The sequence below is a fragment of the Eleginops maclovinus genome, chromosome 6 (genome assembly GCF_036324505.1).
Source record: "Eleginops maclovinus isolate JMC-PN-2008 ecotype Puerto Natales chromosome 6, JC_Emac_rtc_rv5, whole genome shotgun sequence".
Lineage (NCBI taxonomy): Eukaryota > Metazoa > Chordata > Actinopteri > Perciformes > Eleginopidae > Eleginops > Eleginops maclovinus.
The window spans coordinates 7,189,052-7,393,853 of NC_086354.1; the positions used below are offsets into that span (position 1 = coordinate 7,189,052).

Sequence of the window (204,802 nt, forward strand, 5' to 3'; positions counted from 1 at the left end):
CTTATCACTTCAACTGTATTTAACAAACACTATACTGCATGGGCGAGTTATAATTAGACACCAGATGTTTCCGCAGACAGTCTGAGTGGTTTAATAGAAGCGTCAGAAAGAATGTGCGTTTTGTGTTGTCAGTAAGGCAGACAGGCCATGGGATTTTCTACCAGGTGGAGTGCTGTTAGGAACACCCATGACAGTAATGAGCAGCAGGTTAAGAAAACATATTGTATTCTCCTCAATCATGCAAAAATCTGAGTACACCGAAAAAACTGAAACGTTGACTTTAATTAATGTATTATGTCAACAAATTCCAGTTAACTGTGTTAATCTAGTTTCTGCTTTCAACTTACCTAGTACTGTTATGTGAAATGTGTTGACATAATACATTTAATTAAAGTCAACGCTTTTACGAGTAATTCTGAATGTCTCTGAAAATCACCATTTGATTGAATGAATACAATCAATCAACGTTTATTTATATTGCCCCATATCACACATTTTACATTTTGTCTCAGTGGACTTTACAGTTTGTATAGCTATCCAAACATACACTTATCAACACATCACACCCATATAATCCTCCAGGGACCAAGGCATGAGAGCAGGTTGTCACGGGAGAAAATTATCTCCAGATATAGCTAGGAAACAAATTCCTCATGAAGAATAACACATGCATTAACACACTCACACCCAGAATTCACACACACGTTTGGGCTGAACGTAAAGTTTATTTTATTCCTGTTGTCCTCATTAGACACCATGAGTTGTTTGCACACCTGACTAACTGCAATAGCTCACAGTATTGTAGATTTAATATTAAATATTTATCTAAGTAAAGGTAACAATACAATATATTAAAAATATTCAGCTACAAGTGAACGTCATGCATTCAAAATCATTATCAATGTCACTCCGAAAGTGTAAGCATAAAACAATACTTTAATTAAATGTACTCATTAGAATAATATACATTTTAAATGATTGTATCATCATTATTTATGCTTTAATGTTGGATATCTTGGTTTATTCCCTGTAAAGTTAACATCGTACATTTCATTGATATTTATTTTGTGTTGCATTTATTTGCGTTTCATTTGAAATTAAGCTTATCCAAAAGTCAGAGGTGTATGAAGTAACTGAGTACATTTACTCAAGTACTGTACAATTCTGAGGTACTTGTACTTTACTTGCGTATTTAAATGTTTTGCTACTTTGAACGTCTACCCCAAAACAATTAAGAGGTAAATTGTGTAGGCTACTTTTGTTCCACTACATTTATTTTATACCTTTAGTTACTTTGTAGATTTTGATTCATGATGAACTATATAATCCACACTTAAATCAGACTTTAGTAACACCTGGAGTAAATTCACAAGCTACCCTGCAGTATACAAAGTCATTAAAACTAGCTGCACCTTTACCAGCTTTGAGAACACTTTAATTATCAATAATTTTCATCAATACATATCCTATATATTATTCTGGAATGAGCCATTTGCATAATGAATACTTTTACTTTGGTACTTCAGATATATTTTGGTGCGAATGCTTTTCTACTTTAACTTGGGTAACTTTTGAATAGTTTTACTTGTAATATAGTATTCCTACACTCTCATACTTCTACTTTTCTCAAGTACAACATCTGAGTACTTCTCCCACCTCTGCCTAACGTAACGGAAATATGTGACGTTAATGTCTTTTTATTTTGATTCTAAGGTTACTGATTACATTTTTTCTACAGGTAACTAGCAATTGTATCAGATATACTGTTAAAGTTCCCCTCACAACACTGATGATGGTAGACACTCTTGTACAGTAGGTGGCGGTATGCACATCGAAGCTGTTCGCAATCTGCCAAAGAGAAGAAGAAGAAAATCAGGTTTACGTCATCAGTGCGCGTCCACAACACCACTGTAAGGTCTCCACATTTCACACGTGAGTTAACAAAAATGTGTTTGCCATCCATAAACTAAGTTTATTTCGCTACAGATTTTGAACAAAGTGTGCTAAATTGTTCAGACACATCGATTGGTTTGTGTCCCAGGAGGTTAGCACGGTATCATCCTCAGTTACAGTCTCGTCTTTAACGAGCCAAACTCCTATTGAGTAATAAGTCAATATAACTTGTTAACGCTTATCGGCAGACATAAACACGTGATAAAACAAGACTTATGACGTTTTCTGAAGCATTGGTAGAGGCAGAAGTTAATTCGGGATACATATCTGTTACTCAAATTCCTTGTTTACTTATATATTATGCACTTATAACTGGACTTCTTCACACTGTACATTTATATTTATATGCCATTGTTCTTTGGCCATTCCTAGTGTCAGACAGTGTTCACATTTGTATCTTCAGCTTGTATATATTTTACTTTTTAGTTGTGTTTTATTTTTTTCTATTTTGAGATGTTTATTTGTTATGGTTGTTTATATTCTACTCTTTTTATTTTCAAATGATGTGCAATGCCTTTGTTTAAACAGACTGCTGTAACGAAACAATTTGGTATATCTTGTCTTATCCTATACAAAAGCCTAGTTTACAACTTGATCCTTAAGATTGCCCATACCTTACTATTACCGTTAGGAAAGAAGCACATCTGTCGCCACTGAGAGTCAACAGACACCGATTTTACTGGCAGTCTTAACCTGTATGGTTTCAGTTAGGTTCATTTAAAGTCCTGTTTGTTGTTTTTTTCAATTACTATTAAAATACACAGTCTGACCGTTATCAACCAACAATTTTAAATATGAGAATGTAGACTTGATCTTCAGATCGTAATAACTATTTCATGTTTTCCTTCTCATTTGTTCCCAGTTTCTGCCAGAACGTCAAGACATTTTACCTGCAACCTCCATGGTGTAAGATCCAAAGCTATGTTGGCGAAAACTGAGGACAGGATGTCACAGAAAGGGGGTGTAACAAAGAGGAGACACACCGGTGAAGATGGAGAAGGCGGAGAGAAGAAGAGGAGGGGAGGTGAAAAAGGAGAAGAGGGTCAGGGAGATGGCGGTAGGAAGGTTCTGGACGCCCTGAGTGTGGGCTATTTCCGCAGAGTCGGGGAAAGACTCGGAGAAGGCTTTGAAGACAACGAGGAGAGAGGTAAGAGAGATAGTAGAAACTAGAAGATTAATGAAGCAACAGAAAGTAATCAGTTATTGTTCTTTGTGTAAAAATGCCTTATATTTGTGGAGTGCAGCTTCTCAAATGTAAGGGTTTTCTGGTTTCCTCATAGCAATGAACATTCATTATCTTTGGGTATGAAATAACAAAAAAGACAACAAGTAATATTTATCAATATATCACTGAGTCGTGTAATAATTATAATATATATAATGAGTTGCTTTAAAAGGCTATCTTCCAAGTGTTATCTTGGTAATGAAGAGAAAAGATACCCTGTTTGCTAAAATACAGGAATTGTCATGTATAAAATAACAGAATCGCACATGTTGCTACTTTAAAATGAACCCTTAATCACTGCACGCTGACTTTAGGATTACTTAATGATATTTTCAACATTTAAAGGATATTCAAAAGATATCGGTGATGCATTATAAATGTGTTGCTCAAGCTTTTTTTACTTTTGACAATTATTTTACCGAGGTTAAATGTGCCATGTGATTGTCATACCATCCCATGCCTAATGCAAATGTATTTTCTGTGTATTTAACCTTTTATTTATGCACAGTGACTTTATGATTACTTAATTACAACACTTAAAGGCCATTTTAAAAAATAGGTGTTTGTCCGATATGTGATGCAATTCAAGTCTAAAGCATATTTTTCATGATAATATGGTCAAAAACAGTTATTCATAATCATTTATAATATACAAGTAAAATCAAATATTCTTAATTCATCCAGGCTATCCCAGTGCAGTGTTAAAGAATCTGTTCTGGCCAATTCAGTAAATGTAGCGTTAGCATAGATCACAAGTTGATTGTTTGAAGAGTTGTTATTGTTTCAATCAAACAGGATGTTCTTTCCATAATCTGTGCTAACTCGTGTTTTGTCTTTTTTCTCCTACAGAGATGTTTGTGGAGAACGTCCTCACAGAGGTTAAAGGAAAAGCTGCTGTGGTGGCGATGGACCGGACAGGGAGCATCACCCTGCAGCGGCTGCTCCCGCTCTGCAGGCCGGACCAGGTGGCCGAGGTGCTAGCTGAACTGGGCGGGGAATCGGGCTCGGAGTTGAAGGCGGTGTCATGTGACCGGTGTGGCGGCCACGTGGTGGAGAGTGCAGTCAGACAGATATCCAGTAAGAGCTGTCTCATTTCTGAATTGTAGTCCGTCAAAGCTTTGTACCCACCAGGAAACATGGCCCCCGTTATGCTGATGAACCACAGCTCTACATTGCTGTTTCTTCTGATCACGCTGGGCCAATTGATGCCCAGTTTAATTGTATCCTAGACGGACAGGAAGCCAGTCCAAAGATTTTAAGTGATGCCACTTTCTGAGTGTTAGTGAGGACTCAAGCAGCCTTTAGAACCCTGTCTTCTGGTACTGGCCTTTTAATCATGCCTAAAGGTAAAACAAAGTCCCACTGCCAGGCATGTTTCTATTCTTTTTATTATAACTCAAGTAGACCTTTTTTAATTTGAGGTTTAATTGAATTGTATTTATTCCATTTTTTTAATGTGTTTTGAATTCCATTAGTATTAAGTGTTTTCAATTATGTAATAGTGTGCTAATCTTTCTGTTACCAGGGAAAGGAGGGCTGGTCTTTTACCTACAAAAAGTGCCATACAAACAAAGTGTTATTTCAACAAATAATAACTCAGCTCTGTGTCTCTTTTGTTTCGTTTTTTTAGAGCCCTCAAAGACGGCAGCTACCACAGAAGAAGAAGAGGAGGAGGAGAGCTGTGGGCTGTTGGAGGCCCAGGTGCTGTCTCTCAGTCAGGTGGTGAGAGACAACATTGCAGAGTTCATCCAACATGTTCATGGCTCACACGTGGTCCGCACTCTTCTGCACGTGCTGGCAGGCTGCGTTGGACCCCCGCGCACCGATACCCGCCTAGGTACGCACACACACACACACACACACACACACACACACACACACACACACAAATGATGGTTTTAATGCGCTTTTCCGCCTCTTTATATATGTAAATGTCTTTATTTCCTCTATTTTATATTAAATTCATTTGTATTTACTGTTTATTTATTGACTTAGTTTGTCAATCATTTCTTAAAACAAAACAAATAATGTATGTATGTCCATGTTTTTTTAGCGTGAATGTTAGACAGAATGGAATATAGAAAGACAGAAAGTAAAACTTATTAATATATTCTATTTAATTCCACTCACAGACGCGTGCTGCTTTACGCTTGTGTTCACCTTTTCCTTTTCTTTGTGTTTTTTCTCCAGGTCCGAAAGAGCGCAACGCTGTTCCCCAGCTGACAGACTTTGAGATTCCCACGTCGTTCTGGTACGAGCTGAAAAACCTCACAGACACGCTGATGGATAACATTAATCGTGAGTAATTTTTCCTTGAACTTTTGAAACCTGATTGAAGTTTATTCTTATTATGTTGAACTTTATCACAGAAAGAAAATACCTGTATAGCAAGGCAACGGGCAATATCTATATCTTATACAACTGACTGTCTTTATATCTGTTTTGGGCAGTTGAAAAGAGGCAGGGGGTAAACAGGTTGTCGCAATACTGGAATTCCTTATGCAAAAATAGCTTTAACAATATCTATATTCAGTTCTGTGTTTTGATACCACACAGAGAGATGCACAGCGGGCATATCGTTTTCAATTGTTCTTAAAAGCTTGGCATTGAAAAAGGCTTTAACTTGACAATCATGGCCTACAGCAGATTGACTTAAGCAGATATTTAAGAGGCCTTATGCTCTTTGGGGTTTCCCTTTCCTGTAGTGTGTTGTATAGGGTTTTTTGCATGTAAATGGGTAGTTTTAATATATTTTTTTAAGAACCACTACTATGATAGATACTGTGCAGGACCATTTACATCCTCCTTTCAGTGATCTACTGTAGAAAACAATGAGATGTTCAAACTTTTTATTTTTAAATAAACCTTATCTGCAATAAGCTAATGTTGACATGGCAGATTCCTTGGTCTAGCTCAAGAAGGAAATGCATTCATAAGTTTATAAGACCTCAAAGATACACACATTGTGCTTATTGAGAAACACAGAGTAAATCTGAGTCAGAATGCACTTTTATGACGGCAGAAATGAGTAAAAGACCATTTTCCCTCCCCTTGTGTCTCTTCCTCTCTCAGTGAGTGTGACAGACTCTGTAGCCAGCGCGGTGTTCCAGACCATGTTGACCGTGAGTCACAGAAATCGGCCGAAACTCTGCAAACAGCTCCTCAAACGCATCATGGAGTACCTGACGAGTCGAAACGCCGCTCCAGGAGTGAGGTCAGAGATGTGTCATTTCCACTTGAGTCCAGGACTAGGTCGCTACGCCATGACACATTATGTAACTACTGCTTTTCTTTTTGCCCTTCAGTCCCCTCCTGGTCTTTCTCAAAGATCAGGCCTCCAGCCACCTTGTTGAGATGATCATACAGCTTTCCCACAAGGCCCTTCTCCGGGACCTCTACAAGAACCACCTCAAGGGTCATCTGGTTGACCTCGCCCTCCATTCCATCGCCAACTTCCCCATCCAGAGGCTAACCGCAGCCTCGGCCAAACACACACTGGTTGGTTATTATTTCCGCATGCCACGCGTGGCAGGATTAAAGAAGCGTAATTGGAACGATGACTCATATTTACTCCTCCTCTTCTTCTTTCTCTGTAGTTCGTGAAGTTGTTTGATGAGCTGATCCAAGGCGTGGAGGCCATCTTGGCCGCGGGTCACATGGGTGTGATTGTCCAACTGGCCGAGAGCTGTGCAGAAAGTGGAGAGAAACAGGAAGACATGGTGCAGAGCCTCCTCCAAGTAAGCGTCATCGTAAAGGAGATGTAACAGCCCCTCTGGGTCTTAAACCAATATCATAACACTTTGATTTATTTCTCCCTCTTTCAAATGTGTTGTGCCTCTTAGGCCTTCCACTGCGCTGAGCCCGGCTCTCGCCACGTCAGCTGCCTCCCTCTCTTCATGTCTCTGATCACCTATGAGGTGTATTACCACTCTGAGACAGCAGAGGGCAACATACAGACAGAGGTAAACGATCAAGGAGTTTCTATCCAAATCATTTGGCACTTGATTCTTGCAGTGTAATATTAGGGCTGTAACGCGCAGATGTTTACCATTATTATATTTATTTGTATTTTATGGACTGATAAAAGAAATACATGTGTGGTGTTGTGATAAAGAAATGCATGACAAGCTGATCAGAGAAATCAGAGGGTTTTGTACTTTATTATTACGTAATTTATTGAAATGTAGCAGGACTATGATCAAGCCGCTGTCACAGAGAGCCGCTGGGATCACCCTCTGTTTAATATGTGCTACACATCTCATATGCTAATATTCTTGCTAAGACCTACAGTCAGAGGTTAAAGATGAAGTTTCGGAAATATTTGGGCTCGATTATTGCTGTGTAATAGTTAAGGCTGTAATGCATGAATGAATCACAATTTTAAGTTCGACCCCAACCTCTTCCTGTACTTAAGGCGCAGATGTTTACCATGAATTGCACAGCGGTGAAAAGGCAAATGTATTGTGCTGACTGGAGATCACGGCATGAACCAGCACCACCTCGGTGTAACGGCTCACATAGAGAACAAGCAGTGTTGCCAACATGGCACACCGTGATAGGGTTTTTCCGCCACTTTCGATTCACTAACTACAAGCAGTGTTGATGGCTCACAGCCTCCGAGGAGCACTGCAAACTGTATTGCAATACAACTGATCCTTGCTGTTTGGAGCCATAGAGGGTTTGCAAACTTGAGTTTTCTAACCAAGGCAACGGTGAGACACCAAAGCACTGCTGGACACGCAACTTTTGAAAATCTTTGAGGAAGCCCGAGTGAATCTACAGCTGAACGAACAAGTGCGTAGGGAACGGGAGCTCTTCAATGTTTTTGCCACTGGACAGACTCGACTTTCAGCATTAGCCTCCATAGCGTTAGAACTGGACTTATTATTGGAACTGAAACACTCAGAGAATCTGTCCAAAGAGTGATTGAACTCTTGAGGGAATTAAGGAGGATGGATGTTGCCCTAGTTATGATAAAATAAAAGAACATCTTGATAAATCATAGGTTATAATTGTACTAGTATAACTTAGTGCAAAGCTGCATCGCCAAACAGCTGCACTTTTGAGAACTGCATAATATTTAGGTTAAATAAACGTTGTGCTCGTTCATTTCCAGGTTCCCCTGTCCTCCATCTGTTACCACGGCTCCCGGCTGGTCCAGGCGCTGGCTAAGTTCAAGGAGCGCTCGCTACTCCTGAGCAGCCTGCGCACTCTGACCCCTGCAGACCTCCTGACGCTGGCCTCCCACCCCGCAGGCAGCCACGTCCTGCAGGCCCTCATCACCACATCAAGCGACAAGGGGAGGGGCAAGATCCTTAAGAGACTGGAGGTACCACTACAGGGGCATTATGGGAATATTGAAGGGGAAAAAAGCTGTCACAACTTAAGAGTTTTTACTTTGAGCTGCTGGTAGTTACCATTTGCAGTTTCAAATTCTACCTTTCTTGACATTAAGTTATCACTTATTTTGGGATGTATTAACAATAATAATGTTTCAAACCTTGTTCCGTATATACGTTAAAAAACAATTTAATTTATTGAATAGAAACGTTATACCATTCCACATGTATTTTATTATAATCAAAAAATGATGGGTATAAATAACGAGAATCAAATGCTCCTTTTTTTTACTAAAAATGACTAAATGATTTGTTTCTCTGGCACTGGCACCCTAACAAAAATCAACAGGAATACAGCCACATTGGTAGTGGTATCAGCCAAGTTGTTACTCTAAACATTAGTATCTGTATGCGGTGCATAGTTACATGTAGGTGCAGCCACTGTTACAGGCTGTTACAGCTTTATCCTCCATGGCCTTATCCGGAGTGACACTCTGACAGAACACATTGCCGCTGCTGACAATGAAACCAACACCTTTAGAGCTCTTCTTTCTCCCACTGTAGTTATACACACATCCCATGTGGGTGCAAGGAAATTGGAAATTCCTACTTGTACATACAGTACATTGCAATACAAGTAGGCAGACGAAAAATATCTCAAATTCATTATAGAATTAGGAGTTGTAAGTCCAATGCAAGGAACATTGTAATATTGTCCTTGACAAAAAATGTGAACATACAGCTCCGGAAAAAACATTAAAAGACCACTCCAGATTTTTCTCAAATGTAAATCTTTTTCTCAAAATCAATAAGACATACTTAGAAATAATCAAACCAGAGAAACTGATAATGCTGCTGTGGTTTATTACATTTTTCCGTAGCTGTATTCCAGGAGAAAATCATGTAAATGTGTGGTATGACATAACAGGCAGTATAAGTCAAACAAAAAACAAACATGCCATGTTGTGTGTCTTTAATCAGAAAAAATAAACACATTTTTTAAAAAAGAAATTGTTACAAAAGATACAAGAGAAACGTGTGGCCTGCATAAATAAATCATATGGATTCAATCATTATTAAAACAAAGAGTACATTCATTCAAATTCCTTTACATTTTCATACAACATAATGGTTTGTACACCTGCATTGTGAGCCATAGTAAAATGTTAAATGTCACTAACAAATCTGAAATAAAACTATTATAAGAAGGAAATAAGTTTGAAAGTCTCAGGAATATTCCCTTCACCTGAAAGTACTTTGTAAAGAACTTGTGGAACATTATCAGCTACACAGGGACTTTATCTACCCAGCTCCTCACTGTTTCTGCATGTTTTCGTTTGTTCCTCCAGGGCCAGTATGTTCCCATGGCCTGCTCCAGGTTAGGAAGTCGGGTGCTGGAAGCCATTTGGAACAGCGCTTCGGTCACTCACAGGCAGAACATTGCACAGGAATTAGGTAATACAAGTCATTGCATGCGTCCTAACTTTTTAGAGTTGGCTTGGTCTGTTATTATATTTACCTGCACATGTTTTTTTCTAATTCGGATTCATGCGATGTTTGTTAAAGTTATGTGTTTTTTTTTAATCATTTAAACGTACAGTGGGGCAAAAAAGTATTTAGTCAGCCACCAATTGTGCAAGTTCTCCCATTTAAAAAGATGAGAGAGGCCTGTAATTTTTATCATAAGTATACCTCAACTATGAGAGACAGAATGAGAAAAAAAAATCCAGAAAATCACATTGTAGGATTTTTAAAGAATTTATTTCAAATGATTGTGGAAAATAAGTATTTGGTCAATAACAAAAGTTCATCTCAATACTTTGTTATATACCCTTTGTTGGCAATGACAGAGGTCAAACGTTTTCTGTAAGTCTTCACAAGGTTTTCACACACTGTTGCTGGTATTTTGGCCCATTCCTCCATGCAGATCTCCTCTAAAGCAGTGATGTTTTGGGGCTGTCGCTGGGCAACAAGGACTTTCAACTCCCTCCAAAGATTTTCTATGGGGTTGAGATCTGGAGACTGGCTAGGCCACTCCAGGACCTTGAAATGCTTCTTACGAAGCCACTCCTTCGTTGCCCTGGCGGTGTGTTTGGGATCATTGTCATGCTGAAAGACCCAGCCACGCTTCATCTTCAGTGCCCTTGCTGATGGAAGGAGGTTTTCACTCAAAATCTCACGATACATGGCCCCATTCATTCTTTCCTTTACACGGATCAGTCGTCCTGGTCCCTTTGCAGAAAAACAGCCCCAAAGCATGATGTTTCCACCCCCATGCTTCACAGTAGGTATGGTGTTCTTTGGATGCAACTCTGCATTCTTTCTCCTCCAAACACGACGAGTTGAGTTTTTACCAAAAAGTTCTATTTTGGTTTCATCTGACCATATGACATTCTCCCAATCCTCTTCTGGATCATCCAAATGCCCTCTAGCAAACTTCAGACGGGCCTGGACATGTACTGGCTTAAGCAGGGGGACACGTCTGGAACTGCAGGATTTAAGTCCCTGGCGGCGTAGTGTGTTACTGATGGTAGCCTCTGTTACTTTGGTCCCAGCTCTCTGCAGGTCATTCATTAGGTCCCCCCGTGTGGTTCTGGGATTTTTGCTCACCGTTCTTGTGATCATTTTGACCCCACGGGGTGAGATCTTGCGTGGAGCCCCAGATCGAGGGAGATTAGCAGTGGTCTTGTATGTCTTCCATTTTCTAATAATTGCTCCCACAGTTGATTTCTTCACAACAAGCTGCTTACCTATTGCAGATTCAGTTTTCCCAGCCTGGTGCAGGTCTACAATTTTGTCTCTGATCTCCTTTGACAGCTCTTTGGTCTTGGCCATAGTGGAGTTTGGAGTATGACTGTTTGAGGTTGTGGACAGGTGTCTTTTATACTGATAACGAGTTCAAAAAGGTGCCATTAATACAGGTAACGAGTGGAGGACAGAGGAGCCTCTTAAAGAAGAAGTTACAGGTCTGTGAGAGCCAGAAATCTTACTTGTTTGTAGGTGACCAAATACTTATTCTACAGAGGAATTTACCAATTAATTCATTAAAAATCCTACAATGTGATTTCCTGGATTTTTTTTCTCATTCTGTCTCTCATAGTTGAAGTGTACCTATGATAACAATTACAGGCCTCTCTCATCTTTTTAAATGGGAGAACTTGCACAATTGGTGGCTGACTAAATACTTTTTTGCCCCACGTAACCAGGGTTAATTAATGATGTCTAGTTATCTGAAATCACTGCCATACAATCCATTAGTTAGGGTCTTTCCAGCAGCCCTGAACACATGTGAATGACTTATTGTCCCCTCTCCCCTTCTCCTCCAGTGTCCTGTGAAAGCCAGCTGCGCTCAGATCAGTTTGCTCGCCATGTTTGGGCCAAATTTGCCCTCTCCCACTTCATCCACAGAAGAAGCCACTGGCAGGAAATACAGACCGGCGAGTCCAAGAAGCGGAAGCTCTTCAGTGACATTCTCGAGTAAAACAAATGCATATGTGTGTAATGTGTTGGATACAAAAATAAACAAGAAAATAATTGTTTGTTGTATGCACAATTTGTTTATACACAAAAATAGCATGACTGACGTTAGCGTTAGCACATGAAAAGGAATGTGCTTTGTAGGAGTTAATACACCATGGATATATAATTAGGGTCCCAGCACAGACAGTTCGAGAGGAGGACCAATTAAATTGCTGCTTGATGCTTAAATCCTGGAGGTTTTTGGCACACTGGTCAGGACTAGAGAAAATGTTGATGTTTTTGGGACGTCATAATTGGTGCTATAGTGCCTCTACAAATTTGCTAACAAGCAGCCCATCGTTTTGCTTTCACCTACTAGTTTGACATTTTGTGGGCATTTGATGCATGGTGAGACACAAAAAAGCCTTTTGGTGTCATATGGTAAACCCAACAGGAAGTCGTCCATTTGGTTGCCCTATATTTGAAAAAAATCCTACAGTTTTAATCCAATCGACTCCAAATTTGGTCATTGCCTTTAATAAGACCTTGAGGATCAAAATGTATCAATAGTTTTTGTCAATATCAAACACAAACACCGCAAACAGATTATTCTGTAAAATAGTTTGAGTTAATTTAATGACGGTTTATACTATTTTTTGTCACTGGGAATTTTGTCTTTTTCTAATGTCCTTAGCCGATTACCTCTTTTAATCTTGAAAACAAGTCAACAAGTTGGCAACACTGCTTCTTCTCTGCCACATCTGATAAAAAAAGGTCAATATTTCATTTCTTATGAACAGAAATACACAAAAATAAAAGTGAACAGAGTAAACATAATAGTTTTCAGTTATATGAATTAAATAGTTTATAAGTTAAATTTGAAATATGTTTCATTTAAAATGTTCCGATTGCAAGCAAATCGTAAGCATGGCAATGTTGTTTTATCTGTACTATTGGCTGTATGGAGCATGATGACCACTAGGGAGTGCACGTGTGATGTTTATTCTCAGAGTCATGTTTGCCCAAAGGGTCTTTAATAAGTAGAGCAACACTGGCTCAAATGTGTAAACATAAAGTCACTTACAAAACACTGACCCAAAGGCAAATAGTCAACATACATCATGTAATCATGGATTATAATGATGATAAACCAAAAACTGTACAATACACGTTAAAGGGGCCCTATTATGCTTCTGGGTGTTTCCCCTTTCCTATAGTGTGTTATATAGTGTCTGTGAATGTTAATGGTCTGCAAAGGCTAAAATCCAAAAGCTCCCCCGCAGTTAATGTGAAATGTATCAGACAATCTTTGAAGCTTCACTTTTCGGTTCCGCTGAATGTTTTCTTATATTTCCTCAACTGAAACGCAAACAAACTCCGGCCCTTAGGAAGATCCTGTGTCTCAGCAGTGAACTCTTGTGTCGCAGCTCTTTGGGAGGCGCATTAGCTTAGTCACAGAGGGGATCAGTGATTACATATTGATTTGAGTATGGAAGGCCTTTATCCTTGCTTCCAAGGAGATAGAAGGTACAGGACAAAAAGCCTACAAGACAGCATGTGTTGCCTGTCAACAACAAAGGCCACCGAACCCTTGGGGTAATAAATGCACTGTATTTATTCCCACATTAGAAATCATATATTTGCGATTACATTTATGTCAGGTATACACCACCTTATAGAAAACCAAGCAATTCTTGCAGCATTATTTGAACCCAATTCAACAATCAAAGACTTCATTCCTGTTCAATGTCATTTAACCTTTTTAAAACTGCCAACACTGGGCTGATTGTGTATGGTAATTGGGTGAAATTCCAGGGTGAGACACATCAAGGTGCTTTGTTCTTTTATTGCAGGATTTTTTGGAAAGAAAGAAAGAAAGAGCCCAGTCTGATCTTTTTTGGTTAGCTGGCCAATCAGGTACAGTGTGTTGGATCAAAAGTCAATAGAAGAGCAACTATTACATAGTGATGACACCATGTTACAGACGAAAACAAAGGAGTCCAATGGAGGTGTTTCAGGCGGGGGGGGGGGGGGGGGGGGGGGGAGAGAGAGAGAGAAACTCCCTCTGGAGGGAACATTGGGATTTTAGCCTTTGCAGACCATTAACATGCACCAAAACCTATATAACACACTACAGGAAAGGGAAAACCCCAATAAGCATCTTAGGGCCCCTTTAACACAAAAGAGCCTACAATGAAGTTTGAAATTTAGAACTAAATCATATGGCACTAGCTCATTCTATCGGGAGCTATCTTTGAACCAGAGGGTTGCTGGTTCAAGTCCCAATCGGACCGAAATATAAAGTGCTGACTGGTAGTTGGAGAAGTGCCAGTTTGCCTCCTGGGCATTGCCGAGGTGTCCTTCAGCAAAGCACCAAACCCCCAACTGCTACATGGCGCCCCTTTGCTTTGACACTTCTCCACTAAGGCATGTGTGCAGTTGATGTAAATAACACCAGAGTGAAAAATGTAATTATCTCACTGCGAACATAAAGTATTTCATAAGGTTTTAATCCTAGTCTTAAAGAGGACATTTTTACTCAAAACACAGTGCAGGCTTTTGCATTGCATTAGATTACATCATAACAGTGTTTTTATTGGTGTCTCATGCCTGCTTACCTAAAAAAAGCATGACACAATTTGAATATTTAATGGATAAGTTTCCACAATTCAGGAAAACGTATATTTTCCTACTTTAATGATGTAATATTGAACTATGAATATATTCTATTTGGGTTTTGGGATACACCTCAAGACAATTTTGCTGAATGAACGTTTGTGAGAAGTGATCAAAGGGAGGAAAGTAATTGTCTTTGAAAACTCAACATCACAGTATGTCTCTATGCGCTCCACTGGGTGACTCTGATGTCAAAAAATTGACTCATCTCTAAAACTTCTAAAACAAGAATAGTCCAGAGTTTCAGATTTTCTTACGCTGGTATAATATTGTATTCATTTGTATTTATTTGAGTTTTTATTGGACATTTTTGCTCTTATTTTCTTATGATTTCTCAATTTATTTACCTTTTTTTTTATTGCACATTCATCATTTTAATTTTAATTTACATTTGTTTTCTTTTCATTGTATTTGATCTTTTTATCTTCTGTCGCAAAACCATTTTGCCCGGGATGAATATATCTGAAATCATACCCACAGTTTGATAGATTTATAGTTTTAGTGGTGGCCGCACATCAGTAGATAGCAACACTCCCCACTATATTTCTTTCCCTGACAGTCTGGGTCTTACATCAAATATCTCAACATGTGGGGTTGTGTGGAACAGGATTCATAGATTTATTGTCGTAATGCTTTTAATACTATTGGCTTGTACCTAAATCTCCTAAAATATTGAGCTAATGGACTTTTCTCTATGCACCATGTTCAGAACAAACTTTGGGTCCCCTCTACTGGCAACTATAGAACCAAATGAATGATATTCATTCCAGGAAAATGTAGGGTTTGATTTGACATATAAACCTGTAGAGATCAATGATTGGCTTTGCTTTTAGTGATATTATTTACGCCAAGGGGGTGATCATACTAGCTGAATAAACTATAAACGTTTTATGAAACTTGATGGAAGGGTGAAACATACGTCAAGAAACCGTTAACCTTATGAGTTACAAAAGTGTTTTTCATTATTGTGTCCTGAGATCGAAAAATGTCAAATGTAACAAATGAGCTGGAGCGAGAAGATGGATTATCCTGGCATGAAGACTCAAAACTGGGGCGAAGCTCTTGTGTTCTCAGGATCAATAAATCACCTACATATAGTTTATAGCCACATAATGATATTGCCATATTCCTTCAAACCTATGCTATCAAGACATTTGTCTTGACTTTAGACATTTGTATCTTCACATGCGCTGAATGGATTTTTACCTACGTTAAAAACTGCTTTGAAACGTCCTTCTCCCTTTGTTGCTTTCGTATTTGTTTTACTGCCAATATAGCTCCTAGCAATGTCTTACAATGAGCATCCAGGCAACATACGGTATGCCCCAATCCCTTGTTCACTCAATCATTTATAATGTTGTGTTGTGCCACTGAACGGTTTTCGTTTTTTTGTTTCCCAATACGAGAATTTTTGAGAACACCTCAGTTTTTGTACAGCTTGAAGAATCCAGATACAACATGTTAACTTTTGAGCATTAGAGTTAGACTAATCCAGGCTAACGTCTATCACTTCTCTTTCAGAAAGATGTTTTACATTTTCCCTACAGTTATCTGACTATACCTATTGTGGGTTTGTGTGTTATGTGCAGTCATGTTCCTGCAGTTGTTTAGACATTACAACCCTAGTTTTATTTGATTCATTGCACATGTCCAACACAATTTCCATTACATCCTTTCCATGGGCGCTCAGACGAGATCAATACTAAGTTTGTCATTTTTTACCCTCATCTTTTGACCTGCTGTTAATCCACATTGCTGGAGACGTGGGGAGCATTGCATAAGGCATGCAGTCCGTTATATGATTGGTGATTTGTCCTTGCTTTAACAACCACTTGGCCCATCTTTCACTCTTGGATTCTTAGTTTGCTCAAAGCCAATTCTAATGAAATCTGCTTCACTCCGAGCGCGATATTCAAGCAAGACCGGTCTGGCTTATCGATAGTCCCTTTTGTTATTATAGGTTATTATAGCTCTATGCATGTTTGATCTGTGCCACTCATAACAAAGCAGAGGAAGAATGACCTTTCGTGTACAATGAGCCACAGCCCCATGAAAAGGAAATCACTATGATTACCCAGGGATTCAGCAATGCTTACTTAAAAGCCACCTAATGTCTGGCCACAGCGTAGCATTGATGATGTTTTTTGGCCAACACTGAAGATAGCATTGCAAGTCACCTTCAGTGTTTATGTTTATGATTCATTTACGTTCATGATACTTACACACTTTGTTCAGCAAGATAATCTTCACTTATTAAAACCACTCTGTGATTTTTAAAAGCGTAAACACTCTCCAGAAATAAAAGCTATAAAGACCTTCATCACGGTGGCATGGCTCCGCGTCAACACCGCTAAGCTATAGGCGACTAATGTTTGTCATGATTACGTTTTGTGGTCCCGCTTGACAGCATCGGACATTCACAAGTGGGGTATCTAGTGATGTATTTAATGTTGTAGAACAACATGTACAACTCTCTTAAGCTTGTGTTAACCACAGATCTTATTTCAGACATTTAATCCAAGACACATTCAAAAAAACGTTGACTTTGAAACGATCAAACTGGAAGTGGTAAAATGAGTGCACCACCCAATTGAACACAGGCCACACCATCACTGCAGCCCCCACATGAGAATAAACAGACTGTTCTTAATGTTACCTGCTAACTAACATGCCTACACTCACACCTCAGGTAAATATGCATCTCATTAGATACGCACAGTGCTTTCTGAAAATAGACGTTCTTCATCGCAAAGTGAGCAGCAAGTTTGACAGGCTTTCACTGCACACAGTAGGTGGTTTTCCGTCTTCCTTGCTCTTGAGAAGTATTCTTTTGCCTGAGAAATTCCAGTAAATGCCTACAGAATGAGTTAGTGACAGAAAGACAGAGAGAGGGAGGGTTTCTGTCATGATTTGAGAGACTGATAGGGTGTCACAAAAAGAGATTGTGTCATATTGTCCCGGTTTCCTAGTCCATTTTTCCAGCGGGTGTCTGTGCAGCTGTCAAATGAATGCTCTTATCTGACAGTTATCTGACCTGTTTAAGGGTGATGAAATGCTTTATGTGTTATTTTCCATTGTGCGAGATGTATTGTTTGAAATCCAGCCTGTGTATGTTTGGACAGTTCACCTTTCCATTTTGCCTGTCTCATTCACCAGCTGGGGGGAAAAAAACAAACAAAACAAACGTCTTTCTAGAAATCATCAGAAATATAAGACATTTGAGACTTGAGGACTCATAGTCTCCTTGACAACTGTCTCCAGGCAACCATTACTCCTCAAAGCCTTTCTCCAACTCCGTCACTCTCTCCCTCTGACTCTACCTCGATCAACCCCTCTGTCTCTTTGCCAGTTTGCCATCCTCTCAAGAGTCCTTCCATCTCCTCTCCAGATTATTGTACCAGCATCAGAAGCTATCTTATGCGATCTCATATGATTGAATACAAGAAACAGTGCCCTTTCTTTTTCTTTCTCTATACATGCAAGGTGGAGCAGAAAGAGGGGAGACTGATGGAGATGTTTTCATCAAATCGTGCCATTATTTCTGTAGAATTCATATGGTTAACTAAAATGCTTCTTTGGTTTATCATGTTATGGGAATCAAGGGTTGGTACACCTGTTCAGTAGTTAGAAATCAAAGCCCAAATCCTAGTGTCAACCCTAACCCTTACACTTAGTATCCAAAGGGAACGTCTTTAAGTATTTGAAGCAAGCACAGTTCACCCAAAATCACAAAGAAACATTTATCCTTACTTAACTGAAGTGGTATAAAGTAATGGATGAAAAGCTTTTTAGGTTAAATGTGAACAAACAAGTTTTGTTGAAATGACAAATGGGGTGAAGCCTGGGAGCTAGTTCAGGCAGTCAACTCGAGCACCTATGATACATTTACCTGTGACTCGCCTCGTCCCATTTATAACCAGCGAAACACACTCTCCTAAACTTGCCACTCTACTTAAGCTGCCAGATCTGCCTGCCTCTGCCTCGCTAATGCTGCTGCTGCCACCTCCACCCAAGCATCCACCTGTAGGCTGGGGGGAATGGGTATCTAATCATCACTCAGTGATCACTCACTATGTAAATCTGTGGAGTGATGAGGCCGAGCCTAGACGCCAAACTCAAAGTGTACGCAGCTTCTAATAAATATATCAAGAAACGAGTGAGTTGTCTGACTGAAATGCCTGTTATGACTTTATAAGTTGATAAGGTTAGGGTTAGGTGTTTTTTATTCAGGAGTGTTGGACTTAAATTCATCAGGCGGTCACAAATAAGACGACAATGTGTTCCGGCGCTAGATGTTTCAATAAGCGTTTGCTAACCCTGACCCTGACCATAAGTAGACAGTTGAATCCAAAAGGAAAAGTACTTTAGGAGTGTACATCATTCAAAAGTGTTGTTTTTTATGGTCAATTGAGAAATCATTCACACAATTGTTGTTACCTTGTATAGCTGATGGTCCCTCTCATTTATTCATTATCACAAACAGGTACTGCAAGGTTCACCTTTCTTACCTCTTTCTAAGTGATCTGAAGTAATGGATAAATTGTGTTGTAGTTCCAACCTGAACATTGACAAATGATACAGTTAGCTTGTTAGCAAACATTAGCTTATTAACACATCTAGTACTTGGCAACATTATCATTCATTTGTAGTTACTGGCCACCAGATTGTAAGTCAAATGTTGAATCCCTTTTGGTTTGGTTGGTATCCACCACATTCTGAAAAAAAAATACAGCTAAACAATGAGCTGACGGCCGTCATATAGTTCAGTGGGTAGAACAGGCGGCCATATACTGGGGTTTGATCCCCATGCGGTGGACCCAGGTTCGAATCCGGCCTGAGTCCCTTTGCTGCGCGTCTTCCCCTCTGTCTTCCCGTTTCTGAACTGCACTATATTAAAGGCACTGGTTGCCCAAAAAATTCTTTAAAAAAACCCAATAAAACAATGAGATGACAATCACTCTTGTCCTTGTCTCGCTCCATGAAGCCAAGATGTGCTGCAAATTCACCCATTATTTCGCTGTAGGTTTATATCTTTCACTAATGCATGACAATTGCAGTTGGAAAGAGGAATATTGAATATGAAATGTGGTTTTATATTATATTTACACATAAACCTTTACTGAACTTATTAGAATATAATCATTTTAGGAACTATGCTGATTAAATCTGCAGTAACTGGATTGCCATGGTCCTCAATGGCAATCCAGTTACTGCAGATTTAATAAAGAATCAGCTGGAGACACATTTTGGTTTTTACATTCTCATCAAGGAAGTAACTTGACAGATGTCCCATAATGATCATTCTGTATATCCGTGAAACCATGATTCAATCTATTTTCAACCTGGGATTTTGTTACAAAGTGCTGACTTTGCATGTTTTTGCCGCTTAGTCCTTAACAACTGTCATCTCGAAGTCTCTAGACGACCTGAGTCATACAATCCTCCTCCTAGAAACAAATCTAATGAGACATTCATTTCATATTGTTGTCATAAAAAAAAAAGACCAGGAAATCAATTAGGATGTCAAACAAAAATGTATTTATTTTCAGTGGAAAGACAAGAGTGCCTGTGAGACTGTGACAAACGGGTGAGTGTCAGTGACGCTGTCACGCTTGACGAGTTATCCAAACGTTTCCAGAACATTCCCTTTTTCGTCACCTGTGTGGCCAGCCCCCACATAATACAATCTCAACACTCATAATAATGCCAGTGGGTAAAAAGAGAGAAATGAAAAACATCAAACAGCCACAGGTAGATTAGGTTGTCTCTTGTTTGTCCTACTTCAAGAACATCCGAGCGCTCAGTGACTCAGCGTCTATTGAGGAAAAGTTCAGTCTGGTCAACGGTGCTTATTCTTTGAAGCCACTTTGACTTTTTTTTCCCGCTCCACTTCCTTGGGTAAAGGGTTCTTTGTGCTGATCTGTTCATGGTGCATTCAGCGTAAATATGGCTTGGCCGCTGATGTTTTTATCCTTGTATAAAAATCACAGATGAATGTATGCCATTGGTATTATCAAACACTTCAAAATTGGTACGGGACAAAAAAGATCGATGCAGTGTAACGATTGTGGCTAGAAAAATGCGCAGAGAGGGAGTTTCTTTTTTTGTTTTTTTCTTATTAAATAAAGGGTTTTGCCTTTAAGATGGCATTGCTAGAGACACTAGCTGGATTGTGCATTAGCTATTGGCCACTGAGGTACAGTAAACACAGTCAGTATCATGTACCGTAAAACCTACAGGGTCATGTCTTAGATCGTCTACTCGGCATGCTATAAAACAAGGTTCACAATAGGTAGGCTATACATTGGATTGCTATCAGTCTCTACATAATCAGTGCGTGCTACTTGTGTGTTTGTTTGTGCCCCCCCCCCCCCCCCATCCCTTCCAATCCGCAACAGTAAGTGTCCAATCAGCATCTTGATGTGACTCTCTCCGCCGACGCTAATTGTTTCTCTCCTGCTCTCATCAGGTAATGAGTGCTCGCTGATTCACCTTAGCTGGAAATGCAAATCAAGTTCACCTCCTTATCATTTTATCTGTTTTTTGTCGCAAACATGGCCTCTATTTTTAGCGTAAAATTGGTTTCACTGATGAAGAAGATAAAGGTTTAGTGCTACGATCAAACCTTCTTTCCCACTGTCTTTCCATTTTAATCTGCCTTAAGCACGGACTCCTCAAGCAAGATTTCTCTTCAATTTCCCCCTCAAATACTACTATCCATACTACTTATTGTCCCTCTAGTCAGTCCTCTGCTCCTTCCTTGTATTTTTCGTTTAATCCTCTTCTACTCCTCCATCTTTTACACTTTGCCATCTCCTTTAACCTGGTGTGTGCACATGTATTGGAGTGTTGTCTGTGTGTAGGCTTGTGTGTGTAATTGGGGGGTTCACAGTGCACTGAGGTCGTGGCAGGAGCGAGACTTCTGTCGGAGGATCTTGCTGCCCCGATGGCGGCTCATCTCCCGGTAGCGCCCTCGATCCCGGTCCCGGTCCCGACCGTAAGAGCGTGGTACCAGCCCCGACAGGAAGCGCTTGGCCCTGCTGGTCAGGCTCTCTCTCCGGGCCGAACCAGGGTCTCCGTCAGTCCAGCCGGGGCCCACGCAGTCGCCTCTTGCAGACCGAACGGCGGCCTCCAACAGCTCGGTGGTACCGTGGTCCAGGGAGGCTGAGAGTTCCATGTAAAGGGAGTCGAACATCGTGGCGCTGGATTGGGCCTCTGGTAAAAGAGAGAAAGGAAGGTTTATGGTTTAAAGCTGCAAATGGCAATTGAAGGCAGAAGATTGAAATATAAGGACATTGGAACATCAAACCAGCTAAACATCCACGACCAAGCTGCTGTGTAATGTGCATCACCACAGGATAATCGCTCTGTATCGACAGACACCTCACAGATGTTGAGAGACTCTATTAGAGTCCAATTTGTCAATTTGTTGCTACTTATGGACCAAAATGTTACAAATGAAGTCAATCTACATTATCTTCTCTGGGAGTAAAGCACACTCCTCGTTGTTTAGTATGCTAAGGAAATCTTGTCTGAGAGCCATGAGACTAAAAGAATAGTGTCAAAGTCAGGGGTGAAATCATTTTTCAGAACTGGAATTTATTATAATGGGTAATGGCCCTAAAGAAATGATGGTAAATGAATGGCTGTGTGATTGAAACAAATAAGATAAACTCAAAAGAGCATTCTTGAATATGGAAATACATAACACAAACAAAACAATCCCAGGACATTTTCCTGTGATCTAAACACTGTCACACTTTCCCTAATCCGATGGAGTTTGCTCAGCTGTCATGGCGATAATATGTTTACATTTGACTGAGCAACCACCGTTCACTGATAAGCACTGTGTGATTAGTTGAAAGCAATGAAAAGGGTGGGATTGTGCAAAGTGATACGGATAAAATCATATTGCATGTCTATGATAAATTCCCAAATAGGCAATATTCAGGTTGTATGTAATCAGATTGTAGTATAGTATTTCAAAATATCAGAAAAACATCATAATATAGAGTGTCAAAGAAAAGTTAATAGAAGACTGTGTTAAAACAAATCCTACTTTAGTTTGTCCAAAATATTAAAAAACATCAAAGTATATTGAAAAAATGTCGTAATATATTTTTCGAAAATAAAATTAAATACGGCATTCATTGTATGTGGGACATATAAGAAAATCCTCATCCTCTAGTTTGTCATAAAAAGCGTTATATGGTACTGTATGTCGAAAAAAATTGTCATAGTATAGTTTGTTAAAAAATTGAAAAGTATATTATGTTAAAACAAATCCAGAATATCAGAAAAAACATCATAGTCTGGTATGTTATAGTATATTATATTATAGTATATTATGTCGAAAATAACACAAAAAACGTTATGGTACCGTGTGTAAAAAAAAAAGTAATAGTCAAAACAAATCCCTGTGTAGTCGAAATATCATAAAAAAGGTCAGAGTATGGTTTGCCAAAAAATATCACCAAAACATCATAGAAAAGCTTGTTAACAATCTAGAAAAACTTCCCAGAATGGTACAGTATGTTGAAACAAATCTCTTTGTGTTTGCTTTATTTGCTGCAGCTAAATAAAATGTTTTACTGTTGATCTCAATGTGAATCTGCTAGATAAGAACAGGAGAGTAAACGTGTTGTTTACACGGCCCTATATCTCAGCTAAAGCTCCTGTCTGTCGCTGGTCAAACAGGGCTGGATGATAAGGAACGCTGACAGATACAAACCCTTCTGCAACAAATGGGCTCCACCGCCAGCTCAAATAGCTTTTCCCACTATGCTTCGGCTTGGATTGATTGCCTCTGCTCTTTCAGAGCCAGCATCTGAGCGCTGTTGAGACGCTTTGTGCAGAAAAGGGCTTTTAAGGTTTATTGTCGGACTTCATAATGACTGTATACAACTTACACCGCATGAACGTGGAATGGCTGCAAAGTGTCATAGCCAGCAACAAGTTTTTATGAATTGTCGTCAAATGATTTTCACAACAGACCCAGGTTGTAAAATAACAAAATGTTTCTTAACTTCAAGGGCCTTTAGCTTATTGTGGACTTTTCACACGGACATCATGTGAGCTGTTTCTCATATTTCATACTGTTGTTGCACATTCCTCTCTACATTTTTCACAATTCTGTCCAATGCTACCTGTTATATAACTGCACAGGTCTTCCAAATTCTGATATCCTGCACTTTCTTTGTGTCAGAGTAAAGTTTTCATATTGTACTTAATTTATGTTCCTTGTAAACGTTTTTTTATATGTTTAAATTGCTATAATAGTTTTGAAAAAAGCCTTTCGAATGGTCCTTTATATGTTCCTTTTTCTCTACAGCCTCCGCAACATAGCGACATCACTACTTAAAACTTGCACTTCTACTGGCTCCTACACATTTTACATGACAGGCTAAGGGGTGGGACATAAGAGGTTGACCAATCCCACCAGAGCCGCCCAGCTAACCAATCAGAGCAGACTGGGCTCTGGTTTCAGACAGAGGGTTAAAAGAGGTGCTGCAGCACAGGCAGTATGAGAAAAATAAAGAGCTTTTTGAACATTAAAGCATGTCACAGTAGAGGCACACAATACAAATATGAACCTAAAAATAATCACAACAGGGTCGCTTTAAGTTAGATTATGTATGCACTATATGTTCCAAATCAAATTCCTGTATGAGTAACCCTATTTGGCAATAAACCAGCTTCTGATTTTATTTTATTTTATTCATGAATGCAGTGTTCTAGGCAGTTATGGTCATTGTCATGTGACGTATCAAAGTTTATTTCTGGATTTACAAGGCTTGAACATGTACTGAATTGGCAGAGTGACCCAGGTATTACAAGAAAACCCAACTATTTAATCTGTGAAATATAATTCATTTGTACAGCAGCTGTCAACTCATAGCAGTGTCACCTAATATTGGGTGAGGTAACAGGGAGAGGAAAGAAGACAAATCCAAAAACCAGGTCAGCAGGGCTTATCCTAATACCTACGGCAGCCAATCGAATTGAACTAAATCTTTAAAAGAGTATTTGGGATATTAAAATGCAGAGGAGGTGAAACAAGGTGAAGAAAAGAAAGGAGATAGTGAGGTGCGGAGAACCGAGGAGAGGAGGACATTTGAAGAGAAGAGCGGAGGGAATTAGAAGATGAAGAAAAGTAGAACACTCTTTAAAAGACAGGAGAAAAGAGAATCTAGGATAAGAGGGGAGGGGAAGAAACAATGAGAGGACAAAATGGAAGTTGAGGTCAAAAGAAGAGGGAAGAAGGACATGAGATGAAGGAAACTAGATTTCAAACTAACCCAGAAAATTAGATGAAAGAAGGAGTGAAAGGAAAAGGAGGAAACAAGAAAAGAAAGCAATTAGAAAGAGGAGATGAAACAACAAGTGAGGAGGAAAGGTAAGGAGAGAAAGGAAACAAGGGAGTAAGCAAGAGGAATTAGTTATATAAAATATATAGATTGAAGTGAAGAGTGAATAGAAGACAAAGAGAGTAAAGGAAACAAGGTAAGGTAACAGTAAGGGCTGGGGGTGGTCAGGAAGGAGAAGAAATAAGATGGGAGGAAAAAAGGAAACAGGTGAACAGCAGAAAAGAAGAAAGAAGAGGAGAGGAGATCAAACCAGCAGAAAAGAAAACCAGCAAAGGGATCTAGGAGAGGAAAATAAACATAAATAACATTTCAGGAGGAAAAAAAGAGGAGCGTGGTGGAAAACAAGGAGAAGAAAGAAGAGGAGAGGAAAAAAGGAAAGATGAGAAGGAGAGAGGAGGGAACAAAAGAGGAGATTGGGAGATAGAAAAGGAGATAAGAGAGTGAACGAGCAAATGAAACTAGGACATAAGATGAGGAAACAATAATAGAAGAAAGAGGAAACAGTGAGTGCAGACGAGGGCAAACAAAGAGAGAAAAGAAGAGAATAGGAAACAAGGAAAGGAGAGAAGAGGAAAAAACAAGAAAGGAGATGAGAAAAGAGAACACAAGCACAGGTAACAAGGAGATAAGAGGAAAATAAATGAGGATAACAACGTGAGAAAAATGTGGAAAACAAGCGAAGGAAACAAGAAAGGGAGACGAGGAAACAGGAGAGGGAGCAGAGACCCTTCCATTGTACAGATTTTGAGAAAGGAAAGTTTTGGAGGAAGAGTCAGACGGAGGGTAAGCTAGAGAGGTGTTCAGACAAATAGAAAGAAACATTGTGAGTCACCAAGACGGACAGAGGACACGCTTACAGGAGACGACAGGCAAAATGGCAGATGCAATGAACTAGCAGGAGAGGAAGGGGACCGAAAGAACGCTGACTAAGCAGACGGAGCCAGAGTGCATATTAATCAAAGCCCTGAGGAGCAGGGCCACACCACGACCATATTGAGCAAATGATAAATATGCTCCAAGTGTGACAGTGTGTGGAAGGGGGCGAGAGATACGAGGATAAAAGTGTCACTGTACATGCCATAAATAGACTTTATGACTGCAGCCCTGTTGGGGCCCGGCCTGCAACAGGAGGATGTTCAGCTTCCTCTGTTAGGCTCACATATCAGAAAGAATACCATGGCATCCATCTAACAAATTGGGTTTATCACAAAATATTTACTTGTATTTGTGAGGAAGATATAACAAAAACATGTGTGGTAATAAATAAATGCATGACACACTGGTGAGAGAAATCAGAGGGTTGTTTGAATTCATTGTAACATCTCAGCATTTGTATTATTTCTTAATTATTAGCATGACATTTGACACTTTCCCGATATGTTACTCACTGTAAGCGTTGACTAAGCTGCTGTGACTGCTCTCCGTATAATGTGTGCTACACAGGGCATACACTCGTATGGTAGTTATCTTGCTGCTGCTATCAGATTGCTACAGTGGTCAACTTGTCCGCTGTGTTTGTCTCCCTCGCTGCATGCTTCAGCTAAATTCCTTTGCTTGGATATTTAGTGCTGGAATCATAGGAGGCAGTTTGGATAAAACTTGTGATTAATTTTCTCTTACTTTTGTTTAAGGTTTCCAGATTAAACGCACGGGAGCTTTGACAGCCCCAGAGAGAATACTTAAGGTCTGTCCTGAGAGAACATACTTGTCAGGCGCCTCAGGAACAGAGACAGCTAATTTCCATATCGCTGACCACATCGCTGCTCTTAGGGTTTTTCTCTTCTGTTTTTTTTTTTTTTTATGGAGAGAGAATATGCTGAGTGTAAGCATGTCTCATTATTCATTCCTCGCCTCCCTGCCTCCCTCCTCCTACCATGTGTGTCATTAAGAATACACCAAAGCCGTGACCGAATTTGAGTCGACAGCGATGTGCAGGCAACGATGAGCACACATTTCACACTCGCTGCCTCGATTTAACTTGCAGAAGAAAGCAAAGCAAACTGGATTTGACCCCCGACTGTGGTTTCTGCACTTCCAGACAATAAACACAGACAGACACACACTTTTCTAGTCTTATGTCGTTGTGAGAACCTTCCACTAAGTTTATTTCAGTCTCATCTCTGAAATGCATGAAATGAACCCCAAACAAATGGCCCTACGTGTCCTTAATATAGTTAGAGTTCTATTACAGCAGAATACAGGGTTTAATAAAAAGCGGAAACAACCCTAACTTACAATAGTTAAGACCTTCAACAGGGGGTCTAAATTACATTTTAAAGCTTTGAAATGGAAATGTCTGAAAATACACATTAACATGAATCCAACATCTCATTCCCCAAGATAAATCAGCCTGAACCCAGTTAACAGTTAACAACATGATGATGGTCTAACTGTCACCCATAAATCCTGGTGCAATTACATGAGCTGGATAACCTGTGCTAAATCACTCTGCGCTACCTATCCATAAGGGCAAACTAGTTAGCTATTGCTCATTATAACTGTTTTAAAAGCGAAGCATCATAAGCACCATAAAAAGTATATTTATACATTCCCCCTCGACACAGAAATGTAGGCCCAGTTTTATATAAGACTTAATTATATACATATAGCGTGTCTGTGCTTCTTTTCTCTACTTGCTGTGAAGACCTTGAAGACCCCTAGTTATGGCTTGGCAATATATTATTATTATATCAATATCTGACACGGAAAGCGGAGCAGGGTGGACCAAAATGCAGGACAAGGAAACACAGAGGGTGTATAAAGGAATACTCCTTTTATTTCAGGAATCTAGGGCAAGATGATGCAAAACCAAACAGAAGATTCCAAGAGACAATATACAAGGTTCTGACAGAGACTGACAAAAGGCAAGGACTTAAACACAAGCAGCTCTTGTCACATGACCTAGATGGAGAGGGCAGGCAAAAACACAATGGCAGCAGGTGACAGAATCAGGAAGGGGCGGACAATCACACAGGAGGGGAAAACACAAATACAGGAAGCAAAAAGTGACATAAAACAGGTGTGGAAAATGTCTCAAAAGAAAACAAAATGACAGACCATGGAAAATATCTTGATTTGAGACGACATATTGTCTTACATTTTTGATATCGCATAATTGTCTTTTCTGGTTTTAAAGTCTGCTGGCACTACACTTCTGTAACCGTTTTAAACACTAAAGTTGTTCTACGTTGTTTTGTACCCTTTCTACTTGACTTTATACTCAATTTCACAAGTGCTGCAGTAAAGCCTACCGAAATTATTGCTCTAACTCCCTTGCTTCCTGGCCTTTGAAGCATCTGTCATTGATATTCTTCCATTCACACAAGCTCTAACACAATGTTTTGCAACAGTTGTGAAAAAAGCATCAGGGCTTTATTATGGTCTGCCCATCGGTTGGCTGCCCTATCTTTTTTGGTTGTGACGTTCTATGGGTTTAGTGAGACCAGTTGTTCTCACTCATAAAGGTTGAGTCTGCCAACAGTGGGAAAACGAGAAAAAAGCTTACCTTGTAAAGTTGGAGCTTAAATTAAAAGCATGGTGGAGCTGCACAGATGAGTGAGTGTCCTTAGTGGACACGTGGACTTATTTGACTCGGTGGGAACATCAAACAGAGTCTCTGAATATTGAGTTCACCTGCGGTCACTGACAATTTCTGCAGATTACAGATGAGACGATTAACCTCTACAGCCTTTCATGACCCGTAGCAGTGGTTTAGGGGGAATGATTTAGCTCTGAAAACAAACACTTTGACTCTGGCATGGGAAAATATAAAGCCAGATATTCTTAAAAAAGAAAAGAGGTTAACATCCCCTCAATGATGTGGAAAACTAATGCATTGATGCAACACCAGCATGGCCTCCCTTTGTAAAAAATACCCTGAGCCTGAAGGTCTAAACACCGCAAAACAAGCTCCACTCTTCCCCAACACACACACACACACACACACACACACACACACACACACACACACACACACACACACACACACACACACACACACACACACACACACACACACACACACACACACTGCCTTTCCACACATCTGTTTGAGACTCGTACATACACACACCATTCTCACACACAGTCTTATCACAGTCCTTGCTATGAAACAGCCTCGCTGACACCAGGCAGCGGGAAGATGGAGGGAAGTGCTTGTCTGTGCGCTTGGATTGTCTTTGTACATGCAGGCAGTTGTGCACGTTTGGTTAGAACAAACGCACATAAAGATAGTAAGAGCAGCGGCGTCCTGTAAGCGGGAGATAATCCCCAACAGAGATGCACCATCTGGGAAAAAAACAACACCAAAAAAATACAACTACCCAAAGGACACAGAGACGGTGCAACTCTAGAGGATTGAATAGGGAAGGATAGAGAAATGTTTGCAACTGAAGATGTTCGTCTTTGTGTCTAATTATGTGAATGTATGTTGGGAGTACAAAGTGGAAATGCAGAGAAGGCTCTAGAGTTCTGAATTTATAGACTGTGAATGCAGGTTCAAATCAAGGGCAAGCTGTGCTGTCAGTCCTCTCCCGCTCTCAACGGCAGTCCTCACCACTTGCCATTTGAAACATAAATGAGATTCTGACAATGGGATGGCTTGCCAGTGCTACATAAAAATAAAAATAATCGATCATAAAGTCCAGGGAAAGAATAACCCGCCTGTGGTCACATCTCTGTTCAGTGGATTTTCAAGCATCACTAACTGGATTCAGTACAGCCCTGTGTGTTTCTTCTTCGGTGAATCTGTTTTGCCAAGATCTTGCTTCAGTGTTGCACGCCAACATATATATCTCTCTGTAATGCTTGCCACTTTGCAGTGACAAATTACTCTGCTAACAGTGATTAGCAGAGTAAATTGAGTTCTTAGATTCACAGGATTTAATAATTTTCTTAACTGAATCAACAATTTCAAACGTCTATAAAAATGTTCATCCCCAAGGGCTTGTTTATTTTCTTTTATTACATTACATTTGTTTTTATAAAGATCAACCCCAAAAATACACCTCGCTCACAGAGACAACTGTCACGCACATGGACTTAAATTGCATACAAATGTAAAACTGAAAATAATTAAGTGCATAACTTATTCATCCTCATCAATATTTAATAGCAGCAACTCTGGCAGCAGTTTCAGACATTAGTCTAATGAAGGTTGATCATCGTGGATCCACTACACACTATTTTGTTATACCCTATTAAATCATCTCATGGCAGATTTGTTTGAATTGACTTTTTCTCTCAAATTTACAGTTTGTCATTGGAAAACAGAGGTATAATTAACCCGAAATGATTGGCTCACCCAAATTACACACAGATGATTTGTTTATTTCATAGTAAACTGATGTGCAGAATTGAAACACAATGCTTCCATGCTGACGTTTAGCAGGTGTAGTTTTTTAGTGAATGTTAAGTTAGTTTGCTTGAGTTTATTTATTTGCACAAACACTGATGCTACGAGGATTGTGATTATTCAGTCATGAGCTGGAATCTTGAACAAACTCTTATTTCGATGTTCTGAAAATCTGTCCAACGATTGTTGTAACATTTCATCAAAACCACTTAAGTCAACCTGCTGGTGTGGATATTATATTCAGAGTCCTTAAGATTCTTAATACTTCCAAAGACCGATAGATTAAGAATCCCTTATATTTGAATCAATGTATCTCTATATCTACCTTTTAATTGATCTCTGTTTATCGTTGTGAACCATTTTAAATAGCAATATGTAGACACTGCTTCAGAGGAATCAAACCACAAAAATCATGATCCGGAAAATGTCAATTAAAATGGGCACTTCAAATGCAACATGTGGATGTTTGAGAGCGGCCTAGCAACAACAATAACAATAACATACCAAGCTTAACAACAACAAATCTAGCTAACAGGTAACTTCTGAAGCTAGCTAGTAGCTTTTAGTGAACTTCAGACCTTGGTTTGTTACACAGTCGGTTTTTTAAGACAAATAAAAACAGACTGGTCAAACCGTCCAGTTATTGACTTAGTTAGTATAATGTCAGGCGAAGAGAGGCTTTTTGTATCAACCTGCCTTAAGAAAGCAAGGACATAAAAACAAAGAAATATCAAAAAAAGTATTGGTGTGTTTGTGTAAGATAAAGTAGGAAGAAGATATTTTAAAGTGGACCAAACCAGTGGACCAAGCCCAAGCTTTACTGCTATAGCATAAGCTAGCCACATATTGCTTTTCTAACTAATGAAAGTTGATGCTTTGACTTTGTCTTTTGACCTTAAATGTCAAGTTCAAAGAGTTATACATTAATTGCTGTACATATTTGTACCCAACATCGATTGTTTGTAGATTTCTTTTCTCACACTGAAGACCTTTTTCAAAAAGCCTTATCTCACTCAGTGTGATTCATGGGGTCAAACAAAAATTCCATTGGGGTGAATAAGTTTCTCCCCACAAGGACTTTACCAGCACAAAATGTAACCCTTGATATTGTAAGCAGCAGGAATAATTTAACTGATCAAACATACACCCCTCAAGGCAAAGAGTTTTTCAAATGGAGACTAATGTTAAGTTGGAGGGAGACTTATTGTAAAATACCAGGGCAGAAAGACAGATGAGCTAAGAGAGAAAGAAAGAAAAGAGGCTAGATAGATCAGTAATTGCACAAAGCATGCTACAATTGCTCCCCAGGGAAAAATAGGTCTGTATGCCAAGTCCAACTCCACATACTGTATATCCCCAAATCCATTATAACCAGAAATTACAAGAACTTTTCCACTTGAGACTTTTCCATTTGCAGAGCTGCTTGAAAGGCATTAAAAAGGAGCGAAGAAGGGAGTGATTTTAAAATCTTTTCGTCTCTTGCACCATTCCCGTAGCAGCTGGGCATTTGTTGTCATGGTCTTCGTCTGGGCAGAAGCTAACAACGCGTTTGCTAAGCTCCTGGCCCTCCTCCTGTTATCCCTTCAGTTGTCACACAGCACATACTGTACTTCTAAGGTTCAAAATACCTTTAATCAAGGAGTTTAGTTTGATGTCACAGATAATGATTTTGGCTTGGGTTGGCTTGGGAGTAAACTTCCTCAAATCCAATAAACAGCAGGACAGACTGATTACGATGCAACTGGGACCAACTTTCAGTAAAACTTTGGTAAACATGCAATTGTGTGTTTGTGTTTTTTTCTCTAGCCCCACAACAAACGAGCTTTGGCCATGGAAGTATAGCTACAGTAGGTCTGGTTCTATTTTTTAGATAGTGAACAAGCTGTCCGGACAAGCTAACACTTGACCCAATGAAACTATTGGTTGGTAAACAACAGCATGTAAGCATTGTCACTGTGAGCATGCTTACATTAGCATTTAGCTGTGTTGGAACTCTGCACGTCAGTTTACTATTAAATATATAAATCATCTGTGTTTTTTGGGTAAGCAAAATCATTTCAGGATAAATATACCTCTGTTTTTTAATGACAAACTGTATATTTTCATAAAAATAAAGATGAATGGACTGATTTGCTTTTCTATCCTAGTTGCTTGTGTTTTTGTTTTGGAACGGCTTAAAAAAGACACCACCATCCATAATTAAAACACTGAGTACCTCGCTTCAGGTTGCAAAGAAATCCATGGCTTGACGTAGATAAACCTCACAAGCCTTTAAGGTTGCTAAGTTTTGATTGGACAATCGCTGTTAAGGGGGAGGGGTGTGCATATGGCAGGTACACATTACAAACACTGTACTTACCCTCTGAGCTGATTTCACGGGAGCGGACAAGGTCGCTCTTGTTGCCCACCAGGATGATTGGTGTGTGTGGCTGGGACTCCCTGAGGAGGAGGCGGAGCTGGGCGGTGCGGTGGAAACTTCGCCTGTCAGTCACTGAGAAGACCAGAATACACACATCGCACTGCAGAGTGGACAGGTCCTGGGGATAGAAGACACACACACAGATACACATGAATAAATCAACAAGATAAGTACTGCACATAAAAGACAGACAGCCATTTAGGTGTGGGATGTAAGTAGCTACCGATCATGCAGGATCTACAACAAGAAATTGTCCTTGAACCAAAGGGCGCATTAATAAAATATGACATTCTTTTTATTTTAAAAATGGTAACTGGGCTGCATAAATATAGCACTTTCCAGTTTTACAACCCCTTCAAAGGGCTTTTAGTCAGCATTCACCAAATCACACACAGTTATTAGAGATAGAAGCTGCAATAAAACGTACCCCCTGCTCAGAGAGACTAACATTCACACACTGCCATCGGGAGCAATTTGGGGTCAGTAATCTTGCCCAGGCATACATCGATTTGTTGACCACTCGGGGTGGGAATCAGACCACCACCTTCTGCTTGGTAGACAACCACTCTTACTTACAACCACAGAATGACAGAAGAATCTGAAGTCTGTACTTTATTTTGAGGGATTAGAACTCTGAGGGTAATTCACAGCATCATAAAGAACAGATTTGTAGAGCTTTTTTTGGCGACTATGTCACAGAGGGGGGCAGGTATCTCTTCCCAGTGAAAAAAGTGGTAGCGGGATTTAAAAATCCAAGAGAGTCTTATTTAGCCATGAAAACAAACTCAAACCTGACAAAGCAAAGACGCAATAAAAAAAGACTTCTTTAGTCTTTAGGCCTGCTTCATTCATTTGCTTCATATGGTGAAGCACATTTGTGTTAATTGTTTTGGTTGTTTATAAAGGCTGCTTCTTCCCTACCTTAGACTGTTTTGTTGAAGAGTCAATCACATTGTATGATTCCAATGTAAACCTTTTCTACAATATATTGATGTTGTTACCGGCTGCTACTTCAACAGTTATCTCTGTTCACTTTCTTCATAATGCTGCCTCACATGGATGTGTGCTTATTTGTATTTACTTTTATTTAGTTGTGCTTTCTTTTTATTTAATATGTTAGTCTATTAACTCTGTATCACTGTCCCTTTGCTGTTCATTTTCCCACTCCGTTACAATTTGATTTGATTTCTGACACTAAAGTGTTTGTTCTGTTTCTCTTTTTAAATAAATGCACTCGCTTGTCCTCTTAAAATGAATAAGAAGGAATTACCATTAAAGGTTTTTAAATATGTCTTTATCATTGAAGAGACCTTATTATGCTTTTGGGGGGTTTCCCTTTCCTGTGGTGTGTTTATATAGGTTTTTGTGCATGTAAATGGTCCCACACATTAAATTACGTAAAGATGGTACAGTAGAGGCCCAAAATACAAATATCATCATCTTTAAAACCTCAAAATGTAAACGACTGGCAATAACAGCTTTTAGCTCTCAACGTGTTAGTCTTATGCAACGCTTAAAATAAACAATATATTGAAACTATAATGAACTATATTGATTCCTCCCTAAGTCCTTTTTTGTTGTGTTGGAGCTTAAAGGACAACAGTGCTAATGCAGGCAATGGCCACTCAGGTTTTTATTACTGTCCCACGGGAGGACGCAGAGGAGTCTCTGTTTAACTGGACTGTATGGGCAACACGGTTCACTTTGAATCTCCTGACCCTTTTAACAGTGTCCACGAAACATCCCACCGGGGCTTCCTGTCACAGAGGCTCAATTAGCCCGAGTGGCTCTAGCTGAAACAGCAGCTTGGAACTGCCTGGGACCATCTTTGTCCTCTCTCGCTTTATCAACCTGATTCTATCAGACGCATTTACATTTGACTGAAGGTGGGTGTAAAATAGGTCATGACAAGTTTCCTCTAGCTAAAACTTGAGGAAAATTTCAACTTAAGTCATAAAATCAACTGAGCGTGGAGAAATCCCTCCCAGCTGACCATGTGCTGACCTTATTATCTATCAGTCAAAAGGTCTGCTAATTTGCTGAGTGATATTAGAAGCAGGGCCATATGGTTTGGGGTTTAGTGAAATGAATTCCCTGTGGTTGTGAACTGCGGAGTGAAATGCAATCCAATTTGGGATTTAAGTCTGAAGCCTGTGGTCATGAGGATTAGGTATGCACCATTTGTGCCACACAGTATTGTAGCTTTTTATGTGACTCACTGTCGTGGTTCAGAAAAGAACATCCACCTTTCAGATCCTCATGCTCCCCTTAAAGCTGCACACAATAAACATCTTTCTGAACAATAAGCCAAATGACCTTTTAGTCAAGCATTAAGCTGCTTAAGAGCCAGCTGTTTCCCTTTGGAGTAGGATACAATTAATGTTGCCATTTTACTGAATATTGTACTAACATTTTCCACGTGGCAATTCGCTTTCGGATAAATGCTAAATTGTCTTATTGATGTGTAAGCAGGCAATTTATAGCATGCTAACGTATGTACCCTTTATTCCGACATACCCCTATTACGACATGCCTCTATTCCGACATACCCCTATTACGACATGCCTCTATTCCGACATACCCCTATTACAACATGCCTCTATTCCGACATGCCCCTATTGCGACATGCCTCTATTACAACACAATTTTAGTACCGCCATTCCGACAGTCTGCCCAGGCGCGTTGGGGCATCGTCTTTCTTTCATTTTTGTTTGTTTGTCTTTTAAACATATTCAGTTTACTTTGTATGATATAATATAGCCTATTGTTGTAATGGATGCACTGACTGGTTGGCACTCAATTTCGTTGTTGTCCGATCGCCCTGCATCCGATCTGCAAGGGAGTCGCTCAAAGAAAGCCAAAGCTATGCAAGCCATCGAGGCTTAGTTGCGCTCCGAATGCGTCCACTTAAGTGGAGCTATGCAGACCCAACGCACCATGTCGGAATGGCGGAATGTTTGAAAAAAAAGTAAAGTGCCGATATTCCGACAATGGAAAAACAAATTTTGGAGTAGCGGCACGTTTAAAAAAAAAAATGGAAATGCCGCTACTCCGACAATTAGACGTCAATGTCGGAGTAGAGGTATGTCGAAAAAGCAGCATGTAACCCGTACGCGTTAGCAAGAAAAACAGTTACGTATCAGAAATATGTCAATGGTATATTTATACCTTTACAGTGACACATACCTTAACCCTACTCTTTCAACATTCCTTTGAAGCCACATGACTCTGAATAAATGCCAACATAGTCTGTTGGATGTGGGCAACTGCTTGTTAACGTGTATACGCAGTGTTGGGGAGTAACGGAATACATGTACCGGCGTTATGTATTCAGAATACAAATTATGAGTAACTGTATTCTGTTACAATTTAAATAGATGGTATTCAGAATACTTACATTGTTGAAATCAATGGATTACATGACGGTACTTCTCTGTTTTATGAGTTTATTCACTCTCTAAATAAATTGAGGCAACTTGATGCATTTCCCAGAAGCCCCAACATGAAAACCAGAGCTATATAGATACTAAGAGTTGCGACACTCCCATAGACATCCGTTGTAAAAAATGGCGGCGCCTACTTCCGGGGTATGGACATCGAGATAGTTCCAAACGTTGGCATTTGGGCGTTGGACCCCGTTCACTTACATTGCGGCGCGTCGATTAGTTCCAGAGGTAAGTTGCTGAAATATTGACCTCTTTTGAATTAACAACTGTTTATATTGTATCATAGGCCCTTTATGATGCTTATACTGGTCTTCATTTGTATATGCACAGCGTAATTATCTATATTTTATTATATAATTTGCAAGCATTGCCTGCTAGTTAGCTGGCGCCACTTCGCCAGATGTGAAGGTAAGAGTTCGGTAATGAATCGTTAGTGAGTTTTATAGTAATTATGTTGGGTAACTAACAAGCAGGATTTGGATTGATTATCGGAGGGGGGTTTGGCTTTTATCTGCTGAACCTGACCGAGTCAGCCATCGTTAGTTGGCTTTGTGTATGATATAAGATTAACTGCTAGCACTAGTACAAATAAGGTGGCGTTTGTGATTAATATTTCATTTAATATGTCATTGAATTTTGGGATATACTAACTTTTCATTATGTTGACTGTATTTACTGTACTACGTTTTTTGAATCGGGATTTATAAGCAAAATCACGAATCAATAAAACAGCCCGTTACGTTAAAATAAAAATCATGAGACGTCTATCATCAGATGAATGATATGGAAAGGATAAGTTAAGTTAGAACTACTAAAGCCAGTAGTGCGACCCATGCTAACATGAACACTAAGCTTTTCTCTAAAAATGTTTTAAACTAATCTAAGTAATACACAGCTTTTCGTTGCCACCCTGCCTCTCCAAATGCAAAAAACTGACATTAACAAATATGCAATAATGCAATAACAGCTGAAAAACTGCTTAGGTGTGTGTTTTCTTTAATATTTACCATTCAACAACGCAATCGCTGGTCTGTCCCAAAGAATAACAGGACAGCGCAGCGTTTGTTTGGAACTATCGGGGTTTACATGAACCACGTGACTGCCCTGGCGGCACATCAAAGAGTGTCGCAACTCTTAGTATCTATATAGCTCTGATGAAAACGAATGAAAACGAGCTATTTGAATTGCGTGATCAGTTGCCTACAATGGAATCGGAAGAGGAGCAGCTAGAGGTAGCACTGGAGTCGGAGCAAGCACAACAGAGCCAGGGCAGGAATACGTTTCTATCTTGGAAATTCAAACAGCATTTCACATTAAAGAAAGAGAAGGGAGAACCAAATATAACTGTGCAGTGCAACCTTTGCTTGCCAGCAACCAACCTCTTTTTCGCATCCAAAGTCACCACCTCCGACCTGAAGAAGCAGCTTAAATTATTTTTTTTAATTAGCCAGGGCTAGTCATCTGCTGTAGTTTTACTGGTCACCTTGCTATTTTATAGTTGTATCAGTATCTGTATCCTTTGTGCTGATTTACCAGAGCCGGAGCCTTTGAAAGACTCTGACTAGCCCTGTTTTACCTGCTAGCTAACGTTAGCTAAAATTAGCTCGTGTTAGCTTAGACTGGTTAGATTTTTATAGTATGCAGACTTGGGCCAAACACATTTAGCCAAATGGAACAGAAGACCACACCAGAATAGGCCTGTTTAGTAAGCAGGATTTGATGGCTGCATTCATACACTACAAATGCAATTCAATGTGGAAGTGATCCAAGTTCCCTTAAAGGTATTCCATCAAGTACAGAACAAATGTTCCACTGTTGTTGACACTGTCACATGTTTTATCTGCCTTAGTCTCTGAAAGAACTATTACATGTTACGTCTGCAACAACGCTTGCTCTTGCACTCATCTGCCTTTACCTAACACATCATGACCGTTCGGATTTTTAAAAGCCTTGGCATCGCCACTACTGAATCTAGCAATGGAGGTCAGTGGTGTCGGAGAGGTTAACCCAAAAGCCATGTTATTGTAAGTTGTACAGGCACAATCAATACAAACTATTTTTCTCCTGAAGACAGACATCTGAAACCAGACTCCACAGTGTTATGCCACTCAAATTACTGTATTTTCTTTCAATAAAATAGAAACACAGAGAATACAGGAACAATGGTTTTATATCCATATAGGTCTTGTTACGAAGCACAGACTGTAACCCTAGTCTTAAATCTAAACAATTGTATGAGGCAATACCATCAAATAAAGTTTATATTACAGCCTTGATCTCAAAGGCATTTTAGTTGATTTAGCTGTCAATATGCTCAGAGGTAATTGTATTTGAAGCTTTTATCTCCTCATTTTCCATTCTGTTATTTTGAGAAACCTATATATTTTCTAACACAATCAAGTTCTATTTCAATTTAAAATACCCCTCTACAGCCATTAATATTGTTGACTGAATATAAAAACATGTTATTCTCACCATATAACTCAATCTCTGTGTATGTGTGAGGGCCTGATGCCCCTGCCCTACATCCACAGCCCCTAAGGTAAATCCCTGCCCCTCCATAGGGATTCGGCGCCTGAAAAATGTAGGTGTCAAGCAGCCAAGTTGTATCGGATGAGACCCTGAAGCAGGAAATTCATAGGGAGCGCCTTGGCACTCTTTCTGTTTGATGGAGCACAGGAAAAGAGAGCAGAGAAAGAAGGAGGGAATGGAGCCATTGGCGTGGAAGGCAGCTCTGCCACCTGTCACTGTCTGATTTAGGGGATGAGGAGGAAGAATAGAAAAAAACAAGACAGGAGTGAGAGAAAGAAAAATTAGACACTTATCTTTGTAAGCAAAGAAGTACAAACAGGTAGTTGACATTTTGAGCAAGTACTTAGGAGAAAAACTGTACCAAAGCAAATAAATACACCTGTCTGTAAAAATGGAGGCAGAGCAACGCAGGAGAGTGCCAACTCTCTCCCCATCCCTTTTCCTCTCTTTCTTTTCTCCCAGTTAAGCAGCTCCTCTCTGTTGACAGAGAGCCGGCCATCTGTCAATACCTACTCCCCCCGCCCCCAGCACACATTCATGGACCAAAACAAAAGCAAAGCCCATAGAGTATTGCACTTATGTACAATTATGAGGTACTTTACCTGAGTATTTCAATACTTTATATTTCTACTCCACTATTTAGATGCCAGTGTTGTCATTTTACTTCACTACACTATTAGCTAAACAAAATAAAAATAAATAAATAATAATGCAATACTATACGTTTAGATATCCAGCAGCTGCATAAAAACTCATTCAAATGATTAGATATCATAATTAAAATGTGTTTGCCTCAAACTTTAAATTGCAATACAAAAGATGTAATATTTGAATTAGAATTGAATATAATAGATTTAAGCTTAGAATCCATGTTTTTAAGCCTATAATAATAATAACAGTGAGCTTCCAGCTTTGTGACTGGGGGATTGGCTATGGCATTTCCTGTTTACTTCTGATTTGTTTAGAGAAAGAACCCTAGACTGTATACAAATTGCAGGGTCACCGTGACAACCAATTTGTGTGTGGTCTACTGTTTTGAAACCTTACGGTGCAGATGCCCCAGCCAGTTACGCCACGGCCGGGGCCGAATAAGACCTTTTTGACAACAAAAATGTGACGATGAAATTTCATGAACTGAAAACTCATAAGGGTTAAGGGTAAGGGGTTTGTTAGACAGAACCACGGGCAACACCCAAACCACCATGCTAGCAACCTGTCACTTACAAGGTCTGGCATTTCTAAAATGGTCATCATGCCGTATTTAAGATAACTGGAAATGATTGATCCATGAACTCATTTGGAAGATGTTTACTGGATTTCTAAATCAAGTGAGAAATTAGGCCATTTTTCAAGCTTGGGGATCTATTTATATTTAACAGGATTACTCAATCAGGACAGAACAATGGTAACTGTATTCCCTTACAGTTAGATACAAAAAGATGTGATCAGACTACTTGTAAACATGTTTGTCAATACATTATAAAGTAGAGAATGATCTATTACAAAGCCCATAATTTACATTACAGCACTTTTTTTAAAAGCAGAAGGCGGAAGTGTGGTCGACCACTGCTGGTTATTAGAAATGATGTAGCTACAAGGCACTTGGGTTTTGGCTTCACTTTTGAGATGCCGACAAACTGAAATTCCTTTCGTGAGTACCATCCCAGATCCAACATGAACATGTATAATGCGGACGCAAATCCAAAATCTGGTGGAAAGCCTTCCCAGAAGAGTAGAGCCTCTTATAGCATCAGATTAATGCTCATAGTTATGAAATATTTTCAACAATTACACAAGGCTGTAACGTTCAGACGTCATACATTTCCCATCTAGTGGTCTTATACTTCAGTGTATATCAACTCATATTATTTAAATTATAAGGCTGGGCTCATTCCACATTGGAAAAGATCCCTTACACTGCTGAAATGAGGAATACATAATACATTCAGTTGCTTTGGGCAACATCTTGGAATGTCTCTGCCAAGTTGTTTATATCGTTGTCCATTTTTACTATCTTATGAACAGTGTTAGTTCCAGGAAATGTGCCACTTGTGATGAATGTATAAATAAAGTAAAAAAACAAGATTTATGGAAAATAATGCCTTAAACTTTGTAAATTAAAAATTGCAACTATATCAATTGAGCAGGATATTGGCAGCACTCTTAATAAACTTCAATTTCTGTTACTTTTTGGCAATAAAACTGTAAATACCCATACAGATATATCTGTATTAGCTTATCAGCTGATATACAGTGCAGATGTAAGGATGGAGCTCTACTTACCACCGTGCTGCAGCTTCTCACTCTGTTTAAACACAGTCCACTAGGGCAATAATTCAGGCGTTCAAACACCATGATAAACAGACAGAGACCTTTCTATTCCACCGATAAAAAAAGGGTCACAAACCAGGCTTTCTAAGAACTCATTTTACACGACTTCCTGTTCCAGTCCAGATGTAGATAAGAGAAACACATCTAATAAAACCTGACCGAAAACATTGTTTCCAACCCCACTTTTATCAGTGCGACATACAGAAGTGATTTGTCTTTAATGCAAGAAGATTTATCATGGTTTGGTCAGGACTAACGTGTTGTGAGAATCTGCAGCTGAGAAGCTACCAGTGCGTTTGCAGTGGAAAACATTTCATTTTCCTATGTTTCACAAGCTTTTTATACCACAAAACACATTATACCTACATACATTATCATGCACTCTAAAATACGCTCGCAACGACTTGCTAGAGCCAGGCACGACATCAGTAACCATTAGCAGTGAGGACAATGAATCACTTATCAAGCATAATTTGCATATCATGCTGTGGCTCCGCAAGCACTCTAACTATTATGTCTTTCATTTGTTTAAAAAAAAATACAGCATTTGGCCACATTTGTGTTTGCAACATGCTGCCCAGAAACACAAAAATACAAGTTGTTTACTTTGCAGAACATCAACAAAAGGTCAAACACATCCCCACCTGCTTACACAAACATCCATAGATAAATACATAGGCGCTAATTCTAGCATTTTGCTTTTTGAAAGCTAATACGTGTTATCGTGCACATCAGCTTGTTTGGCCTTTCATCTGTCTGACTGCCTGTCAGAGCAAAATGAATGAGCAGGCGGATCAATAAACAGACAGGGGTGATGAATGAAGGGAAGGACAGAAGACAGGTAAAAGGAAGTAAGATAGCACCTTACACCTTACTGGTAGTTAAGTCAAAATCTAAAATGGGATGACGAGGCTTAGTGCAGATGGATTGCTGATTAACTGGGTTTGTTATTTTTCTCTCACTTACTTTTGCTGCACAGAGACAACGCTTCCCTAAGGAAATATATCACCAAGACCATCTGGCCTGCACTGGCTAACACACATTCACACAGACAGACAGACACGCACGCACGCACACACACACACACACACACACAAACATACACACACAGGCATAAGCACTAAGTAAGCCGGGCACAATGACCAAGAATGACCACATCAACACGACCAAACTCAGCTGACCTAACAACACAGACATGGTGCAACGTGCAGACTATTGCATGCCATGACTACCAACCACCTCACACACACACACACACACACACACAGGAGGGTGGTGTAGTTAGCGTCCCAGCATGACCCAGATACAGGCTTTAATACAACGGCATGTGGTGCCTCCACCCTGCTAAAGTGTTCATTAGCAAATCCCAGAATCCCTACCAGTCACAGCAATGCTGTTCTGTAGTTGTATTCTAACCCACCTATCGAGGGAGGATAAACAAGGATTGACCTCCAGGTCAAGAGTATTGCATTAAGTTATTATCCTTTTGTGTTGGGTTACTCATCTTAAAGTTGTGTCCTTGTAATTTGAAAACTCTAACAAACTTGAAGGTAACCCTCTTACTGGGTTCTAGTATGTTTCTCCCTCCAGTTCTTTGAAATATTATTACCTGTTGCAGGTTAAGTTGTAAAAGCTATAGATAGGAATTTCAGGAAGAGTTTGTTTTTAAAGATTTCTATGTCTTGGCTGAATATTAAGCGGGATTTGACCATCTGGATGAATACTCTCACAAGATTACAGAATAACACATTTTCTTGATGAGACTTAACAAAACACAATAACAAAAAGATAATATAAAGCAAATTGTAAATAGAAATTCTCAAAGTCTCTCAAGGGTGCTAAGAATCCTAGCACTTTTATTGAACATACACTGACAGTGAGAAGCCTGTTTTGGCGACTCCAGGCTGCAGTGCTATCACTCAATACTGCAACTATTTTGGGAATGTTGACACAAAAACAAAAGAAATTACACCAACTAAATAAACCATGAAATCCCATATCAGAAGTTTTGATAGTGACACTGTTCCAAATCAGAGCTCAGTTTTTGACAATTAAAGCATGGAAAAAGTAGTGTTGCAGCCATGTTTGATCGAATTAGCTTCCTAAGCTCGCTAGCTGACCATTATTGTAGCATTACATCATGTTTTAGTGATTTCATGCTAGCTGTGCTTTGCTTCGGGTTATGTACATCTTGTGGACTATGGTAGATAGATACATACAGATAATGGCCCCTTGAAGTATTTGTAGTTTAGCTATAGCCAGCTGCATTGTCGGTTCAAATTGGTAAGATTGCGTGCTTGGCTAACAAATCAGCCTATCATCTGTTATAACACCTTTGATAGTATGGTGTTTTAATAAACAACAGACAGAACATTTTGTGATAATTTAATTATGAGTTTAGCTGTCTGGTTTGTATGAGGTGTTTAGTTTGTGAGTTCTCAGCTAGCATAATCCACTCCATCTAGAAAACTCCATTGCATTTGACAAGGATTTTGATATGTATCCCTTAAACACAATACAGCATATATAGCTTTTCCATTTTATGGTTTCGGTTCACAGAAAATTGAGCAGTGACTCCCAGCAGAAATGAAAACAAACAGCTGTTAAGGCATAATAGCTACTGTGGATTAGGGCATGAAATGAGAAAATGTAAGTAGTCTAGAGCGACTCTCATAAGGCTGCAGGATAGCATAACAGGAAGCAGGGATAATGTCCAGGGAAAGAACCCCTGGAGACACTCCAAAAATGTCTCTCTCTCTCTCTGTGTTTCAGTACCTGGAAGACCAAACTGTGTTTTTCTTCCGTCCTAATCAGGCAAAAGAATGTGGTCAAGCAGCAATTATCTGCTTCCAAATTACATCCTGGACTATTACTTTAATTTGCTTTATGATAATAATAAACCATCCTACGGGGGAAGCAGCGAGTTCATGCTGCACGCTGGAAATTACAGACATATACAGAGATGGCCTATTTGAACAAGCCTATGGCTGCACCTTTTGGTTGTCTTTGATAAATATTTTAATTTAAGCTATCAAATAATAATGGCAACTGCTGAACTGGCCCTAGCTCGGAATAAATCAAGCAAAAGCACAGAAACCGACACAGCAGAACACACATTACAGTTAAAAGGGTGATCTGGTCCTCAGTGACGTGGATCTCCTTCTTTAGTCCCTTCAAACTGTCTTATTTAGCAATACATTGCACATACAATGTCAGTCTGAAGGCAGAGGACAGCATTGGCAGGCTAGGTCAAGGCCAAGTGTGCCAGTGTTTCTATTTTGGGGAAAATGGATTACTTATTTAAATCATGCAACGCCTGTGACATCAGCAGAATACACAACGTACCAGAGTCTGGCTCAGTAGACTCTCAGCCTTCTGTGCATGTGTGTGCTGGTGTGTTTAACACATACGACCAGGCATATGGGGGAGAGTCAATCTCTGGGCACCTCACGATTCTGATTCAGAGCGCTACAATGCAATTAAAAAACAATTCTTATGATGCTCGACACGTCCACGTTTTTGGATTTTCTATATTTGATTGATTTTCTCTCATGTTGAAAGCTCTATCTGTTCCTACAGGGGAGCTTTTTTTTTCGCGCTTAACCTCAAGAAACAGACTAATTGGAGATTTCCTCTGTTTTCACCACACCTAAAGTGAGTGCAGTTGCCAGTTGTCATGGATTACGTGTACCGTTCTCAGTGTTTCCTGATAGTCACCAATCTGTGCAGTACATGTAGTTTAGGCTGATTCCTCCGATCCTTTGCCTTTTCATTGCCACACAATTCATGGTATAATCCATGCTGGAATAACGGAAGCAATTTTGGGTCAAACTTGATAGTGTGATGAGTAATTTTAAGGATCACTACGGTGGCAGAAAAAGTGCAAACGCGTAACAACAGCCCAAAACATTTCCATTGGAAGAGAACTCTGAATTTAGTGTTTGTTGTGTCTTGAGCTTTTTGCAGCAGTTTTTATTTGCACATCTCGTATTTGCAGCGTTTCGTTAACGTTGACAGCCCTTCTTTCTGTAAAAACCTGCCCACATTTGGAGACAAAAAAAAAGAAGGTGTACACCTCAGCACACAGGACATTACTGTTGGTCTTAATGTGCTGCAGCGTTTATTTTGGAGCAAGTGCAACTATTTTAACATGTGCTTCACTTCATATCTTTACCACTAAACTTAAACTGTCTCTCGTTGACTCCCACTCATTCTCCGGAACTCTCAATCTCTCTCTCACCCCCTACGCACCCACACAGGTTACACAGGTTCCCCAAATGTCCCCCAAATGTTTTCTTGTAAGCACTTGCACAAGCAGACTCGATATACTGTATTCCTGCACTCAGAGTAAGCTCTACCTGTGATTTGTAGTCCTCCCTTCTCTGCACCGCAGTTGGGGAAATTACAGTTCCAGCTGGACCTTGATGTGTCACTCAGCTGTGAGTCAAGCCACAAAGCACTTGAAGGAACAATCACTGAGTGTGTATGTTACAGTTTTTCATCTTTTTTGGCAGTTTGCATGGCGAGGGAATGACGAGGCGCGGATCGGCCTGGCCAAAGAACACAAGATGCCCCACAGCCAAAAGAGTTGGATGCTGACTGTTGTAGCATCATACTATGTGAGCGTGACTGATTAAGTCAGCCCTATGTGTGTGTGTCTTTGCATGTTGCTAAGGCAACCCTGCCTAATGGGACTTGTGGTTACTGCTGGGCCAGTTTCTGGGTCAAAACACATGTTAGGCAGCTGGACAACATCTGTGTGTACACCTGTGGGAAGGACATCATCTGTGTGTCTTTTATCCATGGGCATTTCTACTGAAAAACATGAGACTGAATTGGTGGATAATATGGTTCACTGTCCAGCCCTCTCTGCCTCCCCCCACTGCTGATAGCCCTGGAGTTATTCCAAGCTTCCCGCTGGCCTGGGTCTGTTGCTTCAGCCTTAATGCCCTGCCTCGTATTAACACGCACAGAATAACAAATGTAATTAACTCAGAGCGAGATTTAACCATGGCAGAAAAGGGCCAGTAGAGAGAGGCGAGCAAGAGCCACGAAAAAAGCAACAAAAAAAAGGGAACGGGCAGCCAGATCTGAAGATTATGATGGATGCAGGAAGGAAGGTCAACAAAATTGGGGGTTAGAAAGGGATCAGAAAGATTACATAAAAAGTGAGGAAGTGGAGAAATGATCTGGCTTTCAGCGGAGTTCCCCCAGAGCTAAATGTCTCTGCGTGTGAATAATTTAACCTTACGAGGAGAGCGCCTTAAGGCCGAGTGGACATCTAGAATGAGATGCATTAGAGATGATGATCTACCCTATTCACTAATTAGAGTGCTTGCCCGTTCCGTCACATTATTACCAGGCATTAGTATGTGCACGCTTTTGAGTTTTGCACAATGTCGTAAGTGTGACAAGGAGCTTTTTGACAAGCTGTTATTGCTCCCTGCTTCTGCGCTCGCTCGGTTTTTCCAGCTCAAAAAAACCATCGCTATAGGGCAGTATTAACTCGCTTCCACTGTTCCGCTCAAAAGGAGAGCCACGGCAATTTTAGCCCCTCGCCAAATGTTGTTTTTAGCTGTAGATTTGAAAAGAACCAAGTAAAGTTTACAACAGAGCGGTTTTCCACTTTTCCGAATGAGAGAACTTCCAAAAGACGCTCCTGCAGGATTCCCTGTATAGTGCACACTCACACACACACACACACACACACACACACACACACACACACACACACACACACACACACACACACACACACACACACACACACACACACACACACACACACACACACACACACACACACACACACACTAAAAAGCTAAAGCTTGAACACACTCTCCTCACACTTCAATACACACAAATCATTTGCCCATCACAGAAATGGAACAAGCGGCTCCCAGTTAAACAGGCAATGAATGTCAAAGCAGATTGAGTGAACGGTGGCAGACAGAAGTCACGAGAAGACAGGCAATCAAGTCTTAACCGAATGAGAAAAACAGAAAAGTGCCTGAAGCACAGAGTCAGTCACTCACCTGTTTCCAGTTGTCGAAAATGATGAGTTTGCTGTCCTCATCGTCGATTGTCACTGAGCACTCGTATCCCTCTCCTGTAAGCAAATACCCATATCAGCACACAGAGTATGATAAACACCACACTGCCATGAAACCGTAGGAGCACGATATACTGAAATACAAAAACAAGACAGTATGTATTGCCTAGTATAATTGCCATGTTAACTGAAGTGAATGGCATTGGTCCTAACTGCTGCCTGAAGATGTTGACAAATTATTTAGTTTGTGATCTAAAATATCCTTGTCCTTCTTGTGACCCTTTAAATCAGTTTCATGTCAAAATTGGGGCCAAGTGATGTGTTTGGAAAGTGTTACTGCAACCAATTAATAGACATCTGCTCCTCATTTTACATTTGTTTTACCCCAATTTGAAAGACACGCCTGATATTCTTTATTATTTTTGTCAACAAACATTGATAGATAAAACTAAACCAACAATGTTTCCGAAAATCTTGTTACCCTTTATGTACTTTAACCTAGTTTTTTCTATCAACCATGTACATGTGGGGGGGAGAGACACATTTTTTCATCATTAAATACTCAGTTATTTTCTAATAAAAAACCAACAATGTAGATGTTAGCAGAAGTACATGTGTTGGGGACTATTTTCAGATGTGGATTCATACATGTTATGAAATATCAGGCTATGACTACACATACCATAGCTGTTAATAGTATCAATGTGTTGTTGGTCTTGGCTTTTGTTTGACTGATTGACAATATGAAACATTTAAGATTTTTCTACATAAATTCTTGTATTAGCTGAATTTTACTGGTAAATTGCAGAGGAAATACATTACCATGAAGGAATAAAGGTTGTACAAAAAAATTATTTGTTGAACATTTAACTGCATCGATTCCCTTAGAAAATAAACTAATTGCAAGGCAGCTCTTAAAACACACATTAACCCCAAATAGCTTGAAGTAGATTGGAAAACCCAGTATGATGAATGACAAGTATATTTTAAGGTACAAGCATGCCGAATCTCCTAGTGCTAATCAAGGCTTGCTGTCTTTTACTGGTAATTACTTGGTGTGGGCATATTGATTGGTGAGTTTGTAAACCCACTCACAGTGCTGATATGTTGCTGGAGCATCTGGTCAATACTATCAAAAAGTGTTAATTAAATAGGTGTTGATTAGTGTTTGTTTTACACTTTGCAATTTTATATGTGTAGCTTATAGAATACATTTACACTTTGCTGAAATGTATAATGATGATGGACCATCGGGGAAACGTGTACAAGCTTCTTGGATGAAAGTGCTTTTTTCTGTCCATTTATGATGCACGTATCCAAAAGTACTACATGTGCAGATATGAATACTGTATAGCAAGACACAGGGGCAAGTCAGCTCGATGCATGAGGGGGAGTAGACGTCTCCTAGTGACACTGACTCATTGATTGGCTGGTTGAGGATGACGACAGATTACACTGGTTGTTGCAGAGAGCTGTGACTGCAGGCCAAATCAAGGCTGTTTATATAAGCTTTAAACGGTAAAACACCCAAAGCAGTATATAAGTTGTTTGTTTTTTTGCCCAGAAGACAGATGAGAAGATTGATTGATACTACTTTCACATCTGTCTGTTTAATATGAAAGCAGCTAGCTGTTAGCTTAGCTTACCAAAAAACTGAAACCCGTGGAGACAACTAGCTAGGCCCTATTAAGAGGTAGTATAAAAATCGATCCAAAAATCAATACCACTTAATGTCTGTACACTATATTTAATTTGAAACAGCAGCTAGTTAGGTTAGCTAGACTGGGAATACAGGGAGGGCAGTTTTGGGTTTTGGATTTTGGGAAAGCTATTTCCCGCTGCTTCCAGTTATATTGCTAAGCTAAGCTAACCAACTGCAAGCTCAATCTTTTAGCATATAGACATGTTAGTCAACCTAGTGAACCTAACATATAACTCTTAACTGTAAGGAATTCTGAATGTTTTAGATCAACACTTTGTGTCTTAATGAAGCTTTTCTTGGGACTTATTAGAAACGGCTTGGCTAACACAGGTGCACATTCACAAAAAAACACACCAATCCCAATCCAAGTCTTTACCACATGCTTGTGTCTCAGAGTCAATAGAGAGGGATCTGTCCGACTGCCCAGCCAGAGATAAGGCTAGTGACGACTTGCCCACGCCATTCTGTCCAAGGAGCACTATCTTCAGAGCACCACTGTGGCTGTTGTAAGCCGACTGGGCGAGTGCTGATTGGCTGAAGGACTCATCCCGAGGCACCGCTGTGTCGCTGATGGGCAAGGTTGCGGGTTCCTCAATGCCCGGGATCCAATCACAGTCCTCAGACACAGCCTCTTCCCTCCGCAGCTGGTGTTTGAGAGGTAAGGGTGTGCTTCCACGTCGGAGGGGGGGCGCCGTGGTGAGAAACATAGTGTACTAGAATGAAACGAGACAAATAACAGAAAGACATGTTAGACTAGAAAGGGGGATATTACCTTTAAATAGTCCAATAGGTTAATGCCTACACTTTTACCTGTTACACGGTTTATTCTGGTTAGTGTCAACACTGAAGAATGGGGGAAGGGTCTTTCCACTGTGTGTAAAGGGGAGGGAGGTGATACCAGTGGAGGTGAGTCAGATAAGTGGCAGTGTGAGTGGAAGATGCAAAGCGTGTCAAAAGGAAATCTATCAGAATAAGAGACTATAAGAAGACAGCAGGTTGATAAAGACAGAGATAAAGGAGAAACATAATGAACGAAACACATGGGAGGTGGAGAGAAAAAGAGGCTGCCGCTGTGTTTAATGAGGGTATGCATGTAAGTGCAGGTGGCTATACACTGTACAATGTGTACATTGTGACCCCCGCATGAATTCACATGAAAATGGGTCAGAAACATAAAGCCTTGATCTCGATCCCTAGTCATTTAAGCAAAGGAAAGGTGTCAGCTGTTTTATATGGAACAATAGTTTGGCTGAGAGAAGTGAATACGTGCATGTGTGTAACAGTGTGGTGTGTTTGCAGCCACAGCAGGTCAACCATAGACGACCCTCATCAATATTAATGCAGCAATTAATCTAGCTCCAGTAGCACCCCTGGGCTTCTGTGGCCCAGCATCTGCCTGTGGCAACGCTAAGTACAGAATACGAGCGGAATTAAAGGGTAAGACTGCAGAATGGAATCCATTTCAGCATCACCACAGAGGAAAGCCGCACAAATTAAATGAACTGATTAAACATCTCTCTGACACAGTGTAAACACAAACTAAAAGTAATAAACTCTTCAAGTAAGAATTTACCTCGGAGCTGTTGTATTGAATTGTTAGAGTGTAAAAACTGGTAAGTCCCATAGACATGACATGCTTTTGCTTTGTTTTTAAATATGAAATATTTATCATAGTGTAGCATTCGTACAAATACACTGTAGTATGAAGTATGTGTAGAATAGAATCCTACAATATATCACATCAACGTCTTGTTTAATACAATGGTATAATGTGGTGTACTGAAATACAGTATATAGCTACAGTATAATATAGTATAGTATAATATGTATTATGTGATGCGCTCTAAAGTATATAGTATGTAGTGCAATACTGTACTGTTAAGTGAAATATATTTATATTCCGTATAACACAGTTTAGTGTAGTCTGGCATGTAATTTGAAGTGAAATTCACTATAGTATAGTATAGTATACCAGAATATAATAATATAGTATCAGTACAGTCTCATTGATAGTGTGTAGTATAGTGTATTGTGGTATAATCAACTGAAGTATATTATTATACAGTGTAGTGTTGTGTAGTATAACATGGTCGTCTATAGTATAATGTGTTGTAGTCTTTAATATTGTGATACTGTAAGTATTGCACTTACTTTGAAGTATAATATATTAAGTATAGCATAGTATAGTTTGGTATGCTATAGTAAAGAATAGAATAGTGTAGTATAGTGTGGTTAAGTATACGAATATAGTAGGCTGACAGGTAGAGAGTAGTGTATTGTATCATACTCATGTGTACTATCAGTGTGTAGTGTTGTCATATCATTGTACAGGATAGCCTTGTCATCTGATTACACTATAAAGCAGTGTAATAATATACAGTGCAGTTGAGGTGTGGCTGCCGGTGACATCTATGCAGTTACACACACACACACACACTCACACGAACACACACACACACACGCACGCGCACCCATACATCATTCACACTACTCACTTGGGCGGCTCAATTACGTTAATTGAACGAGCTAATCAATTAAGCATGGCCTATATAGTCAGATGCGCTCAGGGGAGCTATACATGCAGAGAGAGGAAACCCTGACCGCAGTCTGAGCCAGAGTGTCAGGGGTTAATCTCCTTCTCTCGCAAGGCAGTGGAGAAACTAGGGCAAACAACAGTGCACAATCAAAAATTAATACTACAGGCAATGTTTTCATTTCACCACTGCTAAGCCAATTACACTCTGGTTTTGTTACAGCCTTTATATCTGGTCTTCTTGATTGCCATGTTTACTCTATTGGTCATTATAATTCATGTTGGGTTATATATGATGGTTTTTTTGGAATGAACTGGTCCACAAAGTGTAAAACAGATGCCATGAGACTCATCAATCTTACTATAAAGTCCCCATTGTGTAGCACAGATACACTGGAAGTCTGTGTTTAAAAAAATAAAAATAATATCTTCATAGTAAATATAAGAAAGTGCTCCAAATCCAAAACTGAATTCCTCCACATACTGTACAGGGAAAAAACAATGATAAGATCTCGTGCTATTCTCTACATTGGAAGGTGTGTGTGTATTGTCCAGAACGCACGAGGTGGGTCTTGGAGAGAAAAAATATGAATCGCCTTACCTGGTCAGCCATGGTTATCAATAAGTATCCTCTTTATGGATCAGGTGCTGTAGTTGTATCCGCCTCTTCCGCCCGGTTCAGGTCATCTGTGCGGGTTGCAGACCCGGCATCACACTCACAGCCGCGGGAGCAGACGGCGCACAAAAGAGACGCGCCACATCTCGTTTAACATCATGTTATTCTTCCAACTCCGGCGCGTAAAACCCTCCTCTGGTGCCAGGCATGGAAAACTGTGATAGGCAGTAGCTAGTAGGCTGGAAGGGGGGGGAGGCTACACCTGCGTCTGGAATAAGAAGCGACTTCTTGTGGGAAAAATAAAGATAGCCATGAGCACACAAACACACATCCCCTTCTGTCCTTTTGGCGTCCTAATGGCCAGCAGCGACTGCGCTTCCCTCCCCACCTCCTATGAATACCTGCATATCTCTCTTTCTCTCTCTCTCTCTATCTTCTCTCTCTCTCTCTTTCTCTCTCTCTCTCTCTCTCTCTCTCTCTCTCTCTCTCTCTCTCTCTCTCTCTCTCTCTCTCTCTCTCTCTCTCTCTCTCTCTCTCTCTCTCTCTCTCTCTCTCAGTGTGTATTGGGGGCGAGTCCTTGAGTGCATGTATTACTATGGGAAGGGTTGGGTAGGAGGTGGAGGGAGGGAGCGATGGTGATATAAGGGTGAAGCAGTGTCTCTCGTGTCGTTCCTGCAGTGTAAATATCAGCTGGTGCTTTCGATACAAATAATTCACATCACAGGGCTGGGTTTTCCCCCGGTGTCTTTAAAAGTAAATAATCAGGTTTTCTCGCTGTGGGTTGAAGCTGCCGCCAGAGGGAGGCAGAGGGACGCCATCTTGGAAAAAGGTGCAAATAAATGTTTGTAGGCCTACCTGTACAAAACAATAAGGTTTTATTGTGCTACCATTACCTCAAATAAGCAGAATTGTTATATATATATATATATATATATTAGCCTTTTTAATGATTTAAAGGAGCACCCTACTTTTCACAACAGATAATAATCAACTGAAACACGATGATGTCATCCGTTTAGAAAAATGTTCTTAAAGATAAACAGGTTACAAAATTATTAAGTTGCGTTATGAAAAATGTATAATGCATTTTTCTTGACCCAAGTTGTCTTTGCTTTTTTGTTTCAATTTTAACCTGTCTTTTTCACTATCGTTTGAGTCTGTTAGATCAGCGGTTCCCAAACGTTTTTGCGGCGCACCCCCTTCTACGTCCCAACCGGGTTGACGCACCCCCCCAAAAAACGCAAAACAATAAATAACATAAAAAACGCAACAAAGCTTTGTTTTATCGCCATATAAATCACTTTGTCATGAGACGTTCCACTTCACAGTTTCCCTGATTTCAGCCAGTTAATCATATTTTAAGACGAATGAAACGAGTTGGCGCACATATATCCTAGGCTACAGTGAAACGTAGACTGTCTTCTTCTACGTTTCTATCAACAACTAATACATTATAGTTTTTTGATTTAAAATAAAAGGGATTACAAAGGAAATGTTTATTGTTCCTGTTTTTTATTGTAGCCTATGGAAAAATCCCACTTAAAAAACAACACTGTGTAATATTTTTACACCAGACCATCATTACATGTTTCATCTCGCGCACCCCCTGGTGGCAGCTCGCACCACACTTTGGGAATCTCTGTGTTAGATTAACAAAAAACCTAGCATAAACTAAGTGAACTGTCCCTTTAAATTGCGTTTATTACACTATTTAAAATGCGAGTATGTGCTGTAGTCTACTGCAATGTCTTTGGCGAAAAGTTTTTAAAAATTAAAAAATGATCCTCTGTCCGAATTTAAAAACTAAGTGTGTTTAAATAGGGGCAACTGATAGCTGAATGTTTGGATGCTCATAGCCCAAAATTGCAGTGATCCTGGTTTTAATCCAGATCCCCCTTATTTTCTTAAATATAAGTGAGGGCCAACAAAAGAAAATGAAGTGAATTGCTATTAACTAAAATGTAAAGAATTTAGAGAAACTGCAATTATCTTTATTCTGAGTGTCATGATATTAAAATATACTTTTTTTTGTTCATTTTAGGGGATCATTTCTAGAAGATCGTTTAATGCTGGTGCAAAGGTCACTGTATCCGATTGCTTCACTGTAAAATATCAACATTTTGTTTAATGATGTTCAAGCAGCAGCATTATCAGCACGTCCTTCAGCTTGAGGCTGGTTATCCAGCTATTACAAATATAACTACATACATTCTATTTTAATGTAACCAATAGATTTCCCATTCACCAGTTCCATGGTAAACTGAAGTCAGAGACCAATGTATTAATGTATTTATAGATTTTATTAATACATGAAAGACTGCACTCCAGCGAGGGAGTATTAACAAAAAGCCAAGGTGCAGTACATAATAGAGCAGGGCTTAAATACATTCTGCATTTACAATAAATATTTAAACTTCATGGCTCTACACTTAACAATGAAATCAATCTTGAACAATCTTTTTAAATGAAGCCTACCAAGTCAGACAGCAAACAAAGGATGGCCTCAGCTGTTCTCTCAGGTGTTTTTATTTCAGGAAAGAAAGGCCAAGGTGAACGTCCCGCCCCTTGTTATATTATCTGGGTCCTAGTGCTAGACCAGCTTTGTTCCCCCTTCCACATTTACGATGGATCATATGTTTTAAAAAAAGATTAGTTAAACCCACAATATGGCATAAAGACTAAGGTAGTGACAATGTCTGCAACCAGTGGAGAATTTAGCAGCTAGTTGTTGTTGGTTGAGACCAAAAAAGAGCTAAAAGATTAGAATTGTTAACCTACATTCATTGGAGGAAAGATACAAAACTCCAAATAAATGCTAATGTTGCTCAATGTCTTCTGGATCTGTAACAATAGGCAACTTTATTGGTAAAACATTTCGAATATTAGTTGTGCTGCTCCCAAATAGCAAAACATTTTTATGAAAGTCGAATATCCTGAAGCAGCCGGTTATCATGTTAAATTACATTTGTTAAAGATCTTTTGGGGGGATTATTAAGCTCAAGCATCACGTACCCTCCCATGTTAGCTTCAGGCTAAATCTTAGTTAGCTATTTTAAAAAACCTGATGCAAGGACATTGCGACAAAGATAATTTAACATTAGTTTTTTTCAAGACCTTCTAGTGAAGTTAAGAAATTAACAATCAAGGTTTTGGAGCTTTTTTTTCATCTGTTTTTTGTTGTTGTCTTAAATCAGTTGTTTAAACTCATTTGAACCAAAGCCACATTCAAATAAGAAAAGCAAAAACAAAGACATTGCCAAAAATGGTTTTGCTTTGTAGTGCAATTTTGTTCTTGAACAAAAACAAAACATTGGCGTCAGATAAAAGATCCATTCCAACAGGTTGAAAACAAACGTGCCTTTTGAAAACATAGGGTAAAAAACACTGTTTATCAACCTGTCAGTTGATACAGAGAAGTACACCTATTGCTAAGATAAGCAGCGATGCTATGTGTATGTGGCCCAGCTTAAAGCTTATTGGTGAATCAGCACTCATCTATAGCTCTTTGTTTTAAATCTGCTGGATTTGAATAGAGTTCAATGACAGTGAATGACCGGATAATTGCTACGCCTGTGAAGTGGTAAGTGTTCATTCTTGCTGTCGCACTTGAAGAATCAATACCTCCTCGCAATCCCCATCTGGATGATGAGAAGTCCCCTCAGTTACATAACCATCTCCTTAACACTTTGAATATTATTCTCCTCTCTCTCCTTGCAGCCTATTCTGCTCACTGTTTTCATCGCTGGTGGATATCACTGGGTTTTCAAAAACTACAGCAGGCCTCCACCCACATGCAAGGCTCAGTAAACACACTGAATGGAAATGGGAAGGATCCTCTCAATGGGCCCTGCTGAGCGTGACTTATATTTAAGCTTTCTCTAATCGGCAGGCTTAATTAAGTGTCAGGAGGACATCGCCGGCGCCTTACACTATGTGAGAGGATCACAGCGCAGACAGATGACGGAGATAAGTGCTCTCATTAGAAACCAAGACGGCATCGACGAAAGAAGCCGCCTGCACCGTCCCAGAGGCAACATCCCGGTCTGTCCGTAGAATGTGCATTGGTGCAGGCTGGGAGATGACACGAGCTCAAGAGGTTCACCAAGGCAGGATTTACGGATGTTATTAGGTTGAGCAAGGTCAGAAGCAGCTTTATGTTTTATCATGGCCACATCCCTTTCATCCACAGATCATGAGAAGGACACAGCTGGAAGTGAATTACTTTTTGCTATTGTGTGAAATTAAATAGAGGTATATAAAGAACTTCTATGAACATGTGGAAATGTATTATGTGCATGTGTAGTTGGACAACTATTTATTACACATAGTTTTACAGTATATACTACTTTCATATAAAATATGGATATCATTAAATGTAAATAAATATCTTTAACTTTATAATCAATAAAAACAAATACAATACACTATTAGACACAGACAGATTTGCAAAGGATTAATAAGGAAAATTGCATTTAAAGAATTGTGTTGTTAAAGATTTAAAAGGTGAAAAAGATGTGGCTTACCCAAAATTAAAGTTCATGGGGCACAGACCCTCTGTTATTTTTACAATTCACTATTTTCAACGTGGCAATAAATGAACAAAATATAATCTGTTTTGCCAAGTTCCAGTTCTATGCTAAGCTAGGCTAACTGCTGCTGGCTGTTTAATCGCGATACCTTAAATCGTGTCAATCTGCCTGGTTAACTCTCAGCAGCAGATGGAATGGAAATGGAATATTCCATGAATTATTGTATATGTATATGTATATACACAGCCTCACTAACAAACTGTTAAATTTAGTCTTTGCATTACACCCATTCTAGTGTAAGTAGCAAATACAGTATGCACTTTGCAAGATGATGAACTATTGATTTAAATACGTGTGTCTTTCAGATATAAAATGTAACACATTTCCATATATTAGTTCTAAAACAAACCCGCTGTATTGTATGTCAGTGCAGCTTAAGTGATTCTAACTTAATAAATGTAAATCACTGCTTCCTATCTCTCAATATGAATAGCCTGACAACAAAAAAACCCAATTACTCGTCCTCAGCTAATTTGTCAAACAAAGCAAGAACACGACAAAGCCTACCCTTCACACAATGTGATATTAAAGCACTCCGGATGCAGATGAGCTCCACTTGTTAAGAAATCATTTTCCCATTCAGTCATCTTCTGATGTGATCCTTAGTGTCAAATCCCTATTTAATAAGCACCTCTCCACATTTAGGCTCAGAGCAAAAGCAGGCAGCTTATATTTATGGTTCTCATAAGTCAAAGAGGCCTCTTTTCACATGGTTCTTGAAATGACATTGAATTTAGATAAGGGTTCCAACCAAGAGCTTTTACAAGGAGCTTTAAATGGAGGCAGGCATGGCCCCACTTTATCCCCAGTGTTTCGTTTCTGTCAGACGGCTTAGTAATAGAGTTACAAGCTTGTATCTTCGACGTAATCTACTAGATGCAATTTAAAGACATCCATGGAGGATCTTTGGAGCAGCCAGGGCTCTTTTCATACTATGCACATGCAATATGTCTTACTTATTAAACCATTTTTTTTACTGCTGTTCAGGGACGGTTGTTTAAAAGCTCCACAGGGAATTTGATTTATGTTTGCATGAATGGTTTATGTTAGTTAATGTAGGCTCCACAGACGTCCTCCAGTCCCTGAAAAAGGCTGTTAACGTTGTAGCTTCTGATTCCATGCGGGAGACGTCTCGTTAGGTTCAGTGACCTGGATTTGCAGTTAGTGATGTCAACAGAACCCCTTGTCAAATGTAATCTTAAATCGTTTTCGAATTTGAGGGTCTCCTCTATGAGTCTCATACTGCCAAGACAGTTGCTAAGACACTCTGGCATTGCAATGAGGGATATAAACCTTGAGTTTTTATGGCACGTCATGCGTTCTGTTTATGATGCACTGTCAGCTGTCTAAGAGCCTTACACACTGTTGCCTAAAGCCTTTATATACTTTTACTTAAATGTTGCACAAGCAAAGACAATACAGCTATGACCTCAAAGTAAAATATTCTGGATACAGAAGCTGCCACCTTGACATTTTGACATAAAATGGAACTTCTGCGGGCAGCAGCGGCGGTGTCAACGTCCTGCCCACACACCCGGCAGAGCCAATCAAGGCCACAGTTCATTAGAGTTAGCTACCTACATGCAACGTTTGCACATTGGTAGCCATTTAGCTAGAAAGACACTATAACTAAACCTAATATCTCTCATACATATGTTTATAAGGATAGTGACATTGCACTAGTGAAGGGTATGGAAAGTTTAATGTCATCTCTAGTACGATTCCCAAACTATCGTGACAGATTCACTTCATAGCACCTGTCAATCATGAAGCTTCAACCCTATTCTTTAAATAACTATAACCAATTTCCTCAGAAAACACTTATTAGATATATTCAACATATATATCAGTGTGATAAGAGGCACCATCAAGTTCCATCAGCATACATGGAGGGTGTTTGATTTATCCTTTGTATACACTCCATGGTTTTGACCCATGTGATTGTTGTGATGGTATGTATGCTATGTGTGTCTGACTTTACTGAGTCAGTCTGTGTGTCAGAGTCTGGTGAGTAAGTGAGGGTGAAGGAGGCTGGGGGGGCGGTAGGCCTGGGGGAGGAGCAGGAGCGATACGCCAGCGCTGCACAGGCTTTTTTCCCAAGTGCCTACGAAAGGAAGAAGGCAGTAGAGCTCGGAGCTGACGCACAGCTGGACGTGACAACAGGAAGTAGAGTGGCGGGTTCCAGCATGGAGCTAGACACACCAACAAAATGGCGGTCAGTGACGTCACCTCCCAAAGCAAGGACACCCTTGTTTCCTCAGTCGGCGTGGGAAGGGTGGATGACAAATTTGCCGAAGTTGAAGATATGTTATGTCCCAATCGGTTGATGGGAGAAGCTACAGAGCTAACATGAGGGGACATGACATTGACAAACTCAAGTGCGTAATATGGCAACCAGCTTATCGCAAAAACCAGCGTCGAAGCGATCAGCAGAGCCGTGGCTTTCTTGTTGCGTCGGATGGCGACCAGCGTGCCCCTGCAGCGATGGAGGTGAGAGATGATGAGGCCGCAGTTAACGGCAATACAGAGGAGAGGGGCCACGTAATAAACCAGGAAAGCAGGAACCAGGAAGGACAGCCACTCGTGTCGGCCCACTTCCCACGTGCAACCCCCATCAAAGTTGATGTACGTGACCTTGGGTAATGCCATAGTTACTGAGACCAGCCAAATGATTACAACAGTGCATAACCTAGAGAAGAGGAAAGCATGTGTGTTAGATGCAGGAAAATCCCATCTGTACTAACTAAAGTCATTTTCATGCTGCAATTAATAGATGAGTCTGATGAGGAGAAAAGTGACAGTTCGATTAGATGGGATCAACCAGAAATATGACAGAATGTTGATCTGCATTGAAACGGTAATATATATTAGAATGTTTGTGGTTCTGCATTTTATTCAACCCTCTTCTTTATTGCCGCTTGGTCATAGTTAAACATCTAGTGCAATGATAATGCATTCTGACATCTGACTAGTAGAGAGGATCAATTAGGCGATTGTTTAATGTACTCCTGGTCTTGTTTGTGTCAAGATCACATTTGTAGAATCAGGTAATGCTCTCACTTTATCAGCAGTTACTGACGCTTAAGTGCATTGCTGAACGGTTGCTAGCTAGCAAGCACACGGCCAGACCGGCTAGGTAAACAAAGCAACGTGATTTCCACTTCATCTTTACATAGCTAAGAGTTGTTTGCTGCTTTATTAATGCTCTAATATCATATTTATTTTTAAAGTCACTATGTAGAATATAAAAAGCTATAGTTTATAAGAAAGACTGAATTATTTCCTATAACAGCTGGGTACTGTGAACACTAATTACTCTGGATTAAGTATAGATGTTTACCTTAATTAACCTGGGGATAGATACTGTTTAAAAAATATATATATTTAACAATTGCTGTCAATCAGCCTTTGATAAATACACACACAGTGCACCAGTGAATTTCTACAAGGAAGGTTGCTGTTAGGTGTTTTATGGAATCTGTTTACAATAAGAAATTAAGAAATAAAGCTTGTACACTCACACTTGGGTCTGGCTAGCAGGCGGTCTCGTCCGGGGGGCAACAATACGATACCTAAGCACCGACAGTGCTGCCAGGCTGAAGATCTCCACTCCCACTGTCACTGAAGTCACGAACCCCAGCAGGATGCAGGTAGCACCACCCAGCTCCCAATCCTGGAAACTAGCACCCAGCAGGACGCAGGGCAGGGTGAGCAGGGCGCCCAGGTCTGCCAGGCTGAGGTTAAGTAGCAGGACGGAGCTCGGCTTGGATCGAGTGCGGGGGTTCCTCACCAGCACCAGCCACAGCAGGAGGTGACCTCCAACCCCCACCAGAAGCGAGACCAGACTGACCATGGGCAGAACCACCCTGAAGGAGATGGTTGTGTTGGTCGAAACGACGTTGAAAAGGAGGTTGACAATGGCAGGCATGGTAGGGGAAGCTCTATATAAGGTATGAGGATATTACTGGGTTAAAATACAGACTTAGAGATGGAGAGTGAGTAGATATGGGCAAGGAAGCGAAGATGGCTCATAAGACTTCAAAAAGCAAATTGAAGTAATTCCATGTATTAAGATTGTGGAGGAATAGCGAAAGGTTGGATGAAGGGAATGAATGTGCAGAAGGTTATGCAGGGGTCGAGAGGAGGTGATGCAAGAAACAATGCGAGGAATTACAAATGAGAATAGACAAGAGCGGCCGAGAGATAATAAGAAAGTGAAGGAGAAATAGAGAAATGGGTTTTTAGAGGTGGAAAGAATTACAACAGCAAGGTATACACAAACAACGAGTTTAGAGCGACATGCTGAGTGACGATATTTCTGAAAACCTATTTTGATAATCAACAATCTCCCATGTTTTATTCATGCTCATAATAGTTGTAGCTCCAGGAGTCCCGAGTGCTCACCAGGCACTTCCCGTGACTGACAAGCCTGATGATTCAGACCCTAATGTCAAGCAGACCCTTTCTCTCTTTCTCTAGTGACATCAGCAAGCCTCACTCAGATAGAAGTTGGGAAGGTTTCTTGTTCCCCAGGGGGGTAAACAAAAAACTAGTTGTGCAGAGGACAGTCTTTGGTAAAGGGAAAGCAATTGAACAGAGCAAATCTTCATGCAGTAAACAATACACCTCCCTTGCTAGGGAAGAGATTTAGTGCTCTAAGTCAGACATTTGTGAATTGTTTATTTCACATCGAAGTCTGAGCTGAAAAACCAACATATGCGCTGAGTTTCAGCCCTGTCACAGAGGCTTACATGGATCGATTAGGCTACTCCCGGCTGCCTCCCACTGGAATATCCTGAACAAAACAAACCACGACACTTTGAAGATGGATTAAACTAAATGCTCTTAAAAATACCCAAGGAGCTGTCAAATGTCTAGACTCACCTACATGATCCAATGTTTACTTTCATTGAGTTTTCTTGAACCATATAAATGACTTTATGAACTGAGACAGAAGCTAATTTGAACTATGTTATACTTTGTTTCTGTTGGGTAGTTTGATTCTTAAAATCCTTAAATTTTGCTAGTAATAAAAACTGGTAGAAAATACTACTTAGGTCAAAAGGGGAAATATTTTAATCCGAAATATAAAGAGTAAAATGATACATTCAAGTTCAAGTATCTCTAATATAAATTGTAGGTTTACAGTACTTGTGCTTAGTAACTTACTGACATTTAGTCTGAGCTTCATTGATATGCTCTTTATGTGCTGAGAGTGAGATTATGAATGTGATTTGTAAATACCAGTGTGGTGGTGGGATGCATCATTACTCCCACTTTTGTCAAGCTCTGATCGACTGTGCCCTCGATGTGTGTGGGGGACAGATGGGCAAACAAATGAACAAACGTTTGTCCATTCCTGCCTCCATCTGTCCACTCTGGGCAGAAACTCACTCAAGCTTAACATCCCGGTCCAAATTCTAATCTTTGGGGGTGGAAGATAATGTAGAGCAAGGTCTGCCCAGCAGCTCAGTGTGAGTTTGAACAAAGAGTCATCCCTGAGTATTAACTGTCTGTTTTGAAAACAGGCCTTATATGAACTCCAAGGAACTTGATTAGAAAATAAATAATTTGAGTGGACGGGAAAAACGGATTAGCGGCCTGTTCATGGTGGAAGAATAAGTAGCTATACAACGCTGTGAAACATTCTGTTACAGAAAAAAGTCACGTATTCAAAAGAATAATGTGGAGGTACAAAGGTAAAGAGTGTTGCAGATATGAATCCTAAAACCCGCTAACGCATTTTATCACCTTACCTCGTCTCAAAGTCAACAACTATTTTCTTTTGCCATGTAGATTTGTGAAATATCTTAACCGCTATGGTGCTTAATAGCGTTCTGTACTACTGTCATATTGACCTCTGAAATGTCCGGATTGATCATTCAGAATGGAGTATGCAACTAAACCAGGTAATAATATCTGATTAATCTTAAGAGATTTTTAAGTTTCGTTCTACGACAAAAAACACCTTCAGGAAATACTCCACTGGTGGATGTCCCAAGCTTCTACATGGCATAAAAACACGAGTTGCTAACGAGGGACTAAATTAAACGAGTAAACATCATCACAAACATTAGCCACCTTTAGCTTAGCGGTGTTGTTGTGAAGTCATGCCACTGCGATGTTAACGTTAGCTTTTTACGATTGTTGATTGCATTTACACTTCAACTACTATTAGTGGTGTTAATATGTGGAGATAATCCTGCTGAACAATCATATTATCATAAACATGTGTTCGATACAGATCTTATTTTCTGCAATATTCCGAAATCCAATGGAAAAAACCCATTGTTTTCAAGTTAAGGGACATAACAAAAAAACCTCATCACTGCACCACTCTTTTCGCAGAATGGCCCATTTCAGAACAATACATTTTATCACTGGATTATTATTGTTGATGCATTATTGTGTTCATTATGTTGCAGTTGGTAAAAAAAGAGCTACTTTGAACACCATTTTTTACACTTAAAGGTGAACTATTATGTAAAAACGACTTTCTTTCATGACTTTTCTACATAACTATGTCTCCCCTCTGTGTAGAGAAGAGATTCGGAAAGTTGCAGGATCTATCTGTATGAAAACCTGTCTGAAAATGAGCTGAACAGATTATGGCAACATTGTAATGTTACAATGTTTTTTTGGCTAATAACCAACCAAGGTAACACCCACCCACCTTATCACCTGAATCTCCTCCTAGAGCAGCGTTGTGGTTATTTTAACCAATCATCTATCAGAGGGGCGTGGCCAGCAGCAGCTCATTAGCATCTAAAGCTACAGACACAGAATCAGCACTTTTGAACCAGGGCTGAAACAGAGGGGTTTATGGTATCCTACAATGATCTGTTTGGTATTTCGAGCCAAACACTTCAGAGACATGTTTTGTATATGTCTGAGACCTATAATATATTGTTGAGAATATAATAGGGGAGCATTAATAATGATATTCTACTACGATTTATATTTTGTAGTAAGAATCTTAATTTTCAAAGATAGAAGATACTAATGTTTCCCGATACATGTTATGGAATAAAACGTACAAACGATGTCTGTAGAATGTATTGCAGTAAAGTATAAAGGTGAATAAATGAAACACAAGTATTTAAAAATTGTAGTAAGTACAGTAATTGAGTACATTTGACTATTTATTTTTCACCACTGCTATTTTTTTTACTCTGCCTTTATCAGTACAGCTGCTTCTGAATGTGGAGTGGAGAGCAGGAGTGAAAGAGAGCTGAAAGGGAAAGATGTAACATGACAGATGGGGAGAGACAGTGAAAAACCCAGAAGTGATTGGTAGCACAGGAACATTAAGTGAGCAACACGAGCCTCAACTAATTGTATTTAATTTTAGTTTCATTCACCTCCAGCTGTGCTGATTTACTGATTTAGAAGTTGCGTCTGGCTCCGGGCTATTTTCACTGCAGCTTCTTTCACTCCTCGGCCACAGAATGGATTTACAGACATCAGTATCATGAAAATCAATCAACCCGGGCAGTGGTTTTCAGAGGAAAGCAAAAGGAAAAACATGATCGATTTACTTCAAAATGTAGAAATACAGATGGGTTACATATTACAAGAAAAATGTATTCTTATTTTAAGTGTCCCCCATCCCTCTGTCAGTGTCGGCGGCACAACATGTTTTAACAAGTGCTTAATTCAACAGTAATTGTCAAATCACGCCTTCAACAACAAATGTTTTATTCATATGACATTTCAAGTCAAAGCAGACAACTTCTTTCAGCAGAATAATCTATTATTTCAAACCTGGAATTAGCCCAACAGCATTCGTATATAATATTGATTTTCAATCAATCATCTTTTTTAAAAAGCTATATAGCTCACAGTACTTTGAATAATGTAATTTTTGGTAAGGGTGGTCTTGAGAATAATCCCACAACACTTTAGTGGGATAGATGCGGGATATAAACGCATAAAGGTATAAAGGAAATACAATTTAAAAAAAGTTTTACACTGGAATCAGACCTTTCTTAGGCTTCATAGCAACATTTATACCCATTTTGTCTTACGTTAGGAAGGTTAAATTAAGAGGACCATCATAGCACTAAATGGCATCCACCAAGACATTCTGATCAAGAAACGTTCCTATGTACAATTATATCTCAAAGATGTGTGCAAAAACATTCAATTTGTCCCAAGAGACCACTGAGAGTATAAGAAAATACAGATTTCATGATATCAGCAACATAAAAGAGTCACGTGGGTTCAAACAGAAATCAATAATTCTGTGCAGCAGCTTTCTGACCCACGTTTGGACTGAAGTGAAGTGGTAAAAAAAAAGGCAAAATGCAGAAGTGAAAGACGGGCAGAGCCACAGGGAAATGAAAACAATAATAGGATAAATGTATGTGCCACACTTACTGTGAAGAGTGACCTGCTCAGCGGAAAAGCCCTCCGCTCACCATCAGCTGCTGAGCTGTACAGAGAGGAGAAAAGAGAGGGCATGCACCTGCGTTCCTCCCTGTATCCCCTCCTCTTCTTTACTTTCTATGGTCCTATGGCAAAACACAAACACACACTCTCACATGCACACTACGTTTTACATGAATCACATTTTGAGTTCATGTTAGAGAGCCAGAACTGAATGTCCAACATTAGCACCCTAACTCCAACAATGCTCTTGTGGCTTTATAAAACCTAACCACTGCAAGCTAGCTGCTCTGTAAGACTGTACCTAGACATGTGGTTGGCTTTGAGCCAAATGCTAGAATCTCCTTGCTAACATAATTACAAGAACGTTTTAAGAGGCAGATATTTAGGCAGAGGTGGGAGAAGTATTCCGATCTTGTACTTGAATAAAAAGTAGTACCAGAGTGAAGGAATACTCTATTACAAGTAAAATAACTACATTCAAAATGTTACTCAAGTAAAAGTGCAGAAGTATTAGCATCAAAATACATTAAAATGACTCATTATGCAGATTGGTCGATTTCAGAATAATATCTCTGATATGTTTTATAATTATTGATCATTAAAGTGTTCTCAAAGCTGGTAAAGGTGCAGCTAGTTTTGATGACTTTGTATACTGCAGGGTAGCTGCTGAATTTACTCCAGGTGCAGTTAAAGTCTGATTTAAAGACTTGATTATATTACACATCATTAATCCAAATCTGTAAAGTAACTAAAGGTATTAAATAAATGCAGTTGAGTAAAAGTACACAATTTTCCTCTGAATTGTAGTGGGGTAGAATCACAAAGTTGCATACAATGGAAGTACAATGATCTGAATACAGTATGTGCTAGCATTTGCTAATACGCAAATAAGTATTGCAATAATGTATATTCTGTCCTGATGATGGCTCCTAATGAAAGGCATGAGAATGTGGTCCCAATAGTACCTGACTTCACAACTGGCTTGCTCTGCAGGGTCTGTAAGACTGTAGATAGACATGTTGTTGACATTGAGCGAAATGCTAACATCAACATCCTAACATGTTCACAAGACAGTATCAAGATGCTGATATTTAGCTTCAAGTAACATTTACCATGTCTCCACCACCATGTAATTATGCTAACATTTGCTCAATTAGAAAAAAAATACCACATGAAAGACTGGTAAACACCAACGTTTTTAAATTCATCCTTAGGGGGACGTGAATGTGTACCAAAATTGATGGAAATCTGCCAAATAGTAGTTAAGATATTTGACTCACACATGGGTATGTCGTAATGGCTTGAGAGGAAGTCAGGGGTTCATCCTCTGGGGAAGTAGAACAATTTGTGCCAAGTAATCTGATTAATGCCAAGATATTTCACCAGTTAAGTAAAAACTATGACCTGCTGGTGGCCCCATAGAGGCAATCATTTGATCACCAATGTCATTCAGTTTCATCCTCTGGGAACCTGAATGCCTTTAAAACATTTGAGGGAAAGACATCCCAAAGTTCCTTGGACCAAAGAGGGTGAACGTGAACATTGAAAGGCATGAATGCAGCAAGGCTATAAATCATGGGGTGTATTGTTCCACATCCTTTGAGTACATCTTCAGTATATATCTTCAAATCTGAACATCGTCCTCCCCTCTGTGGCTGGGTTACCTCAGTCAGCCTCTCTCCCTCGAGCTATTTGTTGTGTACAAAATAACTCCCACTGCCACAACTCCTCCATCACTGACCTCAATATCACTTTCTTTTTCACTCACATAAACTGACACCAAAACAGAAGAGCAAACACGCCTAGACACGCACATAAATCTTTAGTAGGTACTGTATATAGAAGAGCAGAACAGGGTGAGGGAGCAATAAGAACGAGGCAGACGCAGGGATGATGAATGACTGCTTCCATCAGGACTGTGTGGAAAGTGCCAACACGCCTCCTCAGATCGTAAAAATGGATGCACACTGAATAGAAGCGTTTTATGACCTGAGAGGAGTGGGAGATGTCTGAGTCGTGCAGAGCTCAGGATGGAGCCAAAGGAATGCCAGAGTGTGGCGCTCGGATTGCGTCACGTTTATTCTTTAAAAAGGAGGGATAAAGGTGCTAATCTGAGGGCAGGAAAAATGGAGGCAGTAAAGTTTATGGGTTTACTTGAAGCTCCGCTGGTCGCCTTTTAGCTGATTTACTGCACTGTGGGGCTCAAAACTCGACTCAGTTCAACTGTGCTGTTCGTCTACATCTATGCAGCTTGATTGTCTTTGTTATATGTTTCCAATTCTGAAAAGCATCCTCATTTTTGCTAACTTGCTTAATAAATAGTATGGTATAGGATTCATCAACTATTTACCTCTGGCAATTACGCTTCAACTATTGTTAAAGTAGCTTTAATATGTAGAAATTATCCTGATGAACAAAACATGTTAATATCATAACCATAGCCACAGAGCTTATTTTATGCAATATTCCAAATTCCAAGCTACGGTCGGTGGTGGCAAAATCCGTAGGAACTGGATTTGGGAACCAGAAGGTCACCAGTTCAAGTCCCCGAAAGACCAAGTGCTGCGGAGGCACTGTACATATACAACACTAGCATGGGTCAACTGCAAATTGTACATTTCCGATTGAGTGTTCCTTCTTCTTCAAGGGAGCCCTTGTGATGCTTATTCCCGGGGGCGGATTACCTGAAGACGTCACCAATGCACCACTCCAAACTCCAAACATTGACAGTAAGTATGCAGGCGACCTCTTGCATCCTTATATTTGAAACACAATCTGAAGACCGGCTTTTACACCAAGTGTTGTAAGACTACTCCTTATTAGTGTGATTAGGTTAAATTAAAACGAAGTCAAAGATGTTTGAAAGGACACATGTCACACAATGCCTATTATTTTGGTGACACTAAGCTGAAATCCTTTCCGGAGTGAACCCAGAAGCACACCAATGACCTGAAATCAGTTCTTAGCATCAGTGTGTCAGGCTTTGTCCCGTTGTATCACACAGGCTCACATAAACTCATTACCAGCCTTCCTCTGTTTACACAGCGAGTCAAGTGTCTTGCTGCTGTCCCATCTGCTGGTGCTGAAAACACACCACACACACACACACACACACACACACACACACACACACACACACACACACACACACACACACACACACACACACACACACACACACACACACACACACACACACACACACAAGACACACACTTCTCTATAAATTCAGTAGACATAAATGAAAGGGCAAGCTTGGAAACATGAAAAAAAACACATCTCATATCATCTGATGTGCATCGGGATGAACTGGAAAGCTTTGAATAATTATGTTATTGCATGTTTGTCCAGCTTAGGTTTACATGTACTATGAAACATTGAGGTGGGCATATGGTGCGTGGGACTCTGTTTGGATGGAAACACTGAGGGAGAGTCAACCGAGCTTATCCGGTGACCCAGGGATAGTGAACGCAACACCCCTGTCTGTGATCTGCCCTTGCATTGCGCCAGATCAGGTGACTGGATGCCGGGAATGAATCGCTTCTCATTTTCAGACAAAGACAAACAGTCTCGTCATGTTTTGGAAAAGTTTACAGAACGAGCAATCCTGATATGTGCCTGCAACGCAGCAAGAGTGAGAATACACTGTTTAGGCCTAATCTGCTCATTAAATCCCTGGGATTAATTAAGAAGCATGTTTTCTGCTGATCTCGCTCATTAGCAAGTCTCTCTCTGTCGTCTGCAAAAATCCCAACAGTTGTATCATCATACATATTCTGCTTTCATTACTGCACACAGTGAGGCGCAGATCCATGTTTATGGTAATGACAGAGCATGATGACTTGGCAGCCACATGTCATTGGCACAGTGAGCAGGTGGTTTCACGAGAGGAGCCTCAGTCTCTGCTGCCACCTGCTGCTCAGAGACAGAAAGTGTCCGTCTGTCTATATATTTAAAAAGAAAAAATGGCCTAGTTTCAAAACCCATGGAAAAGACACTAAAACAGGATTATTGTTGTCCTGTGTCTTTAGAAAAATGAATTGTGAAAGGTCCGATTTAAAGAAGTGCTACATCAATTGCAGTTACATAAAACGGGGCACCAATGGGAGAAAATGGTCAAAATAAAAGCAAAGAATGTTTAGAAATATGGAATTTCTGGTATTTGTCAAGCTTCAGAATTGATGGATACTTCGGCTTATAATGCAACCAATAGCATTTCATTAACCCATTCCCAGCATGGTTAACACACCATAGACTGTTAATGTGAAGCATACAGTCAGCCTGACTTCACCCATTGGTTTGTGGACTACTGCTTGAATGCCTCGATTTTGGCATTTTGACAGCCGCCATTTTTGTTGTTGTTGGGAAAACCAGAAGTGAAACGAAAGGGGAAACTATAAGTACAACTAAAAGATGAACAAGACAGTTTTAGGAGACCAAAATGTTATCATTAACTTTTTTGAACTGAAAAAAACTGGGAAAGGCAACAAGTTGTAAACTAACTCTGTAGTGATGTGCCAATCACAAGATAACCCCGCCCTAAGACATACCCATCGTCTATTATATCCTAAATTAACCATCATTTATAACTGTATCGAAGACGACTTTGGAACTAGCAATTGAGTCCTCATTAGGAAAATGTTAACTGAAGTAACACATCAAGAGAGAAGTACGGGTCATTTTTTTGTAGACTTCTACACAATCTGCGTTAAGGCTACATTACTTGTCAAGAATTGTAAAATGATAAGTTGTGATTTTACAGAGCAGGTGAGAGAAACACTGTTTTATTTTTCCCCCAGAAAGTTCATAGGCTAAGCTAACTCCTTATTCTTTACATGTCTCAAACAATGTGAAATAAAAGCAAGAGCACAATTCCCAAAACATCTAAATATTTCTTTGGAAAAGTGTTATGAAGCCCAAGCGAATAGAACCCTTGTGACGTAGCTGAATTGCTTTTTTGGGAAATGCATGTTGCTCTTATTATATAACATGTAAATGTACTGTGTATGCAGGAAGGCTCATAAAAGGTGAATTTAAATAACACAATACCTTGTGTAAAGTCAATTTTATTTATTCCGATTCATAGAAGCATTTTTTTAGAAAATATACTCATTTCCAGGCCTGCAAAATCAGATCCACACTGACTGACTTAAATACTCTTGAAGAGATGGGAGTGCTAAGTGCATGACAACACAAATGTCTCAATCATCATCACCAAAAAGCATCCTCACAAACACAGTTATCAAATGACATATTATCACAAATAAAAACATGATTGGTTACCACAATGGTTAGTGCAGCTTTTAGATTCATTATTTACATCCTCACTAGAACCAATACAGTAAAAACTCACTCTTAGTAGTCACAGATTGTCAGTAAAAGACAGGGAACGGGGGACAAGACGACGGTATTTCCTATACTTTTGCACAAATGCATAAAATAGTTCATGATGAGCCTACTGGAGAGACGGGTTGTGTGTGCTTTATGTACTGCAGGTTTTAGATCATCCTTAATGCCTGAGGAAATAGCAAGTGCAACCAGTTAAAAACAGAAAGCATACCTTGCATGCATTTTCAGCAACAAATGTTTACATGGGTTAAAATGGAGAAGGGGGGGGGGGGGGGGGGTGGGCAGCTGTTGGAGCTTTATCTCTTGAGTCCACACGGTTTTTAAAAGCTTGTCTCTCTCCAGTCCTCATTGTTCCAGTCCCTCCCCAGAAAACTCCTCCTGGTGCACTGGTAACGTCATAACGCGTCTCTGTTTCCCAGCTGGGGGCTTTCATAACCTAAAGGAACAGAAACAATGTCAATGCAGGACTAAACCTGTGCAGTTCAAATGTTTTCTGTGGAAATGAGTCTGTGATTATGTGTGAAGTGAAGGGTTGCACTAATGGAAACACACTTAAAGGAGATGTTATGGGATATAAACAGATGTGCAGATATTTTACAATTCATTTTGGCAAATTGCCAATACATACAAACCTTTATTTTAAGCCACCCGAAAGCAGATATCAAGTTTCTCCTTTAGTGACATTATTATAAACATAGCACAACAAAAGTAAGGACATGTGTAACAATGTTTCTTGGCAATAAATCTTATACCGTTGGAAAGCCTTTTTATTACCCTTTTAAAATGCTGCCACATTTGAGAGGAACATGCATTTGTGGGACGAGCAGCAGAGCCGAGTATGAGGGTTGCGCCTCTGAAAAATGTGCCTAATCTCTCTACCAATGCCAAACAGCTTTCATTTTGCTGTTGACTCTTGGTTTTAGCTTATGGTCCCCCCAGGTGCGTGATTGGCACCTGATTGTCAGCACCTGTGAGCAGGGGCCCTGCTACAGTGGTCAGTTGGCGTCTGCTCCAAGAATCGGCACGCCACGTTTGTCTGATCTGGATGAGGCCTGTGCGATAGGGCAACTTGAAGCTGGTGTTCCAAAAAAAAACATCCATCTATCCATCCATCTTCTCCCGCTTTTCCTTCAGGGTCGCGGAGGTAACAGCTCCAAGACGCTCCCAGGCCAGCGAAGAGATATAATCCCTCCATCTGGTCCTAGGTCTAGCCCTCGGTCTCTTCCCAGCTGGACGTGCCTGGAACACCTCCCTAGGGAGGCGCCCAGGTGGCATCCTCACTAGGTGCCCGAACCACCTCAACTGGCTCCTTTCAATGCGAAGGAGCAGCGGTTCTACTCCGAGTCCCTCCCGGATGACTGATCTTCTCACCTTATCCCTAAGGGAGATGCCAGCCACCCTGCGGAGAAATCCCATTTCGGCCGCTTGTATCCGCGATCTCGTTCTTTCGGTCATGACCCATCCTTCATGACCATAGGTGAGGGTAGGAACAAAGATGGCTCGGTAGGCAGAGAGCTTTGCCTTCTGGCGCAGCTCCCTTTTCGTCACAATGGTGCGGTAAAGCGACTGCAGTAAAAAAGGGGGATCAGAGGGTGTGTGTTATTTGGACTGAGCTCTAGTACCAAAGCCAAGTTCCATATAACGAGGGATGGGATGTCAGAGACATGCCGCAAAGTGGGCGTCCAAAGAAGACGTCACCAAAGGAAGGCCATGAAGGCAGGTAACAAGACAATATTCAAAGAGATTTTTATTATGTTGTATTTTTCATTACTATGAACCTCCACAGTGCAGACACAGCTGTTTCTCCTGCCTAAAAACGTTTCACTGCCCATGCACATAATTAAAGTGTCCCTTTATCAACAAGTCATACCGGCAGAAATGTCAGTAACTGGTCGATGTTTAAAGCCTTTGTAAAGATGCAGATTTCAATGTAAATCCCCACAAATGATTACCTAGATCTGCAGAGCTAAAAGGAGTGTGAATATTGAATCAGTTCAAACTCTAAATGCTAATGTTTCTTTGTGTCTGCATTATGTTTAAATAATAAACTTAATGTGAAGTTCACTATAAAAACTGTAAGAGGTTGTTTCTGTGGCCAAACAATGGTGTTGTTGCAGGTTTAATGCTGCAGTAGTATAGTACATTAGCAGTGGATTAAATGAATAGTGTCTGTATCCAACTTTTCTTATGTTGGCACGCAACTCAGCTATCTACCACCTTCTTTTAAACCATGGCAGACAGATTTGTTTTATAGTAAACCATCTGTACTCTACTTGCTTTATATCAAACACCATAAGGACAAAGTAAGCGTCTAGCTAGTTAGCGCAATGGAGTGCTAAATGCTTAAAGGAGAATAAAAAATTTGGATTTGAATTCACCAGATTGGCAGCAAACACGACTCTAAATGGATGCTAATTATGTTCTGTGTGTACTATTCACACTTCCAGTTTTCAGATTTCACAGTGTACTGGAAACATAAATGTGAAAATTTGGCTGCTGTTGGTGATGAAGAAAATGTGATAAATAAATCAATGAGATTCATTTATTTAAGACAACTCATATTAATGGGTTGTCTTGTAAAAACAAAAAATACTGCAGATTTAATTTTTTAGCCATAATATCAACATTTACCTTTCTGAAAAACTGAAACTACAAAACTATACATCCTTTACATCAACTAAACTTAAATTTGTTTTCATATAAAGTAAAAACAGTGTGTTAGTCATCATAAATCACTACCTGAAAAGGAACAATTCTGTCAACGTTTACTTTTATAAATAAGTGAAACAACAAATAAATACAATTTAAATTATCAAAAATGTATTTCAGGTTCAGTTATTTAGTCATGTTGGTTTCACGCGCCACTGAGCAACTTTCATATGAATGAACGGGTTCCTCCTCGCACACCGCACGCAGTTTCCTCTGGAGGGAACGTTGTGATCTTAGCTTTTGAAGACCATTTAAGTGAACCTAAACCTTCATAACACACTGCAGGAAAGGGGAAACCGCTTTTTCAAGTAAGTGAAACTATTTCCATAAATCTGTCATTAAAAAAAGCTACATTTGAATGTGTTTTTTAGAGATCTGACCAAAAGTGACTTTTTTTTAAACTCTGTCTTTAAATTCAGAATTCTGAGATTAAATTCCAAAAAAACCAAAAACAAACATCCCCCTGTGGGCCCTGATCCTCAACATTTGTTCCAATCTGACAAAATAATAAATAACTGAACATCAGAACTATTATTTTCCTTGTGGTCCAGAAGCCTTGGCTGATGCCTCAGCTAACCCACAATGTAACCGGACAGTACCAGAGGAACACGCATGCACACTTCCTGCATAACTGGCTGTTATGCCGTCATCATTATCCCCCTCACAGTGATGGTAATTGAGCCTCACACAGCAGCTTCTTGACATACAGCTGTATATGATGGAGAACATTGGCAGCGGTATTGCTGTGTCATTAGAGCTCCTAGAATTCCACCGCCACAGTATTTTCATCTCCGACGGCAAACGGCTCAGTATCGAGATCGACAACGAGTCAGCTAAACATGGCTGCCAATTATCTCCATAATACGACGAGGAATCAGAAAGGAATCAGCTCGAATTAAAGCAGTGATAAAAGGTCCTTTATTTGAGAAATGGCGAGGTTCCCGACTTATAGCAAACTCTTCCAGGCAGTGTCAGAAGCATCTGCCAGCTGCACTGAGACGTTGTTGGAGAACAGCCAAATAGCAGCTTTAAATTATGCTTTGTGATCTCTTTCTTTGGAGCCATTCATAAAATAGCAGAACAAGCATGCGTTCAATATGTTCGGTATGACTCGTACATGTACGGTGCTTTGAAAACGTTTACAAGGACTTTTTCTGGTGCAGAATTTGTTGATAAAATGAGGTTGTTCACACTGATCTTTCTGCTTTTAGGGGAACCAACACTCATCTTCAGGTTTCATGCTAGTATCTTGTGCCTCTACTGTGACATGTTTCCATGCTTTAATGTTTTAAAAGCTCTTTATTTTCTCATACTGCCTGTACTGCAGCACCTCTTTTCAGCCTCTGTCTGAAACCAGGGCCCAGTCTGCTCTGATTGGTTAGCGAGCCGGCTGTGTCGTGAAAAGTCAAATACTTAGAGATGTCCCGCCCCTTAGCCAATCACGTACAATGTGGTGGCGCGCTAGCCAATAGAAGCGCAAGTGTTACATATTGGGTACTTCTCACTTCTCTTAACTTGCTTCTTTTCCTTGCGCATTAGTCCTCCCACCAGGGATGCATGGACAGACGCAAGCAAACCACGCAAAGAGAGAGGAAGCATGGAAATTAGCTTTAAGAGCAATGGGACTTCCTTTCCACGGAGCCTCCTAGGTTATCGCTCCTCCCATCTCGCTTCTCGGGCACAAATAAGCGCCATGGGACGCTCCTTAAGATGGCGCACACAAATCAACTTCGACTGAGACCGAGGACCAAGGAGCGAGGAAATGACAAATAAGAGAAGTGAGAAGTACCCAGTGTGTTTCCAAGCCCCCAGGAAGTGTGCTGAATGTTGATGAAAATTTTCGTAGTGGCCAAACGGCGCTAATACGACTTCCGTGTCAGTCTGTGACGTCATTGGGCCCATACATTTTACCATTGAGTTACATTGGGAAAGAGAGGTCTGTAAATCAGAGGATACTTATTTTTAAACAAAATCAACTGCCTAGTATAAACACTTTTGTAACCCTTTTTTCACTTAGCCGAGAGCAGGAGATCGGAGGCGGGGCTTAGGCAGAACACAAGTTCGAGCTCTATTGGCCAACATATGGGTACTTCTGCTCTCGAGAGGCAGGTCATTTTGGCTTCACGTGACCCTGAGCAACTTTCATAGGAATGAACGGGAGGGAACTTTGGGATTTGAGCTTTTGCAGACCATTTACATGCACTAAAACCTATAAAATACACTACAGGGAAGGGAAAACCACAAAAAGCATAATAGAGCCCCTTTAACTTTTAGCCAAATTCAATCTGTGCCAGATCACATGCCACATGGCCGTCATACTGCACATTTTCTCAGGAAGTGAAACAGATACATACACCCTGCAGGGAAGTCCAGAGATCTGTTTCTGTACTGGGGGAAACAGGGCTTTTTCACAGGGAATCTGCGATCTGAGGACCTCTCCAGATCGTAGGGGCTGTCCGACTCCATGCCTGAAGGGAAATGGCATGAGACACAGACAGAGTGGGATGTGGGAACAGGGAATGGGGGGGGGGGTTGCAGGATAAAGCAGCCAGGAAGATCTAACAGGCATGGGAGCACATCAAAATCACGCTGTTTTCATTTGACATAATGATAACAAAAGGCTGTGGGCCATTGTTCTGAATTATGGAGAAAACAGCAAGATGTCAATTTGTCTCGTTCATGCATGTACAGCAAATCAGCATGCATGTTGAGGTTGTGGTTACAAGCATGCTGAGAAAGACGTACGGTACCTATGTCGAAGGAGTTGGACTTCCTGGTGTGACAAGATGCTGCTGGGAATCCATTACGGCCTTCTTCTTCATCTGGTTGTTGGAGTCAGAAAAAACATCATCATCTGCATTTATTCTGTCCATGATGGCCTTCTGACATCATCAACAACATACAGTATTCTGTCTCCTAGATCCTTGTTGGATTTTAGCATTAAATCCACCAGGTTATACGGAAATAGAAAAAACTGTTGTGTCAATTCTGACCATTTTCACTTAAAAAAAATCAAGGATTGCATATACTGTATATGAGGCATACAAAACATCCAAACATGTCAATAATTGGATATATATTATAACTAAATGATTGCCCACTAATACAAAGAAAGGAATCGAAAAATAGATACTTTTTTAAAGTTGGTTTGTTTTACGCCCAATAACCACTTAAGTTAAGGAAGAGGTAGAAGAAGGTAGAGGAGAGGAAAGAGAAGAGGAAGAAGAAGAAAAAGGAAAATAAGGAGAAGGAGAAGAAGGAAAAGTCAAATGAGGAGGAAAAAGAGAAGGAAGATATTATTATATTACATAAACAGGCTTTTTTAGTTACTATACAAGAAACAAAGTGTTCTTTTTTGTAATAAACGGAGACTCAAACGTGATTCTGTTCTAAATATGAAATCATCAAAATGTACTTTGTAGTAGTAGGTTAGTTCGTTATAGGGCATTATAATTTGTCCTGTTTATTCTTATATTTTGTATATCTTTTTTGTTTGAATGTAGCCACTTTACATACAGTATAGCTCTGGAAAAAACTGAAATCTCAATCTCTACATGTACGGCAGCCATTCCAGTGTCTGTTGAATTCCAACACAGAGAAATGTTGTCAGTAGTTTATAGAATACAATAAAGAAATGTTTATTTTACTCAGACACATACCTATAAACAGTAAAACCAGAGACACTGATAATGTTGCAGTGGTCTCAGTAGCCATTTTTAAATGCTGCTCCAACAAAACAATTGAATAAATTGGGATCAATAAAAATGACATCTAATGTAATCATCGGTCATGAGAAGCAGACAGTTAATGCTGATCAGTTTTGGCAAATATATATTTCTTACATATTTAAAAAGTACAAATAAGCAACAACAACAATGTTGATCTACACAATCTTCCACTCTCTACCGTAGAGCAACATTGTTACAGCACCTTGGCTGGCAGGATCCGCTGCGTCTCTCCCCGGCTTGGCAGACGCTGGGGGGCTCTTCCTCTCAGCGGTCCCCTCTTCTTCTGTGATGGGCTGAGCTGGAGGGAGGCTCCTCTGCTCATTGGTCAGCTCTTCACCTGGGCTGGCGGGCGAACTTTTGGGAGAACGCGCAGCCTTTTCCGGAGAGGTCTTGTCTCTTAAGATGTCGAGGCTCGGCTGAAGGAGAAAAAGAGCATTTGTGTTATTTTACACAGCTAAAAATCTTCGGGTTCTTTTTCCTTATTTCATTTCCGTAGAACACTTACCTTAGTGGGCAGGAGAGGACGCTGGCCCTCTGGTCCTCTTCCTCTCTGCTTCTCTTCGTGTTTTCGTTCACTCTGGTCCTCTTCTACTTGCAGCCTTCCTGCCTCTTCTGCAGAGACAAAGAAATAAAAGGAATCTAAGGTACACACTTTTTATTTTGTACGCACTCTGTTCAAGACGGGATTGGACATGTAGTATCTACAATAAGTGCACTCTCACCCAAATAAATCTTTAAATATAATATGAAATGCATATTATGCTGTCCCCTTGATAGTGTGCATATACTGTACGCATGTTAATGGTAATGGTGGCCTATCAGCTTAATAAAGCTTAATAAAGCTGATAGGCGACCATTGATCTTCATTAAATGAGCAGTAGCAGAACCTATTATTAATATTTATTGCCCTGCACAAATTGCAGCAATATAAAAATGTACTTTTCATTACCATTTCTCCATTTTTAATGTCATTCTGCAGATTCTCACATTGATTTTATGGCATGGCCGGCTCTGGCCTGGAGCTATTGTACCGACGTCTTAATTCCCCTTGAGCCAGAGTGCAGTCTGCAGCGATGTTTGGAACTGAGGATGTTTGGCTCATTATGGAGTCTAGTCTTGAAATCAACAACAGCCCATACCAATGAGCCTCTCTGTTTGTAAATGGAAAGCGTACTTTTGAGATAGAGCCAATCAAAACTCCGTCCATTTATCCCTCTTCAAACTGACTCTGACAGACTTGTCCTGAACCCAATTTCTTTTAATGATGTTGATCCAACTTTTACAGTTTGTTAGCTTTCCAACTTTTTAAATGGCGTCTTTTGGGCCTTTCCCCCCCATCCATACATTACTTTACACTATGTTACAAATACTGTAGATCTCAGAATTCTACAGCTCTGTCCTGGAGAGCCCTGACTGCACTGTGCAGCTCCTTCAGTGACTGACTTCTTCACCCACGCTGTCTTATGGACAGATACCGCAGGTCCTTCCTTCCTGCAGCGGGCAGGCTGTACAACCACCACAGCCCCTGGTAGACCACCCCACACACACATAGACTGGAATACCCCTGATGTGCAATAACACTATCTGAAAATATAAAACTTTGTGCAATATAACCTCCTGCAATATTACTGTGTCTGTGAGGGGGACGATCCTCTCCTGCCTACATTATTACTTGTTATCACAGTCAATTAAGGTCCCACAATATAACCAAAAAAAGTGCCACTTTTTGAAAGAGATTTTGAAGAAAAAGTATAATTCCAATTATATGTAAATTTTACGGTAAATATACAATGGAATATCTCTGACAATATTATGTTCATGCTCCACATTTAAATTGTTGTTTAAATTTAAATAAAAGTGTTTAAAATAATGATGCCTTTAGTATTTCACTCATTGATACAGAATCTGTCCCATAACATTATTATTATAATTACAATATATATAATAATAATTATAATTACAATATACATAATGATAATTATAATACATCTAATTATTATTATTGTTGTATTATTATTAAGGCCCTTTTTCTCTCTATTGTAATGTTTTATTGATGATTCTGTGTATTTTTATTTTGTGTATCTACATGTTTTTTACTCTATAGATATATATACATATATATTTTTTTGCAAATGTATTTTTAGATGAAAATTCCTAATTTGGAATGAATAAGTGCATCGAGTGCAGAGGGTGCATTTAAATAACAGTGCACAGACATATGGCCCTTTTCTAGTCAGTATAGGAAGGCCAGTTTTCATGTTGGATTGGCTTTTTGTATGAGGGTTGCATTACACAATAACTAATATCCAACCAGAGCCAAAAATGTTAAAATAATTGTAAAATAACTTCACTTGCTGTATGAGGTGCAGTACCTAAGCTCTCCTGCAGGTGTCTCTGCCTCATGACAGCCACAGAGGGCTTGCTGCCCTGTGGGGGGGGCTCCGGCCTCCCCTGGCTCCCACCGCCGCTCTCCCCGTCCTCCTCCATGTCGCTCCGTGGGTCTGTGAGGGGGACGATCCTCTCCTGCCTGCCCGCCTCCATCTGTCTCTCCGTCTGCTCGCTGGAGGACGCCACGTGGCCGTTGGTCCGGGCATCGGCGGGGACGTCGGAGAGGATGGGGGACCTGTCAGTATCTCGCTCCGTGTCTTTGAAGTCGCAGTTGCTGCTGCCATCCGAGTCCTCGATTTCCGCCCCGATGCAGCTGTACACCATGCTGACCAGGTCTGTGGACTGGACGAAGAGACAACGACACCTCTTAATCTACCTTATAGGATGTTGCTCGAATCATTTAACTGTATGTTCTCCTGGCAACAGTACGATAATCATTTTGCAGTTCTGGTGAATTTAATTATACCAAAATTCAATTATCCCTAATTTTCCTGGGCCTCTACTCAAGGTTCAGTGGATCCATGGACACCACCCTGAGAAGCAAAGGGATTTGTGTCTGCATGTTCCTTTGGGAAGGGACTAAAATGTATCCACATAGTCCTCTACACTTCTGACGAGCTACTGTGCACACTCCTTCACAGAGAAAGACCAGAAAAATATCAGGTGGTGGGGAGAGCATTCATCTTTGCACTTTGTCGAGTCATGTGGAGCAATCGGAGTTGGAAGACAGTTGGATTTTGATTGATGAGTTAGGATGGAAGCAGACCAAAGACAAGGTTTTGAAATTATTTTGCCCGATCGGTGCTTTAATCCACAGAATAATAATGCTTTGGCTTTTTGTAAATGTACATTTAGGAGTGTCACCATCCTTTCAGAGGTCCTGGAAGTACGCCGGGTATTGAAACCAATCTACGTAATGGGCAAACCCTGGAATTACAACTACCACATCAGTAATGTGATCCCCTGGGATGTGAGAAAACTTACTTCCATTGAATAACTTTAGTAAAGGGACATTTGTAAATAATCATATCATCTGTTTAAGGTAAATCAACTACCCACCCAGTACAAACATTTACAAAATCCTTTATATAAATTCCTTAAGTTTAAGTTCGTAGAAGTGGTAAGATGTGCTATCAACCGAATCGAGGTATTTAGCCTCTCTTTTCCTGAGAAATCAGCTACAAAATGAAAGTGTGGACACAAAGCAGAAGTTCACATGCTCTATGGGCCCAATGGATGCGAAAGATTGCCGATGTCAGGCCATTTTAGCTTCAAGCGTAACGCTTTATAGCCTCCAAAGGTGTTTCCTGTTGTCGTTACACATCCATGCTTGGAAGTGGATCAGTATTCACCGGTTAATGCCTATGACTGTGACTGACTGAAAGCTGTACCTGTCTTTGGATGAGGCAGGGGGGGCTGGAAGCTCTCATCCCTTGCACAGGGACACCCTGTATGGGCCGAGGAGAAGACATGGTCCCGTTGGCCCCAGGACCGGCGCTGTCTGGCCTCCCAGCGTCCTTAGGGTGCTGAATCATCGAGTAGACGTTCTCTGAGGCGCTGCGGGGACAAACAGACAGAAAAACACAAGAAACTTTGATGAGTGAATCGTTATTCTGACATTTTTAGGGTACAGATTTTACCTATGAGACACAGGATTATGAAATAAGTGTCAGAATCTCTGACTTTCTGTATTAATATATGATGATATTGTAATTAATGAACATGTCTATGGCCCATTGGCTGTAGCACTTCCCACACGCAGGAAAATAAAATGGGTTCAGAGGGCATCCAATTGAATGCAACTACTTTGGAAATAGCTACACTTAAGATGAGTCATCTGTTCTTTTATCCTCCTCTTTCAGATCGCTGTAGGCTGCTGGATAACTTAAAAATATAACTTCCATGCGTGACTATTAAACATTTGAAGCGATTGTGTCACCGGATTTCCACCTCGCCAGAATTCCTCAAAGTTCACATTTTTAAGAGCCTTTGTCAGCACACATAAAACTCTTTTTCTCCTCCATTGTCTGAGACTAAGTCCTTTCAAAAGTGGAGGTTCACAAAGAGTGCCTACTAAGTGCATTTCTTCTACTTTTTTAAACTATAGTGGCGTTATTAAAGGCTCAACTTAAATGTATGCAATGCCATCAATTCAAAAGGGAGGGAAAACAGTTGGAGACAGCAAAATATTTTCTTCCATTAAAATATTTATGAAGCTATGAGGCGACGTTAATGCCCGGCGCTGGTTTCGTTTAACAGCCTTCTCGTTCTCTGGGTAACTGCACTTAGATTTAACTTTCATCCCCCTCCATTCCACCCGGCCCCTGTGCCGCGTACTCACTCCAAGTCCTGATTAGAGATGGTGGAATTGCGGTTCTTGCGGAAGCCGGAGAAAATTGACAACACGCTGCGTCTTTTCTTTCTCCTCAGCGACTGGCCCTGATGGAGGGACGACAGCTGACTGAAGGGGGGAGAAAGAGGAGGGATAGCAGACAGGTTGTCGGTAAAAGAATGGACGGATACAGTATAGTTTAAGCTTTAATGCTAAAGCCATTAAGGCTAATTGACTGTAATACCGCAGAGTAAACTAAATATATAAGATAAAGATGTAAGTCCTCCATTCATATTTTACTAGTGAAAGCACAAACAAGTGTTAGCATTAACTCTTTCTTGAAGTACAAAATGCAGAGTGTCTCATTTCAAAATCTTAAGTTATTGATGCATTAATGAGTTCATCACTGTTGCATTTGGTAAAAGTAAAAAGCAAATATGACCCATTTAGTAGCACTGTCCTGTCCTGTCCTTTTTTTTTTCTTTTAACCTTTATTTATATCCTTAACCTTTTTCTTTTTTTTTACTCAGCTCTCTGGATTTGTTTGTATTTTATTTAATATTTTTGTGTTAAATGTTTCCTTATTAACTTTTTTTTTCTCATCGAATTGTGAAGCATCTTGAGATGACGTCGTCTTTAAAGTGTGCGATATAAATAAAATGTATTATTATTATTATTATTATTATTATTATAATTTAGACACCTTAGAAAAGACGTAGAGGACAGGTTCCACTCTGTCAATTCTTCATCAGTGGCTTCCGTATCACGCTGTCAACAGTTGACTACATTTTATCTAATGCCAATCAACCATTTTTTCTAGATATGTCCCCGACTGAGAATTTACAGTAGAATCTTTGATTAAAGTCGAATAACGTTTACTTTTCATTGACACTGTTTGTTGTATATGCGTGATGAGCTGTTTGTAGAACTGGATTAAAGGAGGAGATTTATGGGCCGAAAAGAAACAGCGACCCCACATCAGCTTTTTCTGCTGATGAGTATAGGATGAATATTTATTTATTAAGGAAACCACGCAGGTCTATGTCAAATCCGACTTTCAGCACCCCCGTGTGACCTGAATGGAATGATCCGGTGTTTCATAACCACATTTTCCCGCCACTGCAGCAATGGACTGTGAGATTGTTAATCTAATCAGGCTTCCGTTCCATTCAAGGACACCCCTTCCCTTTGACTTCTTTTTTCAAATTCTGTACAGATGGTTTAATATATTTAACAGCGGGCATATTTTGTGATGCCTCAATGAATCTTGATAAAATGCCCTGCTGTGAGCACATTTTAGCTGCTAAATGTTCCACTAGGTTGACAGTTATTATGAAACAACGCTGATGGGAGCATTTGGTGAATAAAAACAGTTCAGTTGCAGGTCTGAAAACCATAACAATTCGCTAAAAGATACTAAAATGTATATCACATTTTTAACATTTTGCTGCATCCAAAAGCAATGATTTAATGGAATTGTATTGAATTTGAAAGACAAATGGGTCAGTGATTTTGGAACAGAAAACCCTGTAAGCTGAAGATTTTTCTAAATCAACTTACATACAAGCAACACTTTTACATTACAGTAGTAACTTGGCTTTTCCCACACATGAAAAACAATATATCTTTATTTACTCTTAACATTACATTCAATATGTTTAAACTCCAATACAGTGCACCAGTGCTTCCCCTGGCCAAGTTGGGGCCCTTAGCGAAATTTTACATCGGATGTTGAATGATGACGTCAGGCCTCAAAGCGTGGAAACTGTGCTGAGCATAATTGCACCACATTTGCACATACTGTAAGATGAGGCCCCCAGCGCAACATGAGGCCCTACGCACAGCGCGTGGGCTCTGTATAGGGAGGGGGCGCCCTGCAGCGCCTACTTTAACTATTTTGATGATTCGTGTTGGTGGCGTTGGTTTTTTCTTAAAGAGTAAAACTGAAAGAAATTGCCAAATACAGTTTTTTGTTCATGGCTTCTTAAGCACCCACTTAAAAAAGACTCCAATGCTAATGTAAGATGCAAATCTGTACGTCTATGTTTCTTACATAACAAACTGAAAGCAAAAATGGTAAAGTATTGGTTTTCTATTCCACAGGGGTTAAAACAGATTATCTTTTGGCAACATGTAGCCAGCAACCAGTGTTTAAAATAGAACATACACTGTATTTAAAACACACTCAATTAATATTCTGTTGGTTATTTTTAGAAATTTAACAGGCAGAAGAAAAACAAATGGTTGTGTTTCTTTAATATAGAATTGTTTTTTCATGGATCTGTAAACACAGACCACCAGTTCCCTCTGTAATAAAGAGAAAGCACGTCCAAACAAAATGAAAGAGAAAGGAAACAGCAGGCTGCACTGTGATAGTAAACAGGATAATTTAATCCATATATTCGAGTATGTTCTGGTTATTGAACAAATGGAGCTAAAAATTAGGACTCTATTAAGTGCAAATGCAACATCTCCATTACATCTGCTGCAGAGTGCTTTTGCAGCATGCTGCTCATTCTTTATTGATACTATTACATGACATGAGAGTACAAAGCAATATAGATGTGTACAGTATAGAGGACATACATTAATCCTGTTTAATGCATGTAGTATGAAGTGTATAAAACATACAGGAGGAATACTTCTAATGTAGGTGTGTGGTTATACATGGATATTGCTGTTTTTGTTGCAGTAGGTTGAATCATGTTATTTTGAGTGCAGAATTTAAATGTGATTCACATCCGTATACACATTACAGTTTAACTCATATGGAAATTTTCAATCACACTTATTTAAAGGGGACATATTATGTTCACCTTCAGGTTTCATAATTGTATTTTCTGCCTCTACTGTGACAGGTCTCCATGCTTTAATGTACGAAAAGCTCTTTATTTTTCTCATACTGCCTGTGCTGCAACACCTCTTTTCCCCCTCTGTGTGAAACCAGAGCCCAGTCTGCTCTGATTGGTTAGCTAGCTGGCTCTGATGTGATTGATCCACTGCTTAGAAATGTCCCACCCCTTAGCCCAGTGGTCTCCAACCTTTTTAAGCCCAAGATCCCAGACCTCCACCTTGGTGAGAGGCAAGATCTACCTATTTAAGCGTTGAAAGAAAAAGACAGCCCAGATTGTCCTTCCAACTTGACGCCTTTTATTCAGGCTAACTGTATTTGAATTACGTGAAATGCTTTGGTCCAACGTTCAAATGTATGCAACAAAGAAAACACTGTAACTAGCGTATCAAACTGGCCATAGCTTCACATCAACACATCAACTTCAATTCTAACCCATCAACTTCAATTCTAACAACTTCAATTGTAAGTTATTCAATTTCATTTTAACACAAAAAGAAAAGGAATGTGGAATTTTCCACGAGACAGTATTTTGTTTATGGTAGACAGGCAGATCATATGAAGTGTTACGCTTATCCACTGAAGCTTCAAGTCACATTAATATCAGCATTTCAGAAAATACAACTGTAATGCTAACAACATTCCCAATGCATTTAGGCCAAGTGCAGCTTTATGTCCAACACAATAAATAAAGGTGTGGCCTATTTCCTTTTGTATGAGGTAATTATTTTGTTCATAGAGGGCACACACACACACACACACACACACACACACACACACACACACACACACACACACACACACACACACACACACACACACACACACACACACAAAACACACTAGCGGTGAGCAGATCATATGCAGTGTTATGCTTATTCATTCAAGCTTCATGGAAGTTACATAACATCGGCATTTTAGAAAATATATATCAATAAAATGTAATATTATTATTATTATTATTAAATAGAACTGTAATTGTGTTTTAACAAAATTCTCAGTCAGTGTAAATAAGCTCAGTGCAGTTATGTACCATCTTATGCATCATCACTTTTCACATTGCCATCAGATGTCAAAACTGGCATGTTACTCACCCAGGTTAGTGAGATGGCTGTGACTGAATACTGTCTGTGAGTGCTTTGTAGTTTGGCTCATAGCTACTGACAACTAGTCTGAGACAGTCTTGTGAGGTGTCTGTCAGTGAGGCGGCTCCTGTACTTTGATTTACTCATTCTCATCTGTGAAAACGCCATTTCACAGAGGTAAGTGGGGCCAAAGTAGGCACTCACTCTTAGTGCACATGAGGTGAGGAGGGGAAACGTCTCCCTGCTGACAATTCCCCCAAAGTTACTGTCCCGTGATCTTACTTATAGCTCCATGTCATTTTGCAAATCAACCATCTCCATGTCAACCCCACTAGGCAGAGCAAATACCTGCTGAAAATGGGTTTAAGACGAATGCAGCAACATCTTCCATGACTTCTAGTTCACCAAAAACGCCGACTGAACTCTGCTGCCACTTTGTCCAGGTGAACAGTGTCCTTGTCACCGATGGCCTGTGATATTTTCTCTAAGTTCGGAAAGTGTGTCAGCCTCCCGTTTTTCAGCTGTGTGTCCCAAACACCGAGCTTGGCCTTGAACGCATTCACTGCGCTTATCATGTGGGGCAGGTGTCGGTCTTTTCCCTGGAGCTCGTTGTTCAGTTTTGCCGTTAGGTCTGTCAGAAACCCCAGATCCAGCAGCCACTGATCATCTGACAGCTCCTCATGCTCTTCGTTCCTTGTCTGCAGAAAAGTCTTTATCTCGGGCAGCAAATCACGCCTTGAATAAGCGATGTTGAAGCGCTTTCGCTCTAATCGAGTTGATCAGTTTGACCACCAGAGTCATTACTTGAGAAAAGTTCGCGACCTTCCCCGCCAAGTCCTGCTAATGAATGACACAGTGGTAATTCACGAAGTCAGGAAAATCATGGTCGTTACGGCACAGCGCAATAAATCCAGCGCGCACACCGCGCATTGCTGGGGCTCCATCAGTGGTAATTGCCACCAGTTTGTGAATCGGGATGTCATTATCGCGGACATATTTTTTTAAACAGGCTGTAAATATCCTCACCTCTCGTCTCTCCTTTAAGTGCAAAAGAATGAGGAGATCCTCTTTTGTGTAGAGTCCGGGAAAGCCATCCTGACAAATACAACAAGCTGAGCTGTGTCCATTACATCCAGGGATTCATCAAACTGTAGTGAAACATATTCACAGTGTGACAAGTCTTTAAGCACTTGTCGATCCATGTCCCCTGACATTTCCTCGACCCTCCTCGCCACTGTATTGGGGCCAAGCTGGACACTGCGGAGCGCGGTTTGATGTCGTCTTTATTTTTGAAGCCGTTGAAATCCTGCAGTGATGGCCATTGCCTCCTTGAATAAATCGCCATCTGTAAAAGGCTTCTTGTGATTAACCTAAAATGTGACTAATACGAAATGAAGCTTCAGTCGCTGCCTTATTTTGGCAGCAGGTTTTGTGAAAAGCGACTGCTGGGCCTTCAACCCCGCTTTCAGCTCAGCAACTTTCCCAGCTCGGATTGCGTTCTTGGTGGGGAAACTGTCTGAAATTGTCATGGTTGGTGTTGTGGTGCCGCTCCAGATTTCCTCTTTTAGACAGCGCCAGAGTTTGGTGGCACAGCATACAAACACACTTGTCTTTCACCATGTTGAAAATAAATTCCTCTTCCCATTCCTCATGGAAATTATACGTTTTCGACTTCGTTCTCGGAGCCTCCGCCATGCCAGCTGACAACATTGCCGTCTATTAGCTATCACCTGCTAGTGCCGTATATTGTCATTTTGCGACAGTTAATGTGCCAGTATCCTTCTTTGATCTTATTAGTCAATTTAATGCCGCCTGTTACGCTGAAAAAATACAAACATATTTACAAAATACAAACTCATTTTTGTATTATTTTCGGGGTCTACAGGGAATGTTTCAAAGATCTACATGTCGATCGCGATCGACGGGTTGGCGACCACTGCCTTAGCCTATCACGTACACTGTGTTGGAGCGCTAGCCAATAGAAGCGCTTGTTAAATTAGTGATGTCCCAACGGCTTAATTCCAAACCGCCCCCTACCCCTCGGTTTGTGCGTTTGCGGAGAAGGTCCGCCACATTAAGTGCTGTTCCAATTCAACAAGTGTGGAGTGGACGCGAGGGGGAGTGGGTTAACAAGCCCTCAAATAGGGAGTCTGCATTGGACCCGACTTCACATGCTGCACTACCAGTCCGACCCAACGCTGTTTGTGTCATGAAACATGCTTTATGCAAATGCTCCGTTCAAACATGAACTTTAAGCTGCAAAACAAGACAGACATTTAATATTGACATACAGATGTTACGTCATGTTTTTTCTTTACTTAGGATCATATACCTGTGTGCACCCGGTGTGTGGGAGATACTCCCTCTGGAGGGAACGTGGGGATTTTAGCCTTTGCAGACCATTTACATGCACAAAAACCTATATAACAAACTACAGGACAACCCAAAAAAGCATAATGGAGCCCCTTTAATGAATTAATGGTCTTTTTAGCCATTTATAACATGTTGATGTACAGTGACTGACACATCCACTACATTTTTCAAAGTTCAAGAAAAGCTTCACCTGTCAGGTAGAACCCTCTTGCTGTAGAAGTCAGGCAGTCCATCCTCCATCATACTGACTCCTCCGTTCTCTGAGCAGTGCTACACACGCACACAACAGGAAACAGATAGAATAAAAGGATAGCAATGATCAATCCGCCATGTCGACAGAATCTGAAAGGCTGACAGAAGGTATTATGGTTTTAAATGTCTGGCTTGCAGGAGTGAGTCCACTGCCAACAGAAGTGTGTAAAATGGCTACTCATCCTGCTGCCCTAACAGAGTTTGTACCGATTTAGAAAAAAGGCTTTTACAAAGTCTCCAAACAAACAAGCCGCTCAGTTAGAGGCTGCCCCTGGGAGATGGCTGTGCGTGATTAACATTTGAGTCACAGAAACATACGCAACAGCTTCCTGCTTTATAAAGAAAGGGGGACTTATTTTTGGAAAGTGCCCCTGGCATAGAAAACCAGATAAATAACAACATTTCACACAAAGAAGATAAAAGAAGCCTTTTGAGAACTAGACACATGCTGGGTTTACTTACTCAACAGACTTAACTTCAGCTAAGATCAGAAATAGGGCAGTTAAACATACAATGGTGTCACTTATATAATACAGAGTCCTTTACCTTTAATGAGAAGAGACAGATGGCATTTAAAAAGTTAAGAGGACAAAACCATTAAGAGTTTTTTGTCACTTGCTCGAGGAATAATGAATATTCTTAATCAGGTAAAAGGTTGTTTCCATGGGCTTACAGATTCAGGGGGAGGGTGCCCGGCTCTGTGTCTCCGTGGTGGGCGGGGCCTGACGTGGGTCACGTGACGCAGGGGCGAGCCGTTTGTGGGGAGGGTGGACAGACACTCCCATGATGCCGAGTGCGTAATTGGGGCGGAGTGCAGTGGAGCAGAGGGGGTGGGAGAAGGACTTGGCTCATCACCAACACCTAGACAAAGAGACAATGATTTTAAAGGCATATTTTTTCTGTTAAAGTACACCGTTTGTTAGCTTCTATAACAACCCCCTTTTTCCAACTTGATAACACATGGATAGCATTTACAACACTTTCACCAACTGGCTGAAACATGTGCAGCATTAAATAAAAACACTGCATAAAGGAAACGCTGAAAGAAGCTAAAAAAAATTATGGAAACAGGGAGACTAGAAGGAGAGGAGCACAGCTTGGACACTTTGTGTTTTGATATTTGCATCATTTTTTAAAGCTGCAGCACGTTTCTCCTCATGGAATTGTTTCGGGACGTTTGCACCTGTCGGCCACCATAGCACGGATATAAAAGCCACTTAAAGAAGGCTTTATCCCTTAATCTAAAGGGTAAACATACAATATTTAATACACTGTCTAATAACAAAGTCCCTATAAGCATTGGGGAGAAAAATAGTTGCACACCAATTAAAAACTTCAAGTTAAACCAATTAAAGAACTTTCTCAAGTAAAAAAAACAGTTGACCATGCCCATGCTAATACTGTGATATAATATCACGCTACGTTAGCACTTGCGGCTAATTAGCTGCTAGCGGCGGCGCAACACACTCACTGGGTCTGGTGGAGACGGGACGGATTCTTCTAGTTCTGGAGCTTCGCTTCTTTATAGCCATTGTGTCCTTTTGAAAAAGGAGAGAAATGTAAAATGAACATTTTGATTTCAATCTCTTCATCCAAATATGTAAACTCAGGTGTGAGAACAGCAACAAAAAAAAGCAAGCCAAAGAAATGACGGGGTTATGCATCGTATTTTCAGTAAAAGAAAGATTTTTAACAATAGGTATAAGATTGTGCCACCCCTAGAAGTTGCTCAGCTATATCAACTGGAGAATTTTTTAAAAAAAAGAGGAACGAAGGGAAGAGAACTTAAGGCTTTTTTTGTTCGAAAATATGTTCCCTCTTCTCCAATGGTGACAGACAGATGGTTCGTCCAACCACCTGCCAAGTCATTTTTTCAAAGTGCATGCCCTTTTCAGAACAGTTTCCAAATGACAGCTTCTCATATGGTTCTGCCTAACAAACCATCTGGCACGTCAGGTTAACACATGTGTACCACCTGTAAAATAAGGAACTCTCAATTCACCGAAAACACACATAATGTGACCTGCTCCATCAAAATCACTCTCACCCGAAAACACATTTCAAAGATGTATTTCGGCTTTTGAATGACAACATTATTTTTTATGTTTTCCAAATACTCATAAAATAAATACACTTATCAAGACACAATTATGAGAGAAAGGCCTTCAAAGTCAATCATTTAGCAAAAGTTATTTGAAGAGAGGCTGCTCATTGCTTAATATTTTGGGGGCATACTGTAGTAACCCTTGACCCCTCTCTTTAGACCACCACTGGATTAGCTATGATTCTGAAATCTATTTTTGGTCTAAAACAAAGCTTGTTAGCAGGCTGCCCTCTTATAATGTTTAAGTCATACGATCAGGATGTTATTTTTACTCGGATGGAGGAAAACCGCAGCAAAGAAAGTGTGTATTTATGTATTTTGAGAGGAAACACACACCATACACCACCTGTTGTAACGCCTCTTTCATTAAGTTGCTCTGTTTGCCATCCTACATTAACAAGCCTTAACAATGTATTTATCACTGGTGTTCAGCTATACTTTTTATATTCTGAAAGCCAAGCCTTTGTTTTTATTAGAAATTGGACAAAACCCTCTGTCCTTTCCCCCGCAGTGTTATTATCAGCCTGTCAATTATCTTTTCAGGGAGACGTAGCGAGGGTTCACATATTATCCGCAAGCCCTCGGACATTATCCGCATGCCCTCGGACACTTACTATTCCCAGGTTGACACCAAAGTCCTCATCTGGAAATTCCAGAGACTCGACTAGCCTGGACTGTCTGATGGTGCGGCGGCCCGTCCCTACGTCATCCCAGCGCTTCGCCTGAGACACCTGCCGCAGCTGATAAAGTACACACACACACACACACACACACACAAATTTGCCGTGATGAGACCTGGATCAATATCCTTCAGCACAATCTCGGAGGAGAAGCGTGCCCGCACTCCTTGTACGCAAGAAGCTTACAAACAAAGCAAAGCGCTATAGTTTGCAAAGACCATGAATAAAACACAATTTCCTGATTATCAAAGCGGAGTGAGGCATGATAGAGGACAAACTGGCACTGCAAGAAGAGAAAAAGAGATGTAAGGTAGAAGCAGGGAATAGAATGCTAAACAGCAGCCAGCAGTGTTATTGCCAGACGTCTATTTTCACCTCCTTTTTCCACTGGCTTCATTTTTAAACAATTTAATTAAATAGAGAGGAGAGGAAAACCCACATCTCTAATCACGTCCTTTAACAGACTATGTTGTTTCTCAAGGCAATACTCTCCTACTCTATACTTAAAAAGCCTTCATTTTGATGTGGTAATGGCACAGCAGCGGCTCTAAAAAAGGTCCCTACTTCACTTAAAGATACTCAAAATTAAAAGATACACAGACTTTTTTGACAGCATGAGAGATCAAAAACATCCCACACATCACATTTTAATGGGTCCTTCATGCTGGAGAAAGTCTTTGATAAAAGAGACCAATAATGAGCTGCTGCACTTCACATCACATTGCACCGCCCTGATTCTCCACGCACTAAAATGTTTGTCCACTTTGACATTTGAGCGTCATCTGGAGGCGTTCCTGGGGCACTCAGACTGCTGATGTAGCTGTAGGCACACTTGCACATATTTGGCAATATTTTATCAATAATGTTTGCTTTCTGATAAACAACACACTGATGTATTCCACTCAGCAGCCAACTCGCTTTAAAATCTTTTTTTTGCAGATGAATCCATGACTCATCTTACTAGAGAAAAATATGACGAAATGAAATGAATCATTATGAAGTAGACAAACACGCAAATCAATGGAGGATTTGAACCACGACACAAAATAAGCTGTTGCTTTTTCAGAATCAGAACCAGAAACAGGTTTATTTCCAACACAGGAATTTGTCTTGGTGTTACGGTGCACACATATACAAACATAAAAATAAAACAAAAACTGGAGCCGTGATAAAAAACCATTTTAAGATAACTATCATAACATAAAAAATATAGCAATATTTACATAGAATGTGGTTGAAATATATAGGTAAACTTAAAATAATTAAATTAAATTCAAATTGGCGTAAAATATGTGCATTTGCAATGTGCAGAACTGACAGTATTGTAATGAAAAACAGAGAGCAGCATGAAATGTATTTGACTCGGAAATAGTGATAGCCCTTTTTGAAGTGCGGAAACATTTTAACCAATGAGAGTTAATCTGATGCAGGGGGCAGTTCTGCAGCCTGTCAGTCATGTCAAACCTACTTCAGGAATTTGGATTAATGTAATGGGGTTCATATACATTAGTTTAAAATGAATTTGTATGGTATTGTTTTGTTCTGTATTGTTTTGTTGTGCCTTGTTGTTTATTTACTGTTGGCTTTGATGACATTCAGGGCCACATTAAGATTAATCAATATATAATAATTGTGATCTCGAAATTGATCTATATAATCGATCATTCAGTGGAAAAGGGAATTTGAAAAGTAATAAAAAAGTTTGGAAAAGTGGAAATGTGAAAATGTGGGTGCATTTTTGCAATATTGTAAATAATGTGATCCGTGGTCTCATTAAGGCTGATTCTCGAGCCGGTCCGATGACGCATGATGTGCAGGCTTTCTCCACTGATCTCTAATTCTCTCTGAGAGTGGCACAGCTGGAAGAGACACAAACGCTGACAGGGGTGGCGGAGCTCACTATTTGTTTTGGAAAAATCTATCAGAATTGAGAGAAATTAAAGCTGAAAAGAGTAATGACTTATTTACTGAAATGCCATCTTTTATTGTGATAGAACCCTGCAGTGAAACGTTTTTCTAAATGGGGCACTTTCTATGGATTGAACGACTCTCTGGTGAGATTTGTGAAAACGTTTTTATGCCACTATCTTTAAAGAGGACATATATGGTCCTTTTTTTGTTTCAAATATCTATTTTGTGCCTCTTACTCTTTTTCAACAACTCTTTTCACCTGTTGGCTGCTTGGCTCTGTTGCGATTGGTCTTACAGATGTCCCACTCTATTAGCCTATCATGTACAATGTGTTGGAGCGTTAGCCAATAGTAGCGTGTGTGTTGTCACTATACAAAGGAGTCCAATTGAAGTGTTTCAGGCAGGGGGAGTGTGTTGGATAGAAAACCCCAAAGGAGGGAACTTTAGGTATGTTAGCCTTTGCAGACCATTCACATGCACTAAAACCTATATAACACACTACAGGAAAGAGAAAACTGAAAAAAGTCATAATAGGGCCTCTCCAAGTCACCTTTGCAGCGATGCTATAGATTAAATAAACATTTTGTTCTACTTTCCTACATAGAAGTCATGCAGTAAAGGGGTATTACCAGTACCAGGGTTTTATGGGTGGTGTACAGCTCTTGTAGAATCTGATCCACTATGGAGTTGGTCAGATAGGAGACCACAGACAACTTCACCTCCCTGAAAAAAACAACACAAAAAAACACCAAGGGAAAACAGAGGAGGGAATTACAATTCGAGAAGTTTTCTTGGCATTCATTTGTGTCTTCCCTTTGAACTCCTTTCACCCGCTTCTTACTCTAAAGCTCTGTTGATATCCTCCGCCGCTCGCTCCATCAGGGCGCTGCGGATGGCGGAGCGAGGGATGGAAACTTGCTCAGAGATGGACGAGAGGGGCGGGTTGAGTCTCTCTGCGGCGGAGCAGGACATTGGACACAGCTCACGGCACAGCGACACCATGGAGTCCACCACCACCTTGTTTACAGATGAACCCACACATGCATCACTACACCTAAATTACGTCTCGCAACATTCATAATGCACTCAATACACCCGCGTTTTTGTTTCCCAAAGCGTTTCATTATTCATGTGCACTGTTTCTTTATCTTCTCCCTTAGATTTTGCCTCCAGCTCCTTTACTCTGACTTGTTGTCATCTTTTATTTATGTGCACTGCAGCAATGCATTTACCCATGTATAGACTGCGAACAATTCCTATGATCTGCTAACACCAACACAGTTTTGCTGCATTTGAATTGATCTTCACTTTGGGCAAAATTAGAATTGGAAAGCACAAACAGAAATGGAAACTAGTTCAAAAGAAAGTACCCCATATTCCTCCTCAGGGCATGCTGCTTCTTTTTTTTTTATCATTCGAGTGCTACTGAATCCCAATGGGAGTGGAACTAAAAGAAATGTTAAACTGTTCCCTCCCTTTGAATTTAAATGCTCCGTTTCGTTTGAAGTCAGCATACCTGAGCCGCACACACAGCCCCGGCACTATTAATGGGCAATTTAAATGCAACTAGTCCAGAGCTGCACCACTGTTTAAAATACAGTTGCAGCGGGGAAATGGCTACATCTGTGCCTCCACCACCACCATAACCTACCTGCAGCTCCTTGTCCGCGGCTTTAGCCAGTTCTCCGGCCAGTGTGTCCAGACGCTGTTTGACGGGGCCGTCCACTGACAACACATGGGCCAACTCACACAGAGAGGGATACAGCTATTACACACGAATACACACAAAAACACGCAACAGGAAAGGGAAGAAAAAGGGTTAAAAATCGGTGGAACAATTTACCTAACAGAATATCCCCTCTCTGAAATGTTTATTATTGTCTTTATGACAGTTGTTGGACTAAAAATAATATGTAAAGAGAGTTTAGATGAAGCAGCAGGTAGAGTTAGGGTTAGGGTTATGATAGTGTTGGCCGATATGAAGCAAATCAGTGATACCCAATCATTTTGACCCAATACCTCGATATTGACAGGGTAGGGTTGATCATTGATACTTGCTGATAATGTTTTGAAAAGTCATTATTTATAATTTAATGACCATGCTGGTAAACGTACATATGAGAAGAGCTAACACAGTTTGATGAATTCAGAAAAATTGAATCACTTGAAAAATTACCCTTACAATATATCTTTATCTAAAATGTAAGAAAATCTGTAATCTCTTAACGATACTGAACATATGAGGAAAGCAAACTTCAAAACTGTTCTCGGTTTGGTTTGTCTTTCTATTTGTCTGCAGGATTACATAAAAACGACATGACTAATTAATTTACTTTTAAATTACTTTAACTTTACTAGTTAAATTTGGCATGGGACTTTGAAGATCCCATTACAATTTGGTGCGGAGGAAAGGGCAGAATAAGCATTATCTTTCACTTGTGGTTTGAACAGCACCGTTAATATTCATAAGCAGTTGTGTGTCTAGATGCCTGGCAAATGTCAGTCCGATATTCACTCTCCTTTTAGCTCATTTTTGGGTTCCATCAGCTCCTGAGGGAAATATCCGGCTCTCTAGCTGCTAAATGTTTCAAAAGGACAAACAGCTAGTGGCCAACATTGTCTGTATGACATTTGATTATGGGCAACCAGTGTGCTTATCGACTTGAGAAAAAGAACCGTGAGATTGAAAAGAAAACAGTAAATTGATCTGGAAAACCAAAACACTAAGCCAAAAAATATATAAATCAAAAGCTCCATAGCGCCTATAGGAACTGCAAAGTCAGGTGAAAAATATCTGAGGTTTTTACAAGTAGCCAGAATACAATCCATTGTTAATATAAAACCCTTTGTTATGGTGCTTTAAACAGAGTCCCTGAGGAAAGGTAGTTTAGCCATTTTCCACCACTGGTTAGAATATGCACAGAAACATAAAAAAACTGACTCGACACACACACTTCACAACTACCTGTCCTATATTATTCTGTGTTATAACAGTTTCAATGTCACACGCGCATGAATGGTGTTACTCTACTCACAGCTCTGGAGTCCCTGGCTTCCTTCAGGATCTGTCTGGCCGTCTGGACCTCCTCTCCCTCCTCACTACCTTTCAGGACACACACCTGCTGCTGCACCCGCACACACAGACGCTCCATCACCTACACACACATCAACAGACGTACAGTCAGTGTTAGCTTTAGCAGTTGAGCATTTTAATCATATAGTACTCTTTAGACAAGATTCATTGAACTTTGGTCACATTTGAGTTTTTTTTAAATCTATTTTTGGCTTTTAGTTCTTCAACATTTTAGCTCACTTTTAGCCAAACATTTATATTTTCTTCATTTTTTCATATATCTTTGAAGAGAAAAAGGAAAAGAGTGATGGAAGGTGACACAAATAATTTAAAGTAATATTTTAGTTTTGAAGATTACGTTTTTAAAAAGTATTTCTGATTCTAATTCTGCTGAGTCATTGGGGAATGTTTTTATATTTCTTTCTATAAACACAGAAATGGCATTTACATGCTTTCTGTCAAAATTACCACTGGGTACATATAACGAGTACATTAAATAATATTTAGGCAACATACACCTAAAATAAAGAAGAGAACAAGACTCATCATCATGTGCAATAATGCCAACACACACCTGTTCTGCTGTGCTGGTGACGAGGCCCTGGTGCAGCCTGAGCGCCTGTTTCTGGGAGAAGCGCTGAGTCTGGTTGTTCCTAAGCAGGGCACGTTGGATCTGACACACACACACACACACACACACACACACACACACGCAAAACAAACAGAAAGAGAGAGGAGTGAAGATGACAGGTGTTTACAAAGCACAGTGCGTGGAAGACAGGAGACAAGCCTATTTGCATGGTAATAAGGAGAGGGGGTTCTGACAACGTAACGCCATGTCTTTGATTTATTTTCTTGACTCGCCAGATGGAAGATTAATCATCTTTGGTTTAAGAAAGGATGGAATCAAGGACTTTCAGTGTCAGCGATCACACAAACAAGCAGTGGTTGAAAGTAACAAGTGCTGTATCAAGTACATATTTGAGTAACTTTACTCAAGTATTTTCATTTTATACTACAGCTTACTCGGTTTCAAAGCCCATATTTAGCTTTTGCTCCCCTACATTTATTTTAAGCATTAATACTAGTTCTACTACTACAGGTCCATACTATCAATACCAACAATTAAATCAACTAGTTCATTATGATGTACTATTATGGATGGATGTCCCCGGCAGTGTATAAACCTTTAAATGTTATCCCTTCCTTAAGATAAATGCATCACTCATAACACAGAGATAAAATGTGTATTTATTTCAAATAACTAACCACTTTGGATAATGAATACCTTTAGAATTGGTACGTAAATATATCTTGATGCCACTCCTTTTTTACTTCAACTAAAGTATGATTATGAATGCAGGATGTTTCAATTGTAGTAGAGTATTCTTACATTGTGGTATTATTACTTTTACTTTGAGCCCCTATGATGCTTTTTGGGGTTTTCTCTTTCCTGTGGTGTCTTATATAGGTTTTAATGCATGTAAGTGGTCTGCAAAGGATAAAATCCCCAAGAGTTTCTCTCCCCCAAACCCCCACCCCGCAGGACCGCCTCTGAACTCCTGTAACATAATGATATCACTATGTAATACTCACGCTATGTATTGGCCAGAGCTCTGACACGTTGTAAGTGATAGGCTAAGGGGCGGGACATCTCTAAACGGATCACAACAGAGCCGTCCAGCTTACCAATCAGAGCAGACAGGCCTCTGGTTTTAGACAGAGGGTGAAAAATGTGCTGCAGTACAGGCAGTATAAGAAAAATAGGGCCCCTTCAGGTATAAGATCTAAATACTTCTTCTACCACTGCAAACCTCAAGCCTTACCCTAATAAAAGCTTCATACGCAAACAACCAAGGTTAGCTCCACAGCAGATCTATGTCTGTCTAAATATGTTGAACTGGTGTAAAAATATACTGTTGATGGTGTTTTCTGGATATGTATCAGAAATTCTCCTTTAGACTCCGAGCCGCCGGGGAAATGGAGTTTGATGTGCGATGTAAACAGACTCGTTCTGTGAACTGCAGCTTACAAGCCAAGTGACAAACAGCATTTAGATAGCAGTGGTATAGACTTAGACAACCACACCATTCCCCGATCTGATCCGACAGATCTTCATGTTTATCTTATCTTCCCTGTCTAGAAATGTCAGATGTGCACACATTCTTTGTCTTAGCATGCCGTCTGGCTGTCGGTAAATGTCACGGTCATGGCGGTGAGGATGTAACCGCTTTGATTTATTGTTTTGATTGGCTGTATAAACAGAAACGTCTCTGGTGACACAGACGGATAACGGCACATCAACTCACAGGCAAACAGACGGGCCGCCACCGTGATCAACAAAATTTGAAATGTGTATTGGCAGGCACTGACATCGGAGGACATCGATATTCAGAACACATCAATGTTGTGTAGAAAGGAAATTAGCACGTTAGCTGTAAAGTGTATAGTATATATGCACGAGTGGTGAATAGCAGATAACTGTTAAAGGGACTCCGCGGATGCTTACTGCTTATCATCTTATGTGAAAAAAAAGTACAAAGAGTAAGGAGTTGTAGACTTTGGGTTTAGGTCACGTACTGGAAATATTTCTACATTTTCTGACATTTTACTGACCAAACGATAGATCAATGAAAAACTTGGCAGATGAAAGTGGAATGGAAATAAAAATTGCAGCATTGAAGACCCGTTTTTATTTCCTGCTTGAGTAAAAGTCTTGTTATCAGGAACTGTATCTGTCACACTGATGTAAAGGAGAAATCATTAGAGAGGACATATTGAGCTCATTTTCAGGTTCATATACAGTATGTATTTTGTGCCTCTCCTGTGACATGTTTACATGCTTCGATGTTAAAAATGTGCTTTCTTTTCGCCCTCTGTCTGAAACCACAGCCCTCTGCTCTGATAGGTTGTGATTGGTAAACCACTTAGTGATGTCCCGCCCATTAGCCTATCACAGATTACGGGCTGCGAGGGAGTGCGGTCGTTTAGTATGTAAAAGGCTTTGAGTAAAAGGGATGAAAAGACCTGATAAAGCACTATATAAAGACAGTCCATTTGCCATTATCCATTTACATATAATGTGTTGAACAACCAGTGTTAAATAGTGATGTCACTATGTAACGGAAGTAATCAAAGCAGTCAAATGGAGGCGTTTCAGGTAGGGAGGGAGACTGTGGAGGAAACTTTGGGATTTTAGCCTCTGCAGACCATTTACATGCACACAAACCTATATAACAGTACAAGAAAGGGAAAGAATAAAAAAGAGTAATAGGGCCCCTTTAAGAGGAGTTTGACTTGCCCCTGAGAACAGTCTGATAATGCAGTGTGGCAAAAAGTGACAAATAAAATGTCTTTAATCTCTTAACTTTTATGCATGCTTCTTAATTAATAATTAAGCTATATTTGGCTTTTTACTTAGTGTAAAAAAAAAATGTTCCCTTCTGTTGGGCTAATAAAGGTATTCTGATTCTATGTCATTTATCTCACACCTTCGTTTTATCAAGGATCTATAATTGACACAAGTTTCCAACATGAAGGTGACCTTAACTTAGGAGCATTAAGCCTTTTACACAAGAAGGAAGTAAGCATTGGTCTGCAACACCGTTATTCTTTCATCAGATTAATCAGCTTATTATTTTCAGATATTAAAAATGCTTGTGACAATATCCTGCAGCCACATTTTACGCTGGGTGGTGTCTGGCTGTTTAGGGATATGAGCACTGATTATGAACAGATTTTTGTAAACAGCCACGGCCTGATTTAACTCCGATGGGCGGGGGACAGTGTGTGACGTATATGTGAGCTTTGATTGTGCCAAAGGGAGGGAGAGAGAACCATGGGAGAGAATGAAGGGAGCAAAACACCAGAGCAAGTCTTATGCTGTGGGAAAAAGTCACAAATAAATGCACACTCAATGTTCGCAATATGATCATTTAATACATCGTACATAGAACAAGCCAAGAAATATGGAGTATATTTGATATATCGCCCTACCTTAACTATAACAGGTATTTAATTAAAATGCGACCCCAAATATTTCAAAAGGCATTTCAATTCATCAAAATCAATGTACATTTTTTATTTTTTTTTAAATGGCACATGTCGCAGGGCACAAATCATCAACATTTTTCATGACGTGACAAATCGAAAGTAAAAATCTCGCTCACCTTGGTCAGGGCCTGGTCTGTCTTCTCCGGGTTGCTGCGGTGCGCCTGAGTGACATCACTGAGGGGGAGGGGCATGTACTGAAGAGTGAAGTTGCTATTAGGCAGAGAGGGGAGGACAAAGATAATATTACCCTTGCAACAGCAAACTGGAAGGATGATGATGTTAACAAGAACAAACAGAAACACACCCAGGGCTTTTATAACACCGATTCCCTAATATACGCAAATACACACACACACACACATTTAAACAGACTTCACACACATAAAAAAAGAAGACTGGCATATGCGAGGGCTGATGAAACGCTGTGTAAGAGTCAACTTTTCACAGAGATGGTTATCCATCTCTGTGAATGTATCCCCTCTTCAAAAGATTTTTTGGAGTGTGTGTTTGTCTTACTGCTCAAGCGCCCTCGCCACGTCTTGGAAGCCCGTTGCTGTGGTGTTGTTGCGATCCCACGTCACACTCCTTGAAGGGATCAAACCAGCAGGAAACGGGGAGACAGATGAAGGAAAGGAGACAAGATGAATAACTTTCTTATGCTCCTAAAGCTGCATCATGGGGTGCCATTGCTCATATTCCCTTCAGTGAATGCATATTCTTCTGCATGTTTCTGCTAATCATCCCACAGAGGGGACATTTTCATTTTTACAGCAGAAAGAGCCAAAGACAGCTTAATATTACACCCAAGACACAAAAAAATATATAAGAATCACACAATTGCAAAATACACAAAAATAGACCTCAGAAACCATTCTGAGTATATCAGCCAGTTATATATTGCACAGTATTTAACACAACAGGGGGTGTTATAGTCAGTGTTGTAATATGTGTGGGGGTCTACCGGGAGCCATGATGGTTATAGAGTCCGACCGCTGCAGGAAGGAAGGACCTGCGGTATCTCTCCGTGAGACACCGCGGGTGCAGCAGCCTGTCGTTGAAGGGGGTGGGACACATTGTCCAGCAGGGAGGACAGCTTGGCTGCGATTCTCCTGTCTCCCACCACCTCCACAGTATTTTCATGTTATAAAATTGTAATGACTTTTTTCATTCTTTTTTTTCTTGCAAATCATTGATTTTTGAAAAAAACTGAGAATAAACTAATTAAATATTTTAAAAAATAATTGTAAAATGTTTAATTATAGAACACATATTTAAAGAAATATAATTTAAATATTCTAAAAGATGTGTTTAAGTTTGTCTAGTTTTTTTTTATATTAAAAAAGGAAAAATTATTAAAAATAATTATTTTAAAATATAATTTCAACAATAAATACATAAACATTCTTAAATATATAATTTAAATATTTTAAAACAAAGAAAAATCTAGAAAAATATGTTATTTTATTTTCCTTCTTCATTGACCACGTAACAGCTTTGTAATTCATTCAGGACAAAATCCAAGAGTGTCCGTGTTGTCCAATGTTTTAGACCTCCTCTTTCCCCCTGAATAAAACAATTTTTCCTTTTTTTACAACCCAATTCTTATAGTGTTGAACCATTAAAACGGTAAAGCAGTTGCCTTGTACATGTAAACCTACTTGGCATTAACCTGACTCTGAACACACACACTCGGCTAGTATCCCAGTAAAGGCACTTATCTGACCACACAGCCACACAAACCATAAAAGAAAACAAGACAAGTCCATATCCCGACATTAAGAATGCATGTGGTACAGCTAATGAGCTTCTGTTATTCCACGGTGCGGATTCTCCACCTACACTCGGCTCTGTCTAACTCCTGTTTTCAATATATCACTCATTTCTCAGCCTTGCTTTCAACCATCTTCCTCCTCCTCCTTCCCTCGACTCCCTCTGCCCCAGAAACTCAAATCAGCTGAAGTCAAATCTGACTCCTTAGGTGGTCTCCCTCTCCTCCTAACTTTCTCCATCTATAGTTCATATCAAAACCGTTTCCTCCACCCAATCGCTTCTATCCGACCCCCTGGCGCGCTACTGTCCTCCTTTCCTCTTGACTCATGAGTTCCCATCTGCTCCTTCCATTCAAAAACACACCAAAAAAACACAGCCCTCAGCCTTTTTCATTTCTGTTGTAATACATGGTGTGCCTGAAGGCCATCTTCCCTTGCTATCCCTCAAACTTTTCTGTCTCACCGTCAGAAATCCTTTATTTGTCCCACAGCAGGGAATTCTACAGTGTCAGAGCAAAGCAGCAACGAAGATAAACGGCTAAATAAATATAGTAGACTAACATATTAATTGAAGAGGCAAACAAGTAGCACCATGGAAAGAAACAGGTGAACATATCGAATTACATTCTGCTATATATGAGCATATATGCAGTTAACTTTAATCAATGTTCATTTTTCCACTTTTTATATAATACCCCTTATTAAAACTATGATGCATATGATTTTGTATAATATATTTGACTTTAAAGTTCACATATTATAGTGTATTTCAACAATATATTATAAGTTATAATAGTGGACATTTAACTCATTTTCTATTTTTAATATTTGGCTGTTTTTTGTACAACCCTAACCCTTACTATTATTTATGTGTATTTATTATATATGTACTTGTTCTGTTTTCCTTTCATTTTTTAAATCATTATTTCTAGGAATATTAATTTATTTTCCTGAGATTTTTTGTTCCTTTTTTTCCCTACTTTTTTGGAAACAAGTTTTCTATTTTGAGCAATGTGTGGTATGGACAAACCAAGTCCATAAATAAAAAGTGAAATACACAACGTTTAAAACAGTCAAGTAGCAGCCAGTAATAACGTTTCTCCTTCATCCTCTTTCTTTGATGCACGACATTAAACACGCTGTTTATTCTCAAAGCAACCTCAGTATATCCTCTCCGCAAACCATACCTCATTTTCTCAGTTTTCTTTCTCTTTCATCTGCCCTCTAACACAGGAAAAAAAGAACTCCTGTGCCCTCCCCAACATATGTCTATAGTATATACATCTGTCTAGTCCCTACGCTTTGTTTTTACGGAGCTCGGACCTCACGTTTTTGTTTAGGTCCGCGGCACCACCTTGTATACGGGCGTCATGTTCTTGCAAGAATTGATACATCCTATATACAAGATCAGCGCCACAGAATTGCCCTCATTATTTTGTTGAAAAACCCCTTCAAACGTATACCTTTTTCTTTTCATATCTTATTGTAGCTTGCACTGCTTGGCACTTGAAATGTTCATGCCAACAACTGAGCTGTAGCTTTTGTGCAAATGACAATCAAGCCTTCTTTGAAATCTTTGAACTTCTCTTCTTTATTCCGTTCCCCTTTTGTTAACGATGTGCTGTGATCTGCAGGGTATTCCCTCCTTCACTCGTTGTTTTGCAGAGACCATACTATGTTTTGGGGGGGGGGGTTTCTCTTTCGTGTGGTGTGTTATATTGGTTTGTGTGCATGTAAAGGGTCTGCAAAGGATAAAATCCCAAATATTTGCGAGACAAACTCCCTCTGGAGGGAAATTTGGGATCTGAAACTCCTCCATTGGAATCACGATGTAACGCTTGCACTTTTTAATGGCTAGTGCTCCAACACATTGGATTAGTGATAGGCTAAGCGGCGGGACATCTCTTAAGCTGCCTTTACATGATCCGTGGTGAAACAGATCAATGCTGACATTGCCGTTGTGTTTTTATGGAGAGAGCGGTGCCGCCCGACTTGGCAGAATCGCTTCCCTCGAGGTTGCACACCGCTCAAAATCGAATTATTACAACTTTGACCTCGTAAACACTGACCTTTCCAGATCTAGCAAGCCAGCAGAAGAAACAAACTTAACTGGCTGTATAACCGCAAGACTCTGCCCCCAACCTTGCAGTGAGCTAAGAGCAAATCGCTTATCATCTGAATGCAGCTTTTATCGGTTGACCAATCACAACGGAGCTCGCCAACTAACTAATCAGAGCAGAAACATGTCCCAGTAGAGACACCTGAAAATGAGCCTACTAGGCCACCTTTACACCTAAACGCACACCTGAGAGTTGTGTTGATCTGCAGGGCTTTGCTGAGCATCTTGGCCCCGGAGTCCTCCAGCAGGTTTCCGCTCAGGTCAACCTTCCGTAGGCAAGCATTGGAGCCCAGGGCGTTGACCAGCAGTGTGCCACGCTGCCGGAGCCTTGAGTCGGCCAGGGAGAGGGAATGCAGGGCCTGGAGGAGGCAAGATGGAAGAGAGTGTGAAATAAATGTGAATTGATGTTTCAAGACGTGACAGTAAGTGATGAAAACAACTCATGTATTCCAAGTAGATTATAGATAGCGCTTTCGGTTTCAAAACATCTATAAAGGGGCAGACTCTGCTTGAAAGAGGGATTTTGTGAATTTATTTTCGTTTTAAACTCTTTCTTATGATTTCTTTGGGAATCACAGGCCTGTGGGAGGATCATGAGTTTGGTCGTGTGTCTGTGTGCTTGTTTCTAAATGCGACTTATCAAGCATATTACCAGACCTTTAGCTGTCATTTATAAACACCTCTAGGGCTTGTGGTCACTTCGTTCTAAATTACGTTTATCAAGTTTTAATTTGATCATATTCTAAACTGTCATTGACGGCTAACTATCTCAGTTTCATCTACTTACTGTTTTCTTTCATCTTTCTGATTTGTCGTCTTACCATGGTTAACCCGTTTATGAGGTCCTTGTTTGTTTGCTTGTTTGTTCTTGATTGAGCCAGGATTAATCTACTTACACGCATACACACATTTATATAATCAAAGGCTGTTTTGCATGACATTTTGTTAAGTGTTAGAGAACTAGTGTAGTGAGGTTTTTGTTATTTGTCTACTTTATTAGTATTTAAAACATAGGTTTTTGTTGTCTTGTTTTGAACAGCACCCACAAGGCTCATGTTTTTTTGTTTATCAGAAGTACATTTGTTTGAATCCTTTTAGTTTGATTTAGTTTTAATTTCACCAAAAACAGCTGCTGTTTAAGTTACTGCCTTTTCGCTTTAACATGTTGTGCCCCTACTGATACACGTTTACATGCTATAAAGTTGTGATTGGTTAACCACTAAGAGATGTGTCGAAAATGTCCCGCGCCTTCAAGTAAAATGTGTTGGAGAGCTAGCCAAAAGATGCGCCAGTGTTACATTCTGATGTCACTTTGTTACGTAAGTAAACAAAGGAGTCCAATCGAGGCGTTCCAGGCGGGGGGGGGGGAGTGTGTGGGAGAGATACTTTGGGATTTCAGGATTTGCACACCATTGACATCCACACAAACCTATATAATGCACTACAAGAAAGGGAAACCCCCAAAAGCGAATTGGGCCCCTTTAAAAGGATAGATTTAGCGACGCTAGATGGTGGATTTTGTACCTTTTGGAAAACACCAGGCTAACCGTTACCCTCTGATTCCAGCTGTTTTTTTGCTAAGCTAAAGGGCTAGAATGGGGCGCTACAACCGAAGCTTTGTCACATTTTAAGACGCTGCTGTATGTGTTGTCATTATTTGCTGGTTGAGCTGAATAACAGAGACGGATGTCTAATAAACTTGGGTTGCTCTCACTCTGAACTTTCACTTCCAGGCGCCTGTTACTGCACTCGCAGACATGCATCAAAGCCTAACTCAGTGCGAGAGCATCATTGTGAGCCATCACCATCAACATTGCTAAATAATTGAGTAAGGTACTTGTCATACTGGATCTGCAGAGCGGAGAGAGCCCCGGGAGTCTCACGTATACACCGAGACCTAATGAATCATTTGCAGAAGCCCAGAGACAGCATGACTAGTGAGCATGTTCGCACCCTCTGTGTGTGGCAGGTAGAGATTGGGCCGAAATGCAACAGATGTAATTTCAGACTGTCCTCCCTCACGGCATCAGCCAATCAGAGCCAATATGCTGGCTCTTATTGATGTTTAAATTATATTTTATTGATTTATTTTATACTTCATTGGAAGGTCCTTCTGTAAATTCTGGACATGTCATCTTTTATTCTTTTATTTTATATTATTTTGGAAGATCAATTATTGTGTTTGTTTAATATTTATTGTAATTATTGTATTTTTAATTGGAAACTTTTAATCCAAATTGTTAAGTTTATATACTTTTTCACAATTTTTATTAAATGTATCTTTAATGGGCCTTTTACATTTGAATTATATTTATTATATTTTACTATTTTATTTGTTTTCGTATGTTTTATTTGAACTTTGGCATTATTTTTATGATATTCTTTTTTTATTCACTGGATATTTTTACTTTAAATGATTCTGTTAATATAATATCATGTTGTTTCTTTTTTTTATTTCACCTTCATTGGACATTTTTACTTTTAAAAGATAAAAGAGTGTTTTTGATTTTGAATCTAAAATTAACATTACTGAGGGGATAAACATTTGAACTGTGACTTAGTGTGTGGCGCAAGTGTGTGTGTGTGGGTGTGTGTGTGTGTGTGTGTGTGTGTGTGTGTGTGTGTGGCACATGTGTGTTTGTGTGGCGCGTGTAGGAGGGGATTTTGTGTACAATCTAATCCAACTCACACACTCTTCCTCTTGCACCAAATGAACCAGTTTCTGCAGAATCTCCTCCAGCACCCTGAGGAGGCAGAGAGAAGAGGATAAACATTCATCATCGGGGTAATGTCTCTGCTACCATCTGTGCCCGCTGGTTCCCCCCGTGCTCCGTACCTGCCCTTGATGTTGAAGTTCTTTCCCAGCATCAGGTGTTTGAGGGACGGGTGCCTGGAGAACGCTGGGAGGACAGCCAGCAGGTCAGCATCTAAACCTGAACACAGGGAGTTCAATAAGGATTACATGTTTACAGGTGCACAACTTTACAAGAGTTAGTCTTGTATAAAAACAAACTTTCGTAACAAACTGAAACATTCCTGGGCTGCACACAATCTTCACTTTAAGGCTCAGTTTCTCATCTCCTGGTCTGCTTTTGATAAAAAATTTCACAGCCCACTGAAATTCCAAAATACTCCTAATTAACTGCCCCGCTCCCACCCACTCACATTTTTCAAAAAGCTCAAGGATAGAGGATTTCTGCCAAGAGGGAAGCGGTTACCATGGCAAGATATGTCAGCGTTAAATGCCTCATTCAGAGAGCGAAAAATATCCACGGTTAGATAAACCTACATGCCTCCGGTGTGAAGTGAATTTATTCATGTGTCATTGACAGGAAGCTATGACACCACAGAGGAGAAGTGGAGAGGGCTGCACCAGAGACAGGGGAGCAAAATGTAGAAGCATGTTACACCCCAGAGCTCAACCAGCACACTCATCCTGGAATAATACAACCAATTGTAATTAAGCTCCTTTTATGAGACAAGGCTGAAATTAGTGACTAATGTCTTAGTTGGAATTGTACTTTGGAGGTGCATGTTCCATAACAAATTAGCTAATTATTAAATTGGCAAAAAGAAGGGCTGCTGTAGAAACATTTTCTTTTCTTGGGAAGTAAAATCACCCGGAGGTACCTACGACTGACATAAGAGGTTTTAGAATTTGTTAAAGAGCACATATTGCACTCATTTTCAGGTTCATATTTGTATTTTGCGCCTCTACTGGGACATGTCTCCATGATTTAATTTTCAAAAAGCTCTTCATTTTTCTCATACTGCCTGTGCTGCAGCACCTCTTTTCACACTCTGTCTGAAACCAGAGTCCAGTCTGCTCTGATTGGTCAGCTGGTCTACCGGTTAGATAATGTCCTCAGCCTTAGCCCATCAAGTACAATGTGTTGGAGCGCTAGCCAATAGAAGCAAAAGTGTTACATAGTGATGTCACTTTTTGTTTTGACCATATCTAATCCTTGATGGTTAAGTAAAAAACGTTATATGTTAGAAAATATAAATAACAATTACAAGTCTTGTCACCCTGCTCTTGCGAGATGGAGAGTTAAAGTGTCAAGGCAGGAGCGAGCAAAGACACTTTATTCTTTATGGTAGTCAAAGAAGTTTATATTTACAATATATATACAAGAAAACAAGAATGCTCTGCATGTTATCTCACATACGGTTCATGCTATTGTGTGTGTAACATAATGGGTTATCGTTAATGTGTTCCTGTTTAAACGGGCACCCTTGCGATTTCTTGGTTTTTCCCTTTCCTGTAGTGTGTTATATTGGGTTTTGTGCATACTATAAAAAGGTATGCATAGTAGAGGCACACAACACAAATATGAACCTGAAAATTAGCCCCTTTAAAAGGTGGATTTGGAGACAGAATATTCATATCCATAAGAAGAACGCCACTTGTGTCTCCCTGTGCAATTGTACAGCATTTAGTTTTTCACTGTACTCCCTTTATACAGTGGCTTGCAAAAGTATTCACCCCCTAGGCATTTTTATGTTTTGTTGCCTCACAACCTGGAAGTAAAATGGATTGCTTGAGGGTTTGCATTATTGCATTTACAGAACATGCCTACAACTTTGAAGATGTGTGTTTTTTTTAATTTATTGTGAAGCAAACAACAAAAAGGACAGAACAGAACACTTCAGCGTGCATAACTATTCACCCCCCTAATGTCATTCTTTTTTAGAGCCACCTTTTGCGGCAATTACAGCTGCAAGTCGCTTCTGATAAGTCTGTATGAGCCACATCTTGCCACTGGGATTTTTGCCCATTCCTCATGGCAAAACTTCTCCAGCTCCTTGATGTTGGATGGTTTCCGCTTGTGAAGAGCAGTCTTCAAGTCAAACCAGATTCTCAATTGGATTGAGGTCTGGGCTTTGACTAGGCAATTCAAACACATTTAAATTCTTCCGGTTAAACCATTCGAGTGTTGCTTTAGCAGTATGCTTCGGGTCATTGTCCTGCTGGAAGGTGAACCTCTGTCCCAGTCTCAAGTCACAGGCAGACTGAAACAGGTTTTGCTCTAGAATATCCCTGTATTGAGCACCATCCATCTTTTCCTCAACTCGGACCAGTTTCCCAGTCCCTGCTGCTGAAAAACATCCCCACAGCATGATGCTGCCACCACCATGTTTCACTGTGGGATGGTGTTCTTGGGGTGATGGGATGTGTTAGGTTTCCAACAGACATAGTGTTTCTCTTGGTGGCCGAAAAAGTTCAATTTAAGTCTCATCTGACCAGAGCACCTTCCGCCATACATTTAGGAGGTCGGCCACATGCCTTTTGGCAAACTCAAACCCTGAGTTGTATTTCTCAATAACTTTGTCCCTGACTTGTTTTGAGAGCTCCTTGGTCTTCATGGTGTGATGCCTCTCACTTAGTGGTGTTGCAGCCTATGGGGCCTTTCAGAAAAGGTATATTTATACTGACAGATCATGTGACACTTAGATTGCACACAGGTGGACTTAATTTCACTAAGTATGTGGCTTCTGAACCAGAACTTTTTAGGGGCTTCATAGCAAAGGGGGTGAATACATATGCACATCCCAATGTTCAGATTTTAATTTAATAAAAATCTTTTTTTATATATATTTTTCTCATTTCACTTCACCAACTTAGACTATTTTGTGCAGATCCATCACATACAATTCAGATTAAAAAACATTTAAACTACAGGTTGTAATGTAACAAAATAGATAACAAGCCAAGGGGGGTGAATACTTTTGGAAGGCACTGTATGTTCTTAAAGATACAATTGCTTTTATGAAATACTAAAACATCTGCTGTCGCATCGTGTAAGTGTCATTTCTGTGATTGTCTTTTCTTCATTTCTTATGAAAACTCCCTCACATGTTTCCTTTACTTCATAACGTTTTTAAACAACTTTAAGAGAAAAGAGTTTAGGGAATGACTATTAGACTGCGGACAGTATGTTTGCTTACTTTGAGCAGTTGGTAATTCAGCGTTGAATGTAAAAAGAAAAAGTCTGGTTATCTCATGTATTAGTGCATTATTGTTTTATGGAGCCCTTGCGTAGTTTTGGCAGAACCATTAAGACACAATAACATCAGGTGATTGGCATCAGCAGTTTCATTCAACTCTCACAATCAATGTATCCTTCAACCAATCCTATTCATAGAGCTCTGACACTTCTTTCTCTGCTGAGACACTAATGTTAACACTGTTTGCTGCCGCAGCACCCTCCGACCCCCCCCGCAACCTTCTCCTAATGTGATGAGCTTTTAGTACTGTCAATTCAACTAAGCTATAATGTTCATGTGTGTTTATCAAGGGGAATTAGCTCTCCCAGCAGAATCCCTATTGCTGCACACATTTGCCCGGCTTCTTCAAAAAGAGGGCCCTTTCCAGACCAATGGAAATGTAGGAAAAGCTATGGATCATAATTCCCTCATCATACACATACATAAGTGTCTGCATTGTAAATGGACTGCATTTATATAGCGCTTATCTAATGACCTGTCAAAGTGGTTTACATTTACAAGTCAGCATTCACCCATTCATACACAGACTGCTGTACAAAGTGCTACCTGCTTATGGAAACCAACAATAAGTAGGCGTTCAGTATCATGCCCAAGGACACATCGACATACAACAGACATTGCAATTGGAAGAAAACCATCATCTTCCTGAGCCTCAACCATCCCATAAAACTGCTGTTGTAAAAACATTGTACAAATTCATTTCAAAAGTTAAGAGCTCTTAACGTTCTCAAAACCAATAGAGACTCACATGTAGAGCCTCTTTTAACAAGGTACTTTAACAACTGTTTAGCTATTCACAGCAATGTTTGCAAACAGACTTCCTGACTGAGTCAAGCTCTAAAGCACTATGCTAGTTTGTGTAATTCAAAAATGCAATTAAATAATTGTGTTCAGCTTCTTAAACCAAGATTTGAGCTTAAAAACTGATTTCTCAAGAACTAAGGTGTTTCAGTTGGCAACAGGGTTCATCCGATGGCGGAGCAAGACATTTCTGAGTGACCAGAGGTTAATTTAGACTTTCATGATCTGAAAACTCACGTTAAAAAAGGTTAAAGATTTGTTTTAAAAGCACACGGACAAGACCAAAATCAGTAAGTCGAGAGCATTTCCTGCTTTATTTACTTTTTAAATTTGAATGGGACCATACACTTAATCTACATCATGCTGTATTCAAGAATACTATTCATTAGGAATGTGTTTACTAAGGTTATAACTCAATTAAGAATAGTGTCATTTTGTCATAGACTTCTACACAATCAAAGCATAGTTCATTTAGCAATACAATCGCCCCCTGCTGGCTATTAAATAGAATGGAAGTTTGAGTCAGTAGACAATGTTGTTTTTGACACTTAATTGAATAGGTTATTTCTAAATAAGTGCATGTTAAATTATGCCGTAGGTTGAAAGGATCATAAACAATTCCCATAACATACTGCAACAGGACATCTAAGTCTATCCCTTGAAGGTGTGGGCAGGAGTGTCTCTTACCATTATCAGAGATGTCTAGGGTCCCCACGCACGAAACTCGAGGAAACAGCTCCTGTATAACGCCAGCACCTGCTGACCTTAACTGTGGGAGGGAAAGGGAGAGGAGTGAGACGTGATGGGATAGCCACGGGTGTCCATCCACGGAGAAGATGAGTTTATAAACCCGGAGCACAGACCAACAGAGCATACCTCACAGCTGCTGATGTCCAGGTGTAAGTCAGTGATATGAGGGTTATTGGACAGACCTAGGAACAGAGCCCTGAGGAGAAAACACAAAGAGAAAAAAAACGGGGGTGGGGAGGAGAGGTGATAGAGATGGACGAGGGGTAAGATTGATAGGAAAGGAGAAGAAAGGAGAGAACAGAAGGATGGGGAGAAATAGGAAAGAAAACAGGCAATTAATGGACAAAAGAAAAGCCAACAGAAAGACCCACATGAATCCAATTGCTTCGTTTCTCCCTCTAACAACCTGAAACAGATCGGCCCCCCCCTCCCTACCTCCCTGTTCTGCCCACAGTTTCTCCTCTGCACACCTAAAGAGTTTTACAGAAGTCTTAAAAGATTTACAGAAAAGTATCCTTAAAAAGAAGATTTTTCCCATCGGAAATCAAGATAAAAAACAGACCTTCAATATTTATCGGGACAAGTAGCTAATTGTTGCACATCGGCCTAGCTGGACACTTAAAGGAAGAAACACATTTGCACATCAAGGCTCTGCTGGAGGTTGTTTCTTGTTCAACGGATACATTTCAAGAGTTCTGCAACTTCAGGAGGTAATGAAGAGGAGTGGGGAGTCCGCTCTGTCCATTTTGGCTGAGATCCATGATGCAGCACACAGGCATCTCTGTATTGTTGGCGGTTTGCTTTATATACAGCGCTATTGATCGTGTTTTTTGGCTAAGAGAAGTGCCAACAGCGGGCTACACACCTACTACAGAAACTGTATTATAGCAATATTCTGTCTAGTCTCGCAGGGAAACATGCTTTTTTTGTTCCTCTGTTCTCTTTGAGATGCTTCAGATCTTCTGTAAGGATACAGAGTCCTGCACAGAGACACGTCTGTAAGGTGGACGCCAGCCAACACGGGGGTTTTAATCTGCCTCCTCCGATTGAAGGCCAACAACATAGACCAACATAATAGAAAATGGCTCCATTGTCGAAGAGCAATGTTATGCGTGCCTTGATGATGAAATCCCATTGAAACTACTACAAAACTACACTCCATAGGGTATGAGCTTTTTAGTCCAAGCTTCACATTATAAAAATACAAATATTGTAATATTGGCTTCTCTTTAGTGGTTTGCTGAAGGTTGAATATAGAATATAAAAGGCCTTCAGCAGTTTCAAACACAACTAAAGCACCTTAAAGTATCACGAGTGGAGACAATTTTGGTACGATTGGCCCCCGTGTCTTTTTCAGAATCATAAATGGTGGTTGACACAGAGAGGTGGAATCAGCCGGTAAAAGGATGTAAGGGTAAACATAACAGGCACCATGAGGGTCTGTATAAACCACTTACATCACAAACCTTCTTTATAGCTAAACATAGACCACTTTTATTTTTGGAGATTCAATTCACCATTGGTCTCTAGATGTATGTTTTCATAGAGCTTCTGGACTGTAATCTGAGGTAGAACGCTGGCTCCAATATTCAAATGAAGGTTTCCTACTGTACACCTCCATATTGGCTCATTTACAGAGTTCTATCTGCTGAATAAGCTATTTATATGGATGTACTCATACTGTGACATTTGTGATAGAAATGCTGGGAGAAGTATTTGATCAATGAAAGATTTATTTTGGAGCATTACAGTACTATTGGGCATTTGAAACCTCTACCATACATTGCACTTTGATTCCACAGTAATCTGACGGCAGTTATAGTCTCTGATAACAATATTTGTCTCGCCTGTTCCAAGAGAAGGCTGAACTGGGTAAGAAGCTTTAATAGGCTTTGCGCCACTCCGTTGAGCTCCGGTCCAATGGTAATTTATGCTTAGGAAGAGTCCTAACGGAGTGAAATGACCCAGAAGTTTAAAAATGGCAGTCATTAGAAAAGCTGGTTAAGTTGTCTAAATGCTAAGGCATCAATGCTTCCTTCCTTATATCCTTTAGTTTAGGGTCTACTGGACAATCCGTTGTGAATGAAAGGGAGATAATGCCGTCCCACAGCTCCTTGTGAGAGCATCAATTACATTTGCCGTCACTGTTTAATTGTACACTATGGATTCATTCAACAATCCTTAGAGGCGCAAGTGTTACGTTTTTCTCTGTAGCCTTTAGACATTATATTAAAGTTATAAATAAAATTTACGGTATGTGCAGTCATATCTTCTTTCCTAAAACCTATGACTTCTACATGTCATCTTCCCTTGACCTTATGACATTTTCCATTGAAGTCAAGGAAAAGACGCTAGGTAAAGACCTAGGACATATCTTTTTTAGTTTTTGAACAGAGCCTTCCAAAAGCCCTCATAATGACCTGAACAGGATTCACAGGATGAAGAGGATTTTGAAGATTTTGAACATACGGTGAATGAATCCATTGGTGATTGTAAATGTGTGCAGGTATTTTAATATTTCGCCACATTTTTCATTGTCTTGTTTTGCAACTTGCATGCAGTTGTCTCGGCCAGGTTGCCCTTGTAAGAGTTTGCTCATCTCAATAGGTCCAACCTGAATGAAATTTAAAAAATAAATAAAAAGTATCTAGTAAAATCTTAATCTATGACATCTGACTTCATTGGTTGTTATTCATCAAACATCAACTGCTCATTTTATGACTTATTCTAACATAATAGCAGTTCAATATTTCCTGGTCTGTTTGATGTGTAAATTACATCTTGGCATGTACGCCTTGTTCTCAGAATGTTTGGGAAGTAAAAGTGTGCCAATTGGCTGTCACAGAAGATAATACACAATGAAACGTGAAAGCTCATCACCGTCAAAGGAACATTCATGATACAATCACGGCGCCACAACAAACGAAGCGGGAATACTGCCCGGAGATGTGGTTACAAAATTAATCAGTATTGGGTATCAACCAATAATGCAAGTTAACCAATGTCGATGAGATGTATCAATCCAACTGTTTTGTCCCAAATAGACTGTTTGAGACAGATTTTGAGAGAACTAGAATGTTTTTCTTTTTAATATCAAAAATCAGCATTTATTCTATTGTAGAGCTCTCCAATAAAAAAATACTATGTCTCTATAATCTCTTTCGCAAGTCATTGTCTATGGAGCTGTTAAAGACTACATACCCTGAACCCTACCTAACTTTATGACATCACACATTTGTGTTTTAGCACTCTAGTTTTGGGGATTTGAGAGAGAGTTATTTATGTTCATTAATATGTTCAAATTTCTAAGACCATTGGAATACCTTCTATGAATTTTTATAATGCACGTTCTTCCCCTTGCAGACACTAGCGACCAATCCGATAGCACTTCTCTGCTTTCCCAAATTTTAAGTCTAAATCAGTGGAAATCACCAAACTATTTTACAGATTCTGATTCAGCATATTGGATTACTATAGGTCTAATTCTTATTCAACATGCAACAACCTCCGTAAACTATCCATTTTATTATGTAATCTGTTGCCGACCAATCCAATAGATGCTCAATTACGATATGCAGTTTCCTTTTTAACTTGCACTGCTGGATTCTTAAACCTGAATATATTCTCCTTTATACGTGTCGACTTAACATTCTGCTTGCATTTTCAGATGTGGCTTTGGTATATTTATGACAGTCACTGAAGGTCTTTTCTTCTCCCACTTGTGAATCTGGAGGGTTTATTTTTCACAGGTCACTTCTTCTGTCAAACCGGCCATTCCACAGAAAAAATAAAAAGCTGAGTATCTTGACAGCGCATTTTCGATTTCATGTGCTTATCGGACTGAATTGTTTATTTTTGAATGATTTATTTATATTTCTCAGAGAGATGGCTTTGTCAAAGTAGCATGGCCATCTGCATCTCATCACTCCCCAAGGTTGTTAGGGTGATAACATCTTTAATATACCATGGGTTCACATTGGATTTCTTTTTTGTTTTCGAAGTATAAGCTGAATATAATCTAGACGTAAATAAATCATGCGCACACTGAATAAGAGTACTGCAAGATGTACAGATACTCCATTTAATGCATTTTCTGTTCAGAAAATAAAGTTTTTTCCTTGAAATCTTTGACAGAGACTCACCTCAGTGAATCAGGAGGGACTTTCACCGAGGCCAGGCTGACATGGGTCAGGCTGAATGCGGAGCTGAAGAACTGGCGGAAAGTTGGCAGAGAATCTCTCGCTTTCCTGGGAAAAAGAACAGAAAGGAAAGACAAAAGAAAGATTTGAAAACAGCAGAGAGAGAGGGTCAGCACAATAGACAGAGCACAGATGGACAGACAGAAAACGAAATGAAGGTGAACAAATGATGAGTAAGAATTGCAAAGTATTTGCGGCATAGCGCCATCTCCTGTCCTTTCAAATTCTTTAGTTAAATTTCACGAGAGTTAAAGAAAATGAGCGCTGTCTATTTTTTAAGGTGGAAAATACCAAGCAATATCGTTTCAGATTAATTTGAATTTTTGTACTTTCAGTTTAATATAAAGCCACTCCTAGAAGAAGAACAAAAACAAAAGAACGATTTTAAAAGAACGGAGACAGAGGGTGAGCATATTGGATGGAGCACAATCAGGCAGATAGACGGACGGAAACCGAAAGGAAGGGGAGCAAAAGACAAGATAAGAAGCCGGTGGTGACAAGGCGGCGGATGACGGGCAGTGTCGATATGCTGATGACAGGAATTTTGGAGCAGACAAGTGGAGAGCTGACCGTGAAGAAATGGAACAACAGGAGCGAGGGGAAGAGAAGAAGACAGATGTTGGGTGTGACATATACTATATCACATAGACTCAGAAAAGGTGAAGTTGACATTAATTACCGGGTCCGGTTAAAAAGGTAACATTGACCAATTATCCGACCATCTGCTGGGAACATATTGCATTAGCCCGTCATCAGAGGAAGGGCATTGAAAATGTGTGTGTATGTACAACATGACTCAAAGGCCTTATAAATAAAAAGGGACTATCTGCATACACAGGGTGCATGCAGTACGCCGGTTCGAATTTGTGTTCAGAACTTGTCAAAGCAATCTGCCGCAACTGCACAAATCATTCACAGTAGGGGAAGATGAGGAGGGAGTCCAGAAACAGTGGGTGACAGTGATGAGAGCCATTGGAGGAGAGGGAGAGGATGAATTTATCTTTGAGAAAAATCTGGTTTGTCTTTTCAGGAACATATAACCTTCTATCCATATTCAGGCACATGATGTGTTATTCACTTGCAGATGGCTTTTTCGGTTTCATTTTATGGCTCAATTTTTCCAGCATCATCCTAATTAACGAGCGCCGTTTCTGTGACGAGGCATTTTAGCTAACACGACTCATCATTTTAGTTGTTCATTAGCCTCCATGCAAAAGTCACTCTTGAGAGAAAAGCCAGTGAAAGGAGAGGGAACCAATTATGTTATTCTAGATAATTCATCTTTCCATTTTTTCCTGGCAGACATTCGAACTCATCATAGCAGGGAGAGCACAGCAGGTGTAACTAATTTGGTTAACGAGGGCTCAGATCCATATATGGACTGCAGTCATTAATGTTATTAACTACAGCTGTGTTTTCTAATGTCACACGTCAAAATGTCTCCATGCAACATGTTTCCTTCACTTTGTTGTACTTCTTTTCTTGTTCTACAGAATCAATTAGTGCCAGATGGTTCAGGGAATCTTTTTTGCTTTCTTAATAAAGTCGCTCATCATAGCGTTATGAAGTAATAGAAAATAACAGCCCTGCCGGCGGCTGTGTGAGGATCACACTTAGGCAAAAAGTGCTCTGAGCTACATGCTATCATCAGCATGCTCATACTCTTACAATGACTTATGGGGAATTCTGACACTAGCTGGTAAATTGCTTCCCATATGTTCACTTTTCTGATGGTCGGTGTTAGCAGTTGAGAATGTGGACTCAACACAAAGTACAACAGCAGCTTATGGGAATGTTTTTGATCAGTTTTGTAGGTAATGTGGCATGAAAAGTAATGGACAAGGTTATATTGAGTAAGAGGAAGAGTAGTGAGAACATGGATGTCTGTACAAGATAAAACATCAATTATGCTGCATCAATTATCTACTATTATTATCAAGATAAATTGTTAATAAATATCAGAAAAAAGGTCAAAAATGGTCCAGTTCAGTTCCAGTTAAGTCCAAAACTCAGAGATATTAACATTTAATTACAGTTATTTTAATCGATTACATTTCAACAAACAATAGCAGCGAAACGTACATTAAAAAATGATCCTGAAAGTTGCATTTATTGTCATTTTTTAAATAAAAAACAATTATTTGATTATCAAAATATAATTATATTCTGTTGATTAAACAAAAAATGTTGTGCTCTCATCATTACAGTTCTACCGATAACCCGTCCAATAGTGGAAATATCAAGGTCTCAATCAAAGTGATGGACCAACCGATTTTACTATCCATTTCATATCATTTAGCTGACTCGAGATATCCCTAAGGTAGCGGAGCTAGATAAATGACTTTATTGTTTGGCAGTCTATTTCTGTATGTGTGCAAGGATAATATACTATGATACAATGACCTTTACTATTTATATCCTGCTGACTCTTCAGAAACACTTTAAACTACTAGTTCTATTTTAGTGTGTGAAATACTGCACAATCGCTGATTCATGTAATCGTTGCATGAATACGTCCGTACACTACGATAAAAAAAGAAATACAATGTTAAAAATGACTTTTTTCCCCATCATCTGACATTTCAGCAGTTTTAACAACACCTTAAATTTCACTGAAACCTGGACTCATTCAATTTCAACTGAACAATGTTTTTGCTAAAATCTGTCACCTTTTGTATTTTTATTCTTACTAATTTTCAAAGATATGCATCTGCTACAGAAATAGGTAACGTAAAGGTTTAGAATTGTGTTTTCTTTAAATCGTAATTTCGTTTTGATCATTCAATTTCACTTTGGATTTAGTTAAATCTGATATTTTTAGTTCAGTTTCGGTTTTCAGAAGGTTTTAGGGCCACTTGCAATCCCTCAGATACGCAGCTACATATACAATGAACATTGATTTTAACCAGGCCATATCGCTTCAAATGAGTTTTCATTTTTCTAGTTTTAGTTTATGAAAAATTCTCTGCAAATGTGCTAAATCAAGTACCATATCTCATCGAAAACGTTGACTTGTTTTTTTTATATATTTTGTTTTTAAAAGAAGTTGTTCTTAGTAAGTTTTCATTTTTTTTCTCAAAGAAAATAGTTTTCATATAATTTCAGATTGTGAAAACTGTTCTCCAACGCTCATTTTTGGGCTCTTTTTGTTTCAATTAACGATAAAGGTGCTCTACTACAAATCTACCTTCCTTTAGCATCAAACTTGCATTACATCTAAACCTTTAGGACATCATAAGTACAAAGCTGCTCTGCAGTCCCCTCTCTGATCATTGAGCAAACTTTCTGCCCATGTGTTGGACAGGGCTCTATTAATTGCTATGGAGCGGTAATGTGGCTGGCTGAGAATAAGATGAATAATCACTAGACCCCAGCAATTTCTATTCCGCTTCATCAAATGCCTTTGTGCATATTGCACTGCGAGTATAAGCCCTTATTGCCCTCGCGCATGATTTATACTGACTGGTGTGATTGCAGCGTTCAAGATAAGCCCCTCAGAATTTGATTTAGGATCAGTAGAGTTGGCTTGTAATTCGACAATGATACAGGCCACAATTAGCACTTGGTCGGTGTTAATTTAAATCACTAACCACACACGTACAAGGTTAAAACATCTTTTTACTTCTTGAATAAAATATATCAAATTTCCCAAATATAATGGAAATATGAGGTTGAGCGTATGTGTTATGGAAATCTCTTCCACATACAAGACTTCTGGGTGCCACTCTATAGGAGGAAAGCATATGTTAGGCCCTCAGTAATATTGGGCATATTTATGGACTCTAAAATGTTGATAGACATGGAAACTGTATTATTTTCTACAAACACAATTATATTTTGTTGTATTTAATCAACCTGAAATGATCTAATGTATGTTCATGTGGTGTGGAGTGTGATCAATACATCATCTGATTGCCAATATGGACTAATGCTGAATAATAAGTTGAGTATGCGCTGAATAGTGTCAGTCAGCGTATTTTGCAGGTTAATAGCAAATATACCTTTTGATATTTTATGTTTTATGCACATTTAAGTATGTAAATTAATGTTCATGCAGATGTTCCACTTTGACCTTGCAGACAGAAAGCACCCACATTACAGTTATGTGCTTTTGCATTTCCAAAATGAAAGAAAATAAAGTCCCTTTTGTGTCCAAATGTGCCACACATACTCGCAAGTATTACAATATCCTTTCTCTAGACAGCAGTTGATTTTAAGTTGCAACTACAATCGATTCTTTCATAATGCTCTGAAATGTACCCCACACAGATGATGAAACGGTATGAGAGAGGAAATGAATAAAAGAACATTTGGGATGAATTAGGAGAAAAGGGTAAAAGAATATCAAGTTACGAAAGAGAAAAAGGGGAAATGGTCATTAGAGAGTGAGTAATAGTGGAAGGCAATAAGAAGATTACATTAGGACGGGGAAACCAGGCTGCTTTACAAGCCCGTCATTGCTACTGTGATAACCTCCCAGTGTGTGGAACAGCAGCTCTTCTTTGACCCATTTGTACCGATTAGCATACCGCCTGTCAGGACCACGCTGATACAGAAAGGCTTCTGTCGCATGAGCAGATACTGTGTCACTGTCTCTCTCACAAAACACACTCCAGGGAGGCGTATCAGCAGCTTGTTACCCCACGTGTACATGTGTGTAACTGCATCTATATGAGCTGCTCATTGTATCTCCAAGGCGAGTGTGTGTATGCATGCAGGGGTTCAGAGGAAGTCTGTTCCATATTCATTAGCGGCAGCCGGGCGGTTCTTATCAGCTCCATTCAGCTTCGTGGCTCCAGTGCCGTCTGACCGGCAGCACTGAGCATTTAATACCAGAGGACCCATGACCGGCGAGAGGTGGGATGAACTATGAAGAGAGGGAGGCATAATGTGGGAGGAGGAAGAAGGGAAGATTTGTGGAGAAAGAGGGAAGAGGGGTGATGGAGAGGAGAAAGAGGAGAAGGGATTATAAGTGCAGAATGAGGAGGTGAGAAAAATCCGCAATGGAAAGAGGGGGATTTAAAAAAAAAGGTCAGATGATGGATGGAGTGTGGATGTGTCCAGTGAAAGGCCAGTGGAATGCTGGGAAATTCAATCTCATGAGGAATGAGTTTTGGGTGGTCAAGAGATCCAGCAAGAGCATGGATTGACAAAATGTGAGGGAACAGGGAAGATGAACAAAAAGATAGTAAGTGCAAAGGATTTGGTTTTAATCTAGTGTGACATGATTTCTCAATGCCTATTTTAGTTTTCTTCATTTAACGATAAAGCTGCTCTAACGTATTTTCAAATATCTCCTGCCCTTGCTCATCTTCAGGTTTCATATTTGTGATATGTCTACATGTTTTAATTTTCATAAAGGTCTCAAACTATCTTTCTCATACTGCCTGTGGAGCAGCATCTCTTTTCACCCTCTGTCTGAGCTCAATCTGCTCTGATTGGTTAGCTGGCTGGCTCTGTTTTGATGTGTCAGAGATGTCCCGCCCCTATCAAGTACAATGTGTTGGAGCGCTAGCAAATAGAAGTGTAAGGTAGTGATGTCGACATTTCTGTGATGGGAAATTTGGTTTTTAGCCTTTTCAGACCAGCATTTACATGCACAGTACAACCCTACAGTATATAACAAACTACAGGAAAGGGCAAACCCCAAAAAGCACAATAGAGCCTCTTTAAAATAACTGTATTTACTTGTTTTGACCAGGCAAGATTGTTACAAAAAAGTAAAAATGGTAAAAAAGTAAAAGACAGACTGCAAAACACAGTAGATAGAAATAAAACAATTAGAGGGAAAAAGAGGGGGAAACATGCAGGCGTGGGTGCCTGGGGATTGGAACAATAATTCCCATCTAAAATTAGTCTCATTTTTCAACCGACTCCTTCCCCAGTAATTCTGTAATGTAATATGCTGAGCAGGGTAAGCTCCTGGGCACCTGGGGGACACAACATGATGAGGCCCTACTGCCTGCCAGCTAGGTAAACACACACACAAACACAATAAAAAAATGACAAAAGACTTGTGGGCACGCTAACAAGTGCTTGACAGATGGAAAACTTGTTAGCAAACAGAGACATGTGTACATTGAGAGAGAGACGGGAACTCACTCTGCAGGCAAAGTGTATATGCAGCCGGAGTCGGAACAAGTTACGGGGGCGAGCCTAGCATGTGCGCTAATTACGTTAGCGAGGTCCAGGGCCAAATGCTAATCTGCGGCGGAAAATAAATGAGGATGCTTGTTCTGCTCCTGAATGGAATATCTCCAGAGCTGTTTGGCTGAGTCAGAGACAGGGAACTAGTTTTTTTTCTTTAGAATAAAAAACAACAACAACAGGGTTTACAGTGGAGTCGACGCCCACCTGTGAGAGAAGGTGTTCTTGGAGAGGTTCAGGTAGGAGAGGTCAGCGCAACAGCCTCGCAGCAAGGCCCCAAACAACTGGTAGAGAAAACAGAAAGACAGAGATAAATGAGTTCTGTTCTCTACAGAGTGTTGTATAACTGTTTTTTTGGCTCTTGAACACAGCACAAATGAGTATAGCGAACATTAAATATGACACAACTGCATTTCGAACACGCTAAGAATAAAGTGATGCTTCTGTACAGTAGTTCTTCCTTGGCAGAAGCCTCTTCAATAAAAATGTCTCCTAATGTGTCAATGTGGAATTACAGATGGCTTTAGGTTATAGAATTTCATCGAAGCCTGACTCTGCACATTGGTATTAATGGAGCAGAACAAATGAGATGTTACCTCTGGTCAAATCAGGGCAAAGCCGTCTTGGCAATTTGTTTTAGGATTTATTTGATCCTTTTTCAGGCCATATGGTAAGGGTTTATGGGAGATGATGCAACATTTCTCTTTACGTTGATACAACCACACGTACACAAGTGTAATGAGCATGGAGTTGCGTGACAGTTAAGGAAAAACAAATCATCTGGAAGAACGTCTTATTCCCAGAGAAAACACTTTCTTCAGGTAAAAAAAACACTTTATGCTGCTGTCTTACATTGTGCCCTGGAGCAAGGCACTTCAACCTAAAAGGTCATTTCATCCCAGACTCTAAATTGTGGCGTCTCAGTGTTGTCGGGGAAATGCTGATAGGGGGATTTGGCTCTGGTAGTAGGATACATACACATGGAGGTCAGCTGTAAGCAATGACCTAAACCGGCATTTACTCGGGTACAGTAGCAACTAATGGTCCGTATCGAGACGCAAGGGGCTATTTTCAATTGATTCCAATGAGTTCAGATGTCTTTCCATAGGATGCGGCCCCCCCGTTGATAAAAAACGACGTGCCCAGCATTTTCTCTGTGATTGCGCACATTTAAAACAAATATATTTCACAAGTGATGGTGACGTCAATATGGAAATCAGATCAAAAACTTGTCTTTGGCTCATGTCCGTCAGACAGAAACTATCATATGAAGATAAGGAAAAGCCAGTTGGTTGGAGCCGGTGAGTGTTTGACTTTATCGTCCAACTCTCAAGCTTTACTGCTGTTGGACTAAGCGGTGACAAGCTCATTCAGATCAAGTGTGAGAGCAAGGCAAGTGTATTTATATAGCACCTTTCAACACAGGGCAATTCAAAGTGATTTACAAAAATGAAAGACATTAAGAGCATTTACAAAATAGTGCAGGAGAAACACAGTATAAAAAGGCATTTAAAAAGACTCATTTAAGAGCAAAGATAATAAAATAAACACAACAAGGTATAAAATACATGAATACAAGTCACAGTGCAATGTTAGATAAGAATAGGTTAATTAAAAGCAGCAGCCAAAAGGAATGTTTTCAGCCTGGATTTAAAACTAGTAAGAGTTGCAGCGGACCTGCAGGGTTCTGGGAGTTTGTTCCAGATATTTGGAGCATAATAACTGAACGCTGCTTCTCCTTGTTTAGCTCTAATTCTGGGGACAGAAAGCTGACCCGTCCCAGAAGACCTGAGAGTTCATAATGTAGCAGGAGATCACAAATGTATTTTGGGCCTAAATCATTCAAGAACTTTGAAATCAATTATTTTTCGCAAGCACCTTCCGGTTTGTTGTATTGCTGGAAAAAAAGCAGTATCAGGTTTACTAAACCCAACGCTTAATAATTTTGCCACTCTCCACATAACAAAAAAAAAAAGGGTTGTATATTACAAGCACAGCAAAATATTATTTTCCACCCTTTTATTGGTTGAACAAATTCCTAACGGCTCAGGCTGGCTTTTCAATTTAGATGAAATGTGATGCTGAAACCACAAGTCTACAGCCATGCTAGCAGCTCTGTTAAGCAGTGCTTTGGATACCAAGAAATGTGCCAGACACAGGTAGAACAGTAACCTGTCGACACCATTTTTGTTTAGCATGTTAGCACAAAGTACAGGGAGACATGTGATAACAGTTCATCCTTAGGGGAACATGAATGGGTGTGCCCCATGTCAACCTCCTGGTGGCGCTAGGGGGGGCGGGACAAAAAGACCATCATTGAACCTGTTTGAGCCATGCCATATCCTTGAAATGTTTCGAAGTTGTTGAATAAAAATGTCCCTAAATGGAAAAATGAAAGACACATTTGAAATGGGAACCATGAATTTGAGTTATTTCGGCCCTAATAGTTGGAAATTAGAAATGTTTTATGTTCTTGCCCATTTCAGGGTTATCTCTCCTTAGCCCCAGCAGCAGATCTAAAAATAGCAGACACTGTGCTCCTACCAATACTTCAAAGTGTGTACGGAAAGGGCGGTCAGAGCGAGCCTACGAGTTCCCGATAGCTGGACCAAATGGGCAATAAGAAGAGTAATCGTATTACACTGTATCAGAATATCGAGCTGAAACCATACCAGCAAATTAGATGAGTTTAGAATTAATATTCATCAAATGTCAAGATTCACATTAAGTATAGAAGAAAAAAGCCACTGGAAAAAATGAATTATTCTGTGTCACTCTACGATCAACGTGTCATCATGAAGCATTCATGTACCATCCATCAAAGAGCAAATCCAATCCCGCTCTTATCTTGTGAAGGTAAGGCTCAATTTCAAACTACAAGGCTCTGGAAGGTACAGATGTGAATATATTCGAGTGTGTGACCCAATTCATCTTGAAATAAAGACGACTTACTTGTGTTTGTTGGAGAGGAGAGAGTTTTAGGGCATCAAAACCCAATTTCTCATAGGACTTGAGCAGCATCTCTTCGCTGGCGAGAGGTTAAACCATTGGACAAATCCATTTTTCCCTGGCAGTGCCATCCATCACGCAAATTGACTAATCGACCCTTGTCGGTGCATCAACGCAGATTAAAACAGGAACTTATTAATAATTCAATCCAACAGGCCAACACTAAAAAGAGACAAATTCTCTCTCAGACAGTTTCTCACAACGGGATAAACGACAATTAGCAAAACGCAGCTGTCACAGGGAGTTCTCTTTTTTGTTTCAACAGGATTTTTAGAGGGAAATACGAGGAGACAAAGTCTCAAATCAAGCAGTTTGGATGCACGTCTTCCACTCATTCACATAACTCAATACTCAATTGATGGCACCTGCTGAAAGAGATTCCTGCCTGAAAAGTCGACTGCTCTTTGGGGTTTAAAAAGTGTGTTCTCAAAAAAGTTCTCAAACACAGGGCTGATTTTGTATACAAGATATATCTATTATCATGAACATGTCGCCCGTATACAAGATGGCGCCGCAAACTTAACCAATAACGTTGGAGCTCTGTAAAAACAAAGCTGTCTATGCTGTCTGTCGTTCTATTTGACATGGTTTCCTATTTGTTTAGTAATTCTACAGGGTTTTTCACATTAAAATATTGCAGGAGAAATCTGAGGGCGGACAGACAAAGTAAGAAGGCGCAGCGCCCCTGTTACCCGGTTTAGACAAAAGCCCTGAAACAATGGTTCCTCTAAGTGCGATGCATTCTTAATAATATAATGTATATGGTAGTTATTATTGTTAGCGACGGAGTCTGGCATTTTGTAATCAGTCTTACTGTTTTACTGTCCATTGTGCCTCAGCTGTATCAGAGTTTTCAGTGAAATGGATTATGACTGAACAATTTAACTTGTATTAGAAGCTAGTTATATTATATGTTGTGTAAAACTAGTGCTGTTATAGATGTAGTGGAGCCTAGGTGTACTCGTGTTAGCTCAAAACTGTATTGAAGTACCGTACTTGGGGTAAGTTACTTTGGTGAAGAACACAGTCAGCTCTAATTGGTTACCTAGCTGGCTCTTTTTTGATCGATCAACTGCTTACAGATGTCCCGCCCCTTAGTTAATCATGTACAGTGTGTTCGAGTGCTAGCCAATAGAAGCGGAAGTGCAACGATCACATCGTGACGTCACTATGTTACAGCAGTAAACAAAGGACGACAATCGAGACGTTTCAGGCAGGGGGGAGTGGACCCCAAACATATTAATAGGGCCCCTTTAAGAAAGCAAATGGGTCGGTGTAAAACTTGCAGAGTTGCAAATATGCGTATTGTGTAATTGGAAGAGGCAATTTACAGAATAAGGAATGCACCATGGTATCACTGAGCAACAGCAGAGCTTAGAGTAAATCTCTGCCTGACTGACCTCTTATCTCCCGGCAACAAAGAACACAATAAATCAGATATGTCTCTCTGTTCTGTCCAACCCCACTGGTCCCTGCTGCACAGTATCCTGTCAGCAGAATGCAGCACTGACGAGGGGACACGAACAACAAACGCGAGCCGGCTCTCTTCACAAACCTCTTACATCTTCCACAGGGACACAGAGACTAAAAAACATCCAGAGTACATTTGTAACTTAGAACGTTTTCTGTTGTGTGTTGACAAGAATAACTGCCATGTCAGCAGTAACCAGCAGGGGCAGGCTCACTCGAGCGTGGTCACTGAACGCTTTCACACAAAGAGAGAATGCTCCGTCATCCTTTCAGCCGTGAGCTTGTATCTGCTAATGCGGCGAGACACCGTTTTGTCACAGTGGACGCGCTAAATTTAGCCGCAGTTACAACACGGACAAAGTCATCCCTCTGAAGTGACAAAGACGTGAACAAACGCCTGAAAACAAAAGCTCCTGGATGCAATTCAGATGATGTTCTGCCTGTATAATTCATAAGAGGCTGTGTGTTTCTATTGTAGTGCATTTCGAGAGCATCACTAAAAGCATTATGCACAGAGGAGCTCGGAGGAAGACTGAGTTAGCATTGTTTTTGTATGGAGGGCGATTCTTATTCAGGACGAAACCCACTTACTGTTTCTTGGCCTGAATCCCATCCTAAAGGGGGATTTAGACAGTGATGGCTGGATATAGACTGTAACAGAGACAAAGAGTACTAACCGAGTCCACAGTGCAGTCTGTCCCAGAGAGGTCCAGGTGGACCAGGCAGTTGGGCTGAGCCAGGAACAGGTACAGGTTCTGCAGGGGAAGAAGGACAATGTCTTTTAGGGAAGAGATATAGGAAGAAAATACAAGCAAATGCAAGACATCTTTAAATTAGAACAGGGTATTTAGCATACGCTTTGATCCAAAGCTTACATACACTTCAATACCGTAGACATGACAACTGGAACTATTTAGGGTTGCTTTCCTATTTCTGTTTTCTGCTAGCATTGTGCTAAAGAAAGAGGCTAATGTTAAACCATTGATGGTCCAAATGTCGAATGGCAAACCTTTTTTAATGTTTACTTTGAGGTACAAGAGAGTATAAAACACTCTAAGATTCTATAAGTCTTCAGAAACATGCTCCAGACTTGGCATGTACTCTGTCTCTGTTGGACATTAAAAATGATTATATAGCACCTATAAGGTACAGGCTTTAGGTGCAAAGCCTTGATAACATGTTGCTTTAGCAAAACAATATTCAGTTTTCTGGATGAATAAAGTATATTTAATCTAAAATATGATTTTACACGTCAACAAAGACAAAACACTTTCTTCAAACGTCTTAGTTAGTTATAACAAATTCAATCTGAATGGTATTTGTGTATTTGTTTCCTTACGGTTGCATCCTCTCCAGACAGAACCCCAGGGTTTTTACTGAGGTCAAGATGGAGCAGAGAATTGGAGTAGTCATCACTTGAACACAACGCCTGGGACAAAGTAACCACACCTAATGGGGGGAGGGGGGGGGGGGTTGTGATAGAGGTGAAACGAAAAGGGGAGGGCAAATAAGTTTGAATAATCAAATTATATGCATCCCACAGTCATTTAATGATCTCATAATGATCTTTTATTTGCTCCCAGGGGCCAATTTAATGCTCTGGACGTGACTTATTAGCCACTAATGAATACAAAACTACATAATGCAGGAGGGTGAGCGAGCAACGTGGCTAACACAATAATTGCGCAGCGGCAAGTAAGCTCCTGTGGCAGGCTAGTATCAACACAAGGTTTAAAGAGGAGGAAGCCAGACATGTTTTCCCCCCTGTATCCTGGTATCTGAATGTACCCCGAAAGCCAAAACAACACAAAATCATTCTTTCAAAATCAGATCACTACACAATTACACCCACGGGCCCGATGGAAGCCCTCATTAAAAATCCTCACCCTGCAAGACTGATGCAAAGCACGGCGCGGAATGGCAAGTCGAAGATTAAATATAGACACAATAACAACACGGGAGAAATATCGAGCAGTACAGACAAATAAAAAAAGTTTACAAGCATCATTAATCTATTCACTAGTCTAGGTTGTAGGGAATACATTCCCCCTGGTTTAAGGCAATGGGGAGGGGAGCTGGTACATGTGCCGCACTGAGGCTAGCAAGCGCTAAGCTCTTCATCCCTAATTTGTAGCGATTAGGAGCCAAATGAGGGGAAGAGGGGACAGGTTATCTAATCCCCCCACCCCCTCACACTTTGTCTATCCATCAGACTTCAAGAAGCCATTAAGTCTGAGTGAATCAGAATCAGAAATAATACTAAACAAATAAATAAAGTCAGGTAAAATAATACAAGGGAAACAAGATACCATATAAAAGAATAAACTTGGATCAGGTAAGAGTTGTGCCATTATAGAATAAAACAACATGGATAAAGAAAAACCATAACATAAATTAAAATAAGTGGATCTCACAACAGTTGCTCAAATATATAACTTAAGAAAAGATGAACAAAATAAAACAATTATATATTGATAAAATAAAAATGTGAAAAAAAGAACACAACAGAAAAAATGTCTAAAAGATAAACATTTGAAATGGAATAACAATTCAAATTAAATATTGCAAAATGTGTTCTTGTATATTATAAAGTAAATAAAAACAAAACTATCAATTAAAATAAATATATATATAGATATGATAAAATAGGAACATACAAATTAAAATGTGCTCTTGTAGCAGTTGCTCCATTATCTAATAGACCAAATTAAATTTACTGAATTAAAAACAACTAAATAAAGAAGGATGAAATAAAATAAGATTGAGTGAAATCAAATTAAATCATGAAAATGGTTTCTTGTAACAAAATTAAATTAAAATAAAATTAGGTAAATAACAAATAAAACATGTTTTTATTTTAAACAGAGAAATAGTAGTGGAAGTAATGTCAATGTCCTGTGTGTGAGTGTATGAGAGAGACATCAGCCTCTTCGCATGTCTGACGATGCATGTGTGTGTGTGTGTGAGTCCTGAGTGCGTGTGCACTTGCTCGCCTCAGCATGTGTAGCAGTTTTTAGAGATGAAGGGAAGGAGGGGCGGAGACAAATCTATAAATATTCAACAAAGTAAAGCTCAGCCCCTGCAAAGTCATACCTTCACCTACAATTGAAGGTCAGCACCAGCACTGCGTTCCCCCTGAATCACTGTGTCATCCCACTGCCTTTTACAATCGCACCCAGGGTGGTTTCAGCCATTTGTTACAGGTTATCGAGGTTGTCGTCTGCAGTATACACAACACTCATCTCTCAGCCATATATCTCTTCAGTTCATTCAAAAAGGCAGAAAGCAGTCCCTACAGGAACAGGGGAGTTGGGTAAAAAAGGTTTTGCTTTCGAGCTTCAGAGCAAATTGTGCTATAGATAAAAAGGATGTAATGTCTCAATTTTATGGCATGTTGGGCAGGTTATATTAGACCCCCGAGTACCGTGATAGAGGCCTAAATAAAACACCTTTGTGTAATCTTCCTGAAATGCAGTGGTGGAAAAAGTATCATCCTCTTAAGAGTATTCTACACTGTGATAATTTACCGGTTACGAGTCAATGTATGACATCCAAAATGTTACTAATGTGGTGAATAAGTCACAAACTACACAAATGATTTTCACTCAAAGTTGTTCCCATACTGTATATATGAAACCAGTCCACAAAGAGGAGGTCAGAAGATGTCACACCGATATATCGTGGGGTCAGACATTTCAACAGAATCTCCCTCCGACAGATAATCAACGCTGCATTTTCACAAACATTTGAGCAATAAATGGTAAAACAGACACTAAAGAATCTTGCTATTTGGATTTTTGTTGTTGTTTATGTTGACAAAATATATAGATACTGTATTGTGCTTTGTAGGACAGCTTACTGCTTGTGTAAATGAAATGAAATCGTTATTCAAATGGAGGTATGTACAATCTTTCATAACTCGGCCACTTCTAATTCTGTGCACATTTTTCGATTTTCAGAGTAAACTGTCATTTTCTTTTCATTCATTTTATTGTAATTGTTTATTATTTTCTTAAATAGCATTTAAAATGTATATTTTTCCACTTAATAAATCTTATTGTGTTTGTATAGGCACTATAATAAACAAACCACATTTATTTTATGTGTTAACCTACATGGCAATTAACCTGATTCTGATTCCAATGAGATCAAAGTATAATAATCTAAAATGCTATTACGCTGAGGCTATTAATGTATGGATTTAAATGTGATCTATTTGAATCTGCTATAATAGTGGACGGTTGGGCTGTTTGGGATAAGAGCAATAGAATTGGGACACTGCACTAATGCCTACGTGGGATTTTAAAGGGGATTAATTTGGTAGATGGGTCATACTGCACGGCTCCGTTTATCTATGCGAGTTAACGCTAGACAAAATGAAACTGAATGGTGGGCAGCAGTTACAAAAACAGAGTCACAGAAAGTGTGTTTGAGCACCATTTGTTGCATCAATCCCAAAAGATAATTGGACAATCATCACATTTCATTTTATGTGTGGGGTCTCCTACCCTTGGAGGAAAGGGAGGTCTTGGAGAGGTTGAGGAGGCGCAGTCCCTTGTTGAGGCGACACACTTGTTGAATCAGGTTGGAGACTCCTGGTTTTAAAGAGAGGGGCAGGGGAAGGACAGAAGAGAGGATAAATGCATCATATAATCATAAATACCATGTTTAAATATGTATCACACACATCCAGAGCAACTTATGGTTTAATCATTGATAAAAAAAAAAGTATGACAGTTTAAGTCAAAGAAGCCACACTAAAAACTGTTACAGATAAAAGTGTTTTGTTCAAAATGTACAATATGTACAAAAGTAATGGCATCAAAAGATCTAATATACTGTAAGTTCCAAAGTAATGGTATACAAAATGGCCCTTTTTTAGAATCAAATATTCACCTTAAGCCTAGGGCACTTCCAAATTGCCGTATTATGTCCTGGTAATGCCGGTTAAATTGACTGTTTTATGCTTTTTTGGGCTCTCCCTTTCCTGTAATATAGGTTTTTGTGCATGTAAATGGTCTGCAAAGGCTAAAATCCCAAAGTTCCCTCCAAAGTGAGTTTCTCTCCACCCGCCCCCCCCCCCATCCTGAAACACATCAATTGTACTTCTACTCTGTACTCCCTGAAAACAGCTTCTTCAGCCAATCTAGCAAAAGAAAGTACATAGAAATGTGTTAGTTCTTTATATTTGCCGCTAATCCTAACCCTATCATCTTGTTGTTGCTAAACTAAACTTACCCTCTTCTACAGTTATGAGCACAAACAGAGCTCTGCTATATAACATAAAGCTAAAATGCAACCTCTCTCCGTACACCCCCTCCAAACATATACAGAACTTTACCCTACAGAATACTACAACTGAAAAGAAAACCCACCAACATACTCAAGGACCTCGCTTTCTCCCACATACCCAGTGCAGAAACAAACACGTATAAATACCATATGCCAAGCCACATTACATAACAGGGACAGAAAGAGTTTCCACTCAGCAAAAAGATAAAACCCTTTGCAGGGATGGCTATACAAATAATAGAAAAGCCTCAGCTTTATTTAAGAATGTAATTCTTTTTGGAGTGCCAAACCTCATTTCCTGATTGTCACAGGAATGTGTGTAAAACTGTTCCTGGCATTCGATGAATAAAAAACACACTGGAAGCTTTGTAAACAGACACAGCACTGAAGGTCATTTTTCACAGTGATTACAGGGCTATTGTGATGCTGGTTGAAGCTGCAGTGCTTATGTGGCTGTAATCACAATAAAGAAGTCTACACACACACATACGAACAGAGGGAGGCAAGTGTGAGCAGAAAGCATTAATTGAAGCGAGTTGAAGTGACATGTTTCAGGCGGGAGGGCAGGAATTAGCTAATGGGTGATAGTGGCATGCATGCAGAGTCTGAAGGAGGTGTAAACGCTATGGCTGAAAATAATACATATTTTAAATGATAGATTAACGTTCACATTTTTTTCTAGATTAAGATTAATGTAAAAAATGTCCGTACTCGGCTTCCCAAAGTCCAAGGTGACGTATTAAAATATCTTGTCTTGTCAGGACAAAAAAACATTTATTACTGATGATATAAAAGCAAAGGAAAGTGTGAAATCTCCATATTTGAAAAGGGAAGTATAGAGTAGGGTTGTAAATAACAAATATTCTCCTTACTTATTTTCTAGATGTAATCGTTTAATGTTTGTTTTTTTAAATGTCAAAAATAATAATTGTTTTGTATTTCATGACCGAAAGACCTTTATTTTGATAGGATATAAAACTGTGAAAAAAGTGGGAAATGGAGAGCAAGGTGTATAACATAGGGGTTCAAAGAAAGGGTTATTTTGATGAGTAATTCATCTGCCTGCATTTTAAAGAGTAATCAAATAGATGTTTAGTCAAAAATTGGCAAAGAAATAGTGAAAAATGTGAGAAAAGTGGGAACTCTTCACATTTAAAAAGGGAGATAAGTCGTGTAAAGCTATTTTTGTATTATTTGTTTAAATTAATCTATCCTGCAACTTACTTTACAAAATATATAGTATTATTTACATCTCTGTGTGTATCCTTACCTGCCCTATCATGTGTTTTCCTTGTCTCTTATTGCTAGTATAACACCTGAATTTCCCTACGGGGATCAATTAAGTGTACGTTATATTACCTTATAACCATTACTCCATGGTATTTTAACTTGCATTCATTTTCGAGATTAAATTCTAGGTTTAGAAAATGTTACAAATATATATTAAAATGTACATCCCAGCTTCTCAACTTGCAAAGTAAGGTCTTCCAAATATCTTGTTTTGTAAGAACCAAAAGACATCAACTTATTAAACTATATAAAAAAGACACACCGGGAATGTACATTTTTGAAGGGAGGGGACGGTGTATAGTGTAGGGATGCAAATAATGATTCTTTTTATGATCAATTAATCCCTTCGATTCTTTTTAGATTGATTAAATGCTTGGTCTTTAAAAATATGTGTTTGTTTAATCAAAAAACACAAAGATTTTCGGTAAGCCATGATACAAAATTTAGAAAAACAGGAGATCTTCATATTTCAGACGATGAAAACCACATTTTCTAGAGAGCAGGACCTTACATAGACCTAAATGTAGGATAGATGAGAGAGACGCAGAGAGGAACAGAAAGTAAAGGTTCCCTGAGGATAGTCATTGATTTTGAATCCTTTAAGAGCAAAAGAACAATCATCGGTGCCTCCAGAGACACGGCAGTAGATTGGGATGGGTTACCCTGGTTGTCCAGCGTGTTGTGGGCCAGGTTCAGGGAGTGAATCACAGAGGCAGGGTTCTCAGACAGCGCCGACGCCATCTTCTGCGGAAAATCCCTGGAGACAAAACGTTATAGAAAAAGGAATATAAGGCGCTTGTGAAAATTGCAAATTTAATACTGGTCTAAAATCTGCCGTAGATTTACTAAATTCAAATAAATGTAGCTGGTAATGTTTTCAAACCTACTGTATAACCTAATAAATGAAAAACTCAAGAAGCCACTTTATTAAACCCACAAGAGGAAATCGTGTTGTTCATTGTTAGTTTAACTACACTTATAAACAAGTCAGATCGAGTCTTGAACCGGTGAACCTTCATTTCCCCTGCCAATTCCCTACAAAAGCTACTGTCGCCCCATTTGATATAAAAAAGTTTTTTCGAAAGTTGACCTAAGATGTACTCCTACTTTACATTTCAAAATAAAAGCTCAGTTAGTATTTAAGATAACACGTACATTTTGGGTTGTTTATAGTATATTTATGTCATTATATTGATATGCTGTAACACTATCCTGGGTAATGATGTTTGGTGTTCATTTCAATTCACATGTTGTAACATTTGTTTTGGGCACTGACTGAAATAATATTGAACAACTACAAAAGTTTGGATCTTCTCGAATTTTCTTTAAATTATGAATATTTTGCTTGGTTAACTGCAGTTGACTGATTTATTTGGAAACAAACCCCTACCTTTAAAGAAATATTTCCGCCAAGCATGAGTGTTTGAAGTCAGGAGTAGCAAAAAAAACCCTATTTTTTTGAGGGATGCTTCGAATAGTTTGCAGCTTTATTTCTTGACATTTGAATGCTGCGCAGCGTTTTTTCATCTCGTCTATTCATTCGGTTAAATCTGGCATTGTTGCACAGTTGCAGACCGAGATACGTCTACAAAAGTACTCATGGTATTACACTATTTGTGGAATTTTCCGACTCGATAGATTCAAACATTTCCAATAACTCCAGAAGTTGTGAAGACAAAAAGTCAAGATTCATTTTGAAGAGACAGATAAAACCCCAAATTCACAATGTATTTTTTTTCATGAAATACTTTCCTTTGATCCATATTTGTTGGGGGGGATAAAGCTTATAAACAAACAACTTCTTAACTGCCTTTATAAAACAGTTTGCACCGCTTACGCACCTGTAAGAACAAGGCACTATAAATTACATTTAAACAACAAAAACTACTTTTATTTCTTCTTTTGATTTGAGTGATTACATTATAAAACACTCTGAGAGCCAGCTGATTTAAAAACCTCAATAGAAGCTTTATTCTTAAAGAACACAAAAAACAAACATTCAATGCACCTGTACTTTCTTGTGTACTTGCAAACAGCAATTCCACACTTGTTTTCTTACAGTGCTGTACTTTTTTATTTGTGCCAGCAAATTACTTTTAAATCTCTTGAGTCACATATTGAAAAGGTTATAGGAAGTTGGGTATTAAGGTGGGAGTCTATAAAGTCACACTCTTTAACATTCACTGCAGTGTTTGAGCATTTCGTTGGATTGTTCTTCTCTGTTAGGGTTTGGCGCAGTGCTTGTCGAAAGCATTAAGTAAAAATTGCCCTCTATTGGGTTTTAACATGTTGAAAATATAAACTTTTGGTACCTCATCACTATTCTGCAATAAATCCTGTGGCCTTGAGGCAACCACTTTATCTCAATTAATACGTGATAAAGAAAAAGGCTCTGCTAAATGACACTATCCGTGCATAGAAGGGGACATTTCTTGCCAGTTGAAGCTCAAAAATATTCTTAAACGTTGGCAACAGACAGGAGTGACCTTTATCGGATGAAGGTTAACAGAGGTGTGAGAGGGAGAAAAAAAGAAGAAAGACAGAATTGGAAAGGTTAAAACAGAAGCAGTGAGGAGGGGAGGTGAGACGAGCTAAGGTGAAGAGGTGAGACGAGCAGGAGGTGGGAAGAAAGAGTACAAGCAAAGCGGAAACGAGGGAAGAGAAAAGACTGGGGTAATTATAAAAGGGACAAAAGAGAAGAGGTGTAGGGGTTGTTTAAGAGGAAATGGTGTGAGAAGAGGAAGAAAAGAAGAGGAAATTAGATTGAAGGAGAGGTGACAGGGCGGGATTGAGATGTCAAACCTACGATTTCAGTCCTGCGTTCTCCAGAGTGAGTTCCTCCAGACTGTTGGACTTGCTGACTGTGTGCAGAACCTGGTCCACCACCTCAGACCCCTAGAGAAAATACAAAACAACACATTGTAGGCTCCTGGGACAAGAGAGGAAGAGAATGTAAAGGCAAGAGGTAGTTTGAAGCAACAGAAATCTGATTAGGATCAGTAAATCCTGATTAATGGATTGCTGATTTTACACTTTCAAAGGAGTTTTGTGAAAGCTAAATGTTCATGGAGATAAATAGCCTCATGGAAAATGTCTAGACGTACATGACCAGAGGTTATCTGTGCAGATATTTTAAATGTAGTCCAAAAAATCTGTATCTTAGTTTCTTAAGACAAAAATGTTAAAGATAACAGCTTCATGGAAGATGTCTACAAGTATTTGAGCAGAGATGATGTTGGCACACAAAATGTAATGAAAAGTCACTTCAGTCACTCAAATGTTTATTCTCTTAAGATGTTTGATTAAGCTAAATCTTTTTTTTTTGTGATCAGATTATATGATATACACTTGAATAAATCATATCAAAAACAACAACACAACCCATGTTTCAGCCTCTAAAAAAAGCCCAGTTTCATAATGAAAATTCGTTTAGGCAAGTTTTGTCATTTTTAAGTAATATTTTTTTAAGTTTCTCGTTTTAATGGAAAAGACCTTGAAACAGTCGACATTTTGGTACATTTTCAGTAATTACTAGTCAAAATGTTTACTATTTTTTCCTGCAAAAGCCTGTGTCAAATGCCACATTTTGTCAGATCAGATTATAATGAAAAATTCAGTCAACTAAGTCTGGGAAAAATCATCCCCTTTTTAAGCTAGGCCCTGTCCACTTCAGAATCAAAAAGAACAAGGAACAGACAAATGACTGAAATGTATGAGTCTTGAAAAGGGAAGGGTGTCCAGTTTGGTGCAATATTCAACATCGCCACTAAGTGCTGCCAAATCAAGGAATTGTGTAGGTAGAGACTCAAATTTGGACGGTATATTCTGATAAGTCTCTATGTGATTTAGGAATGGGAGACAAATCTGAATGGCTGGTTGAATCCCATGATTTCAGACAGAGGCAGCCGACCAAAAATCAGCTGGTTATCCTTTCTGTTTTCACTCTAGGAAGCAAAATCTCCGGAACTGTTCTTTTGAAATTTGAAACCACATTTGAGGGGCCTTGATATTATATATTACAAATAATACTTGTTTGTTTAACTGACTGCTTTCACTTCAGATGGAGACCACTCAATCTAATGCACATTATGAATATTTAATACAGATTCACATTATCTTTAATTGGAACATAAAACAAAGCTGACTCACTGTTCTCTTTCAATCATGGTTTTCTGAACTTGCTTTCATTTGTGATGAAATGACACTACAGTGAGGATACAGCACATGCTGAATTGGTACAAACCCATTGCGATATTGGTTCATGTTGACTTTGAAAAATGGTAAACATTCTGAAACCATCCTTTGATATATATTTCTTTATACTCTGTCTGTCTGTCAAATGAGCAGAACAAAAAGCTTGCTCTATAAAAGAAATGTAATCTGATGGCACACATAAGAGCAGAGGAAACATCGGAAAAAGAAATGGGTAGTCTGGATATGGAAAAAGGGTTAGTAATAAGTGAGGAAGATTTTAAAAACATAGTTACTATGCGCATGTCTTTGCAGTGCAGCTTGGTGAACCAGGTGTTGTACGCAATGGATGCCACGATTACCGCCAAGTCCCTGAAATGGAGACACACACACACACACACACACACACCCATACACATATTAGAGATAAATTCAAATCTTTAAATTAGCAAACTCCATCTGCTCCAAACCATTTGATGTTATTGATCCATAAATCCACATTATCGTGGGCCAAACTTCTTTTTTTTTTACTCCCCGTTTAGTAAAAAGTAGTTCATCATTATGACAGGGAGTACACTCGGGGCAGAGCTGCTTTCTAAAAGATGACTGATACTGCAGCCTTGCCAAGGAGGAGGAGGGGAAGAAGCAGAGAATAAGGAAAAGGGGAAAAAAAGAGAAAGATGGAAAGATCGATGCCGGGGTCAGTGGATTAGTCATTCAATAAAGCCACAGTTTGATCCTAGCTACAGACCTCAAACACTGATACATCAACTGCTACACAGAGACCATCCTTTGGGTGTTTGTGAGAGCAGAAAGCGAGAGAGTTTTAGAATCCTCTAAGGTCCAACTACAGCCACACCGCTGCTACACCTGCTATATATCATCTGACAAACAAGCAGAGAAAGAGAATAAGCCCAGAGAGAGGGAAAAAGGAGAGACATAGGGAAAATACAAAGTGAAAAAGAGAGGAAGAGAAATTGTAAATTAGATAGGGGAGGGGTCCTGTTGCCAGTAACTGCAGTAGCCAGACATTAGAGTAGATCTCCGTGGAGTAAAAATGGTTAGAGGCGGTGTTCCTTTTTCATTACCAGGCAAGCCATCACTGTGTACCAGTTCATTCTGACTGACGCATCTGAGTCTGTGTGTGTGTGAGAGGGCAGAAGATGTCAAGATTCATCATCAACACTGACTGTTGATTCATGTTTTGACAGCGGGACATGTAATTGACCTCTATGAGGTTTCACTCAGTCATGCGGTGTGTTGGTGTTCATGTGTCGTCTTGGTACTGACGGTCAATCTGTCACTTCTTTACACGTATACAGTCCGATCTACTTGGGTTTAGGACAGGAACATCATTTTAGGATTTCTATATATATAAAAAAAAAAAAAAAGGATAAGGTAAAAAAATGGTCTAGATCAAGGGTAAGAATTAAATCGGGGTTAAGGGATTAGAACTTTCAAGTTTGAACAGTTCTGAAATACATATTAGTAAGTGCATACGAGGTGAATTACAAGTTGTATATAATCCAATGCAAACAAAGACCCTACTTTGTAACTTGACTCCTATTAACATGTATACTGTGTATGGTCTAAGGCTGCCAGTGGGTGTAAATTTGTTTGAAGTATTTGGAAATGTGACACTCTCTGGCTGAGAGATAAAATGTGTACCCCCTCTCATGTTAGTCAATGAAAAGCTCCAGCCACCAGCAGCCAATTAGCTATTCTGTTTTGTTATTGAGATGATGAGATGCTAAGCTAGCAATATTAAAAATACACATTTTATTACTTTTTGGAAATATACATTGTGGTAAATAACATTTACATTGAAACGTTTATTTAAAAAAAGGGAATTGCACAAGGTCACAAAGGCTTTATGTTAAAGAGGGGGTCGGGTAGGTTGTTAGCCATATTCCCCCAGGACATTCAGCTGGTCACGACATGTTTCGAAAGGGAAATGTGCTAACCAGGGAGAGAGTTTTCCTATAGTGAGTTCATCTGCCGATAGTGCACCTCTTGGGATGTAATTGGCCATGTCTCGTCTGAAACGATATATTGTACAACCTTACCATGCAGACATCTACATCAAGTTATGTCCACCCAAGCAGACACCCAATTGGGAATAAAAAAGAACCGATAGAGCATGAGCTGACAATATCCATGGCCTTTCGGAGCTTTATGAGGCTTTTACTGGCCATTCAACAGTCATGAATGGATGAAAACTAACGTTATTATGATCTGAGGATGACCTTCTAGGAAACTTTTAAGGCTCCATTAATCACAGCGGACAATTTGCACAACAGAGAATTATGATTTTAATATTCAATAGACCTTAAAAAACGCTAAGATACAGAGTTCTCCTGAGAGTTTACAGGAGAAAAAGGTCACGGGGTCCTCTGAATCAAAGCCTCCCTGGGTGCATGACTGTGCTCACAGACTCTCAGGGCAGTAAGCCTATTAGATCATTTAATAGCATGTGGGGAAAAGTTGAGGGTACGACATGAGGCATCCACAACAAACAGAGTGCAGTCTTTCAAGAGAATGTATCTGCTGTGTAAAAGTCATGGCTAGGCGCTCATTAGATTTTCATATCTCTTGTGGACAAGTGAAAGATTTGTCTTGTTGTAGTGTTAGACCAAAGGTCGGTAGTGGTCATCAAAATGTCTTTAATTCACCTTAAAATGAATATTTATGGCTCTTTGTGAGAATATCCTGGCTATGGAATGTGGATATTCTGACATAATTGCTGGCACTATAGGCCGAAAGGTCAACAGGAACAAAAATAATTATGGTATAGTCACACCGGAGGCGAATATCACTCATGTCATCGCTATAATCACTCAAGTTTCAATGCCGCTTTCAATTGGGTTTACTCGCATCATTCAAATACTATGGTAGATACCAAATACAACAAAATGAACATAATTTACCGTGATTTAATTGTACTACACGTTTAATAATAACGCCGAAATAACAACATACTGATTCGGAATAGTAAAAGCCAAAAATTAAGGCTTTAACAAGTGTGCTGACAAGACGGCAGGCAGAACGCGGTTTTTCTGAATGGAGATCGGATCAATCAGGCTGAGCTAACGGTGTAGCTGCTCCGTCCCCACTCACAACAAAGTCATACAGATATAAGTATGTATTCGCCATGCCGCAGAAAGTCTGTGGTTGGTACAAGCACAACTTTTCTCCAGTTTGTGAACAGATGTGAGGAGCTGGGGGCATGTGTGCTAACAGCTAACGGCTGAAGTTTTGGTTTTCTGATTCAGTGACGGCAGGCTGAAATCCTCACTGCTGATTGGCTTACACGAGAACGTATCACACGGATTGGATGCTTGAGTTGAAAAAATGTAATTCTCACAACTGACGCAGCCCCCTTCCTTGGGTCAATCACGTCATTCGCGCCGTCGGAGCGAATTTGCGCCTCTGCGCGTCTTTACATTGACTTTACATGTAATTGCGACGCTCCCAAAAATCGCATCGCGTCTGGCGTCAACGCACCATTTAGAATTATGCACTGTGGATTATAAATATTCAAAATAAATTTGACATCAATTTGGCTGATTGTTGATCCAACCATCCATCATAGCCAGATGGAAGAAGAATGGTAAAAAAATCTGTGCCACAGATTAACCCCGGACAGACCGTGACTCAGTCCTGCTTCAGTAACAGAACGAACAATCCAGACCGAGAGTTGGAGAAAAGTTGGACAATGAATCCAGTCTTATCAGTGAGAATGTGTGTGTGTATGTGTGTCTGTGTGTGTGTGTGTCTGTGTGTGTGTACTGCAAGGATTGTCTGTAAAGCCAAGAAGTGCACCAACAAGTTCGTTGGGCAGTAAAGCGTGAACTTGTCTCTCTCACACACAAAAACGGAAATATATGCAAGATTACAAACTCCACCTAAATGTAAACACACTCGAATAATGTGTGTAAATTCGAACACTTCCCTAAGTACACTGCCATTCTTCTGGGACGGGTCTGCTTTCTGTCCCCAGAGTCAGAACTAAACAAGGAGAAGCAGCGTTCAGTTATTATGCTCCAACTATCTGGAACAAACTCCCAGAACCCTGCAGGTCCGCTGCAACTCTTACTTCTTTTAAATCCAGGCTGAAAACGTTTCTTTTTGCCGCTGCTTTGAATTGAATTAACGGCAGGGTACTGTAACCTTTATTCATGGACCTGTGTGATTCATGTTTTATTATCGTTGCTTTTTAATGACTGTTTTTAAAGGCCCTTTTATAATGTGTTTCTGCTGCACTATTTCTTAATGCTCTAAATGTCTTTCATTTTAGTGAAGCACTTTGAATTGCTTTGTGTTGAAAGGTAAGATAAGTGGTTGATGTTCTTTACACGTATACACTCAGATCTACTTGGGTTTAGGACACGTTTAATTTTAGGATTTCTATATATGTTTTGAAATGGAAAAGGTCAGATAAAAAAATTCTAGGTGTAGGGTAAGATTTAAGGTAAATGTAAGAATTAAATCGGGGATAAGGGATTTAAATATTTAGAGAACTTTCTATTTTAAACAGTTGTTACAAAAGAGGTTGATTACAAGTTATATATTACATTACATTAAATGTTATTAGAAGAAAGGTGCTATATAAATAAACTTGCCTTGCCTTGCATAGTGTCTCAGATTGCGCATACGGCTGTGCCCTCACCAAAAGTGACAATAGCCGTTATTAGCTAGCAGTGAGTTAGCAATATTATCATGGGCAGAAGCAAATCATTACATACTGCTCAACTGACCCAATGAAATTGACAGTGGCTATTTTTCCATTCCAGTATAGTGTTACATACTGATGTATATCTCTATAGCATAGTGCCATGTTCACCTGAGCAGCTGGTTGCGCAACCGCCGCTATGTAGCTAAGATAGCGATCGTTGAAGTGTCTGTGCCCCAACCGGGTTCTCATAGTGCACTGCATTTTGCAATTCTTCATACTGGGACACTTATGAACTCAAAATAGCAAATGTAAGGAGAGAAGTACGAGGAATCAGCCATGGTGAAAGTCTGTTCTGCAACATTATGTTAACCAGCAGTGGGTAGACAGAAGTAACAGAGACAGGCAAAGTGTGTGTGTTGGTTTGTAATGAGTGATTCAGAGAACAGACAGCTAGAAGAAGAGAGAAAAGAAAAGAAAGAGTGAAGGAGGGAATAACAACAGGACGAGACATGGCCAGAAAAAAAGGTGTCCGCTTTCAGTCAGGAGGTATGATGTTTGGACGGACGGCAGTCAGCAGAAAGTAACGTCAGATGGGTTCGTTCAGGGTAGAATGAAAGGAATATATATATATGGAAGGACAAGAAGAGGAGGAAGGAAAGTAATGCATCAAAAATCTTTCAAAAACCTTCTCTCATTTGCGGCTTTTATTCAATGTTTCTCTGCATTTCTTTCTGATTCCTAGTGTACTTTTGTTAAAACTTTGATGCAAGTTCTATAGAAGAGCAGGGAGAGAGTCTTTAGCATTCTATTGTGGGCTCAAGGGAACACTATTTTATAGGAAGATATAAAAAGAAAAGCATGGGTATGCAGCTCCCCTTGCAAAGGCTCTCTTTTTATCACACTATTTAAAATATTGGTGGATAAACAACAGCGAGGACGCGATTTTCAATATGAACGATATTAATATATTCATGAATCACTGCTGCAATCCTGCTTCTATGAATGGGTTTTTGATTTAGCAGCACAGCAAGGCTTCGCTCCTACAGTATTATTAGAAATACATTTTTAAATAGGAATGCATCCCCTCCTGTTGGAATTGTTGTTTCTACACGGAAAAGTAGAAAGAATTCCAAAAGGCCTGTGGACAAAAAAATCCTCAAATCAAAAGACAAGGAAGCTAGGTTGAATGCTCTCTTGCATGTCAGCTGTCAAATGCTTTATAATCGGCAGCACTCTACGGCACGTACACTCTTCATCAATATGTCGGGGAAAGCAAATGGGGGATTTAAAAAGATACCAGCGGGGCGTAGAAGAGACGACATATGGCATTTTACAGCTGTTTGAGAGTCCTGGATTCTGCCTCCGACAAGCTCATCATTCCACTTCTCTGTGATCTTTCTACACTTCTTGAAAAACTGAGCAGAGACACAGGACAGCAAGTGAGCCGGAATTGGAACGACAGACCAATACACTTAACACTTTTACCCAGGGAGGGTCTTGGTAAACCAGCAGTCACTCTCTTGTCAGATAAGAATAGGGCTGATAGAAGTCTGGAAAGCAATTGTTGTGAAGCAGAATGAGGACGAAAAGTCTTTCAAAACTTCAGGCTCAAAGTATTAGGACAATGATGTGTTTTTATTGCTTTGGGACTGCACTCCAGCACAGTGGGTTTGAAATGAAATGCTGCAGTTACAATCCCAAACATTTCAGTCCTGGTTGATTGGTAGGGATGGCATATAGATGTTGAATAACAGGTCCCATGCATGGGCATTGACCACTTGGGGCAGAAAGAAAATCTCCTGAAGCAGATCAGAAATGAAATAGAAGAGGATATATCAGTTTGAATCTGAGCCTATACAAAAATGGGAGGAGGTAAATAAAGTCTATTGGTTAAATAATTAAGGCTGACTGAATTCATCGTCCAACTACTCAGGTAAATGTCTTCCAAAAATCAAATCGAATTTGAAGAGTACGAGAACAAGAACGCGATTTCAAGCGGCAGCTGGCATTATACTTAGGGATAGGGTGAAAGCTTCAGTAATCCATGAGGAACAGTAGAACCGGTGCTCCTTTACATAGAAAAGATCCAGTTGATGTGGTTGGGGCACCTCATCAGGATGCCACCTGCCTGCCCCCCTTGGGAAATGTGTCCAGGGAAAGGGAAGTTTGGGATCACTCTTCTGAAACTACCTCCGCAACTCGACTCCAGAGAAGCATTTGATGGACGGACGGACAGCAATTCTAATCTTTTGCAATCCTAAATCAAGTTAAGGATTGAAACAGAAATTAACAGAAAGATACGCCTCTGTGAATTGGAACTGTGCCGAGAGATCGAAGTGAAACTCCAAGACTTGAAGCCTTCTTGCACATTCTAAAATTCCCAACAAAGAGTCTGGCTGACATGACTCAAGGCAATACGCAAGCCCTGCAAGGCAAAGGAGAAGAGTTTTGGGAATGCTGCAAACAAGCAATTCACAAAAACCCCCGTTTAAACGTTCAGCAAACTGTGACGAGCAACAGTCAATAGCATTCACAGATTGAAAGATATTGAAAGGTTTTTCCCGGTACTTGATTTGAAGCAGTAGCAACTTTTCTGTGCTGGGGAAATTCCATAAAGCCTTGTTAAAGAAATGTAAAAAAACATACGACCTTGTTATTGCCACGAGAGTGTAAATTCAACGCTGTATATAGTACACATTTTAAATTAAATAATTCCCAGGGAAGAATTGGTTGGACAAGAGTTCTGCTTAACGTGAAGGTGAAGAACTTCGGCAGTGCAACAAACAAGAGGGGTCACGAATAACATGACTTTTCCGCCAACTTTGATTGAGAGAAGAATAATCACGCTGTTCCATAGCCTTTTAATTTTACAACAACAGCTCCGGCTGCACAGTATGGTGGATAATGATATTTTTCCTGGTAGTTGCCTTGGAACAAGAAGGTGCAATATTTTCCACTGCTGGGGACATTATTAGGAGCGGATACACAGCGCAGCACCTTTATTCCATACCCTGTAGACTTACTTATATTTTTACAAAAGAACCTGGTAGAATAGATTGGCAATTGCTGAAAAAAATGGTGGCCAAATATTGTTCCAAAATGGGTCCCCGTCGTCTCCAAAAAGTTGTTTTCTGTTGCTTCGCTCTGAAGTTTGACCTTAACTCTGCAGGATGATGTCTGGATGCACAGACTTTGAAAATAGAAGGCTGTTTTTCAAATTCCTCTGGAAGGGGGAACGTTTTTTCTCGGAGGACATAGAATTTAGTTTGGACACACTTATGGTCAAATATGCAGCTCAGGCAATTCTCACACCTACTCTATACAACACACGTATATGAGAATGCAATCATCCACATCTGTTGAGCAGGACATTTAACAGACTGCCATGCCAACTCCACACGAAGTTTGTGTAATGTTCAATTTGAAGCTGATCGTCACTAGTGAAACTCATTGTGCAAGCACAGCGAGCAAGTGGGCGTGGTGATGCCAATTCTCTCAAGGCTGGGTTGAAATCAGAAGAAAACAAACATCCGAGGGTAGAAAAGATGATGAAGTTCATACGAGTGAATGGATTTACACAAGTGTGATGTGGAAAGTTTGAGCTAAGTAGGAAAAATATTCTGTCTAAAATTCTAACTTTTGAAGGCTATCAGCATATCATTAAACTTGTAAAGTAATTACATAAACTTTGAAGGAGCCAGTGAATAGGATTGGCTTGAAAAACCCCAATGCCAATAAGTAGGATAAGAAATACAAATAAAAAAAATAGGACAATAAATGGCTGCTAAATTCTGGCGTCACAAAGGAGAAATATCTGTGTTACAGAGCCAAGCATAAACTCCAACATAAATATGAAAAAGATTTGTGCAAGCTTCTCCAGCTACTTCCTGTCCCCTAAATACCCACTGATGGGAATTTAAACATCCTTAAATAAACGCTCAGCACCTTACCCTCATTGTCACTGCTTCATTCCATATGGAATGATCTGGAGCACACACTAACACACACAGACAGCACACACACATTGCACTGAAGGCTGCTGCCATGTACAGTAATAGTGTCTTTTAATCAGTGCATGCTGGCAAACTGTAATTACACTGGATATGGTTGAAATGTTAACAAACTGTGTCACCTGCTGTCGAGGTGGCTGAAATCCACTAAATTGAACTCCCTGTTGTCCTGAGAGTGGTAGATGGTGTCCACATCCTGGAACAGAGGAGGGGAGGAAATGGAGGAAGGATGAGAAGAAAAATAACAAAGTACAAGTTACTAAAAGATAGGGGATAGTAGAAGAGAAGGGGTTTTTCTAGGAAAGTACAGTATGAGGGCACTAACGCCATTTCTAGCCCCGCCCACTTTCCAGAGAAAATGATGCATTAGAGCCAAGCGGAAAATAATAGTTTCTTCAGGTCTTGAAGCTGCCGACAATAAAAGAAACAATCGCGTTAACCGGACATCGATCCCCTATTTATTCGGAGCTCCATGTAAACAAAGCTGTCTATGATGTCTGATGGTCCATTTGGCACAAATTTCATATTTTTTAAAATAATTATACAGTTTTGCAGATATTAATATTGTTTTCTGGCATCACTTTTAAATGTTACTGGGAAATCTGCATTTCACTATGAGGGCCAATGCCGTATGTAAGTGGGCGCAGGGCTTAACGTAAGTAACGTAATACTTGGTGTATAAAAGTCCTCACCCACTGCACTTCTTCTTTGCATCCGATTCCGTTGTAGTCACAAAGAGCCGCATAGGTCTCAGAAAAACCTCCTGAAAGGTGGAGAGAAGTTAAATACAAGGGATTTGCTAAAAGTTGCATAACATAACAGACTAAGAGGAATGAAAACGTCAAAAAAGGGCACATTATATGGGAGTGAAATCTTTTTTGGGATTGTAGTGATAGACGGATGGTAGGCTCGGGGGGTCATCAAAAACATTATTATTTAATAGTACATATATTTGAATATTTATAGAACTTTTTGAGAACATTATAGCAAGGGAAGAATAAAGCAATACTTTAAAATCTAAAGTGAAGAATATTATAAAATGAATATAGCGCTTTTTGAGAATATCCAAGCCATGGACACACTGTATAGAGGTATCATATAAACCATTGTCAAAACTATTTTATCATTTAAAAAAACATGGTTACAAGGACCATAAATATAGAAGAATGCAATACAATATGTTGATGTTCATTTCCTAATGGAAGCCACCGCAGTTTATTTGACTATTCACTTCACCCATTGCTGTCACTAGCAACAAACACAGCTAATAAGGGCACTATAGGTGAAAATGAGTGAAAAGAATGACCCAACCATTAATTAGGGGTTTAAAGATATAATAAAACTATACATATATGAATAATTATAATAATAAGGTCACAATGAGTCAGGACAGAATGAAGCAGGGTAATGGAATATGGATGAAAGGAGAAGGAGAGCAGGCCTGAGATGAAAGAGGAAGTCAGAAAGAGCAGAGAGAGATTAGCAGTAAATATTGAGGCGAGATGAAAGTATTGCAGCATGAAAGAGCACTTCTTTTAGATTAATGGGATTACGAGCAGGAGAGGAGAGCATTCAGCAACTTTGGTCTCCTGACCCACTTAAGGCTGAGTCTCCAAAATAATTTCACCGTGAGTCAGCCTCAGTGGATGAACTGTGTGTCCGATGGGGTTTTGTGCAATATGTACACGGAAGCAGACCTACCGCATGTTTTCTGGGGATCCAATGACGATTCGGAGTTGGGTGAAAACTTGAGACTTCCGTCGGTCAGGTCTCCTTCTGCTCGACAGATTGGAGGACTGAAAGAAGAGGAGGGAGAGAACTGGCTGAAACGAGAAAAAGAGTCTACAGACACGGCTATATCCTTATATCCGTATTTGCTTATTCCTTCACATTATGTTTCATTTTGGCCTACACTGGGTTAGCACGTAAATGTAATCATGTTAAAGGTAGAGGGACCAGTAGCCCTCCCCCTGATTTAATATTTTGGTATTTGGCGTATAGTCAATCTAAAAAGGGGAAACATTGAGTAAGAATTGGAAGCCGTAAACAGCTCCGGGGAAAAAATGAAGACACCAGTGCAACATTATCAGTTTCTCCGGTTTTAAAATGTATAATTATGTCTTTGAGACTTTGTATTTACATTCCCTATTTTACATACATGGGGTTCTACTCCATGTTGAATGTCAAGTTTGAAACAGGTAATCAAATTAAAATGAGGCCACAAAAAAACAAAGGAAACATTTAAAACTAGTCTACAGCCGTGCTACTAGCACTTTACAGTCGTTCTTAGGTATGTAGCTATGTTCCTATTTCTTCATGCTAATATGCATAATGACGTCTGCTCGTCTTCATTGTTGGGTCTTGTGTCTCTCATCTTCCTCTTGACCTGAACTTCATAGAGTCTCTATGGGGCTGCATCCAACAACGCAGACGATCTGAATAATATATGTATAATAATACAGTACGAGCATATGGAGAGACTGCAGGTTATTCCAGAAGAGAGGAGAGTGCTGGAGGAGATTAGCGAGCAAGGAAACCAAGGTCTCCTTTTACACAGTGTCAGACTTTGTACCATAGAGAAACAAATCATGGGATCACAAAAGTCAAAAGGAAGTTATAAAGAATTTAGCTTTTCCACTATACTTGAGACTCAAATATCTTAATAGTTAGATTATGAATGGGGCTGGGAATTAGCATAGACATTCATGGTGCCCAGAGGATAAACCCTAATGACTTCCATTATATTCCAGTCCAGACCGAGTGTGGGCTTCATTAGGACACTGAATACAATATATTCTTATTCATGTTTTGAAGTTTGAAAATGATAACGTCTATTTATGTAATTTAAATGTTAACTTTTGATCTTAAAAACATTCTAATATTAGAATTATAGGGAAAGTATCATAATCCAACATCATCAAATAGTATAGTACTAATAACCTTTATACTGGGGCTGGGCAAGTTAGTGCATTATAATTGCGTTAACGTATTAATTAACGTCAACAATAATTTAACTTATTTTATCATTGATATTATTTTAAAGTCTGTCGCTCACTGACTCTGAATACACACACAGACAAACCATGGGTCGCAGAACGGGTGGGATGTTGATCAGTATTGGCTTAGGATGCGCGTCATCACGCCTCTCAACCAATGAAAGCATTTGACTGCTGCAGTGCTCACATGAACCGAAACAGAAAATAACTGGCAGGGAGAGACAAATGGAGAAGGTACCAAACTCTCACAAGGACATTCTATATCTCTTCCAGACGGCAGAGTTATGTGCAACCACTGCAGAGCTGAACTTTCTTATCACTGGACTCTGAGGGTAACTTGTTATTATATAACAAACTACATAACACATTAAAGCCCTGGCAATGGGAAATGGCTCTCTTTTATATTTGATCACATTAATGAATGTTTAAGTTGAGATTTACAAGCAACATGTTAACTACTGTGTAAAGGGAAAAAGAACATTATTTGTTTACAGTGTTTGTGAAGAAAATGTTATTGCACATGTAGCATTACTTTTTCAAATAAAAGAGCGCAATACACTACTTTTGAATTCCTTATTGAATTTTGCAAATATCAAAGGGATAATCGCAATTACAAATTGTAATCGTTACCCAGCACTACTTTATACACAACCATGCAAAATGACTGTTTAACAGAATGAAAAAACGTGCAAAAAGGGTTTACATCAGTGAAGCGTTCCCTACAGCCCATTCAGTATAGCACTACCCTAAGAAGCAGTGTTATGAAAGCCTCAGGTCTCAATTACACATCTGGGAATAAGGGGAAGGTAAATATTACGCTTCCCCTCCCGAAGCTCCTCATGCTGAAGATCCCTTCAGCATGGCACTGAACTCCCAAAACTGGTAGCCTACTCCCAGGTGAGAATCATTTAATGACTTTTCAACTGCCTGCTAGCACTCTTCCTGATCACGATTAAAATACTTCCTCACACACCTAAGAAATTAACATTTAAATCCAAAATCCAAACAGAACACTGCTGCATAACTTTTTTCTAAATAATAACACTGTCTAACTGCACATTTTTCCTGTACATTGTATATTCTCCCGCAGGAATTATACGGAGGTGCAAACACGAAACAGTAGCCCAAAATATTTCCATTAGGAAAATGTGCTGCAGTGTCAAATACAATGCAAATATAAAAATACTAATTTGCCAAAACGCATGCAGATAAAGAAACATCTTCACCAACTTGATGAAATCTTTAATAAAATGAAACGCTGCAAATACAAAACTCTGCAAACAATAATTAGAAAAGGTGTTCATCTAAAATGTTAGACTTATTGGCTTATTTTAACAATTTGATCCCATGATTCCTTCTGATACTAATGCAGATCTGCTGGAAGCTAGCTAGCTAACTCAGTCATTTCCAGTATACTGACCAAATAATTACAATTACGAATCGTTGCAGAACAACTCATATATGCCTTCACCTCCCACCTGGACTACCGCAACGGAATCCTGTCCGGGGTTCCCAGCAAGACCCTGGACAAGCTCCAGTATGACCAGAACTCTGCTGCGAGGGTCCTCATCCACACCCACACCCAAACCCTGGCGGCACATCACCCCTACCCTCCGTCACCTCCGCTGGCTCCCGGTCAAGTCTTGCGTCACATATTAACTCCTCCTACAAGTCTCCTCCGCCCATACATCCCGCCCCGTATTGTGCGATCCTCAGACTCTGGCCTACTTTTCATACCCCATTCTCTACTCCGCACTTTCAGGGACAATACTTTAAGTGTCGCTGTCCCAACCCTGTGGAACTCCCTTCCTGCTGAAATCCATAACATACTTAGTTATTCCTCACCCTGCCCTCACAAAAGTCACACATCGCCTCACCTGCCTTCTTTCTCCTAGTCAGTTTTCTTTGTAGTCCCAGAGTGTTCTGTCCCAGAGTGTTCACAGCTGAGTCACTCCGGTCTACAGTCTTAGTGTCCCCATTTCTATCGTGTTTTGAGCTTCTTGCACAATTTTTATTTTCAGCGTTTCGTTTTATGAAACACTTCTAGTAAACACTGCTCATGTTTTGTAATATCGGTGAGGATGTTTCTTGATCTGCATGAGTTTTGGCACATTTGTATTTTCATAATTGCATCATTTCTGAAGCTGCATCGCATTTCCCCTCCAGGTAACGATTTGGGTCATTGAAACGCGTTCGCACCTTAGGATGGAAGTCTGCAAAGTTGTTGTAAATTGCTTATGACATTGCTTTTCTTGTGAATAAATCACACGTAAACTGTAACATGTGATCCCTGTGATGCTTGCATAGACTAGGGTCCTTAGTGCCACTCTATATTTAAAAAACCATATTCCTGTGCGTGTTTCCTTTCAAATATTCCCTCGATGAACCGCATGCAGTAAGCAGAAAACCGAAAGGAGAGGGATCAGAAAGTTAATACAGTGTTTGTTCATAATACTGTGCTCTACCTGCTTTGGCTTTTGAGGATTACACCAATATACTGTCGCTTTCAACACACACCGTCCTTAATCCCATTTGTCAACAAATCACACACCTAACCACATAGGTGACCTTAATCCCCACCCTATCTCTACAATCACCACCCGCCCCAGGCACCACGTGTGCGTGTGTATGTGCGCATGTTATCTCGACACTATCTGCATTGTGTACAGCATCACAACGCTGTGCAGTGAAACCCTAAACAACTTCCCTCCCTCCGTCCTCCCTTCTCTCTTTACACTCTTTAAATGTTCTCACTGGCAGCAATCATCCGCTGCGGCCCTAATGGAAAAGAGCCATTGGGAAAGATGATGGAGTGCCTTGTTCAGGTCAATAGGCGGAGCACAGTCAATCCCGTTGCTCTTAGAAATCATAAATGGGGACATACGGGGACAAAAATTGTCCAGGGGTCGATTTAACAGGCTTTTATTGTCATGTGCGCCCTCTGTGCTTTACTCTTTAGGAAGTACAGAGGACGTTCACGGCCCACTTGAAGGTTTTTCATCTGTGTCAGAGAGTCTTTTTGACTGGAGTTCCATTGCTCCGTCATTGACTGTGTGTTACACCAAATAAACTGCCTTCAGGTAACAGCCTCCTCATTGTCAGCTGCTTGATTTAATCCCGCTGATTGCCTGGTGTTAAAGTCTACCGTGACACAGAATAAAAAGGGTTCGGATGCAAACGACAGCAATACGAGGATGCATTTGGCTGCTGGACAGGAAAGCGGCCTCGGAAAAGTGAAGCTGCCAACTTGTCAGCCAACTGTCGGGTGCTGTTAACGCCGGCCAACTTGTCTTCCCTCCTCAGAGAGCACAAAACACAAAACAGAAAAGACTCAGCTCGAGGACGAGGGGTTGTGCCGGGATGCTTACGCGTAAATGGAGTTGTTGAAGACTCGGGAGAGGGCGTAGTTGATGTGGCTGACCACGTGATCCAGCTGCTCCTGGCTCTGTAGTTTCAGCGAGTAGGTGGTCTTGTCTGTATCGATGACGACCTGTATAAAGACATGAACGTTTTTTAATAGTAATACTTCATGCTGCTATGAAACAGCGGGGTTTTGTTTGTCGGTGTGTCACCTGGTGTTCTGGATAGGTGTTCATGGCTCGGATTTCCAGGAAGTTGAAGGTGACCTCCGTCTGAAAACAGCAGAGAAATATCACTGTGGTTCACACGGGCATGCTGTCAAAACTCCTGTCTTATTAATTTGTCTTCTGAAAACATATCATTACATGGGTTTGCTTTATGACAAATATTCAGGGTTCCCACACCTTCTTAAACATCATATTCAAGACTTTTCAAATACTTTTATGGCTAAGTCCTTTAAATTAAAGGACCAAGTTTGAGAATCTGTATAGCAGGAACTAGCAGGCTTTATTAAAGTGGAAATGGAACATTCAAAATGAGAAAAAGGCTTGAATGTGTCAACGTTTCTCAGATGTGCTGTTACATTGAAGGCGACAACAACCATTAAGAAAAGGTTTGGGTTTTTTTTAAATCCAGCTCTTTCAATGACCCATGTTAAACAATTTATTCTAAAAAAACTTGGATTATTTAGAATTTGACTTATGAACCCTAAAGTGATATTTTTTCATTATGAAATGGTTCAGTTTTGTAAATACATTTATTTATAGTTTTTTATATTTAAGTTCATTACCTTGATTTATCCCTCTGAAACGGACAAACGTTCAAGGACATGGGCAGTCAGAGGATTGTTTATGTTTTATGCAAACACAGGTTAGCTAAATTGAGCATAAAGCCCTAAAGTCATAACCCTGTTAGTTAACATTCATCACAGGGGACTCACTGTGCTTACTGTAGTTGTTTACACAGCTCCGATCAAGGGTTTCTTAATAAGTTGTGCCCTAATTTTAAACCGTTGACATGCTGACTTCCAGTTGTTGCTGATGTCAGGTAGGCAGCAACTCGGGACAGCCCTGACTGAGACTTGAAAACATGTTTTATATTTTGTTCAACAGGTATATTGCGAACACAATAGAAATTCAATAGATTGTGCAGCCCTGAGTTACTACAGCTGAGTGTGGAAGAGAGAGTCGTTCAAACTCCTTGCCAAACATGCCATACTTATTTAAAGCCTGTATGATTTACTGCTCTGGCCCTGTTAGGACTTTGTTGTTGTGATTTTACCATTGTCCCAGATCTCAGCAGTTATTCTGATGTGTAGGCTGTCATACTGACTGTTAAAAGGAATGGTAAAAACTACATCAAAATAGGACCCATCGTAAAATAACATTGAGATCTACTTTAAATGCAGTCTGACTTCTTTTTTCCAAGTGTTACAAAATAAGATAGATAGCACCTTCATGTACAGTCAGTAAGAATCTACGGCCAGCAGCCAGTAAGCTTACTTAGCATAAAAAGGGCTGGCTGATTATTCCTACAATTATTGTTGTCTTTCAATGGAAGCAGGACGAAATCATTTAAAACAATTATATAATTATATAATTATATATAATTACCCAAATAATGATTATAACAGGCCCACGCTAGTTTACATTTCTCTGAAGTTATCTTTTTATAATATCACTTCAAACTTCATTTTACACTAAAGTAAGTAACAAAAAAATACTCTAGTTTGTAGACTAATGATATTATATTGAGTATTTATTTACTATTTTACTAGTAAATATGCTATATTGTGATATATATATCGTTACCGAGACATGGAATTACAGATGTCAGGATAGCTTCTCTTGAATAACTTGACCTAAACTCACACTGTACATTTTACATTCACATTCAATTTAATATTCCATTCCTTAGACGCTTAATATATATATATAATATCCTGCTTTATATTTTGTTTACTGTACATTTTTATTCCAACAATTTGTTTAATGCTATTTTATTTCTATTTAAATGTTTACATTTTGAATTGTTTATTTCTAGTTTTTTTATTTCTCGAATGTAAAATGTTTTTTGATGTTGCTGCGATGCAAACATTTCCCAGTTTGGGATAAATGAAGTACTTCTTATCTTAGAAGATGACCATTTAGCCAAGCACTTCCAAAGCCTTTTGTCAAATTTGGTTGTGTGGATTAAACAATCAGGATGCAAGTACTAAGCTAACAAACAGCTGTAGCTTTATATTTGAACAGGATTTGTATTTTTAAACAGCCCTCGGCAAGAAGGTGAATAAGCAAATTCCCCCAAATGACAAACTATTGCCTCAAATAGCTAACATCATGCCACCTGCCACCTTCATCATCATCATCATAATCCCTATCATTCAGAAAAATCATCCCCGCAGTCATCATTATTATCTCCTCTGAAAGTCTGCTGCTTTTTTTTGTCACATCTCTTAGGAATTACCATAAGATCAAGCCTGGCAAGTGAAAGCCATAAAATTCCACAGAGAGCGGAGGTTTGAGGAAGGGGGGGGGGGGCATTTTACCTTGGTGGGCACCTTGACAGCGAAGAGATACAGTCTCCATGTTGCCAGGACCTGAGGGGGAGAGAACACATTCATTTTTTTGTCACGGAGCAGGAAACACAAAAATGCAAATGGCAGCAGAAAATAGCACGGCAGCAAACAGCGCCATAAAAGCGAGCGAATCATGTACAGGGGCTCGTCCCGAGGACTCGTAAGTCATGCTAAGCACCGTCGACATTAGCCCGGCTAATGATGATGGCGTGCGGGAAAGAAATATTACGGGGCGAGATTGAGAGTCGGATGACGGTGTCCGATTTAAGTTATGTTGATGGAACTCTGTAGCACTTATTCAAAAGATGGGAGGAAGGTAATAGATAAAAAGAAAGAGAGAGGTGCTATTGCTAAAAGAAAAAAGAAAAGGAAATTACCATTTTAAGGGGTCCAGGGGAAAGTAAGAGACAGAAAATGTGAATATATTCGGATCTGCATTGTAATTAATCTCATTCATAATTCAGAAATCCTCAAATTAGCATACCCCATGCATGTGCTGTGGATCTATATCCCTCCCTAACTCCTACCTAATTCTTGGCTCTACTTTTTTTTTGTTGCATTCTGTCATTTCTCTTCTTCTCCATTGGAAACTGTTCATTCTCCCTATCTCTCTCCCTTAATCCCTAATCCCTCCCATCTCCCAGTGTGCCTCTGTCTAGGTCTGCTCCCTCCTCAACACCTCACTCCATCCCCTCTTGCCCTCTCCTCCCCCCCTGAAACTCCCTTGTCTCCTTTCCCGTTTCAGTTTCTCTTTTTCTTTTTCTGCTCCGTCGCTTTCAATTCCTCAAGGCCTCTCTGCGCTGAATGGCTAATGGCGCCCTGCTGTGTGGCGTCGAGAGGAAGAAAGGAGGAATGAAATTCACAAAGAGAGAAAGGGAGAGATAGAGGAGGGCGATAGGAGGATGGAGGAGACAACCAGATTTCCCCTCCTGATAATGAAGTCTTCAGATACTACACCTACTCCCTGAGAAGCTCGCCCTCGCAGATCAACCTACGTGTCTTAACCGTGTAGACGTCCATAACAGACTCCCGCAGAGAAGAGTCAGGGGGAGAGAGAGAGAGAAAAAAAAGGGAGGAGACGGAATGATACCCCCACGTAGAGAATAAGATCTCTGCACTAAGCTGGTGGAGGGGCCTTTTCGCAGGAGATTGTTAGTCCAATCACAACGCCTTGACAAGTTTGAAAACTCTGTTACGTAAATCCAGGAAGGAGTGTCAAGGGACCTCAAGGCACCACAGAACAGAGGAGAAAAGGGGGGGAGGTGGGATGAAGTGAGAAATTAAAGACAGAAGCATATCTTCTTGCTTCAAAAAGCCTCGCAAGCTGACAGATGATCTCCTAATGTAAACAGAGGCATCAATAATGCAGGCTCTCAGACTTCATCCTTTGATGCTGAACAAGCGCAGGGTTTGTCCTCTCCAGATATATCATTTACAGACCATCGAGGAATCAGAACAGTCAATACTCCAGGCAGTTGTTTTTTTTCTAGGATGGGGGCGGGGGGGTTGTGCAGAAATGAAGAGTCATATCCAGGGGAGTCCTATTCAATATATGAGGTGAATCAAATGTCTCCCTTTCCAAATCAAAATGTCACCACCACAACCTCCCTGTGCTCCATTGCCGCCAATAATATGAAGGGCAGGATCAATCCAGTTAGAAGTCTCCTCATTCTTACAGTGCGTCTACACAGGAGGACTTGGTGTTGATGTGCGATAACATTTAAATTTGGTTTATCACTTACATACAAATCCTCTATTTCCTGAATGTATGCATGGCTCTTTTTTTATTCGGTCTGCGCACTTTTAAAGTCGAGTCAAATGACCCTTCTCAAAAGGTGCTGGAATCATTATTCTTTTGTAGGGCTGTCAAAGTTAACGCATTCTGTGACCCTCGGACCGTCGCCCGTAGTTTGAAACAATACCAGGAAACCATGGTCACGTTGTGGATCACAGCAGAAACATACTACACATCGGGAAGGAAAAGTCACTTTTGAGTGGCAAGTTGAGCTATGAAGCCTGCTGGGTGGTTTACTCAACAAGACCGAGGTAATATGTACGTACTGTCCGAGTAAATTAAGTTTTCCACCGGAGTACGAGGAGTTTAAAATATCAGTTGCTGTCCAAGCATAGAGCTAATCCCGATTAAATATTTGAATCGATTGACAGTCCTATTTTTTCCTTCTCAAATGAAAAGCATTGAAGCACTAAACATGCTCAATCCAATAAAATGGCTCTTTTTAAAATCAGGAAAATGTATGGCTCATTTCAATAGACCAATTAAATCACCAGTTTCAATCCACCAATCAGAGGGTTACTTTCAATTCGACAATCAAAGGGCTAATTCAGTCAGCCACTCGAGGCTTCATTTCAATGGGTCAATCGAAGAGCATGTTTTTATTGGCTAATCAAATGTTTCTGTTCGATCAGCTAATTAACAGACCAATCAAATCACATTTTGATCAGCCGATCAGAGGGCTTGTTTTAATCAGCCAAAAATACCACTTGATTCAATATTCAGTTCTGGGAGTTTGCTTGATCGTCCAATTAAATCGCTGTGTCAAAGTGCAACTTTTTATCCAAGATACGCAACTGTCAGCCTTTGTCATAATGGGTTATGAGGGTTTGGCGTATCTAAAGTAAAAACAAAGTCTCTTTCTGAAGCAACCAATCCAGCCAACTGTATAATTGGGTAATTAACCTGCTCTTAATATTGATTGGCAAAATAGCCAGAGCTAAAAATCAAGCCCCCACTAGCCACAGCTGAAATCCTGGCACCCTTCTCCTCCACAGATCAAATCGAAAAAATCCTAAAAGCCCTTCAAAGATTCACTTTCTGCCTGGGAAATCTTCCAAGATGAGACCGACAACTTTTTTTTTTTATCCCGGTCAGCCAAGAAAATTGTGAGTGGCAATCTCGAAAATTGATGAGGAAGTGGGGAAGGAAGGTGTAGGTGAAGATGATGCAACGGAAGGGGATTGTGGTGCCCTTGCTGCGATGGCAAAGCAATAGTTCAAAGAGCCAGCGCGCCGGCCCCTCAAGCAGGCCGCGAGGGCAGGATGGCAGGATGTTGTGCACGGAAAAAAAACAAAATGTATCTCTTTCCGGTTGTGTGTGTGTTCACGTGCACACGTATCTGAGAGGGCAGAGGGCGGGGGGGCTTATATTAATCATAAGCTGTCAGGCTCTGGGTCTTGCACTTCAAACGAGATGGTGCAAATCAAAGTGTGTCTCTGGGTCGTGTGTGTGTGTGTGTGTGTGTGTGTGTGTGTGTGTGTTGCCTCGGAGGGAACTAGCTGAGGATCAGTGCCACATTTGGTCGCCTGCGGTATTTCTGGCTCGACCACAAGGGCATTTTATAAACACACACACACACACACCAAACACAGAATGAGAAACATTTCGATACAAACATTAACATAAGTCCGGCCTGCTAGTAGGACACACACACACACACACACACACACACACACACACACACACACACACACACACACACACACACACACACACACACACACACACACACACACACACACACACACACACACACACACACACACACACACACACACACACACACACACACACACACACACACACACACACACACACACACACACACACACACACACACACACACACCACACACACACACACACACACACACACACACACACACACACACACACACACACACACACACACACACACACACACACACACACACACACACACACACACACACACACACACACACACACTTTGGACTCTCATGCACATATGATGATGCACAATAGCCCGCTAAGCTGGCTTTGGACTCCTTTCGCCCGTCTCTTGCTGTCATACACACACTCGCAGTCGGCCATCATCACTCAAGTGAACTCAGCATCACAAGAGCCCAACCCTGCCATCAGTCAATCTGTCAGCTTACGTGCATGTATGTGTATGTGTATGTGTATGTGTGCGTGTGTGTGTGTGTGTGTGTGTGCGGGTAAGTGACAGAAGGTTTGAAAGCACAGATGCCCCAGGTCCGGCTTTATAAGTGGACTTGAGAGTGGCTGTAAAAGAGAAAGAGAGAGGATGAAGCCAAATGAGAGGAAAGAAATGCAAAGCTCAGAAAAAAAAACACATCTTTGTTCCAAAGTCACTCTTAAAACTAACCATTCCAATGCGTCTAAAGCTAAAGAAATGGCAAAAAGAGAGTAGTCTGAAAAACCCAAAGGACCTCTTAAAGAAAGAGGGATAGGGGAAAAGGAGACAAATAATGGAAAGGGTTTGTACTATGGATGGAAGTAAGAGATGAGATAGAGTGTATAAAAAGCGGAGAATGGGCTGAAGAGTGGCCAAGATGGGGTGAATGGGCTGCGAGGAGAAAAAAAGAAGGCGGGGGGGGGGAATGTGAGAAACTGGGATTAGATAGAGGAGTGTGGGAGAGGACAAATGGATGATGGGAGAGATGAGGACAATGAGATCAAGGGGGAAAACAAACGGAGAAATAGAGGTACTTCGAGATGCCCGTCAGGCTTCACAACATACACACTTTCTGTCTCCCTCCTTCTCCCGGGGGAGGAGAGAAGGTCAGCACCCACACTGCATGACCTCTGCCATAGGCTACAAACATGTGTTATGATAATCAAAAGAAAGCACAGTCCTAATTACAGAGCAGAGCCCTCGCCGTTCGTCAGATGGCAAATCGCCGACACTTGCTCGGTAACACGACTCCACACTGAGCACCTCGCGGGGAAAAGCTATGAAAGCAATACGGCGGATGATGCAGTGGTGTTGGTTGGCGAAATAAAGACGAGGCTGAAAGAACACAAGATTCTGCTACTAGCGCAAGCCGTCAGTGCATTGCTGCTTTGCTCGGCTTCCTTTCACAGTCCACCGCGCAGCTGGAGTCTCTGCGCAACAAAGCGTCTTCTGGAGATGAAAGCAAAAGACCAGTTTCACCATTCAAAACTCAGATGTAGATTATATAATTCAGTGTGGTTCAGACTCTTACTTTGAAGTCTGTTTAGCATCATTTTTTGTAGCTTAAAAAAACAACAAAGGCGGGTTCAATCCAGCCTCAATTTTAGCAATTTTAGTGATTAAGAATTTATGGTAGAAGAAATGTGTGCAGGAATCAGAGCTGGGACCTGAAGACTAAAATATTTGTTGTGAGGTTTGTAAGTCCATCCGTCAGAAAAAGGACCTTTGGAAATCTTTTGGGATATATTCATCTCTGAATCTACAAACTTAAGCTGATTCCTCACATTCTCTGTAATTTGTCAAAAGGTATTCTTCGAAATAGACATAGAGCGAAAGACGGATGCACTTTGATGATCCCGAATTGGGAAATTACGGAAAACCAGGAGTAAAAAATACACAGTAAATGCATTTATTAACATCTACTGAGTAAATACACAATATATAATAAAATAAAACGAGTAAGAATACCCTATAAAAGGGCCACCGGATATTTCAGTGGTTAGATTTAGTCCCCTCTGTATCTCTAATAAAGGTCACTCTCTTACCCCCAACAAAGGAAGTTTCCTGTTATATACCAAACTACTACAATATTTATATTAATGTGCACATTTTCTGCAGTTATTGAAATGCAATTAGGTGGTTGCGAGTTTGTATATGTACGAATTCTGCACTGTTATTAAAAAAGTCAAACAAAGTTGAGTGTTTTCTTTTTTAAAAGCAACAAACTAAAGAAACTATACAGCTGGGAGTTCTAAATGCAGCAAATCAGGTCTTATTAGACTGTTATTGAATGACACGAGGCAAGAGCCATGAGAAAGTAAATGGAGACAAATGGATTAGGCTTGATTGTGTATAGGTAGAATTGTGCAAGTACACAAGTTTCGCTGTATTCAGCTGTGAAACGTATTGAAGCAAACAGTAGCGCCGACAGTTATAATAAGCGCCAGTGCCGCTGCTTTTGGAGTCTTGATTTGTGGTTACATTTTGTTACTGTTGGCTTTTTCAGCCTAATCTTGAGATTCTTTGCACACTTTAAAGGGTAAAAAGGCCAACTGTTTGTTTATAGGCTTGGACACTCATCTCAATTTCTTCTGATTCCTTTTCTTTATCTTCACACAGGTTATTATTCCCTTTCAGTTGAAAGCTTTAGCAAATGATTCATGATTACATTTTTTTTGCGTTCTTTCACATAAAAGGAGCAAAGCTTTGATGATGCGTCTTCAGAGATCACTTTAAGAGGACATGTTTAAGTGCTATAGTGTTCATAAAGGTCTTTATTTTTCTCATTCCTCTTTTCACCCTCTGTCTGAAACCAGAGCCCAGCCTGCTCTGATTGGTTAGCTTGCCAAAACTGTTGCAACTACATAGAATGCGTCAGAAATGTCTCACCACTTAGCCTATCAAGTACAACGTGTTGGAGCTCTAGCAAATTGAAGCGCAAGGTACTATGTTACCGAAGTAAAAAAGGTGTCTAATCTAGGTGTTCCAAGCAGGGGAGGATGGAAACTCCGTCTGGAGGGAACTTTGGGATTTTAGCCTTTGCAGACCATTTACATGCACACAAACCTACATAACACACTATAGGAAAGGGAAAATCCCAAAGAGCCCCTCTTTACTGTCCTTGATGGAATTTAGACAGCTAGAAATGCACTGATTGTCTCATATATCCTATTTACCGGCAGTCACATTTACAAAAACATGCTTGGGTCGCAATGTGTAAATTGGGCGCTCTCAGAATGAATCAGTTTAATATGCACTTTTGTTTCGTTGCGTAAATAAACCATCTATATATCAGATGCGTTCTCTAGATCAGACTGATTGTTTAGCCTACTCGTTCTCCTCCTGTTTGTACTTTGTTAAACATAAAACGATTTTTAAAGTTAGTACACCTTATGCTGAGTAACTCACCTTGTTCTGTAAAATTGCCTTTTTTAATACCAGGGGTGTAAGAAGAGAATCCTGACTATGTGAACTTGTTTTTACCATTACTGAACTACCTCTGCATCTGGAAAAATATGTTGAACAGAGCACTGAGGAACAGAGGCAATTAAACAATTCCAAAGGGTGATTAAACTCAATAATTAAAAAGATGCACAGCGAGAAGATCGATGAAAACCCAAGGAGTAAAAAAGAAAAACACAGAAGTTTTTTTTAAAGCAACAAAATAAGAAAACAGTAACAGACAGAGTTAAGGTAATGGAGAAACCTTGAAGGAAGTTGTTGATGCTGATTATTTACGACAACATGAAGTAGCAGCAATGAGCTTCATACTTCTTTTATGTTTTAACATTGATTTAGTCCCAAATGGTGTAGTTGGCTTTCCATGAATCTGCATTTGGCAGTGGTTGAATTCAGGTTGAATTTATTTATAATATTCAGCACAAAAACACGTTTGTATCAGGGAGGCTTCAACACTGTCAATTTGTTAGACTCTTAATCCAAATCTAAGATAATTCAAAACTGAAAAAGCAACACAAGAAGAGTAACTCTTTCTTTGTAATTTACAGAGTAGATTAAAGTAGATGTTGTGGAAGTATATCATAGTGTAAAAGCAATGGAATATCAATCAATTAAGATGTATGGGACAAAGTCCAGAGAGCGTTGTATTAGCGTTTTAATTGTCTCTCAAACCTTTAGTTAAGCCCATCTCGAGGTGCGATACATTAAATAAGGAGGTGTACGCTAAAAGTATGCAAAACAAAACAGAATTAGGCTTCCATAAAGAGTCTGAGGACTAGTAGGAATTTATTAAATACTGTGAATGTTCCATAGAAATATATATTGGAGGTTTTTACAAAAAGTGAATACTACTTTGGATTACATGGAATAGCCCCTTGTGATTATAAAGTTTTCCGAATATTTTTTCGGCCAATCGGGTTAACAATAAATACAAGAGTAAATCGGCAAAAGACACATTTAATCGTAAAAAAATACTCCTGTCCTAAAAGATGTATTACAAGGCAGAAATATAAGAAAATAAATAGTGAAAAAAACAAAACAAAAGAGGCTCCATCTTCCAAAATGTTGTATGTTGTCTAGCATCTTTAGAGGTACATAACTAAAGATACATTTTATATTTGTTTGTATTATTTATTATTCTTTACATTTCTTGTACCTATTTTGAAATGTATTTATTTATTAGAAAGAAATTAAACTTTGTAACATGTTGAAATGCTTAAATGTAGAGCATTCAATCCCCCACTCACTCAGTAAAAGTACAAATACAAATAAAATACATTTTGAGATATCAAAAGGATGTTTTTTTATGGAATAGGGCAAACTTCCAAAAGTGAACTGTAAATATAAAAGTGAAAACTACATATATTTCTTGTACCAACTTGAACACGCAACCACAACCCAGTCTTTAAACGCTGCAGCACTAACAGGACCTCAAACTTCAGTCCTACCAGAGTCTTTTGAGCAGGCTTCTGCGTAACCTAAGAAGGAAATGAGCGTGTGAAGCGCCCGAGTGTGCTCGGGACTGTCAAAAAGCTGCAATCTCAGCCAGTAATAGGCCCATTATTAGGTGGGAGCGAGCACAGTCAACGGAGGATAAAACGGAGCGACCCATCGGGATAAATAAGTAGCGGAAGAGCCAAATCGGCAACTGGGGCATCACAACACATCCGAGATTCCGAGATTCCCAACCCCTCCTCCTCCTCGTCCTCCTCCTCTCATGCCTTCCTCTATTTCTCTTGTGGGGTGCCCTCCCCTCCTCTTCAATCACAAACACTCCCCCCCCCCCCCATGTCCCTCCCTTTTTTTTTGCCTTTGAAGACGCTTTGTTTTCCAACTTGCCTCCGATCTTCAAACAGAGTGATCTAATAATGGCCGTAAGAGTTTGTATGCAGGCAACTTTTCAGTGCACCATGTGCAGAATGCCTCCTGCACATGTCAAGCTGTACAAGTATGTATGTGTGTGTGTGTGTGTGTGTGTGTGTGTGTGTGTGTGTGTATGTGTGTGTCTGTGTCTGTGTCTGTGTGCGCATGCATGCCCCATGATGAAAACATGAATGTTGATGCTCCCATATGCATTGCCCTGGGTGCCGTTTGGATGTCAAGCTGAGTCCCTGCTGCGTCTGTCTGAGACGGGTGCGGGGACCCCGCGTGTGTGCGTGCACGAGTATGTGTGTGTCAGCATGATGGCTGGTACAGTCAACACACAAAGACAGCTGGATACCAGCCACCTCCAGAGGGAAAAGGAGGCAAAAAGAAAGAGCAAGATGTAGAACAAAGACTCGATGACAAGTCAGTATAAACTTGATGTGCGACATTAAAAACTCCTACGGTCCACAAAGTAAACAAAGCAGAGGCATGGGGATGAAAGCTGTGACGTTGCTCAGATTTAACCTGCTAAATATACTCCAAGCATAACGCTAGGATCCACATGAAAGGGAGGATAAAAAAAGTTTTTTCAGCTCACAAATATTATTTTCACCTCTCAACTGCTTATTAGAAAGCCACCCAAAACACTCCTCTTCCTCTAACAACCATGTAGGACATTTCCATGCATGACAGAACATTTGTGCATGATATCCAGAGACCGAAACAAACTATTTAATAACTCCCTCGTCGGTTCACCCTTCATATATACAAACAAATGTAACTATTAGAGTGAGAAGATTGCCTTTCAGAGGGGGAGACCTTGATACCGAGCTAGAATGAATTCTTATATCCAACCCCCCCCCCCCCTCCTATTTCGCCTGCCTTCTCTTGAAAAGATTGGGAGCAGCAGCAAGCATGATATAGGCCCATTTGGATAGTAAAAAACTCTCATAAGGCAGAGACCTAATTGAATTGCTTCTGATGGAAAGAGGAGCTCGATACCCTTTTACGGGTTTCAGTAAAGATGGAAGGAAGAGGCAAGGGCGCGAAGGGTAGAAACGGAGAGAAAGTGAGAGGGTGGGGGGTGATGACGAGGAGGAGGATAATCGAGATGGACAGATAAGGAGGGAGGGAGAGAGGAAACAAAGAGAGGAGATGACAAAAATAGAGGGGGGGGGGTTGCGGTAATGATGGAGATAGATGAAGGCATGGTGGGGGAGATGGGGATAAGACACAACAGCACTGACGGAAAGTACTGATTGTTTTATCTGCTTATCAGATGTTTTTTCAGTGTCTTCGGAGAGCTAAATGAGCTAAATGTCGCACATAGCAACCATGTGTGAGTAACTGATCAGTCACTAATGTAGCTGACTAACTGATTCCTCAATAACAGGGGTGGCCTTGGCTCACACAAGCTCCTTGAACGCCTCACATGCTGCCCACACACCCTCTGGCATACACGCTTCTTCTTCAAATAAAACAATAAATGATGTCCCCGTATGAACACAATGTCAGGCTCACTCACACACACACGACCCAAAGTCTTGCCCGTGGCATTAAGGCCATGCTGCCACATCTAATAAACTCTCAGGACGAACTCAGTAGGCCATGTCCACTTCGCTCTGCTTAGGCAGCATCTGTCTTAAGCCTGATTTTCCACACGTCTGTTGTGTCCCAGGAAGCATAATCTGTGACTTCTTATGGCTCTTTCGATTTGTCGCAATTAACGGCCATTGATTTGTGTTTTGCCTGCAAGGAGGCCGTTGCTGTTCCATATTCATCACCCCCAACCCAACGGAAAGGTGCTGTTGCTTTTCACAAGGAACATGTTTCAGGTGACCTGGTCTGATACAAGATGGGTGGGGGTGGGGGGTGTTGGGTGTGAGGGTGTGTTGGCGTCCCTCACCAGAATCCTGTCCTCTGTCTTGCCGCTCCGGGTGTCCTGCTTGATGGCTCGCACAAACTTAATGGCTTGCTTGTCCAGCACCTTCCTGATGCTCTCTGGAGAGATGGGCAGAGGAAAAGAAATGGTAAAAAAAGGAGAGCAGGCTACATAATGTAAACCCATTACAGAATGAAACGTGCTGCCCGGAAATGCACTCAGAAAAACTGTAGAAAGAATAAGAAGATGGAAACCCATACATTCGGATATGCAGCTGGGTCAGAAAACATGAATTAAAGCAATAATAGAATGTATATCTTTTTTTCCTGATGATACTAATTCTAATTTGTTAACCATAGACCGTAGACAAGAGGAGGGTGTTACCCAGAGGTTTTTGTGTTAGGGATTTGAAGCCTGAGGTTTTGCATTTTTAGCTGACGCCATCTTGTTTTTTTGCCGTCACCATTATGCCTTTTTTTGGAAACAAGAAGTGAAACAAAGGTGGAGAATGAAAAATATGTAGCTTACCATGGAGGTACAGTCAACTTTCATGGACTAATAATACACTGTAAACTCTAAAAGTTTGAACAAAATATAAACAAAAAACACTTTAAAAGGATGTACTAAAACACTATAGTGAAAGATATAGTGATACAGTAGGTGATCTAATATGAGAAAGTCATTTGTATAATTATAATATATATATATATATATGAAACATAATAGTTATTTATGACAGCAGAAATGATTTAACGGATCATCAGCAGTTGAGTAAGGGTGGGAATTAATCAGCATTTTTCTCCTTATAGCACTATTGTTATATTATTATTTTTGATAATATATTTTGTTAAATATATAAATATTGTTGAGTATATACATATTTTTTGAACATTCATAAAAAATAAATACTGTGTTTAACCAATAAAGTATTCTGTTTAACATTTGTTTTTTGGGGGTTTTTGTATTGGTTTTTTTTGTATCTGTTCAAAAAATAAAGAAGCAAAATAAACATGACACCATCCAAAACATGGAAGCAACCTTTCAATCACAAAACACATGCCATAAATCATACCCTGCTTTGTCGTCTGTTCTACTGCAATCATGACCTTTATTTGATAAATAAACATCATTCTGCTTGAATAAGACTTCAAACCAGTGATTGAGGACATTAGCCACCATTGGAAAATTGTCTTTCAAACCACTGCGCTCCGGTACCGTTAGCTGTTAGCTCAGCTTTTCTAGCCACATAGGACTGTGTTGCCCACTGCTAACAGCTAATATTAACTAGCTTTCCTCTTGAAATGTGCTGTTCACAATGCAGCTGCGGTATATCTGGGGAAAAAAAATCTCTGCCTCAAACACATTTTCTACTTTCCCCAGGCAGCAGTAGTTTGAGCCCCGAGGGTTCAACGAAATACTACGGTACCTGCATAACTGTCGAAGTGCCTTGAACTTAATTAAGGAATTTAGCTATTACAACTCCAATAAAAATGCTCCCTCATAATATCTCACTGCATGTATCCACTTAGGTAATTCCTTTGTGTGTAAGTTCACATGAGGACATAATACACATCACTTAGCTATAACAGGAAGTCCCTTAAACCAACAAGAATGGTTGAATTCCATATATGGTTTACAGCAGCAGATACAACTTAAGGTCAAGATTTGTCAAGTAAATTTAACATGGAAAACAAATCTTTGTAATGGACAGAGTAATGGACAGATTTCGTTATCAAAAACTGTTTCTTATTTTTTCAATAACTATTTCATAATTTGAGTAAAGAATATATACTCTAACATATAAACATTGGCTGGTTTGCTGGCTTCTAGCTTTATTTGAAAGTAAACTGAGTATGTTTGGATAAATGCAGTTAACTGCAGTTAAAACAACTCATCTCTTAGGAAGATGTTCTTGTTGAAAAAGATACAGATTTGTGTGGATGGAGATAAAGCCCGGAGCTTACCGAACCATTCAGATCTGCTTCTTACCAACACTAACAGAAGCTCATTTACAAATTAGCAAACATTACATTTAAAAAAAATTCTACCAAAAGTCACAGTTTGATTTGAACTGTGGGTAATGTAGGCACCAGGTTTTGACAAGGAATAAGGATACAGAGAGTAAGAATATGGTTGCATCAGTTCTATCCTTTTGTTCAAAAAGCATTCACTGCCCAGTTTGAGTGCATGCCAAAAACCTAACAGAGACGTTTTTTTTCCTACAATTTGTTACGCATCTTTACAAAGTGCTTTAACAGAACCTTCCATAACAAAGTAAGCTGGACATCACAGAGTAAACACTTTATTTTGGACACCTTCTGTACCCGATTTGGACGCTAATAGCGCTGTTGTCTTGTTTTCTCTTTGTCTCTGAGCTTAGGGATACACTGGTGGATTGTTCCTTTAATGAAAGCTGCACAGGGTTGCACAATCACAGAGACCAGTCGACAGCTACAGAGACACAAACTTGAGGACGCACACACACACACACACACACACACACACACACACACACACACACACACACGCTCCAGCTGAAGAGGACTCAAAACTGGGCTATTTTTAGCCTCAGAGAAAAGAAAGCAGCAGCCCGGCTCATTTCAATGGAACAGTTCACAAGATACAGAGCTGCAATCTTTAGGGGCCTCTACACCACCCCGACACATGGCCCTGCTGAAGCTCACTGAACTGCACTGGAGGCCTCCTCCATCTGCACATCCTCCACAACAACGGAGACAAAACAACCTGCTATTCACAGAAAACCATGTCAACTTATATCCTCAGACTGCAAAAAGCACACATATGCCCGCAAGCTGTGGGATATTCACGGTCCACATTTCGAGCAGGATTGGCCCCCTCTGCTAAATACGAGCGGAGCAGATGGAGATGCAGCGCTGTGTCACTATCTCCCAGCTTTCCCTCTCAGTGCTGCACGATTCTCACTTTTCCACATCCAGCAACAGCCATGAACTTGGCTCTGGCACTTGAGTGAGCAGCAGCAGATGCGGGGAGGGGGGGGGGGGGGACACCGGCAGATCGAAGGAAGGATCAGCGGAAGACAAACAAAGAGATATTGACGTTAAGCTGGGTAAGACTCAATCACTTAAAACCTTTTAACACACTCTGAGGTGCCCCCGTGGTATGGTGGTGTGACCTCGCAATCTGCTCCCACAGGGGTGAAGATAAAAGAAAAGGAAATGGAGGATTCGAATTAAACCCTCTTTATTTGTCACACACAACACAGCAGAGGACATACAATGAAATATGACCTCTGCATTTAACCCATCCTAGTACTAGGAGCAGCTTACGTTCAGGGACTTGAACCCGCGACCCTTTGGTTCAAAAGCCAAGACCCTACAGACTGACAACCCCCCTTTTTTCATATCAATTCCTTGTCATATCCCCACTTCCTTTCTTGACACTTTGATGTATCTGCTTACCAACACCCCCCCCCCCCCCCCCCCTTTCCTCATCTTGTCCTCCACTGGCAGGTGTGATAATGGCTTAAAGCCAGGCCAGACAGAAGGGGCTTGACCAGGGTTGAGCTGGTAAACAGCAGGATTTAACTCGCCTCGTCTTGATAATTAGCAGTGAGAGACACAAACCTTCTGTAACACCACAACATCCAAACATGTTGAGTGTGTGTGTGTGTGTGTGTGTGTGTGTGTGTGTGTGTGTGTGTGTGTGTGTGTGTGTGTGTGTGTGTGTGTGTGTGTGTGTGTGTGTGTCGTCCAAGAGAGGCTCAGCGAGTGTGTGCAGGCTGAACCCATGCTGACTGCTACACGCAAATCGCTCCCGGTCGCACAATAACTCCCACGCGCACGCAGGGGGAAAAAAGAGATGAAAACTCCTAATGAAGCTACGTGACGCGAACACATGCACGGCAACACTTGAACATAACTCTTCATGACAGCACTAGCAGGACCCCCACCCCCCCACCCTGAGTGAGATACATTCCAAGGCGGATCTTTACATCAAATCAATCGCAAAGTGAACACCACCGCTCCGAGATCGATCGGATTACAAGCTCCACGAACAGCCATTAACTCTGATTCTGCCCTGGGAGGCATTTCCTGCGATGATAACTCTTTTTTTTTTTTTATCAAACGCAGCAAAAACCAGATTTAAAAAGCAGCTGAGTGAAGATAAACTATCCCCATGTGGCCTAAAAGATGTCCTCTGTATCTTCTTCGCTTCTTAATTAAACGTTAAAACGTACTTTCCCGAAGAAAAACTCGTGTTGCCGCGCTCACCTGTGATTTCCCTGCTGACATTCACGAAGCCCGTGGCTGTGGTGTCCTTTGAGGCCATGGTGCGCTTCTCCAGCCACTACTCCGTCCGCTTGTTTATGTCCCCTGCGTACTTCTTTTTCCTCGCCTCCTGTTTTTGTAGCTCCCTCCGCCTGCAGGTGCTCCGCGCGCAGCAACAGACCGGACGGTGTGGTGCGAAGCGACACTGTTGTGCGCACTGGCTAATACCAGAGGAGCGCCTCCGACTTCGGCGCACATGCGAGGGAGGGAGGCAGTGAGGGGGAGAGATAGAGAAAGGGAGGGGTGGAGGGAGAAAGAGATCAGGAGAGGGTGAGATACGTATGAGGAGGTGGCTCCTGGTTAGAGGTTGTATTTTCTTATTTTTTATTTAATAAATTAGATTGTAGATATATCTGCTCACATGCTTGGCAGACAGGTTCTCATGACGGGATTACATTATGAGGGTCCCAAACAGAGTGGGGTCCCATCATAAAGTGTTACATTGAAAACAAAGACATGAGTGATCCATATTTAAGCTTTACACATTTACTTTTCTTAGCGTGGATACTAAAGATTAACGATTAATCGATTAGTTGGAAATTATGAAAATACTCTGCATTTTGCAAATGGAACTGCTGTGATGCAAAGACTCATTTTTGACTTCAAATTAAATTGTATCAAATTAAATCATATTATATTGGGAAGGGATGTACGGTTGGGGGGGCGGTTACCAAACAAACAACGACAAGGTTTTTGTCAATTGTCAACAATTGTTTGTTTGTTTGTTTTGAAAACATGAGTGGGGATGAGATATAACTTAATGACAACCATTTCATTAACTCTGTTGTTCTCTTTTTTATTTATATTTTTCTTCATATATCCTTTAAAATGTTTCCTATTAAGTGGTACTATCTAATTTAAGTAATTGTTGGTGCCAATTAATTTTTTTGTCATGAAATCTTGAACTTAATGTAATTTTACCCCCACTCATCGTGTAAAAATACATATATATATATATATACCAAAAAAGAAGAAATCGTATTAAATCAAATCAAATAGTATTTTCTTTAAAAATGGAGTACATGGTTTAAGTAGTTTTAAGAAAAACTGTAATATTCAAAATGTGAACATTTAATGGTTTCTCAACCTCTATTAAAGTACGTTGTGGACAAAAGATACTGGACGTAATGTCGAGCTTTCATCAACATTTTTCACAATTTTATAGGCCATACAACTAATCCTTTAATCAATAAAAGAATTGACATGAATCGACTAGGAAAATAATTATTAGTTGAAGCCCTAATGGATGCAATAAAGGACATGCAGGCTACAGAGCGCAGACAATGTTGGTCAGTGTTTGGAATCATTCCTGAGGCTGACTCCCTAAAGGGGATAAGAGATTGATAAACAATGACCATCACATTGTGATAACCATTGGCAGTAATCCTAGAAAGGCCAGTTAGTAAAACAGAATGACATTAATGACAATTGATTAATAAATAATGAAGGTTTCAGCTGTAAGAACCATTACCCCTCAAGATGTCTTTTAATCCCTGATTAACAAGATTCAGGTCTCTCACTGGAAACACTAAGTGATGGGAGCTAATCTATTTCAACTTGAGGCTGTAAGAGTTGGAATGTTTAATAAAAGTATGTTCTTGATTGCTTAGACTATTTACTATGAAAGCAATATGCATACAAATTACACACAATAAAACGAATATAACTGCAAATCAAACACTAACACAAAACAAACAAATTAGTTGTAATATCATTAATTAAATAAAGTAAATTATTATTTGACAAGTAAAACGATATGGGCAAATTCAAATAATTGTATTTTTAATAATAAAGTGTATTTATTTTAAATTATTTTACAAAAAGTGTTTATTTATTAAGTGCTTATTCCAAAGGTCTATTTAAATGACAGTAGCTGGCACGCCCCTCAACTTTCAACCAATCCCTTTGCAGCCTCACCAACAATTTATCTGAAGTTAGACACAAAGTGTTACAATAACTAACGTATTTTTTTATTAAACCTGAAAGCGTGCTAGGAATGCTACTTAACTAGCCAGCTAACTAGCATGGTTGGCATGTATTTATAGCTCAGCATTCAAATGAAGAGCGGTGATAGCAGTATAGCAACTAGCTAGGTGGTCAATTCAGGTTTACCTTTGCAGCGCAGTGAACGACTTTTCCAGAGCAAGACAGACACAAAAACACACAAAGGCTGTCCGAAACCTCTCCCCCGTTCACTCATTCACTAGTCTGTATTTTAGAGTGAGTTCGGACACAGCCAGAGTCATTCTGTGGTTGTTTTAGCTCATTTTTGACAAGCTAGTTGCATGGTAGTTGTTCGTTACGCTGAGTTGCATGTAGTTTCGTTACGCTGGGAACCGGGAAGCTCAGGGCACTTGTGATTGGCTGAATGAGTTAACGAGGGGCGGTACTTGATGACGAAGTCACAGTCATGAAGAATGAAAAATAAAAACAAACCAACTAAAAATAACTCAGAAAAAAATACAACATTGTAAAAGTGTATAATAATTGGTGATTATATATGTTCTTTGTGTATTCATATGATTATTTAGGCTATAATATAATGTTTTACGTATGTAGGTTCTAATGAATATTTTTTTGGCATCTTTTTCTTTTACATTTATTTTATAAAAATGTTAATTGCAAATAAAAATCTATTTTTTCAAGGACAATGTGTAGCCACCCAATTTAGATGACACAGTGTATGTGACAAATAAATGCACTGACAAATGCATTTTGTTATTTAGATCCATTTGCAGAAGTCTCCAGTCAGAGGCATCTGCATTTAAAAAGCTCTTTTTACCTAGCTCTGTAATGGTGCCATAAGTCTGATGACCAAATGGGGGTCAGACAACCTGACTTTGTCATTTTCTTCTAATCTACTGATGACAATCTTGATATGATGGCTCAAAATCCTCCAGCCGGATAAATGCTAAAAGGTACACCAACATCCAAACACTATTGTTCAAAAAAACCTCGGATTGCATCATTAGAAAGGCTTTTAGGAGAATTTGTCAAAGCATTAACTTGGAACGCTGTCTTCCCACATGTCTGCCTTTCCTAACAGAATAAGTAATTATTTATTTGGAGAATGTTTAAACTCCCGCCCTATGCTGAAAAATAATGGTTTTATTATGTTGGGGGAAGAAAATAGATTTGATGCTTTTGATAAATGTGTTTTCAGGGCAATATTTCTGTAATGATGTGAGGACATTGAGTGAACAGAGCCATATATCAAACACTGTTGTGCAGTGTCTTTCTCCTCGGAGCTGCGATCACCTCTCATGGCTGTGATAGGATTTGGGATGGTGTTTTTGGAGGCCGGGGTTGAAGCTCAAGCTGTACGTAACAATGATATATGATTCACCCACTCATCTGAATGGCTGCTACTTGTCAATGTCAACGCTTATGCAACACAGTTCAGCTGTTCTTCATAGATGCAGCCAGAATTTTAACCCTTTTAGTCCCATATTTCAGCTCCTAATAAGACAAATGTGCTCATGAAGGCATAAATGAATGGGTTTTTGGAGGGAGCAGCTGGGGTCATTACCCAAAAATTGGCCCTTGAAGCAACAAAAGTGCAGCGTCTGCTCTGTGCATGCTTCTATGTAAGTTTTGTGTGCATGAGACCTTTGTGTCTGCTTCTCACTGAAACATCACCCCTGATGAAAGGAGACCCAGTGGGGGGCAATTTGCCTGAGAGAGAAAAGAAGGGGGTGTGGGGTTGTTGAGGGAGAAAGAGAATAAGAGGTTTATAGTCTGGGGGACTCTAGCTGTCTCCAGGTTTCAGGGCGTTAAAAATGTCAGCACTGTGAAGATGCACTTGAAAGGACATTCCATTATTTATTCATCAATGCTGCATCTCATAGAGAGGAGTCGAGCTGCTCAATATGCTTTCAATTACCTGTCTGGCTAGGCTAGGTGCATGAATCTGCTTACATAAATCAAATAAAGAAAAGGTTTTTTTTATTCCAAAAGCAGGATCGTTGTTGAAATGTTTACCTCTGGTTGTCATTTGGCAAGCAATAACTACTCAAGACAACACAACATCTGTGCATTGAAGAAGTGACAGTCATAGAAACACTCAGAAGGAGAGCATGAACAAATCTAGTCGACAACAGCCAGGGGATATGAAAGTGTTAGCAGCCGCCGTCACTGTTCCTCCTGATGTCTGTAATAACTCAAGATGAGGCTTGAAAGCAGGTTTGCCATTCAGCATGCACCACAGGCGGGGGTTCCTCAGTGTGGTGAATGTGCCAAAATCCACAGGAGCTGTGGTACACTGCCCTCCTCTGGATAGACACAGTTATCATCGATAGCAAGGACACACATTTATATTTCATGCCAGCAGAAGACTGTTGTTCTATAATGAGTGCTGCAAAATTTTGTTTTACTTAAGTACAAGCAGAACCAAAGAGTATAACATGTTATAAGTAAGTGTCCCTCCACTCAAAATCCTACTTCAGAGAGAGTATTAGCATTAAAAAAAATCTTAAAGTACCAACAACAAAAGAACTTAAGTTGCACAATGGCCTATTTCATAAAAATATGAATTGTGTTTTTGGATTTTATTGATTGGTGCATTAGTGTTCATTACTTTCATTTTCTAGTTGCTTGTAAAGGAGGATTTTATTTTAGTATTTTATATTTAAAGTGTCAGGGTAGCTTGTGGAATTTGTTTTAATTTAAGAAGCAAAAATGTACATTAATTGCCGTGAGCAGTTGTAAATGTGGCAGATCTAGCCATAGAGGCTAGTTTTTGTCTGTAGACCTTGGCAGCTTGATGGCATTAAAAGAAAAGAAGGAATTAATAGAGTTAACACAATAATACATCATACCAGTTTTGAAAATATTTTGTGGTATTTATTTAAATCTTAAAGAAAGAAAAAATATCAGATACATGTAGATACTTAAAATGTAAAATATTTGTAATTATGTTTTATGCAGTAAAAAAAATATTAGGTGACTCTTTTTTTATGATATGAGGTTTTTTATTTTTCATTTACTTGTCTGCGCTTGTCTGAATGAATTTTAAGTTTAAGATGACCGTAAAACACATTTTCTTACATTTTCTTTATTTTATTTTCTCTCTTTTCTTTTCCCATTGTAACCTTATTATGTAAAATACACCTTTCATCGTTTGTCATCTTTAGTTGTTGTGTTGCGCAAACTAGCTGTCAAGCTAAACCCCGGCACATTTACATTGACGTAGTTAACGTCAATGGTGATTTATGTGCACTGTCCCATTTGTATACATTTGAAAACTAAGTAGCCCACTTGATATTCATACATGTCGAAAATTATTTATCCAGTTTTATATTACCATTAGCTTCTAAAATGTTTCAGGCTGTTTGAAAAAAAGGTTCTATATATTGTGTTTAAGGCGGTTTTAAGCTTATCAATCTTGATGCCTCCAATTTCAGTGATTGTTATGTACTAAATGGAGAAGAGGGGTGGACTTATGTTTGACTTAGGAAACCAGTCAAATCAAACACAAGTTAGGAGAAGTTAGTGTTATCTGGTGGTATACTGCCCAAAATTGGTCAGATGGGGGCAAGGGTCACAAGATAAATCGGAGGTGTTATAATGAAGAACAGAAGAAGAACAAATTATATATTTCTGCTACACAAGATTAGAATTATTTCTCCTACTTATGAGAACAGTTGAGAAATCTACCTGGGGTAAGACTTCTTTTGTGACCCTTCTCTGGTGCTGATATTCCTTTACTGTAGTTCCTTCTGAAAGTACTGGAAATACTCCTGAAAAGTGCAATAAGCTAGAAATAGTAATAATGTACAACACTTAAAACATTTACTCTGTTGCTTTTAACACTGACGCATTTTCCAAATTACTCTCTGGTATGCCTCCCATCTATTTTTAGGGCTTCCCAATTGGTGTCCATTTGTGTTGACCTTCGCAGCTACTAGAAAAAACGAATCCCCAGCACCCAGTTGCTAAATAAGCACCGCATAAAGATTAAGAGGGAGTGTGAAACAGCTGGCTACATGGAAACAGCTTGACTTCCTGCATGTGCCGCACTCCACCAGAGGCTACACACTTCCCTCTGTCAGGGCCCTACAGTTACAGAGCTTTATTTTGTCTGATTCTTCTCTTTGCTGCATTGGATACTCAAGAAAAACAGATAAAGATGAGTCAGTGGCTTATTGGAATTAACACGCAGCATCACTTTAAAGACTGGAGAGTGGAGAGCAGCTGAGTTCTTTGGTTTTTTATTTCATGACTCCACTGATCTGTTAATGTCACACCAAACAGCAAAAAGTGCATTGATTGGACATGACGCCTGAAGGGCTTACTGTCCTTTTTTTCCAGAGATCTTTGAGGTCTCAGATGTCTCATAACAGGCAGAACTTGACAATGTGGCACAAAAGGAGACATTCAATTGAATAATTTTCAGTAGAGACACTTGCATCAAAATTTTAACCATTTATTGCATGAATAAATTAGATTTTGGTGCCGAAATTGTCACAAAAAGCTTGACGAAAAGTGTTTTATAAACATATAAACATTTTACCGAAAGTGAACCCGTTGAGAGAAAAATCCTGTGATCACACAAATCTAAATGCTAATGGATGGTGGTATCCCCAGAATGAGCACAAACTGCAGATTTTCTTCTTGTCCAGAGATAAGTATAGAGCTGAAAAATGATTTGAAAAAATGTATCTGTAGAACTGAAATACAGGCGTCTATTAGATTAAAGCAGCCATATACGTCTCTTTTGGCCTCGGGAGTACAAAACATATTCTTGTTTACGATTTTACTCCATCCGTAAGATTATCTGTATATTTCCATCCATCTGTTTTCAGTTTATTTATGACCGCAAAGCTGTTATGTACATTCACACTCCCAGCAGAAATCACCAGCACCATCAGGCCACACGTTGGTTAATCTTACATAACTAATATGTCAACACAGCGTGAAAGTAATAGCTCACTGTGAGGGCTATCACATAGTTGACTATATTCTCGACTTTTATTTTATCTTCACCATTTCTGTCAAGAATGGCCACTGGCAGAACTTGATACAGAATCCAAGCTCTCGCTGATAAACCATTATCTTAGACATACACATTTTTGCAAAAATCATCTCAGTACAGACTCAGAATCTGGAATCCTTAATTAGTCCCACAGCGGGGAAATGTACAGTTTTTACAGCAAAAGTGGCACAGGAGATTAAAAAAGGCATACAATAACACAGAATAAGCTTACATATTAGTGTATAAGAGAAACAGACTCATTAGTTATACTAGAATAAAGTAGGTAATTAAGTACAAATCCATGGCTAAATATGAGCAGCAACTTCACATATTAGTGACATGTGTAATGTAAGTTGTTGAGACATTATACAAATTATGATCGTTGGTTATGATGGTGATAATTGCACAGTGTTGCAATAAAAGTGTCCATATATCACACAAGATCTTAACAGTCCTTATTGTGTGTGTGTGTGTGTGTGTGTGTGTGTGTGTGTGGGGGGGGTCTACCAGGGGCCATACTGGTTGTAAAGTCTGACCGCTGCAGGAAGGAAGGACCTGCGATATCTCTCAGAGACACCACGGGTGTAGCAGCCTTTCACTGAAGGAGCTGCACAGTGCAGACAGGGTGTCCTGGAGGGGGTGGGACACATTGTTCAGCAGGGAGGACAGCTTGACTGCCAATCTCCAGTCTCCTACCACCTCCACAGTGTCTCCCCAGGACAGAGCTGGCCTTCTTGCAGTCTGTTCTGTTTCTTCCTGACAGCAGCTGAGGTGCAGCTGCCCCAGCAGACCACACCATAAAAGATGGCTGATGCCACCACAGAGTCATACAAGGTCTGAAGGAGTGCCCCCTGCACCCGAAAGACCTCAGTCTCCTCAGCACATACAGTCTACTCTGTCCCTTCTTGTACAGAGCAGCAGAGTTATCCGACCTGTTCAATTTATTGTTCAGATGAACACCAAGGTACTTGTAAGATTGTACAATCTCAATGTCCGCTCGCTGGATGTTCACTGTTGTGGGAGGAGTTTGTTGGTGTCGTCTGAAATCAGGAAGAAACTAAATACATCTGTGGCATTCAGCAGCAAAATGTATTTTAATGAATAACTTTATAACTGTGACAGAAAAGTATTTGAGGAAACTTAAACTGGATTGAATAGTCAATAAAGGTATTCATGCACCAGGTTTTTGAAGTAAGGCTAAATTATTATGTGCACACAGCCAGTGGTGGATGGGGAGAGTTTAAGAGGCGATTGAGCACACTCCATTTAATTCAACAGCATGGTTTTGAAATAGCGTTGTGATGCATTTAAGGATGGAACTCATGGGTTTTACAGAACTGCTCATTGGAATAACTACCACATCCATCAAAGTGGGCAATTACAACACCTGCAGTAAAAGCCTGCAGTCACTTTCACATATAAGTATTTAGATATCTGTTAGTAGCAACACATTGCATTCAAATGGGTATAACAGGGAATCAAAGAGATTTTAAGAGTTTGATATATTCATATACAATAGCTACAGCAACATTTGGGTAATACAAATCTTCAATCTATAAAACAAAAGACATAAAATGCAATAGACAAAACTGTTCAAGTGAGTCAAAGGAATACGAGCAATATGTACAAAGAAAATAGAAAAAGATAAAACAATGATATACTGTCATTTTATATAATATGAGGATATGAGGACTGCTAAAAAATGTACAACTGAACAGTGTATTATAAAATACTGTATATAGGCTCGTGTTCCTTCACTTTAAACAGACGTTTTAATCCCGTTATTCATTTCGCTTCTATGCTAACTTGTCTCTGTTCCCTTGCTAACTGCTTTTTTCACATACTCACAATACCTTGTGTTAGAGCTCAAACACACACACACATATATATATATAGTTGTGCAAAAATGAACAAATATACCCTAACTATCTTAATCATTAAAACTATAAAAAATACATGTTTGCAAAAATTATAAATATACAAAATAGTAACCATAATGACAAAATTACAATTTACTCTAGGAATAATAATATGTGCAGTGTATCCGAATTTAAAGAGACAACATTTTGCAAATGTTCAGGTTCATATTTGTATTTTGTGCTTATATTGTTACATGTCTCCATGCTTTAATGTTCAAAAAGGTCTTTACTTTTCTCATACTGCCTGTGCTGCAGATCCTCTTTTCACCCTCTGTCTGAAACCTCCAGCCCAGTCTGCTCTGATTGGCCAATTACCTAGAGATGTCTGGTCCCTACGGTGCTAGCTTATTGCATTTCTTATGGGTGACCATTAATGTTCACTGAAATTTGCAACAAAGTAATTTCTTTAAGAAAGAAAAAACTAGCCTTGAAAAAAAGGTTAAAAGTAGGCTTATCATCCTTTCATGTGAACCTTATTTTCAAACTTTGTTCTGAAACACGTTTTTCATACTAACATTTGGAAAGCTTTATATACCCATGGTACTATAGATCAAAGATGGATATTAATGATTAAGTATTGAAAAGCAGCATACCTGCAGATCTCAACAATCAGTGATCAGCAGGCGAGCAGCCCAGTCAGCCGTACCTGCAGTTCCCTATTTATTTACTCATCCATTACTCTGCCCATCTGTTCCTTCTCTGGGGCACGGGGCTGGAGACCATCCCAGCATGCACTGCATGTGAAGCACGATCAGTTATCCTCAACACGATCAAAGAGAAAATTGAGAAGAGTAGTTTTGTGTATCTGATCTCATTCCTTGTAACAAACACAACCGTTATTGCATCAGGCACAAACATGATGTGGTTTTGTTCACTTTGAGAAGTATAGTTAATGCAGTTTAATTCTCCGTGGATCTGGATATGCATAGAAATAAACTAGTGCAGCAGTGACAACTTAATTTGGTGTGTAAATCCCAAAAAGCGTCGATAGAACAGCATCAGTGTGTGTCCTGGAGCCCAAAAAACTCCAGGACACATTGCGTTCTCAATAATGAGCCGTTCAAAATGGAAAGAGTCTACTAAAGTACCTTAAAGCGGCTAATGACAGAACCTTACTAAAGTAAATGTCTTTTCTTCAGCCTCCCTTCCATATCTTTCACACTTTTACCACATGAATTATTATTTGACATTTCAGTGATTAAAAAGTGATGTCTAAAGTGGTTCATTAACTTAGCATGAATAAATAAATACATAAATAATCAAATTGAATGAAATCAATGATTCCATTTCATTATTCTGCCTGACTTAATAATTGTTCTTAATGGAGACTATATGAAGGTAAAGGATTAATGATAATGCTATTAATATTTGGTCCTCACTTACAAAGCCCTCCACCATCTGACACCCTACTCCTTCAGATCCACCTCAGTCGGTCTCCTATCCATCCCTAAATCCAATCTCTCTGCAGCTTCAAGGACGGAGCCTTTTCTGTGGCAACTTCACAGCTCTGGAATTCCCTACCCCAAGATCTCTGTGACTCCGAGACCCTCACACGCTTTCAGTCCTGCCTCAAAACTCATCTCTTTTACTCTGCCTACCCATAGCTATCCCCCATCCATCATGCCCGTTGATCGTCTTTGTTTGTCCTTGTTTGTTTGTACTCCCCCCACCCATACCCTCCCTTATATTGCAAAGGAATAACAGCCAGTGTGTCACATAATTTAAATAACAAATGGCTGATCAAAGATCCTGTTACAGCACTGTGTGATCATCTCAAATCAGAGGGAGGTGTGAGGGGTTTGTCCTCAAGGTGGCAGTAAAACTCCAAAAGAAGAAGCATAGAGAAAGTCAAAAAACACTAACACAGCGTACTTAAATACAACCTAGAGCAGCATAATGTCACAGAGTCATGTTCAAGCGATTGGCTAGGGGGTCATCTCTAAGCAATTGACCAATCACAACAGAGATTGGTTAGCTGGCTGACAAATATGAACGGGAAAATTAGCAAAATAAGGCCCACTTTATACATTTTCACACTCAAAGCCTGAAAATGACTAGTCGATAACTTTACATCTCTTTCAGTTGCTGTTAGGCATGTGTAAAGAGGATGATTATGCGCTACTTTGCTGAAACTGCTGCCTGCTGCTGCTAGAAAAAGATGTTGATTAGAGCAGTAGGCAGTCGCTGTTCACAAAATGAATTAGGGGGAAAAAAACAGACTGATTAACTTTGATGCATCCAATATGTAAAATCCATTGTGAATATCATTGAAAGTGTTCACTGACAACTGCTGATTGATGCTCTATGCACGTAAAGCACAACTTTACAGATTCCTCACAGGCACAGTGCTGCAGACACCGGACCCCAGGTGGGTGAGGTACAGTATATCATGAATTCTGTTATTTTTTCTGAGACGTTACAGCCCACCTCTCCGAGTCCCAGCAAGGCATTATCTTTTGTTTTATTTGTTGCCATGAGCACATACTTTTCAAATAGTTTCCTTAAATAAAGTTTGTAGTGTACAGTTTCCTGCAGTCATTTGTCTGTGAGCATATTGATCCATCTCATACTCTCCGATCCTCCTCTGCCTTCCAACTCACTGTACCTTCTGCCTGCTTGACCACCGTGGGGCCTTCAGCCACTCTGACCCCCGTCTCTGGAACTCTCTCCCACAAGACATCCGCAATATTGACTCACTCTCAACCTTCAAATCCTGCCTACTCTTTGCCATAATTACTGTAAACTGATTGTTGTTTTTATATCTTTGTTTTTCTAAGTGTGGAATTCCTGTTGACCTTTGTTGTTGCTTGTTCTAATTATACTCTGTAAGGTGTCCTTGAGAGCTTTGAAAGGCGCCCATAAATAAAATGTATTATTATTTATTATTATTATGTCATCATGAGTAGAAATTACTCACACTCTGTGCTTTGTTTTGCTATCTGGGCTAGCATGTTAGCATAAAGTCAGTTGTGGAAGCGTTACACTACTCTTTTAATCCTCCTGATGTTAGCACCGTTAGCTATGTCTGCTTGTCATTCGTTCTTTTAGCACTGTTAGCTGCTAGCCACAGGCTCAGCAGTCACCTTTTTGCAAGACCTTTGCAGAGTGAGACTTTGACAAATATCTGACACCTTGATATGCCTTGAATTTCATGTGGAGCTTTTTGTATTGATTTTACCACAAAAAACATACAATGCTGTCAATTTATGATTTAAAAAAATACCAGGAATTGCAAGAATGAATCTCAACACAGAAAAGGCAGTGATATACTTCAAATATGTCCTGTCGAAATAAGGGTTTATAGTGTTTCGACTTACAGGCAGGTGCAGAACACTTCTTTATTAGTGGCCTGGCCCAGACAAGGCAAGGCAAATCAGAACTTCCTGATCCCGACAAACAAAAATCCGTTGACTATAATGACTTAACAAAATCAAGGACCAGAGCTAATGAAGGGATCAATTGTAGGTGAACAAAGGGGTTAGGTAGGCTGCAGGGCTGATTGGGAACAGGTGAAATTAATAAGGCTAGCCAGCAAAAGGGCGGGAAAACACAAAGATTTAAAGTAAAATTAGAGCAGACTGAGAAAACACTTCAAAAATAAAACAGGAAACAGATCAAATAAAATAAAAAGGATGAATCTATAATGCTGACTCAAGATTTTGACTTCTTATCTTTAAATAATATATTTCATTTTAAAATGTATTATTATTATTAATAATGTATTTCTGATTCTGATAACAAATGCTTTAAAAAAACACATTGAGAATCATGATGCTAAACCTCTTTCAAAATTGAGTAACCATTATTAATTCATCCCTGAATTCTATCCAAATAAAATTCTTCTTCTTCTATGAATGTTGCCTTTTTCCCAGTATCCTTAGAAATCTCTGTACTGAACCATTCAGTTCTTATAAATATTATTGCAACTCACATTGGATTTTTTGAAATGAATAAGAATATAGTCTGATGGTCTCAATTCTAGAAGCCATACATGGAACTACTGTTCACTAAGAGCTTGGAGTTATACAGTACATATTCAAGATCAGTAGTGTGTAACTAGATAATACATATTTACTTTTTCTCTCTTCAATCACTAGTAGGTTTTGCATTTGCTCTGGCTGAGCTGTAAAGTCAGACACATTTCAAGTGTATACATTTGAATGTCACACACAGAGTTGGAAGTTTGTGTTCCACTGTTTCAAATGCATTACAGGTCTTCAAAAACACAAATCAATTTGTTTTGTATGACTTCATTATTGAAAAAGTTTGAAGCCAATTGTTATTTTGACATCCTTAAAATCTTTTCTACAGGTTTCTACAGCTAAGCTTGACTTTGTCCTGTGGACTTTCTCTTCAAGCTCACACACAACCACAGGCTGTGATCTCATTCACCATGAATTGATCTAATGGACTCTAGTGGTTTATGGTAGAAATCTCCAGGTGGTGATATACGCTGCAGGAGTTTTGATGTAGCGAAAAAGATCGAAGATAATGTTTTTTTAGTTTCTGAGGATATTTCTGCTGTAGACCCCTGCCTTGATCTGCCCTCGAGCTACAATTTTTCTCAGAAAGTGCGAAGTACATGGTGCGTTTCTTCAGGTATGGATGTCAAACCGGTCAAGCTGAAAGAGACAGAGCTACATAGGGTTACAGAGCTGTTTGGCTTAAAGTATATCCGTTTCTTTATATAATTTTTTATCACAAATCTGTCAAAGAAATACATGAGGTCAAAAATCTGCCTCTCAAGTAAGGGATGTTTTAGTCAGAGTCAACTTCATAGTCAATCTTCTGTGTGCTTGATACAGACAAGGATATCAAAATGCTGTTTCTTTCCAACACGAGAAATAAAAATATATAAAGAATATATATAATAATAATAATAAACTTTATATATATATATAGCACCTTTCATGCTTGACGCAGTCCAAAGAGCTTTACAGACTGTAACCGAAATTGACAATAAAAAGCGAGGAACATAATTAAAAACAAGGTATAAACAAACAGTAAGTAGAAAATTAACAAGATACTGTACGGCTTTAATTTACTTTTAAAAATGCCAATGGAGGTTTCTGTTCTAAGATCCAATGGGAGGCTGTTCCACAGTTTTGGGCCATAAAAACAGAAAGCAGCTTCCCCAGTTGTCTTGTAATTGTCTCTAGGTACCTCTGAAAGTAAAACACTGGAAGATCTGAGTATCCATATATATATATATATATATATATATATATATGTATATACAAACCTTTTAATGCCAAGTCTCAACAAAATAATAATCTTTCTTTTCAAAATACAAATGGATACAGGGTCTTGAAATAAGTTGACATGCACTGAACTGAGTTCCTCAACATACTTCTAAGGGGTGCTTTAGACTAAAGAAAGGATTAATGATTCATCAAGGTAAAGATTTATATGCAGCACTGCTACTTATTTCAGCATCAAAGTGAAAATGTTAGACGAAGCATTGGTACTTTGGTGGATGATGTATCAATTCCACTGTTTTCAGGATTGCTAGTATAAGCAGCAGTAGCACACGCTGTGACAGTGCTCATTTCAAAGCACCTTTTGATGCTTTGCAGTATACAGGCACAGGTTGAACACAAAGTCACTAATCCATCACAGCCACCAAATCAAATTACTTTTCAATATCCTGCAGGAAACAAAACAAACAAAGGGAGGAAGTGTTCTCTTAGGCTTTGTGTACAAGTGACAAATGCCCTTTTTCTTTAACTCTCATGAAATTGAAAATAGAAGAAGAGTTGGGGGGCTGTGTGAACATCATTGATGTTTCTTTCCAAGAAAGACTTCTACAACCCCTGAAATGTTTTTAAAGACTAATTCTTTCAAGGACACATCTCAAACACAGTCATTATTAATTCTGTACCTCCTTTCAGCATTTTCCCTAAAAAACAGCTATGTTTTATGAACCTTCACAATAATTAGCTGTATCCTTGGAGACTAATATCAAAATGTAAAAATAAACCAACTATTCCATTCTGTTGTGTGTGTGTGTGTGTGTGTGTGTGTGTGTGTGTGTGTGTGTGTGTGTGTGTGTGTGTGTGTGTGTGTGTGTGTGTGTGTGTGTGTGTGTGTGTGTGTGTGTGTGTGTGTGTGTGTGCATGCGTGCGTGTGTGTAATCCCCTACATAAAACAGGGCATATCATAAGATGTGGTACTGTTTTAATTAATAATGAGAGTGTGGGGGGGGGGTTCCGGTTATGACCTGAACGTGAGAAGTCGCAGTACCCATGTGCTCCGGTGAAATATTTGGATAAAAGATAAGTAAACCCACTTGTTTGAAAGTGAAAACAGTTTAAGCCAATTGTCCGAAGTATATGACATACTATTTAGTTAGAAATACTGAGATGCCGTCGAGTAAACCCGATATAGGTCAATCCTATACACGGGGGTAGACTGTGTAGAGACTTAGCCCAAAATGGCTCCCAAATCAGGACTTTCTTAAGTTTGTAGAGACAAATATTGAGGTATTCTTTGTTACTAATAAGAATGAAACATCCGCCTCTACTAGATGGGGAGCCTTTAAAGCTTATATTAGAGGTCAGATGATTTCATATACAAGTAGCAAGGCCGATCAGATGCATCTACTCTTTACTGAACTTGAGCGAGATATTAAAGATATGGAAAGGGAGATCTCAGTGAATAATTTACCAGAGAATATACAGAGGCTCTCCAAATTAAGGGCTAAATATAATGATCTTACTGCAAGTAAGGCCTTAAACAGTATCACTAGGTTAAAACAGACATACTATGAGCAGGGAGAATCTGCTGGAAAATTATTAGCATGGCGCATTAAAACCCTATAGAATGAAAGGGCTATTACAGAGATTGAAACTGAGGGGGGGACAGAAACAAACACAATCGAAATTAATAAAGCTTTTCAAAATGATTATATGAACCTTTATACATCAGAGACTCCATATACTAATGACCTCCATTCATTTCTACACCAGCTTACCATTCCAGTGCTAAAAAAAAGGGGTAAAGGAGGAGTTGGACTCCCCTATTACAATGGAGGAATTGTTTGATGCACTGTCCTGCATGAACGGTGGGAAAGCATCTGGTCCTGATGGACTTCCTATAGATATTTACAAGCGCTTTAAGGAGATGCTTGTACCACCGCTCTTTGATATGTTGGCCGAATCAATTAAAGCAGAGCACTTACCACCCTCCTTATGCAATGCATTGATAACACTGATTTTAAAACCTGATAAACCTCACTCAAAGTGTGGATCTTATCGTCCAATTTCATTAATAAACTCCGATGCTAAGATCTTTGCAAACGTGCTTGAAAACCATCTCCCTATTCTGATACTTCCAGACCAAAATGGGTTCATAAAGGGCCGCCAAGCTTTCCATAACATTCGTAGAGTAGTAAATATTATTCATGCTAGGAGGGAGAGCCCAGACACAGCTATAATCTCCTTTGACGCTGAAAAAGCATTTGATAGAGTGGAGCATGACTAGCTTTTTGAAGTGCTTCGGAGATTTGGGTTTGGTGAGTACTTCTGTAAGCGTGTGAAATTGCTGTACCACTCCCCCTACTGCTTCGGTCACGACCAACTTTGTAACCTCTCAGCCCTTCAAGCTCCAACGTGGAACTAGACAGGTGCCCCATTTCACCCCTATTGTTCGTATTAGCAATTGAGCCACTTGCCATAGCAATTAGACAATGCAGAGGCATAACTGGCATCACAATAAGAATGGTAGAAAACCATCACCTCAGAACTTCTTCTGAGGTGAATATCCCCATGTGCCCCAAAATGTGTGTTTTGGGACTTATACTTTAGGAAATTATCCTCAGCAAAGCCAACATGAAGATGGTTACCCTCAGTCTACTTCAAGCCAGACGGACAATTGCAAAATGTTGGAAATCTACACAAAGACCAACTACGAAATGCTGGCTAGAGGACATTGTTCAAGTTATAGCAATGGAAAAAATAACATATTCAATGAAAGGAAAATACACTCTGTTTGAAAAAAATGTGGACTTCCTTTTTGGACTTTGGTAAGGGCCCAGAATTTCTCAATGCCCTAAAGTGATACTACCCCTCCATAAAGCAGTAGGCATAAGTAAGCCATATAGAATGGTAGAAAACAAAATAGGTCTTTTTGCGGACGACGTAGTTTTATTTCTGACTAACCTTGAGAGGTCTTTTCCTAATCCCCTTAAGATAATAAGCATTTTTGGGTCATTTTCAGGATATAAAGTTAATGAATCTAGGTCAAATATCCTTTTCCTTAAGGCTTCTGAGAGAAGTAACCCCCCAGTAGTCACCACATTTAATAATGTTGGAGGTTTTATATATCTGGGGATAAAAATCACACCTACAACAGATGACCTTGCATCCACTAATTATGATCCAGTGATATCAGGAGTGACTAGCCTCATTAAAATGTGGTCAGCATCACCTATTTCATTGATTGGCAGAATTAATATCCTTAAAATGAATATCCTACCTACATTTTTACACCTATTCCAATGCTTACCGTTACCACCACCAACTAACTTCTTTTCAAATATGACCAACATCTTCCGAAATTTCATTTGGAATAACAAACGAGCAAGACTGCGTCTCTCCCTACTCTACTTACCTTATGACAGGGGTGGACTGAAACTCCCTAACCTCAAATGGTACTACTGGGCAAGCCAACTGTGGACAACCTCTTTTTGGTTAAGATCTACTTCATTCCTCCCTTGGGTGCATATTGAAAGAGAAACTTCTCACCTACCTCTACATTTGTATCTTTACTCTGGTGATCTGGCAAAACTACGGAAAGCCACAGGCAATCCGTTTGTTTCAAATACTATCCGTGTATGGCATGAAGTTCATAAATACCTAAATGTTTCCGTTAAAATGTCCCAGTTCACACCCATTTGGGGAAACAACAATTTCCCTCCTGGGGAACAAGACAGAGGATTCAAACTTTGGGCAGACAAAGGTATTTGGAAAATATCAGATATTTTTTCATGAAGGTGTTCTTATGTCTTTTGAAGATATCAGACAGAACTTTGATCTGCCAGTTAAACATTTTTTCAAGTACCTTCAAATTAGAGACTCCATTTATAAGACTAAAAAAATATTCACCTTTCCTGATCTGTCAGCAATAGAAAAGGTGGTAGCTTGCCTGCCCCAGAGAAGACTTGTCTCTATTCTCTATAGGACTCTAATGTCAGGGTCACAGGAGTCATTTGATGATAAGAGACTTGCCTGGTGTGCTGACCTAGAGGAAAAATGAACTGAGCCTGAATGGCTAACCATTTGTAACATTTCTCAGGCACAAACATACAATTCAGGTCTCAGACTCTTACAATATAAGTGGGTTATGAGGCTATATATCACTCCTGTAGTCCTGAATCATTTCAATGTTAATATTCCTGATGTATGTTTTAAATGTGATGCGCATAAAGGGACTCTTTTCCATTGTTTATGGTCCTGTACAAAATTACAAGAATTTTGGAGAGAAGTTATTAATATTCTTTCAACTTCTTCTGAGGTGAATATCCCCATGTGCCCCAAAATGTGTGTTTTGGGACTTATACTTTAGGAAATTATCCTCAGCAAAGCCAACATGAAGATGGTTACCCTCAGTCTACTTCAAGCCAGACGGACAATTGCAAAATGTTGGAAATCTACACAAAGACCAACTACGAAATGCTGGCTAGAGGACATTGTTCAAGTTATAGCAATGGAAAAAATAACATATTCAATGAAAGGAAAATACACTCTGTTTGAAAAAAATGTGGACTTCCTTTTTGGACTTTGGTAAGGGCCCAGCATTTCTCAATGCCCTAAAGTGATACTACCCCTCCATAAAGCAGTAGGCATAAGTAAGCCACATCACCCTTTAACCTCTGTACCAATGTGTGTGCCATCATTTTGTTTTTTTCTCTTCTCCCTTTCCTTTATTTTGCAGTTAGTGGTTGTGTTTTTTATTGTGGGTTATTTGTGTCTTGAGAAAAACTTCAATAAACACATTTTGGGAAAACAAAAATAATGAGAGTGGATGGATGAATGCCAAGTCACACAATTAATCTGGAATGTGGAAGTAACTAAATAACAGCTAGCACCTGCATAAGAATAAAAGAGAGTAAAAAAACAGACAGACGGAAATATTCACTGCATGCTTTGATGCCATGGTGTTGAATGGAACAGACTGAAGATCTTGCTTTACCTGTAATGAGCCAAAAGGCTGAGAGATTTGAAGAAGCTGCCATATCAAAGGAAATTATAACTTTGCAATTAAAATGGTTCATTCCCTTTGCTGACTCTCAGAGTACGAGAAAGATTAGTGTTTGTAAGTGACATTTTCTTGAAAGGGGTAAAATAGGTATGTTGATTTTGCCAAATCCATCAAAGTTGAAGGGCAAGGGAACTCTAGATTTAGATCGTTCGGGTAAAACTTTGAAGCTGGAGTAAAGATTATCCGGCATAAGGACTTTCAGAGCAAATGTCAGAGGAGATACATAGTCGTTTTTCAGATTCGGACCAAAATGTTTGCTGAAGGTAGATTTTGAGCTGATGGTATTTGCGAACATCATCAATAGGAATCATCTTCTGAAAACCAAAATAATTTTCAGGTGAAAAAAGTTATAGCTGCTGTCGTATTATCACCATCTGTAGGCAATGGGTGTATCAACTACAACTTTTCATTATCATTGTGAAACAGTTTTTTACAGGTAATTGTGCTTTACTTGAGTATTTCCATTTTATGTTGCGTTGTACTTCTACCCCACTACAATTCAGACTGTAAATCAGATACTTTTACTCCAGTACATTTATTTGATACCTTTAGTTACTTTGGATGGGTCATGACCGAAAGAACGAGATCGCGGATACAAGCGGCCGAAATGGGATTTCTCCGCAGGGTGGCTGGCATCTCCCTTAGGGATAAGGTGAGAAGTTCAGTCATCCGGGAGGGACTCGGAGTAGAACCGCTGCTCCTTCGCTTCGAAAGGAGCCAGTTGAGGTGGTTCGGGCACCTAGTGAGGATGCCACCTGCCTAGGGAGGATGGTTGGATAGTTACTTTGCAGATGTCACTAAGTTCTGAAGTTTCTGCTCATAATGTTTTTAGCCATGGATGTGTACTTACTTACCTACTTTGTTCTAGTATAACTATTGTGTGCTTTTCTTCTATATACTAATATGTTAGCTTACTCTATGTTATTAGCCTATATCTTTTTTTATCTGCTATGCCACTTTTGCATCTATGCCAAATCTGCTGTAACAAATTTAAATGTCCCCGCTGTGGGACTAACAAAGGATTTGTGATTCTGATTCTGAGATTTGGATTAATGATGTGAAATATAATCAACACTTAGACTTTAGTTCCACCTGGAGTAAATTCACAAGCCACCCTGCAGTATACAACGTCATTAAAACTAGCTGCACCTTTAGTTTGATAACGCTTTTATACAATAATTATAATCAAATGATTTACAGTAATATATATTATTCTGAAATTGACCAATCTGCAGAATGAGTACTTTTGGTACTTTAAATATATTTGGATGCCAATACTTTGTACTTTACTTACTTTTGTAATGTAACATCCTGAATGCAGGACTTTTACATGTAACAGAGTATTCCTACACTCTGGTACTTCTATTTTTAAGTACAAGATCTGTGTACTTTTCCCACCTCTGGGTGTTACTAACTGAAAGGTCAGGGGATTATAAAATATTTACAAAACTCATGGAATTCAGCGATTAGTTAGCCTTTCGTCTTTTATATACCCAACCATCCAACCACGGACCAACTGGTTGTTTCATTTTGTCCTGCTGCTAGTTGAAGCAAAGCAAGAGGGGTCCTGGGACATTAAGGCTCATCTTCTGGCAACCATGAAAACTGGAGAAAACTGTATCAAAAAATATGATGTTTCCAAAACTACAAAGTATTGGTCCGAAAGAGATTCAATATTGATGATGCTAGATGAAATGACAGCAGGTGATGGAAGTTATTGAAAAATATCTTCCAAATGTCCTTCAGGCCGGAAAGTTGCACTTGTGCATATGAGTTTCTTGGAATGGTGGTATAATGTGCAGCCAATGAATGGATTGATAATGAGTGGATGAATAAAACTTGATAAATACATATGTGCTAATTAGGGAATTAAAATTAGATTGCTGCTGCATTTTCTTGGGACCATCTGGAATCAACCCAAGAATCTCTAAGTGTTCCCTTTTTGCTGCTTTTAGAGGAAACACTTTTTAAATATCCACTTTCAAAAGATTTATTGTGCCACTAATTATGGACTAAGTGCTCGACGTTTATTTATGGGTGCCATTTCTTTATTTAAACTCTCTGAGCCCCCATTCGAGATTTCCTGCTTCTCTGCCCTTAATTTAATTGACAGTTCTGTTTGCCCATCGTTCATGGTAGCTATCAAGAAAGCAGCTGTGGTCTATATTTTCCACCGTTGCATCGGCAGGGGACTGATGACAGCGATCAGAGGAGAAGGGTTTGAGACAGCTGGGTTATAAAACCTACTGAGTCTATAAGTCTTAGAAACATTTAATTGTTATCTTGAGACCAAATGGGGTATTGTCTTCAGTTTTCATAGGAATTTCTTTTGACCTATTGTAGCCTTTGCTCACTGGGGATTGAGCCTAATAGGGAAAGGCAATTATTGCAGCTTTCAGTTTGAGAAAAGGAACAAAGAACTGAAGATAAAGACAAAATATGCCATCCATATCTGTATTTTGGATAAAAAGGAGAAATATTATTAGTCATCTTACAGATACAATTTATCTTATGAAAGGGTCATGTTTTTACTAAAAGACACTGCCGGTAATTTACCTGATCTGTTGTAGGTGTCAGAAAAAGGTTCCGTCAAAATCAAATTTCAATTTTTCATGTTCCATCCAGCAGTGAAGATATAAACTGAAACATGTCAATGGTGCAAGAAGTTTTCTGTATCATTTTGAAAAACGCCCGAGGAAGTTTCTCAGCATGTCTCAGTTTATGGTATTTGGAACCAAATATAGAGACTGATTGTTTGAGGTGAGGTCTTAAGCCAGGGGGCAAGAGGAAAAAAAAGGCAGGCAGAGGTTTGGAATCCAGAAGACTGATGGACAAGATGAAAGAGAATGAACATCCATAGCCCATGGTGTGCAAGACAGTTGGTGGATGAAGGCTAAAGTGTATCCAACCCATTTTTTAAAGCAGAGCACATACCCACAACTTAAAGTATGACCTTCAGTTGTGGCACTAGTAGCATTATTTCTTGGGTGGATATGTTAAATTTAGTTCAGCAAAAACTCAACACAGTGTAGTGTTGAGGCCTTGAGAAAGTAAGAATCGAAAACAACAGAATGCAGAAACTGAAACTTCATAGCTACTGAGTGTGACATGTTCTTAAAGTAACTTTAATTGATCAGTAATTCGATTATAAAGGTTTGTGTTCGTATAATCAATAATTCCTTTGTTTTTGCCGTTCTGCCTTCTGTCTGAAACGAGAGCCCATTTTGCTCCGATTGGTTAGCTGGAGTGTAACATAGTGATGTCATCGTCTTACATAAATAAGAAAAAGAAGAACAATTTTGGATTTTAGCCTTTGCAGACCATTTACATTCACACAGCACTAGAGGATAGGGAAAACCGCTGAAAGCATTTGGGCCAATTTTAGGTGGAGCCTTTTAAAAAAAAACGTTTTATACTGATGCTGGATAATTTAACCTATGAATGTTGAATTAATAGATCATTTATATTTTGTATTTACTCATAATCTGAATCTGTAAAGTGACTAAAGCCAAATTCAACAAATCAAATCAATGTAGTGGAGTAAAAAGTACAATATTAGCTTCCAAAATGTAGTGGAATAAAAGTATAAAGTAGCATACAATAAAAATAAGCAGTTTAAGTCCCTGTACTGTTGTACAATAGTGGAGTAAATGTACCTAATGAGATCCCACCACTGCAGATTAATACATTTTGAAGCCAGACAAGGAGGAAAATGCCATCGTCGGGTGATCAATCTAAAACAGTAATGATATTACACGTTTTGCATACCCATGGTCAAAATGTAAATATTTCTATAGCCTTGCTTTTTAAATAAACTTGACATTACACATGGTTGTCTTTCTGACCACAAAGGGTGTTCAACAGAGAGACAGAAAGTAAATAATACAAGTGTACTCTTACTATAATACCATTCAGGCATCACAAAGAAATATAAATCATAAAAAACATTTTTTTATGATTTATTTGTGGAAATCTCAATACAGTGTACAGTAGTTCTAAGTAAGGATATTAGAGGGTAACAATGTTCACAGTCAAACCAGGTGAGGATACAAAGGACCACCCCCTCGCCCCCAATCCCAACAGATGGAAAAAAAAAAAAGCAAAGCAAATTGAATGGCTAGACTAACTACGACAATTCAAACAAAGCTGCTGCATGCTACTAATGCGGGCTACAGATTAGGTGGTGCGGGGCGTCGGCGTGTAGGTGCGCATCTCTGCCGCATTGGCATGGTTAGTCAATGGTGGCAGTATCTAGTTGGAGAGACCTGACATGATTTAAGAAAGGCTCCCACTTTAGAGAATGTATTAAGAGACCCACGCAGAGTGTATGTAACTTTTTCCAGTGACATAAAATGGAATGCAATATGACCCGTCTTGCTAGGAGTGTGAGAAAGGCCACAAGGACACAAAAGTAGGAAGGTAGTAGAAGGTCAACAGGTAAGACACCAAACACAGCAACTAACAAATGAGGGACAAATGTTGGCAGATGTGATGTCAGACGAGAGTCAAAGACAACCTTCCAGAAAGGCTCAAGGGCGGGAAAGGCCCAGAACATGTGACCAAGGCTGGCTGGTCCAAGGTGGCATTTGTCACATTTGTCATCAGTGTGTGGATAGATACGAGACCAGAGGACTCTGTGAACCACTTTGCATTGCAACACTCCGTGACGAGCCCAAATAGAAGACGAGTGCACCCACTTCAGAGGACGCTCCGAAATATAATAACTTTGAGTGAGTTTAACAGTGCCAAAGTAGGATTTGAAACCATTTCATGAATGGTTTCAAGGACGCTGTGCTGGACTGTAACATTTGAAACATGTAATGTTGTGCAGATGCTGTACCGGCATAGTGTTTATTTCTCAGCTGCCATAATTACAGATGTATGAGCTTCATATATTAGTAACGATCCAACTGACATGTTTATTCTCTCATGCAGATATATCCTTTTCCATACATCTGACTTGATTCATGCAATAAATCAGTACAACAAGCCATTCAACCAAATTGAAGTGTTTTACCTCACGCTGTTCTGGGGTTTGAACCCTTAGTTTGTAAATTAAACAAGGCTTGATTTCCCATGTACTGTGATTACATTTTCCTCCCCACATACTGGAGAATTTTAATGGACCAAATGTGTGAATGTGAATGACAGTCTGTACAAGTGAGTTAGCTTCGTAATGAACACTTGATCTGTGAAGGGTGTTCCCTCGATTCATGCTGGGATATGCTCCTGATAACCTCTGAATAATTATAAGCAGAGGAAGAGAAATCCAACGTGCTATTCCAGCAGGTGGCAGCAGACACTCATCACTCTATGTTTGTAGGTGGCTCGGCATGTTTATGTAATTGTTGCTGGACATGCTGCAGTCATATGTCGATGCTTAAATTAAACTACTCTACATTTAACACAACATGGGAGACCAGTGTCGGCCCATTATTGTAACTGTCAGAATTTAACAAATGCCCTTCTGAGGCAGTGGTAGACTGTCATGTAGTACATTTACTCAAGTATATTACATTTTATGCCAATTTCTACTTCTACTCCACTACAAGCAACTATTGTAATATTTTACTCCACTACAATAATCTGACAGCTTTAGTTACTTACAGATTACATTGAGTAGATTTAGTTACATTCCCATGTACTGAGTCATCCCAGGGTGCACTTCTACATCACGGCAGGGAGATGACCAGTTTAACAGCTGAAAGACAGCAACAACTAGATTTAACAATGTGTTTAGATCATTTTGACCGAGAATCATTTTCCATAAAGTCTAGATCTTGTCTGTATTTTGTTTTTATTATTTTAGTTTTTTCAATCATTCAGACTGGGTATTTGTTTGATGAGTAGTGGTTTATATTGTATCCTCAGTTTTGTCTAGGTATTTTTATTGACTCATACTGTAAAATCAATCACTGTACATTTAAATTCTATGAAGAAGCCAAACGTTCCCAAAGAAACCACATAAATCAAGTTATATTAGGAAGGAATTTAGTATAAATGATGCGAAACACATCTTCAAATATTTCCACTTGAAAAATGCTGTAGGCATAAACATCATCGAGGCCAGTGGGTATACATTTCACCCATCAACTGAAGTTTCAGTGAAGACCCGGAAAAAAGTCTATACACAATATGAATGTAAGGAAACAGATTATTCACTGAGAACATTATAGGAAAGTAGTTAACAGGAAATTGAAGACTGTTGACATTATGTCTTTACATTTTATCCGATTTTTACATTCTAATGAATTGGTGGTGTTATGTTTGGATCCCTAATGTTATATGTTGTAAATATGTAAATATTGCATGGTTTTCTGATTGATGTTGGCGTAAGATAATGGGTAATGATATACAGGGAGACATGTTCCTACTCATCTTAGCTGCAATGACGCTTGCAGGAGCTTCCATTTTGTGCAGAGGCATGTGATTGGCCGGTGTTAGGAAGGAATTGCTCCTTTCTGGGGGTTCTTGATGATTGGTTGTGTTTGCTAGCGTCTACAGAGTGCAGTCTGCTTCTTTAGTCAGTAGGTGATGGACATATCAGGCCCCAGTGTTGTCCAGCTCTTCAACACTTTTTTCACGGACGCACAACAGAAAGAATCAATGAGTCAGAAAAAATGCACAGACCATATTATTAGCCCAATAATTTCTCAATAAAGTATCTATCTATCAATGGTTATGGCATCCAATGTGCACCGACTGTCTTAGAGGCCTCTCTACACAGTCTGCACCTTTGTTCCGATCGGTATTTGTCGGTGGTACATGCCATGCAAGGGCTTGTCCTTCCTTGATTGTACCTTTGGGTCCTCCATTGGGTTTCTTCCGCCTTAGCCATTTGCTAATATTGCATCACTTGTCAACATCTTTCCTTCTTTCCCCTTCCAACCAATGGTTCCCCAGATTTTCAACTTACCTATGATAGTCTCTCATAGCTCAGCTGCCCTTGTGGTAAGGTTCTCTGAAGATGGGGCATGGTACCCAATCTGGGACTTGAAGACAGTTGATGACATCATTCCACTACGTTGTTTCCTGGCTCCCTCTTGTCATAGCATCTTGTTTTACCTCATCAATCTCTATTTATGTTATCAGTTTGTGATTGCGGTTGTTGGACAATTCAGCTAGAAGTTCTTTAGAAGTTTGGCTATGTTGGGTTTCGAGGTATCCATTGTTCCCACATCTTCTTTATGCAACCCCTTCCCCTGGGGTCACTTGTGTAGCAGGATTCCAGTAATCTCTGCCCTAGAACTAACACTGATGGAGACCCCAGTTAGGTCCGAGCAGGTATGAATACTTTGTTTGCGGTTTTACTGCCTGAGGTAGGCAGATAGCATGAGCTAACTCCGTTTTAGCACAATGGCCTTTAAGGCTCACCTTCCGAAAAAAGTTCAGTCTGCTCTTTGGTCTGATGGTCAGTGTTTCTAGGTCTCATACAATGACCCTTTTAACATTCAATATTCAAATATTCAAAAGGTGAAATACCATATCATGTAATAGATATTCCAGGTTGGGAACAACTGTGTCTGACTGTTGCTGCATTTTCTATCTTTTTATTGTGTATTTCATAACATCACAACATTAGGGAAGTTCTGACAGCTTGTTGAAACAACAATTCTAGATTAATACTGTGTGCATTTCTCACTTTGTAAAATATGGGACCATTTAGGATCCCAAATAGCAGCACATGGAAGGGGGACTCTAATTCAGTCTGCATGGCCTTTTTCTTGTGATATATTGTTGGTACCACTGGACCACAGACAATATACTGTATTTCAAGCTCAACCAATGTTTACTCAGGTGGACAGGTTTATTTGGCAAGGCTCTAGTGCTGCATAGAAAATTTGAGCCAGTTGACAAGGGAATTCTTAGTGGTCAGACACACTGTTCAAGTGTTTGCTATTTAGTGAGTGGGCAGTGGACCAAACACTGGGTCTGCCTTTTTTGTGCAGCCCTCAGCTGTTAACTTCAATAATGAGAGGCTCCGCTGATGACAATAAATCCCCACAAACATTTCAGTAAAGGCATAACATCCCCCGCAACTTATTATTCCGCTCACTTCATTGAACAATTAACCAATCTGACAGAGGGCTAATGAACACACTTAACTCTCTCTGCCTCTCTTTGTGTGTGTTTGTAATTGGTTATCATGTCCTATTTTTCTTTTTGCCACTAATTATCAGTTGTGTGAAGAGAGTGCCTCCCAACACATTCACAAACACACACACACACACCCACCCTACCACCCACACACCCACACCCACACCCACACCCACACCCACACCCACACACACACACACACACACACACACACACACACACACACACACACACACACACACACACACACACACGCACAGACTTCTCTCCAGAGTCTTGAGCCGCCACAACAACATTACAGCCGATATGATCACCCCGCTCGGAGCAGTGGACCGGCTCAGCTCCCAGGAAACCGCGCAGAGCAGATAAATAAAACGAAGGTCCAGACACTATCTTCTGCCCTCAGCATTTAGAAATATTCCACGGCCACGTGTATCTGTATGTTCTCGGCAAATATAGCAGCCGCTGGACAGCTGAGCAAATAATCTGTTCTGTCTGGGGAAAATGTAGTGGAGTCTCACTTACGCTTCCTGTCGTAGGATTAGGTCCTGGACTAGGACCCTGTTACACTACAGGAAAAAAAATCTCTCTTCCTCAGCTCAATGCTGCCACAAAGAAGACTACAGAGGGACACCGAGGATCCCTGACAGGATAGCGAACTACACTAGGGTCACTAAAGGAATTGAAAAGAGGTGTCTCTTTTCTTTCTTTCTTCTTGTCCATATGATAGATAATAGAGATTAATATTATCCTTCTGTAATTTAAAATTATTGCCCACAACAATGCAGCACAGATTGTGTGGACATTTCAGAGGCGTATAAGGATTACTGGCCTTTACAACATGCAAAAACAAATTAGGAACAAGGACTAAATATGACAGAACAAGGTTGCTGAGATGAACATTAATGATATTCAAATCCCTCTACAAAGGAGGTATAGAAAAAGGAAACGACACAGAAATCCACTTAACTCAAATGATGGCCAGATTAGTGTAATATACATTCTCCATCAATCCATCCATCCATTGTCGACCGCTTCTCCAGAGTCGGGTCGCGGATGAAGCAGTTCCAGCAGAGAGCCCCAAACTTCCCTTTCCCTGGCCACATCAACCAGCTCTGGCTGGGGGATTCCAAGGCGCTCCCAGACCATTATGGATATATAATCCCTCCACCTGGTCCTTCATCATCCAACTCCCTGAAAATATTTGTTGTTGCAGTCTTAAAGATAAGTAATCCTTTCTATCGTAGAAATATCATAAATAATGTAAATCTTTAATGATTTTCTAGGACTGGCTTTCCTGCTGGCATATAAAATAAATATTTGTCATCAGAGAAAACGTTTCCTTATGGTAAAGCACCCAAATATAAAGACTCGGACGTAAATGGATTGTCCATCTGAAACATTATTTGCAAACTCCTTGAACAAAATCTTGTTTCTGGTCATCAGTTTTGCAAGCAGTAGGCTACGTATATTTTAAATGTGCTGGAACATAACTGTTTTATTTATTTATTGCACAGTACCTACAGGCCGTTGTAGTAGTATGTAAATGTGAATACAAGAGGGAGCATTGGGCTGCATGCTTAGCAGTGCCCTTGAATGATTACTGTCTGGTATTAAGCAAATGATCCATGCTTATGGGAGCATGATAAGGGATTATGTCACCCCAAGTAACACCATGTCACCAAAAAGCAAGACAAGAAGCAATTGCAAAGAAGATTTTCTGACTAATAATGGCCCGTTTAACCCTGCTCTCCTCCCCTCTGCTCCCTCCCTCCCTCGGACTGAGCTGTAGTTTGCCAACAATGCAGAAACAAGAACTGAAGGGTCACCAAGAGGCAGTTCACACATGTCGGACTTTCATTGCATGGTCCGCCATCAACCAGCAGGCCGCTTTAATTATCCATCTGCTTGATCCATTCCCCCCCTGCCTCTGAAGTGTAAATACCTCTTGTGTAATTTACCCTGAAGTTCCCATTTACTAATTATCCTTACTAATCCTATCCACACCACCACCACCACCTTGCTGAAACCAACTCCCGCTCCAGGTCTCCCCCTGTTACACAATGGATTCTCTGTCGGCTTTCTATGGGGAGATCGAACTCTAATTAAGATTGTTAATGAAGATTTAATTTTCCACTTGAAATGAGCCAGTGAACTCTGAGAGTGTCCCGAGTGGAACGTACCAGCAGGGAAGATCCAGAGAAGAGGAGGGAGAAGAACAGACGGAAAATAGGAATGGAGCTAGTTAAAAGAATTAACACACTCAGACAGGTGGTGTTAAAAGTTAACTGTAACTACGGGGCAGGAAGTTGTAACATCCACACAGTTGAATTACTGTTGAAATTCACCTTCCCTTACACCTTTCATGTGTTCCTAAGCTGCTTTTAAAGCTTATATGTACTTGAAATGCAAAGATGCACAGGCCCAGGCGCAGACACACAAGCACTCACAATGTGCTGAATAGCCAAAGGGATTCTGTGTCAGTAAGGTTCAAACAGAATGAGGAATCTCCATCTACTTGAATTCACACATACACATACACCAACTCGTGCCCTTGTGATGCAATCCTGCAGCATATCGAGTGTGATTGTAGCTCTCTAGTACAGTGTCATTCCCTGGTGTATGGTCTTAACAGAGCTCATTTATATCTCCAGCCCCGCCATTATACTATGATCAATTATGCATGATGTAATTATTGACAATGCAATGACAGCAGCAACTCACCTCTGTAAGGTGCTGCATTGCAGTGTTGATGCTTAAGGCAGAGTGATAAATATACATGTATGAGTCGTAAATCGATAGGAATGTTGTGTTGGTTACAAGTTGAAGAGTTTTATCAGTTTCGTCGCTGGGGGTTAAGTCCAGTTAAAGCTCTGTTTTGCCTCCAACTGACTTCACATCCTCTTTAGATACAGGATGTTGCTTCCGTAGGGGGCAACCCAGCTTCATGAATCTAATAATTCTCGGAATGCACAGACACACAAGAGATGGCAAGGCCTTTTTCCATGGCGCTCAGCAGAATCAGCTCTAACCCAATCAGAAATAGGGTTTTATGTAATGAAACAGACTTGCATATTAACTGCTAATATGGTTCCCTCTATCCCTTCCCTCTCCCTCTGTTTCTCTCCCTCTCCTGACTTGAGGCGGGTATTATCATTGTAATCAAGCGGAGACCCAGCTAACACGATCATTCTCTAAACCATCATGTAGAAATAATCCCCTCCTTCATATTTGATTATTGTAATAAATCTTTTTAACCAGCTATTCAGTCACACAGCAATGGCCCACATGTCCCCGATTCATCAATCAGCCAGGACGAAGGCTGCAGAATAAAAGGAGGGCTGCAAAGGTTGGTAAAGTGGCATTGTGTTATTTGGTCACAACTGTCAGGTCTACTCTATTCGCTAGTGCTCTTAAGTACAAAACGCCCTTTTTCTTTTTTCGTTTTTTTCGTTCACAGTGAATAAACAGACTGCTCCTCCCATCCATCTGAAAGCCTGATTGCTCTGCAGAACTCTCCGTCTGTCCTTCTATTACTGACCTCACATCGCCCCCCGACAGGTTGGATCAGACCAGACAAGGTGTTCTTTCTTTCTGCAATCAGACACACACATACAGACACTCTACGTGGTTCGGAAATGTCGAGGGGCCAATTTGTTGAGGCACACCCACCTACTTACAACAAGATATGTCTCGCTCTGTCCCTCTCTGTTGCACACACTTTTACTGTGTGTGCTCTGCTGTGTGCATGTATGTGACAATAAAGAGGGTTTCATCCTCCCATTCTAAGGTTTCATTCTCTATCTTTATCAGGACCCTCCTTGACATTATGTATTCCCTAAACCAGTATACTCACATTAACCATCACAACCAACTCTCACCCAAACCCGAAATCTCACCCTAACTTAAACCTAAAAAAGTGACAGCAAAAGGTTGTCTCTCTTTCCCTCCTGATCCAAGTATGTGAAAGCTGCTCAAAAATTTGTGAGGTTTCAGGTTCATACATGACGTAAGATTCAACTTTGACGTCATTTGTGGATTCTGCAGTATTAGCAACACTCCAATCATGGTAAGCCCTAAAATATATTGTTTAAATATAGTATAATACGGGACCTTTAAGCCTGAACCCTCAAACTGGCCTTTGAAGAAGTGAGGAGACACCTCACTTTCCAAAAATGTCCTCACTTGGTAGGTCAAAAACTTGCCTTGGACCTCATTATGCCAGAACTACAAGAGAATACACACTTCTTTGTACTCTTATCTTTATGAGGACCCTTGTTGACATAAAGGGTTCAATAAAGCCTTACTTATTACCTTATCCACCACTGCTAAATGGCTGACTAAAACATTAAAATCAGCTAAATTATCCTCACTCTGTTAAAACTTATTTTAGTTCTCATGTTGTTGCAAGTTAAGAAATACACACACACACACACACACACACACACACACACACACACACACACACACACACACACACACACACACACACACACACACACACACACACACACACACACACACACACACACACACACACACACACACACACACACACACAAGCAGCAGAAGTTTGATTACTTAGAAACTCAGAAGACTGCAGGAGGGAGCACAGAGGGGGTCTGACTCGTCTGTTTGATATAGTTCCTTTTTTATTCAAATTTACAAAAAGAAAAAGTACAACAGAAATAAATACACTTTGTTCAGCACGCAATTGTGGAATTGTATCAACATCGTGCGGGAGCAATGAAGTCACCCGGGGGGCACAGAACCAATAGGGTCTACTTGTTTTGGGTTAAGATAATTGTTTTCAGTCCTTAACCCGCACCCTCAAGCCATATTTCAACTTCTTAACATCTAAAAGCTAAGATATCGACTCTCATCTTTCTTTTCTGCTAGTGACGTCAGTATTCTCAGTATCAAGAAGGTTTTTTTTGTTGGACAGAGGGCTTGACGAATGGCCTGACAAGACCAATTTCGTCAGCTAGTGTGGGGTGGTGTATCAAAGCTAGTTCAAAGAGTTAAAAAAAAGAGTTTTGGAGTGCTGCAGAGACTGCAGGCTTTTTTTGTATTTAAAACAACTGATTCAACTAATCATGCTTTTGATTGAACCAATTTGCTGGGTTCACAAGGTGGGATAATCAGCTGTGTCAAGTGGTTTAGTCAGCACAGCACTTCAGAACTCAGAAATAAGACAAATCAGGAGAATCATCACTTTGATTTCGACCAATCAGCCAGATTAGAGCTTTGAATTAGACCAATCACCAGAGATGAGACACCTGGAACAAACCAAAGACTATGGAAAAAACAATATAATTGGAAGGCCAGAAAGGTCAGTTATTGATAAATAATGCTAATTGCTTTTGCTATTGGCAGCCTCAGAGTTGGTGAAAACTGTTATAAAAAAGAGGATAGTTTAATTGTGTCTTGAGAGATAGAGCTACTCTGAAAGTTAGCAAATTCCACATAAAAGCTCAGGAAAACTTTGTCGAGATAATGCATTTTTTGTGGTTTTGACAATCATTTGATACACACCTGACTGAATATTGAAAAAAATAAAAGTGGCAACACATTGCAGAAAAAAGTAAGATAGGGAAAGAAATACAAGGTCAGACAAGCTGATAAGGTTTGACAAGTCAGTATATCAGAATCCAGATATACAGGTCTTTGAGCAAGACACATGAAATGACGCATTGTAAATGGGGTCAAAATGTTTGAAATAATTTCTCTCTTTTTATTCTCTCAAATGTCAAGGGAAAAAAATGTCCAAAGGGATCTCATCCCTTATCTTATTCTAGGAACGTGTGCAGGCGGAACTGCGGCAAGTACGGTGGATCAAATTCAAACCCGGGAATAGGTCAGGAAACTTTGATAATATTTTTTGAACAGACAGTTTTTTCAATAACTTGATCACTCCATGTTATCTTTAAAGTAGTTTTGGCTGGCCTGGGATTCCAGTGCAAAGCTCTTAACACTGATGATATAATGGAAAAATATATGAAAATAAGACCCAAGTTGTAAGAAACCTGAATTATCCTTTGAAGTTGGCACTGAGTAAACTGATTAACTAAAATTGCAATTCTTCGATTTTGATGTTGTTACAACGCTGATGAAACGTAATGGTAGCTTAGGTCTAGGTAGCCATATTGCTTATAACTCAGACCCTCCCCCCAAGGTTCTGCACCCCCCACTCTTCTATGGTCATTGTGCAGTATTTTTACATTGGTCCTGGTTACATCCATTTGCAACCGTGGCACTGTATGGGCAAGTCTGTGGCTCAGGTAAAGGGTAGAGAGTTGTGTATGGGTTTCGTTTAAGCCCAAGTAAAGCCTGACTTCCTGATTGATTAACTTACTGTTGACAGAAAACGACAAGATTATGGACAGACCTAACTGGTGGACAACAGCAAAGCTGGAAGCTTGACTCATGTGGGTGGCTTTACAGTGAACCAGTGACAAATGGTAAGATTTCCGAGAGGCAAACCAAAAGCTTCTACATTCAGGTTAGGGTGTGAGGACGAAATTCCCTAGGACTCACAAAAATTAAACAAATCTGAGTCATTATTTCACGAAAATAGACTTGACTTTGAACATTTGCAAATCAAAGCAGAATGCTGGTTTTGATTTGCATTGCCTTAAATGCAGTAAAGATTAAATTTGATAGATATTATTAAAAATCCTACTCTCAAAGGTTTATTATATTTAATTAGATAAGTAACTATCTTTAAATCTCCTTTGTCTCGCAGGCAGTGCAACACTGACAGAGCTTATTAGAAATTCAATTTTATTGTATCACTTTCGCTGAATAATAACTCAGATTTGTGGGGAAATACTGAATTTGTGTTGTATGCCCATTAGAGGGATTTCTCCTCACCACATTAGGCTTTTTCTTCCCACTGGGATCCTAGATAGCAGAAGCTTCCTGTTACCGATATTTTGCACAACAAATTTCGGCCAGAGGCCACATGTATTATTGAATGACTGGTTTGTCCATCTCAGATGAGCGCAACCACAAAACAACCCTGCTCACTTTTACAGGTGGTGAATACATGGAGTTGTTTTCATTCCAGGAGGCTGTTGAATCCAGCTCAGTTAATCCATTTCTAATCTACAGTACATACAGATAGTCCCAAAAGTGCACCATTTGGATATTTTCACTTATTTTATATACTTTCTTTTAGGAATAATATTCAGTGGTATTTACATTTGAAATGTTTTTACATACAGTTATTTTTTTCTTTAATTGACATCTTATAAAACAAATGTAATCTTTGACATGATTAATCTATTATTAAACATCACATGGTATAAAAGTGCATTCCAGCTGAAAACTCCAGCTCATTTGCATCCTGACCTTTAAAGAAGAACAAAAAGCCTATTTTCTCGGGAGTCTCTGCGGTGTTATAATTTCATTACAGATCCATGGATATTTTTCAGTTGGGAAGTGTTCAGAATGGATTTGATTGCCTTTTAAGGTTTTCATGCATACTGTCCTAAAGACGTGTAGAGTGAGACTAGAGTGGGGGATACAAAATAGGAGACTTACTTTCACAAAAACATGAATAATAGGGTGGTCATTACTTTGTAAAGTAGATGGGATTCTTGTGGATTTCTTTTTGTCTTCTATAATTTACTGTAGTACAATCAAAGCCTTATCATTAGTTCTTTTGTGTCTTGTGTGTTTGTGTGTGCATCTTTGTAAACATACCAACACTCGACTACAAAAAGCTGGAGGGATGACAGGGGTGGGGGTTGTGGGGATCACATCCCTAACGCATTTAAATTTTTCACAATGTCTGTTTTCCTTGTGGGCTGAGAGGAGGGGGAATCTTTTGCAGGATTTAAATGATTTATCATTTTCATTTGGAATGAAGTAGTGAGCTGAATAATTCACTTTTCTGCCACTGCAGATGGAAATACAAAGTAACAGTTTCTGTACAATCTTCTCACTTCCCCCCATCATTTCTCTCTCAAAACATCCGTAGACTTTATATTCAAATACATATTTCATTCGGTGTGTTATCCTAGT

General features: G+C 39.7%; 3 protein-coding genes across 6 annotated transcripts; 1 reads left to right on the forward strand and 2 right to left on the reverse strand.

The window, feature by feature from the left end:
• The first annotated feature begins 1,818 nt into the window (after positions 1–1,818).
• On the forward strand, positions 1,819–12,051 carry LOC134865625 (nucleolar protein 9). The gene is made up of 12 exons (XM_063885277.1): positions 1,819–1,932; positions 2,816–3,100; positions 4,028–4,255; positions 4,809–5,015; positions 5,369–5,476; positions 6,251–6,392; positions 6,484–6,676; positions 6,775–6,915; positions 7,021–7,140; positions 8,295–8,507; positions 9,867–9,972; positions 11,844–12,051. Exons 2-12 carry the CDS (start codon positions 2,875–2,877, stop codon positions 11,996–11,998), a joined length of 1,839 nt encoding a protein of 612 aa, XP_063741347.1. The 5' UTR covers positions 1,819–1,932; positions 2,816–2,874; the 3' UTR covers positions 11,999–12,051.
• Positions 12,052–20,167: 8,116 nt separating this feature from the next.
• On the reverse strand, positions 20,168–52,413 carry rem2 (RAS (RAD and GEM)-like GTP binding 2). Its single transcript, XM_063885000.1, has 5 exons — positions 51,989–52,413; positions 49,231–49,567; positions 47,136–47,209; positions 32,732–32,909; positions 20,168–21,867 (listed from the first exon to the last, which is right to left on the reverse strand). The coding sequence occupies exons 1-5, from the start codon at positions 51,998–52,000 to the stop codon at positions 21,539–21,541; spliced, it is 930 nt and encodes a 309-aa protein (XP_063741070.1). The 5' UTR covers positions 52,001–52,413; the 3' UTR covers positions 20,168–21,538.
• A 17,649-nt stretch (positions 52,414–70,062) lies between these two features.
• Positions 70,063–171,817, reverse strand: carmil3 (capping protein regulator and myosin 1 linker 3). Of its 4 annotated transcripts, none has more exons than XM_063885161.1 (41): positions 171,638–171,817; positions 169,469–169,710; positions 165,240–165,334; positions 154,507–154,557; positions 152,171–152,230; positions 151,967–152,088; positions 147,304–147,398; positions 146,295–146,365; positions 145,725–145,798; positions 137,214–137,289; positions 135,533–135,621; positions 133,389–133,483; positions 130,653–130,739; positions 127,484–127,593; positions 126,822–126,899; positions 121,873–121,949; positions 115,462–115,566; positions 111,446–111,515; positions 111,257–111,338; positions 106,596–106,692; positions 106,449–106,503; positions 103,946–104,118; positions 100,388–100,456; positions 99,988–100,081; positions 96,393–96,491; positions 95,781–95,900; positions 94,397–94,510; positions 93,587–93,762; positions 93,375–93,468; positions 90,769–90,894; positions 89,522–89,588; positions 88,724–88,911; positions 87,989–88,068; positions 81,499–81,618; positions 80,549–80,714; positions 79,142–79,499; positions 77,275–77,381; positions 76,972–77,185; positions 75,792–75,863; positions 75,396–75,509; positions 70,063–70,768 (listed from the first exon to the last, which is right to left on the reverse strand). In XM_063885161.1, the coding sequence occupies exons 2-41, from the start codon at positions 169,524–169,526 to the stop codon at positions 70,728–70,730; spliced, it is 4,239 nt and encodes a 1,412-aa protein (XP_063741231.1). In that variant the 5' UTR covers positions 169,527–169,710; positions 171,638–171,817; the 3' UTR covers positions 70,063–70,727. The 4 variants fall into 4 exon arrangements, with proteins under 4 accessions (XP_063741231.1, XP_063741232.1, XP_063741234.1 ...); XM_063885162.1 differs by having other exon boundaries at positions 93,381–93,468; positions 171,638–171,816; XM_063885164.1 differs by lacking the exon at positions 81,499–81,618.
• Between the last annotated feature and the right edge of the window lie 32,985 nt (positions 171,818–204,802).

Excerpts from the sequence above, each read along its gene's own strand:
- LOC134865625 (XM_063885277.1), top strand. The coding sequence starts at position 2,875 with ATGTTGGCGAAAACTGAGGACAGGATGTCACAGAAAGGGGGTGTAACA. Across the intron at positions 6,677-6,774 it reads CCTCGGCCAAACACACACTG|TTCGTGAAGTTGTTTGATGA; the intron begins GTTGGTTATTAT and ends CTTTCTCTGTAG. Across the intron at positions 9,973-11,843 it reads GAACATTGCACAGGAATTAG|TGTCCTGTGAAAGCCAGCTG; the intron begins GTAATACAAGTC and ends CTTCTCCTCCAG.
- rem2 (XM_063885000.1), bottom strand. Across the intron at positions 47,210-49,230 it reads CTCTGAGACACAAGCATGTG|GAGAGGGATACGAGTGCTCA; the intron begins GTAAAGACTTGG and ends ATTTGCTTACAG. Across the intron at positions 32,910-47,135 it reads TTTTCGACAACTGGAAACAG|GACCTGTCCACTCTGCAGTG; the intron begins GTGAGTGACTGA and ends TTCTATCCCCAG.
- carmil3 (XM_063885161.1), bottom strand. The coding sequence starts at position 169,526 with ATGGCCTCAAAGGACACCACAGCCACGGGCTTCGTGAATGTCAGCAGG. Across the intron at positions 145,799-146,294 it reads GCAAAGAAGAAGTGCAGTGG|GATGTGGACACCATCTACCA; the intron begins GTGAGGACTTTT and ends CCTCTGTTCCAG. Across the intron at positions 80,715-81,498 it reads ATCTCTAATCAGGACTTGGA|CGCCTCAGAGAACGTCTACT; the intron begins GTGAGTACGCGG and ends TTGTCCCCGCAG.